The sequence below is a fragment of the Microcebus murinus genome, chromosome 13, assembly GCF_040939455.1.
Source record: "Microcebus murinus isolate Inina chromosome 13, M.murinus_Inina_mat1.0, whole genome shotgun sequence".
NCBI lineage: Eukaryota > Metazoa > Chordata > Mammalia > Primates > Cheirogaleidae > Microcebus > Microcebus murinus.
Window position 1 is genome coordinate 35936467 of NC_134116.1, and position 243793 is coordinate 36180259.

General features: G+C 38.0%; 2 protein-coding genes across 5 annotated transcripts; both read right to left on the reverse strand.

The window, feature by feature from the left end:
- Positions 1–49743: 49743 nt before the first annotated feature.
- SLAIN1 (SLAIN motif family member 1) lies at positions 49744–104131 on the reverse strand. 2 transcript variants are annotated; one of them, XM_020290296.2, is made up of 8 exons: positions 103301–104131; positions 90126–90265; positions 66872–67021; positions 65575–65724; positions 63214–63555; positions 56983–57138; positions 52524–52806; positions 49744–50828 (listed from the first exon to the last, which is right to left on the reverse strand). In XM_020290296.2, exons 1-8 carry the CDS (start codon positions 103912–103914, stop codon positions 50753–50755), a joined length of 1911 nt encoding a protein of 636 aa, XP_020145885.2. In that variant the 5' UTR covers positions 103915–104131; the 3' UTR covers positions 49744–50752. The 2 variants fall into 2 exon arrangements, with proteins under 2 accessions (XP_020145885.2, XP_012641193.3); XM_012785739.3 differs by lacking the exon at positions 66872–67021.
- An 18080-nt stretch (positions 104132–122211) lies between these two features.
- SCEL (sciellin) lies at positions 122212–243340 on the reverse strand. 3 transcript variants are annotated; one of them, XM_020290304.2, is made up of 34 exons: positions 243219–243340; positions 215034–215095; positions 213877–213994; positions 211043–211102; positions 206926–206994; positions 202382–202450; positions 201653–201691; positions 200538–200618; positions 198605–198670; positions 181016–181096; positions 178742–178807; positions 176482–176541; positions 172017–172061; positions 165312–165371; positions 164953–165012; positions 162866–162925; positions 162301–162360; positions 161846–161905; positions 160579–160638; positions 156886–156945; positions 156205–156264; positions 154624–154683; positions 152001–152051; positions 150951–151013; positions 147236–147295; positions 147031–147090; positions 146831–146887; positions 141045–141107; positions 136010–136102; positions 135259–135330; positions 131150–131224; positions 128452–128560; positions 125022–125124; positions 122212–123551 (listed from the first exon to the last, which is right to left on the reverse strand). In XM_020290304.2, exons 2-34 carry the CDS (start codon positions 215074–215076, stop codon positions 123535–123537), a joined length of 2160 nt encoding a protein of 719 aa, XP_020145893.2. In that variant the 5' UTR covers positions 215077–215095; positions 243219–243340; the 3' UTR covers positions 122212–123534. The 3 variants fall into 3 exon arrangements, with proteins under 3 accessions (XP_020145893.2, XP_020145887.2, XP_075865466.1); XM_020290298.2 differs by lacking the exon at positions 243219–243340 and adding an exon at positions 230722–230869; XM_076009351.1 differs by lacking the exons at positions 202382–202450; positions 243219–243340 and adding an exon at positions 230722–230869 and having other exon boundaries at positions 122213–123551.
- Positions 243341–243793: the final 453 nt, after the last annotated feature.

Below are 243793 nucleotides of genomic sequence, written 5' to 3' on the forward strand. Positions count from 1 at the left end.
TCCATTTACATTTTTGCACACAATAATATTTATTATGTCTAAAGGAAATTATCCTTTTGAAGTTACAATGAGGACTAGAGGGTCATAATTTCAACACTGACTCCTCTATTTAGGTTAGTATTATGTCCATGTAACTGTACTTGGGCCTGTGGCAGTATAGAAATGGCCAGCCCATTTTCTCAGAGTTAACATTCAGCAAGTATTGATAGATTAGTCAGACTTTCTGTGTTTTGCTTTCTGAAACTACCTCACAGAAAATATCAATGCATTCCCATTCCCAGAATCCAAACTTATAATTAAAAAAGGCAAAGGAGGCTTTAAGCAAATTCTCAAATCAAATTGAGAGATTTCCAGTAATTATACAACAAGAGTTTTTCTTTGATTTAGACATCAGAAACCATTGTTCTAAATTTCTAAAAACAGAATTTTTTGCCTTTTGGCACATTCAATCAAAGTACTGAGGTGTTTGAATACAGCTACAACCAGAGGCTTCTCTGATTTAGAAAACTGCCATTTGATTGTGCACGTTCATTTGTTTATCCTCACCTGATTAATTTGACTATTTGATTTATCTCTACCCACTTCCCTGAAGCAATGCAAGTTAGCTAGGGGTGATTTTTTTAATTTAAGTAAAAAGAGAATGGGCTTGCCACATATGTCCTCTTGTTTCCCTTTAGGAGATGTGCTTGCTTAATAAAGTACAAATGCTAGGGGAGATGACAGGTGCAAACTGTGGGGCAATTTGGCCAAATCTGAACTGCAAGGGGCAGGTGTGAAAAGGTGGATGCATGAATAAGCTGGATGGGCAATTTGGGGTGAGTGCTTCGGGGACACCACCTGCTAAACACTGAAACCTATGGAAACATTGCTCGTGTGGCGAATGAAGGGTAACTGCAGAGAAGAATTAAGAATTGTAGATGAGTCCACTGGACGGAGACAGTTAACACAGGGAATACACTGAAGTTACCAAAGTGAGGACAACTGTCTTGTTAGCACTTAATTAGGATGATAGGTATATCCCTGGTACCCTATCAGGCCTCTTCTTACTTTTAAATTCTAAGAGTTGGGTTATTAGGCATGGTCTCTTTAATTACCTTTATATTCACTTGTCCAATAAAACTGATAACAGTCATAGTGTCCTTCAGGCTCAAAACATTAACTCTACCACTGGTGCAAATGAGTGTGAGGGGGAGGACCCCGTTCACCTCTAATAGGGCTTTCAGCCAGCCCCTTATCAGCTCGACAGCCTGCTATTGCCGCAAGCCCTGATGATCGGTAACAGTGACGGGAATTCTGGGAGGGAAGACTTTACTTTTTGCCTCTTGTGCCTATTAGAAAGCCCAATCTCACCCAACCTATGTGTAAACTAAACTACTCAAGAGACATCTGGGAAAAGAATCCCTGCTCAGACCTGGATTCAGTATCCAACATACAGTCCGCTCCATCATATATCCCTTAAGTCAAAGCCATCGATTCTTTTGACAGTCAACATTGTGGGCCTTCACTAGTTGTCACTTAATTCTGGAATCCTAGATCCAGAAGGGATCTTATGGAATCATCTAATTTAAACCTCATCCACCTCAAGTACTCAAGTAAGTACTGTCCTTCTCAATCCCATAAAATGGAAGATGATTATTTTTGCTAAATAAAAACAACGATTCCATGTACTTCTGCCAGCATTGGTGTCTGTAGTTTAACCTTGACTGGATTATAGATCAGTTAGGAGTAATATAAAAAGCACCAAACTTCCTAAGAGATGCCAGGGGAATTAAAATGAAGACATAATTCCTGACCTCAAGAAATTCACTATAGGATGATAAAGGCAAAGTTAACACGGGAAGTTTGGCATAAGCAGTTGTAAAAAGAACTTGCCACCCTCAGTGCTGAACTTGCTTGCTGTAATGAGGTATCCCTATGCCTATCCATGGCCAGATTGCTAGATTCAGCTTCTGTGACTGACGTCCCAGTTGGACGACCTGGCACGCTTGTTCTTAAGGATGAGTCCTGCCCCACCCTACAGCCACAACTGGCACTGAAGAATTGTTGAGACAGAGAAAAAAACGATGCCTCGGATCTGAGAAATTCCAGGCAAGGGATCAAAGAGGAGCTGAGACAGCAGAGGTTTTTACCTCGTGTTATTTCCCCAGTGGAGAAGAATAAACAGCACCTGTCACACCAGACGGTGTTTATTCATTGACATTTCAATCTTCTATTTTTATGTAATGCTATCCTAATTCTTTTAAGGGCCCCAGGAAGTTCTCCTATTTCCAATATTTTAGTCATTTTTATATATTACTTTTAAAATTTTAAAAGTCTTCCTCTCCACTCTAAATGTGAGACAACACATTTTTTAAATTTTAAATTTTTTTAATATTAAAAAAATAAAGTCCCAGCTCTTGTATACCATAATTATAATTCTTGATTTGTTGAATCATTGTTTTATATATTGTTTTTGTTAAAGCCTAAGAATAAGTGCTTGCCTATAAATAAAGGAAATAGCATATTCATCAATTAGGCTCCTGCCTACAATTCTGTAGGGGGAAGGAGACTATCATTTCATTAGATCAAATAAGACGAATACCTTGTTTCCAATAACCATTACAAGAAAAAATGTTGCATATGCTTGGTTGGAAATCTAAAACTTCAGTTCAAACAAGTGTTAGCGCGTCATTAAAGGTAAATATATTAATAAGTTTTCCATGTTGAAGTCATCACAAATATGTCACTGAAAAGATCTTTCAGATCCTTAACTATTCCATCTGATGTCTGTAGGGTGGCTATATTAGCCATTAAACCTCTTTCTACTATAAGTAATGTATATTTACTTTTAGAACACAAAGAATACCTCAGGATCCTCTTAGCCTACAAGTAGGAAATATAATATAAAATCTGGGTATGCTAATTGACCTAAATTCTCAAATTTTAGAACCCCTGGTTGCAGGGAGTGGTTTTCTGTTCAAATTCTGGCCTCATATCAGCTATGAGATTTCACCTAGAGATAAGGGAGTACTGGGACGAGTAGCCATCTTCAGGACCACTGTACAAGTCAGGGTCCCCAAAAGAATTAGACATCACCACTGCTCCTCCCAGATCGCTCAAGTGAAGAGACTTTAATAAAGGGAATATTAAAAGAGCTGAGGGCAGGGTTAAAGGAACCAACAAGGGGTGTTGAGACACTGGTTAGCAACAAAAGGGAGTCTTCTGTTAAATCTTTCATTAAAGAAGAAAAGAGAGGAAATAGTGTTATCAGAACACAAAGAAAACTGGACCCACAAAGGAGGGTCTGTTGGGCAAGGGCTGTATTTCAGCTACTCCCAAAGCAGGAAGGCTGTAGAGATGAAATACCCTGATCATCTCCCCTCCTGTCCTTTGATCTCCTGCCATGGTTTCTCATTGGCTGAACCCAGTCAGAATCTAGAATCAGGGATTCATCTCCTGGGCACAAAGGCAGGCAGAGAATAGAATAGATTTGGGGAAGACAAAGACAAAGAACCAGCACAACTACCAAGGACCGGCAAAACCCAAGGCAAAAATTATTAGGTTATTAAGTATGAAATGTTCAATTTCCTTAAGTAAAAAGTTTGACTGTTGATATCTCTGACATTTCACTGCAACGCTGTTTGTTTTATTTTTATTGTGGAGGTACATCCTCAGTCTTTTAAATGCACAGTTTGGTTTATGATTATCTTTCAAAGATTTTTTAGAGCAATTTTTGTGAAACCATAGATAAGTCAAAAATTAGTGTTATTTTCGAATATGAGATCTGTCATGGAACCAAGGCAGCACAGACAGCTCGAAATATCAATGAAGTGTTTGGGGAAGATGTGACTGATGAACACACAATATGTCGATGGTTTGAGAAGTTTCATTCTGGTGATTTTAATCTTGAAAATGAGCCACGTGGGTGACCTGGTAGATAACGATGAGCTGAAGCTGTAATCCATTACAGCACATGTCTACTGCAGCCAATTGGATGAAATGATGAGGATGCTTGTCCTTAAGCAACCAAGATTGGTCAATAGAGATGGACCAATCCTCTTGCAAGACAACAGTCGACCACATGTCACACAAACAATGCTGCACACACTACAGAAGCTGGACTTGGAAACTCTGTCATCCACCATATTCACCAGACCTTGCACCAACTGACCACCATTTCTTCCAGGCTTTGAACCACTTTTTGCAAGGAAAAATATTCAATTCTCAACAAGCTGTGGAAAATGCCTTTCACGATTTCATCTCCACTCACTGTCCAGGCTTCTTTGCTGCTGGCATGAAGAAGCTACCGTTAAGATGGTAAAATTGTGTAGATGGCTTAGGCACATCCTTTGATTAATTGTACTGCTTCTTGTTTGGAATATAATCAACTATACTTTTGATTCAAGTCACCCATCTGCCTTCTCCAAACTCCTAGACATTTCTGAGTAAATTCCTGAAAGAACTATATGTTCCTTCAGTTTTATGTAGAAAATTTTTGAAGCCATGATTCTGGCCTATATACGCTGGGAGAAAACAGCCACAAACAGTGGACAGAGAGTATTTGACAATTTTGATCAGGATCCACAGACACAGAGACAGACAACAAATCTAGTCTATTGGAGCCTGAACATGGAGCTCAGAGCCTTTGGGGACACTCACCAACCAAGGACCTGGACAAAGATATATCTGCCAGCAAACTTTACTGACCTACTGAAACCCAGATCAACACTTTTTTATCTTTCCCTGGGCTCTGAAAACCTCCATGGGATAATGCTGTCAGCATTTCAAACCCAACATGTGCCAAAAGCAAACTTCTCATTTCTCCCTCTGCCCAGACTCTCTCATGCCACCCCTCCCTGGAGCCTGCCCCCAGGCTTACACACACACCACCAACCAAAAATTTGTTCTTCTTCTTTCTGTCTTCCTTGTTTCTGATAACAGACATCATAATATTGTCACCCAAAGAATTTATGGTCATATCATTATCTTCTATTCCTCCAGATCCCATGGCATCTGGAGTCTGACACCTATAAGAGCCAACCTGCACCTACATGAGCACCCAGGAGTGCACCCCATTGTCCTGGAGAATTTTGGTTCTTCTCATTTTAAAATTTCCTTTGCAACCTTATCTGGATCCCATGGTCAGGGTGTATCCATTAATGCAAGACTCTGCTTCTCTGACACCTTGACTCAAGCTAATAGGGTATCATTTCACCTGCCGTCTGGACTGCTCTCTGTTTTCAGCATCTCCATGGTAATAAATACCTGCCTGACTTCCTGAGCCCTGGGCTGACCCAGAAACTGACCTCATATGACTGGCCTTCTACCAAGTTTGCTCCAGGTCCAGATAAGCAGAACTGAACAATTGCCTCCCACAACAAATCAGCTCCCAAATTCCAAAGATTCTTACATAAGCAAATTTCTAATTTAAAATAATTTTAAAGGAAAATTTTATGATTTCCTTTTCTCTCGTATTATCATGTGAATGGTAGAATCTACAGTTACCATGTAAATCAAATGAATTTTGTCCTTGGATTTGCTGTCAAACTTCCCTCTGTAAGACCCCATCTCTACTATAAATAGAAAGAAATTAGCCAAACAACTAAAAATAGAAAAATTAGCTGGGCACAGTGGCGAGTGCCTGTGGTCACAGCTACCTGGAGGCTGAGGCAGGAGGATCACTTGAGCCCAGGAGTTGGAGGTTGCTGTGAGCTAGGATGATGCCATGGCACTCTAGCCTGGGCAACAGAGTGAGACTCTGTCTCAAAAAAAAAAATAAAAATAATAAAAAAAAAAAAGATAAGAACCTGATAAAAAGTAGCACAGTTTTACACACATTAAGTGTGGTTAAGCAATACTACAATAAACATGACACTTGTAATACAAGACTTGACGTTTGCTTGCAGAAGTTGCAAGTTGTGAGTCACTGTGAAGTGGTGAAGGAGAGAAGGTGGTAGCAGAAGTTGAGGATGAGAATGAATCATAACACACCCAATGACCTAAGAGAGCTGGTAGACGTTTGAGGTGTGTGGCTTGAGTTTTGTGTCTTCCTATACTGCTAAGGCCAGCTGGGTGTAGTTTTCTGTGTTCATCTAGTGTTTCCGAGGATGAAATTGCACCTACACAAATGTGAACTTCACATCATGTTGAAGTCACTCCGTAATACATCAATTATGTTGGAGCAAATTCACATTTTCCAAGTGTTACAGCAGAACTGACTTACCATATTATACATGCAGTGTGAAATATTATTAATTAGATTCGAAAATAGGCAGAAAACTTTACATCAAAACCCATTCTTTCATGATTCCAAAGAAAGCTAAAGGAAAATGATAGCACGAGGTTACAAGCCAAAAATAGGGGCTGTGATCTCTTTTTAGGATGTAATTAATGTAGGCAAATCACTTAGGCTCACTCCGTTCTTCTTTTACATTCTCTAAAATGGAGATAATATGTTGTCTTCTTACCAGACAAGTGTGGTGTGAAGACTGGATAATATTCCACAGACCACTGAAGATGAAAGTGCTTCTGATAAACTCTGAGCAATGAGCTTTTATAAACTTCACACAGTTCTATCCTTTGCATATCAAAGACTGAGCTTTGTCAACTGGTATGTTTATAATGTCTATAAAAAGATGAGTAGTTGAGTGAAAGTCAACATTTTTATACAAAGCGTGCAGGTCCAGTGGTGCATGGTTTAAAGACAAATCACTTCTAGTTAATTTGTTCATGTCCAGCTATAGCCAGCTGTTCATGCAAAATAAGCCCCAATTTGTTCCTGTGGCACTAATAAAGCTAATGAGAGAGTAAGTGCCATTGTATGTTGCTGGCAATACGTTTATGTGACAGCTTCTTGTGTTTTGAGCTTCTACGCCTTTTAATGCCATTTTTAAATAAATATAAAAATTATGCTTGACAGAAAAACTGACATAATAAAGGTATTTTAAAGTGGGGATATAAAAAAGATGATTTGTGGAGGGAGATAAAATCTAATATTGAAAACATCTGTATCTGGGAAAGCCAATAAGCAAATGAACTGAAATGCTGGTAAGATTCCCACTCTCCACCTGTGTCTCTGAGCTGAAACCTGACTCACCCCTGCACCTTCACTTCTCCCACAGCCCTGTCCAGGAGACTGATTTTTCTCACGGTGCCCATACTGCAGGAGCTTGATGTCCAGGGGCACGTCCACTGCCCACCGGAGTGGAATTCCTTCTGTGTCATGTAAATATCCCCGTTCCTTTGAGACTAATGAAACCTGGTAGCACCAGCCTCTTTTACTCTTCATCCTGTCTTCCACTGACGCTCCTGCCATGAAATCCACATTGAATTCAAGACTTTGGTGCCTGAGCCCAAAATATTCCCTATACTGCAGATTTTGCATTGTCCCAGGGAGCTTGAACAACAAGTGGACAATCCATTGGTACCATTGCCTCACAGCCCTAACCTCTTTGATTTCAATGTTGCCCAACTGAATTTCCACATTCAATTCCAAACTCAAACAGAATTTCCTAAACCCAGAACCACTTCTGCAAGATTAAACTCTTTCTCTGTTTCCCATGGCTGCTTTAACAAATTACTGCAAACTAACTTGGTGGTTTACAACAACAAAACTTTTTTTCTCTTATAGGTCTGGAGGCTAGAAGTCCCAAATCAGTGCCACTTGCCTTTTTCAGAATCTAGTGGCCTATGTAGACGTGTATACATACAGGCATACCTCAGAGATACTGCGGGTTTGGTTCCTTTCCAGACCGTTGCAATAAAGCAAATATTGCGATAAAGTGAGTCACACAGATTTTTTGATCCATATAAAAGTTATGTTTACACTATACACTATCAAGTGTGCAATAGCATTATATCTAAAAAATGTATATACCATAATTTTAAGATATTTTATTGTTGAAAATGCTAATGATCATCTGGGCCTTCAGCAAGTCGTAATCTATTTGTTGGTGGAGGGTCTTGCCTCAGTGTTGGTGTCTGGGCCTCAGTGTTGCTAAAGGTTGGGGTGGCTGTGACAATTTCTTAAAATAAGACAACAGTGAAGTTTGTTATAGTGACTGACTCTTCTTTGTACAAAAGATTTCTCTGTAGCATGTGATGCTGTTTGGTTGCATTTTACCCACAGTAGGACTTCTTTCAAGATTGAGTCAATCCTCTCAAACCTTGCTGCTGCTTTATCAATTGAGTTGATATAATCTTCTAGGTCCTTTGTGGTCAATTCAACAATGTTCATGGCATCTTCACCAGAAGTAGATTCCATCTCAAGAAATCACTTTCTTTCCTCATCCTTAAGAAGCAAGTCCTCATCCATCAAGTTTGATTACGAGATAGCAGCAATTTAGTCACATCTTCAGGATCCATTTCTAATGCTAGTTCTTTTGCTATTTCCACCACGTCTGCAGTGCCTTCCTCCACTGATGTCTTGAAGCCCTCAAAGTCATCCATGAGGGTTGGAATAAACTTCTTCCAAACTCTTGTTAATGTTATTATTTTGACCTCTTCTCACGAATCACAAATGTTCTTAATGACCTCCAGAATGGTGAATCCTTTCCAGAAGGTTTTCAGTTTACTTTGCCCAGGTCTGTCAGTGGAATCACTATCTATGGCAGCAATAGCCTTATAAAATGTATTTCTTAAAAAATAAGATTTGAAAGTTGAAATAACTCTTTGATCCATGGGCTGTAGAATACATACTGTGTTAGCAGGCAAGAAAACAACATTCACCTCTGTAAATCTTCATCACAGTTCTTGAATAGCCAGATATATTGTCAATGCATGAAAATATTTTGAAAGAAACCTTTGTTTCTGAGCAGTAGGTCTCAACACTGGGCTTAAAATATTCAGTAAACTATGCTGTAAACATGTGCACTGTCATCTGGCTTAATTGTTCCCTTTATAAAGCATAGGCATGTGATACCTGCTCAGGTGTCCTTCATGCCACTCCTCTGCCTGGAAAAAAGGCCAGTCAGGTAATTACCCACTGCCTAGAGGCTTGGGCAGCCTGGGGTAAACCCCAGATTGTCAAAACTGATAATGGCCCAGCCTATGCTTCCAAAGCTTTTCAACAATTTTGCACTCGCTTGGGTGTGGAGCACCGCACCGGTCTTCCCTACAACCCTCAAGCGCAAGGCATTGTGGAACGTGCCCATGGCACACTCAAAATGTATCTGCAAAAACAAAAAGGGGGAGATGCCTTACCGGCAATGGCACCAAAAGGACGCCTTTCCCTTGCTCTCTTTACTTTGAATTTTTTGAACCTAGATGCCAGAGGGCGCTCCGCCGCTGACAGGCATGTTGCACCTGGACAGCCTAAGAAGGAGCTGGTAAAGTGGAAGGATGTGTTGTCTAACCAGTGGAAAGGCCCGGATCCGGTAGTGGCCAGATCCAGGGGATCTGTTTGTGTTTTCCCACAGGACCAAGAGAACCCTGTTTGGGTACCAGCCCGGCTGACCAGACTAGTCCGCCCAGATCCCAGCGACGATGAGCCTGTTGTGGTTGAGTCTGCTGATGGACCTGATGATGACGGGGTCCGAGGCGGAGCCCAGGTGGGCGGTGATGGACGTCTTCCCAATGCCGATGCCGATCCGCCATGACTCCACCGTCTTTCCTCGTTTCCTCACCACCAACATCTCACTGGACCTGCCTCACCGCTTTGGCGACCCAAGTGAATGTCAACTGGCAGCTTAAAGGAGGAATTACGATCATTAATCAAAGAGTGGACTTAGTCCAAGAACAAGTGGACTCGTTATTGCAGCTTGTGCAGCTGGGATGCGAGCAGCGGTGGCCCGGTTTATGTGTTACCTCCATCCCCTATCATAATTTGTCCCGTGCAGCAAACTTGTCTCGCCAACTGTCCCATTACCTAATGTCTAATTGGTCTCATGGATTTGAGGGACTGTTACTTGAGTTACAGCAGTCCATTATTCATATTAATTCTACACGGGTTGATCTTGCTGTTGCTGAAGGTTTAACTAGCTGGATTTCACAGGCTGCCAATCATCTTAAGGAATGGGCTGGTATGGGCGCCTTGGCAGGTCTCCTTGCGCTTATTGCCATATTAGGGCTCACGTGTAGTGTCAGAATGGCGCGTCAGAACCAACGTAATCAAATTTTGATGATTCAGGCTTTTGCTGCGTTAGAGCTTAGGCAAAACCCACAGGTTTAGCTAAACATGTTGAACTAGGGCGCTGTTATCGCCCCAGCAGCCCCCCGAGTTGGCTGTAAGGTTACTCCATGACGGGAATGCATGGGGCCCCATCATTGAGCGTCGTAGATTTGAGCCATGATGGGGAAGCAACCCATGTAGCCTAAGACAGAGGCCTTACCCATTTTGTTTGCCTGGCAGTCAGCCTTTGCACGCCTCCGAGTTCTGCTCATTGCACGAGGCAAGGTGACAGCTGTCGGCTATGAGGCTCTGCAGCCTTGATCGCTCTGTCGAAGGACGGGGCTGAGCGGCTGCTCAGTGCTCATTTATTAAATAAAACAGGGGGAGCTGTGGGGCGCGGTGACAACGCCATTAAAATATGGCGCTGATATCCGGTGCCTCGCCCTTGCTTCTCCCGCTGGTAAACAAGCTTTGCGCCTGTGTGTCGAATGTAACCAATGATATGAGTCTCCTGCTTTGCAGTGTATATAAGAAACTGCCCTTCCCCTTTTCTGGGTCTTCCGCAAAATGTAGCCTAAGGGATCCCCCAATAAAGCACGGTCAGAAGAACTCCAGTTGCCGCGTCTTCCTTGCTGGCGAGGCGGGCGCGACATAGGCAGAGTAGATTTAACATAATACTTAAGGGACCCAGGATTTTTGAAATGGCGAGTGAGTATTGATTGGTTTTAACTTAAAGTCATTAGCTGCATCAGCCCCTAACAAGAGAGTCGGTCTGTCTTTTAAAGCTTTGAAGCCAGGCATTGACTTATCTTCTCTGGCTATGAAAGTCCTAGATGGTATTTTCTTCCAATAGAAGGCTACTTTATCTATATTAAAAATCTGCTGGTTACTGTAGCCACCTTCACCAATGATCTTAGCTAGAACCTCTGGTAACTTGTTGCAGCTTCTTCATGAGCACTTGCTGCTTCACCTTGCACTTTTATGTTATGGAGGTGGCTTGTTTCCTTAAACCTCATGAGTCAATTTCAAACTTCAAACTTTCTTTCTGCAGCTTCCTCAATTCTCTCAGCCTTCATAGAATTGAAGAAAGTTTGAAACTTGCTCTGGCTTAAACTTTGGCCTAAGGAAACATTGTGGCTGGTTTGACCTTCTTTCCAGACCATTCAAACTCTTCATCATTTGTCAAAGCCCAATATGGGGCTCATCTTCTCCAGAAAAACTCTCCCCAACCTAAAGCCACACACATACACCCATCTCTAGATCCTAAGCAGAGTTACATGGTGCATGTGTCTATCCCGGCTCTTATCACACTGATTGATTTTTCATTTTGTTAGCTTTTTAAAAAAACTTTAATACATATTTCTATTCAAGAAAATAGAAAAAGACGAAATTAAGAAACCACCCAAATTCCCATAAGTAGAAATTATCTTAAATATCCCCATTATGGAAGGAGTTAGTAGAGGATGAATGTGGGTGAGATTCACATACTGGATCAAAGTATGCACTGACTGGATAACTTCTGAGGTCTTTCCAATAAAATATTCTGTAATTCTAAAACAAATATCACATTTTAAACTACTTGATGTGTTACAATCCAGTGGTTTGTAAAATGTTTTCTTAAAAGTAAAACTCTCACAGCTGGGCACAGTGGCTCATACCTGCAATCCTAGCACTCTGGGAGGCCAAGGTGGGAGGATCATGTGAGGTCAGGAGTTCAAGACCAGCCTGAACAAGAGCAAGACCCCATCTCTACTAAAAATAGTAAAACTTAGCCAGGTGTAGTGGCACACACCGATAGTCCCAGCTACTCGGGAGGCTGAGGTAGGAGGATCGCTTGAGCCCAGGAGTTTGAGGTTGCTGTGAGCTAGGCTGACACCACAGCACTCTAGCCCAGGCAACAGAGTGAGACTCTGTCTATAAATAAATAAATAAATAAAATAAAATTCTCACTTGGTGTGGTGGCTCATGCCTGTAGTCCCAGCCGCTCAGAAGGCTGAGGTGGGGGGATCGCTTAAGCCCAGAAGTTTGAGATAAGTCTGGGTAGCATAGTGAGATCCCCATCTCTAAAAAAATTGTTTTTAATTAAATGAAAAAATTTTAAAAAACTAAGTTTCAGCCAGAGCCATTGTTTCAGCCACCTTTGGCCTTTCCTTACCAGTGCACTAGAAGATACTGGTCCCACATGCTGTATCTATGAAGATATTTGCTTTGAATGTCTATCAGGCTATCCCAGAATATTGCTCAGGATAAGCATGCTGAAGCATATGTGGAAGTACCAAACAGACCATGACATCTTATCGAGTAAATATACAACCCAGTGCAGGTCAGCTGGCTCTGTGGGGCAGCTCTCCTCCCAGCCATGACTCCAGGACGCTTACATACTTAACACATGGTCTCCACCGTCCCCACAAGAAGAGGAAATGAGAACACAGGGGACTGTGCAGGGAGGTTTATGAAAACGCCCAGAGGGAATATGTGTCACATGTGGTCACCAAGTGACCCTAACAATGTCACATGGCCCAGCCTAACTACCACAGGGGCTGGGAAACGTAGTCATCTTGAGGGCCCGGGAAGAGGAAATAAGATTGGGAAACATCTAGCCATCTGTTGTACATATTTTTAGTCTGTTTAATTGCCCCCATACATGGTAGAATTATCATAATCAGCTCTCATTCCCCATTTTATAAGGAGAATTTTGTGAAGTTCATGGGTCCGCTTAGACTAAAATGGCCCAAAGCTCAAGCTTAATAAAAATCAGTTTTTTATTGGTTTCTTCCTTATTCCTGATATAATTCTATAGCGCTTGGTAATAAGTGCCAAAATAATTATAACAGCTTAGGAAAGTAAGAAATTACTTTAAAATTATAATTATAATTGTGTTGCATTAATTGTCACCTTCCACTAATTGTGTTAATGGCTACCTTCAAATTATGTGTAAATAACAAAACAGAAAGCATCTTCTGAGATACTAACACCTTAAACAATATATCTCTTTAGAAGGAGTCTCTGTTATACACTTCCTCTTGATGTAAATCTAGCACCAATTATTTCAGGCCAATAGCTGGTCAGAGGTCAGTGTTGCTTGTGTTATCCATGCTGACTGATGAAGTACCATGAAGCAGTTTGCTTCTTCAGCGATAAAAAACTTGCAGCTTTGGAGTGTAATTTAATGTTAAGTTTGCCTCTTAAGACAAGCGTCAAGGAGGTAACTTCAGTTTCTTTTACCATACTGAGGAAATGACTTGAGGCAAAAGACATTAATGGCTCTTCTATTCTCAGATTAGAAGAAAGTGGAGAACCACATGAATGCCACGTGAGATCAACCAGTCATTTCCCGAGACGCTGGTTTAAATTCATAAATAATAAAATGGAAAATAACTGTATCTTTTCATATATTGGCTATGATAAGCAATCTACTAGGAGGTTATATCTTACTGAAAGATGTGAAAGTTATAATTGTCCTGCATTCTGATCACTGAAAATTGAATGTTTCATTTGTTGTATGTTCATTCGATTTTTCTGAGATATATATTCTGCACTTCCTAAACGAAGTTTGAAGTTTTATATTAGTTCTTAAAATTTTACATTGATATACCTTTTAGAAGTTATTAATTCTGATACTTTAAACTACTACAGAGTCAATAATATGTTTATATTCTATTTTTCATGTGCTCTCTTACTGATTTTATACAAAGTTATAGTGATAATAGCAAACAATTATATAATGCTTTCTAAGTATTATACCTATTCCTCTCAACAGCCTTGTGGATTATGAAATTATTCCTGTTTTACAGATGAGAAAATTGAGGAACAAAGAAAGTAGTTAAATGATTTGTCCAAAGCCACAAAGTTACAATTGTTGAAACTGGCATCTAAAACTAGGCTGTCTGGCTCCAGAGTCTATGCTTTTAACAACTATACTGTAGAGACCTTTTATATATTATAATACAGTATATCTTATTAACATTATTTAAAGAAACATAGGGTTTCTTTGTTGCCAATTCTAGGTCTCAATCGTGCTTCCAAATAAGCTCAAATTGCTTTTGTGGCAAAACCTACCTACTCTCACCCCTCCTTGCAAATGCTCTAATTTTACAGCTCTTGTTTTCCCTGCACTTTAGTTGATTTTGGTGATTAAAGAGAACTGTTCATCTGCAACAAAAGCAAAAACATTTCTGCCGATAGCAAGAAGTGACAGCTGAAACAGCATTTAAAGTACATCTTGAATAAATGTTCAAAAGCGTAGCCTTAGGGCAATTTCCTGTTTTACTGGAAAATCTACTTTGCTAGTGTCTGATAAAATTGTATGAACAGTGGAAGCTTAATTCTCCAAGGCATGTTCTATGAACCATTTGACAGCTTATCTGATGAAATCCACTCTGCTACCCAGTTCAGAGAGACCATGAGCCCCTCGCAGAGGAAGCCCCATCTCAATGGCTCTTGTAGCCTTGGGGCCTATGTTATTAGTCCCTAAATGAACTGATTAGTGTTTCGTTGACTTATTTCCCAGCAACTGTACATATGCTTGACATGCCAAAGGTTTCCCATCTTGTATAATCAATCCACTGTTGAAAATGACTTGCGTGTGTGGAAATATTATTAGAGCCATTTAAGACTTTGAGCCATCCAGGTGATTCAATAAATTTAGACAAAATTAAATCACAGCTTACAGGAGACTGGATGAAGTGTCAGTCCAGGCTTACAGGTGAATGTTCCACTTTCTGCAAACCATGGCAGGAATAAGCCACTCTTCATAAATGGAGAGCCAAGCGTGTGGCCCCAGTGACTCAGACCTGCCACAAGGTGACAGAGAAGTCTGATAAAGAAAAACTTGTCCTATCTAAAATACTCCCAATTGCACACGTTAATGGTGCATTAATATTAATAATTCTTGAAATTCAAAACAATCCCTAAGATTTCTTTCCCCAGATCCAAAAATCTCTGCCAGGTATACTAGCTTATTCTGAGCTTCATTAACTGCCAAAGCGTATGGTTATATATACATCTAACCAGTATCAGAGACTTTGGACTCCAGGGAGTTACCACAAGTATTGTGTGTGTGTGTGTGTGTGTGTGTGTGTGTGTGTGTGTGTCAGATGCTGATCAGTACTGAATATTTATGACCTGATATAAATCTGATCCTTCCAAAATGATTTAAAATGTATCCTTTGGGTTAAGGCACCCCAGCACCAAGCTGGACAACCAAACAGCATCATTTTGGGGTCCCCATAGAAGTGCTCTTGGGGACCCTCACAGAATTATTTTCAAGGTTGCCATAGATGTGGTGTTCACTCACTTGGGCTTTGGTGTGCTGCCATATCATAGGGAAAAAACATGAAAATTTTCACTGTATTTACCACATGGATGCTGTAGAGAATATGGCTCCTCCCATCACACAGTGTTCTCTTTCTGAGAAAAGCCAAGGATACTTCCCTGGGATCTCAACATTGTTCTGCTTTTGAATCACGGGTTAGTTTTCATCTTGTGAACTCTGCGAAGGACGTAATTGTTCTTTCCTGTCTGGACAATGTAAAGCCCAAATTGCATCTCACCACTAGAAAATGCAACAGATTCTCATGAGCACTGTGTGTGCTAATCTCATTCCTGCTTCCATTTCACATTTTTAATCTCATCTACTCTTGGGATGCTTTTCCTCTTCCATTTATTTGACCAGGAGTGGTAGCTAGTTTCAGGGTGAGCATTTTTGAGCTGCATGAAATTTCTCTAGAGCATGTCAGGGTATCAATAAGTGAATTATTAAATGTCCTAAGGTTAAGCTTATCCATTGTTCGAATGCCAAGGTGATTCCTGTGATGGTAGACAAAGGTGAGACTGAGAATGAAAATACAGATGTTGATGATTATGAAGATATGATAAAGTCAGGGACATACAAAATTCCTCCATTTGCTGGCTCTGCAACACCAAGGAAATTACTTAACTTCCCTGAATCTTCATTTCCATATTCTTTTTTTTTTTTTTTTGAGACAGAGTCTCACTTTCTTGCCTAGGCTAGAGTGAGTGCCCTGGCGTCAGCCTAGCTCACAGCAACCTCAAACTCCTTGGCTCAAGCAATCCTCCTGCCTCAGCCTCCCGAGTAGTAGCTGGGACTACAGGCACAAGCCACCATGCCCGGCTGATATATATATATATATATTAGTTGGCCAATTAATTTCTTTCTATTTTTATGGTAGAGATGGGGTCTCGCTCAGGCTGGTTTTGAACTCCTGACCTTGAGCAATCCGCCCGCCTCGGCCTCCCAGAGTGCTAGGATTACAGGCGTGAGCCACTGCGCCCAGCCTCCATATTCTTTTAAATGAGAAAAATGTCTCATACATTTTTATAGATATTACATGAAACCATTGATTCATTTATTCCACCAGTAGAGTAGCTACTGTACTATGTATAATAAACTGCTCTGTATTTTGGAGATAGAGCAAAAAACAAAATAGGAAAGATCCCAACTCTTCAGAAGCACACATTCTTGTCTGGGCATGGCTGTGTGTGCCTGTAGTTCTAGCTACTCATGAAGCTGAGGCAGGAGGATCGCTTAAGCACAAGAGTTCGAGGCTGCAGTGAACTATGATGAGGTCACTGCACTCCAGCCTGGGCAACAGAGTGAGATCCTGAGAAAGAGAGAAAGAAAGAAAGAAAGAAAGAAAGAAAGAAAGAAAGAAAGAAAGAAAGAAAGAAAGAAAGAAAGAAAGAAAGAAAGAAAGAAAGAAAGAAAGAAAGAAAGAAAGAAAGAAAGAAAGAAAGAAAGAAAGAAAGAAAGAAAGAAAGAAAGAAAGAGAAAGAAAGAAAGAAAGGAAGGAAGGAAGGAAGGAAGGAAGGAAGGAAGGAAGGAAGGAAGGAAGGAAGGAAGGAAGGAAGGAAGGAAGGAAGGAAGGAAGGAAGGAAGGAAGGAAGGAAGGAAGGAAGGAGAGAGAGAGAGAAAGAAAGAAAGAAAGAAAGAAAGAAAGAAAGAAAGAAAGAAAGAAAGAAAGAAAGAAAGAAAGAAAGAAAGAAAACCAGAAGTGTACATTTTCATGGAGAGAGACAGAAAATAAAAGCAAGTTAGCCAATAAAGAAACAAGACAATTTCAAATGATAGTAAACACTATGAATGCCGTGATGGAGAAGTTGGTTATGTGAGTCTTGTTGGGAAGTTAGCATTGAGCTGAGACCTAAGTAATGGGAGGCATCATTTATATGAAGCAGAAAAAAGAGCATTTCAAAGTGGTGATTCAGGCAAAGGCATCAGCAAATTGAAAGGCTGTGAGATGGAAGTTCACTTGTTGCCACCAAAGAGCAGAAAGAAAGCCACTGGGACTGAGCATGGTGAGGATAGAAGTCCAGAGAAGGAAAGGAGATATATATGGCACTTGCTGTGTGCTTAACACATAGTCAGTCTTCATGCATGGTAGATGTCAATTACCGTGTTGCAGTATTTTTAAGCAAAGGCTGGAAAACAGAGATTGCTTAAAGTTATGTTTGCCACTCTTGGGGAAAAAAAGTAAAACTCCACTTAGTTCTGCCATGAGCCAAGCTATAGAGCAGAAAGCACAGAAGTGCGGAGATGTTCATTCCCTGCAGAGAGAGGCAGGGTTTGTTCTCTGAGCATGAGTGTAAAGCATGAGCTTGGTAAAAGTGAGTGGCGAAAGGTGTCATCAGTGCACCTCCAGAGTTCACTACAAAGTCCTGACATTCAAAGAGCCAGACTTGTGGTCAGAGTACAAAACTAGGACTGAGAGCCAAAGTGGGCGCTTCCTCATTCAGCAGGAAGTAATTCACCAATATGGAGTCCACTGAACTCCATTTCCCCTTCTGCAAAAGGTAATAAAAGAGAACAATGATACAGTCTCCCTTTTCAGGTATTTGATAATTACTAAGGAGACAAGACACATGTACAAGAAATAATGAAAAATGACTGCAGTGCAATGGGAGCTATCGCTACTCTCTGCGAAGTGAATAATAACACGCTGTGTGTGCCATGGTGTACTGCCCCCTCACTAACTCTGTGCATAATAATCCTTTAGAAAGGCAATTGCTATTTATTACATTAATTAACACAATCATAAGGGAGCTTTTAGAGACTATGTAGTCTTTTGATCATTTTTAACCATTTAAACCACAGCCACCATCCTAAATAGTCTCAAATTCTTAAGTGGCCTTTGTTTGTTAAATGAGAAAAGTCTAGTGGCTAAATCTATGTACCTGATCTGCCAAAAGCACCTAGAATTAGGTCATATTATTTCTTCTGTCATCTATAGGAAGGACTTTCCCAAGGGTGGATATGCTCTGTGTTAGAAGACTTCTGATCTCAACCCAGAAAAACAAACAGAAAGTGTGTGGTTATATTTCAGGCTACAGAAACTTATATCTCTCTGAGAATCCTAGGAACTTCATAGTAGATTACACTCCCAACTCTGTTCCCTCAACAGTGTTTAAGGAGCTCCCAAAACATTCGTTGCTGATGTTTAGTAGAATCTGATGTTCTGCAACTGAGTTCTTTCCACCAGCCATCACAGTTCACCATGTCATGTAAAAAGATGGCAAAATTCCCCTCAATTCCTAGAGTAGACACAAATGTGGAAGGAAGGGTCTTATTTATTTTCCACTCTAGGGAAAATTTACAGATAAGATAACAAGTAGCAGAGACAGTACAAAAAAAAAAAAAAAAAAAAACCAACAGGCCTCTCTGCCAATGTGACTTCTTGATATCTATGTGAGTTTTTATGAGATAAGAACCATCTGGCATTTGTTGGACAGTTGGGTTTGGGATTTTGGTCTTGGTTTTTTGTTGTTGTTGTTCATTTTATGTAGAAAAATAACAATCAGAGTCATCCTTGAGATCTTGCTTTTAACATTTGCCTCTAAAACCTTAGAACTTTCACATACAGGACATAAAACTGATTTATCATGTGGTTCTGAAAACAATGAAGCCTTTGTTGATTAGCATTCCGTTGAGAGTTGGATGGATTTTCTCTGGTTACTTAAAGCTACCTTAAAAAGAAGACCAAAGCTAAACTTTAAAAACTTCATGTGGTCCAGTTATTCACCTAGAATAACAAATACATTTGGTTGGCTTTTTAATAAAATGTTGAGAAGCTAACACCAGCAGATTAATGTTTGTAGAAGGCTGGAAATTCTTTAAAAAATTCAAAATATTTCCTTTAGTTACAATTCGTTGTGGGAATTTAAAAAAAAAAAAAAAAGACTTATTTCTTCCAAACACACAATATACTTTGCAAAGATGAGTCTTTCAAATAGAACTTGATTGAAATCAAAACCCAGAATTTGCTAGTTGGATTTCCCCCTGCAGCTCAACTTGATGTGAGCACTAGGATTTAGTCACACTGATGGGCTTCCATAGTTTATATGACAAATACTTTCTTTTTTAAAAGCACAGATAAAAAACAGAAGGCAGATAAACAAGCTTTTTCAGAGTTCACAAGTTTGTTCCATCCCGCTCTGCTCTTTAGCCAAGAACATCCATACCGGCTCTGAGTACGTGTTTCTAGAACTTCATATTTCCTTCATTTAAAAACAACTCAGAGCAATTGCACACAAACTTACATCATTTGGCTCTCAAGCAGCCTTCTCATAGGAAGCTCAAAATCTCCCCCACAGACTAAACCAAAAGTTTGCCGCGCAAACTTGGGCAAGATTCAAAATATAAATCACAGGTGGCTGCTGAGTTCATGTAAGCACTTGAAGGCTCCCAAGAACACATGTACAGAAACCTGCCTCATTCCAGGAGCAGGAAAAAAGCCCAGCTCCAGTCAATGTGTGGATCCCATTTCTTTCTGTACCACTCAGTCAGTCCTAAGAAAAGCTGTCTCCTTCCTCTTCATATAGTGGCAGCTGAGAGGGACAAACATGATTTAGGCAAAAATAGGGGTTGTAACCTTGTTTGAGGGACGCCTTGGAGCACATCTTGTCTCTAAGATTTGTGTGTTTCCATGAAACGATAGGCAAAAGCTCAACCCACAACTCTCTTAGGAGATTAATTGCTTCCACAAGAGCTCCAGGAATCAGCTTTGTGAAATGCAACCATTTCTCACCAGGCACAGAACTCATCTTCTTGCTGAGCAATGGCTGTGGATGGCCAGTTACTAGAAAGTGTCTCAGAGCTGGGCACGAAGGACCATTGGGACTAAATCACACCCTGGTCAATCAGGCAAGGAGAGCAGGAGCTCAGCCACTCCAAAGGTTGCTGAGAGCCCAAATCCCCCAGCTCAAAAGATACTATGCAGAAAGAAAAGAGTGGCAGGTAAAAAGGGAGGCATTTGAAAGAGATCACCAAGTGAAGATCCATAGAAGTTTCCACAGAGGTCTTTTATAATGTTTGCCCACTGTCTGATAAATGAGAATAGGAATGGGTCCTCCTGGCCTTCGACCTGGTAGAAGCTGAACAACCAGAAGTGAATCAAAATGTTACCCGGTAGGAAATTCTCTTTGAGAATTTAAAAATGTCCTCTTTTCCCCCTAAAATAAATAAGTATTATTTGTAAAATCAGAAAATAAAGGGAAGTAAAAATCAGGAAGAAGAAAGAGGAAAGGAGAGATACTCAGAAGGATCACGAGAAAGACGGAGACAGGAAGAGAGAGAGAAATTGCTTCTCTTGTAAAAGAAAACAACCAAATAGCTCCTTCTAGGGAAAGAGTTCTGAGCACAGTGACTATCGTGTTTCCCCAAAAATAAGACCTACCTATAAAATGAGCCCTAGCAGGATTTCTAAGCATTTGCACAATATAAGCCCTACCCCGAAAATAAGACCTAGTGATGGGCGTGGCTAGGCAGCGCATCTGCACAACCCATGCATTTCGTCGCTGAGAGGTAAAGAAGATGAGCAGCCCTTCTCATCTGCCCCATCGTGACAGCTACTACCCCAGAGGTGACGGGAAAGGTGTGGGCAGCCCCACCAACAAGGTCGGCTCCCCCTGTCAGGTCCCGGCCATCCTGTGCGTGCTGCAAGCTGAGGCTTTGAGGGGAAAATAACACATCCCCTGAAAATAAGCCCTAGGGTGTCTTCTTGAGGAAAAATAAATATAAGACCCTGTCTTATTTTCAGGAAAACATGGTATTAACTTTGCCCACACTTGGGTGAAATAGAAGCTGACATTTAAAAATTGAACTATTTTTTATTTCTCCAGGATGAAAGAAATCCAAGGAGATAGAAGCCCCTTCCTTTGGTGTGAGCTTCAATGTTCAGGACATAGATGAAGTGTTTCCACGACTTTCTGATAACATCTTAGAGAAGTAAGCCAAGAGACTAAGCTATGTACCAGTCCCTTTGCATGTGCTATTTCAGTAAATTCCAGAAGCAACGTCTTGAAATGACCATTAATAATCCTACTTTATAACAGCCCAAAATTCAAGAGTTTGATTTAGTGAAGATCACACAGCTTCAAGAGCAAAAATTTGAACTCAGACCTTGTAGCTCTGGAAACTGCGTGGTCTCTTTATCCTACTCTGCATGTGGTCCTGAGCACTTTATCTCAAGAGCCCATCCCCAGCGTTCATTTATTTTATGAACTCAAGTTTCATGGAACCTAACCAAGACCTTGAAATCTGGCAACCTCAGCTATTTTAATTTTAACATTAGTATATTGTTAAGCTTACAAAGAATATTAGGGTTTGGGAGGGGTTTGGTTTTTTTGTTTGTTTATTTTGGGGTTTTTTTTTTCCTTTGGCATTCACTGTATTTCCTAGCCAGCTGCTAAGTTACTAAATAATATCAATTTGCTCAATTCAATGGAACTGCTATCTATTTTACTGAAACAGATTTTCCTTTTAAAGTGAAACGATAGCTGAAATAATTCCAGCTGTGAACTAAGTAGACTTAAGAGAAAAAAATTCTTAATATAGAAGAAAAGTTACCCCTCATTTTCATCCCCTATAATCTTATGGACCTAGATATTTTTTATGGTTTGTTTGAATAAGCAGAAAAACTTAATCTCACTGTCAGACTTTTGAAAGTCACTTTTACCTTAAGCAGGTGGAAAATAATATACAGATATAAAAGTAAGGCACAGTATGAAAAGGCCAAGAGAGGGAATTGTGAGGCAAAAAATTATGTTTACAAGCTAGATTCATTTAAGTGTATTTTATCTCATCAGAACAATATAACCTTTCCCTTTCTAGAGTAAGAATAAAGGTATGTCACTGCTTGATAAATCCAAATCAGACAATAAAGTTCACTAAAGAAATATCAAACATAACATGTTCTTGCTCAGTATCATGAAATTGGGAGCCACATTTTATGATATTCCACAATATTAAAGTGTTTTAAACCTCAGTGGCAACATGGCATGCCCTTTTTATGCCATTCTTTAGAGGCAATTCCCAGGATTGGGAAACTGAGGCAAAAACATTCCTTAATATCATGGGCCACCCATCCAATTAACACCCATCAAGGTCTTTGCCCATGCTTACACAATTTGCATTTCCTTTAAAAACATTTACATGTATAAAGATGGATTCAATTAAGATAATTAAAGAAGCCAACTCTAGCCCCATGAGCTGTGCATGCAGAAATACGAAACAGATGAGTTAACTTGCAGTCAGATGTATTTCAAGGGAAAGAATGGGTAGGTTTGAGGCAGACTTCCTAATTAAGGGCTAACAAACCCAAACCAGAGATGAAACATCCCACTGTGAGAAAACAAAAGTGGGGAATTGAGCAGTGTGGGCGGCATGTGAGTTATAAAAAATGATGAATTTAGATGATGACAATGCTTCTGCTCAAAGACAAAGTGGAACAGACCAGAGAATGGAGAATGCAATTTTAAATGAAAGAGAAAATGGAAAATAAAAATCAGATTCTTTTTGAAATATTTTCTCCCCTTCTTAACTGAATAACAATTTCAATAAGTTATTGCATTGATTGTAAGTGCCTTGAAGACAGGATTTACCACTTTTTGAAAAAATCTCTCTTAGCAGGAACTCAATGAATGTTAGATAATAATAATTGAAGGAGAGAAGCAGAGAAGGAGGCAGAAATAAAAGGATAAGAAAAGCATTGAGGGCCAGGTGTAGCACTCTGGGAGGCCAAGGCGGGTGGATTGCTCAAGGTCAGGAGTTCGAAACCAGCCTGAGCAAGAACGAGACCCCGTCTCTACTATAAATAGAAAGAAATTAATTGGCCAACTAATATATACATATATATAAAATAATTAGCCGGGCATGGTGGCGCATGCCTGTAGTCCCAGCTACTCGGGAGGCTGAGGCAGCAGGATTGCTTGAGCCCAGGAGTTGAGGTTGCTGTGAGCTAGGCTGACGCCACGGCACTCACTCTAGCCTGGGCAACAAACTGAGACTATGTCTCAAAAAAAAGAAAGAAAGAAAGGAAAGAAAGGAAAGAAAGGAAAGAAAGGAAAGAAAGGAAGAAAGGAAGAAAGGAAGAAAGGAAGAAAGGAAGGAAGAAAGGAAGAAAGGAAGGAAGGAAGAAAGGAAGAAAGGAAGAAAGGAAGAAAGGAAGAAAGAAAGAAAGAAAGAAAGAAAGAAAGAAAGAAAGAAAGAAAGAAAGAAAGAAAGAAAGAAAGAAAGAAAAGCATTAAGTATTATTATTAGGGGCCTTATTTCTTTTTTTTATTTTAGATTCCAGATTTTACTTTTTAATTTTTAAGCAGGATCAGAATTTACTTTTATTATTTTTTTATTTCAGCATATTACAGGAATACAAATGTTTAGGTTACATATATTGCCTTTGCCCCACCCAAGTCAGAGCTTTCAGTGTGCCCATCCCCCAGACAATGTGCACTGCACCCATTAGGTGTGAACATACCCATCCTCTCCTCCCCCCACCTGCCTGACACTAGATGAATGTTATTACTACATGTGCACTTAACTGTTGATCAGTTAATACCAATTTGATGGTGAGTACATGTGGTGCTTGTTTTTCCATTCTTGTGATACTTCACTTAGTAGAATGGGCTCCAGCTCTATCCAGGATAATACAAGAGGTGCTAGATCACCACTGTTTTTTATCACTGAGTAGAGCTCCATCGTATACATATACCACATTTTATTAATCCACTTGGGTTGTTTCCACACCCTTGCAATTGTGAATTGTGCTGCTATAAACATTCTAGTGCAGATGTCTTTTTATAGAAATTTTTGCTCCTTTGGGTAGATGCCCAGTAATGGGATTGCTGTACCAAATGGTAGTTCTGCTTGTAGCTCTTTGAGGTATCTCCATATTACTTTCCTCAGAAGTTGTACTAGTTTGCAGTCAAACCAGCAGTGTATAAGTGTTCCTATCTCTCTATATCCACATCAATATTTATTGTCTTAGGACTTTCTGATAAAGGCCATTCTCACTGGAGATAAGTGATATCTCATTGTGGTTTTGTATGCATTTCCCTGATGATTAGAGATGTTAAGCCTTTTTTCATATGTTTCTTGGAGGCCCTATTTCTGATCTTGCAACATGAAGTAAACAGGCAAAAATGAGATCCAGGGAATTTGAGTGTTTTCTTCATGGAAGTATTTTACCTTAATTCCTACATCAAAACCACCCTCTATAATACACAAAGCTGTCTAAATAAGAGCAGAGGTTTTAAAGTACACATTTCAAGTGTAGCTTTGCAAATTGGCCCAGACTCACAATTCCTGCTCCACAGAATTTGGATTGTGGTCAGAGCTTGCAGACGTAAGGAAAGGTAGGCAGTGGGAGCTCCATTCTGCTGGGCTCTGCAAAACTTCACAAGTTCCCTACTGACACCCCGGCTCCTTCTTTTCCAGGCCTTTCCTGTCCATCAAATGTCTGCAAACAGAGCTGCAAACAGAGCTGCAAACAGACAGAGCTGTGTCCATCACCTCTGGAAGCCTTTCACTCCTCCAAATACACTTGACACACTACTTAGAAAATGATCAGAAGGAACTTTTGACCCCTGCAAGAAAAAGAAAGTCCCCTTTCACTGGGCCTGCAAATGAACACAACTGGAATCACCGTAGCTGCTCGTACTTAAAGAGAATTTGGCATTGTAACCTTCAAGAAGGTAGAATTAGTTTGAGTTCTGCTTAAACACAGATAAGTGCACTTTTGCATAGTGTGTCTGGATGTTTTTGATGGTAATAATCACTCTGAGCGATTTGGTTAAGCTAGAATAATGATTCTATTCAATGAAGCATTACTCTTGTCAGAAGAGACAGAGCTGATCAAAAGATTCTAAAAGTCATAATCTGGTTCAGCAGAAGGCCTGACAGATCCTGCAAGTCTGGGCAGGCATGGTACAAGATAGATGGCCAGTTAATACATGAGGAAGAATGGAAGGTTGTAGATCCACGTAAGCCACCTGAAATGCATTCTGTGAAAACAAGGGGATAAATGGACTGGGGTGACACAGTCAAGCAGGGATTTCCAGCTATAGAGACTGGATTAAGCAAATGCATTTATCTCCAGCCCCGCTCAAGCCCTAACATTTAGAATGAAGGATAAAAATGATACCAATTAATAAGAACAAAAAGAATGAGGCTGGGCTCGGTGGCTCATGCCTGTAAACCTAGCACTCTGTGAGGCCAAGGCGGGTGGATTGCTCAAGGTCAGGAGTTCGAAACCAGCCTGAGCAAGAGCAAGACCCGTCTCTACTATAAATAGAAAGAAATTAATTGGCCAACTAATATATATATATATAAAATAATTAGTCAGGCATGGTGGCGCATGCCTGTAGTCCCAGCTACTCGGGAGGCTGAGGCAGTAGGATTGCTTGAGCCCAGGAGTTTGAAGTTGCTGTGAGCTAGGCTGATGCCACGCCACTCACTCTAGCATGGGCAACAAAGCGAAACTATGTCTCAAAAAAAAAAAAAAAAAAGAAAAGAAAAGAAAAAGAACAAAAAGAATGATAGATGAGACTGTAGGAAACAGTATATGTCAATAATAGTGTAGAAGATGGAAATTAAAAAGGATTAGTTTCAACTGACATATTGGAGCCCAGAAAATAGAGCCCTACCTGCCGGAAGTCAATTCCCACCTCAGTTCCCCAGCCAGTTAGCCTGGGACACAGGATGGAACAGATAAAACAAGATTCAAGTCTTAATAAGAAGCAGGCTTCCAAAGCCACTTCTCAGCCCTTGCAGCCCCTCCAACACAGACACAAGACAGGAGGTTTATTCTTTGGGGAAGGTGGCTCAGGAAGGCGCTGGTGGGAGCAAGGATGAAGTACCTCCCTGAAAACAGGGGGATTGAATTACATTTTACATTGAACATTTTAATGTTCTGCTGTGTGAGTGAACGAAAGTTCCCAAGACAGAGTTTACATTCTGCACCAGAGGAGGGAAGGAAGGAGAATGATTCATAGGGACTAGTAGGTAAAAGTTACCATATGGGCAGAGGTCTCTGTCTTCCTAGAGATCTTACAATGGGGCGATTACACCCCATTTTTCTTCTCTTTTCTTTCCTTTTTTTTTTTGGTATATAAAAATGTATTGATCAAGTAGTATCACATTAGAAAAATAAAAGAATAATGATCTGTTATAACGTGTATGGATAAAAATAGTTTTGTTCTTAAGAAATAAAAGTCTACAGTATTTCTGCTCCTATTTCCTAAAAAAGTGCTATAGTTTGGATGTTTGTTCCCTTCAAATTTCATGTTGCAATTCCACCCCCAGTGTTGGAGGTAGGACCAAATAAACTAATGCTTGCTCTCCAGGGTGAGTGAGTTCTCGCCCTTAGTAGTTCCCACCAGGAGAGCTTTGGTTGTTAAAAAGAGCCTGGCACCTCTCTTGCTTATCTCTCACCACATGATCTCTGCACACACAGGCTCCCTTCATCTTCCACCAAGAGTGGAAGCAGCCTGAGCCCTCACCAATGCAGGTGCCGGTGTAATGCTTCTTATATGGTCTGAAGAACCATGAGCCAAAGAAACCTCTTTTCTGCATAAATTACCAGCCTCAGTTATTCCTTTATAGCAACACACAACAGAATAAGATGCATTATAAATAATTAGTATCATTTTTTTCTCAAATGTTTGGAAGAATTCACCAGTGAAATCATCTGGGTTTGGTGCTTCATTTGTTAGAAAGTTATTAATCATTAATTCAATTTATTTTATAGATATAGGCTCAATTGAATTATTTATTTCTCCTCATGTGAGCTTTGGTAGTTTCTGTCTTTCACAGAATTTGTCCATTTTACATTAGTCATCAAATTTGTGAACATAGAGTTCTTTTAATGTTCAGAGGATCAGTAGATGTAGCCTCCCTTTATTTCTGATTTTTGTAATGTATGCTTTCTCTCTTTTCATTGTGGTTAGTCTGCCTAGAAGTTTACCAATTATGTGGCATTTTGGGTGTTATTAATTTTCTTTATTGTTTCTCTCTTTTAAATTACATTAATTTATGCTCTAATTTATATTTATTTTATGTTTTTCATTCTTTAAATTTTAGTCTGAGTCTTTATATTTAAAGTGGGTTTTTTGTAGACCATATATAATTGTGTCTTCTTTCTTTTACCCATTCCAGTAATCTCTTCTAATTGATGTATTTAGACTACTAGTGTTTAAAGTAATATTGTTGGATTAAAATCTACCATATTTGTAATTCTTTTCTATTCATTTCACGATTATATTTTATTTCCCTCTTTTCTGCCTTTTAATTGAGTATTTTATATGATTCCATTTCTCTCCTATCTTATCACATCAACTATATTTCTCTAAAAGTTATGTTAGTGGTAATTCTCAAGTTTGTAGTATACGATACATTTACACTAAATTTAAGTCCGCTTTCAATAAAACAATGTACCACTTCATAGGTACTGCAGATACCTTATAACAAAGTATTTCCATTTTTCTCTTCCTATCCTTTATAATATTGCTATCATTAATTTCACTTAGCCAAAGCTATAATTACATTGAGTATGTCATTGCTACCATTATATTAAACAATCACCTGCTAGATAAATTGAGAATAACGAAAATAAAATATATTATTTTACCTTCATTTATTCTTCCTCAAATGCTCATTCTTTCTTTATGTAATTTCAAGTTTTCCACCAATATTATTTTTTGTCTCTCTGAAGAACTTTAACATTTATTGCAAGCACATCTACTGGTGGAAAATTCTCTTGGTTTTTGTTTGGAAAAATCCTTATTTCTGCTTTACTTTTTAAGAATAATCTTTCTGAGTACAGAAATTCTAAAAAATCTCTACAAAGAGAATTATGAAACACTGAGGAAAGAAATTGCAGATGACACAAACAGAAAAACATATCATTCTCATGGATCACTAGAATCAACATTGTTAAAATGTCCATAGCATCCAAAGTGATGTACAGACTCAATGCAATCCCCATCAAAATATTAACTTCATATTTCATATATCTAGAAATAATAATCTATGCTTCATTTGGAACCAAAAAAGATCCTGAATAGCCAAAGCAATCTTAAGAAAAAGAACAAATCTGGAGGCATTACATTACCAACCTTTAAACTATACTACAAGGCTATAGTTACCAAAACATCATTGTACTGGCACAGATATAAAGACATAGACCAATGGAACAGAACAGAAAACTCAGATATAAAACCATCCACATACAGCCAACTGATCTTTGACAAAGCAGACAACAATATACACTGGAGAAAAGAACCCATATTCAATAAATGGTTCTGGGAAAACTAGATAGCCACATGCAGAAGAATGAAACAGGATCCATATCTCTCGCCACTCACAAAAATTAATTCAAGATGGATAAAAGACTTAAATGTAAGGCATGAAAACATAAGAATTCTAGAAGAAACTGTTTTTTAAAACTATCCTAAATATCAACCTAGGCAAAGAATTAATCAAGACCCCAATGGAAATCACAGCAAAAACAAAAATAAATAAATTGGACTTGATTAAATTAAAAAGTTTCTGCACAGCCAGGAAAATAATCAAGAGAGCAAATAGCCCACAGAATGGAAGAAAATATTTGCAAGCTATACATTCCATAAAAGGCTTATAACCAGAATTTACAAAGAACTCAAGCAAATCAGCAAGCAAATATCGAACAATCCCATCAAAAAGTGGGCAAACAATATGAACAGAAGCTTTTCAAAAGAAGATAGACAAATGACCAATAAACATATGAAAAAATGCTTTATATCATTAATCATCAGGGCAATGCAAATTAAAAACACAAAGAGATATCATCTTATCCCAGGTAGAATGGCTTTTATTAAAAAGTCCAAAAACAATAGATTCTGGCATAGATGCAAAGAGAAAGGAATGCTTATACACTGTTGCTGGGGCTGCAAAGTAGTACAACCTCTACAGAAAACAGTATGGAGATTCCTCAAAGAACTAAAAGTAGACCTACCATTTGATCCAGAAATCCCACTACTGGGTATTTACCCAAAGGAAAAGAAGTCGTTTTATCACAAAGACACCTGCACTCAAATGTTTATTGCAACACAATTCATAATTGCAAATATGTGGAATCAACCCAATTGCCCATCAATTCATGAGGGGATTAACAAAATATGGTATATGTATACCACAGAATACTACTGAGCCATGAAGAAGGATGACTTAATGCCTTTTGCAACAATATGTATGGAACTGGAGACTATCATCCTAAATGAAGTATCTAAAGGATGGAAAAACAAACACCACATATACTAGCTATTAAATTGGAACTAACCAACAAGCATACATGTGCATGGAGGGAAGTAAAACTCAACAAAAAGCAAGCAGGAGGGAGGAGAGGATGGGTGAAAACCTACCTAATGGGTACAATGAATACTAACTGTGTCTGTCACCATGACTCAAGCATTATAAAAGCTATTCATGTAATCAAAAATATTTGTACCCCTGTAATTCTTTGAAATAAAAAAAAACTCTAACAGAAAAAGTAGACAACCTGTAAGAATAGTTAAGTAATATAAGCAGAAATTTAGAATTCTAAGAAAGAATTAAAAGAAAATGCTAGAAATTAAAAATAATATGAATGAGGACGTCTTTCATGGGCTCATAGAGTAGATATCATTGTGGGAAAAATTGGTGAGCTTGAAGATATGTCAGTAGAAACTATCCAAACTGAAATGCTAAAGGAAAAATATAATGGAAAAAGTATAATATACAAGAATCATGAGACAATTTCAAAAGGTATGATGTACATATAATGGAAATAAAAGAAAGAAAAGACAGAAAGAAGCAAAACTATGCTTGAACTAATAATGACCAAGAGTTTTCCAAAATTAATGGCAGATATCAAATTACAAATTCATGAAGCTCAGAGACACAAAGCAGGATACATACAAAAAGATCTAGCATATCATATTCAAATTGCAGCAAGCCAAAGAGTAAATCTTGAAAGACCTCAAAGCAATGTAATATCCTACCTATAAAAGAACAAGAATAAGAATTATTCTTGTTGGACTTCCCTTCAGAAAACATATAAGCAAGAAGAAATTGGAGTTTGTGGTGAAATAAGAAAACTGCAATTTAGAATTCCATATACCCCATTTTTCTTAGTCCACAATAAAATAAAACAAGAAAAACAAAAACCAAAATCTAATAACCAAACTTTCCAACATTCAATTTTAAAACCACTTTATTATGGAGAATTTCAAACATACAAAGAGGGAGAGAATGGCTTAATGAACCCATTATCCACACTCAACAATTATTAACTTCAGCAATTTTAAACTTATGGCTTATTGTGCTTCATGCTTACCCCTTCCTTCCCTGGTACTTCCTTCTTTCCTTTTTTGTTTTGGAGCAAACTCCACACATCACATCATTTTATCCACAGAGTTGAGTGTGTATCTCTAAAAAATAAGAAATGTTTTAAAACTTCATAGATTTAGAGCCAATATATAGATACATGCATTTGTCAAAGATTATTAGTTGAGTTTGCTATACTCATTTCTTTTTTTTTTTTTTTTTTTTTTTTTTTTTTTTTTTTTTTTGAGACAGAGTCTCGCTTTGTTGCCCAGGCTAGAGTGAGTGCCGTGGCGTCAGCCTAGCTCACAGCAACCTCAAACTCCTGGGCTCGAGTGATCCTTCTGCCTCAGCCTCCCGGGTAGCTGGGACTACAGGCATGCGCCACCATGCCCGGCTAATTTTTTATATATATATCAGTTGGCCAATTAATTTCTTTCTATTTATAGTAGAGACGGGGTCTCGCTCTTGCTCAGGCTGGTTTCGAACTCCTGACCTTGAGCAATCCGCCCGCCTCGGCCTCCCAAGAGCTAGGATTACAGGCGTGAGCCACAGCGCCCGGCCTATACTCATTTCTTTTTTCAAAAACCATCATGGATACCAGGCTCAGATAATATGCTGTGGTAGCAACAGCTCCTTATGGTGCTTAGCCTCCTCTGTATACTTCTCATGTCTCTCCTGAGAAACCCCATCCTGCCTCTATTCTAACTTCAAGACTGTCCACTTTCAACCCCCTCCCAGTTAATAATTTAAATGAAGTCCATAAAAAGATCTCTAAGCCCCTTCCTAGCAGGGAGTAGCTATAGAAGAAAGATCTCCACCATTTTCCCAATTTCTGAGTTCATTTTAAATAGAAAGTTAATTTTAACAACAGAAAGGGGGGAATGCTAGGGCAGCCTTGACTCTCTTAATGTTCTAATAACAGCTAAAGATCAATCTTGAGCTCTCCCTGTTCTCTTTGCTGCTTCTCTCCCAAACTAGCAGGCAACCTGCTGGGAAAGATGACTATGCCTGCTTCCCAACCTTTCTAATTTTTAATTTTTTCCTCTTTCTCATACCTTGACCTTTCTTTTCTTACATGTATATAATAAAAAGGGTAGACTGTTAGGTTGGAAGAATTCACTCTCCCCAAACTTACATGAAAATCTCCTATAGAACCCACCCCTCTCCCTTTCCTAGAGGTATATTAGGCAGGTAGCCTTTGCCAAACCCCTAGGGAGATACAGGAATGAAATGCAAAAGGAGAACTTACTTTCCTTATCCCTCCCAGTTGTTTGAAAAGTATTTACTCCTTCCAGAAAAACTCTCTATAAAATTCAAGGCTCTTCCCTTTTCTCTCCTGGACACCTCTTTCGGCCTCCACCCATCTGCACCCAGATGCTAAAACAAATAAACATTTTGCTACCAAAAATAAAATATAAAAAAAAAAAAAAAAAAAAAATAAGAAATCAATCTTACAGTCAGGACATGTTGGTATTAGAAAGCCATTTAAAGACATCATCTAAATGCCCCTGGTTAACCAATGTAATAACTTAAGGTCAGGGTGCTGAAGTGACTCTCCAAAGGTGAACTGCTAGTTGGAGGTGAATTCTACACTAGTACCCAGGTCTATTGACTCCTGGGATCAATGAGTTTCAAAGAAATATAGATAGATAGATAGATAGATAGATAGATAGATAGATAGATAGATAGATAAATAGATATGGATTGTAGACCTCAGTAGAATATACTACTTACTAAGGAAATTTTATATTGTGTAAAATCAGCTAAACTGGAACTATGCTTCCCAGAAAACACTTCCTCACATGGTTTGGGTTATGATTGGCCACAAGAGGAATTTGTGTGCGATTTAGAATGTGGAAGGAAAATAGCAGCTGTGTGTACATTGGGACGATCAGTTGAGGGTCAGGCACTGTTGCAGCTCACATCAGGTACATTGTCACAGATCTGCTGGGTCACCTTGCCGGCATGGGGCAGCATCCACACCTCAGTTCCTCCAGCTCCTCCCAGGTGTCCTTCTTCAGCTTGTCTGTGGCAGCATGCACCAGCTCTTTTTCAGCCACTCATGCCATCAAAGGAGGAAGCTTGAAAAAAAGTCAGAGATCACCATGAGTTCCAGTGGAAAAAAAGACACAGGTTCTAGTTCATCCTTGTGGGTGCAGTTTGTCCTTGACCTCCCACACCTCATGCCCCTCTTCCCTTTACGACTTCTTGCCCAGGTGACTTGGACCCAGAACTAGGGGCAACAGACACTGGCCTACACAGCTCCCCAAATTGCAGAAAGTCAAATACTATAATAAACTCTCTTTATCATCCAATGTGGTTCTGCGTCTCTGTTCAAACCTTTGCTGATACACGTGCATGACCAATTGTACTGAAATCAATTAAAAATGTATGGCTTAGACACTTTTTTAAAACCACTGGCTACCATTCTATATCTAAGTAATTTATTTTAATATAGTGCATTTCTGAAACTCAGTAAGAGATGTCTCTAAAATGCACATGTAATCTTAATTTGCACAATATTTTAAGCTTTTTGTAGCCTGTTCATCTCCATTATTTAATTTGATAAACTTGTAGGAATATATGAGCATTTAGCAAAGGAAGTTTTGGGGAGCTTCTCATTAATAATTGTGGGCAAGCTTAATGGTATGAAAGTTAGAGGAATAATTTTGTTAGCACTTTATAATAGCGGGGCTATTATACTGAGTTTCCTATTTGTCTACAAAGATATCGTAGACCTTTGACTTCAAAGTCAATTTAGGGATTATATGGAAGTTATATGTGAAACATGCACCTGGTTGCTAAGGATCTGATGAAGATGAGCTACATCCTGAAAGGTGAATGACAATAGAAGAGGTATTGGAGAAAAGTAGGCATTGCTTCATTTATTCATTCAATCTTTTGTCTAAAAGACAAAATATTTGTTAAGTGTATACTGCTATTCTCTAAATATAAAGTCTTGAACAGGACAAATGAAATTCTGCCTCCATGGGACTTATTCTTGCTGGGACGTGCACATGAGAAAAGGAAGGAATGGATGAATGAACAAATAAAATAAATAATACAAATAAACATGAATCCATGGAGTCATAAGTGCTATGAACACAATAAAACAGGATAATGGGGTAGAGAATGAGTGGGCCTTGGGGCATCTATTCAGCTACTCTAGGTCAGGAAGACTTCTCTGAGTGGGTGACATTTGTACTAAGGCATGGCTGATAAGATTAAGCTCGTCACACAAAGATCTTGGGGAAGAGCATTCCAGGCAGAAGAAGGACCAGAAACTTCAAAGACCCTGAGTTAGGAATGGAGTCTGCCTTGACACTCCAGCGTGGAGAGAGCACAGGAGGAGGCAGGCATGGGTCAGATTGGGCAGGGCCTCACGAGCCCTAATACTGAAAATGGCTACAATGGAGTTTAACAGGGAAGAAACACAATCTGACTTACGTGTTGAGGGTTCACTCTGGCTAGAGGGATAAGAGTGGAAGGATTAAGACCAGGCACAAAATTAGCCATCTTGTAGGCATCGCCCAAGATGTGGTGAATCTTTACAAGAATTATAAAGCACTAGATCCCATAGGAATTTGGGCAATGGTTAGTTTTCTCTTGGGGTTGTCCAAACAAAAAGTGAGATAACACTCTTCAGGCATCTGAGTAAGCAATGGCTGCTGGCTCTGCCCCACACCCTGGCAAGGCTGGGTAATAGTAGGGACTCGATGCTGTGTTTTGATGAACTAACTGGGCAGTGTAAGTGGGCATTCTCCTATATGGGTACCGGAGACCCTGCTGCAAACCTGTGAGGTCTAGAGTGGCATTGCAGGGCCACAGGCTCCGGTGAGTACAGGAGTGACTGCTGGAGTGAATTATCAATCCCTGATCACTCTATGATGGAAGGGTTCAGACCTCTTACCAATTCCTCTCTCATGAAGGGGGTCGAGAAAACTGTCAGGAACTCATATGAAGAACTGGGCTCACAGGCAAGATGCTTAATCATTAGATAAATATCTTAGTTGTTACTGATTTGTCTCATAACAGACTTGTTTCTCTTACCCTGTTTATTTCAAATATTTGGAGCTTATATTTTACAGCTCAGGAAGACTGCGGACAAAATCCTTATGTTTTTACTTGCAAGGCTTACTGGGGCTTCAAAAATGGGCTGTCGGAGAAAGGGAGGTGAACTTGGATTTGCAAAGAATGAGCCCAAGAGTCTGACCCAGCTGCAGCCCAAGGCACAATGACAGAAAGTAGACATTTAGTTATGATCCAGGCCACTTTTACTGCCCAGAAGTCTGAGCTGGTGGGTTTGTCTGAGGGCATGTGGACATGTTGCTGGGATTCAAGCTGCTATAACTACTCAGGGATCTGAGCTGTTTCAAATCCTCCCATGGTAGAATCGTGGTCCTGGAGCATTTGACTGAGGAAGAGAAGAAAACCACACAGTTGGCACAGAGTATGGGCAGGTGTAGGAGCAGGTGTGGGTTAAAAAGAAGTCACAAAACTAGCCTTATATACTGTGGCTGGGGCTTTATCCCCACAAGGGTAGTAGAGAACAATCTGGACCCCAGGCGGACCAAATTCTAGAATCGCTCCAGAAACCACCTGTTGGTGGGGATGCAGCCAACTTAGTCAGGACTTTTTAAGGAGCCAAGCAAGACTGAGCTGAGAGCTGAAATTCTGCAGTCCCTTGAAACTGGGTAAGGTACACCCAAGCTGGGAAGGTACGCCCAAGACTCACCTCTCAGGCAGGTAGATTAATACTGGCTTTTAGAGCAAATGTCTTTTTTAAATTCATTATTGTGTATTTCCCTTTAGATTTTCTGTGCTAACTCTTGTGCCTGCTCATTATGGCCTATTTACCACAGGGCAGTCTGATAAGATGCAGGGTTTTAGGTAATGAGATATAAAGTACTGACTAAAAAGTTGATTTATGATCATTGAGAAGACACATTGAGTTCTACCCATTTCTATTAGGCTCTACTTAGCATCTATGCAGAACATTAATTAAATATCAATTTGTGTTTATGGTCAAAGCTTTTCTTTCAGAACTTGGATTGTCTACTTCTACTGCATGGTTTAAATCAGGGGTTGGCAAACCTCTTCTATAAAAGGCCACATGGGAAATATTTTAGGCTTTGTGGGCCATGGAGTCTCTGTCCAGCTACTCAATTCAGTGGTAGACAACATGGAAACAGATGAGCTCAGTTATGGTGCATTAAAACTTTACAAAGCCAAGTGATGTGCCAATTTTGGTCCATGAACTATAATTTTCTGACGATTTCTTACTTCATAATTTGCTATCTACAAACAACAAAGAGATCAATCAATGTGTTTAATTTCTTTACATTCTTTTTCAGTTACAATGTTACTTTGTATTTTTTCTAATTATAACTTTCACTTTCTGTTGTCTAAATTTTTTACTGACACATAATAGATGTCCATATATACACAGATATATTTAATAGAAGAAGGTTTTCCTGAATCGCCTTCACACAGCTCTCACTACATCCTTCACACAGAGAACCCCCCAAAATGCTAGCTTATAGAGAGAAACCACGAGGACCCTCAGAAATGTTGTGTCAGGCACTGAGAGAAAATATGCCCGGCATCTTTCACTGTCAGAAGTATTGAATGCAAGTTCCTTTCAATACAATCTGACGGAGAAACACGCTGTCATTGTTCTCAACGGTTATCAATCCAGTTACGAGCCAAATGCAATCCAGACTCACATATCTCGGCAGGATTTCCCAGGTCATCTTTCTTAGAACAAAGCCCTTCTGGTTCCATATTGAAAAGGACAAGACTGTTGCGATTAGGCAGAGTGGCGCTGGTAACGTGATCTGAACCGGATTCCCAGGACCCCGGTGAGGCGACACAAGGGAATCCATGTGAACCTGCTTTGAGCTGTTCAGAAGAGCGACTCGAAGTTTTGTTATTGATATTTTTAGCTGTCTTTGTGTTCCTAGGACTTGGCTGGATGCACTAGATTGGTACAGGAAGATCAAAGACTATCCTTTCCTTCAAAGAGCTCCCATTTGGGAGGAAATAAAAACCTCCTGGTAGCTAAAGACTTGTATTTGTTTGCATTTCTTCTCCCTCTTCTCTTCTCCCACACTACCACAGAGGCACCGCATTGTTTAGACACAATTTTATAAAATCAGGTTTCCGCTTGAAAAGGCTAAGAACGGACAAGCTGAATCTTGACAATCACGCTTATCGGAGGCATAATTTTTAGATGCTTTCATTCATATGTCTCCCTAATTTTATTTTTACATTTCAAAACCACTAAAAACACAAAATATAATAAAACAGACATCTGTGTATGTATTGCAAAAATTTAATCAATTTTGACATTTCGCCACATTGACTTCAGAATTTTATTTTTAAAAATACGACACTATACTAGCAGCTATGATCTCAATTCCCCACCTCCTTCTCTTATGTTTTCAAGACTCTTCCATATTGTTCCACGTGATTTAGCTTATTCAGCTTAACCACCCCACAGTTTTTCACCATGTACCTGGGTTTCTTCATCCACATTCCTACCGGTGTTCACTTAGACTTGTTCCTATTCCTCACTATTATAAAAATACCCCAGTGAGTGTTATTCTACTTAGATCTTTTCATGCATCCTACGCATGCTTTGATTTTCAGATATTTATTTTTAACACTCTCCTCCTTTTAGGTATATTAATGAAAAATAAAATAAAAGAGAAATTTAAAGGAGAAATGTTCACCTCACCCTTCACACTCATGTTCACACATGTACCTAAGATGAACGACCTTCTTCGCCTTCTCAAACACTCGTTCTCAACTTCAGCATCCTCTAGGATAGCAGCAAAGCGACTCAGCTTTCATCTACTAACTTTCTGAGCATTGTCATTCTCGAAGGGCTTGCTATTCCATAACCAAAGGGAGAATATCTGCATTCACAGGAGAGAAACGATCCAAGTTCCAAAATGCGGCTCATTTCTGGTATGTAGCAATAAGAGAGGTTTTGAAGGCATCTTCTAACTGTGGCTTAAAATAGATGATTCTGGGATTTGTAGGTATGGAAACAAGCCATTCTGTGTTTCTAGCCTGGGAGATTCTGAACTGCTTCCCTCCAAACAGAGGCCTGTTTCCTTGTCAAGCACTGAAATAATAGTCTTGCCACTGGGGTTGCTCAGACACTCGAGCTACAGCAACCCTAGCGGCAGGGGTCACTTCTGGGAAAGAGATGACAAGGAGCTCAGGTCCAGCTGGGTTGCTCCTGGAAGACAGTCCCTTAGCAGCTGAGGGACATCAATGTTTGGGGTTGCTTTTTAAGGTTAAGAGACCTGGGAAGGGATGGATGTTAAGAAGGAAGGGATGCGATGCTGAATTGTAATAACTGTTTATGAGGGATTTGTATTTTTTATAGTGAGATTTAAAGGGAAGAAGAAAGAAGAAGGAGAAGAAGAAAAAGAGGGGGGAGGTGGGGAAGGAGGAGAAGGAGGAGGAGGAAAGGAGCATGCATTTTGACACCTAATGGGTGCAGTGAGCACTGTTTGGGGGATGAACACACTTGAAGCTCTGACTCAGGTGGGGCAAAGGCAATATATGTAACCTAAATGTTTGCACCCCTGTAATATGCTTAACTAAATAAATAAATAAATTTGTATAGAGGCACAAGAGGAAAAAAAGGAGCATGTATTTTGGAACAAAACCTAAGCCAGGAGCTCATAGCTCTAGCAAACTTGTTTGGGTTTTCTCCACCAGGCAGTTGTGCTCCCACGACTGTCTTCCAGAATAAGAGGCTCCATCTTTTGAAACCCCACTCAGGGTGCAGGTCAAGCCTATGGTCTAGAGTGTCAGTTCTCTCTGCCTTTCCAGCACCACTTTTCTCAGTCCACACTTCTGCCCACACTCAAGCAGCCAGAAGGCCTATTATCCATTCCTGGTGGTCCCGGTAACCAGGAAAAAAGATGACAAGCTGAAGGCCTGTCACCTGTCCCTGCTAGAACCAAAGCATTCAGCTGTATTTGCAACCCACACCCTTCCAGACCTGTTCAGACCCTACACGTGTCCATCATCAGCTGAAATTTCCCACTCCCCAGTTTCTTGGCCTCACCTCACCCTATGTTGGACCCTTCTCCTCTCCAAACACATCTAAGCCCCACCCCCACCACCACCACCACCATGCAGGCTTCTTACTACCTATAAGACCTTGTCTACCAACAATCCATCAAGTGCCTTGTCTGTCAACTCAAGGTCAATAACAGCATCAGCAGTTGCTTATGATTTTATTCATACAAAAAGTGTTATTGTGTGTCTACTAGGTGCCAGGCACCATGACAGGTTCTGGGAAGAGGACACAGTTCTGGTCTTGAGCTATGGGGTGATCTATTGAGGGAAACAGGCAAATCAATGGGCGCCTACAACGTTGAGGTGCTGTGAGACGCACCAGCCACAGAAGAGGTCACAGGTGACTCCTGAGGCAGGGAATGGAGACAAGGAAAGAGTTGTGAAAGCAGCATTTTGAGCAAAATAAGCAACCAATGCAGAGGACCAAAGACAAGAGAAAGCAGGGCAAGTGTCAAAATTCTCTAAGTGACACATTAGAGAAAGATAAAATTAGAAATTCACATAGGTAGCTGTATCTAACACATTTCAGACCCTTTAAAAATGTAGAAACGTGATCTAGTCAACCCAAAAGCTCCCAAAATAGAATTATTTGAAACAAATACACACTTAGGGCCAGTGCTATAACCTGTGACAATAGGGACCTAAGTAAAACAAAGGGCAGGAAATTTGCTCCACATCTAACTAGATTGGGTGGACACCCCTGCCCATTTCCTGTTGATTGAGTCATAGAGTGGGGTCAACGCAGACCATGATTTTAGGGTGAAACTGTGCTGGGTCCAGAACAGAGGTGAGAAGGACAGATTCAAAATAGATTACTTCCTTCTATAGTCATAATTAGACTTAAGCCTTATTTAAATAGGCCTAACAGTCTGAGAATATTTGATTAGACAGCTTGGTTTTGTTGTGTTTGTGGGTTAGGAAAAGCCTCTCCCAAGCACCGCAATTTTTGAAGATAAGAGAACATGCTGACTCAGCTGAAGGGCAGGGCTTCTCTTCCACACTGGTTATGAGACTCGTGGCTGTTGGCAAAAGAGGTCTGCAAGAGACACCAGTCCCCGTGTGTGGCAAGAGGAGTGGCAGCTGTCAACCTCAGCGTGGAAATGAAGAGAGAGACTTTGCAATGACTCTCAGTCAGTGCAAATGTTTATGATTGCCATGTCCTCAGGGCCCATGGTCTCTGGGCCCTACCTGGATCACCTAGGTGAGAATATAGGCTAGAGGTGGCCAGAGAGGACAGAAAGGAACAACATAAGACGAAAGAAGGACTAAAAGAATTCAACTCATCCTCTCAGACTAGACAAAAACAATCAATCATGACTCCTAGAGCTTTGACAAGAACGATTCTCAATTGCCAAGCATAAACTAATTTTTGCTTACACTAATACAATGTAATTCACTTACGAGAATTCTCACTGACTAGAAAATTTGAGCACATTTAAGTGTCTAATATACTTAGAACAGATGCTGCCCTCCTGAGGACTGTAGTGGTATTGCTGATTGTCGTGTAATAATGTAAAATAAATTTTAAAAGATTACACCATTGTTTACTCATTTGTACCTATGATTTAGTCCATATCAATTTATTTGGAAACAATTATTTTCACATAAATATATTTCATTGTTTTTTTCTATAAAGAAAAATATTTCCAGATTACTAATTAAGACAAAATTTGTCCATTGTTTTTCAAATCATGGGCCATAAAATCTATTTGGTGAAATCCATTTCCTGAGTCAGGATTAGCTTTTTTAAAAAATGACATCAAATAGAACAGAAAATAATAAGTGGAAAATATTAGAAGGGACCACACAGATCTTTAGCAAGAGCTGTGTGCACCAAGAAATGGCCATTGTGAAGAATACGTGGTGAAAGACTGTACCGATCGGATAATGAGAATGAATGAAGGTCTTAGCTAGGAAATGCCAGGTGATGTTTTCTCCGCTGGTATCTCATTTGATTTGCTGTCATGTAATAGCTAATTCTACCTTCAACATGATGGGACAGTGTGGTAGCAGAACCCTAAGGTGGGTCCGGGAACATTGCCCCCTAGTGTACGCACTTGGTAAATGCCTCCTCTTAAGTGAAGGCCAAACCAACATGTGCATAAGATAGAACATATCAGTCCCATGATTAGGCTACTAATCTGTTGACTTTTTGATTAATCAAAAGGAAGATTATCCAGGTGGGCCATATCTAGATAAGACAGATATTCAAAGAGCCTGAGTCTTTCCAGAAAGACAGTTTTAAAGCATAAGAGGGCATTAGGAGAGGGCCACAGGACAGCATGGGTAGCATTTAGGAGCTAAGCTGGACCCCAGGCTGACCACAAGGGCCTCAGTCCTGCAGCTCAAGGAACTGAATTCTGCCAACAATGTGAAAGAACTTGGAAGAACACCCAAGCTTCAAGAAGGAAAGGCAGCCCATCGGCCACCTCGATTTCAGCCCTGTGACCCTGGATTTTTGACCTACAGAAACCATGAGATCATAAATTTGTTATTCTAAGCTGCTAAGTTTGTGATCATTTGTAATGCAGCAGTAGAAAACCAATACAGTTAATGTTTCACAATTTAATTTCATATTTTATAATTAATTGTGAAGCAAAACGCAGTGTAACTTCATCCTCTTCAAAAATGTTCAGACTTCCCACTGGTTTGGATTATAAACTTTCAGTGTTACTTCAGGGTGCTTATCACATTTCCTAAGTTCTTGACAGTTGTTGATTTTTCATAAGAAGTGTTCAATTACACTTCGAAGTGATAACTTCCTTATGAGAAGGTAAAAGAACAATAACATGCAAAATACAAAGGCACGGTCAAGTTCAATCACAGGATCTCAAAGTATAAATAGTGTATTGTAGGAAAAAAATGTTGACTCTACTCATCAAACTTTGATTTTATTGAGCCTCGTTTTAAAAAAAAAGTGCAAGATTTTATATTATCTATTTTACTAATTGTGCAATAAAATGACAGACCTAGGTGTATAATTTTTAAACTATTCTTTAGACTGAAAGCTTATACATATCAAAATTAATGAGACAATTGGAAACACAAAATGTTTATTAATAAGTCCCTTGGATATTACTTTTAAAAAAGAAAAAGAGGCCGGGCGCTGTGGCTCACGCCTGTAATCCTAGCTCTTGGGAGGCCGAAGCGGGCGGATTGCTCAAGGTCAGGAGTTCAAAACCAGCCTGAGCGAGACCCCGTCTCTACTATAAATAGAAAGGAATTAATTGGCCAACTGATATATATATAAAAAAAAAAATTAGCCGGGCATGGTGGCGCATGCCTGTAGTCCCAGCTACCCGGGAGGCTGAGGCAGAAGGATCACTCGAGCCCAGGAGATTGAGGTTGCTGTGAGCTAGGCTGATGCCACGGCACTCACTCTAGCCCGGGCAACAAAGTGAGACTCTGTCTCAAAAAAAAAAAAAAAAAAAAAAAAAGAAAAAGTATGAAGCTATTGGTACTATTTGTTAGTCATTCTACAAATAATAGAAAGCCTCATATTAAAATGAGGCAGATAATGACAGATTATCTGATAAGTTTGACTATGTGGAAGAGAACTGTTTTAGAGCCAGGCAGAATGTAAAAAAAGAACATAGCTACAGGTTCAAAGAAATCTAAGACTTTTTAAAAATGAAGCAGTTATCAACTCCATGAAAATATATAAAGTCAATAAATATTGTTTTGGTCAAAAATTCATTTAATTATGTGGAGAAAATGATGGGAGGAGATGAGAGAGCTATGGTGGACAGGACTATTGCTCACCAGGATTTCCAGTGTCTTCCCCTTCCTGGACAGAGCATGATGTTTCCCTGCTTCCTTTGCAGTCCTGTGACTGCAGTGGGAACAGACAGTGACAGGAGATGGCACGTGTCTCTTTCAGTGAAGCACAACCAACTTGGTGCTCGATGTCACAAGTTCTCTCTCTCCCTGCTGTTAGGAACCCCAGTGTTACAGGGCAGCCCTACAAAGTGAAGAGATGACCACACGGAGCAAACTCTCTTCTGCCCTCTTCTGGACACAGACTACAAGTGAGCAAGAGTTGTTTTTAACCTGGGATTTGGGGATTTTGCCAAGATCATTTACACCAGGGTTTTGGCAAACTTTTTCTGTAAAGAGTCACATAAGTGAATATTTCAGGGACTTGCAGGCCACAGACATTCTCTGCCACATATGGTTCTTTTAAACATCTCTGTAAAAATCACTCTTGGCTTGTAAACTGTATCATAACAAAGCAGTCTGTGGATGGGATCTGGCCCAGGGGCCCCGGTTTGCAAGCCTGACCTAGACAGCTGCGGAAGACATTACTGGCACATTGACAGCTTTCCCCAAAGCTGGGGAAGGCAGCTTCAGCACCCAGCCCAGGAGGGCTCAGAAATGAACACCCCTCGGGGGCATCCCTCAACTGCTGACCGAAGGGAGATGTGTAAGTACCGTGTCTCCCTGAAAATAAGACAGGGTCTTATATTTATTTTTCCTAAAGAAGACACCCTAGGGCTTATTTTCAGGGGATGTGCTATTTTTTTTAAGTTCTGTACAACAATCTACATTTATTCAAATAGAGTTGAGTCGTCTTCTTCTGGAACATCATCATAACTCTCCAAACCCCGATTTCCATCCTGAATTTCTTGCGGCTCTATTTCCTTTAGAACCATTGGCTGCAATCTCTCATGTCGAGCGATAGAGCTCTCATGGGGCAGATGAGAAGGGCTGCTCATCTTCTTTACCTCTCTGCAACAAAATGCATGGGTTGTGCAATACGCTGTGTAGCCACGCCCACCACTAGGTCTTATTTTCAAGGGTAGGGCTTATATTGTCCAAATGCTTAGAAATCCTGCTAGGGCTTATTTTATGGGTAGGTCTTATTTTGGGGGAAACAGGGGTAGCCTGATGCACCCGTTTCTACTATTTCTCAGAATTTCCCTGTGGGCTTAAGCTCCAGTTGCCCTCAGTGATTAACTGGCTCATGAGGTCCCTTTACTGCCTGCTTTCCCGGTCCTCTCTCAATGCCCCACCCACCTACGCTGTCTCCTGTGTGTCCCCATCAAACTACTTACCTCTGTCTCAGGATCTGCTTTGGGGAACCAAACTAATATTAACACATCCATCCTGAGAAACACAAGTATTAGTGCAGGAAATGGAGTGCTTCCCTGGCTAAAAGGTAAAAAGTGTGTCACCGGCTTCGGAAAATTGTATCAGATGTAGAAAAATGGTGACTCGTGTTATGCTCGGTAAAGACATGCGGTAAAGCAGTTACCTGCGATAACACGCCAGGCTGCGAGGGTGGGGGGACAGCAGACCACGGCCCTCGCTCCCTCTAGTCCTTGGACCCATTGGTGACGTGCACTAAAATCAGGAATCCGCCAGGCGCAAACCCCCAAATTGGCTTAGCTCTGTTGAAACCAGACTTTCGTCAAGCCCTATCCGAATTCCCTTCTTCGTGCCCCTCCTATCTCTTCCTTCCAGTCTGTCCCCTGTGTGTGGGACAGGGACAAAGACGGTCACGTGGTGGATACGGCGCTCCTGAGGGCGTGTCTCCCTGCGCTGCAGAGCATGGAAGGCTAACACCACATCTGTCAGACTCCCGTGCTGCGCGGATTCCAGCTGTGACCTAGGGCACACCATTCTGGCAGTGAACGGTGACAGTTCGGTGTCTGATGTTTGGCAAGCACGGCCACGGAGGCATTGCCTTTATTCTGTGGCAGCAGCAGCAGCAGAGGTCCCCCTATCTGGTCAGGACTTCCATGGGTGGGACACGGTGACGCAGCCACGATGCTGCTTCCTGGTCCCCTGGTCCACAGCTAGGGCAGCGTGGCAGCTGCAGAGCCCCCCCTTCCCTGGCTCTGGCTGTGCTGGCAGATCCCTGGCAGGCCACGCCTGTGATGCTACATGGGGGGGGGCTGTTCTCAGGCCCAAACTAACCCAGTCCACCGATCTCGTAGGCACTGAATTCCTCCATCAAATTCTCTTTTATAGAGTAATTTGAGCTACCTGCCCGGAACCCTGGCTGCCACAGTATTACATGCTATTCTCGCCTCCCCATTCCCACTTTGCACAGACTCCACGTCCCTCCCAAAATTAGCTCCTGCCCATCCCTTCAGCGTCGTCTCTTGCAGCACTTCCTTGTACCCTACGATGCAGCTAAATCAACAATTCCTGATTCACCTAGCCACTTAACTTCCGTTCTCAGCACATACTGCTACCTCTACCAGGGTGCCCACCTGCCTAGTGCCTGCTTCCGCCCTCGGCGCTCTTTAACCCACTCTCATATAATGGGAGCTTGAGTTTTTAATTTGCTTAAGCTGCTCCTTTTGGGTTAAATGCCTGGGTTCGAATCCAGGTGATGCCACTTAATATCTCTGTGGCCTTGTTTAACCGCTTCGGTGCGGCGCTCACCGGCAGCGAAACCTTGCCCACAGCCGGCACTCACAGTCCGCACGATAGTGTGTGCTGTGCATTGACGACGGATCTGTGTTGCTCTTGTGTGATGAGGAAAGCTTGTAAGCACTGAAAGCTTGTTTTACTTTACAGGCAGCTTTACTTGTAATGTAAATCAGAACAGGTAACATATACATATATGTTTTCATTACGTTATTTTTAAATTTTCACAATTTTATTTTGCTAAATGAAAAATTAGAAAAGTTGTATCACGGCTGTCGGCTAAAGTCACTGTGCGAGTTCTTCTGTGGCTGTCAACTATAGTCGACGCTCGTACCGAAGTGGTTAACCTTTCTGTACCCGAGTTTCCTCATCTTTAAAATGCAGACAATAATAGCACTTAACTCCATAAGGCTGTGTAAGGATTACACAAGGAAAAAAAAAAGATTTTTTACATAACTAAAAATTTCTAAAGAACCAAGCAGAATATCCAACCCATAGGAAGAACACTGTGAGTATATTAATAGTTTCCCATTGAACTCGGAATAAAAATTAAAGTCCTTAACATAGCCTTGAGGTTCTACAGGATCTCGCCCCAGTCCCTCCCTGTAGCCAGGGCTGGCTTCATGGGGGTGTGATCTACACAGTGCACTGGGGCCCATCCTCTAAGGACCTCATGCTTGGTTTAATACTCTACTGTCACCATCTCGAAATTCTTACTGTTTTCAACGAGCGGCCCTGCATTTCATTTTATAGCCAGTCCTGCCACTAGCACACCAAGATCCAGTCATGCCAGACTTCTGTTGGTCCTTCAAACACCCCAAATTCTTCCCCATTTCTGCCTGGAAAAATCTTTCTCCTTCTCTTTACTTGATTTACTCTTACTCTCAGGTTAAATATCTTCTTCTTAGAAGGTTCCAAAGATGATTTACCTAAATAGGACCCCTCCAGGTCCCTTCCTAGAGGACCTATTAAGTATTTTCCTTCTCCCCTTCCCTCTCTCCATACCATTCTATATTTTAGCTCCTTGCTTGTTCCTTCACAGGAAGGAAATAGTACTTTGTTTACTTGATTTGGACAGTCCTCACTATTACAGAATCAGGACTGTAACTTCAATGAGGATAGAAACCATGTTTGACTAATGGGCTGTTACATCCTCAGCATCTAGCAAAAAGCCCAACAAATGGTAGGTCCTCACTAAATAGTCATTGAATGAACAAACTCAGGGCTTCATTTAAGATAAAATAGTAACACTTGTGTTACCTAGAAAACCTGCTGATCCCATCAAAGTTGATGGTTCCCTTGCTCCCATCACTACCCTGTGTACCTTTCTCTAAGTATCTTTTACTGTACAATGTTGTACTGTTTACACTTTACCGTTTCCTCTGAATTTCAGAGAACATAAAAATCTATATATGATCTCTCCTCCCCAGTCCCTGGCTGAAACTTGAATTGCACATACACAGATTAGATATAAGAAGATTAAGGGTAAATGTAAGGAAAGAAAACCCCAGAAGAAAAAAATGGCCAAAAGATCTGAACAGGAATTCATAAAAGAGGACATGCCAATGTTCAATAAATGAGAAAAGGAAAAGGTGTTAAATCTCACTGGCAACCAAGAAAATGCCAATTAAAACCACAACGAAGACACCACTCCACACCTACGGACTAAAAAGTTATAGACTAACAATATCAAGGATGTACAGCAACTGGAATTCTCACACTGCTGGCACGAACATAAAGTGATACAACCATTTAGGAAATGAGATTGGCATTATCTAGTAAAGTTGAAGGTAATGTTTTACAGGCAGCTTCTACGATGGCCCCAGTGATCCTCACCCTCCTAGTGTTCAGCTCCTTGTGTGATTACCTCCCCTTGAACAAGGGATGGACTTAATGACTGGCTTCTGAGGAACAGATTATGGCCAAAGTGATGAGATGTCACCTCCAAGATTAGGTTTAAAAGATTTTCATTTCCATCGTGATGGCGCTCTCTGGCTCTTCTTGCTTGTTCATTCCGATGAAGCAAGATGCTATGTTGTGAGCTACCCAAGGAGAGGCCCACATAACAAGGAACTGAGGACAGCTTCTGGTTGACAGCACAAAGGAAAATGAATTCTGCCGATAACCACAAGAGTAAGCTTGAGATGATGACCGGGGTCCTGGCTGACCCACTGACTACAGCCTTCTAAGAGACCCTGAGCCAGAGGACCCAGCTAAGCTGTAGCCAAATCCCAGACCCATAGAAACTGTGAGATAATATTGTTGCAAGCCACTAAGTTTCATGGTAACTTGTTTCACAGCAGTAGCTAACGAATACATATGTAAACCATGCTAGATCCTGTTACCCAGCTCCTTCCCATGTTTGAGAACCATGCTTCTCAGGATCCCCGGAGTTCCAGTTTGTTACCAGGTGATCTCATGTGAGTTGCTCTCAGAAGATAGAAGGCAAAAAATGCCCCAGCTCGCAGTCCTTAGTCTTCCTTATCTATCTAAACTCACTTTGGTGCTCTTAGCCAGAACCACAGCTTTCAAACCTACTCCACCCACAGCCTTCCCCATCTCTGTTGAAAGAACTCCATCCTTCTAGCTGTTCAGCCCAAGAGTTTCTCTTGATTGTAATACAGCACATCCAGTCCAATAAAGAAATCCTGATAGTTCTACTTTTAGAACATATCCAGAATCTGACCATTTTATCGCTTCCACTGTTGTCATGCTGGTTCAATTCTTCATCTTTTCTGATTACTGAAATCATTGAATTCATCTTGCTGGCATCTAATTTGCCCTTTGACAGTCCATTCTCAACAAATGCCAAGGTAATGCTTTTAAAAATAAGTCAAATAATGTATTCTGCTGTTCAAAAGCATGCAATAGCTTCTTCTCATGTCAGCATAAAATCAAAATCGTAATTGTGGCCCACCATGCCCTACCTAGCCTTGCCCCATCACCTTTCTGACCTCATCTCTGTGGCTTTCACCTCCTTGTTCTCTGTTTACAGCCCCCTTGCTGTTCCTTAAACACACAGGCATGCTCCACCTTACGGCCTTCACACAGGCTATTCCCAGCCCTCCACCCGCCTCTCTCAGAGGGGACTCCACCCACCACCCAGAGGGCTGATTCAGTAGGTCTGGGGTGGGGCTTGAGAACATGCATTTATAACAAGTTCCCAACAGACACTGCTGCCGCTACTGGTATAGGAACCACACTTTGAGAAACACTGCCCTAGTAATGTCCATAATATATTAAATGCTCTCCTATGCATCTAGAATAATAGCTCTATACCATCCCAGGGAGAACTGAAAATAGTATTGAACACAAATAGAACTCCAGGTGAAAAAGGCTGTGAAATACCTTCCAGATTAACTCTCCATTTTCAAGTCTTTGCTCAAACATCAGCACCTTAAGCATATTGTGATCTCTCCCCATCTATATTTGCTCTCAATCCACCTTACCTTGGTCTCCTTTCTTTGTTCCCATAGGATTTATTACTTAAATGCTACGATTTACTTACCTATGGTTTACACTCTCTCCCCTACAAGAATGCAAAATCCAAGAGGAAGGGATCTTTGTTTTTTATCACAAGGGGAAGACTTTTTTCAATATAATTCAAATATTTGGACTGATACTGAGTTGAATCTTTTTAATTTCCTCTGCAGAATATAAACTGATTCTTTAAAAATATATGAACTACACATGTTCATAGGAGGAGAGTATAGTAGAGAGGAAAAATAGACTTTGTCAGATGAATCTGGATTCTAACATTGGCTTCACTATTAGCTAAATGTTTACCCAACGCCAATGTCATCACTCCGGGACTCAATGTCTTCATCTTTAAAGTGATGATAACAGTAGGTGATTGTTAAAACTAAATTAGACAAATGTATACAAAATATCTTACACAGTTGTCACTGCAGTGGCTCCATAAATATTACTTCCCCATTCATATCTGACCTCCTCTAGGTCACATTGCATTTGAGGTGCACATTGTCTAAAAACCAGTCCTTTTAGTTCTAGATAGAATCATATACAAAGGCACACTTTAAAAAAAAAAATAAAAACCTATTAATGACCACAGATAGAACTCTGCTTTAAAACCTAACAAAAACCTCGGCCTAAATTTTCCATAGTAGCTTCAAGTAAAGTTTTCCAACATATATCAAATATAATGTATAAAAATGATAGTACTTTACTATTTTGCTGATACTGACAAAGTATTTCAAATTCAACTCCCATAAAATATTAAAATCTCCACTGACAGTTTTTATCCATAAATGTGTTTCTGAGCAACAGGCTGCTTAAGTTCTACTGGCCTTTCTAAATGAGACCTACACCTCACTGTAAAACTAAAACCTCATATTTCTTATCAGAAGCATCTGAGAAAAGAAAAATAATTTTTACAATGTGAGTATTCTAAGTCTACCTGCTTAAGGTATAAATGCCCTGTATAAGAATATAGCAACAGTAACTATTTTCACAATTGTAGTGAAATATATATATATATGTATTCGTGCTGTTTATGCTGCACACTCATGCATGACCTGATATTGCTGAAATAGAGTCTTTATTTCTGAACATTCCAAAACAGCAGTGTACACAGTAACAAATATTAAGTCATATGCCATAAGAAAGCATTCATTAGTGCAAATGGATTTTGTAAAAGGTCTATCAAAAAGATTTATTTGCTTTAAAATGCATTCATTTCCAGAAGCATTGTTAATAAAACATTACAGTTTCATCCTTTGTAATAAAGTATTGAAAATCAATTGTGGTACAGTAGCAAACATTGCAGGTATTAAGTGCAATGAGCTTGTGGTGCCGTTATAAATATGAAACCCATGTATGACAATAAATTAACAATGAAAAAGACAAGACCATTTAACTCTGCTGTCTGGCTATCTCCTTGCAATGCTTCAGATTATGTTGTGCTCCTTCAACACAAAGTTATGTCTCTCAAATTGTATGATGTATTTTTGCGGATATATCCCTAGAGCTAAAAAAATAGTACCTTACCACAAAAATATTTTTATGGCACAAAATTTAAGTTGTTCCATAGTGGTTCACATAGGTGTAAAAAGAAATAGGCACAAAAAATAAAATTCCTGTAAACTATAAAAAAGTAAATTTCAATGCATACATTATAGAACCTAGTTGTAAATATGCAATGTATTAAAATACAGAACATGTAATGGAAAGATGCTTAGAACACGTAAGTAAATTGAACAAGTTACTTTAAAAAACTCATATGGCAAAGCATTATTGATACATCTCAATTCTCTCAAAAAGTATTCGGGTACAGAGCAGTCCTACAAAAACTTCCTAGATCTAAGCGTCACAATACTGCAACCGTGGATTTGAGAATGTTGCAGTATCTCAGGCAAATATTTAAGTGCAATCATTAGTCTCTGGTGACTGGTCCATTGAAAAACAATGCAGTAAATATATTAAAATGCAAAAGGGAAAGAATATCCCAACGTCCGCTGTTACCCAGCCAGCTAGGTAACACAACCCTCATGTTTCACTTCTTTCCCATTCTTCAAGGGGCATATAAAACTGCATCAGTAGCAACCATCTCTCCAATTTCCATCCCTCAGAGTGCTGAGTGAAGACAGAGGCTTTGGAGGCTGGAGGAAACTATAAAGGGACGAGAAAAAGAAAGACTGTTAATAATCCCATGAGTTGCATCACTTACTTTGATCTACTCTCCCATCGATGCTCCTTCAACTCCAGTAATGAAAAGCTATCGGCACTATCCAAAGCGTAGCTTAGGTTCACACCTGTGGGCCTTCATAGCAGGCTCACCTGATGAGGCCCCAGCTCACAGCACAATGCCATGGGTGTTGTATGTGCACAAGCAAATTTGCAACATAAATAAAAATGACCAGTATCCTTAGTGTATTAAAAGTGTTTTAAAATCAGAAAGAATAAGAAACTCCTCAATAGGAAAATAACCTAAAAACAAAAATGGTCACTGAATACAAACAGCAAATAAACATGAAGAAAGTTTTCAACCTTACTAGTAATTGAAAATGTGCCTGTCATATTGGCAAAGTATTTAAAAAGAACAGTAATACCCAGTGTTTGCTTTAGTTTGGGAAAACAGACCCTCTCATATATTCTGGCAGTGACCACTTTTCCAGGAGTTTAGTTTGGAGACACATATCCAGGGATAAATGGATGGTCTACAATAACCTATATGCGTCAAATAATGTGATTCTATTCAGCATGAGCATGACAACATAGCTCTGCATTTACTAAGCAGAATAAGCCAGAATTTACTAAACAAACATGTAGCAAAATGATTTCTATCTGGGTAGTAGGATTATGGGTCAGCATTTACTTTTTCATTTTTCAATAGTTTTAAAAATTTGTTTTTGATCTGAACACCTATTACTAACTTTAATCAAAAACAAAAACCAAAACTATTTACACATACATAAATGCATAGAGAAAAAAACTACTTCTTCCTACATCCCTTTCAAACTTTTACTATGGTTCCCTCCCCCTCTTCCTTCATATCCTAATTTCTTAAAAGACTTTTATTTATTCTCTCCTTTTCCTCATCTTCCAATCTCTCTGCAACCCAATATCATAGCTTTTGTTTTTTACTATAAAACACTTTAGGATATCCAGTTCTAGAAGAGGACACCATGACCATAAATAAGCTGATCTAAAATGTCCTCTGCAAGTGATCTGGAATTCTGAAGGTAAGAAAAAACTCTACCTGGACCATACCGAATTGACAAACATAAGCGGATAAAGCCCCCACTGAGTATCACTAAGATCCTTTTCAAACCATGAGTTTGGGGGAAGGGTGTGCATGTGCACATGTGCCTAACACGTTTTTCTACATTTTGATAAAAAGTGACTGATTCAGCAAATATTTGAGAACCTACCCTGCAATAGGCATAATTCTTGGCACCAGTAATATAGAGCCGTGAACCAAAGAATCAAATACATCCACCCCCATGGGGCTTACGCTTCAGATAAAGCTGTCATCTGAGCAAAGGCCTGAAGGAGGCAGGGAACACGCAAATAATCTCGGGGCAGAAAACTACAAAAGCTCTGGAGATGGAGCTTACCTGGCAAAAGCAAACAGTGCATCAGGAGTGAAGTGATGGTGGAGTAAGGGAAGAAGATGAGATCACAGAAAAGGGGACCCGACCATACAGGGACACCCATCACTTTACAAAGAGAGGGACACAAGCCAGGCCATAAAGGGTAGGGGCCTATTTAGGTTCAACTGAGCCAAGGCAAAAGTCAGGAGGGTTCTGGAAACAGTTTCTAGTTTCAAACTGCAAATGAAGTTATGCAAACAAAGATTCTTACCTTCTAACAGGTTGTGCAATTTTGCTACGAGGCAGGTTACTCCCATTTATTGCCAATGAAGGTCTTGGAAGTGCACTGCGACCCATTATCCCAGAAGCTGCAGCTTTGTTTGGTGTGGGGATTCCTGTGTTGGAATATAACTGTAAGCCGTTGGATAAAGGCATGTTACTGCTGCCTTGAACGGTTGGACTCACGTAGGCTGTGGCTTTGAGAGGCTGTCGGACAGACACTGGGAAATGTCCCACGCTGTGGACTCTGTGTTGCAGCTGTCCTGGTGAAGGAACTAGAAGAGAACATGACATTCATGTGAGGAAACTTCTACTGCAATGCAACTTAGGGAATGTGACATGTTATATTCAGAAGACCCTACATTGTCTAAGAGTACAATATGCACAGGAAGCAGTAAGGGAAATACAGGTTCCAGACAGCATTTCATAGAGGAAAATTCTAATCCTTGACAAGAGTGTCTTAGTCTATCAGTGAGCAACATTTTGGGGTAACTAACTATAATCAGAAGCCAGTTCTAAGCACAGCCTCCCTTCCTTTTAGCAAATTTGATACTCTCTGTGTTCTTATAAGACAAATTCTTTCTTGCTTGCTTTGAAGACATTACGATTTCTTGATGGTTGCTCTGGGGATAGTTTCATGAAAAAGTATTAATTAAAAAAACCCTCAATATATACATATGGCTCAATTTCTTTTGAAGCATAATATACATATAGCACATAAGTCTTGAGTCTATAGCTCAATGAATTTTCAAAATGAACACACTCATGTAACTGCTCCCCATATCAAGATGTTAAACTTCACCAGCACCTTACAAGGCTCTGTCATGCCCATTCCAAACTCCTCCAAAGGTAACTGTTACCCCCACTTTTATCACTATGGACTGGTTATTCCTATCTTGAGCTTCACAGAAACAGAATTATATAGTATGTTCCTTTTTGTATTTGGCTTCTTTCACTCGACGTTATGGCCTGTGAGATTCATCCGTGTTGCTGTATTACTGTACAGTGACTATTCCATTACATGAATGCAGTGATCTGTCCCTCTGATGATGAAAAGCTAGATTATTTCAAGTCTGGGTTTTATGAACATTCTTGAATATGTTTTGGTGATCATATGCACTCATTCTGTTGTATATATTTCAAATTCTACATTCAGATAAATTTAGTAAAGTCATTGGATACAATATCAAAATTTTAAACATCAATTGTATTATAAATGCCAGTAAACTAGCAGAACCTAAAATATGAAAAAAACACTATTTGTAAAAACATAAAAAATCAAATCCCTAAGAACAAATTTAAGTATAGAGATATAAAACCTCCAAATTAGAAAGCTATAAAACATTGCTGAGTGACGTTAAAGACCTAATCAATGAAGCACTATTCCACATTAATGGATAAGAAGGCTTATTAAGATTCTCCCAAATTGATCTACAGATTCATTCAATGAAATTTCAATTTCATTTGACATGAAATTACAGAATAGTTATTCAGAAACTGAGTTCTATCAGCCCTATTATCTTTCCTACACACAACATAAATAACCACCCTTAATTTAAAAAAAAAAAAACAGATAAAAGAAACTGTAGACTATAAAAGAAACTATATATATATTGAAGGTTTTTAATTAATACTTTTTTAAAAGCAGTTTTAGGTTTACAGAATAATTGAACGGGAAGTACAGAGAATTTCCATAAAACTGCTCACCCTCCATGCCTCTCTAATTTTCCCTACCATTAACTTGCATTAGTGCAGTAGACTTGTTACAGTTGATGAACTAATATCTTAAAATCAATAGGCATAATTCTAATTTTACAAGTGAGAAAAGAATCAGAAAAAATACATAACTTGCCCAAGAGTTTATAATTAAAACCTAAACCTAGGTCTTTTTTATTTTTTAACAGTTCTGCATTAAACATGTCTTTTTTTAATTAGGCATTAATCTAGGGTCTGTGATAGATATAAAGATGAGTAGGATATAGTAAAAATGACTATTAAAATTATTGGTATTTCATAATTTTGACCTGAAAATATCAGATATACATAGGTCAACCTAAAATCTACCCTCAAAGAGCTCAAAACCTAAGAGAATTGAGACCAGCATTCATAGATGGGTAGATTATTAATATCTACATGGCAATAAATGTCATAAGAGTAAAATGCTCTATGGGAATACAGAGACAACCATTTTCCTCCCTCTATACCTTGCCACCTTTCCAACTTTCTCTGTCTACCTTGTTCTTTCCAGAAAGTAAAATGGTCCAGAACTAGGAACCTTCATGATATAAATTCAGAATGTATAAAGAACAGCAGCTTAGAATGCTCAGAAATAAAAAGAAATGAAAGCAGAATCCTAAGATTTTAAAACAAAATATGATGACTGACCTCATATAACACATTGACACTCTCTCAATATGCTTGAGTTAAAACGATTTTATTTTCATTTCTTTTACATTTATTAATTTGAATTCTTCTACAATAAATTTCCCCTCCTCTGCATTCATTTGTGTATTCAATTAAGAATAGACCCATAGATATTTATTTTATTCTATCATTTATAATCCATCCCTATAATTATTTATTCAGTAGCTTGAATTGTCCCCGATTTGGCCATTGGGCACTTCAATCAAAGCCGAACATTCTTTGTAGTGTGCAGTCTATTTCATTCTGGCTGTTAACACACTGAGGTGGAGTAAATTCCTAATCATTGCCACATCTGCTATTGTCAAAACCATATTTCTCCCATCCCACACTTACACTAATGAGTTTTGTAACTCAAATATAGAATTTCTCTCAGTTAAATGTCCTCATCATATACTTGGCCCATTGTTCTAACTTCCTGATATAAAATCAGATAGTCATCCTCTCAGTTTCACGCCATTAGCAAACTTCACAGGTTGCCTCTGTGTCTTTACACAAGTCATTAATTCAAATATTTGACAGGTCAAGCCTTCAGATAGAACCATATGGCATTCATTCATTCATTCATTCATTCAAGCATTCACTGAAAGTTCATTATGTTCAGGCAACATGCCAGATGCTGGGAACAGAAAATCAAATAAGCTATGATCCACGCCTACGGTCAGCATATAACCTACGAAGGAAGATAAATTATATTAACAGTAGAACCTGACACATTAAATAACAGAGGTAAGCACCAAAAATCTAATCTATTCTAGCCTTGCTGTGGGGATGTTTGGGGGAGTGTTAGGGTCATCAATAAAGCCATGGAGACTTTCAAAGGGCATGGTATTCATACTGTATTATAAAGGTCAGCAGGAATAAACTGGATGAAAGAGGAGACAGAAAAATGCAGGCGGAGAATAGCGGCATGTGGAGTCAGAATATCACAGTAGTTGAAAGAAAGCCAGAGCTCGGTTTGCATCTAGCAAACCTGCTCTTCTGCGCTCTGCTCTTCCACCTGCATAGCCTTGGGCAAACCGTGACTTAACCTATCTAAAACCGTCTCCTTGTCCACAAAATGGGAATGACAATCACAGAGTTGTTGGTAGGGCTAAATAAGATAATGAATATAAACTAATTGGCACAGTCCCTTGCACAGAGTCAAAGCTGTCATTTGGTTGTTAGGAACTAAGACATAAAAGAAAAACCATCGCATGTTGGGGAAATACCATTTGAAACCCAAAACTGGGCTTGAGGGAGAAGGACTACAAACCCTTCTGGATACAGATGCAGACATCTGGTTGTTGACTCTTGGCCAATACAGGCTGAAAACACTTCGGGTCTCCCAAGTTTGGGCACATCTACATGTACTGCCACTATGACCTTGTGCCTTTCTCGCAGGGGGGGTCAGGGTAAGACTTCACCCCAACAACCCATCTTGGCAGTGTGAGTAGAAATGAGGGAGAAAATCTGGAATTATCACATCCCTGCAGAAGGTGAAGACACAGCACTGGGTCTAACACTCACTACATTGCTCACTGCTAGATGAAATGTATAAAAAGTGAGCAAGATTGTGGGGTAAGCTGAAATGGAGCAGATAAAAGCTATATTAGACACACTAAAACGTAACTTCATTTGGGGGAAAAGAAATGCCATGGACTGGTGAAAGATAAGACCAAAGTAACAGACAGAATTAAGCATGCTTCTTCAGAGTAAAGGTATCAGACCACTAGAAAGAGGAGAATCTGTAAAGGCAAAAGGTTCTTCTATGATGACTGGATAAAGCAATCACCACTTAGTACTTCTACTATCCTTGAATATAAAGGACTACATACAATTTACTATTTAATTGGTAACATAAGCACTGGTGAAAATACTACTCAACTGTAATGGTGAAATACAAAACAAAAAGATACAAGACAAGGAGAAAAGTTTCCTTTAGTGTGCTTTCAAGTTAAAAAAAAGGGAGGAAATGAAACAGTAATATTTTCTTAATAGGTGTTACAACTAATTAAAAATTACAAAAAATTAAAATTTTTTATACTTACTACAAGATTGTATTCTTGAAATTCCATTTCCAGCTCCATGCAAGCTTGAGTCAAAACTCTGACTGTTTCGCACGGTGACTGGAGAACTAACGTTGCTACTAACGGTGGTTGTACTTGGCATCCGGGCGAGATTAGGCATACTTCTTCGGAGCTTATCTGAAAAAGAAAAGAATTTTACTAAATTTTTTTTTTACTAATTTTATTTAAAAATAAAAAATGTTGTGCCAATTAAAACACTAGCTTTCAAAAGTAAATGATAAATAGGAATTATCACGTTCTTATGATCAAACTATGAGAGAATTAACCTGCTATATAGGAAAACACACTCTCTAACCAGAAGGTTCCACCAAAACTGTTAAAACAAGTATTCTATATAAAGAAACAGGGATCAGCTAATCAATTATCTTTGTTCCTATGCAATAAGTAGATAAAACTATATTAAATAAGAGTATAAAATCATCTTAAGCCATTTAATTTACCAAAAAACACTACAAATTAAGTTATATGTTTATTTTTTAAAACTATAAGAGTCAAAACCAACACTTACTGAATCTTTTGCTAACCTATCAAAATGAAACAAAGTAACAAAATTCCAACTTGAGATGTCTTAACATATTTATTCATCATATCAACATGACCACTCCAACTTCTGGAAATTTTTAACTTTCATGAGTATGCCAACAAATGTTTGGAGATTTGGAGAAGACCAAGAAAATACTTCAATTTCTTTCTCCTTGCTAAGTACATCTTCTGCCACCAGGAGGCAGCAGACAGTCATACACAGATCTCAACATTGCTGAGATTTTTAAATCCGCTGCAAAAGACAACCTACAAGACTGTTTCTTAATACACCCCCCCACACACACACACAAAAACTAAAGTACATATGTCAGGTCACCCAAGCTGAGAAAACAAAGGATATATTTAAATACTAAGCCAAAGCCCATTCAAGTACAAAACTGCATTCATTTCTTTCTCCCCTTCACACCCTGTTCTCCTTTGTTACTTAGATCCATAAACTGTAGCGCTGTCCAACAAGTCCCATAATCCTGAAGTCTGGGATTCTCCAAAGATTCACCTTCCCCTTTCACCCTAGACTCCAAGTCCTATAGAGTCTGTGTATTCTGCCTCATGAATATTTAATTCTGCCTCATGAATATTTAGTGCATCTTCCACTACCACCTAGTTCAGCCCTCAGTATTTATCACCTACCTTTTCACAAAATTCTCGTAGTTGGTCTCCACACACCCTGCCTTGTTCCTCTAATCCATCTCCCATACAGCCAGTCCCACTCTCCTCAGAGCACCAGCACACATGCAGTCACCCCCTTGCTGAAACTCTTCCGGTTCCAATGCCTCTCCCACTTGTCATGTGAAAGCCAAGCGCCTGCACATGGATGGCCCAGATAAGGACATCAAGGCACAACAGGTGCCTCCTGCTACACCCACCCTGGCCTCTCCAACCACAGGGGAGTCTTCTACCACCTACAAGCCTGCACCCTCCGCCTGGACACCCTGGCCCACTTTGTGGAAGGAACTCGAATGAACAAGGGAATAAATTATTTATTGTGTATATACAAAATGCCAGGCACTCTGAGATGGGGATATTTATTTATTAGACAAATACCATTCCCATTCCCATTGAGTTTAGTGTCTAGACTAGTGTTTCTCAGTGTTTTATTTTCCCCGTTATTGAGCCTAAGGAGAAAATCTAAAATAAATTTAAATTGAATTTAAAATGTAATTTCTCCCAGATGAAAGAAATTAAATATTATTAACACTTTGAAAGGTAGGGGAACACTTTGGAAGATCACAACCCATTATAATAGCTAAGATTTTTTCACTGCCCCCCAACTCTACAAGATATTTTTATCTTTATTTATATATACCCTAACACACTAAAATGCACACATCAGAACATTAGAGCTTGTGGTCATTTTCTTTCAAGCTAAATCAGAAAACAAATGGTATATTTGAACATTAATCCAAAACGCATTCAAGAACAAAATCAAACTCATCTCTTCGCCCCCCTCACACCCTGCTCCTTCTACATAACTTATACCCATTAACTGTAGCCCTGTCTAGTAATTTCTGCCTCCTTGGGGTGGTCTAGGAAGAAGAAAATTAAATATAAGTATATTTACATAATAAAAAAGCATAAGAAATTGTAGAGAACACTGGGATAGAAAATTGGAAAAGAGTATTTTACTCACCTGAATAACTCTTACTAATATTTTAAGAATTGTAACAATTATTACTTCCTTAGAGAAGCCTTTCTATATACCTCCTGCTTGAGGTATCTACCAGTCATACATTTCCTTACCTTCTGTGCAGATTTCTAGAGTAATAATGCTCAAATACTGCCACTGACTGTTAGATTTCTTGACTCTTTTCCTCATTATCTCCTTCAGGTCTATTTTTAACAATCTCATGTCTTGTTTCCCCAAATTCCTATTAAAGTTCCTAGCCCCACTCACCAGGCACTTAACATATTCAGCAAATACTGTGTGTTAGCAGAGAGTTTGTAGAAGTGAGAAATTAAAAAGAGAAGGGACAAAGTCTTGAAGTCTACATCTAGATCTTTTGAACATCACAAAAATTGGTGTGAAAATGTGAGCCTCTACCAGTATGAGGCCAAATTATTTTCACTATATATTTTTTAAGTAGCAAGGAGGTAGAGGGAAATAATATGCTGTTATTTAGAAAATTAATTGAGTTTCTAGGTTTCTTTTTTAAATTTCTATTTACTATAACAGTTTTCATATAGAGAAATGTTGAAAAATTATATCATAAACACATGTATGTTTTCCACCTAGATATACTGGTTGTTTCTATTTTGCCATATTTGATTCATCTCCATATATACATTTGTTTGCCTTTACTAAACAGTATAGCTGCAGACATCTTGACACTTTAACCATAAATGCACACGGACCTCCTAAGCATGAGAAAGTTCTACAGAATCACAATACTGTCATCATATATAAACAAATTAACAATAACATCATAATCCATACACAAAATTGTCCAAACATCTCAAGAATATCTTTCCTCCTAAACACAATCCAATCAAGATTCATGTACTACACTTGGTTGTTATGTCTCTAATTCCCATTAATCTAGATCCATCACTCTTTAAAACCAATCTTTACCGTGTGTAAGCACCAAATCAGTTTTTCAAGCTTTAATTTTGAAATATATGTTCTTAAAAACAAAGTCTTCCAAGTGTAAATATTTAGGACACCATTTCTCTGGGAGCTAAGCTGTGATCTCCAACTTGTGTCAGACCATCTGGAAATGAGGCACACTTGCCTGTCAAACAATTTGGAACGTCTTAATAACCACATATACTTTAAAGTTCAAGGAACCAAAACTCATGCTTTATTTACTGTCTTCACAAGAAATCAGCAAGTCAATATTCAAGGACTTAGATGCAGCAGGAAACTGGAGGATATACCAAGGAAAGAATTCCAATGAGTTTGTTCATGTTATAGAGACAGCAAGGCTCACCACTCCATGGAACAAAAGATTCAGGAATCTTTAGGAATAAAGGAGATTCTCAGTTACCCACCCAACAGCGGGACCTACTAATAGCCTTGCAGTCAATACCAGGGCCAGAGGAGGTCCTCATGCTAACAGTGACTACACATGATGCCACAGATAACCCCCGAACCCTAAAAATAACAAAAAAGTTGGTAAAGATTCTGCAAGGTTTAGTCATTTTTGATCTCTAACATGTTATTCCAAATATTCTTTTAATTCTATGAGTCCCAGAAAATATTCCAAGAACTTTTATGAGCCATCTCTTTGAATTTAGACTATATAGAAGCTATGGAAGCTGTAAATATACATTTCTAGTAAATATTCATTTACTTTTAGTTATTTTTAAATAGACTCAATTATTTAATAGTTATTTTCTCCTATCTATATTATTTTGATAATTTAGAAAAAATATTTGATAGATTACATTCAAAGTTACCATTCTTATTTCACAATTTTGTCCAAATAATATTCTATGGTAACAAATGCAGGCTCAAGACATCTGAGCCACACATTCACAAAAGTTTAGAAAAAGAGTCGAGGGAGACCACCTTTATTCAACGCATCCACTCCAAGCTCCTGGCAATGTAACACTGATTATTGCATTTACTCTTTATAGCATAATTTAGGTTGAAGGAATATGTGCCAGATGGTTTGCTGTGGAATTATACCTAAGTTTACTAAGATAATATCTTGTCCACAATTTATAGTTAGGGAAACCGAAGCTTAGAGACTCAAGAAACCCCTCAAGGAAGTGGGCAGATAGGACTGGCACTCGAGGTCTACTGCACTTCATGCGTATGCTCTCAGCCACTGATTAGTCAGGTGTGGTACCCAGAAAATTGCCTCTGTATTCCATTTTTATTTGTGTTATGGAAACCAGACCTTTTAAGAAAAATAAAACTGCCACAAAGGAACCTAAACTGTGGTGTATCTCCACCTTCCTATCAAAGCACCGGTTTCAGGGAAACCTAACCCTTTTCAAAACAGGGTTGGATGAAAGTGAGTATCACTTTTCTAAGGTGTGACAAACAGTGCAGTGGAGGAAAATGATCCCATCGACAATACTAATCAAGATGCAGACCGAGCATCTGCTTGACAACTTGACTATGAACACCTGAGTAAAAATCCCTTTAGAGAAACAACTCTAGTTGCCCCGTCTCTCAATTTTAATATGACGGTATGACTTCCAGTAAGCACACGAGATATACTGTCTTTCTGGTATTTTGAGCTTTAATATATTAGTCACTGTGACATTTTATCTGCCACTCTCTTAAACTTGAAATCTCAATATGGTAGAAGATTATGAATATAAAATTTAAAATATTTTCAAATGATCTATTAATTAGCATGAATAATACAAGTACAGAGGAAGAAAAGGTAAAAACTAAAAACATGGTATAGGTGGATCACTAACACAATTGGTATCTGGTCTAGTGATATTTTTAAATACCGTTTGATCACTTCTAGGCCAAGCTTTAAGAAATGATGCTACATAATCATTAAAAGCTATAACTGTAGGCCGGGCATGGTGGTTCACGCCTGTAATCCTAGCACTCTGGGAGGCCGAGGCAGGCGGATTGCTCGAGGTCAGGAGTTCAAAACCAGCCTGAGCAAGAGCGAGACCCTGTCTCTACTATAAATAGAAAGAAATTAACTGGCCGATATATATATATACACACATAGATATATATATATAAAAAATTAGCCAGGCATGGTGGCACGTGCCTGTAGTCCCAGCTACTCGGGAGGCTGAGGCAGGAGGATCGTGTGAGCACAGGAGTTTGAGGTTGCTGTGAGCTAGGCTGACGCCACGGCACTCACTCTAGCCTGGGCAACAAAGTGAGACTCTGTCTCAAAAAAAAAAAAAAAAAGGTATAACTACAGAACTATGAATTATTTTTAAGAAGTTTGTTTCTTCATAATATATGGAATTTGTATGTGAAGGTCTGGCCAATCCTTAGTACAAAAACACACCAGGCTATTACATGACTACTTTCCCCATAGTTCTTGGAAGTCAGTGAATCCGACTCCTGGGAGTGAGGGAGAAAGATAAATGAAGAAGAGGAAGATAGAAAAAATATGACAGAGAATGACACATACTCCAACCCACCATGTTGACATTAGGACACATCAACCTCCTGTTTCCACGCCCAATATCAGCCTCCACATTCCTACTGCTACATAGGTCTTAATTCTAGCCGTCAGGAAATCAGAGGGAAAGATGCATCTCAAACTTCCCTCAATCTGCATGTGCACGAGCAGCGTCCATCCAAGCGTCATCACCCACGCTTACCCTCACTGTGCTACGAACAGGCGGTCAGGGACTGATGGCTGCACAAAGCTGAGAACAATGCAACTCAGAGCCTCAGACTCCAGGGGCTCGACCATGAACTCCTTAACCTGCACAACCCTGCAGCCATACCAGCAACAACATAAAGATGGTCCACACTGTTAACTCTTTCGGAGCCAGCTACCTCACGGTGGTTTTCTTGAAGCTATAAATCTGGGACCTGCCATCAGAAGCTGGTCAATTACAGATATAAACTTAGACCAAACTGATAAGGTCTTGAAGATGAACCTAACGAATCTGGAAAACATTTACCGATTATTTATGTTGACCTTCGAACCATTTCTTGACCACCTATGAAGGAACAAAGCACATCAAATACCGAAGAGGCACACGACCTACCTCCACTGGTCCTATTTGGCTGCTGATCTGGAGTTTGGGCTTGAGGAGAATAATACTGTTGCTGCTGGTAATTATTTGAAGGAAAATACTGGGAACTGGGGCTCCTCCTACACTCCCGAATGCTGGAGAAAGTCTGTGAGTGGGGGATTCCTCTTTGGAAAGGTAAACATCTTGGAAGACGAGGCTGAGGTGGTGGCAAATGATCAAACTCTTCTTCATCCTCCAGACTGTATCGGTCATATTCTTGATCGCTACTTGTCCCTTTTTTTCCTGAACTCAAGGACACACTGGAACTATGTCTTGACACAGATGCTGAAGTGGAAGCATAATCTTGCCTGAGACCTGTAAAATAACAACAGACGTATTCTTATGAGGTATTTCACTCTAGCTAACATTAAATTATAATTAATCAAATATTGGACAAAAATTTGTGCCAAATTATTCAAACAGAGACTCATTATCTTGTTCTTGGTTTGTTAAATCCCAAGAAAACAAATCCCAAGAAAACAAACACATTTACCTACTAAACAGATACCTAACGTTAGACAATTGTGTTTTGCAAAAAGCATTGCAAAGTTTAAATATACCTGCTATATATAGCTCATCGATATCTATCAATTTCTTTAAATGACCCCTTTTCAAATCAGGAAGTATTTAGAAAGAGAACTGTCTGCTATGAGTTAGAACAATTAAAATCATCCAATGTCTGTCCCAGTAAGAAGACAGTCTGCTCCCATTCACAAATTTCAAAGTCAAAAGGAAACTTTAAAACCCAAGGTACAAATATTTTCTAACAAGGTCATCTCTCTTTTGTTCTTTTTCGTTACTAATATTATCTCTTTCAAAGCACATTGACACTTCAATAGTTTTAGGTCATCTGAAATGGCAACCATCTAAAAATAATCAAACTGCAAGTTTCTTGCTATTTAACTTATTGCCAATACCCCAATTTTTTTTAAAGTGGTCTATCTCTGACTACTTCTGAAACTGACATCCAATCTTTTAGCCATACATTTTTAGAAAATTTAAATTTTCTGTTACTCAAAAATGATATAAAATAATCACTTTTTCCCTCAAAATGTATCTTATTAAATCCTGTACAGACATTACCATGTTTTTCATAGTAACCTTGAATAATTCTGAAAGCAGGCAATTGTTATATGCTTAAATGATACTTGGTTGTTTCTACTTATGTTTGGCCTGAAAAGATAACTCCAAAACAAACTTAGCCCAGTTCTGTGATCTGCACCTTATAGTGCCTCTGATACCATTAATGTCCTTGAAGTAGCTCACTCCGGGATTATCTGTTGTAACTTTATTACAGAACCACTGATAAAGTGTCCCATTTCCACTTATCTACCCTTCTATAATTATTTGCCCTGAGAAGCATATCAATGAATTTTAATTGAATTTTTATACTCCTGGCTTACACACTGTGCTAAGAAATAATATGGTACACTTTTCCCAGTTTCCCCCAACAGTAATATTTTGCAAAATTATAGAATAATATGACAATCAGGGTATTAGCAGTGATATAATCCAGCCATCTTATTCAGATTACCCAGTTTTAGAGTGTGTGTGTGTTAATTTCTATGCAATTTTAGTACCTACAGGTTCACATATCCACTATCACAGTCAAAACACTAAACAGTTGCAACACCACAAAAATGCCCTTTTATAACTGTAACCATGTTTCCTCTGAGACCCCATGCCTATTCTTAAACCCCAACCACCACTAATCTGTCCTCAACTTCTAAAATTGTATCATCTTAAAGTGTTATATAAATGGAAGTATACCGCATGCACTCGCTTGCAATCACCTTTTTCACTCTGAGTGATTTCACATGCAAGATACTGTATGTGCTGGTATTCTGTTCCTTTGTTATTGCTGAGGACTCTGTGGTATGGATGTACCAGAGTAGCTGGTTTAACCATTCACCTACTAAAGGACATCTAAGCTAATTCCAGCTTTTGGCTGTTACAGATAAATCTGCTAAGAACATTCATGTACAGGTGTCTGTGTGAACACAAATTTCCAACGTCCTGGGACAAATGCCCAAAGGTACAGTCTGCTGGGCCAAATGGAAGTTGCATGTTTAGTTTTTTAGGAAACTGCCAACCCATTTCCACAGTGGCAATCCCAGCAATGTCTCCATATCAATGTATTTTGATCAGAGTATACCCCCTAACACCTCATGACAGTGTGAGAAGAACAGAACTACTCCACCTACCAAGTATAACGATGTGAGAGAAAGAATCTAATTGTTTGCTCATTACCTGGGAAGAAAGGTCTGAACCTCCCCCCTTCCCTTATATTCCAAGTGGAAGCCTCACTTCTCTAGTTTAAAAAGAAGGACATACTTTCTTCTTGCAGACGAGCCATGATCTGAACATCAGTGAGGTCCTGTAACTTATATCCCATGGAGATAGAATCGTCCTCCAATTCTGAAGTACTCAGCTCACTGTCGATAGATGACTGGGGACTGAGAGGGGAGCCCCTGGAAGTGTAACCTAAAACACAAAGGAAATGTGAGTTATTAGTCTGAAGAACTGACATCGATATAATGCTTTATAATTCATATATAAGCTAGCAATTTTTTCCTCTTTTCATGTCACAAAAAAAAATGACCAACATATCACCAGTTGATGGTCAGACAATATGCACATCTTCATGTGTTCATAATTCCTATATATAATAACATATGTTCACTGTTTTTTCAAATTCAATTTTCACAATTAAATCACTTGTACTATATACTACAAAATTTTTAAGGAGGTAGACTTCATGTTAGATGTTTTTGATCACAATAAAAAAATCACTACTATCAAAGTCTGCACTGCGTTAGTACCTATCTAAAGGCATATTACAGGGATACATATTCAGGTATACTTTTAATTAATAAGAAGACATACTTCTCTCTGGCAGTAAACTGATTACACGTTTTAAAACTGAAATTTAATCTGGTCCATTCTTTAAAGGGTACAAGCAATAGTGCTATAAATGGGTACAAGTACCACACACAAAAGGGACAGAAACATATACCAAACCTTCATAATTTAGACCAGCAAGTAGTCACAGGAGACTTACAGCCACCCATAAAAGTAAAAAAGCAATGGCTTGAGACAGAGGAACAGAAGAAGAAATAGAAGAAAGTTGTAGGAATGGAATCACACCAGTGCTGATACAAATAAGAAACAGTGAGACCCTTATCTCGCAAAAAACCACTATGACTATTTTTTCTACTTAGCCCTAGCTTAATAAAAAAGCTGCCAGAAAAATTAAAAATTTCAAAAACAAAATATTAAACTAATAATAAAGTTTATAATTTATAAATTTATATAATTATGAGTTATAATAAAAACTACCTAATTTGTATTGGACATTTAATTTAAGAGCACATGAGACACTTAGAAAGACATAACTGCACACATATGTTTTGCTAAAGAGGGAAGATAATACCCAGTTGAGAACAGTCAGTCAGTCAATGGTGTTAAAGTTCAAATTAGTGGTAGGTCTTCTTGTACCCAAAGTAAGTGTGCAGCACAAACTCTCCATTATACGATTTCCTTTAAGCTTGTCAATGAACGATGGATATTTAAGGTGTGTTTAGTGACTGAATAACAAAACAAGCAGCTAGTCAAGAAGCTGAAACATTACCTGTTTTTTCAGGTGTTAGTATTGCTTTATTTGAGGTTTTAGAGAAGCTGGGAGTATTAATGCCATTGCTATAGGGGCTGAGTCTTGCAACAGGACTATAAGGAAAAGCCAGTGAGGCAGTTGAAGAGAAGAGACTCCGCCATCGGCTAGCTGTCATAGAAGCAGAAAATAGCAGCAGTTAGCTATACAGAAGCAGATGTTGATTTGTCAGGAGAAAGGGAAGAGATTTAAAAAAAAAAAAAAAAAAAGACAGTAATTTTTCATAAGAATGTCTTAACTGACTTCCATTTATCTAAAGAAAAAATATGTAAAAATAAGCAATTTATGAATTAGGGACCTATGTATACACCCATTAAAAAAGTAAACCAATCTTATTTTAAAGCCAAAATGTCTATGTAAAAATGAAAATGTGCTTTCAATTTCTACATCAGAAATGTTTTCTATTTTCTGTTTCTAAATAAGAATTTACTGTCTTATAATAATATAAAAAAAAGATTAGTGTCAAAAGATAAACTCAAACTTGTAATCTTTAGAAATCATGGGAAATGTTCTTAATATTAACTATCCACAATTCTGGTTTTTGTAAGATTAATTTTCAATGCATTTAATATCTGAAAATGTTGATCAAAAAAATCTTTTATGGAAACTTGTTCTTGCATAATGGGAGAAACTTAAAACGACTATTGTGTTTCCAAATGGCCTTGGGTCCAAAACAAGGTTTATGGAAAAGTGATCTACAAAGTAACAGATGGATTTCTACATCAAAACATAAGGATGACCATTTTGGATGGCAGGTGTAGAGACTACTGGCAATCACTGAATTTTTTTCTTTTCTAAATTTTTCTTAATTGAACATACATACTATCTATATAACTTTTAAAGACAGGAATATACGTATTACTTTAATACTATTTTGATATTAGACTAAAATAAGGGGGAAAAGGAACTGTACCTGCCATGAACAGATGATCTAATTCTCACATTACCTCACCTGTCCTAACTGTATTGTACTTCTTCCCTCCAAAATTACCACCCCCTGTCATCTCTACATTCTTGGGGTCAAAAAAGACCCCAAACCTCAAAAATTTAACTAACACCAAACCTCATTTACTCTCCCTTCATGAGATACAAATCACTGTGTTAGTCAAAAGCCACTTTTCTGAAAAGCCATCATTTGGATACGTATGAAACAGAAGGGAATACATAACAAATATAAATTAGATCAAACCTCCTTTAAGCAATAACTTAGTTTATATTTGCAGGGAATTTGACAAAACCTAAAAAAACAAGTATGAAAAGGAGTGCTTTATAATGCATTCACCAGATAACTTTTAACAAGCAATGCTAACGAGCAGTCCAATAGCTAAAGAGTGCTTAAAACTGGGCAGTGGGATGGAGAGGAAGAAACTATGGGAGGAGGATAGTCAAGAAAATAATCAGTTCCAAAACTGGGATTCTTAAGATCCTTGCAAAACACCATTAAGGTTACTTAAAAGAGCAAAATGTTCCCTTTCACTTCGGCAAGAATTCTTAAGTACCATCACATTCCAACAATTAACACGAAAAATATCTTTTCTACATGTAGGTGGAACAACTGGGCAAGGAAGCTGCATTCGCAGTGATATCCACACGTTTCATGAAGGGATGCTGCCACGAAGCCTGGTTCCCAGTTGACGCCAGACACGCGGTCACTTGTCCAAGCTGCAATTTACCATGGTTAAGCAGCTCTTCCCAATCTGTGCCAGAGCACAAATAGGCAACTCCCCTCCCCCGTTCCTTTACGTCTACACAGGTAAACTTGACCCCCAAATACACTACAAAATAAACTACAAAATGCAATACACAGTAGCACTGGGTAGGCTGTTCTCACATCTTCAATCTCTATTATTCAAAGTTTCTCATTAAAAATTCTATATTAAAAAAAAAAAAGGTCAATCGTTCTTTGTGACTGCTAACTTGCTTCACAGATGATGTTATTTTATACCAGTTTGATCACTCGCCAGGCAAATTACAGTAACTGCGTGTTCTCACCCACAGATGCAGGCGACGACACATTACAAGTAAACAGCATTCATTACTCTGCACAATAACTGCTGTGACCCAGCCTCCCCACACAATGACACAGTTATTGTGGCTATGACAGCAAGATCCCAGCTAAGAACACAATTAGCGTCTATTGCAAGAAAGAATGCTCAACATTGTTCTTTGGCATCGAAGCTTTTAAGAAGAGCGAGGAGGAGAATTACTGCAGAGGCGAGCTAACAAAACAATAATGCTCCATTAATGCCCAAGGTGGCAGCGGAGGAGGAGAGGGGGAAAGGAGCGGAAGCTAGCGCATCCTAGTTATTCTCCACCATGCAGCTGAAGAACTGTGAGAGGAAGCATTTTTGATAAAGAAAAATTTTTATAAACAAATCAAAAGGGTTTTTTAAAAGGGCAATTCTATCTTTTTCAATTATTTCAACAGATTCTTTTCATATAAAGATGTTAAATTATTTGAGAGGCTCAGGGATGGCCAAAAGAAAGGAGTAAGATAATTTTGCCAAAGGAGAAAATGAGTGACAAACTTCTGAACAATAATTAAATTCCCCTATATTCCTACCCCAAAGTTCTATCTATAAGAAAAGGGCTTCTCAGACTTGGAGGTGGCATGGACTATGTATTTTTTCATTTCATTCTAACCCCTAGAATAGCCCCAAACATGACAATGCATTGATTAAATCATCATACTTGGCATGGTTTTCTTTCCCAAATGGCTTAGGCTAAACTGCCTCCCAGATCACCTCTTTGTTGATCTGCAGTTCTGCTGCAACTTCCTTACTAAGGCATTCACTCCCTCCAACCCAGAATATTACAACCTGTTCCTCAGTAAACTTCCAGCTGCCAATACCACCCTCAGCAAGCCTGTTCTGAACATGCCGACAAAGCAGTGCTAGCTAGTCATGTTATTTCAAGTGTTACTCTCATCTGTGAAAGTACCGCAGTGGCTTTTCGTCAAATACAAGATCTTAAAGGTACTTCACATCATCTTGCTATTGCCCTCACAGACTGCCCCTTATCCCACGCCCACCTCTAGAGTGTTTCTGAAACTACCTTAAGAAAATAATCATTGGTTAAACTTTCTATTTTGCCTCCCTTGTCTGATAAGCATCTTCGACTAAAATGGATGCAATAAAGTACTAAGTTGTATACTGATACATCATTTTTCTGTAAAAAAAAAAAAAAAATAAGTTGAGAGTACCTAATGATCTATTAAGTTATTTTCTGTACATCTTCAAAGTTGCCTGAGTTAAAAAAATAAATACATCTCTGTTATTTTTGTACACCATTAAGCAAAATACGACCAAAAAAGAAACTAGACTGAATAAATGCTCCAGTGATGTTAATATGAAGAAAATCACAAAAAGACAGGTGACAGGATAGGTTCTTTAAGAAAGAACCTAAATTTCTTAAATTTTCCACAATGAAAATTATTCTGTTAACAAGAAAGTTCCCAGAAACAATAACATGCCTACATTCCTTGATCATCTTTGCCTAGATTCACAGTTAATATAGTAAATACTCTAATTTTTATTGAATATGTCTCTGCATATAAGCAAAATGAAATTTAAGAACTAAGACAATTTACATTAAAAAACTGATCTAATTAAAATCTTAGTGATAATTCTCAAAAGTTTAGTACTGTATTCAACTTAGAGTTCAAAATAAAGCAATACTATAATATATTCTGGAAACAATCATTTTCACTTTCTTCTCACTATAGAGATAGTTCAGCACCTAATAAAACATTTGGTACAAAGTATACAATCAATGCTACTTGTGGTCAAACTTCAGCACTATTTTGGCCAAGATATCCTTATTTATTTCAAACCATCCTATCATTCCTACCTTGACATCTAAATTACTTTGTCCAATTTTTAAAAACTTAAATATAATTTAATATATCTTTGAAAATAAGGGTTAGTGTAATTAGACATTTCAAACCAGCTGGAGGTTTAGTGAAGAAATATACCTGAAAAAAGCATTTCATTAATATTTTCTAATAACTACTAAGTTGAACTTTATGTGTTTCAATCCTCTGGGTTCCAGCTAAATGATTTATATTATATTGGCTAGCATCTGTGACTGGGTTAACTGACACATCAAAATTAAACAGGAGTCACTGTCTAAGGTGAGCTAGCTCCTACAATGTTGAATGGCACAGTTAAAATGAAGGATTATGTAGTGACAATAAACCACACAAGAAGGCAACAAAGCATCCTTGAAATCTTGAAATGCTACCATGTTTTAAAATCAAAGACACAGTTACAAAACGGCCTCAACTGTGTCTGATGGAATTTCTAAACACTCTGTCAATTATGCAACATCTAAGAAGGATGAGGAAGCCCCACAGGGAGTACCCCTTAGTCTTCATAGTGGCTTCTAACAGTAGGGCCACATTTCTAATCAGGGGGAAGTTACTCTAGGATACAAGCCCTTATTTTCTCTACTTCTCCAATCCTTTATCCTTTCTCCTTTAAGAATAAGCAAAACTACAGCTTGCAGAGACTATGGCTCACTCTAATTTGCCACATTCTATCAGTCTCTCACTCAAAGCAGGTGCTCTAAAACCATCACTCCACATGGGTGTAATGATCCTGGCAGCGTGGGGTTGGGAATAAAGTCTAAAGCAGCCCTATAAATGTTTTCTCTTTAGCTTTTAATAATTCTGATAAAAACTCATTAATGGTAAATTTTAGATGTTTTACTAAAATTCACACACTGATTTCTAAATAAGTCATGGTTTTGTATCTCTTTGCTCAAGGCTCTCTTCTCAGTGAACCAAATTTATATTCCCTTTCATTATTCCCTAATCCAGGTTCTGCCTGGCGGAGCTACCCAGTTGTCATTTAATTCTTCATAGGCAAAGTTGTGTGTACGATTGAGCTAAAAAAAATAAAAATAAAAAAATTAGTGCTCCAGAATAAGTCAGACACCCAGCATTAGGAAATGACATCCAGTCAGTCATTCCCTTATTCAATATTTACCAAGACACAACAGAAAACATTAACGTAAAAAAAAAAAAATTAATGTTCTCTAGTAGTTATCTAAATACCTTCCAGAAAGGCCCACAGAATTTCACCTCTCCAGAGTCATGCTGGAAAGTCTGCCTGGCCCCTATGCCCCCACCTGCTCTTTCAAATTCATCTATTTGAGTAGTCCTCAACTACTGTGGCTACAGTGTGCCAGATGCCACAGGTACTGAGATGACAAGATACGGTGATTGCTCTCCTCTCCTTCCCAACTCCAATTTCTAAAGACAGAAAAGCTACTGCAAGTCAGATGGGATATAATGAGACATTGTAAGTGCAGTAAAAGCACCATGAAGTACATTCAGAGGAAAGGTAAAGACAATGATTAAGGGAGGCAGAACCTGGATTAGGGAATAATGAAAGAGAATATAAATTTGGTTCACTGAGATTTGAGGGAATCCAAAGACTTCAGAAGACATTCTGTTAAATATGGCCCTTGAAGGCGGAGGAGCTTATCTCATGGGATACAATGCCATTTCTAGATAGAAATAATGCAAGTGAAACCATGGAGGCATGAAAAAGCCATGTACTTTCAGAGAATGGCAAACATTTGGCCTAAAGCATAGGGTATTAAGAAAGAAGAGTTAGGGCTAGAGAGGTCGGTAGGTTTGATTTCAGCACTGTTTTATATGCTGTATACAGTTTAATACACAGTGTTTTCATTTTGAGAAGGTCAAAGACATCAGATATGTATTTTATGATGACATAAGTAGCCATATAGATGATGAACTAAATGGGCACAGAGACTGATGACTAGGAGATCAATTAGGACACTTTTAGAACAGACCTGGCTAAGATATGACAAGGCCCTGAACTAAAGCACAAGCAGAACATTTGGTAAGAACAGGTTTAATAAGCCACATCTGAGCTAAAGTGGAGATATCCGGTGACCCAATAAATATAGGGGGTAGAGAAAAGGAGGAAACCAAAGATAATGCTCAGAGACCGTGAGAGAAGCATGCTTAAACAAAAGAAAAAGTGAACTGAACTCAAGATGGTTGTTAGACATGCCTTTGTGCAAGTGTCCAGTACGGAGCTGGAGTTCAGGAAAGAGGGCTAGAGAGAAAGATTCAGGACACATAAAAAATAGGTGTTATGTGAAGCCACAGGCATGAATGAGATTACCACAGACAATGTACAGAGGGAAAAGAGCAAGCGCTCAAGGAAGGAACAACCCAGAGTAGATAGAAGAATCAGTAGAGGAGACTGAGAAAGGTCACTCGGACAGAAGACTTCAGGAGACCCAAGGATCAATGGAACCCCCAAAGAAAAAAGACCAAAGAGTTTCTACACAGGAGCTACAATCAACAGTGGCAACTACTGCAGAGAGGTCCTGCAGGATGAGGACTAAAAAAGGCTACTAGCTAGGACAACTGGTTCACTGATTAGAACATAAGGAAAAGCCAGTGTTAATAGGTCAAGCAGATAGAAGATAAGGAAGAAGATATCTTTGAAGAGATATGGCTATAAAAGGAAGGAGAAAAGGGGTTGTAGCTTAGGGAGTATAAGCTTCAAGGAGGCCTGGAAAAAAAGGAACCAGTAGACAAGAGTCTACATAGAAAAGGAAGGGCATTGATGAAAATCCTAAAGACAAGAGGAATGGGACAGAGATAAACCAGAGGAAGCAGCCTTAGAGAACGTTCTCTCTGTCTCTGGAACATGGAAGTAAACACCGTGAGAATGTAGAGAATGCGGGAGATGTAGGTAGTTTTAAGGCTCTTTATCTGTAAATTAGAAGGCAATAAATACACTGAGAAGGCAGAGACTGGAATGAAAAACCTCACGTAGTAATGTCTGAAATGGCCAACACTAGAAATAAGGAAAACGACTGACCATGGAGAACTAGAAAGTACTGCCTAGCATACGTCAGGTGCTGAGACATCGCAATGATGACTGATCTACTTCTCTACTGCGGTTCTCTGTAGCACATTGTAATAAAGACCAACAAAAAACTAAAAGGATATTGAAGTCAGAACCCAAGACCTGCCATTCCAGTCTCTATCCTGCTACATGCTGGTTTTGAGATTTGGAGCAAATCTCAACATCTTAATGTCATAGTGTTCTCCACTGAGGGAAAAAAAAGTCATGTTTGTGGGAGGGTAATAAAGAGCACTTTGGGGAGCACAGGGGGAAGTCCACAGCATGCATTCACGAACTACAATGTGTTCTTTTAAGTGAAAAGTTACAGCAAGCAGTAGCAAAAAACACACTCTACATTCTGAGGGAAAATGTTCTAGAAGCTAGGTGGGAGAAGACAATCTTTAGGACTCTCACTTTTTCTAATTCTTAGTAAGTATAACCTAGTTTTCTCAAAATGCTGGGCACACTTTTTACATCGTATCTAGACAATTTCACAGGCCTAGTCTTTCCCCAGACACCACCAACTCAGAAACAAAGTACTGAACTGGGATCCTTCAACAGTTCCATCAGCACAGGTCAGCAAGTCTCATTTATTTATCCAAAGACCACCTCAGAGAAAACAAATGTCCTGAATGCCACATTTTTAAGAAAAATGATTTCTTAAAAACCACAGGCTCCTAAGGTCGTATCTGGAGTCTTAAATAATGATGTTCATTACCACGGAGTCTTGGAAAGCAAGGAAGAAGGAAGCAAGGCAAGGGTAACGGACTTTTGATCCTTCCGCTTCATTCTCTCCTTTTACAGCAGGCAGGCGGGCCTCACTCCTGCCAAATGGAAGGATCCACCTGCACGGTCCTTTACCAGTTACACAGGGATCTAAGATCAGTGAAGGGAAGGGAGATATCAGCTCTTTTAATACCATTTATTCTCCCTTAAATGACAGGAAATTTTTATCCAGACTACAGCATTTTGACCTAAACCCACAAACCACCAGAGCAAGAAGTTCTTCATTTCCATAAACTATGCTTTCTGTCAAGTATAAACTTCCTGACCTAGGTGATCTTATTTTAACTTTACATATCTGAAGCCTACAAAAATTCTGGGCACAGAGATGCACTCAAATGTTTAGACTAAACATTAACAAAACAATTCAAAAACTGCAGTGAAGATAATATTTCACTGGTTCACTCGTAACCTCTAACTGTACGGACTGAGATAAAAGTTTTCTGGAGAGGCTGTAAGTTCACAGCAAGTAAGTACTGCTGACTCTGCTCCAACCTGAGCAAACCCCCTGGAGCAGTAACATATGGTTTGCTGCTTATCTGATCCACTATTTTTTATTGGGTAAACTTGAGCAGTATTAATTTCTCCACAGCACTCCATGACCTGATAAATAAGCATATGGGGGTCTAGGAAGTCCTACTGCTACTTTGAAACAGGTGTTCAGTGCTCTCTTTCCCAAAGATCCACAAAACAAAGAGGATTCAACTGTACCATATTTGTCAATGTATTTGTATAAGGAGAATGGCTAGAGAACTAGTAAATGTCCCTAAATGGTAGCCTTAGGGACTACATCATTAGGATAAGTAAAGTAGTATGCCCAAGTCTCACAATCTTCAAATTTAGCTAGAAAAACTTATTAGAAGGTTAATTTGAAGCTTTTCCTACAGTTCTTATTCATTCAACCTATGATGATAAATAATGATTTAAAAGCAGTAACCATGATATGTATGTATGAGTGCCTAGGATCCTAGAACATTATAGGTACTCAACATTTAGACTTTCAGTTGTGTTCAAAATGTAGTAACTTATAAAAACATGATTTACATACCACCTTTAAGAAACCTCTAGGAAAAGAGTTAGTTTATCTAAAACTAATATCCAGAGCTACTCAAGAAAGAAAGCCACTTTCAACAAGAGGATTAAGCTTTAAAATATATTTGGTTTGGAAGTAGCCAAGGGACTATATACCCCTGATGACTGGCAGGTAAATATTTAATACATATTTGTTGAATGAGAGTTACAAAATTTCACCATGTTCATTAAGGAGTATAATTTAATAACATTTATTCCATAGAGATCAGAGTATTGTAATTATTCTTAGAACTGAATTTAACAAGTCAAATGTTTCCTAGGTTTTAAGAGTTAACATAATCTTAATGGTTAATGTATCTAATCACCACAATTAAAGGATTAAAACTTTTCTACTTAGACGCCAACGAGCTGCACCACCACATACTGAATACTCTTCCTGCACTGCCATTACTGGACCCTCATCTAAACCTAGAGCTGAAAAATGAGGGTCAGGAAGAGGACGCCGTGTTGACTATCAAATTGTTTCCACTTAATCACTGGTCAAAACTGAAGTTAAGATGCCAGCTTTAAGCACACACAGAACAAATGCAGTGTTCTCCAGGACCAGAGTGATCTCTACAACTTCCTAAGTCAGACTTCCCATCTGCAATTAATAAAGGAGATTAAAAAAAAACACCTCAGCAGTAATTAGACTTCAAAGGAATATTTAAAAATTCCCTTTTATAGAAGCCATTTCGCCCTTAGGTCTGTCTGCTAGAGTTTAAATCAAGGACAGTAAAAAACGGCCACAGAAAGAGAGAAGAAGGGCTGTGTGAAAGTCATAATTTAATCTGAAAAGAACAAGGGAAAAGAGTGGCTTAATAATTTGTCCACAATGTGATGTTGTCAAGCAGATTACAGACAGCTGCTTTCAACTTAGACCACAGCCACAATGCAAACTGACAACCAGCTGGAATAACTTCCCCGTTCTAGACTGCAATCCCGAGGTAAGAAAGATGTTACAGAATCGAATTCTATTAAGAAACGGGTAAACAATCTCATGCCTGAGAATAGTGGGGTCCTTCCCCAGAAAGTAAGGATAGACTAGATGCCCAATTAGAGTCCCCATGCCCATGACTGTGTACAGAGGGGTGGGAAATCCAAGCCCCGCAGACCATTAGAAAGCACTGTTAGTTCCTGAATAGAGGAGTTAAGAATGGAATTTGAATAAAACTTCCTCTCCAGTATCTCCAGGGCTAAAACACTCTTCTTCCAGTTAAGGACACAATATGTGTGGCTTATATTCCAGTGTCAGAAAAGGCCTCTGACCCACTAATCTTGAGGTGGTAGAAATTAAGTATATACATTTAGAATTTTGACGAAGGGAAAAACGTTTTCTGGCCCTAAACCTAACCCATTCATGATTTTTTTTTATTAAAATACCAGCACGCAAAGCATTACAATAGACACAAAGGTCTAAAATGGGCATTTCTTTCCCTTCCCCACCCAGACTCACCTTCCAGGAGTTTTGTGTTTCAGAATTTGAAGGCAATTATATGGTTAGCATAAAACTTTAAGTATACAAACCAAGCACTGCCCTGTTGGCATCTGATTTCCTGCCATGAAAAGTTAGACATTTTATACACATACACCTTCTCTTACTTTCTCCATCTCCAGATCTGATAGTTCTATTTTCACATTGTCAGTGTTTATTGGATTTTTCATTCCGTTTTATATCTGTGATTAGGACAGTTATAAGGTGATTTTTAGATGTGACAGGACCAACAGAAAGAAAGAAATAGGCACTAGACCATAACCACCAGGTGAAAACCATCACACATCTGAGGGTCAACTCATTGTGTTATTCTACCTTTCTGGGCTTCTCCTAGGTCACCTCTACAGTCACTGTTTTCTAGATTTCATGTGATCTTTTTCCTTGTATTCCTCCCACTGTTAAAACAGGGTGCATAAAATAGTAAAATTTTCTAAATCTCTGCATAACCAGAGATTTCTACATAACCAAATCTCTTCCCTTTGTTCCTATAATTTACTTGCTTCACTACAGAATTATAGTTGGAAAATTACTTTCCCTCAAAACTTTAAAGGCAATATTCAGTTTTCATCGAGCATCCAATATTACTTATGAAATGTCTGGGGTCTGTTATATTGTAGGATCTACTGTTTTTTCCTTTGAACATTTAGAATTTTTTCCTTAACCCTGGAAAACCTGAAATACAACACCCAGGAGGCCTAGGTGCAGGTCTTTTTTGGTCTTAGTTCATCCTGAGAACTTGTTCTCCTTCAGCTCAAAGAAATATTATTTATTGATTATTTCCTTCTCTAACTGATCTGTTCCTACTTCTAGAGCTCCTATTAAACATGAGAGGTTCTGAATCTATCTTATTCTGTCCCTTAACTTCTCTCGTATTTTCCATCTCTCTTTTAAAGAGATTCCTCTGACTAACTTCCAGAGAAAACTGACCACAGGCACTCCATGTAAATGGGTGAATTATTCCACAAGCAGGCTCCCATGAGGTGCCCAGACATGCAGAAGCAGGGTGGTTGCAAAAGGAGGCAAAAGGTTTCAGAATAGCATCTAACACACTTCCCAGCCCCTGCTCTGTCTGATGTGAACATGTGAAGTTGGTCAAGTTCTGTTTCTCCTTCAGAGGTAGGAATCCCATACTCGGATCTCTCTACCTTCTTTAAAAATAGGTATCTGGTTCTACCCTGAAGACTAAGCATCCTCACACTTGCAGCCATTATCTGCAGCACTGTTCACATTCCAGCAGCTCCCACTGCTGCAATACCCTTTACTGATCCAACTTTACTTATTTGAAAATGCTGCGTAACACGGAAGACTGAGCATGCATATGCTTACACACATATACACACACAAATATATATGCACAATGACTGCAAATCTGAATTTCAAAAACACTAATACACACACACACACACTGTTCCTTGAAATACAATCTTACAGCTGTGACAATGGAAAAAAATTAAACTCACAAACAAATTGACAAAGCTCTAAAACTCAAAATACATGAAACTATGTAAGAGTTGAAAGTTCACTCATATTACAAATAATTGAAAATATCAACAAATCAAAGCCTTACGTTTCCGAAGTAATTTGTCATGAGAGTTTGGCCACATTTTCAACTACTGCTTCTCACATGTAGTCACATAAGAAATACAGGATATTAATGAGAAAAGCAGAAGAAAACATTAACTAAGTTAAAGAAGCCCACCCTTAAAAAAAAATGCTAAAGCCTAACCTTAGCCAATTTCAAAAATTTCTAAAATCACTATTTCACTCTCCATATCTTGCCAGATTTCAAAAGAAGACAATTCAGACAATACCACATAGTTTACCTTTTTACAGTCATGTCACTCCTTTGCTTAAAATTATTCAAAGGTTTTTCACACATTTTAAGATAAAGTCCAAAATCCTTAACTGCCCTGAAAACCCTGCATACATATCTAGTTTCATTTAGAGTCTCTCAGCTCAGTTCTCTTTCTTCGCTTCCCTCCATCACACCACCTCCATGACAGCCTGCCAGTTAATCTCATGTCACGTCTCATCCCATTGTAGGGTCTGTCTCTCCATGTGCCGCTCCTGCATCCTGGGACACTATTCCTCGGCACCCCGACGACAACCACCACACAGACACACACAGACACACACACACACACACACACACACACACACACGAGCTACTGGCTTAACTCCCACTGATTCTAAGGTCTTAGTGACATATCATATCTTTGGGAAAGTATTTTCTGACCATACCCCTTAGTTAGGTCTCCCATTAGGACCATCCTGTTTCTTTTATGGGAGAGGAAGTAAAAGAATAAGAGCTGCTATCTATGTCATCTGCTTCTTGCACTAGACTGCATGCTCCAAAGGTGAGTCACTGACTCATCTTGCTTGTCTCTGTGCCCTTACTACTTAGCACTGTGCCTGTACCTAAGTACCTTAGCACTTAGCACTGTGAATGAACTCAACACAGCTCATGCATTCTAATCGTCTCTGATCAAGCCCCAGTGTCTTAGGCCTATTTTGTAGAGGTCCCGAGAAATAGCTTTGAACACTTACCAAAATAAAATGAATTTCACTGGCATAGAGTCAAATTTAATCAACTATCAAAGTAGTATGAAACCAGTCAATAACTACTTTGGAAGAATCTCTATTATTTTGTTTTCTTCCTTGGTGAGAGTAATAAAATAGCATCTTGATAATAAATTCATTGGAACTATTAATATTATTATATATTTTAATGAACAACTTCCTAATCACGGTGGAAATGCAAAACAAAACAAGACAAAAAACCACACGCACAATTGGCAAAAGAAAGGAAAGAAGGATTATTTAAGGATATATGGCAAACACATATGCAGGTTGCTGGGTATAATGGACTAAACCTTCAAATTTCATAGAAGCACAATCCCTAATTTGTTGTTACTTACTGTGCTAAGTCAATCACGATACTGAAGCAAATGTATTGGGGTTATTCTGAACAAAACAGCAAAGCAACACAAAGATATCACAGAATCCCACAGCCATGACAATGGGTCTTCCATTTCTAACACACGGGAATAACAGCAAAGGTCAGGAGACGCTGTCTTGGCACAAGAAATTCATGATGATTCCAATTGTTTTTCCAATGAGAAAAAGAATCCTTTGCAAAGCTTACCCAAAATGAACTAAGTTTTAATTTTGTGTTCCAAATTTGACAGAGCACCTTAAGACTGGAAACGTGAGCTGGTAGGAGATAGCATCTTGGGCCACTCAAGGAGAAACTGGACAGGTTCCAGGAGACGGACACTGGATAAGCTTAACGTCTCAGTTCAATCTGTGTGGATTTCTACAAATGAAAGGGCCACCTTGAGGATTTTGGATTGGTCCACAACTTTCTTTTTCATTGGCTAAATGTAGAGTAACCCTCCATCATAACAATGAAAACAAGAATGGGAGCTGGCACTGTATAAAGATACAGGAAAAACTCAATGAAGTGGTGATATCTATTCACATTTCCTTAGCATATAATCCCAAAGGAAATGAGAGATGGGCATAGCGAAACAGGACCCAAGATAGCAAATGTGCACAGCTACACTATTTGTGAAAACTACACCCACACTCCTCAAATGTGACCTGTCCTGATACAATAGTTATGGACATTCGAGTATCTAAAGTCAAGATAAGCTTTTTATTAACTGGCCCCAAATTAACTGAGCCACATATTGGGTGTTTCAAATTACTTAGATAAGCTTTTGATCATTATTTGGTTATTTAACATCCCAGCCTCATGACATGGATTTACCAAAGACTCTAGATTAGCCTTATTTCAGTTTAGGATATCATGTGAGTTAATCCTATCCATGAAAGCCCTATGGGGTTTTGTCATTTTTATTCTAAAGGGGTGAAAGGGAGTATAAAAAATAAAGATGGGCCATGTCAGAAATGGAATACATCCCAATCTAAGAAGAAATGGAAATCTAAATTCTCTACTACTTCTGAATAAACCACATTTATAAAACTTTCAATTTAAGATACCTAACTCTAACAAAGTACATTTATAGAAAAACAAATCCCCCCCAAAAAAGAAATGCCATTAGTTTTCTATGAAGTGTAAGTAACCAAAGAGGATTCCCTGTGTTTTTAGGTTCAATTTCTGAATAAAAAAAGAACTGCATATTTGAAATGTCTTGTATATTTATATAGCACTTCACATATTTCCAAGTTTGCATTCAATATTTTCTGAAATTTTTCTGATAGCCCTGTGAAATTTGTTAAATGTCCCCACTTACTAGGCAAGGCACGGGAAACAGAGCATGCTCTCAATCACACAGTATAAATATTAGATCAAGTCTCCCCCCATCGTATTCAGTCATTCAACAATCAACACCCAACACCTATAGTGGGTTAGGAAATATTCTGGGCACTTAGAGGATTACAGCAGTGAACAAACCAGAATCAAACCTCCACACTCAGAACAAACATTTTAATGAGTCTCACCATGTGTTTTATTTTTTGGCTTGGCTGGTAGGATGCCATTTATAACACCAAATGTTCAATGAAAATTAGGTTTTTTGCCCAACCTAAGAAACTACAAAAAACAAACATTCAGTGCTTAAAACCCGTTTGAAAAAAAAAAAAAAGTAGTAAGCATTGGTAATTCACAAAAATTGAGGGATTGGCCTCTGTCCTCAGATGCTTCATCTACCCAGAAAAGGGCATATACATTTAAGAAGTTCACAAGACAGGATGGCTTAATTTTGAAGGTTAGGATCATCTTCAAAAAGAGGAAAACCAACTAAGATACTGAGCTTTGCATCAGACTGCCCACTTGAAAAAGTGCTCAGTGTTTTGGAAAAGAAAAGATTGTTCTAGCTTTTATTACTTAATTTTATACCAATAGACTGCAGATTTAGAGATGCCAAAAGATTTAATTTCCAGTGATTGCTTTTTCACTTTTAAACATTACTTTTTGTAGATTATCCAAAAAAGCCATTTACACTATTCAACTATATTAGGGAAGAGACCTAATATTTAAGCCTTTACTATATCTGCTTTACAAACATTTTTATTTAATACTTTATAACAACTCTACAAAACAAATACAAATGTGAAAGATGCTGAGAAAACTTAAGTAACTTGCCTGTGCTGAATACAGAATAGATAAAACCCTATAAATTATAAAATCTGAATATTAAAATATCAGTTTGATAAAGAAAATAAGTTTGTGATATATAATAAAAGGTTTTAGATTCAAGTCAATTAATATTCCCCATAAGAATCATGGGTATTAGATACATATTAAGTCATGTTTAGGAATATGCTATATATATCTTACACCAAAAATAATTACCCTATTGTATCTTTAACAAAAACCAAAAAACATTTAACCAATTTGCAAAATTATAACTGTGAAGACAAAGTATTTCTTTCAGCAGTTATCTTAAAACAGTCATGGTGGTCTGGGCATGGTGGCTCATACCTGTAATCCCAGCACTCTGGGAGGCCGAGGCAGGAAGATTGCTTGAGCTCAGGAGTTCAAGACTAGCCTGAGCAAGAGTGAGACCCTATCTCTACCAAAAAGAAATTTAAAAAAACCCAGCTGGCTGTTGCAGCATGCACCTGTAGTCCCAGCTACTGGGAGGCTGAGGCATAAGGATCGCTTAGAGGCCAGGAGTTGGAGACTGCAGTGAGCTACCACGACGCCACTGCAACTCTACCCAGGGCAGCAGGGTGAGACTCTGTCTCAACAAAAACAAACAAGGAAACTGAGCACCCCTCCTCACAACCTTAAAAATATATAAAAACTTAAAAAAAAAAAATCCAGTCATAATGCAGGTGCCATCCCCCTATAAAATTACACCTTACAATACACATCCCTTTCTTCCCCTCAATTTCTTCAGGAAAACAAACTTTCTTCGGAAGGGCAGGATTTTAATTGGTTTGTCCTCACAACCTCAAGGCAAGGCTCGACTACATCCCATACATTTTCACATAATTTGCCAAGTTTGTTATCCAGATACAGGGCCATAAAGTTGTCAGAGCATGAACGCTTTCTGGGGACCCTACCAAATCACGAAGGCAGGCAGGAAGAAGAGGAACTGAGGCCCTGCAGGAAGTTACAATCCAAAGGAGCTCATGAGCAATTGTCCAGTTAGAGACGGTTGGGGAGAAATGCAGCCAAATGTATCTACAGAAACCAGCCCTGACAAAGCCTGAGGACTAAACTCTGATCTTTTTCTTTTGCTAAAAACTCCTTCCTAAGGAGGCCAGCTGGGTCAGGCTGACAAACGGTAAATTCCCACTAAGCTCACCAACCTGATTCTGGTATGGCATTGACATCACCTAAAAGATAAGAAGCCCCAGTCTTAACTCAAGCGTCCTAGCAGATGCCTATCATAAATTTAAAATATCTTAAAGCATCCTAGCGGGTGCCTATTGTAAATTTAAAATGTCCTCCTGTCTGGACCTCCCAGAGTGCTCACACCCTTTTCTTAAAATAAGCATATCCTTTCTGGTATTCTAGATAAAGTCTAACTCTCTCAGCCAATTGCCAGCCAAAGAATCTTTAAACCCACCTATAACCTGTAAGCCCCCACTTAGAGATGTCCCACCTTTTTGGGCCAAACCAATGTATGCTTCTCATGTATTGATTTGTGACTTTGCCTGTAACCCCTGTCTCTCTGAAAATGTATAAAACTGAACTGTAACCCAGCCACAGCAAGCCCACTTGCTCAAGGCCTCTTGGCAGTGGCTCCAGGTCATGGTCCTCAAATTTGGCTCAGAATAAATCTCTTTAAAATTATTTTACAGAGTTTGGCTTTTTTCCGTTGACAAGCCTCACTTTGATGGGTTCCTAGGGATGCCTGCTCCTTAAACAAGGAGAGATGGCTACGTCCCCACCACGGCTAACTTGCAGCCAAGAAAACAGCAGAGGCTAAGGACCTAGGGTAAAGAGAAATAAGGAAGAAGAAAGAAGATATTAAACCAGCTCGGCCCACCAGATACACTATGGCTCCTCGTAACTATGTCCTACGAGGGAATTAATCTTTAATTTTTGAGGAATTTTCTTCTAAAAAAAAAAATCAGAGTCAAGAAATAGGAACCAAATACCTAAAATATTTGCTCTTATAAGCAGCATGTCATCTGAAGCCCCAGATGTCACATTCTGGGGCTGTTGTTACATTTACTGTTACATTAAAGAACTAGAGGGATAGAGGCTGAGAGGAGGAATGTAAAACAGGATATTTACCCTTCCTTCAAATCTCATCGCCCCTAGTCATGGCTGCGGATTTCTTAGTGAATAGTCTTTAAATTCTGGATGAGTGGAGGGAGGTGTACAGCCTCTAAGGAGTGTGAACTAAATTAAAATTTTAAGCCCCCCCCACCAACTGACTAAATAGACCCCCTGGTGGCCAAAGGAATATCCTAAAACTAAACTGCCTGCCAGGAGCAAGGAGGTCAGACACGCCTTATCATGCCCCCCTCCCTTCTTGGGGACATCCTTTGTAACCCATTAACAGGCCGAAGGATATGCAAGACAAACCTGGAGGTCCTCAATTTACACAACAAATCTAAGTCACAAGGCTTATCTCTGATAACAGCTCCTTATGTTAAAACATTCCAAGCCTTTAGACAAAGCTTCCTGTCTTTAACCAATTACAAGCCAAAGAATCTTTAAACCCACCTATAACCTGTAAGCCTACCCCCTCTCCCGCCCCCGCATCGAGATGTCCCAACTTTTTGAGCCAAACCAATGTATGCCTCCTATGTACTGATTTATGACTTTACCTGTAACCTGTCTCCTTGACATGTATAAAATCACACCCAGCCACACTGAGTCCACTGCTCAAGGCTTCTTGAGCCAGGCTCCGAGTCACGGTCCTCAAATTTGGCTCAGAATAAATCTCTTTAAAATTATTTTACAGAGTTTGGCTTTTTTCTGCTGACAGGATTTTAACTGATCATTATGCAACAAAATGCATAAGATATGTGAAAAACTGATTCTTTTAAAGTAAACACGCTTGTGAATGGGAAGCAATACAGCAAGCTGACACTTCAACTGATGTTTCCTGAATGTAAGATGTGGCCAGTAAGGAAAAGTTATAAGGACCCCAACCAATCTTAAATTATTCAACCCCAAAACTGAAATTAAAATGGTAGTAACTGACATTGGGTTCAAAAAGAATTAAACATTCACTTATTTAGCAACAGCCTCCATCAAGTGTCAGGTTCTCTTCTAGGAGTCAGGGAACTGCAGATCAACAAAACAAAGTCCCTGCCGTTGGGCAATTTATATTCAAATAAAATGCTCAGTGACACCTCTTACTTCAAAATGCTGATTATTCAAGAGAGAAGTCAACTCCAAACAAAAACAAAATGCATAGACTTATGGAACTTCTAAAATATGGAATGCTCACATTATTCCAACAAAATATTTGTTCTGGCCGGGCGCTGTGGCTCACGCCTGTAATCCTAGCTCTTGGGAGGCCGAGGCGGGTGGATTGCTCAAGGTCAGGAGTTCAAAACCAGCCTGAGCAAGAGCGAGACTCCGTCTCTACTATAAATAGAAAGAAATTAATTGGCCAACTGATATATATATATATAAAAATTAGCCGGGCATGGTGGCACATGCCTGTAGTCCCAGCTACATGGGAGGCTGAGGCAGGAGGATTGCTTGAGCCCAGGAGTTTGAGGTTGCTGTGAGCCAGGCTGACGCCACGGCACTCACTCTAGCCTGGATAACAAAGCGAGACTCTGTCTCAAAAAAAAAAAAAAAAATATTTGTTCTATATCATGAATACAATGTAGGTTAAAACCTTAATTTCTGATATCTATCCGTTAATCAGCATTGAAAAAAAGATTGTCTTAACTGGAAGCCAGTAAAAATTTTTCAGTATGGGGGATTAAATAGGAATTTCTCCCTATCTCTTGTAAAAGCACACTGGAGTGACAGATAAACTCTTATAAGTCCACAAGGAAGACTGGATAGGAGAGGAGACAGTATCAGGCTAAGGAGGGTCACGACATTTTAGACATGAAAAACAAATACATATTAGCTAATAGTCTTGGGTTTTGGCGTTCTCTGCTCTACGGGCCCGAGGAAAGGGAAGCAAATAAGGACCTGGCAAGGTCCTGGAATTGCAGATACAAAGTACCACAGGGGACAGGAAGTTCTGTGGTTAAGCAAAAATAGAGGACCACTGAAAATCTACAGGAAAACACCTGGGCCCTGGAGCTCCCACCCTGCCAGTTCAGGCAACTGCTCCTCCCTGCTTTTATCAAAGACAGGTTTTATTACCTGAATAAACTGAAAGAGAAAGCCACTAGATTTAAGGGTACAAACACAAACAAGGGTACCTTACAAAAAAACAGGAAGATTAAGTGGAAATCTGCACACTAGAAGGTAAAGGCTCAAAGGGGACAGAGACTTAAACATCTGCACTGTCCACTGTGGTGTCCCCATTACCTACGACGGCACCTGGCATGCAGAAGTTACTAAATACATAGCAGAAGAGTTAAGATGAGTTTTTTTTTTTTTTTAATCTCCAAGAAAGTAGAACATAAAAAGATCAGGGAGAGAAAGCAGGAGAGAAAAATATAAAATGTGACCATCAATCCAGGAGATTCTGACCCACAGGAGTAAATAAAAAGATAGAACAGAGAAAACAGTGGGGCTTAAGGGGTAAGTACAAATAATGCAAGAAATTTCACAGAGCTGAAGTTTCTAGCACCAAAAACTTTGAAATTTCAAAATGTCAAGAAGAAAAGATTCTACACTACTCAGGGTATTTTAGTTAGAGAGGTCACAAATAAGAAAATCAGAAATGAGACAGGTACTGGACTTCAACAGCAATCCTTGAAGCTAAAGGATGATGAAATAATACCTTCTAAATTCTGTGGCAAATGGTTTTTAACCTAGAATTCTATCCCTAGCCCAAAGAACTATCGGGTGTAAGAGTGAAGGTACAATAAGGTCATTTCAGACACATAAGGGTCTCAAGGCTTACCTTCGACATATCCTCTTTCCCTCTACTCACCAAAAAAGCACCTGGAGAATGTATTCCATTAAAAGAAGGGAATATAAAGAAGTCTTTGCATCTACGAAACCCCCTGAAGACAGGCCAGAGGAGTTTCCAGAAGAAAGCAAAACAGAAGTCCCACCAGGACAGATATTCATTCAGATGCTACAGAGAACCAGTTCTGGTTAGAATAAGAACAGAGGGCCCCGCTTGAAGGAACAGTAACAAAACAAAACCCTTGGATTTATGTGCCTCCATCTTGAGGATGCTTCACTCACAGAGTTACTTTTCTTATGAGACTCCAAGACTGGTATTTTTTAAATTATAGACATTATTTTATGAAACAAAAGTTGAGGCCGGGCGCGGTGGCTCACGCTTGTAATCCTAGCACTCTGGGAGGCCGAGGCGGGCGGATTGCTCAAGGTCAGGAGTTCAAAACCAGCCTGAGCGAGACCCCGTCTCTACTATAAAAATAGAAAGAAATTAATTGGCCAACTAATATATATATATAAAAAATTAGCCGGGCATGGTGGCTCGTGCCTGTAGTCCCAGCAACTCGGGAGGCTGAGACAGCAGGATTGCTTGAGCCCAGGAGATTGAGGTTGCTGTGAGCTAGGCTGACGCCACGGCACTCACTCTAGCCTAGGCAAGAAAGCGAGACTCTGTCTCAAAAAAAAAAAAAAAAAAAAAAAAAAGGTTGAATTTTTTTTAAAAAAAGAATTTTCATCCAAAACAGCCTATACTAATTAGTGACTTTACCTCAATGGGATTATGGCTTATGAATGAACTCTGAAGTGAAAGCATATAGTCTCTCACCAAAAGAGGTTTTAAATATATATACAAACCTAGTGAAAGACTAATTTTGGTTTTGAAAAACTAGTTCTCTACTTTTATCTGAAATTTAAATAGATTACACCATGAACAAAGCAGTATGCCAATTCGTGTCCTCACAATCTCACAATTCTGCCTGAGCCCCTTGGCAATGAAAGAAAAATTAGATAAATGGGCACTTAAGTATAAACTCCCAAAAGCAACTACCAGTTAGGATGATTTACATCAAGTTTATCAAAATCAGCCTTATATATAAATCTACCTTGTGTGCAAATGAGCTAAACTAGGGGGTTGACAAACTACAGCCAGATGTGGCCTAAATCCAGTCCATTCCTCTTCTGTAATAACCCACCAGCTAAAAATGACTTTTACATTTTTTTTAAATGACTGGAGAAAAAAATATATTTCGTGATGCATGAAAAATAACATGAAATTCAAATCTCAGGGTCCATAAATAAACTTATTGGAACAACACTGTTGTTCATTAATTTTTGCATCAATATAATTCATAGCTGAGTTGAACAGTTGCAACAGAGGCTGCATAGTCTGCAAAACTTAAGATACGTACTATCGGGCCCCTTTCTGAAAAAGTTTCTTGCTCCTGAGCTAAAGGACTATGATTCTGAATTTCATTTTAATTTTATTTCAGATTATTGAGCAAAATCCATATATGAAAATACACATATACATCCTTAAATCAAGGGTTAAGTAAGCAGACTTAGGGATGATCTATACAACCCTTGGAAGAGCCAAGTCTAAAGGGATTTAATGGTCTGCTTAGATCACTCAGGTAAGTGGGAACAAAACCAAGATTAGAGCCCCCTGACTCAGAATGCTGCTCTATTAGACAGGCATCTGTCACCAAAGTTTTAACCCTCATATGCCTTTGTTCCTACATTGCTCTTCAACGTTCTATTAACTCATTTATTCCATGTTAGTTAAAATGTTAATAAAATATGCTCTTTAGTTCCACCTTCCCCATATATTTAAAACAGATTTCTGTTGGTGTTTCCAAACAACCATGCCAATACAGCAGAATACAATAATGGTTAAGGATGGGGTCTCGGGTGTTAGGGAGACCCCAGCTGTTGACTCTGTCCCTGAGTATCACTCTGGCTTTGTAATACTCTGAACTTCTCTAAACTTTAGTTTTCTCACCTCTAAAGGTGAGCTCACTACCTACCTCAGAAGATTACAGTTAAACTACAAGATGAAGGATGTCAAGAACTTAAGGTACTGTCACAGAATTAGGAGCTCAGGAAATGTTACCTATTATACTTTGTCTCATCGTGTCCAAATATTTCATAACCATTACCCTCCAAGAGCTTCATGGACAGCATTTTCAAACCTCGGCATGCATTAGTGAACTCATCAGTGCAGAATCCCCTGGCCCTACCCTCAGATACTCTGACTCTTTAATCTGGAGGGGGCAGGAATCTGTACTTTCAAGCTCAAGTATGACTTGGATGCAGGTGTTCCATGGAATAGAAACAGTGTTCCTTCCTAGATAACGAAACAGATACCAAGAGGTTATGAGACAAGCCAAAAGCCTAAATAATCACAGCTCTACGCAGTCTACTGCATCAAAATAGCAAGGAACTGAAGACCACTCATTCCTTTTGCTGTTTTTCCAACTGTCCTTTTTTTCTTTTTTACTTAAATTTCTGTTGGGCTCCTTAAGTTAACTAATGTTACATATAATAGGAAAATTACTTCTCAGTTTATAAAGGTTAGGACTTCCATTTATACATCCAACTCAACACTGAACGAATTCAATAAGGTCAGCACTAAGATCCCAATGTAGCCCCAGTTTTCTGCCTGAGAATTCAGCCACACAACCTTGTTACCAACCCCAGAGAAGTGAAGACTGACCCATTTATTGGCATTTTGCAAATGGAAAGGGAAAAAATAGAAAAAAAATGCATTCCTGTGTTACAATACAAACTAACGCAAACTAAAAATCTGGTTGAAAACAAGCACAAAACTGAATGCACCTTATATGGAGAAGCCCTGATATGTAATACATGTGAGGCAAACTGCATGCAATAGCTGAACCGGCTCTTCCGTTGAAATGTCTGTTCCAAAACCAGCAACAGCAGCAGAGCTGAGAGCAGCAAGAGTCGCAGAATGCAAATGCACACATTCACAATTACCTTGCTCCAGTCTAAAGCACAGGGACCGTCTCGCGGCTTCCATCTCAGGAGTTGGGTTATCTAGGACATGTCTACACCACTGCAAAGGAGTCATGGATTTCTCTGATGAGGTGAACGTCTTTGAAGAGCCAACGTATAACCTTAAAAAAAGAAATCTACATTATAGGTATGATATAGGTAGAGACTACCTCTCTTTGGGGGAAAACAACATGTACTTAACAACTTCTATAGACACAGAACTCACATTTGATTACTTCAAAGTACCAAAAATCATTTTTAACAGGTAGATGTATCCTCAAGTAGAATATGACATTTTCTGTAGCCCGGTGAGACCTTCCAGAAGGCCTAACGATTTTCCCCTTAGCTGTGTGTTTCAGAGTCAGGGATCAGAGGCTTTTGTTACTGATGATCTTACTATCACCCTTTACATGTCGAACATTTTCATCTCTCTCTTTGGCATTAGAATCTCTTATGTGAACTTGGGCTAATGGATGTAAACATGGCAGATCTTACTGTAACTTTAAAAACTAAACCTAAACAAGTGAGAGTCAGTTGTTTGTTGATTCTCTGAACCCTTAAATAACAAGATATTTCTCCTGTCTCAAATCTACAGCTAATCTTGGTATGTGCTTCTTTTCATTAAAGCCAAACAGCTTTAAAAGATGCATTTTAGGAAGAATTCACTTTCAGCATCTAATCATTACACAGTTAATGGGCAGCATTCAAAATAACCACCTGCAAGTACTGCAAGTTATAATAAAGGTTTTCTCTCACTGACATACTATGCTGAGGTAAATTTTAGAATATTTTAAGTGATAGGCTTGTACAAAAAGGTTTATCTTGTGGAATACTTAACTGTTAGTTAAAAAGAAAGAGGGGCGGGGGGAATGACCTCCCTGAAATTGCTGGCTCAGTATAGCAAGTACTGACCTTGCTATACTAAGCTTATTATAATGACAAATCTAAAGTAATACTCCTTCAAACAAAGTTACCATTCTAATGCACATATTCTTGGAACAACATATTACACTTTGCATGCTTTTACTGTGCCAGATAGGACTTCCACCTGTTAGATAATTTATCAGTTATCTAAGATAGTTGGGGAATATACTATTCTTCAGTAAATTATTCTTATAGATCAAGGGTTGGCAAACTTTTTCTGTAAAGGGCCAGCAAGCAGATATTTCAGGCTTTGTGAGCCACAGGATCTCTGTTGCAACTACTCAACTTCACTGTTCTAGTCCAAAAGCATCATAGACGATAGGTAAATGAGTAAGCATGGCTGTGTTCCCATAAACTTTATTATTTATAGACACTGAAAGCTGAATTTCCCATAATTTCCACATTCTTTTGATTTTTTCCCCATCATTTAAAAATATAAAAACCCATCACGCAATACAAAGCATGCAACAGACTTGATTTGCCCTTAGGACAGTTTATTGACTCCTGTTACAGAGGAAGATTCTAAAATATATCTCTTTTAATTGATTTAGCAGTATTTTCAACATATCATTCTTTCCCTAGATGTGGTGCAAAATCGTGTCTCCATCAAGAATATACTAATTATGTAAAAACTCATATTCCTAGGTCCCATCTCAGTCCTACTATGCATTACCTATCTATGGAGGTAATAATCCCTTCCACCCTTCTTGCTAAATGACCCCTGAATTGCTCAGTACCGGGTATCTCTCCCTGCTCCCTGCTCCCCCAAGGTTAGTCCGGGCTAGTTATTCTCAACTTTTGGTGTGTCAAAATTACTCAAAGGCCTTGTTAAAATACAAATTACTAGACCATACCCTCTAACTTTGTGATTTAGTAGGTCTGGGGTACAGTGAAAAAAATCTGAGTTTCTAAGAAGTTTCCAGGTGATGCTGATATTACTGGTCTGGAGCTCACACCATGAGATGCCCTGGGTTAAGGCAATCATGGTGATTCCACCATTCCCCTTTGCCTACTGACTGGTGTAGGCCCAAGACACTTATACAATCCTAGCCAACAATAAACAAAGGAAAATTATATGACAGGCTTGTGGGCAAGGTTTTCCTCATGTTTAAAGGTGTCACAAAAGACTCAATTATACGCTGCCCACAGGAAATGCATTTTAAATATAGACACACAAATAGGTTACAAGTAAAAGGCCTGAAAAGTAATTAAAAACAAAACAAAAAAAACTACCCTCAAAGAAAAGTCCGGACCCAGAAGACTTCACTACTGAATTCTACCAAAACAAAAAAACAAAAACAAAAAAAAAACTCTTCACAAACTCTTCCCAAAAAAACAGAAGTGGAGGGAATACATCCTAATACTGTCTATTAGGCCAGTGTTACCTTGATACCAAAACCAGACACACATATTACAAGAAACTAAAGACCAATACACTAGTGAACACAGATGCAAAAACTTTAAATACTTCAAGCAAATTGAGTCTAACAATATATAAAAAAGATACTTCATCTTTTCCAAGTGGGGTTTATACCAGAAATGAAAGCTTGTTTTAAAATTCAAACATCAATATAATTTATCAATTAACTAAAATAGAAAAACCATATGATAATCTCAATAGACAAAAAAGTACTTGACATCCACTCCTGATAAAAATTTTCAGCAAATTAGGAACAGAAGGACACATCCTCAATCTGATTGGAGGCATCTACAAAAACATCATACTTAAGGGTGAAAGACTGAACACTTCTCCCCTAAGATCAGGAACAAGATACAGATATTAGCTCTCGTCACTTCTATTCAACCCCACTGAAGGTTTCAGCTAATGTAATCAGGCAACAAATAAAAACATCTACATGAGAAAGAAGTAAATCTGTCTTTATTCACAGATCATCTATGTAAAAAAAATCTGAGGAATATACAAAAAAGATAGTAGAATAAGTGAGTGTAGTAGCAAGATTGTAAGACACCAGATTGATGTAGGTAAGTCAAGTGCATATTTGTATATATTAGCCACACACAATTGGTTATTTTTTAAATTTCACTTTCCACTTATAATTGCATTAAAAAAAAAACAGATTCCAGAGGATAAATCTGACAAAAAATGTGCAGGACCTGAACACTGAATACTACAAGATACAGAGACATTAAAGAAAACAAATAAATGGAGAGAGATACCATGTTTAGAGATCAGAAAACTAAATATTGTTGTGAATTCTCCTTTAATTGATGTACATCATTAGCAAAATCCCAATCAAAATTCCAGCAGGCATTTCTGTAGAAATGTAAAAGCTGATTCTAAAATTTATTATGGAAATGCAAAGATCCTAGAATAGCCAAATAACTATTTAAAAAACAAAGTTAGAGAGCTACAACTGATTGAGATTTATGACAAAGCTACAGTAATGAAGACAGCTTAGCATGGCATAAAAATAAATAGATCAATGGAAAAAAATACAGTCCAGAAATAGAACCACACATATATGGAAAACTGGTTTTTAACACTGTACAAAGACAATTTAATAAAAAAAAGATAGTCTTCTGAACAAATGGTGCTGGAACAAAATGGATATCCAAATGCATACAAGTGAACTTTGATCCATAATTCCCATAATATCCAAAATTAACTCAAAATAGAAGAACACAGACAAAAATGTATAACTTGAAACTGTAAAACTTTTGTAAAAAACCATAGATAAGTCTCTGTCCCTGGGTTGGCAAATATTTCTTAGACATAATTTCTAAGACTGAAAGAATGATTCATAAGGAAAACAAATGATCACTTGGACTTTATCAAAAGTAAAAACTTTGCTCTTTCAAAGGCATTGCTAAGAGAATGAATGACAAATCTCAGATTGGGAGGAAAATTGTTGCAAATCGTGTATCTAAGAATTTTTATGCAGACTATATGTAAGAAACTCTGCAAACTCAATAATCAATCCAGTTTTAAAAAATGGGCAAAAGATTTTAATAAAAATTCCACCAATTATTGATGGTGAACAGGTATATGAAAAGATGTTCATTAGTCATTAGGGAAAAGCTAATTAAAACCACAATGATATACTACTACATAGCTATTAAATGGCTAAAATTTAAAAGATTAGCCATGGCAAGCGTTGATGAGCATATAGTACAACTGCAAGTTTCATACAGAGCTGATGGAAATGTACGATGGTATAATCACTTCAGAAAAGAGTTTGGCAGCTTCTGAAGAACATACACCTACTCTCTGTTCTAGCCTCTTAAGTCATTAAGTATTTCCCCAAGAAAAAAAAAGCATGTGTCCATACAAAGACTTACACATAAATATTCATAAAAGCTTTATTTGTAATACTAAAAAAACTGAAAACAATCCAAATGTCCATCAAAAGATGAGTGGATAAACAAACCATGGTTGTATTCACACAATCTGTTCCCACAATAAAAGTGAATGAACTATTGACTCGTGTTAACAATACAGATGAATTTCAAAATAATTATCTGGCTTAAAAGAAGCCAGATGAAAACAAACAAATGAAAAAGAGCACATGCTATGTGATTTCACTGATATAACACTATAGAAAATGCAAACTCATCTACAGTGACAGGAAACAGACCAGTGGTGCCAGGTTGGAGGTAGGCAGGATGAGGAGGGAAGGAACACAGAGAACCACAGGAAACCTGAAGTGCCGAAACTTGTTCACTATCACAATTGTGGTCATGAGCTCAAAGGTATACACATATGTCAAGGTCTATCAGATTGTACATTTTGAGAATGTACAGCTTATATGTCAATCACAATTCAATACAGCTCTTAAAAAAGGCCATAAGACAGGGACCAACTGCCTTCTGTCCCTCAGTGTTAACATGAGGGACTCAGACCTGTCATCTACCACGTATGTGAACAGAAGCTGGTGCCACAGCCCTGACATGAAGGGCCCATAAGTAGTCAACTGCAGAATTTCCTTATCTCTAGACCTTGGGTTAACTAATTTTCCTCTTTGTTTACCACACACACAAATTCATGTCTTTGACCCTTTGCTTGCTCTCAAATACCTCTCAGATACTATCTGAAGTACTGTTCTGCCTGCTACCTCCAGCATCCTATGGGACAACTGACTATCTCTTCTGTTGCTAGGAAGCTTCCACCAACCAGCTTGCCTCTGGATTTCAGATACTCCCACCAACTTTTTTTTGATAGAGTCTTTCTATTTTGTTTTTAGGGGAACCCCACAGGATGATGTCCTTAATCTCTTAGGGCCGGTGATATAGTTCTTTCACTTGACCAAATGGCTTCACAGCATACTCGAAAGCAGTCCTTATGGCCACAGGCACGTTCAGTCCCTAAGTGATCCACTCTGCTATGTTCACTCTTGGCTTTCTTTCATACCTCATCATTCATGTCCACTAACTGGTACTATAGCTCACCTCACCCTAAATTTCATAGAATATACACATGATCACAATACTGAAAAGCAGGGAATTCAGTTGAAAGTCTACAGAAGGGATAACTGGAATCTTAAGTCCTCTCCTCTAACCCATACAGCCAGTCCTACTACCCTTTCTCCATCAAAACCTAAGACCAGAGACTCACCATTTGGATAGGCTGGGCCAGAGAAGCCCTGACTTCAGGCACACCAAACTTAACTGAAGGAGGAATGAAGTACCGTATGGAAACAGAGACTAAACCAAGGTCCACATCCTGACTGGTTGGGACTCTGGTCTCATTTTTCTCTCTACATTCCTAGAAGTGAATGCCTTGCTTCTATCTCCCAGGAATATAGAAGATTTATGTCTAGAAAAACAGATGCACCCAAAAGAAGACCTAGAGATGAGATACTTAAACCTGGACTGGCTGCCTACCCAATCGCTAGTAAACTGTATTAATCAAATAGCTCAACCCATGAAAAGCTTTAGATCAGCTTCAATACTTCCTCTAGGTATAAAGAGACATCCAGTGACACCAAATATTTGAATATTCCCTTTGCATATAATGCTGAGACTAAAAGTAGAGGGGAAAAAAATAAAAACCAAGGAGAAAAGCAATGCAGAGAACAGATGAAAAATCCAATGCAACTAAATTGATATCATCTAAGAGACTGTTGCATTCAGTAAAAAAAAAAAAAAAAGATATTAAGGAAGTTTCTTCATTCTTGGAAAATTAAACAATTAAAGCAACAATAAGAGTCAATAAATGAGTTTATAACATCAAGTTGAAGAAGTCTCCCAAAAGCAAAACAAAAACATAGATCAGCAATTTGAAAAGACAGATAAGAAAATTAAATGATTGCACTAGGTGGACCAATCTACATCTGACTCTTACAAGTGATTAAAAAAAAAATTAGAGAGAAAGATTTTTTTTAAAAAGCAAGTAAATTTCCCAGAGATGAGGGCAGGTCATGAGATTCTTGAATGAAAGTGTCCACAAGTGTCCAGTACACCAAATACATAAAAAGAATCACACTAGAATACAACATGTATTTTACAATAATAAAGAAAGCTAAAGAAAAAGTCACAAATGATTAGATAACCAAATCATAGCATACTCAATAGCCAGAAAAAAATAGAAGCTGGAATAAAATGAAAGATGCCTTCAAACATAAGTTAACTTAAACTGTTATACCCAGCCCAAGTATGAATTTTATTGTAGGGCAGAACAAAAATATTTTTGAATATGCAAAATCTCAAAGTATACCTCTCATGCACATCCCCTTTCTCAGAAAGCTATGGGAGGCTGTGTCCCACGTAAGAGAATAAATGAAATACGAAGACAAAGGATTTAAGAAACATGGGATCCAACATAGTCAAGAAACTAAAGGAGTTGCCACGGAAATAGCACTGTAATCCAGCCTAAAGAGCAAAGAGTAAAGCCAGGAGCAATGGAATTCAGAGTTTCAGAAGGGACAGCACTACAAAATACATTTTTAAAAACAGACTTAAGAGATTACTAAATGTGTGTGACTTTATTGAGGAATTTTTTTACTCCACTAGAGTGTCTGAGGAAATAATTTGTGATAAGGAATTATAGAAAGTGAAAGAAGACAGAAGAGAAGCCATTACTAATTCTTGGAGGAACAAAGGGATCAGAAAAAAATTAATGTAACATACAATTAACAAGTCTCAGCTAATAAATTATAATCATAATGAAAAAATTAAATATACAAGAAAAACTATAAAAACCTTATAAGAAGAGGAGAGAAACTGGTGGTCAGGGCTGTGGGGAACAAAGGTAAGTCTTCACCTGCCATAACAAGTCCACAGATGTCTCAGATCATAAAAGTACAACTACTAAGAGTATAAAGTGATGCCTATGTAAAGAACTCAGTAGTAAGGAGGAGGCTTTACTGATTTCTGTAATAAGCCTTGCTAGAGGGAAGTTTTTTGACTACATACATACTGTTTATTGTATTATTTTGATAAACAATGCAAAGGTACCACATTAAAACAAAAGTAATCATTTTCAGAGTCAGTTTCCAAACAATGTGTCTAGGATAGCTATGAGCCTAGTATTTCTATGACTTGGCCTAGAACCAGAATTAAATAAAGAAAAAAGTAGATAATTACAGAGATCATGGAGCTACAAACTCCTTGAGTGCAACACATCTCCAAAATTAAGGTAAAAAACATATGAATTTCTCCTAAATAGTTCTAAGCTTCTAAAGAGTCATAGAAATGACCTTATTCATTGTCTTTACAATGCAAGTAACAATTACAATACCCCAGTTTGCCATCATTAGTGCAGAATTCAAATATTAGAAAAGCCACCATATGAAACATCACACTAACTTCAACTTTTCTTAAATATCTTCCAAATGCATGCACACACCTGGACATTATTATCCCTCTTGCAGAATACCTTCTTTTCCAAACAGGTCACATTCTGGCCCCCCTGACTTAATACATGTGATAACACTGGGAGGTCAAAAATACAAAGCCCACCATAATAATCCTGAATGTTTCAAATGAAGTATTACAACTGTCATGAAAAAAAGTTACTGTCATGAAAAAAACAGTAACAACTGTCATGAAGAAAACAGTAATTTCAGTTACTCTCAAGAAAACATTTGGTTCTAAAGTCATCCCTTTGCAGATAATACAAAAACAAATAGTACAGCTAAATATATACAATATGTATATATATATGTATTTGCAAACCTGTCATTGACAAGTAATATGTGGCAATTTTCAGACAAACAATTGTAAGAGCCTTCAATCACCACAAGTTTTATTTTAAGGAAAGCTAAAACACCACCACTGATAAGCACAACCAACCAATTAGTTCTCTTGAACAGTATTGGATTCACTAGCACCTGCTAAGCTCAAACTGGGCAGCCATCGCAAAACTCAGCATCACCTAGCTATTAATACCTAGGATCCAAACTTTAGTTACTGAACTGTCCAATAGCAAACTTTCCCTCCACCCCACTCCCCACCCCACCCAACCCAGTTAGAGCTAAACTTATACTTCAGCATTTCACTTCAGTGTTTCAGAGTTACTCATGTAAAATACACATCTGCATACACTTCAGTCAACTCCATTTGCTCTTAGAAAACATTGTGCATTTTCAATTAACACTGTCAGAAAGTGAAGCACCCTCTGGTCTTTCCACTGAAAATCAATTATGCAAAAAACAGGTTAGGTGGTCTAATTTAGCTGTGCCATATGTATAGAGCAAGGTGTTCAACAGCTTTGATGAAAAATTGGCAATGATTTTAGCCAGATGTCTGAGGTCCTGGTATTACACGTGAAAGATGATTATCTCATTCATTAAATTTTCCTAAATTTGTACATATCACCATTTTCCTCGTATAATTAACAACTTTTCTATTGTCTATCCCAGTTGAGCAAATTTAAAATCTTTACATAGCCTCAAAATATTGAGACTGCTAATTTTCATTCCACCAAAATGAAGCCTCCTTATAGGACTATGTTTTCCACTAGCTGGCATGTTTGTGCCTTGGCATTTTCTTCATAGCACTGTCTTCCTGGTTGAAGCATACAGACCTGACTTACCCCAGAGTACTACACTATATCTTCAGATAGTGGTGCTTTTCCATCTGTTTTCTCCAAGTCCATTTTGCTTTCAAACAGTATAAACTGGAATTTTTCTAACTTTGACCATAATTCACTCTAAGTTCAACTGAAATAAATATTTGAAGAAATAAGAAAATTGCCTTGGGGGCCGGATGCCGGTGGCTCATGCCTATAACCCTAGCACTCTGGGAGGCTGAGGCAGGAAGATCGCTCAAGGTCCGAAGTTTGACCAGCCTCAGCAAGAGTGAGACCCTGTCTCTACTAAAAATATAAAGAAACTAATTGGCCAACTAAAAACATATAGAAAAAAAAATTAGCCAGGTGTGGTGGCTCATGCCTGTAGTCTCAGCTACTTGGGAGGCTGAGACAGGAGGATTGCTTGAGCCAAGGAGTTTGAGGTTGCTGTGAGCTAGGCTGAAGCCATGGCACTCTAGCCCGGGTAAGAGAGTGAGATTCTTGTCTCAAAAAAAAAAAAAGAAAGAAAGAGAAAGAAAAGAAAATTGCTTCGTTTCAAGACTTTTCATCAAAATGAAAAGCAGAACACATTCTTTTACATTAAAGGTTTGTTTTTGGCCAGCCAGGTGGCTCAAGCCTGTAATCCTATCACTCTGGGAGGCCAAGGCGGGAGGATTGCTAAAGGTCAGGAGTTGGAAACCAGCCTGAGCAAGAGCAAGACCCTGTTTCTACTAAAAATAGAAAGAAATTAATTGGCCAACTAAAAATACATAAAAATTACCCGGGCATGGTAGCACATGCCTGTAGTGCCAGCTACTCGGGAGGCTGAGAGAGAAGGACTGCTTGAGCCCAGGAGTTTGAGGTTGCTGTGAGCTAGGCTGACGCCATGGCACTCTAGCCCTGGCAACACACTGAGACTGTCTCAAAAAAAGAAAAAAAAGAAAAAAGAAATAAAGGTTTTGTTTTTTTTTTAAGGAAGATACTACTTATAAGTTAAATAATTGTTCAGAAAGACAAAACAACCTAAGAGACCTGAGTGATCACTCACTAAAGACCTAGCATCAAGCAAATATTATTTCTATTATTCACAATATTCCTTGGACACATGATTCTTGATCCAAATTTTGCCCAAGCTGTTAATAAAAGGGGATTAATTATAGTCTAAGGCAGGGGTTCTCAACCTATGGTGAGTTGTATAATTATTTCATTATATGTATTACAACATAATAATAATAAAATATACAATAAATGTAATGTGTTTGAATCATCCCCAAACCATCCCCCCTTCCCTGGTCCACGGAAAAACTCTGTCCCATGAAAACAGTCCTTTGTGACAAAAAAGTTGGGGACCACTGGTCTAAGGTTTTGTCAGAAAAGATATACATGAAAGAACTTCTAAGATATTCAATGATTAATTTACCTTCTTGCCTGAAGACATGACATTTTAGCAGAAAGTACTATTCTAAATAATCAAATATCAATTTTGTTCAAACCATTAGGATGAAATCATAAAAATGCAGAAAAAATTGTAGGTGATACAGTTAACAGTAACTTGGTCCCTAATATTGTTATTTTAACAACGTTGCAATTGTTACAGGGAGAGGTGGAGCTACATGCATAGACAAAGATGTCCAAGAAATTTTCAATGAAAGGTATTTAAAAAACTGACATATATGTTTGTATAATGATGTGTACAATTATGTTCTTTATCTTGAAGTATCTACAGAGTATTAACGGGGTTAATTCAGAGTCATGGAAAAGAACTGTGGACAAGAGGACCTTTCTGACCTTATATCAACTTTTTTAATATAAATGTAAAACTTCTAGTTTTCAATATTTTTTAAATGACCAGGTACTATATACCCACTCCAGTTGTTTCTTAATAAACAGAGAAAATAAAAATAAGTTACCATCCTGCAAACATCAGGGAATCTAAATGAAAAGCACTCTGTTTGTAAGACCACATGACAGGGACACTATAGTCTGCAGTGATAAAGGAACTTCAGAGTGCTTTGCAAGCATTAGCATGGGGGTTAAACTTTAAAAACAAAACTCTGCTTGATTATTTTTCATCAGTATGCCAAAGTGTTGCGATTCAAAAATATCTTAATGTATAAAATGTAATGATAAATTTTCTGTAAATCAGAGCACCTTAAAATTTTTAAGTCCATCCCAGTATGATTAATGATCTTTCCTTGTTTTTCCACCTGGGATTCTAAATGTAGGTTTGTTTTGAGGAAGATACTCTAAATAGTGTGCCATTTGTCTATAGAAACATTTGTAAAGCATCAAGGCATTGATTTTATATATTCACCTACCTACTTGATGATTGAAATTAATAGAACATACATCAATTCTGATTTGCTTCAAATCATCTGAAGAGCTAACATGGTAATCCCACTAAGTAGGTGGTTTTTGTCAAAATTAGTTATTTCAATGCTATTTGGACTAAATACAAACTATAAAAGGAAAGCCTAAATATCAACATACTAGCAATAGTTGGATGGTAACTAAATATGGTATAAATCCATTCAAAAGAAGAACTGTTAGATTACTAATCTAACACACTTACAAATAATAAATCAGAAAACACCAATTTTTTAAAGCATGAGGTTGATCCCAGATATCACCCCATCAAAAATACAAACAAGTTTTCTTCCTCTGTTTATGTACATACCAATCAAAAAAGGCCAAGTAGGGACTAAATCTATCTGAAATAATTTGAAAGTGGCATAAGGGCTTATAGTTATTAGTCTAAAACTGAAGAACCATCACAAGAGCATTTTCCAGTCCCACATTCAGGCTGAAACTGAGATTACAACACAGCTTGGGTTTTACAGAGATAAAGGTGTAGCTTCCAAAGAATGGCTTAAAGTGGTGAGTTGTTTGATTTTTACAACTTGAGCTACTAGCACAGCTGCCAAAAGGCACTGAGGAGGAGGATGAATATGCCTCTGAAAGGATTATTATTATTTTGACTCTTGAATCAAACCAATCAGTTAATGTACTTTACAGCTAAAGTTCTCACATACAGTGTAAGGATAAAGGAACACAGTAGTTCCCAACAGGAAACCAGTAGTGTTCGCCATCTCCCATGCCCTTCTGTGCAGTTATGCAACAGGAACACAAAGTGAGGAAAACCCAGCTTGGCAAAATAAGAAGGGTCCTAAACAAAAGGACTCAAGATAAAAGGAAACCTACAATTATTCTTCACGCCACTGCTATGTAGAGGAGAAGGCTGTTCTGTTTCCTGGCATGGACCCCAACTTCCACCTTCTCTGAAGCTTCTACTTATCTGACCATACCCCACTTGTCTAGTGACCAGGAAAACTTGGGAAGTAACCAGAAGTCAGTCATTAAATGACTATTACCCCATGAGCATGCAGTAGGAAAATTACATAATAAAGGAATCAGATGGCTACCCTCAAAGTTATTCATTCAAAAAAAGTAGACAGAGCTAACCAGATTGCCACTGAATAAATGCTATGGGTCTCAAGGTTTCTGATAACCAACCTAACAAGCTTCTAAGGAAATAAGGTTTCTCTAGTCTCCTTTTTCTTTAACCTGCAGTTTAATTTTTAAAACTGAAGAAAGTTCCTTGGTTATTAGATTTTTTTAAAAAAAGGTGCCTTCAACCTGTTCACGCCACTCCCTGAAAAGCCCTCATTGTTGACACCATTACTTGTGATAGTGAGGTCACCGCATTTTAAAAAGCAAGCCAATCTCCGAAAAGAAAATATCAATGAAAATGCAGCGAAAGAGGGCATAGGACCGTAGAACTCAAACTGCAAGAACGAATCTTTTAAGAAGATATCCATCACCAGGTGGCTTCGGATGCCACCCGAGCAGGGACAGCACCCAAATCCCGTCCAGCGTTCGTTTGGAAAGAAAAAACAGTAACAGGGGCAGACTGAGGCCAACCTCTACCCATCCCCCGTCACCCCCGCTAAAAGACTGGGAAAAAGAGCAGGATTCAGCAACAAGACATGATGACATGGATTTTGCAGTTAAGGCTAACGAGGAGCTTGGGACCCAGCCGTCATCAAATAGCAGAACGCAAGGCAGATGGAGGGAACCATTCATCTCCACTGGGAGCGATTAGAAAACAGGTTTCTGCCTCCGTGAAAAGCCCCGGCTCATCCCCTGACTCGACACTTGCTAGGCCACCCCGTCCGAGGCCCGCGGGGCGCCCCCTTCCGCCCCACGTCCCCGCTTCCCGGGGCCCCGAGACCAGGTCTGGGGCGGGGAGCGCAGCCGGCAGTACCAGGTGTAGTCGTCCTCGTCCCGCCAGGCGGCCACGCTCTCCAGGTCCAGCGGCTCCACCTCGTCCAGCAGCGTGGGGGGCGGCGAGGGTGGCGTGGTGGCTCCCGCCGGCGGCGTCCCCGCGCCCCCCGGCTCCGGCCCGCTGCTGCCCGCGCCGAAGAAGCCCGCGGCCGGCTTGAAGTAGACGAAGGGCGCCTCGGGGGGCTGCGCCAGGCTGCAGAGCAGAGAGGGCGCGGGGCTGGGCAGGCAGAAGGTCCCCGGGAACGCGGGGCTGGAGCCGCCGCCGCTGCCGCCGCTGCCGCCGCCCCCGGAGCCCAGCGCCAGGCCGAGCCCCAGGCCCCCCGAGGCGGCGGCGGCGGCCGGGGGGCTCCGCGGACCCAGCGGGCTGCAGGCCCCGGCGGGGGGCGGCGCGGCGGGCGGCGGCGGCGGCAGCAGCAGCAGGTGCGGGGCGGCGGCCGCGCTGGCCGCCCGGCTCCGCAGCTGCTCGTTCTGCTTCTCCAGCTTGCGCACCAGCTCCTGCAGCTTCTTCACCTCCAGCTCGGCGTTCACCACCGGCCCGGAGCCCGCTCCGGAGCCGCCCCCCGCCGAGGCGCATTTCACCTGCTCCGCCATCATCGTGGGCCCCGGGGGCGCCGCGGCGGCCGGGAGGTGCGCACGGGCTCCGCGGGCCGCGGGGAGGCTGCGGCTGCTTCACCGGCGCCCGGGGCTGGGGGCCGACCGCGCCGGGGCTGGGGCCGAGCCGGCCGTGCGCATCAGCACCGGGCCCTCGCCGCGGGCCGAGGCAGCCGCCGCCGAGCCGCTCTGCACATGCTCAGTGCGCCCTCCGGTCCCCTGGGCGCCGCGGCGGCTCCGGGTTTTAGCCGCGGCCCCGGGGCGGGGCGGGGCGCGGGCGGGGGCGCAGGCCGGCCCGGGGAGGGGGTGGGGACAGGCGCCCCCGAGGGGGCGGGGCCGGCAGCGCGGGCTGGGCCTGGGGCGCCGCGCCCGCCGCGCCACCCGGCCCCGGGTGCCTGATGGGACCTGGCCGGGACTTTCCCGCCACCCGCACCTCCTCCCGGGGAGCGAACCGTGCGGGGCTCGGAGCCAGGTGCGGGCTCCGCAGCAGCCGCCGCAGGTGCCTCCTTCTCTGGGCCCGCTGGTTCGGTCCCTTCCCGGAACACTCACCGTTCGCCTTAGTGACACTAGCTAATGAAACCCACAGAAAACGAAAAGGCTGGGTAGGGAGGGGGCCGTTATTCTAAAAACCGAAAAGCAGACACGTGGAACCGAAAGGCCTTGGGACGATGCTATTAATGTCTTATACTAATTGATAATACGGAAACAAAATGGTGGGAGACAGAAAGAAGGCCGGGGAGAGATAGGAAGAAATCCCTTTCGACTAAGAGAGGGACAGTGGCCAGCTACTAAAGAGCCAAGTGTTCACGTAAATTTGTTCTAAAATAGTAAAAATCAAACTATTCTATTACCACCATTGTTTGCCACAATAAAACAAGAATTGCTTTTCCCCATACTATGCATGTTCATACACTCATCAAACAAAAGATCTTTGAGCGCCTACTCTGTGCCGGATGCCATTCTGAGAACTGGCCATCCCAGCAGTGAACACAACAGGCGACAATCATTAAGGGGAGAAATATGAGTAACATTGTGTAGTGCTCCATCTGTTAAATAATTTACGAGCTACTAAAATAAGATTTGCTGGAGGGAAAAAATATATGTAAAACCTCAGAACTTTCCACATTATCCTCTGATCTCACCTGCAAGCCTGCTATTTCTTACCTGCTTTTTAATGTTTTTTTAAAGCCTTTTAAGCAGAAGAATTGAATCAAGTTTCATTCAGTTAATATTGACTTAGCATTTTGAGTGCTTAGGACAATCAGAGAAAAGGCAGAGGTTTTGTGAGAAAAGCCCACAGAACTGGTTCACATACTCAGATGATATGTTAATATTATCTGGTGATGGTCCTTGTTCGGGGACTTTTTGCCAATCTTGTGACAATGTACCACATCCCTCAGGAACTGCTGGCACATTGTATCTATTAGTTTTAGACATGGTTCTGTGCCTTCCTGCTCAGAAACAATTGTGTCTTCTCAGTTGTCAATCTACGCCTCTAGCTTCTGAGTCCAGGGTGGATGTTCTACATTTAACATGTATGGTGAGAGCTTCCATAAATCTGATGCATTTGTGTGATACGTGCCCTTCATCTTCCCTAGCTGTTTCCCGGCTTGCTAGCCCACCACCTAACCACCTGTATCACCCATCACCTTTCCAAGTTTCAGTGTATCTTTACGATATTTTGGTTATTACTAAAACCTGGAGAAGTGGAATGATACTACTGAAAGTCCTAAGTAAAGAATCTATTGAAGGATTTCTCCGCATGCTCAGTGGCAGATGCGGGTAGCAGTATCCCTGCAACACAAAGAAAAGGAGAGGACTGACACAATGAGAACAAAGAGCTGCTGCCTTCTACACTAGCAAAAGAAGTTGGAAATAGGCACATGACAGTGAAGACGACAAGAATTTAGATGTAAAGAAAAGCGGTCCTTTTACTGCAAAATGTGTATACTGTAAAGGAGGAGAGATACAAACAGCCTTGTCCTCCTCGATTTACCCAAGATGGTCTATAGAACACATCCAACAACCAGTATTCAAGCTTTAGAACTGTGCCTTCTGAGTAACAATTATTATAAAAATCTTTGTTCTTTAAAAAGAAAGCACTCGTTGCAATTTAGACGTGGAAAAGAGGTGAACCTTTCTGTTTTACATTTCTATCTGCATTATTCTTCTGAAAAGACAAATTTGCCCTCTTCCAATCTGTTTTAAAAGTGTGGAATTATTCATGTCCGGAGAAATTTTAAATCATGTTCTTGCTTCCTATTAAAGCTTCTCTTTTTTCCCTTCTGTGAGTTGCACATGTACATACATCAGAGACACTCAAAATGCACACTGATTTTAAGTTGGTATCCCCAGGATACCAGTCTCTTTAACACATAATTAAAGAGGTTGATGGTGTCAAGGTTTTAATTAAGCAATCCTGATTTCTTATTTTGATGCAAATTTATAAGCTTTGTGTTTTGAAAGAAATTGCATGCACAGTTGCTCGATTTTAAAATGTTTATTTTAAATGAAATCACATAGGTGATTTCAGAAGCTTGCAAAGAAGATGTGAAAAATGAAAGTGCATATCTCATTAAAAACTTTATGCTTTAAGAATGCATTTGAGGCCGGGCGCTGTGGCTCACGCCTGTAATCCTAGCTCTTGGGAGGCCGAGGCGGGCGGATTGCTCAAGGTCAGGAGTTCAAAACCAGCCTGAGCAAGAGCGAGACCCCGTCTCTACTATAAATAGAAAGAAATTAATTGGCCAACTGATATATATATAAAAAATTAGCCGGGCATGGTGGCGCATGCCTGTAGTCCCAGCTACTCGGGAGGCTGAGGCAGAAGGATCACTCGAGCCCAGGAGTTTGAGGTTGCTGTGAGCTAGGCTGACGCCACGGCACTCACTCTAGCCTGGACAACAAAGCGAGACTCTGTCTCAAAAAAAAAAAAAAAAAAAAAAAAAAGAATGCATTTGAAACACTGTAAAGTAATAAAAAACATCCATATATCACACATTCAACACTGGATAACGAAATGCGTGTTTCTCCAGTAGGGCCTATTCATAACTACAGTCACAATAGTGAATTTTAAGAAGGAAAATAAACTTACTTTAATTTGTATTTTTTACATATATCTTTAATAGTGTCTATGGACATCAAATTGATCCAGGAACAAAATTGCAAAAGCAGCATAGTTTCTTCTTGAATATATACAAATAATCCCCGACAGAAATCTGGAAACAGCCTGATATTACCCCAGTTTTACAGATGAGCTAACAGCGTTAGGTTACTTGCCCAAGTTCAGTCATGAAAATGATGGTTCTCAGCAGTTTCTAGTGACCCAGCCACTCCTTATCCCTTTGCCTTAGAGTAAAATTCCTCCTAGAGTAAGCCTCATGTTTTAAATGTAGGTTTTCAATCAATGCAGTTGACATATCCTAATGTGAGCACTACATTAATTCAAGTTCATAGATCCAATTACTGCAAGAAAAGAAAATCACCTAATGTGTTAAACTAAGATCAAGGATCCCCAACTGTGTTTTCAAGTTGATTTGAACTACAATGTTCAAGTGAGTCTTATGACTCTTAGTGGAGAATCCTGTTTATACACACAGAAAAGATTAGAATACTCTTAAGTCCCACTGCCCATGAGCAATGCCTAGTACAGTATCTAGCACATAGCCAAGAAACATTGACTTTTTTAAAGGAATAGATAGATAAATAATCTATTCCCCAAATTCTAGCTGGAATTTAAACAAAAACTTGGTTAGTTATGCCTGTAAGCCTCATTTATTATGTGGTTATAACATGGGAAGGCTTTTTGCAGATCCCATAATAATTGATTATTTCACATCTGACCTAATTAAAAGCTAGAAAAATACTTACTGCATCGAATGTGTTGTATTTTAATTATGTAAGTAGATAATGCAAAGAGAAAACAAAAACACATGAAGCCAGATTTCATAAAATCCATCCTTGTGTGAGTTGCTCCATTCTAACCCCGCCTGACTCCACTACTCATATTTTGCTCCAAACCCATGTAATTATACCCTATAAAGTCACAAGTAGTAGTAGTTATTACATAACAACAGTAGTAGTAATAATAATAATTTTGTTGATCTGACAAGCTATACTCGTAAGAGCCCTTTTTAATAAGCACTTATTACATATTTATTATGTTCAAGTCACAATGCTAGGTGATTTTTAAAAAGTGAGTAAGACAGTGTCTCCATCATCAAGACTTTATCTAGTCGGAGAAAGAAGCACATAAACAACTAACTACAGCACAAGACTTAGTGTGATAAGTATCAAGATGAAAAGACAAATCAACAGCCTAGGGAGCAATCAAGAAGGAGCTATTTCAGCTACAAATTTTAGGAGGACTTTATGTAGAAAGTGTACATTATTTCAGCTGGATATGATAGTGCATGCTTCAAGCTACAGTGAGAGGATCACTTCAGCCCAGAAGTTTGAGGCCAGCCTGCCCAACATAGCAAGGCCCTGTCTCTAAAAAAGAAAAAGAAAGTGTACATTATTTCATTTGGTTCTCCTCATCAGCTTGTGAGGCATTAGGACAAGTTTTGTGATAATCATTTATCAGTTCTCACAGGATGAGGACCAGGATACAGCACCCAGCTCTGTATCTGTATTAATCAATATCATTTCCTTTGTGATCAGTTTGTTTTGTTTTTATAAATAGCTCACATATCTACCACTGGCATTAGAAAGAATACAATTTATCTTAAAAGCTATTGGTGCTTACTAATTGCCAGGAATTCCGTAAGTCCTTTACATTTATTAACGTGTTTAATCATCAAACAACACTTTAAGGTAATTATTATTCCTATTTTATAAGTGAGGAAACTAAGGCACAGAGAAGTCAAACTGCCCAAAGTTACCCAGCCAATAAGTGACAGAGCCAGAATTTGAAGCTAGAATGTCTAACTTAAGAGTCCAAGCTCCTAAACTGTACTATCTCTTTTCAGGTTTTAAGCAGCACCTCGTAGAGGACCCTGCTCTGGTCTTCGTGGCTTCTAAATAAAAACTATTGACTAATGTAAAATCAGTAGCTGGAAAGCCTTGAACAAAGTCTGATTCATTAACAAGAAAATATTACTGAAACTTTAAAGGTCATCAAGCACAGATTAGAAAACAGTTAGCTTCCAAGATCAACAATGTTGCCAGTGCTAGTACAACATTTTTGACAGTACAATGGCTATTCATTCAATGCTTATTTCTGAGCAGATAACAAAAACAGCATAAATTACCACTGCTGTGTTTTGAATTTGTAGCCATTCAGCTTCTTCAAATGTCAATATCACAAGAATACTCAAAAGAAATAGTGTCACAACCTATATCAGACTTGCATAGATCCAATACTGGTTGTGGAAGTGTTTTAAGATTCAAAAATATAAATATATATATATCAGAAAATTTTTCAAACTCTGAAACTTTTTTACTCAAAACAAATAGACATTTTTTTAATTTTTTTTATTTCAGCATATTATGGGGGTACAAAAGTTTAGGTTACATATATTGCCTTTGCCCCACCCAAGTCAGAGCTTTAAGTGTTTCCATCCCCCAGATGGTGTGCACTGCACCCATTAGGTGTGAATATACCCATTCCCTCCTCCCCCCTTCCACCTGCCCAACACCCCGATGAATGTTACTACTATATGTGCATTTAAGTATTGATCAATTAATAACCATTTGATGGTGAGTACATATGGTGCTTGTTTTTCCATTCTTGTGATTCTTCATTTAGTAGAATGGGCTCCAGCTCTATCCAGGATAATACAAGAGGTGCTATATCACCATTGTTTTTTGTGGCTGAGTAGAACTCCATGGTATACATATACCATGTTTTATTAATCCACTAATGTATTGATGGGCACTTGAGTTGTTTCCACATCTTTACAATTGTGAATTGTGCTGCTATAAACATTCTAGTGCAGATGTCTTTTTTATAGAATGTCTTTTTTTCCTTTGGGTAGATGCCCAGTAGAGGAATTCCTGGATCAAATGGTAGTTCTACTTGTAGCTCTTTGAAGTATCTCCATATTAATTTCCTCAGAGGTTGTACTAGTTTGTAGTCCTACCAGCAGTGATGAGTGTTCCTATCTCTCTGCATCCACGCCAAGATTCATTGTTTGGGGACTTTTTGATAAAAGCCATTCTCACTGGAGTTAAGTGATATATCATTGTGGTTATGATTTGCATTTCCCTGATGATTAGAGATGTTGAGCATTTTTTCATATGTTTGTTGGCCACTAGTGTGTTTTCTTTTGAAAAGTTTCTGTTCATGTACTTTGCCCACTTTTTAATGGGGTTGTTTGATTTTTTTTCTTCCTGAGTTCTATATAGATTCTAGTTATCAGCCATTTATCAGATGTGTAGCATGTGAATATTTTCGCCCATTCTATAGGTTGTCTGTTTGCTCTTGTGATAGTTTCCTTGGCCGTGCAGAGCTTTTTAATTTGATCAGGTCCCATTTATTTATTTTTATTGTTGTTGTGATTGCCTTTGGGGTCTTCTTCATAAATTTCTTTCCCAAATAGACATTTTTGAACAAGATTTGCTTCTCTTGAAAATGAGTGCCTGAGATTACTTAAACCTTGAATGATACTATATTTAAAAGCATATTTAATTTTCTTTCAAAGTTTATAAGAGAAAAATAAAGTTGGTATTATTTGAGTCTTCCTTGGGGGGGGGATGGTAATTTATACTACCCTCACACTGGATGTCTACACTAGAACTTTTTAAAATACTTTGATCTAGAACAATCTATGTTCTTATTTTTCTCAAATGTTTCTCTCATCATAGAAGTCTATGTGGTAGAGTTTACTTTCTTTAATTGAAAAGAGTTATTGTTCTTTAATAATTTACAGAGCTTTTATAAAACTCCCTTGCAAAAAAAAAAAAATGGTAATCACACTGAAGTGTTATTATACAAACCCAAGTCAGATAGCATTTGAAAGTCTGTGTGACATGACAGGGCAACAGACTATACAATTATAGTGGATCCTTTGGTTCTCCTTCAAGGAACTGACACAGGTGAAAGTACACAACTCTTAGAATAAATTGCCATGGAAGGCAGCACCCAGAAAATAGTGCACCATTCTCATTGCCAAGTCATCACATTCTAGAAGTTATAAATCACTCTCAAAGAAGTTGCACAAGTTTATTCAAAACAAACCTTCAAGGAGTGTCTATCCATGATCTCTGCACGTAATTGATTTTCAGAGAAGAATAACAATTATCATAAAGGATTGACCTGTGTTTCAATGATAATACCTCATCCTGGATCCTTCACAGAGATAATGATTATAAAATTGCCAGAAGGATTGTGTCATCATGACTATAGATATGTTCTTTTTATATTCAGGAATGTTTGTTTATTTTCAGAAAGAAAGATATGTGTCAATTACTATAGAATACTTTATGAAAGCTGTGGTTGTCTTCACCAAATCGGAATGCAAAAAGCTCCAAGATGAATGGTCTAGTCAAATTGCTAGGAAAGGGAGAATTAAGACAGAGGACATTTTCTAGCTTTATAACCAGCTTAAAGCCTGTTTTCACTCTTTGGGCTTTGATGGTATTTGTAAGCAGTTGTTATTAGTACTTGGAAAACAGTGTCTGAAGGTTTTCAGATGCTGCTAGAAAACTGGAGACAAAGAAGACAACTGACAATACAATATAACTTTAAAGGATTAGGCTTATTAGGTGATTAGGCCAACAAATGGCAAATGCAGCTCCAAAGAAGAAAATCTAAAATAATTCAGCTTGTAGAAGACAGAAATCCAGAGAATAACTGTGGAAGCCAAACTTGAAAGTGAGGTGGGGGTAATCAGTCCCTTTGCTACTGCTGCACTGCACATGTGGATAGACAGGGAGACAGTCACAGGACATCAGGGACTCAGGGATCAGAATAGTATCAGTCTTGCTCAGGTGCCTAGGCTAAAGGAAGCTCCAACTCCATGCTTCTATAATTGCCAAGATAAGAAAAAATAAATCTGGTTAACTGTATTCTAGCTCAGAAAGCTCCTGGCTTAAAGTGGCAAAAATTTCTTCCACTCACATTTCATTGAACAATGGCTACAAACAACTTCAAGGGAACAGAGATACGCAATTATATCACATAACCCAAAGAAGAACTGGAAATATTTAATGTGTAATGCTGCCTACTACAATAGGTTTTACAGAAGTATTTCCTGTTACTGAACAAACTGAAGGCTAAAATTTACCTTAAATATTCGAGCTGCTTCTCATAAATTTTGGCACCCACTTTTCTGTGGTTATTTGGCTATCAATTCATTGTGATCATGTCTTTGGCTCATATGTAATTGAAAAATATAATTCTTGTTTGCATATATATGTGTGTATATATATACAATCATCTTTTACTATTGATTTCTAACTCTATTGCATTGTAATTAGAGATAATGGTCTGCATAAATCTGATTCATTGAAATTTGATGGGACTTCTTTTGTGGCTTAGTACACTATGAATATATGAAAATATTTTACGTGTATTTTAATATATGCATATATTCTATTTGTTAGGTGAAGGATCCATATATACATATATAATTTGTATAAATACAAATATATAAAATTTATCTAAATGTATATTTATATAGATATAGAACATATATATTTGTTTGAAATCAAACTACTTAATTATGTGATTCAAATCTTCTATAGTCCTAACTTATAGATTAATTACTGAGAGAAAAGTGGGGGTAAAAGAAAGGAGGGAAGAGAGCGACCCACCACTCCACTCTACTTCACCATGGCCCTTGGAACTGGCATCCTCACTGCCTTTGCTCTTCTGGTTCTGAGAATGACAGTCCCAGGGCTTCAGTCCTGCGTTCCTTCTCAGTTCCTTGCCCATGAAGAGTATTATCTATTTATTTTATTTATTTCTTCCATGGTTATGTTTGGACAGGAGGTCCTTGGGTAGCTCAAAGTGTGAACTTTGAATATGATTTTGATGAGAAGTCTACACTCTTTACCTGCTTTTAAAAAACAACTAAGCAGTTCACCCTAACCCCATTCACAGTAAATGCTGATGTGTGTCTCCCCGCATCCTACAGCTCCAGTTGGACATTGGCCTCCAGTGCACCACACACCATAGACTGCTTACTCAGCATGCCCATCCCTGCCCAGAGAATGCTAGTACATTACCATAGTTTTAAACCTCTCTCTCTTATCTAAAAACACAAAGGTAAATTATATGAAAGATTTTTCTCATAAAAGAAAGATGGAAAATGTTCACATTCATTCCGATGTAGCGATTTGATGTCCTGTATCAGTTTAGAAGAGTGAGCTGGGCAGTGGCTGCAGCTTGGCTTTCTGCTACTGCTTCCTAGAAGTTGTGGCCTCATGACTCTTGTTTCCACATGCTGGCCAACAGCTAGGAAAAGCTGATAAAAATGAGGCATTGGCTTACCAAAAAAAAAAAAAAAAAATCTCCACTGTTTAGTATGAGTTGTAATGGATTTTTGAAATCTAGGATAAATGATACTTTTAAAATAAACAGCTCAGAATCATACTTGTGATGTTTTTCTCCCCTTTTTTGGCAAAGAATAGAATAGAGGAGATGAGGGAGGTTTACATTTGCACTTGTTTTAAATTTTAAAAAGCTGTTCTTTTAAATTTGCCATCTGTTACTTCAATACTTCAAAGTGTCTATGGTAACTGTTCAGGAATACCAGACAGAACCATGGCATAATCGGGCATGGCTTGACCCCCACTGTGCCTTTCTCATGGAGGGAGACCAACTCATTGTGAGTCCTGTCACATGTGGGCAGAGTTTCTCTGTAAATATGTTAGCCTTCTGGTTAATGCACACCAGAGATAAGAATTGGCTACAGACATTTTTGTAAGTCATTTGAATTACAAAGTGCTAATTCTGACAGGAAAATTCTAGCATCCTCCTGAGCTGGACTTTCACACAAACTACAATATTGCAACATTTTAATGCAGATCTTGAGTAACACCAAGTAAATATGTTTAAGCCATGCAGTTAGTCTTTGTTTAAGAAAGAATGAACCATATTGACAATTTTCAGATTCCATCCTTTCTCTGATATACTTTTGAGTTGAAGAAATTACCAGAAATATATCATTGATGGTGGTGTTCGTATGGTTATTTTGATGCTCTGATGTATGCACTGTGGGATAAAGCAAATGAGTGCTATGTTTGTGTCACTGATGACTGGTATTAATAGCATGGGAAAAAATAGATATCTACTAAGATCAATGAGTTTAACCTTAGAATCCTGAAATGAATTGAATGGGAATATCAATATTAACTCATTTACCTTTTTTAGTAAAAAATATATATTTATTTATTTATTTGCACTATCCACTGAACTGGCATAGAGATATTGACCAACCCAATAGCAGTGAGTCACCCTACTGGCTAGATTGTGGTCTCTAAATACCATTTTCCTCTAAAATAAAGAGTGATCTTGGGGGAAGAAAGCAGGGGGTTCATTGGAGGTCTAAAGGAGGAAATTTACTAAATGAGTCTAATAATTCATATAAAAAACTAGTAGGATTTGTCTAAAGGACTGGAGAGACAACCTGAATAAGCTCCCAACTGTCCAAAGATGGACGGTTTAAGTAGCAATAAGAATAATGACACTCATGGATTGACACACATCAAATATATTTAAATCCATGAGTTCAAAATGATACTTAAATACCCAGATCACCTTTGGAGAATACTAGGGTTTTGACTTATGACTTTAAAAGCTGATAAATAAAAGATGAAGCATTCATTCTGCCTTTTCTATACAAATTCAGGATAACCAAATTATTGTGAGACAAAGTATCATTTCATAGATGTATTCTGGCTGATAAATGAAAAAGAAAAAATAGAATTATAACATCATATTTTGTAATCTCTAATGAATTTCCAACAATATAAAATGAAAGGCAGACATTCTATATGTCTCTGAGGAAAGTACCCAACATCCCTGATTAAGTAGTCTTCACACACACACACCACCGCCAAACCTGAGAATGATCACATCTCAAGGCATGGAAATACAGGGACTGAGAAATCTATATAAAAAATACACACTGAAAAAAAATCTCTATGAGACAAGTGACCTAACTTCTTCTCCTCCTTCTCCTCTGCCTCCTTATCCTCCTGCTACAATAACAACAAAATTACAAGAAGAAAATAAGAGACAGAGGAGGAACTTACCTACTAAAAGAGACAAGAGCATATTAAGCAAATGCAACGTATAGTGACTGTTTGAATCATAATGCAAACAAAAATAGAGAGAGAACATTTGTGTCATAATTTGGGAAATGTAAACACTATCTGGATATTTGAGGAGACTAAGGAATTATAGCCAATTTTGGACATATACTGATGATATTGTGCTACATTTTAAAAATATAAACATAGTAAATGTAAAACAGTAAGCATACTATGTTAACCACATCAGTCTCCTGAGGCCGCAGTTAAGTGGGAATAGGGTAGGGATGGGAGGGCGGTGACAGAAATGGGAAAGTAAGGTTTGTTGCTTTCTTTTGCCTGAAGAATAAACTATAAAATGTATTTCAAATTTGGTTTTAATTCACCATAACACATCTATATAAGCAGTTTAACAAATAAATTGGAGAACCATTAAGGCACAGATAGTGGAAAAGGTCTCTTATTTTTCTTTACTAAAGAAAGTGTATTAAAACTTCTTAATAGATTCAAGCATCTTCACATATATTAGAATTGACAGAATAGAAGTCTTGATACCTTATGAAAGAGCTGCATATAGATACATATGCTTGCATTTTAGAATTTTGTGTTTGTTAAAATTTGGAGCAGGGCATGGTGGCTTGTGCCTGTAATCTCAGCTACTCAGGAGGCTGAGGCAGGAGGATTGCTTCAGGCCAGGAGTTTGAGACCAGGCTAGGAAAAATAGCAAGACTCCCCTCTCTAAAAGAGAAAGAGAGAGAGAGAGAAGAGGAGAGGAGAGAAGAGGAGAGGAGAGGAGAGGAGAGGAGAGGAGAGGAGAGGAGAGGAGAGGAGAGGAGAGGAGAGGAGAGGAGAGGAGAGGAGGAGGAGGAGGAGGAGGAGGAGGAGGAGGAGGAGGAGGAGGAGGAGGAGGAAGAGGAAGAGGAAGAGGAAGAGAAATTTGGTAGAACCCTTAGCTTTTTTTTCCTTTTCTCCCTAAATTAACTATCAAGTATTAAGCTAGAATACAATAAGAATAAAAAATAATAAAGAAAAAAAAAGAAATCTTTGAGGCTGAATATTTTGATGCTTACACGTTTTAATTTTTCTTCCTGTGGTGTGCATTTCCATTACCATGATAAACTATCAGGGAATTAAGTACTTCAGGATATTCCTATAGTATTTCTTGTATGATTCTGCCTTTACTTAACAATTATTGAAAATTTTCCCAGGCTGTGACCTCTCTGAACAAGTGAGGTATTAGATCCAGAAACACAAGTATATAAAATGCCTGAAACATAGTTGATGCCCAGTAAGTAGAAGCTAAGATTATTTTATTATTTTAAAATAATTATTTTAAATTGTTTTAAAAAATCATTAGTATTGGCATATGCTTTGATTTTCCCAATGTTCCTGCCCATCAAAGAAAATCTGCATTAATAAGCCCAATTTCCCACCTCTTCTCACCTCCTAAAGGGTAAGGATAATTTTGTGCTGAATTTAAGCCTAAACCAATCTACTGAACAATGTGATGAGCAAAGGCAAAGAAGGCTGGGTCTTCCGGGGTGGGGGTTGAGGCTGGGGATGAGAGAAATAGAAGAGGAAAGGGGGTTTAATTAAAGTGGTTTTAGAGTATGTGTTTGGATCCTCTTGACTGCCCTTGGAGAGGCACTAGTAAAAGATAGAATTCTTTTAAATTACATCTTAAGTGTCTAAGTACCCCTCTTGAATGTAGCATTGTTATGGGATTGAACCCTGAGCAACTCTGGATTTACAAGGCTTATATTATTGATATGGAAGTTGTGTAGAAAAAGATTAACCTTGCCCAAGGAGAGGTTTGGTATCTCCCTAGACTCCTAGAAGATCCTAGAAGATAATGTCTAAGCCCTTGGAATGTCCTGCCTGCTAAGCATGTCTTCGTTTACCTGGGGGCTTTGGGCCATGCCAGGTATTGCACTCTAACAATGTGATTTAAGGTAGGAACTTTGGGCCACACAGTATCAGCTCTACCTCTGGAAGGGTTGGAGATTAAGGTCAGCCATGCAGGTGGTCAACCATATCTACAAGACCAAACTCCAATAAAAACCCTGGACACCAAGGCTCAGATAACCTTCATGATTGCCCCAATTCAGTGCAAACTGTTGCCCATCACTGCTGGATGAAATGAGTGCTGTCCACACAACTCCACTGAGACAGGACAACTGAAGTTCAGCACTTGGTGTCTTCTAAACACTGCCCTGTGCTCCTCTTCCCTAGTTGATATTAGTTTATACCCTTTCACTGTAATAAACTGTAATTATGAGTATAACCGGTTTTATAGTTCCGTGAGTTCTCTTAGTGAATTATCAAAACTGACAGTGGTCTTGGAGACCTCTCAAACGTGTAGTTGTGTCAGAAGTGATGGTCGTCTTGGGGACCCTTGAACAACTCTGGAGTTGATGTCAGAGTGAGGGTGGGCTTGTGGACCCACAAACTTTGCAGAAGTACATTGTGAATATATTTCCACACACAAATGTAAGGCAAAAATAGTTATAGGAAAGCCTAAAAGTAAAAAAGGGAACCACAGTTATAAGGGAACAAGTCTAGAATTGTAGACCAATGAGCTACACTTCCAGAGAAAATATTAGAATGTGTAATCAAAACAGCAAAATATGAAAAATAATACGGATTTTAAAGGAGAAAACCTTAATTTAATATATTTTTTACAGTGGTGATAAATATAGTAAGTTGGAGACATATAATAGATAGAATACATATTAACTTTAGGAAAATTTTTATTTGGTCCCAGGATTTGATGCTTTAACACATCTCAATGTTAAATAGGCTCTAAAAGAACTGTAAATTTAACTAATTCACTAATGACACATGTAGAACACAAAAAGTAACTCGTTGAAGAAATCTATACAAATGCAAGCTAGGACAGAACTGATTTTGCAAATGTATGGCATAAAATTGATCTGGACAAATAAAAACCACAAGTTAAGTAGGAGTTAGCAGTTTGTCTCTGTAATCCTAAAAGTTAATAAAGTGCTGCATTATCCAAATACAAGAATGGCATGTGAGGCTTAGTCTATCACTGCATTCTATTCTAGTGAGACCATTTTCAGATTATTGTATTCATTTAAAAACCCCATATATAGTGAGAGAGACTTAAGCTTGCTGGGTTCCAACCTTAGCTTTTCCACTGACACACTGGTTATATCATGGAAATGGCCAGGGTCTCAGGTCCACAGCTTGCTTCCTCTCCAGATGCTGTAAATTGAGGGCATCAGGCCAGAATCATACTCAAATGACCACATAGATGCAAACCCTTTGTTCAACAGAGAACAACATTCTTAAAAATCATTGTGGGAAACTAATCACAGCGTCTTTGTCCACAAAGAGATGTTTCACAGGAGGCTATGGGCTGTGTCACCTGCTGATGAGACATCACAGGGGACAGGCAGGGGCTCCAAGCCCCAGGGCTCAATAGCTGAGATCACTACCAACTCCCATGATCCATCCCCCATCTTCCTTTGGTAATAAAACCCTCAACACATGTTAGTAGGCATGAAACTACTATATAGTCTACTATATCAGTAGACTAGAAACTACATTTCATAACCTCTCTTGGAGATAGGTGTGGCCAATGGGGTACAAATGGCAAATTGGATATGAGTGAAAGGAATGGGGCAGCTTCTTCATCATACTCTTTTTTTTTTTTCTTATCTTAGTCAGGAGCTCAGGTATAGAGCTGGTGAGCCAGATTTGATCATGAGTTACTAGAGGATGGTAGTGTAGCAATATGCTCTGGACATTTTCATAAGCAAATCCTACTTTTGTTTTGCTATAAGAAAGAGGAAAAAAATTCTATATTATTTGGGCCATCTTATTTTAGATGTTCTTTGTTACAGCCACTTAGTTGTGCCCTAACTTACATAAGAGACTAAAGTTAAAAATCAGGTGCCATCAAACAATATCTTGAAACACATGTTACTGGCTAATTGCTTATATAATAGCAATAAGGGAATAAATATTGCAGGCTGGAAATCTATTGACTCTACTTATGCCAAAACATTTAGCAGAGTTCTAACTTACCTTAGCTACCTGTGAAGTGCATGCTAGGAGAAGAGATTAGAAAAACCCAGAATATTAGCATATATTGCTGTTCCTTATTGTATGCTATGGTCTGAATGTTTGTGTCCTTCCAAACTTCATATGTGGGAAACCTAATCACCAAGGTGATGGTATTAGAAGGTGGGGCCTTTAGGAGGTGATTAGATCATAAGGATGGGGCCCTTATGAATGATATTGTTCCCTGGTAAAAGAAGCTCCAGAGGGCTGCCTTGTCCCTTTTACCATGTGAGGACACAGTGAGAGGTCCCATCTTTGAACCAGAAAGCAGGCTCTCACCAGAAACCAAATCTGCCTGCATCTTGATCTTGGACTTCCCAGCCTCTAAATCTGTGACAAATACATTTTTGCCGTGTATAAGGTACCCAGTCTATTGTATTTTATTATTGTAGCTCAAATGGACCAAGAGACTGCATTTTACCATGAGAGAGATGAAGCAAGGCAGAATTTAGTCATTTTGCAAGCACAGATGCTTACATGCTGCAGTTCAGCTCCGAGACACGTCATGTAAGTTGAGATCTACAGAGTATTTCGTCCAACTTTTGCAGAATACAAAATTCTTTTCATCAGTACAGGGAACATGCTCCAGAAGAAACCATTTCTTATTTGAAATATTACCGCCTCACCTGATCACCTTATTTTTAAAACTACCTATTCACCTAGTCACTGCGTTTCATTTCTTTCATAGGTCTTAACAATTTCAGAATTACTGTGTTTGTTCTCTGACTTTCAAACTGCTCCTCCATCCTCCCTCTTTGGAATGTAAGTTTCATGAGGGCAGGAACCTTGGCTGTTTTTGTCATCTCTGGGACATGGAACATAGCATGTACTTAAAGAAAACTTTTAAGTGATTGAATAACAGAACAAATGAATGAATGAATGAAAGATGTTAGATTATAAATCATGCATTTTTTTCCTACAGAGCCTAGAATAATTGGGCATTAAACTGTATTAATGAGAAGAATATATCAAAAAGAATGCAGAGGAAACGAAGTTAAAAGATTCTTCCCAGATGGCATTTATAAGGCAATGATGATGTTCACTCTCCTCTCTTACCATGAAAAAACTGAAATCATTACCTAACTCATGCACTTGAATATTTTGGTCATATCTCTCAGAAGTCATATTTCTCAAATGGCAGGAATAAGGGTCAGAATGGAGCCCAACTTTTGTGTTATGATAAAATCAACATGTAGTTCTAAAGTACATACGAAACATTCAACAACCCTTAGGCATCTAACAAGAGATTGCATCTAAGAATAAGGTAAGTAACAAGAATAAATTGATAGATCCAAGTGATGTTTGAGCTGGTGGGAACAGCAGAGAGCTAGTATTCTAAGCCCAATATTTTAAGCAGGTGAGAATGAGTCCAAGAAGGAAAGTGGCTTGCCCAAGTTATACAGATATTTATGAGTGCCTCTGGGAACTGTTGAGTACTATGGAAAGAGTGGAATCTAAAAGAAATTTATTTACTTTGGCCAGGTGGGGTGGCTCACACCTGTAATCTTAGCACTCTGGGAGGCTAAGGTGGGAGGATTGCTCAAGGTCAGGAGTTCGAAACCAGCCTGAGCAAGAGCGAGACACTGTCTCTACTAAAAATAGAAAGAAATTAATTGGACAACTAAAAACATATAGAAAAAATTAGCCGGGCATGGTGGCACATGCCTGTAGTCCCAGCTACTCAGCAGGCTGAGGAGGCAGGAGGATCACTTGAGCCCAGGAGTTTGAGGTTGCTGTGAGCTGGGCTGACGCCACTACACTCTATCCTGGACAACAGAGTGAGACTCTGTCTCAAAAAAAAAAAAAAGAAAGAAAGAAATTTATTTACTTTGTACCAAAGTAACCAGTAAATTCAGTAGGACAAAAAAATCAATATCCTTGTCAGTTTGCCATGATATAGACTAAACAGTCACTTCTTTTGCTAGATTTCTGAATCAAGCTGAGTAGGAAAATGTTCCAAACACTCACAAGTTTCTATCATAGTAAATTTTTCTATCATATCAAGTCAGAGACTACACCAAGAGTGATAGTGGGACCATCTCATCACTCATATCTAATTAGTTGAGCGATTGTAATTAAACAATTAAGGATGTACAGATTACTTCTTGAATAAATTCTTATTTCTTGGCTTTATTAAAAGAGGGAATACAATTTTAATAAGTTCAGTTTCTGAGAATGTGTCTTTTCTTTTGCTCTGTTAGAAGGATATTATCATGATGGAGCAATTAATTCTCTTTTAGAGACATCTTTTTATTAGTAATAGAATCAGGACCTAGTATTCCTAGATTTAGGTAATTGTGTCCAGGAAAAGTATGCCAATCACAATATAATTAATAGGCTGCAAAAAATGATATCTTCTAAATTGTTTTCAGAATCTGTCATTCCTCTAGTGAGAATAAACGCAGACATAATGAAGTGCTCTTGATGAATCAGACGCCCTTCTCTCTCCACTCCATATCCATGCTGTCTTTACAACAGCTTTTGGTTTGATTTAATACATTATTGTGGAAGAGAGGGCCCATTAAACAGCTATAGAAAAGTGAGAAATGTGTTCCTTTTAGGTTTTTATACTCTTAAAATAATATTCAGATGATTTTAATGACTACAAAAGCATTGAGATGTTAATATGCTTCATAAAAGGGAGGGATACCATTTCATCCATCCTTTTCTGCAGTGAATTTCAAGTCTAAGAAAATTATTTCTTTTGATCCACTCTGATAGCATGTAATAAAAGAACAATAAAACATATGGCTCAATTACCACTGCTTCTCATCAAGCATGAATTAATGAATATCAAATTATTATTAATTGTTTTTCCTGGCTTTCTCTCCAAAGGACAACAATTATATATTGCTGTATTTTGATAAGCATTTTGTGTTTAACACTTTGTGAACCAATCTCTTAGAGGAACAGATGCATGAAATTATTATACAGGAAAATAATTCTTTGAATTTATCAACATTCAGAAAATCCATGATCATATTTTAATATCTCTAGTTTATATCACTTTTTCACAACTGCCTTAAAACTTCTCTCCAATTCCACCCCACTCAGTGCTCCATAAGCCCCTTTTTATAAAAAGTTGTTTATAAAATGTGCATATAAAATAGTTTATAAGTTCAATTTCTCAATGTTAATAATACTAATTCCTCACATGATAACTGAATTTCCAATTCCTTCAGAAAAAGCTCATTAAAAATAAAAGCTATAGCTTAAGCAATGAAACAAATAAGTTAACCAGCATAGCAGAGAATATAATAAATTGTGATTACTGTAATGGACAAAATAAATGTTAGTGACTATTTATACACACTCCACAAAAAGATTCTATGTAACTGATAGTTTATTTGATTTTTATAAACCTTCTGTAAATATAAAGTGCTACATAATATGAATATATGCAATATGCTAAAGAACATGTCTTTGTAGTCCATAACCATCACTTCTCATAGATTACTTGTATACCCAGATTTTGAAATGCATGCAAAGAAAATTTAACCAATTATAATATGTAAACTATACATGTCATATGATTTTTCCTATTACCCATAAATCTGTTTCTGTTTTTAAAACATAGTTTCTAAACCCTATGTCCATGATTAAACTGAAGGATGACACTAAGGTTAAATTGTTTATATGTTCTAGCTAGTTCATTATGCTTAACAAACACATGTACAGATATGTTTCTAAGAAGCAACCTAACACTTGCTTTAGAGTCAGAGAATTTGAAGAGCAAAAAGGGACCTTAGAAATCATTTTGTTCGATGTCCTTCACATTACAAATTATGGCACAGAGATCTGGAAAGTTTAAATGATTTTTCTGAGGTCCATACAACTTTTTATGTTAACATCCTTTTGCCAAACTTTGTAAGAAAGTTTCTATTAGCATTTGTTTTGCAGATAAAGGAAGTATATCTTGCTTCCTTAACAGCTTGTCAGGATGTCAAATATGTCTGTGAATCCACATTCTCAGGAAAATAAAGGTGAGAAAATGAGAAACTTGGTTATAATGGAAACCGTGATGCACAGCCAACATACGGAGCAGGGGTGGACCTGGCTTGGATGACAATGCGCACTGCCTGTCAGGCGCATCATTCCTTTGACACTAGTAACTGGAACCATATGAACTTTTTATAGCTAAATCTAGCCAGATACCAGATGGTTCTTTTTATGTGTACCACCTTATAGAAGGCAATGAGATTATTTTTGCAATGGCGGAATTAATTTTATACAAGTTGATCTTCAATGTAAAAGCTTTTCTAGATTACATATTCTTAAAATAAAACTTTTAATTTTTCAACGAATGCTTTTCATATTGATTTCCATGTGCCAGAGTTATTGGATCCATTTTGCTGAAAAATGTAAAGAAAATAACAGTTAGTAATGCAAATTCAGTATAAAAACAAGCCAATCACTAAAATTTACAAAACAGTTATTCACCCAGCGGGTAGTAGTGGATTAAGGATTGCACTTATTCTTCTACTACAGAATTCATCACTGTGGCTATTAGTTATACTGTATATATGAAGTACCAGATGCCTGGTATGCATATTTATGAGGTGCCAAAGAGTCATATCTTGACGATGTATATGTACTATAAAAAATGCAATGCCTAAGGAGCATACATTGGCAAGGAGGAAGACATAAAGACTTTCAAGTCTTTTGGTAACAACACGCCCTAAGCCATGTCATGGACTTCTAGGAGACTACAAGTTTTAGAGCTACCACCATGCACATCAAGACCCCATGATATAATATTGGATCATGATAAGACTGCTAAATTAGAAAGAAAAAGTGAATATAAGAACTCTCTGGAGAAAGCAGAAAATAGAAGGGAAAGTATGCATATAATTAGGTTTATTCTTGTAATTGATTCTGCAGCCTGATGGAACGTGGGTTTCTGAATATTTTTCAGAGCATATTCCAGATGTAGTCTCCCAGTAGCTCATGAATATCACATTATTTGTCATTAAATTCCATACTGTGTATCCCACGTATGAATCCCAAATGTTCCTCTTTCATTCACTATACCAACAAGACATCAGGAAAAAACACCTTTCACACAGTACTGTTGACCACCTTTTCAATATCATTTTCTTTATTCTATTTACTTACTATTGAATCTACAAATAAAATATGGATACTGGCTTTTAAATATCAATCAAATTTTGTAGGACTTTATATTGCTAATTTACAGTATACTGTGCAACTCTTGTAAATCAGCCTTTAAACCCTTCATGCTTAGTTTATAGAAAATGTTAGTTAAAAATACAGGTCCTCAATGTTTTTTTCTCACATTATTTATGCTAATTAAGAGTTCAAGTTATAGTAACATTGGTCTTGAAGTGATAAAAAATACTTAGATGCTATGTTTAATACTGAATTATATAAAATTAACTAAAAATTTTCCATTTAAGAGTAACATTAAAAGGCATTTAGTGTAATAACCAAATTAAGTAAAAAATTATACAGTATTCAAGTGCAAGTATAAAAAGTTATTAACTGATATGGACTTCAATTTAAACAATTATTTAAGCAGAGAAGATCTAGTATTGTTTGGAAAAAATAAAAAAAAATTTTAAATAGGTGGTTTCTTTGCTTAATTGTATCTATGTCTGGTCTAATACCAGAAGACAATATAAAAATTGACTGACTTTATACCATTAAACAAAATATTACCATAGTATAAATATCTGCAGCCAAATTCTTAAAATATAATTAGTAAAATATTTTTACCTTATTTAAATATATAATTTTCAACAATACCAAATGCTCATTGATGTTAACAAAAGTGAAAGTTTCTTACAGAACATAACACTTACCCATCACTTTAGAGTAGCAAGGTTCACAGTGTATTGTCTGCCTATAAATCCAAATACTGTCACCTGCTTGTAGATTTTCCAAAGGCTGCTTGCATATTTCACACTAATGAAAAAAATAGATATATAAAGTTTATATTTTAGATGAAATCTAGATTGTTAGAGGAACAAAGATAGCCTTTTCAATTCATTCAGAACCATCCTCCAGAGCAACACTCAGATAGAGCCTCAAGAGAAATCACAAGTAAATGGAGAATGTGCTTGTTTCTAATTCATGTGCCAAATTTTTCAAATAAATTCTCACATCATCTCTCAGCCATGGAGGTACATTTCAGGGCATATATACCATTGAAGTTTTCTACTAAACTCACACTGGAGTAAATATAAATTTCCAAAAATTGGTTAGGCCAAAAACAAGATTACCACTCGATATTTCAAAAACAAAACAAAACAAAAATAAAAATTCACAAAGCTACATTTCTTGTTTGCTTACATAAGGGAGACCTATGCTGTCCAAGCACAACCTCGCTGAGTGAAATAAACTGCTGATCTTACAGGGTTTAGGGAGAAAGTTTGTTCTGAGTCATGCTGGTTACAGAGGCAGGAAAGGGTTGACCTCTGCTTTAGACCTATCTGCTGCTGATCATCTGACTTCTAAGCCTGCGGCTGTCACAGATTGGTTGACTTTCAGAAGCAAGTTCATTGAAACAAATGGTCATTGATCAATTGGACATATTCAAGTTGGTTCAGGTGGTTCTCTATTACCATGGCTATAGAATAATCAATCTTTTTCTAAAAGTGTGGGGATGTTTTTATTCTCAGTCATATTTTATTGGAATTATATTGAATATGGAAATAAATTATCTAAAATATAATTATATAAAATATAATGAAAATTACTTCTATTTACCAAAAGTAATAATCAGGGAAATTTTCTTGTTTTAGAAAATTTCCTGCATAATAATTTTAAACAAGTAAACACTAACTTTTGTTTGAGTATATTTTATAACCAAAAGAAAGTAACTTCATGTTCTCATAACTAAATAATTATATAATCTTCATATTGTATTTTTATATAGAATTCTATAAATTAGGCCCTAAAGTTGGATTTTTTTTTTCTCAAAATGAGCTACCACACTTCTGACTGATATGTGGTCCTGTTTGAAGGTTATTGGAAGAGAAGCAATCAGTTCACAAAGTATTACAGCTATTTGACTGAATTAGATAATTTGCATCAACTGTAGAATGTCAACACCAGAAAGGACCCATAGATTTGGGCAAATGGTTCTCAAATCTAACTGGCTGCATGTTGAATCTATTAGGTCATTAAATATGAAATGTCTGGTTTCAAATCAAACAAGAAGCAGTACAATTAATCAAGTATGTGCCCAAACTATCAACACAGTTTTGCCATCTTAACGGTAGCTTGTTTAAGCCAGCAGTGAAGAAGTCTGGAGAGTGAGTCACAATGAAATCACGAAAGCAGTCTTTCCACAGCTTGTTGAGAACTGAATATTTTTCCTTGCAAGAAGTGATCCAAAGCCTGGAAGACGTGGTAGTCAGTTGCTGCAAGGTCTGGTGAATACGGTGGATGACAGAGAGTTTCCAAGTCCAACTTCTACAATTTGAGCAGCGTTGTCTGTGGGACATGTGGTTGAGTATTGTCTTGCAAGAGGATTGGACTGTCTCTATTGACCAATCTTGGATGCTTAATCACAAGCATCCTCATCATTTCATCCAGTTGGTTGCAGTAGACATCCACTGTAATCAATTAACCAGGTTTCATGACGCTATAGTGCATAATACCAGCACTGGATCACCAAAAAAACACCATTAGCCTTTTTTGATGAATATTTGGTCTTGAACTGTGTTTCAGCACTTCATCTTTATCCAATCATGATGTCAAATGCTTGCAATTGTCAAAAAGATCCATTTTTCATCACACCTAACAGTATGGTATAGAAATGCTTCGCCCTTTTGTTTTGACAGCAAAGAAAGACAAGCTTTGAGACAATTTCTTTTCTGTGCTTGTTTAATTCATGCAGAACCCATCTATCTAGCATTTTTACCTTGCCCATTTTTTTCAAATGGTCCAATATTGTTGGAATAGCAACATCAAACTTGGGGCTAATTCACACGTAGATTAAGATGGATTCGCTTCCACTACAGTTTTCAGCTCGTCATTATCCACCTTGGTCTCAGGTCGCCCATGTGGCTCATTTTCAAGATTAAAATCACCAGAACAGAACTTCTCAAACCATGGATATACTGTGCATTCATTAGCCACATCCTTCCCAAACACTTCATTGATATTTTGAGCTAACTGCACTACATTGGTTCCATGATGGAACTCTTATTGGAAAATAACACGGATTTTTGACTTATCCATGGTTTCACAAAAATTGCTTGAAAAAATTGAAAGATAATCAGAATCCAAAACATGTGTTTGAAAGATTGAGGATGTACTTTCACAGTAAAAATAAAAGAAGAAATGTCAGAGATACCAACTATCAAACAATACTTAAGGAAATCAGATATTTCATACTTAATAACCTAGGCTTTTTTAAAAAAAAAAATAGCAATGCCCAGTACTCATCTCTGAGATTCATGATTTAATTAGGGCAAGTTCCAAAGATTTCATATTTTTCCTAATCTCTCCAGAGATTATTATGTGTAGCCAGAGTTGAGAACCATTGGTCTAGTCAACAACCTCATTTTACAGATAAGAAAACTGAGCCCAGCATAATTTAGATGATTGTCCAAAATCACACAGACACAGTTTCTGGCAGAGGCAACACTAGAACTCAGGTCTTCAGATTTCCAGTTTGGTACTTATGCAGTTACTCCAAACACTGTGATGTTGATCCACCCAATGTTATTGTGAGAATGAAAAGAAATAGCCTACGAAAGAACAAACTGAGAAGCAGTCTACTAATGGAAACTTTCTTATTATTTATTAAGCCACAATTAACTACAATTAATCATGCTCTCAAAAGCAGGCTGTGTTTCAAACTATTGTTAAACCCATCGTCCTAATTTCATGATGTAAGAACTGCCAGCTTTATTCTCAACAATTTATTTTCTTTTTTAAAATTTCATTACATATTTTATGTAATACATGATTTATTCAAGTGTTGCAAAAAAACTTGTATAAAAAGAACAAGTGTTTCTTTTTTCACAAATTTAAATCTTTAGGGTAAGAATGAATAAATGTGTCAGTAATCAACTCTAAGCCTAAAGCCAAGATAGTAATTACAAACCTTTGAGGTTTAGGCTGCAGAACTCTGGGAAATATTTAAGTAGTGAATTATTAATGTGGATGATAGTGTTTCTAAAAGCTTTAACTTCATCTCATGTATTCATTAAATAATTATTTTTATTCCAGTCATTATGCAATTTTATATTTAGTTAAGTGAAATAAACATATCCTTACCTTAAAGCAAGTAGAATGGCAGCAAATTTGTAATTCATCTAAAATCATTTTAGTTTCTACACCCAAGGGTTTTCGGCAATAAGTGCACATATCTCTTTCAATGACAGACCTATAGAGACATAAGCAATTAAAAATAAATTTGCCGTCATACAAAAGACCAATGTATTCCCTATAAAGTCCTGGGGAAATACGTTAATTTTGATGATACATTGGGAAATTGCACCAAAATCAAGGAAAGTTTGGGATTTACTTGTTCTAGTAATAGAATTGACTTTTCTAGTTACCTCAAAGTGATGACAAAGAATTAACATGAGGGAAATTTATTAAATTATTAATTCATCAGGAATCAAGAGCGCATCTGGACAGGACAAAGATGTTCAGTTTCCTAGTTAAACTAGGTCATAAGTACCCCCTGAAGCTAGAAGAGGATTTTTAATTATTAATTTACATATATATCATTTTACAGATTACATGGAAAATTATGCTGCAGATTAATATAAATTTTTAACTCTCAAAACATTCAATAGATCAAAAATAGAAATCCATTCAAGAATGTGTTGATAAACTCACAAATGATGGATCCGTAGTGCCTGCAGGGTCTAGAGTCACCCAAACACTCCCCTGGGTGTCACTGTGACTCAGGATAAAGGGATACCTATCATGACAAAATTTATTTTCTCCAGCAAGATATAACCGCACCAAAAATTGGTAAGAAAAAAGGAGTTCCATTATTTATTTTCAAAAAAATAATGTACAACAGTAAATAATCTCTGGCTGTGATCGGCAGAGTCCAAAATACCTTGGCTCACACCAGAGCCTTAAGAAAGGATTATTTTCATCTGGAAGATCTTAGGACTGTCTTAAATAACATCTTGCAAAATTGACTAGGGGGCATTAGCATGCAGTGCTAAAATTTCCAGAGTAGGATACATGATGGGGTGGTGAAATAAAAATAGCAAATACTTACATAGTGCTTAATATGTGTAGCGCATTTTGCCATGCACTTACTTTACTTATATAAACTCATTTATTCTTCACAACAACCCCAAGAAGCTGGTATTATTATTTTCATTATCATTTTATAGAAAAGGAAACTAAGGCACACAAGATAAGCAACTGGACAGTGTTAAGAAACCAGTGAGTAGAAGAGCCAGGATTTGAATGGAGACAGCGTGGTCCCAGAGCCCTCGTGCTGCCCACGAGGTCTATTGAGCTCACTTTGTTGAAGTAAGTTAGTCATACCCAGGAGCCACTAATCTATCATCAAGTCCAGGAGTAGAAGCAGAGAGGGGGGTGGAAATGAAAGAGAAGAGCAGGTTCTGAAGGGCCATAGAGAATGTGCAAAGGAAGTTGGACTTTATCCTGTAAAGTAGCAACCCACTTTAAATGGGATTAACGTACTCAGATAAGAACTGTGGGGATATCACCTACTTCACACACTACTCAACAGCAAAAGTTGCTTGATTGGTCTTATAAAGAATTGACTTTTGCACTGATGACTAAGAAACATTTCAAGGACCACTTTAGGAACAGGATTGAAATCCTTCATATCAACAGCAATACTTCTGTGAAGAGTATTTTCCTCCCTTCAGTTAACAATAAACATCTGAGCCCAGGGAATGCTCTATGTTGGTGTTGTCTTTATTGATATCATATGGCCAGTCAAAGATCTTTTCAAAGTATTATGAAAAACCTGGCTCTGTTTGTTATTGTTGTTATACAGTCAGTATTTGTAGTTCTAATGCTTATGTAGATGACTTTACTCCTCAAAGAAGTATGATTTAAGGGCAAGATACTCTGCAGAGAATTGCTAATGGGCAAAGTTTTGGAAAAGTGACAGGAAGAGGATATACTTTTGATGCCTACTTCACCCATGTTTCCCTTAGTAAATAGGACATAGGTTCGGTTTTTAAAAAAACATTTATTGAGTACATGTCCGGTGCCAATCACTGTGTTAGACACCCAGTCTACACACAAAAATAAGATACGTTTTTACCCTCAATGAGTCACATTGCCAGCTCGTGCTATAGAGAACCAGAGAACCATATTTGCGTTATGGCTTGTTTCCGGTAGTTGGGTTGCAATGCTAATTATTTATTTTTATTTGCTCCACTAGAAATCTGCAACCTTCACTCTAACGAGTGTCACCGAGGTGCCCCACTGAATATTCAATGGTAAAAGAGGAACACTGACAGCAAAAGCCTGGAATGGGGCCAGTTCGCCAGCTCTCAATCAATACTCATCATAACTTCACTCCTGGGAAGGGAGCTCGGGCCCGGACTGGGTGGTAGCAGCTGTTTGTAAGGTGAGCAGGCTTCAGACAACCGCAAGGAGGGAGGGCTGAGGGCACAGACCAGTGATGCAATGAAGCCTAAACGCTAATTATGTGGCAGTGCTAGGGACTCCTGGGAACCCCCAGCAGCAGAGAGGCTTGCCTGGGAGGCAGCTGGCAGGCACAGAAAGGTCCTTTGGTCTTTTGGTATAATGTGCACCAAAATCAGAGAGCAGAAACAGCCAGGAAGCCAAGGAAAAAAAATTCCTACATGCAGAAGGTGTTGTTAGTGCACTGTACTTTGTTCCGTCCATGCACATACAAAACAAGTGCTACCAAGAGAGCCATCGCCAAGCAAAAACGACAGCAAAAAAGTGTATATGTGTACACATATATATTTATGTATGGAAATAGAAACATACTCACCTATCTGAAGTTGAATAAACAGTTTGTATGTATTTTCCAGAGATATTCTCCTGATATCTATCCTTTGGTGATTTACTAGAAACAAACAAATATGGACACATGAAAATCAGGTTATTTTCCCATAGGCAGGTTAGGAAACACACTCACACTGCCTCATGCAGCCTTAATATTATTATTCTTTGTGTATGCTATAAGCCAGGATGATGTACTGACACCTTTTATTCTTTCATCTGTAGATGTAAGGATACACAAGACACCTCCAAGTTGACATATCTACCAAAGTCAACAGAGAGTAGGGTAAGGAAAAGTGTGAGCAGGAAAGAAGTCATTTTTTATAAAATTTACACTGCACTTCAGTTTTTTACTAAAAGAAAGCCATATTAGGGCAACATAGATAAAGGAAATCCACACAGCACAAGCAGGGCAAGCACCTACACAGCACTGTTCGCAGACAGAAACAGAGACTCTTGGACTTCTAGAGAAAGCTCTAGAAATTTTTATCTTTACTTGAAAATATCCAAGAAAGAATAATTTAGAACAAAAGCAAAAGAAGTATAATTTTTACAAAGTCCTTTCTTTTCCATTCTGTAGATTGTATCAGTTTTTAAAAGTCACTCTTGGCCGGGCGCTGTGGCTCACGCCTGTAATCCTAACTCTTGGGAGGCCGAGGCGGGAGGATTGCTCAAGGTCAGGAGTTCAAAACCAGCCTGAGCAAGAGCGAGACCCCGTCTCTACTATAAATAGAAAGAAATTAATTGGCCAACTGATATATATAGAAAAAATTAGCTGGGCATGGTGGCGCATGCCTGTAGTCCCAGCTACTCGGGAGGCTGAGGCAGGAGGATCACTCGAGCCCAGGAGTTTGAGGTTGCTGTGGGCTAGGCTGACGCCACGGCACTCACTCTAGCCTGGACAACAAAACGAGACTCTGTCTCAAAAAAAAAAAAAAAAAAAAAAAAAAAGTCACTCTTGCCCGGAGACAAATGGAATCTGTGATGCACTAACCAGCTGGCTGCTCATAATCGCTTCCCAAGTACCTGTGCTACCTGGGGGTCTGCAGGAATGAAAGCAATGTGTTTCTTTTATTTCATACAGGGAGTGATTACTCCATGGCCCTCACTTGGGATTTTTTAATGAGAACCTTCTCTCTCCCTCCAAATTGTCTGTAGGCAGACTGCTGTCAGAACTAAAATCTATTTCACGGAACACATAACCCCACAATGCTAAATAAGGGTTTGCACAGATTGATGCACGATGCATATAGCATTGCTCTCATTTTATTAATGAGGAAACTGAGACTTGAAGAGTAACTTCACCAAGGCTACATGGTTAGGAAATGACAAACAAGGATTCAACCCCCAATCTGATTCTAGGGACTATCTATTACACTGCACTGCCTGGCAGTATAGATTTTAGGGAAGTTAGAGATGTTTGAGTTGCACCACCATCCCCACGAGGTTAAGGTATGGAAGGCAGCCAATCCTTCCAGAGTTTTCTGGCCCACAAACTATTGGCTTGATATGCCACATTATTAACACTACCTTTAACAGTGATGGTTCTGAAACGTGAAAGTGCATGAGGAACATGTGAAGAGTTTGTTAAAACACAGATTACTGGGCTCCACCTGCTGAGTTTCTAATTCAACAGGTCTGGGGTGAGGCCAAAGAATTTTCATTTCTAACAAGGTTCCAGGTGCTGCTGCTGGCCCAGAGACCAAACTTTTGCACAGACTTACTGTTCCATATGTGTACATGATACGCATATACATATATACATTGAAAATGGTTTTTAAAAATAAACTGTAAACCGGGCGTGGTGGCTCATGCCTGTAATCCTAGCACTCTGAGAGGCCGAGGCGGGCGGACCGCTCAAGGTCAGAAGTTCAAAACCTGCCTGAGCAAGACCCTGTCTCTACTAAAAATAGAAATTAATCGACCAACTAAAAATATATATACAAAAAATTAGCCGGGCATGGTGGCGCATGCCTGTAGTCCCAGCTACTCGAGAGGTTGAGGCAGGAGGATTGCTTCAGCCCAGGAGATTGAGGTTGCTGTGAGCTAGGCTGATGCCACAGCACTCACTCTAGCCTGGGCACAAAGTGAAACTCTGTCTCAAAATAAATAAATAAATAAATAAAAATAAAAAAATAAACTATAGTCAATAGAGTTAAACAATTCAAGTATGCTTTAGTCTTGGCATTTCCATGAAACAAGTTAATATTCTTTTATTCAACCATTCAATAAATCAAAAAATCTAGAGTACTATGTTTTATAAAATATTCCTGATACTAAAAAAATCATTTCTTTAAAAATCAATATTGTAGTTTGGCATTAGTTCCCATGAGACATTTCTTTAAAAAGCAAAGTGTATTGATGTGATATCTTATAGAGGTAACAAGGTATAAGAGAGATTATTATGTAAATATAGAATAAATGTCTATTTTTTTAATTCTATTTGTGAATATTTGGTATCTTGCCTTCACTATAATATTATTTTGATACTACTTATCTACTTATCAATTTCTTCCAGATTTAGTAACTACGTGTTATTTTAAAATTTATTTTGAAATGGTTTATCTTTTAGTTTAATTATAAGACAATAGCAATCACTGACTTGAACATACCATAGCGTGAAAATTAGATTAAGGAGAAAAAATCAATCTTGAGGTTACATTTTACAAGGTATATTATGCTTGGGTTTGAGAAACCTTTTTTTGGAAGGCTGCTCACCTCCTGACATGTATTGAATTTCCTGGAGGCCCCTCAGGGTCGCCTTCCACACAGAAGCCTCCCTGGATATGCTGCTCTTAGGCCTCTTTGAAATGGGCTCTGATTAACAATGGGTCACGTATATCCACATTTGTGCACCCCGCTGTTATACTACCCCACAATTAGGCCAATCCTTGTCTTTATACTCCTCAAAAACCAAATGTAGTTTGAATCCCTGACCTTGGTTGACATTTTCCTCAACATCCATCACTCCAAACTGCATATTTTGTGGGACTTTAACTCCCTGTTATTTGGGCCAGCTTACATTTACTCAAAGTTGTACCCCTCATTTCAGATTGGAGGTAAAGAACCAGTTGAAAGAACCAGTTAATCAAAGTGGGCTTCCAAACCAGTACAGGAATAGTTGTGTAATTTTACAAAGCTTATTACAACCATCTATGAAAGGATGGCCTTGGTAACAAAATGACAGAAAAATTGCCTAATCCACAGTCTCTCAATTGTGGCTAAGATCAATCATATGAGCTCTCTTGCTAACAGGCACCCAACATCTGAAAAGAGCTGAGTAGACAGAAAGAAAACGTAAATCCTTCTCTTCTACATTCACCAGATCTATAGATTAAACTGCTCTTGAGGGTTTGCTTAACAGCCTTGAAGAATTCCTGAGTGAACAGCGGGGGTGTGAGCTTCAGGCCTCATTTCCTGTCCAAAACCATATCTCAAGGGCAAGATCATTGACAAGATCATATGCCCAGTGATAAGCCTGTCTCCAAGAGAAGGGAAAAGGGGAGAAGCCAACTCTTTGACATCTCACAGTTGCTTCTGTTATCAACTGACAACAATCGCTGTTGTTTTTCTCTCTTTTGCTTTGTCCACATAAAAACAACAAGCCTCTTGGCCTCCAAGTGGGCACCTCCCTTCTTTTTCTTTGAGGTGCCATGCCATCTCTCATATCTCTCTCTTTCTCCCTCTCTTTTGTTTCTCTCTCATTCTCACTCTCTTTCTCTCCCTCTCTATGTCTTTGTTTCTAAGAAAGCAAAATAAACTTTTTACATCTTTATATCCTAAACTTTGTTTGAGAAATCTTTTTCCACCCATGCCGAATTTCCACTCTAACAAGTTATATATGTTTGTATGAGAACTTTCAAATGGAAATCTTGTTATGTACACATGCGTGATGTTACAATGTTATTGAGTCCATCCAATGAGTACAATTGGATAATATCCAAAATATGATAAAAAATTACACACCTAGAACTCAATATCTTACATGGTTTTCTCTTTGAAAGAAGCAGACCCTAAAGTACATAAATAACATGTCTTAACACAGATCATTTCAAAATTATTAAAGAAAGCAAAATATTTGAAAAAAATTTGCAATACCTATTCTCCACGTAAGTCCTTGTGTATACAACAGTATCCTTTGGTCCTGCATGCCTGATTCCGGCATTAGAGCTGTAACACAAACCATTTTATTTCATGTTTAAAGTTAATTTATAAGGATAATAAACATGACAAGGCATTTTCTCATTCAATGCAAAAACTAATGCTTGTATATTCCTTCTAAACTATAATTGCTGAAATATAAATGTTTAGGTGGTATTAATCCACTTCTGTAATTTCTTTATGTCTCCCATTTTGTTCTTAACTCTCATTTTCTTGGCCTACTTCCCAAGTATTATTATGAAAATTAGTCACTCAGTAAATCTGTTGTACAGCATGAATTTTATTTTAAATATTTGTGTGATAGGTTATAATGTCTGTTTCCCTGACATCTCATTTCAAACTTTCCCCATAAACATCAAACAAAAAGTGGGCCTTAATTAGCTATCATGACAACATCTGATTTAATGAAACCTTTAGATCTACCTAAGGAATGTCACCAGTGTCACAATCGTGCTTTTTTTAAATCATAGACTTTTTAAGGAACAAAAATCACATTTTACATTTTCCTTTGTAGTCACAATAATGACTCAGTTGCTAACTCAACACTTTTGTATAAGGCTGCTTATATATAGCCCCAGATAAAATCAGAAATTTCTGCATTTTAAAGGAAGGGTCAGGTTGGTTGGCAGATAATTTTTAAAAACAGGGAGAATAGTCTTGCCATTTGTTTTGTAATTGACTACAGTACCTGAGGTTGTTCCTGGCTTCATAAGAATAGGCAGAAGCTCTTGTGGACTGGTTGTGAAGAGCGCTAGTGAATCCATTGACGTGGCCATCTGGCCTGAGAAAGCAAACACAAGTATAAGATGCTTAAAATCAAGGCCACTTAGAAGCTTTTTTGCTTCCTTAAAATTCTTCTCGATTAACATTATTTTACATACAGTGAACCTCTTTATGTTTGCCTGGTTTCTGCACAGATAACACAAATAGAACACATGTACTATTTTACTCCTTCCACAGAAACCTCTGTCTTACATTTAAGAATAATCTACATGTGCCATATTATCTAATACTGTCCTTTCTATCAAGGACAGAAACCACCTGAAATTGGTTCCTATAACATTTTTCATATCAGCAATTCAATTTTAGAAAGTTTCTCATGTACAATATATCTGAGAGTTTATCAATTTAATGAAAATGATCCAGAGGTTACTTTGAGAAATTCCAGTTTCCATTTTGTTTTTAATGGAAGGCAGTACTTTGAAGATTGCAAAAGAACTCTGACCTAGATTTCTGATAATCTAAAAATGTCACTATGCTTAACAAAGTGTAGGCATATTTGCTCTTTCCTATGGAAGAGAGGAAATTCTTAATGCAAGAATAGTGGAAATTTCAGCTCTTTTTCCTCCTCCATGTTAGTTAACTCTGGCATAGGAGAGACATGAAAACCTAAAAAAGACCTTAGATCTTTACTAAGCTTTGTGATTTTCAAACAGGATGTTCTATCCATTTCCAGATAGCTCTTAAAGAGGCTATCTTGTTCACATATTATTGCTAGCATACAGAAAATCATCTTCTGGTTTTAAGGCAGATGTTTCACAAAACATACAGCATACAGCTTAATATAAACATTATATTAAGTAATGAGAAGGTGAAATTAACATTAGAAGTTTTTCTAATACTATTAGACTATGTCATCCCAGGAATAATAAACCTAAGTAGAAATTGTTTGAAAATATTCAAATCATATAATATACAATATAAACACAACTTTAACAAATAGATAGCTTCAAAGGACTGAGGTTATCAATGAGTTTGAAATGTATTTGCATCATTCCCAGCAACATAAAATTCATAATTCAAAAACAGGATGGGGAAATGATTTGCATAATTCTAAAACAGGAGGGGGAAATGATTTGCAAATAGTACTGTTATGGACTGGATTGTGTCCCTTCAAAATTCATATATTGAAGCCCTAACCCTCAATGTGATTATATTTGGAGATAGGATCTATAAAGAGGTAATAAAGGTTAAGTGAAGTTATGAGGGTAGGGCCTTAATCTGATAGAACTGGTATCCCCGTAACAAGAGGAAGAGATACCAGAGATCTCTTTCCTTTCATGCACAGAGGAAAGCCCACGTGAGCATGCAGCAAGGAGGCAGCCGTTTGCAAGCCAAGAAGAGGTCTCACCAGAAACCAATCCTGACAGCACTGATCTTGGACTTTCAGCCTCCAGAACGGTGAGAAAATAAATTTCTGTTGTTTAAGTTACTCAGTCTGTAATATTTTGTTATGGAAGCCCAAGCAGACTAATAAAAGTACCATTTCCTGATTGTATTTGTAATGAGATTAATGACAATTCCTTCATGAAAGATTTAATTTTTATAATTGTGAACAAAAACCAAATGTTAGGTTTAGAATGTGGGACAACAAAATCTTTGATGGATTTTGCATCTCATGTAGGTTTTGAGGATGATAATTTTTTTAAAAAAAAAATAAATCTTTATTTCGGAGTAATTTTAAATGTTCAGAAAAATTTCAGAGATAGTATGGAGAGTCCCTGTATAACCTTCATGCAGCTCCCCTTAAGGCTAATATCTTCCATAATCATAATACATTTGTTAAAACTAAGGAATTAATGTTTGTACCATACTATGAACCAAACTACAGACTTTATTCATATTTCACTGGTTTTTCCATTGTTGCCTTTTCTCCTGCATAATCATTATGTCTCTTTAGTCTCCAAAGGTCTATGATAGTTGCTAAGTCTTTCTTTGTTTTTAGTCAGATGGTGATAGATTTTATTTAATACAAAGAAAATTCTGTCTTTTTTTTTTTTTTTTTTTTGAGACAGAGTCTCACTCTGTTGCTCAGGCTAGAGTGCCGGGGCATCAGCCTAGCTCACAGCAACCTCAAACTCCTGGGCTCAAGCAATCCTTTTGCCTCAGCCTCCTGAGGAGCTAGGACTACAGGCATGCACCACCATGCCTGGCTAATTTTTCTATATATTTTCAGTTGGTCAATTAATTTCTTTCTAATTTTAGTAGAGATGGGGTCTCGCTCTTGCTCAGGCTGGTTTCGAATCCCTGACCTTGAGTAATCCGCCTGCCTCTGCCTCCCAGAGTGCTAGGATTACAGGCGTGAGCCACTGCGCCTGGCCGAAAATTCTGTCTTAATGACAATAAGCAGTAACACTAATTTTTTTGTTATTTAGAACCATAGAAATAGAGTTGGAGAGACAACACTTTGGCAACCAATAAAACAATCTTCACTGCTTCCTAAAATGCCATTGGATCCCACATCCCAATATACTGATTTAATTGATTGGGATACAGTTTAGGCACTAGAAACCTTTAAACTTCTCCAGTGAGTCTCACATGCAGTCAAGGTTGAGAACAACTGCTTTAGAGGTTGTTAATCCTAACATCTAACTCAGAACTGATTCACAAAGTGTAGGCCCTGGAACAGCTGGTGATTCCAATGTATACAAAATTTGGGAATCAGTGCGATAGAGGAACCTCTGCCAAAGTATTTCTCTCAAATGCCTTGAATAATTTTTGTAAAGAACACATGGTCCACGATGTTTGTCACTCGGCAGCTTTATTGTTAGAAAGTTATCCTCCATCGAAACAAATTGCTGATGGTGGTCACAGTTTTGTTTCTTAATTAAACAACAACTCTACAAATCCAAATCCAAACATTGTATTGGATCTTATAGAATTCCACATGGAATTACACTTGAGAAAATATTTCCTGCAGTGGAAATTCACCTTGAAAATTTAGCTGCCTGAGAGGCCCTCATATACTGCTTGTGAAAATAGATTAATAAAATGATGTGGCTGCTTTGAAAAATAGTCTGGTAGTTCCTCAAATGGTTAAACAAAGAATTACTATGTGATCCAATAATCTCACTCCTAGGCATATATCCAAGAGAAATGGAAACATATTTTCATGCAGAAACATGTATACGAATGTTCATAGCAGCATTATTCATAATAGTGAATTATAAGCCAATAGTGGAAACAATCCAAATACCCATCAACTAATGAAAAGATAAACAAAATTCCCTGGCTACTTTATATGACTTTAAAAGTATTACATGTCCTTGAAATCTGTGAAATGGCTCTATGAAATTTATTTTATTCACAATCACTAATTGTTTAGTTTAGGGAAAGACTCCATCATTTAGAATTGAAATAAAAACATTTAAAGTTATTCCTAATAAGTCAAATTAGAAAACATGTATTTGCCTGGGCATCTAATTATAACATAAAGTGAATATATTCATAAAGTGAATCAAATTTCAATTTAGCAGATTGGCCCAAGACTCTGATCTTTCTAATATGATTCTTTCGAGACCTTGACAAGCTAAAGTAAGCTGAAGTTATGAGAATTTGGAAACAGGGAAGCAGTAAAAATTCTGGGTTATCAAACAAATTCACAGTAGAGAATAAGGAAGCCAATAAGTAAAGTAAAGGGGAGGAGAAAGAGAAAGAGAAAGACAGGCAGAAGCCAGCAGTCAGGAAGTAGCTGAGTTACATTAATGACAAAGAACTAGGGTTAATTTCTAAGGATTCCTGACAAAATTTCTTTTCATCAAGAATGAACAATTCAGACCTCTCAGAGGCCCTGCCATGCCACCATTTCTGCTTTTAAATTTCCGTGAAATTCCATTTCTTCATTAATCCCTCCAATAAAATCCCATTTCATTAACAAGCTCATCTGAAACTGAAGCACCTCTCAAATCATATTAAATGGGAAGTTCCTTAATTATAATAATTTACTTGTAATATTTTTTTTTTTTTTTTTACCTCAGTCACTTCCAAATAGTATTTGAATGAAGTTGGTTAACTATAAGCCCAGGCCTAGTCCCAAAATAGTAGATATGTTTCCAGGATAAGCTGATCCTACTGAAAATTTATTCTCTCTCATTTTATCAAAGACATTTTTTCAAAAACATTTATCAAAGACATCAAAAAGGAAAACAGAAGATGATTTGGGAAATTAAGGAAACAAAGAGACTATCTACCTGTTAGATTCAAGAACCTTTTTTAGACATGATATTTGGGGAAAAAAGTGAGCTGGCACTTTTCTAGCTTTTCTATTCTCTAAAGACAATATCAACAATATCATTTCTTTACATAAATAAAACTAACAGAAAAGGCAGCTGTACCTTAGGAAGGAAAAATTCAAAATTATTATTTTTAAGGTTCCCCCATATGTGGGGTAAGAATTACTAAACATGGAAAAGTTATTCTTTCTGAATTTAAACAGTCTGTAACAACAATGAAGTATAGCTTTTATCCTAACCTTCCTTGTAATGGCAAACACAGTACAACAGTTTTAAAACCATTATACCCTGTGGTGTAAAGAAGTTTCAAAATTAGGTACGGTTTTGTAGCTGTGATGAATTTGTGCATTCTTTTAGCACTAGGTATCCAAGGAAGAGATTCTCAGAGTGCTTTATGCACTGCAGAAAACCTACCAAGCAACAGTAAGTAAAAATAAATCTTCACAGCCCCCAAAAAAGGCATCTATGGTGCCTTTTACACCAAGCAATAGAACAGCAGGTCTTGAATCAGAAATTCTAACAGAATTAGAATTTGGTTAATTTTTTCTATATATTAAGTACCCTGTACCATAATTTTTTTATATTCAGATGGTACTTATATTTAAATACCATAATACATTTCAACTCCCCAGAAAATCTTCTGAAGTCACACAATTTATGCAGGTACCTAGAGAACACGTAAGAAATAAAGTAAATTATAACAAATTTTACCTTTCATTCTTATTTTCAGACACATGAGAATTTACTTTAATCAAATTGTCCAGGTCCTGGTCTCTGGAAAAAAAGAAATATATATATATATGATTTAGTTACAACATAATTTTAGGAAATAAGCAAATAGTAAAAAAAAAAAAAAACCTTAAAAATCAGTACATAATATTCAACACAGTCACTTGCAGCCTATAAGGATATAGGAGATGGAAACCTGACATTGAGCTATTTGATCCATATAATTCATGGATCAAACATGAAAGTGTGGATTGTGTTCTGAGAGAGAAATGCTAAATTAACTCTTTGAAAGGTTGGGGAAATCTGGTCTGAAAAGAAACCACTGATTTGTATTCACACTTGGCTAACATTTAATGAGTACTAACTCTGTGCCACAAAGTACTAACTATGGATTTTCACATGAATTATCTGATTCAGATCCCTCAAAATCCTGCAGGACAACATCTGGAGCTCAGAAGGGCCACCTATGTGAATTTTCCCATGCCAATTAACTAATTTATGAAACATTCAAGATTTGAGGCTGTACTTGGAGATTTCATTCAGGCTTTCGAGATAACAGGAACATGGGAAATTGACTCAAACTTTGAATAAGCAATTCATAATGTGCAGGATAAATGCAGTGATCGGATTCTTAAATCCTGGGCTGCATTAATGACTTGATACTTTTTTATGAGATACAAGGTCCTCTGGTATGTTATTTATATATTGGTTATTAATATACTAAGTATAACACTCATAATTCACCTTCTTTTTTCTTTTTTGAGGAATTTGGAAAAGCCTTTGCCAATTTGGTAGGAGCATTGTTTAGGTACCACAAATAATAAACCATATTATTTGTTGTTTCATAAAATTTTTCTTATTTTATTACACAATATCATATAGCAAGTTTGGTACAGTGGTTTATAAGATTTAAATCTGAAAAATTTGTACTAACATTTAAAGCAAAATACAAAGTTCCGGTTTATAAAAAATCCAAAATGTGTATTTACTTTGCTTATTCATTCTGATTGATGTCACCAGCTATTTTTGAAGACCTGATAAAAGAAGCTCAGACTGCTCATAACCTTTCTAAGTTAAAGGATATAAAAATAAATTTTTGTTCTTTAATCAAGACCAAATCTATTGCGTGTCTTTTACACTGTAGCAGAAGATGAAGAACTGTGAGTCAAAGTGTGAAAAATAGATTTTTATAGAAGGCCAGCCAAATGCCGCAGGGTTGAGCAAAGGCTTGATTCCAAACCCTTTCCACGGCAGTTGCAGTGGAAGGAAAACCTTATCATTTTGTACATTTATGAACAGTTGGAATTAATTCTAAGAAAATCATCAATTCTCTATAAATACAGAAAATTACTAAAGAGCAAATTGTTACTAACCATTGCAACTAATAATGTTTTAAAATATACATTTCAAAATATTTGGGGGGAAATATGCATTTTGTATGAGGTAAAGCCATGAGATCATTTTTGAGCATAAGAATTTATCCATGTTATAATAGTGTAATTTATTTCCCACTGTCACTTTAAGGACTATAACACTCCTTTACAAAGCAAGTAAAGGAAAAACAAATAGATATTCTGGGAATCCAGGAATTATATCTGTTATTATGCCACTTTTTCTAGAATAAGCTCTGCATGAGAGAAAGTTATTAGCTCTCACCTAACTGTTCTTCCTCTCTTATGTGGGTGTGGGGGTATTTATTAATAGGAGGCAATATGTTCCTCTATAGATGGCTAACTTTAATTGCTTTTGTAGAGTATCAAACACATTTACAAAATTAAGAGGCCCCACATAAAAAGTTTGCTATGGTATTTCTTTTATGGCAGGAACTAAATCTTAGGCATTAGGTTTTCGTTATTATAAAAAGCAATATCTTTCTGAGAATATAGAGAATATAGTGAGAGAACTGGCATAATTCTTCAACTTACTGACATAGCAAAATGGGCCCAACTGTATATATCTTTATACATTTTTATAATTCTTTTCAACTAGGGATTATTAAATATTTTAAAGAAATTAACAAGTCCATAGAGAAGTTGGGCAATTTAGGTATTTTAAATATAAGATGTGACCAAGAATTTCAGTGGCTCTAAATCATTATAGTTCATTGAGATTATGTCATGAGCAAAAGACAGCAATTGGCTCAAGCAAGGAGAGCAGTCATAAGAAATCAGATTCCTTCCATCTGGTTTCATTCATGGGGGCCCAGAATGTTAAAGCTGGATGGCAATAGACTAATCTAGGCAAACTATCACAAGGCATTGATTAGTTTGAGATTTAGCCTTTAATTTGCAGTATGTTTGTTAAACACCTAATATATGCTAGACACTGTGCTATGCACTATAGATAAAGAAATAAACAAGACAGACCTAGTCCTTACCCTTATAATAGTCAAAGAGGGATGATCAAACAATATATCCTTCTAAGAGACCAATGCTATGGGACAGAAAAGATGGGAGAGCCTGAGAACATCTAGAAGAAGTACCTGATGCAGACATGGTAGCTTGGGGGGTTTCCAAAAACCTGAGAGATGTACACCTAAGCTGATACCTGAAGGATGTCCATGCAATGAACAAGGAGTGAAGAGTGTGTAAGTTAGAGGGTGTGTGGGTGGGGTTTGCTTGAGGGTGGAGAGTAATAGGAAATGGTGGTGGCCAGATCATGGTGGGAGATCAGGTTAAAGTGGCCATTATCCAATGGGAAGCCAATGAAGGAGTCTAATCAGAAGAATGGCATGATCAGATTTGTGTGTTAGGAAGACCACTCTACGGTGTGGTGAAAGGATTGAAGGGCAAGACTGGCAGCAGAGGGACCAGTTAGGAGGCTGAAGAGTAATCTAGACTACAGTAGCAGTGGGCATGATGAAGGATCTTAGTTTATTAGGAGAAGCACCCAAAGTGATTGACTGATTGATTATGAGGAATGAAGCAATAGAGTGAATGGAGTCTTGAGAAGAACTATGAGAAATAACACAATAGATTGATAAAAAGGAACTCCTCTCACTGAAATACTAAAAACTTGGTAGTGTCTTGACAAATAGGAAGCCCTTAAAAAGACAGAAGTATAATACCATCAATAGTTAAGAATTTTTTTTTTCTACTTTCTACTTTCTATAGGATGCCTTCCCCTAAATGCGAAGGTCTTAGTGTCACTAGATTCTTTTCAATATTCATTTGGGAGCAGACTTTTAGAGTTTTAATAATTAGTCTAACAACAGTTCATAGGCTACAGATAACTGAGGATCTCTCTTTAATGTTGATTCATGAAAATGTGAAACTGTTACTGCTAAATGTCATGCAATTTCTCATGGAATAAATGAAAATTCTATGCCCATCTGCATTTGTTCTGATTATTGTTCCTAGAAAGAGCTCAGGAATGTCTGCTTACATTCTGATCGATGACTGAATTTTATTCAGCCCCTAACCATGAATTAAATATACAGCTGTCAGAAATGTCAGCAAAGTCACATAAAAGAACTCTGATTCACTGCTGTTATACTATTAAATAATCAGTGCTTGTGTCACATTGAATTGATGTAAAAGTGCCTTGTGGCCGTTCTTCCTACTGGGAGGTGTTTTAAGATATCCTCCTCTTTACCTACATTAAAATCAAGAGGGCTGCATGGATACATTATAGATACAGGTAGCTGAACCAATTGAATGAAGTAACTTTTTTCAAATAGACAGTCTTTCCTGTTTTCTCTGCTCTGTGATAATTCTTGAATGCCTCACTGTCCAAGAGTAACAGTATACCAAATCTGGTATACATTTAAAGAATAATCAGATATAGTTTAGGTTAGATTTGTGGATCAAGCTGCTATAGTAAAACAACATGATGGCCAATATTTTAAAATTTCTTTTGTATGGTAACCATATCTGTATAAGGAAAATCTCCTCTTTCTATTGATAATTTGATTAGGAGTTGCTGAAATATAAACTACCCTTTTAGAAAATCAGCCTCTTCTAATAAAACAAAAGGCAAAACTCTTATGAGAAAGCTATCATTGCTAGCACAGCACAGTTGTCAGATGGAGGGAGAGAGGTAAGAGGTGTGGCGGGGGAGGGAGAGAGAGAGAAAAAGAAACTACATTTCCCACTGATAGCTATTATACAATGTGGTTATTAAACCTAACCACCTTCAACATGATTGGGAACTTCCTAAAACTGTTACTGATAAAAAGAAAAATCTGCCCAAGAAATACGTCTATAAAGAAAGGGTTCTACTTAATAAAGATATTTCCATGCAATTATCAGCAGCAGGGTTCATACAAAAAGTCTACTATTATTTCAGCTATCAGAAAATCTCCATGCAGCAATTCTCTAACAATTCTCTACAATAAATATATCTGATTATAGTCCTTGAACTGGGCATGGGGAGGGGAGGGGCATAAGGGATATGAAGGATGGGAAAAAGGAGTCTGAGCTGATTTAACCCATGATCTTTTGTTTTTTCTCTAGGTTGTAACATCAGAAGTACCTAAGTTTAGATCCAAGGTGTGTTTTCTTTCTTAAGAAGGTTATTTAGTATCTTTGAGCTATAGATATCTATATTTATAGATATATATTTTTTGAGCTATAGCTACAGCTATCTTCTTATACTATAGATATAGCTATCTTCTTATACTATAGATATAGCTATCTTCTTATACTATAGATATAGCTATCTTCTTCTATAAAAAGGGTACATGAATATATTTCTCATGGTTTGTCCTGAGGACTAAATGTATACATTTTGCCAAGTCACATCCTAGGTGCTCAATAAATGCTACTCTCTTAGTTGCAATTGCTCAACTGCATTTGCTCCTTCCTACTTCAAAGACCCCAACACCCAGTGGCAAAACATACGAACAGAAAGAATAAAATAAGGGACTTTCCTTTTTCTCCTAGTGGGTTCAAAGTACTCCTTCATGTGTGAATTTATTCTCTTCTTTTCAGAGTATTGGACTATTATTTCCAGGTGTGTATTTATTATGATAAAATTTCAAGTGAACAGAACAATATGGATTTCTGACAGTGCACTCTTGTGCATTTTCTATTACTTTACTATATATTAATAAAGGACTTTAAGTGAGAGATATCACATAAAAATAAATTATGAGATATTTTCAGAACTTAAAATAGAAGTTCAAGTTTAAAATCTGCTGTAATATTTTGTGAGCCCACACTAGCTGTTGATCTGGGATTTTGAAGACCCCCCACATCCTCTTTTCAATGCTCTATAGACCAACATAAACCACTTATTTGGTTCAACTTTTTGAAAATTATTTTTTATTATTATTTAATTTTACTCATTTTTTAATTTCAGTACTAAAACTCTATTTTCCGTAGACAACACTAAGTTGTCTTAGTGCAAATAAGAGGCTCAGAACTGATTCCAAAATAGTGCAATTGATTCCAGAAGAGTGCAATGTTTCCTTGTTGGCAGGAGACACATGGGTTATAATTGTGTCCTCATTGAAAACACTAAAGAAAACTAAAAAGCCTTCTTGAAAGAATGAGAAAGACAGAGAAAAAGAGAGAAGGAAAGGGAAGGAAGGAAGGAGGCAGGGAAGATGGAGGGAGGGAAGGAAAGAAGGAAAGAAGGAAAGAAGGAGGAAGGAGGAAGGAAGGAAGGAAGGAAGGAAGGAAGGAAGGAAGGAAGGAAGGAAGGAAGGAAGGAAGGAAGGAAGGAAGGAAGGAAGGAAGGAAGGAAGGAAGGAAGGAAGGAAGGAAAGAAAGTTCCTACCCTAGAACCTTGGGAACATGTCCAGATAGTCAGGCAAGGTCATTTACCGATTAGTGCTTCTGAGAGCTGAAGGTTTCACTTTAATAAGATTGTCCAAGCCTTGGCTGTTTAAAAGAGAAAGAAAAAAAATTAAGATTAGTAATAGGTTTTGGGGTTGTACTAGGTCAATAAAGCAACATTAAAAATCCACTTCATTCAGGGGCAACAGACGGATGAAAACATGAATTGACTGCTTTTATTTGATTACCTCTGATTGTTTTTGATTACTGCAGGATTCACTTTGATGAGGTTATCAAGATCTTGGTTTCTTTAAATAGAAAAATAAAAAGAGGGTAGGTTAATTATGAAGTTCTTATGGTAAGATCATTAAGGTTATAAATCTGCTTGAAATAATAATAAAATAAAATATTCTTCCTGACCAAAGCACTTTAAAAATAATGTAGTTCTATTACCTTTGGTTGTTTGTGAGAATTTCAGGATTCACTCTGATGAGCTTATCAAGATCTTGGTTTCTTTAAGTGGAAAAAAAGATTAAAGCATTTAGGTTAGAGATAATACAGGTTTAAGGTCACTGGAAATGCAAAGAAAGGATTATAGTATGAGACATATTGTTTTGGTATTGAACAGTCATGAAATATGTTTTCCACCAGGTTAGGGGAGAAAGAACTATGCTGTATCAGAGGAAAACTTACTCTGGCTTCACACATTTTATTGCCAATGGCCTGCCGGTTAAGTGTTCCATAGCAAACGCCTGGTCAGTGACAATTTTTCACTCTCAAATGTTTTAACATCATGAAGATACAAACTGATTCTAATGTCCTTATCATTTTTAAAATTGTGTTTACCAGCTAAGGATATCATTTTTAAAGAATAGGCTCTAAAGCTGGGATTATTCTTCACATAAGGATTGGCAAAAGTTCCAGCAATCCATCAAAATTGTGACTATTCTTTCCTCTCTGGTGACTGAAAAACTGAGTTAACTCAGTTGTTCATGGTCAAATTAATTACATATTCTGAAAACTGTCCACTCCCCACTTGAAGCTCTACTTGTTTCTCTTCTCAGCCACAGAACAGTATTTCTTCTCATGTAGTTCACTATTATTCACTGCCTCGGGAGAAGGCCTTGTTTTAAGGGCTGGACAGTAGCAATTATTTAAAGTATTCCTCTAAACATAATTTCATATTTATTCAGAGAAATACAAGGCAGGTACCACAGAAAGAATTGCAGGACTGTTAACACTTGCTTTCTAGTACCATCTGGGACAGCGACCGGCCTGTTCTTCCCCCAACAGTCCTTTTCCCTTATATAAGAATAAAATACATTATTATCCATCAAAAAGACTGATACAAGGTCAGGAACTAAAGGGGAGCCATTTAGAGATATCATCAAAAGGTTTGTGAAAGGGTCTACATTTCCCTCCCCCAACCCTCAACCTTTCCATAGAATGTGCTTTCAAGCTCATGGCTTCATTTAGTTTGATGTCTTCATCATGGTTCTCACATCTCCATGGCTGATGGAAAGTCCCTAACTGAATTTTCACAGTTCTACATTATTGTCAATAATAATATGCTCAATTAAAGATAATTGGTGTTTATAAATACTATTAAAAGACTGATTGGCATATGAGAACTATCCACAAAATAATTTCCTCATACAAATTGATTGCAAAATCCATTATTTAATTTAATTAGTTTTTTTTTTTTTTTGAGTTAGGGTCTCACTCTTTTGCCCAGGCTAGAGTGCAGTGGCATGATCATAGCTCATTGTAACCTCAAACTCCGGGGCTCAAGTGATCCTCCTGCTTCAGCCTCCTGACTAGCTAGGACTACAAGCATGTGCCACCACACCTGGCTAATTTTTTTATTTTTATTTTTTGTAGACATGGGGTCTTGCTATTGCCCAGGCTGGTCTCAGACTTCTGGCTTCAAGTGATCCTCCCAAAGTGCTGAAATTACAAGGAAGCGCCACCATGCCTGGCCAAAATCCATTATAAAACTAAACTGTTGCAGAAAGACAACGGTTCTTAAAATGAGGCAAATTCCACATATTTCAAAAAATATATATAAAGATCAAAACTTTGTACAGTTGATGGTTCAAAAACCATGACTTTTTTTAATATATAAAATTAATCAAAATATCATTTAGTGTAACTACATATAATATTCATGTGCCAGCATGATTAGGAATAAATGACATAGAAAATACAAAAACAAATATGAGAACTTCCATTTTTACTGTACTACTGAGTAGAAAATTTGATTTCTCCAAAAACCTAGAATAATGATATTCGAACCACTGTTTCATAAAGCCTAAAGATCTCAGTAACAGTCTTGAATTGCCTCAATTGATAGCATTATACAATTTGTGATGACAATACATTTATAGACATTTTTTTCAGGCCCTAGATCTTATAAATAAAGCAATCATATCTAAATTTTACCTAGGGAAAATATAACATTTTCCCTACTTAAGCGACTGCTTTCATTTATTTGGCTTTAAGGGTGTAGTAAAGGATACATTAGAAGATTTAGGTATTATTATTTCCATGTAGTTTAAAGATTGTTGTAGTAATTTGTGTGTTGTAGTAATTTGCACATTTGTGCCATTGTAATATATGAAGTGATCCTTCAAGTGACCCATGAGAACATTAAAAAACATCTGGCCATCCTTCAACAAGAGCAGTAATCCTATCTTTATAGCTTCTACTATTTGCCAAGATGCCTACTTAATTTTCATATATTTTAAGATAAAAGTCTATGTGCCAGTGTACAAAGACTAGGAGTTGGGCTGGGTGTTAGAAGACCTCACAGAAGACTATTAGATTTGTGCCCTGGCCTCAGTATTCTCCCCTATAAATGAGGAAATTGGATTGGATAATCTCTAAGGCTCTGTCCATCTCTAAAATCTACTCCTAGGAGTCTATGAATGTGAATTTTACCACCTATGTGTTTATTAGGTCTTCAATATTTCTTTTTCTTTTTAAATACAACTCACTGACAATACATTTTATATTCAGCAAGTAGTACGTGAGTGCTCCAAAATGTAATATATTAAATTGACAACCTATTATTGTCTTGGAGTAACATCTCTGAGCCCCTGGTACATAATTAGCTTTAATCTATGTTAATTGCCTGCTGCTAATAAGATTGAATATGTCTACAGAATTCTCTTTTTGGCATCCACAGTCTGTAATTATACCCAATGTGCAAGTAATGATACCTAGTTGTAAGCTGTGAACCCAGTAGGTGCTCAGTAATTAATCACTGCCTAGAGATCACAGAACTACTATCAGTCTTCCACTAATTTTCTCTGTGACCCTGGTCAAATCACTTAGCCATTCTGAATCTTAATTTCTTCTCCTGGAAGATAAGTAGATTCAACTGGAACAATGGTTTTTAGAATTGTTCAAACCAACTGGGCCAAGATTCTCTAAAGTCCCTTCCTTCAATCTCCGAAATTTTACAATTTGTGTATGTACCAATGAAATTTAAAAAGGGAAGTCATGAAAACAATCTTAAGATGTGTGTGTGTGTGTGTGTGTGTATGTAAACAGTGATGTGTAATGATACTATATATCTTCATGTAACCAGAGACAAAAAGTGAATTTTGTTATCATTTTGTTATCTTACTGACACTACTTAAAGAATTATCAAATTTTAGGTTCATAACCTTGCTGGGAGCAGCAAGTCCTCTAAAGAACAATGAACCTCATAAAATTTCCACTGACTACCAGAAAATACTCTTCTAAAATGAGGTGAATAATATTGGTAATCATGACTCTAATGAAGTGTCTAGGTCTTTTTTATTAGCTATCATTAATAAATTTTAATCAATTCCAGAGACAAAAGTATTAATTTCAATACCATACAAACAAAACAAAACATAAACAGTTCATAGACTAGCTATGTTCTTATCCACCCACTTCTCCAATTGCTTCCTTCAGCTTTTCTTGAGGCTGAGAGAATTGCAGGCATCACTATACAATTGTTTTCAGCGGCCACTCTTTCTTGCTATTAATGAATAGTTAGACATCTAGGCTTCCAATTGTGATGATATTTTAAGATCTATATTCAGTTTGCCCATAGAATAATTATGCCATTTATATTCATTTTGTGTCTAGTTAAGGAAAAATAAATCAAAACAAATAAATAACATCCTTCTCTTACCCAGATGACTTTTTGACAGCTTTGGGGCTTAGTTTAATATGTTCATCAAGACCTTGTTCACTGCTAAAACAAAATAAAACATAAAATAAAAGGTCAGCTTCAATTGGAAATCAGCAAATTTAATACTGGCATTTCTTTTTTTTTTCCTTTCCTCCACAGTTGTATATCATTCAATAGGATCTAGTGTAAAAAGGAGTACGTTTATTGAGTTTCTACTTTATATACATTAGTTACCATTTTTTAATACTCAAAACAAATCAATGAGGTAAAATCTTACCATTTTCCCTTTATAAATATTAATAAGAAATTGAGTTTCAAAGGAATTAGGACACTCCCTAGGGTCAGGTACCTAAAAAGTGGCTGAGCATAAACAAAGATTGAAGCCACAACAACTGGACCCCAAACTCTATACTCCTTCTGCTGAACACCTTCCTCTCTTTTATGTTCACAATAATACCTTACATCTGCTCAATGCTTTTCACCAACATTATCTTCAAAACAATTCTATGAGAAGTAGCTTAGAGTTTCTCTGCCATGCATTTATTAACTTTAGCTGCATGCATGATGGGTCTTAATTTCTCAAGAACGGAAGTAAATTCAATGCCATGCAAAAAAAAATACTCTAATAAAGTATAAAAATGTTATGTAACCAGTTTTCTCACAAGTCAATTAAATAATAATCCGTGGATTTGTGAGAGAGTAGAAAGCCAATATTCTCTGTTTATTCAGTTTTATGAACTTATAATTTATTAACTACAAATTCATAGTTATAATCTATTTATGCTATTATTGCTGTCAAAAGGAATTTCTCAAGTAGTAATTATACAGGATTAGCTTCAATATTATCATCTGAAACAATATTATAATGAAATAAATGGAAGCAATAGTAAAAGAAAAATCTATCCAGCATTATTACACATCAACAAATCAATTTGTTCTCATTTCTTTTTCATGTCCCCTTTCAAAATGTCCTTAGCCAAATAATTAATCTTATTTTTTGGTACAAATTGTGACTTGCTCAAGAGTCTTTAACAATCTTATTAAGCTCACCTTTTGTTTTCTGGGGGAATCACTTTGATAAGATTGTCTAGGTCTTGGTTCCTAAAAAACATGTTATAAGTTTCAATAGCTGACAAAGTCAACTAAAGTCAATAATTTGTACATTTTCTAACCTTAATGTTAAATCAAATGAATGTTGCCAATTTAAAATTCCATCATTACATAAATTCTCTTTTTAGTGCTAAATAAAAACAGGTGGCTACTATCAGTTCATTTCTTGTACAACTTGCATATATGAGAATCTAATTTTGTTTTATTTTTATTTCTTTTAAGTCAACCTCAGAACAGAATTACTCCTAAACTCCTTATTTTCCATATTATACTTGTGTAATAGAATTAGAACATCTAGAATATTCTTTGGAGACTATAATGAGCAAGAGAAAAATATAAAATTATTCATTATTTCCATGTGCTTCTTGGTTCTTCCCTTCCAAAACAAATAAACAAAAACTGGGACTTTTATAAAAGAGTTAGTTCCTGATTCTAAGTTATATAGGTTATATATAATGTAAACCTGTAATATTGATGCTATTACAAAATATTAATTAAATCATTTCAGAATCCCACTTCATGCAAGGCTAAATCAATATAAGAAGATTTCAGATTATATTATTTATGTTTTTATTTTTAAGGACTCAAATAGGCATTAATAGCTAAAGAGATACTGCTATTAACACTGTAATGATATCAAGCCTAACACCAAAGGCCTGAACAAGAAGCCTAATTTGATATAGTTTATGACTGGACGATATTAAGAGAAAAAAAAAACTGGAAAGGCTTATATCACTTAACTAATCTTTAGGACTAATGTATATGCTTATTTTATCATGTATACATCCTTCATGCAAATTGTTTTCTATTATGTTGAATAGTATGAAATTGTCATTTTGTAAGCCAAAAATAGTTGAATGCCAGTAATTTCATAAGGTTCAACCTAATAGGATAATTTCTTTGGTATCTTCTTCAAATTAAGTATTGAGTGGTCCTATGGGGATTTGATGAAGAAAAAACGAAGCAGTAATAATAATATTAATAATGTGTAATAAATACTTGAGCACTGAGTGCTTCACAGCATAATCACATTTAATTTTCCTAGCAACTCATGAAGAAATTAACTCTTACAATCCTGACTTTACAGATAAAAAAGCTGAGGCTTAAAGGAAGTAAAGCAATTTGTCTAAGACTACACAGCTAGTAAATGTTTTATGAACTCAAAAATCTCCCTACCAAGTGGAAGAAAATGACACACAACCAAATGTGGTAAATGGCAGCAAGTGGCTACTAAAATAAAGGCCCAAACACTGTGTGGGGAAGGTCATATAATTATGGCCATCTTCACCTTTAGAAACTAAGGTTCACCTTGGGAGAGGGACAAAAGATGACTTTCATTGAGTCAATCTGTAATGTAAAAGTATTATATGGTCTCTCAATTCAGTGTCTGACCCTCAGACAATGACAATGAAACTGCATTCTTATCTGGTGAACAAAATCTAAGGACAATGTAACACTAAATATGCAGATAAAAGAGTAATGAAATCTTTGGTGCAATCATAAAATGAATGAACCAATATTTGCAAAAGTGGAGGGAACAGCAGGCTATATTTCAGAAGCCACCTCCACTACATTCAGAGCTGACCCTCTTCTCCCACCCAAATGAAATACTCTCTAGGGGTCAGCAAACTATGGCCTTCAAGCTCAATCCAGTCTGCAGCCTGGTTCTGTAAATAAAGTTTTATTGGAACACAGCCACATCCATTCCTTTACAAGGTATTATTTATGGTTGCTTTCACACTACTGGCAGAGTTGACTAGTTAAAACAGAGACTACTTTGGCTCCCAAACCTGAACTATTTACTCTTTTACCCTTTAAGAAAAAGTTGCTGACCTCTGAGCTAGTCAAAATAAGTTCTGTTTGATAGCCACATACTGTAAAAATAAAGATCATGCCTATATACAAAGCAACATAGAAAATCTGTCAGTAAGAAGCTATATATCCTGGTGTCTGCAAAAGATACTTATGTTTTAACTAGCATAACAAAATATGTTTATAGATTGATGGTTTGTCATATCTCTTATTTACTTAACATGATGTGTCTCAGAGAAAATGCTCTCTCTATAAAAGATATATGTCATTCTTTGTATTTTTTATTATCTCAATCAACGAGTATGATTTTTAAAAATGGCCCCCCAACTTCAGAAATTGTTTGGATGGTAGACAATAAGAAGAGAGGAAATAAATGATAGAGGAAGAAGAAAAAGAAGCTTTTTATCATATGAAGACCTTTCTTTAGGATGCTTAGGTCTAGGAAATTGTTTTGGGGTGATGTTTTGTCCCATGGGCAATCCTCATTCATTTTAAGGAAATCTTAAGCATGAAATATAAATCCCATATTGGTAAGAGATCATTCCTATGTTTCAAGAAATTCTCTCTCACTCAAAAGCCCATGGCCAGGGAACCCTGACAAAGGCTTGATTGAACATCAGGTTTCTGACACAGAAACTATTGATTTTGGGTCCCATCACTGGTTGTGTCCACAGTGGGACAATGCACTTTATCATATTTTAAAAGTTGCATTGAAAAAAAAGGAGAGAGATAAGAGTTCCATAAGCCTTACCCTTGGTTAGTTCTGCTTGTTTCAGGAGCTACCTTGTTGAGGCTTTCAAGACTTTGGTTCCTTAAAATCATGGAAAAAAATTGACCAGATAAGTGGTGAATTTACATAAAATGTTGCAAATATTTGTTTAAACTGAGAAATAGTTTCTATTATAAAACATTTATTAAAGCATAGATCACCTCAGAAGCTGGGGTTTTTCAGGGTTGACTGTGAATATATATTTATATAGGGACCTAACTATAACTGCATAGAAATAATAACTACAATTTTTAGAAAATTTTTGATGTGCCAGTCGCTGTTCTGAGTGATTCACATGATTTATCTAATTGAGTCTTCACATCAATCCTGTGACATAGGAAGTATTATCAAACCCAGTGATAGAGAACAAAACTGAGACACAGATAGATTAAGTCATTTTCCCACCTGGCTTGTGGTAGCAAGGTTGGGATTTAGAGATAGGTAATCTGTTTCATCTAGCAATCCCACTAGTGGGTATTTACCCAAAGGAAAAAAATCATTTTATCAAAAAGACACATGCACTTGAATGTTTATTGCAGCACAATTCACAATCACAGAGATGTGGAATCAACCTAACTGCCCATCAATACATGAGTGTATTAATAAAATGTGGTATATGTCTACTATGGAGTACAACACAGCCATAAAAATGGTAAACTAATACCTTTTTAACAACCTGGATGGAACTAAAGACCATTCTAAGCAAAATACCTCAAGAATGGAAAAACAAACACTACATGTATTTACTATTAAATTGCAACTAATTTATCAACAACTATATATATGTATATGGTAGTAAAACTCAATGGAAACCAAGGAGGTGAGAGTGGCTGGGAGGGACGAGTAAATTTACACCTAACAGGTACAATGCATGCTACCTTGGTGATGGTCATACTTACAACTTTGACTCAAACTGCACAAAAGCAAATCACATAACCAAAAACATTTGTACCCCTCTAATATTCTGAAATAAAAAAAGAAAAACAAAGATAGGTAATCTAACTTCAGAATGCTTGTGCTTTACACCCACTATCTTACTGGAACTTAGTAACGGAATTAGCACTGGAAAGTCTCTAGAAAGCACTCACTCCAATTTTTCTTCACTTTGAAGATGAGAAAACCAAAGCTCACAGTTAAGAGATGCAGAGCCTGAACTGGACCCACATCCAGTTTAGTTCTAGTTCTCTTTCACCTTTACTGTGCCATCCCTATCTGCTTAGGATGGATGGATGGATAGATAGATAGATAGATAGACAGACAGACAGACAGACAGACAGATAGATAGATAGATAGATAGATAGATAGATAGATAGATAGATAGATAGATATGTTCTGTCCATCCTGGGAACACAGCTGTAGACCTAATTGATCAAAGTATACTTTCATTGTATCAAAAATCAATTGACCAAAAATGTTAACATTTCAGATATGAGGTAATCAGGTTACATGGCTTTTCTTGAAGGATCATTGGGTTCAGCATCAGTCAGGGGAAATGATGATTTAATTATACTTTTAAGCATTGTTTACCATGAAATAAAAAAAGAGGAGCTTATTAAATCTTACCCTTGCATACTTTTTTCTGTTCTTGGATTCACTTTGATGAGGTTATTAAGGTCTTTTGCACTTCAATCAAAAAAACAAAAACATGATGAATAAAAATAGACTTAAGTCAATTGGCTATTTTGATTAAAAGGATATATGTGCTCAAAATGAATTACACTATTAAGTTAGGGTTAGGGTTAAGACTGAGCAAAATTTTGACCTTCATACAAGTCATTGGTATAGTGGCTTAGTTTCCCATTTATCCTCAAAATTAAACCATAAAATTATTGCAAGATTGTGTTTTTAAAAAATAATAAATTTACAAACAATGTAATGATTTGCTAAGAACTCTCACCTGGTCCCCCTAAGCATTACATCCAATGCTATAGCTGTAACTAAACTATGTTTTGTTAATAATTTCCATTTTTAATAACTTTTTGTTTTAAACAGATTTTTATATCCATTATATCATTCAATCCTCACAACTGTCAAGTGACAAAGAACAAACATTATGATCCTCATTTTATAACGAAAGAAGCTTCCACTCAGTGTTTAAGGGACTTGCTCAAAGACACCCAGATGGTAAGTAATGGAGTTCAGACTTTCTGATTCCAATCCAGGGGCTTTTCAATACATTTTCTCTCATGAGTACCACAAATTGATGGAGAGGGGCAAGGAAGAGAAATAAGGCATAATCCTCACCCTTGGTTACTTCTATTCACCTCCGGTGTCACTTTGATGAGATTGTCAACGCTTTGCCCCCTTTAAAACATTGAAAATATAGTGAGGTTAATGGTAGATTGACAACAAGTGCATAAAACTATTAATTAAAACTCAGAAACAGTATAAACACTCATTAATATCACACCAGATAATTGAAGATTGTTAAAGGTGACTATCCAGAAGTATACATCTCTGAAACTCATTCGGACTCAGGGAAACATTTTAATTTCAGAGTCATTGGCCACTAGTGAGTACTGAACTAAGACTCTCTATTTGGATGCACTTAATGCTATGCTTTCAGCCTTTGGCAGGTGCACAAAACATCTTTGTAACTTAGTGTATATACTTATCTGATGAAACATTCCATAAGGCATATTCTCTTACTATCAACCTCCAACATGTGGAACTTTAAAACCAACTTTGGAGAATTTGTGTTTTCTTAAATTGACATCCATTAGCAGATTATCTATCATAAAACTGTATTAAGATTAATATACCAATATGTTAAAAATCCATGATATACAGCCTGGTGTCTGGTTTTGGTATTTAAAACTGTGTGTTAGAACTACAAATTGTGACTTGTTTTGGCAACAGAAAATAGGAAGATTAAAATCTATAGAGTTCTGAAACATTCTGAAATGTAAGCTATATCTGTTATCTAAAACTCCACGCAGTCACTGAAAACACTTTAGTAGTTTATTGTTACCCTTTAGTGTATGCCTGTTTCTCATCTTAATGGAATTTTGCTTTCCTTATTGCATCTACATGTGTTTTTTACATACCAGCAGCACCAACAAAAACTGCTCTGATCTATAGAAGATGCCAGATGGGGAAAAGAACATACACAGGAAGATGCTTTCACAATCTGCTTCTCCATACTCTGTGACCCTACTCGGATCATGTCAAAAAGTCTCTGAGGTTTTGTCTATACAACATTAAAGATACAGATATTTTGAATAAGCCAGATGTTGATTCAAGTTTTTTGTTTGTATCCAGATGTTTGAGAATATGATACCCAGACTGAGAGCAGCAATAAAACATTTGGACCTTTGTTATGCAAATAATGAAACAATTAGCCCCACAGAAACAACCACCCTACTCCAGATTACCCCTTGTTGATTTTTGCCTAAATGAAGTATGTGGGATTTGAATGCCAGTGACTGAGAAAAAGAATTCCCAGAATGCTATCCTCAGATTTGAATATTTAAAAAAGTAACAGAACAGTAAGCATTAGAACTCCTCCTTTTGCTTGTGTTGGTTGTGGAGTTTGCTTTGATTATATTGTCAAGAACTTTGATCTCTTTAAACATTAACAAAGCACATAACAGTATAAGGCTATTTAAATTTCATAGTTCACAAAGTTGGTGAAGAAGAGTGGGTTAATTAATGTTGTAGTCTACTAATGAATGTAATAATGTAAAATAATATTTGAGTTTAACTGTGTAAAGCAATGCCTCATAGTGTGTGTATATGTCTTCAGTATTTATATATTCTTTTACTCCACAAATTGTTTTGGAAAGCCCTCTACAGGCCAGGCGCTGCTCCCAGTGCCCGGGTAAATGCGAACAATACAGACACAGGATTAGACCTCCTGAGGATTACAGTGTAACTTGGGGAGACGCAGGCAATGTTCAATGAAACATAAATGAATGCCACAATTCCACATAATCGTACATGCTATTAAGAAAATAAAAAAGAGTGCCCAGTGCCTGTATACTGGGAATGCAGAAGGAGATGGTGACATAATTATGTTCAGTGGTCAGAAATGACCTGTTTGAGAAGGTGACAATATGGAGATAGAGCATTCAAGAAAATGGGAACAGCATATGCAGAAGCCTTAAGGCAGGAATGAGCTTGGAATAGAAAAAGATCAATTTGGCTGGGCTTTATTGAGAAAGCAAAAGGCCATCGCTAAACGTTAGAATTTTATTCTACTTGAGATGAGAGAACATTGAAAGTTTTTAATAAGGGAGTGAACATGATCTGACTTTATTTTTAAAAGAGCTACGGAACCTCATTATGTGTAGAAAAAGGAAGGAAATGATAACTGGAGTTTGCTTTGGGAAACCTCAGGAAGCACACATACAAATGCAGACACCTGTACATACACTACACATATGCTCAAATATACACCGGTACACACACATTCATGTACATGTGCACTCATATACACACAAAAGCACACACATGCATACATATATACTCATGAACACACAAATATTGTGCACATGTATGTACTCACGTACATGTACAATGTACACACGTGCATGTACACTCACATACACACATATGCAAACACATGTGTACACACACTCATGAGCATACAAGCATATGCTCATATGGATTTACACATGCACACAAATATCTGTATGCTTTCACACACGTGTACACACATATGCATACAACAACATATAAAGAAAAATAGGTCACAATTTGAAACACTCTAATAAAAATTAGAAAGGAAAACATGGATTTTCCTTGGATAGTCAAAATAAACTAAATATTTGAACACTAAATCATTAGGAAAACATAATTCACCTGAATATTATTATAAATAATTACTTATATCTACTATGTGCCAGGCATGAGAGTATTATAATCCCTCTTTTGTAAATGAGTAAATTGAAGCACAGGGACACAGTTAGCAAGTGACAGAGTCAGAATTTGAACCCAGGTCTTTCCAACTCCTTGCTCACAATTACTACCTCGGGTTACCTCCCTGAACCACCCAGGTAGCCAAGGAAATCAATGCTTTCTTTTCAGTCTGTTGGTTGCAAGACTGTGCAAACCTCTAACTCCTTGGGTCACTGTGCCTTTGACCAGGCCACCCTGCCATGAGCAGGACAGCTTGGCAGTGTATACAACAGCTTTTCAGCTCACTGAGCCCTTGCTCAGCCAACTGGGCCTGTGGGCATCCGTGACACATTTTAGAATCAACAAATAATATCATGTACCGAGTTAACTAAATGGAAAAAAGTTCAAGGGAAACCACATGGAATTATTTGGTACACCATTTTCAGCAATATGCCAACAAGCTCAGTTTCAAAAATATTCCATCTGCTTTTTGAAAAATACAAAGCCAAGGGGACAAAAACTCTCCAGACTTACTTGACAATTCATGGGTAAGAGAACTCTTTTAACAAAGTACACTTTGTTAAGTTCTTCATCTTTAAATACAGATTACACTACATACACATACACACACTACACACAAATACACTATTCATGTACACACAGTTCACACATCTACATGTATACATACACACATGCTACTTATACACATATGTACGTATAGACACACTATTGATACATACACACATTACTTATATAAACACACATACTTAAATACACACACTACTTATACATATAAACACACTTATACATAAACACTACTTATACATACATACATACAAAAATCATTTAGCTCAGTAGAGAAAGTCAGTCAAAATTTCTATTTAACTTCTCGAAATTATTTGGTAGCAATTTCACCCAAAAATAAGATGCAAGAGACTTAAGTGCATCACTTGTATAAAATTGCTTAATATGATGTGTTAGAGGTAAAAAGTGCTCAGTTTTGGCTTGAGTTTCAATTTATTCTCTGAATACAAGCACTCAGAATTCTAATGTGCTTATAAACATCAGACAAAGGGGGAAGAGCTTTAAATGTCTTACCTCCTCATATTTTTATTTGTTTCAGGATTCACTTTAAGAAGCCCATCGAGGTCTTGTTTTCTTTGAATAAGGAAATAAATTTTAGTGAATGTGGTTAAAATGAAACACTAATCAAGTGAATAATGGTAGGAAAAATTAAGCAGTTTCAATACAAGTTCTCTATATCAATGTAAAATTTTAAAGCTCTAAATGCAAATAAAATTCTTTTCTTACATCTTGAGGTGAAGACCATTTAAGGTTGCTTATTTGTTAACAAGCAACATATGTTTTTACTTTTGTTCTCAAAAATGCATAAGTATATGCAAAACTTGTTATTTAACAAAATCAACTTTGCCCTCAGAGACCTCTTATTAGAACACTCAGAACAGGCAGCATTTTAGTAATATTAGATAAGTTCTATACTAGATCCAGACAAAATATAAATTTCTATTCAACAAATCAAATACAATCACCTATTCTGTTTTTAAATAGTAAGAATAATGTCAAGAATAACAATTTAATAATAATAATTTAACAATATTAAAAATAATAAGAAGATTATATGCCTTCATATAAACTCAACTATCTCTCCAGCCCAAATCTTGTCAAAATATCATTTGCCTCAAGGTAGATGATGGTGAGTAGGAAGGGGCAAGAAAAAACACTTCACATAGTAGGAAAATTAATGATCCACTTCCCAGGGGGACACACACCATCCCATTAAAATGCACTGAGTGATAACAAAAGGGGTATAGTTAAATGCAAAGGGACAGCAGGGACGGCAGAAGCATTGCAATTGGGTGCTGCTGCTGTGTCAGCCTATCTCTGAACAGGACACAAAGAGTGGGAGGTCCTCACTCCCTGAGCATAGCTGCCCAGCCTCTCTCCCAGGCTGCCTCGTGGGGCCACCATCCTTAGAAAAGTTGATTTACAAGAGCTTTGGTCAAGACTCCACTCTTGGCTCTCTTTGTCCTATTGGAAATCCACTTTGAAAATTTTGCCAAGACTGTTCTTTAGACATAAATTCAATTCAACTCAGCCCTAAAAGCAATCAAACCCCAAAATCTAGGAGAAAAGGCAATTTGCTATCAAACATTGGGACAATTCTTCAAAAAGAAGCGGTTTTGTTGAGGGCAAGAAGGGACAGCTGTGTGGCCCATCTTTATTGCCCAATTCCATGCGAATAAAATATGGTTATGAAGCTAAAAAGCCAAATCGTTTTATCTTCTGATTGATCATCTGATCGTCACTCATAGAAACCAGAATTAAAGATGCTGATGAGTCTTACCCAGTGGTATTTTCATTTCCTTTCTGATTCACTTTGATAACATTATCAAGGTCTTCACCTCTTTTATAAAAAAAAAAAATTTAGGTCAGTTTCAAAATATTCCCATAATATTAGATATATACACATTCCATATTCTTGATGATTAATTCAAATGTTTGGAGAAAATTATTATGCTGATATTAAATTGACTTTTAGGATAAAATTCCCTGTCAATAATATAAATTAATCTTTAGGGTTTTACTGGGCTATATATAAATGCAAATTTAGTTAGAATATACTATAGACTCTTTGAGTAAATATTCTGTAGACTCTTTGAGTAAAGATCAGGACACTGGGGATCAGACACAAAAGATAAAAGACAGAATCAAAGATGTGATGCCCTCAGTATCACTGAGATCACACAATTAATCTGGGAGAAAATAATCAATATTCAAAGACATCCAAGCAGTTCTTACCTTCTGCTGGTTTTGTCTGTCCTGGCATTCACTTTGATAACAGATTCGAGATCTTGGCTTCTTTGGAAAAAACACCAAAACTTTACATCAGTTAGGTTACACACGATTTTCTCTAAAATCTGTATAAATAAGAATGTAGCTGAACGTGGTATCAAATACTTTCAGGGCCAAAATGACCAGAAAGACCTTTGATATAATTAGCTTTAACTTATCTTTATTAATTTCTACAATAGTGTTTGATTTAAACTAGTCTAAATCAGTTTAGAAAGCTTTCTCAACATGCCTCTAACTTTGTCCTTTATATTTCTTAATTTCAAAAAAAACTTGACTTTTTTTTAATTATTTAAGAAAATATAGAATAAGAGATTATGTAACAGGTTTTGTCCTGCACCTACTTCAATTGCAGCACCAATATGTGGTCCTATGGAAAAAGCACTCATCATATTCCTTTCACCTACTATCTCTGATGGCTCTAAACAGTGCAAGAATTCACTCCCATTTGTGATGAGGTGTAAAAAGCTAACCTGTAAAAAGAAAGCCCCATAAAAATAGGAGATTTACTTACCCCTTCTCATTTTTGTCAGTCCTTTGATTAACTTTAATAAGACTTCCAAGACCTTGGGTTCTTTATAACATTGGAAAAAAGAAAAGATAGAGCAAGGGGGGAGAGAGAGAGAGACAGAGAGACAGAGAGACAGAGAGAGAGAAGTAAGAGCAACTCGATGATATATTCAGAATCTTTTATGACAACAGCAGATTTTCTACAACAGAAGATGTAATCAGTGCCTAAAGGATCAGAAGTCCTTGGAAATATTTAATTCAAGTGGCTCTCTTCATCATACAAAATGCCATAGAGACAGCTTGATACTAAGATACCAACCATTACTCAGTTATGATTGAATCAATTTAAAAGTAAAAGTTTTCACCAGGCCTCAGCCTTTATTTTCTTGAGTGTGGGTTGGTAGGAGGTTCACTTTAATATAAATATTGCAATATTATCTTATTTAAGCATGGCAATCATTTATATGAGGGGTAGAAATCAATTGATCGGCATTTTAAGTTTAAATACTTTGAGGATTTAGACAAACCATTTCTCCTAAAAAGGTCAAGGGCGTATTTATTAAAGGGTCTGAAGCTACCTTGAAAAGGTCAAAATTACTATTATAGCTCCAGTACTTTACATAAACTGAACAAATGGAATAAAACTTTCACATACCAATGACTAAAAATTATAAGAGAACATAAAAGCTAATCCCTCTAAATTCCTTAATTTTCCAAGTGTCACACTTCCATGTTTATCTGTCTCTGATTCCACTATGATAAGACTGCTGACACTTTAAGTTCTTTCAATATAAGAAAGAATGAAGGGAGGGAGGGAAGAAGGAAAAAGAACTAGGACTCTTTTCCTATCACACCAATGAGATCAGTTATTACTGCATCGAAGCCCAGTTGCTATCAAGCTATCCTAGATTAGAAATCGCCTCTCTTTTTTCCTTTTTCCTAGCCCACAAAATGATCTACTTGTGGTGCTCATCCTACTTTTCCCATTGTCCACCACTTCTGTGGAACTTTCCAAACTCCATTTTTTAAAATACTTGAAATTTCATCTATTGTTGTTAAGCTCATATAGCCATGTACAGTGTTTCTACCTTCATCTATTCTATATTTGGGGAAAAAAAGTCACCTGCAGTATGTTGGCATGTTTACATAATATAAGATGTTGTTAATTAGCATTTAATGTCTGTGTGATGGTTACTGCCAACACTTTTCATTATATAGACTTTGTTAAGTATTCTACATCAGAAAGCATTGAGAATGCATCTGCCAAAATTGACTTGGAAAGCTAGAATACCATTCTGGGCACAGATTGGCACAGATAAATGGTTTATAAAAATAACTGTGACAATAGAAATAATTCTCATGTTAGAAAGGCAAATTTAGTGACTAACTAAATCCGAAGTAAACAGCAAATCTGGGGAGAAAATAGAGATCTCATAAATCCTTACCCTTTGCCATTTCTTGACTATTCTGGAAATTTCTTTAATGAAACTGTTAATACTTTAGTTTCTTTCAACAAGCAAAATAATATAGTAATGGAATTCACTTTTCTAGTATATGAGCATCAGGCTAAAACTATAAGTTAATCTCTTAGATGCTATCAGGTCAGTTACTCATCATTAATTAACTCATTTTTATGACATGAAATAAAAGCATGGCCTTAAGATATTTACAAATACATCTGAAGAGATACACATGTGAAGTGACCCAACCAAGATTCCAGCCAAACAGTGCCTTAGTACATTCTAAAGACTTCAGTGGTAAGGGGCTATGTCCCTAGCACCTAAATGTCTTCTCATAAATGTATTTAGTTCATAAACCAGCCCACTGTCCTCTAATTGTAACAGCTAGTTGTATTTCTTTCAATTGTAGATATAAAAGGGAACTTGGAGATCATTTAGGTCATGCCCTTCATTTTATGGGATGAGGAAACAGAAGGTAAGTGATGTGCCCAGGTCACCCAGATTGATGTTGGTGGCAGAGCCAGCACTATTTCCTGACCCTGATCTGAGGCCAGTGCTACCAGCCTGTCCCCCAGAAAATAGTATACAGTCTAGGATTCAATCAAAGTGACCTGTCTTAATAAAATCTTACTCTTTGCCATCTTTGTCTGTCCGGGTATTCACATAGATGAGGCTTTCAAGGCTTTTGGCTCTGAAAACACAAAGAAATTCAAATAAAAGACTGCATATTGCAATGAAATTGTGTGGTATCTTGAAAGGTCAGGTACAATAAACATTCCTCATGAATTGCTTATTTATTCTTATTGAATGGAAGAGCAGAAATCCCTCTGGGCAATTATGTCTGCACTAAATGTACAATGCTGAGAGCATTGTACATTTGCTAGTACATTTCCATGTCAGAGGATACAACTCCCTTGCAGCTAATGTCTAAAGGAATAAGATAAGCAATCTGAGAGACAAGATTTTCAGATTAGAGAAAGATGCACTTACCTTTTCGCTGTTTCCTCTGCCTTCAGATTTGCTCTGAAGATACCGTCAAGACCTTGATTTCTTTAAATGTATTAATTAAAAAAAAAACCTTGTCAGTGGGAATAAAAGATGTTTAGCTTCATAAGAATATAGACCAGTTTACATCTAAGACACGAAATAAAAGCTGGCTGGGAAAGATGAGCAACAATGCTTGAAATTGGCTTTATTCCAAATAGGTCTTTTTCGCAGACTCAAGAGTTTAAATTGCAGTGGACCTTAGAAAAAATAAAATAATAAAAGATACAAACTGGGGATCTGCAAGCCACAATAGGTCCATAGATGTGTTGTTTGGGTTCAGGGAGCATTTCTATTTTTAATGTGAGCCAGTGTTTACAAAGATGGCCATGACACATAGAAACCTGGATTTTCAGGATCTGCTGAAAATGTCCTGCAAATTGGATTCAGTGGAAACGCTCGGGTGGAGCTGAGAAGCAGCCAGGTTATTTAGAAAGGACATCTCTTCTCCTTTGTAGCCTAGTTCTCCCAGCACCTGTTCCTTAGAATCAGCCCCCTTCACTCACACCTGTCTGGCCTCAGGAGGCCGTGGAGTCTGCAACTCCTGAACTAATATCTCCCCTCTTTGTAGATGAGAGAACTGAAAACCAGCAAGTTTAAGTGACCATTATTGTCAGTACAGGGTAAGAAAACACATCTTGTGATCCTCAGATCAATTAATCCGTCTGACATTTGCTTAGTCTTTTTCTTCTCTTTGATCCCCGCCCATTTGGTAGGTTAGTGTGCAAAGAAACACAGAGATAGCTAACTAACATGGACACACCTCTCACACAAACATCGATTATTTCTTTTTTTTTCTCTTGCAAATTTCAAGTTATGCAATCATAAATGATTCAAAATAAGGAGACAATGTTAACTAAGATAATAAATTTCTTGTAATGGTTAAACTAAAAGTACATTCAGTGATCCAACCAAACTCTGTTTACATATTAGTGAAGTAATATTTCAGGAAGAGAAATGTGGTTATTTATATAACTGCCTTAATAAATCAAGGACATTTTTTTTTAATTTTTTTTTTATTTGGCATATTATGGGGGTACAGATTTTAAGGTTTCAATAAATGCCCATTTCCCCCCCTCCCCCCAAAAGTCTGAGTCTCCATCATGACCATCCCCCAGATGGTGCACATCTCACTCATTATGTATGTATATACCCACCCCCCCTCCCCCCTCCCACCTGCCCAATACCCTATTACTGTAGTACCTATGTGTCCACTTAGGTGCTAGTCAGTTAATACGAGTTTTCTGGAGAATATATCTGGTGCTTGTTTTTCCATTCTTGGGATACTTCACTTAGTAGTATGGGTTCCAGCTCTAACCAGGAAAATATAAGATGTGCTATATCACCATTGTTTCTTAGAGCTGAATAGTACTCCATGGTATACATATACCACATTTTATTAATCCATTCTTGGATTGATGGGCACTTGGGCTGTTTCCACAGCCTTGCAATTATGAATTGTGCTGCTATAAACATTCGAGTGCAGGTGTCTTTTTTGTAGAGTGTCACTGGATCATTTGGGTAGATGCCCAGCAATGGGATTGCTGGATCAAATGGTAGATTCACTTGTATCGCTTTAAGGTATCTCCATATTGCTTTCCACAGAGGTTGAACTAGTTTGCAGTCCCACCAGCAGTGTAGGAGTGTTCCTCTCTCTCCGCAACTACGCCAGCATTTATTGTTTGGAGATTTTTTGATAAAGGCCATTCTCACTGGGGTTAAGTGATATCTCATTGTGGTTTTGATTTGCATTTCCCTGATGATTAGAGATGTTGAGCATTTCTTCATATGTTTGTTGGCCATTCTTCTGTCTTCTTTAGAAAAATTTCTGTTCAAGTCTTTTGCCCACTTTTTAATGGGGTTATTTGATTTTTTCTTCCTAATTTTCGTGAGTTCTAAGTATATTCTAGTTATCAGTTCCTTATCGGATGCATAGGATGCAAAAATTTTCTCCCATTCTGTAGGTTGTCTGTTTACTTTCATGACTATTTCTTTGGCTGTGCAGAAGCTTTTTAGTTTGATAATGTCCCATTTATTTATTTTTGTTGCTGCTGTGATTGCCTTTGGGGACTTCTTCATAAAGTCTTTGCCTAGGCCGATGTCTAGGAGAGTGTTTCCAACTTTTTCCTCTAGAGTTCTAATAGTTTCATATCTTAGGTTTAAGTCTGTTATCCAGCGTGAGTTGGTTTTTGTGAGAGGTGAAAGGTGTGGGTCCTGTTTTAGCCTTCTACAGGTGGCTATCCAGTTTTCCCAGCACCATTTATTGAAGAGAGATTCTTTTCCCCAGCGTATGTTTTTGTCTGCTTTGTCAAAGATTAGATGGCTATATGAGGATGGTTTTATATCAGGATTCTCACATCTGTTCCACTGGTCAATATTCCTGTTTTTGTGCCAATACCATATTGTTTTAATTACTACAGCTTTGTAGTATAGTTTGATATCTGGCATATTAATGCCTCCCATTTTGTTTTTGTTGCCTAGAATTGCTCTTGATATTCGGGGTCTTCTTTGGTTCCATACGAAGCGTAAAATTATTTTTTCTATATCTGTGAAGAATGCTGATGGGATTTTAATAGGTATTGCATTGAATCTGTAGATCAGTTTGGGTAGTATAGACATTTTGATGATATTGAGTCTGCCGATCCACGAGCATGGTATGGATTTCCATCTGTTTACATCCTCTGCTATTTCCTTCCTCAGTGTTTCATAGTTCTCCCTGTAGAGGTCTTTTACCTCTTTGGTTAAATATATTCCTAGGTACTTTAATTTCTTTGTTGCTATTGTGAAGGGAATTGAGTCTTTGATTTGGTTCTCAATTAGATTGTTGTTGGCGTATATGAATGCCTCTGATTTCTGTGTATTGATTTTGTATCCTGAGACTTTACTAAATTCATTGATCAGTTCCAGGAGTTTCTTGGTTGAATCCTTGGGGTTTTCTAGATACAATATCATATCATCAGCAAACAGTGAAAGTTTGATCTCTTCTGCCCCTATTTGGATACCTTTGATTCCATTTTCCTGTCTGATTGCTGTAGCCAAGACTTCCAGCACTATGTTGAACAGAAGTGGAGATAGTGGGCAGCCTTGTCTGGTTCCAGTTCTAAGTGGGAATGATTTCAATCTTTCCCCATTCAGTATGATGTTGGCTATGGGTCTGTCATAGATGGCTTGTATCATTTTTAGGTATGTCCCTTCTATGCCTATTTTCTTAAGTGTTCGTATCATGAAAGGGTGTTGAATTTTGTCAAAAGCTTTTTCTGCATCTATTGAAAGAATCATGTGGTGTTTGTTTTTGCTTCTGTTGATGTGGTGAATTGCATTTATAGATTTACGTATGTTGAACCATCCCTGCATCCCTGGGATGAAGCCCACTTGGTCGTGGTGGATTATTTTTTTGATAAGTGTCTGGATTCGGTTAGCTAAGATTTTGTTGAAAATTTTTGCATCTATATTCATTAGGGATATTGGTCTGTAGTTTTCTTTTTTTGTTGCATCCTTTCCTGGTTTTGGTATCAGAGTAATATTCGCTTCATAAAAGGTGTTGGGGAGGTTTCCGTTCTTCTCGATGTTGTGGAATAGTTTCTGCAAGATAGGTACTAGTTCTTCTTTGTAAGTATGGTAAAATTCAGGTGTAAAGCCATCTGGACCGGGACTTTTCTTTTTAGGGAGATTTTTAATTGCTGTTTCTATTTCAGCTGTTGAGATTGGTCTGTTCAGGGAATCTATTTCTTCCTGGTTGAGCCTAGGGAGGCTGTGTGTTTCTAGAAATTTGTCCATTTCCTCCACATTTTCCAGTTTGTGTGCATAAAGATATTTGTAGTATTCATAAATTGTATCTTGTATCTCTTTGGGATCAGTTGTGATATCTCCTTTTTTATTCCTAATGGAGCTTATTAGAGATTTCTCTTTTCTGCTTTTCGTTAGCTTAGCCAATGGTGTGTCAATTTTGTTTATTTTTTCAAAGAACCAACTTTTTGTTTTATTAATCTCCTGAATAGCTTCCCTGTTTTCAATTTCGTTTAGTTCTGATTTGATCTTGTTGATTTCACTTCTTCTGCTGGGTTTGGGGTTGGTCTGTTCTTCTTTTTCCAGCTCTTTGAGTCGTTTCATTAGATTGTCTATTTGTGATCTTCTTGTCTTTTGGTTATAGGCATTTATGGAGATAAACTTTCCTCTCAGAACTGCTTTAGCTGTGTCCCAGAGGAGTTGATAACTTGTCTCTCCATTGTCGTTTTCTTCATAGAAGTTTTTTATTTCCGTCTTGATTTCTTCATTTACGAAGTAATCATTTAGTAGGAGGTTGTTTAATTTCCACGTTTTTGTGTAGAAATGTGAGTTTCTGTTAGGGTTGATTTCTAGTTTTATTCCACTGTGATCTGAGAAGGTACATGGTATGATTTCTATTTTTTTAAATTTCTTGAGATTTTCTTTGTGTCCTAGGATATGGTCAATCTTAGAGAATGTCCCGTGAGCTGATGAGAAGAACGTATATTCAGTGGATTTTGGGTAGAATGTTCTGTAGATGTCTGTCAGACCCAATTGTTCCAGAGTTTTGTTTAAGTCCATTATTTCTTTATTAATTTTCTGTTTGGAGGATCTGTCTCGTGCCGTCAGTGGGGTGTTGAAATCTCCGGCGATTATGGAGTTGCTATTAATCCATTTGCTTAGCTCCAGTAAGGTTTGCTTTATGAATCTGGGTGCACCTAAGTTGGGTGCATATATATTTAAAATTGTTATCTCTTCTTGTTGGACTGTGCCCTTCACCATTATATAATGACCCTCTTTGTCTTTTACTACTTTTGTTGGTTTAAAAACTAAATCGTCTGAAATTAGAACTGCCACACCAGCCTTCTTTTGGCTTCTATTTGCTTGGAATATTGATCTCCACCCTTTGATTTTTAGTCTATATGCATCCTTGCAGGTTAGATGTGTTTCCTGAAGACAGCATATACTTGGCCTGTATTTTCTTATCCATTCAGCCAGCCTATGTCTCTTGAGTGGAGAGTTTAAGCCATTCACATTTATTGAGAGAACTGATAGGTAAGGTAGATTACTGATCATTCTGTTGGGTTGGATGTTGTTGCTATGATTTCTGTCTTGAGCCATTGTAATATCTGGCCTTTAATATCTTTGGGTTTTGGTTGTTTTTATATTCGTGGGTTATTTTTATGATGTTCCGTGCATAACGCTGTTTTAAGTACTTCTTGTAGGGCTGGTCTTGTCTTGGTGAATTCTCTGAGCCTTTGCTTGTCTGAGAATGTTTTTATTTCTCCTTCATATACGAAGCTTAGTTTTGCAGGGAATAATATTCTAGGCTGGGCATTGTTTTGTTTCAAAAGAGTGAGAATGGGGCCCCAGTCTCTCCTTGCTTGTAAAGTCTCATTAGAGAAGTCTGATGTTATTCGAATTGGCTTTCCCTTGTATGTTACTTGCTTCTTTTGTCTTACAGCTCTTAGAAGGGCCTCTTTAGTTGATACTTTGGTCAGTCTGATGACTGCATGTCGTGACGTCTTCCTGTTTGCGTTGAATCTCCCAGGGGTCCTCTGAGCTTCTTGAACTTGTATATCAAGATTTTGAGCAAGGCCTGGGAAATTTTCCTCTATTATATCTTCAAACAGCTTGTCCAACCCTTGAGTGTTGTCTTCTTCCCCTTCCTGTAACCCTATGACCCTCACATTAGGTTTCTTCACATAATCCCACAGCTCTTGTAGGCTTTGCTCTTTTCTCTTGTTTCTCTGCTCTATTTCTGTGACTGATTTATTTAATTGGAGGGTGTTATCTTCAAGCTCTGAGATTCTTTCTTCTGCTTCATCTACCCTGTTCTTGAGACTTTCCACTGTATTTTGTAGTTCCTTGAATTGATTCTTCGTTTCCAGGAGTTCGGTTACACTTTTCTTCAATGTGTCTATTTCTTTTCTCATATCCTGGAGACTTTTTGTGGTTTCTTGGTGTTGGTTGTTGAGTTGTTGTTGCAGCTGGGTGAGTGTTCTTATGTTCCACATACGAAATTCCTCTTCTGTCATATTGGTTGCCTGATTTTGGTCGGTGTCCGTTTCTAGGGGGCTGGTGCTCCTCTTTGGGGGTGTGTTTTCCGTTTGGTTCTTCATATTTCCTGAGTTCTTTCGCTGATTTCTTCCCATGTCGATCAGTTGTTGTTTCTTTCCTTAGGTTATTGTTTGGGTATTCACACACCTTGTTTAGTTTCTGAGGCGTTAGGTGGTGCCCTTGCCGCTGGTCTCCGGGCTGCTCCAGTGGTCTCAGCCTCCTGTTCTCCTCCGCAGCCTCCTCCCGTGGAGTCTCCCGGGGTCTCAGGTACCCCTCCTTCCGGCCCTTGTCCGCTGTATGCTCGTCTTCTTGCTTCTTTCCTCTAGTTTCTGCTAGAATCTGTCTTTTTGCAGAGACCCTCTGTCTGGCGGTGTTATTCGTCCGCCATCTTCAAGGACATTTTAATATTAGTAATTTTAGGCCTTTATAACCATTCATAATAATAATGAAATGATGGTGATTTCTGTAAGCTTTTTATTTAAGATTTGTAGGATACTTTTGGCTAGCCTGGTATGTGGGTCCTTATGCTCAAAGACCAAAAATACCTAAGAAGTCATAATATGCAGTTCAATAATAAAGCCAAAAATAGACATTTAAAAATCTTACCTATTCAAGCTTTTGTTCATTTCGATGAGATTATCCAATTCTTCACTTTTGGAAGAGAAAAAATCTCACATTAGTAAAAGCCTGCCCAGAGTCAAGGAATAAATTCAACTTAAAATAACTCTGAGTTCTCTGAAATACAACACATGCCCCACCCCCTTTATAATCTGTGAAAATCTTGATTATCCTTCAAGGTTCTTCTTTACTACCACTTTCTCCAAGAATCCTTTCCTAATCTTCCAAGTGAATATAATCCCCTCAATTTTTTGGAACCCTTGCAGCATTTGAGTTTTCTGCATCTTCTTTATGGAAGTTCTGTCACTATACTTTGCATTATAGCCATTGCAAACTTGTCTCATGTCAATTCCCCTGCCCCTACACACACACGCACACACACATTCATACCACTTAAAATTTAGAACTGTATTTTACATTGGATCCTCTTCACTTTTTAATACAGTTTCTTTCATACAGTAGATGTTGAATACACATTTTTAATTGAATCAACAAATATCAGTACATCAGCTAATTATAGCTTTGTACAATGTACTTGCACAAAGTAGCTACTGGACAATATTTGTTCATCAGCCAGTCTGGCTTCTTTTTTTTTTTTTTTTTTTTTTTTTTTTTTTTTTTGAGACAGAGTCTCGCTTTGTTGTCCAGGCTAGAGTGAGTGCCGTGGCGTCAGCCTAGCTCACAGCAACCTCAAACTCCTGGGCTCAAGCAATCCTTCTGCCTCAGCCTCCCGAGTAGCTGGGACTACAGGCATGTGCCACCATGCCCGGCTATTTTTTTTTTTTTTTTATATATATATCAGTTGGCCAATTAATTTCTTTCTATTTTATAGTAGAGACGGGGTCTCGCTCTTGCTCAGGCTGGTTTTGAACTCCTGACCTTGAGCAATCCGCCCGCCTCGGCCTCCCAAGAGCTAGGATTACAGGCGTGAGCCACAGCGCCCGGCCGTGGCTTCTTTTTTGAATTCTACTCCTACCTCATTTTCAGGTCAGCTAAATTTGCTCGCCTATTTCCACATTTGAGAACCGCAAAGCCCGTTCTGCCTGCTTCTTCAGAAGCAACCTATTTAAGCTAAACTCCTGGGTTCAAGAATTTTGTTTAAACCACAAGGGCTCAGCTTTCTCCCCCAAGAAGGCAGCAGGTATGGTGGGTGGAGGTTTTGCAAAAGTGCTCTTGGTGCCTTCCTCCCGTTTCTTTTCACAGCATGTCCTCTCCCCAGTTTTTTTGTCTACACCTCTGTCCCTACTCCTTTTTCTCTTGCCTTCCTCATCTAGCTTTTCTGTTCACAAATCTTGGTTCTCCCTTATTCCTGCTCTAGAATCATGTTTTACAAGCTTTCTCAATGTTCCACTTTCTTCCTGAGTCATCTGTGGTATTGACTAAGAGGCTGTAAGACCCAGTAACCCAGAAGTTACACATTCAGGCTCCCAGGTCAAGAACACTGGAGTCCAATCCAGGATTCACCATTTATTCATTGGTGACCCTGAATGAGTTACCTACCTTCTGCTGACTCAATTTTCCCATCTGTAAAATGCGAATACTAATCTTACCCACCTCAGAAAAGAATCAATAGGCTAATGAACATAAAGTGCTAAGCATGATGCCTGGCAAGTTACAAATTCTCAATTAGTTTTGGACATTGTAATAAATAGTGCCCTGTCAATACTAAATTTTTCATTTAATAAATGCTTGCTATATTTATTTTTTAACTGCATTTAGAATCACCAAGACTTTGATTTAGCCTTAAAGAGATATAGTCACTGAGTCACTTATGTGCTTGAAGATGCCTGGCACAATATTATGGCCAGAAGAGCTGCTGAAGGCAGTCCTCTTGGAGACCCTAAAAATATCTTAAATTCACAGCCATCACATAGATGAATCCACTTGGTTCAATGGTAGGATTGAAGACCGAGAATAAACACTGAAATACAAAAGTCACTGCCTCTAACAAAAAATTGATTAATTCTCTATCCTTGTGTGGGACAAACACTACCCAGAGCCTAGACACAGTGGCCCATTATTGTTTCTTGCTTGAAATTCTACCTTCCAACTCTGAGGCTACAAATCTGTTCAAGTCCCCAAGGGAAAGAACAAACCCAAGAATCCTGTAAATTTTAGCCCCAGACCTTTCTAAATGGCATGAGTCACAATGATGAGATTATCAGGTTTAGGGGTTGCTCATGTTTATCACAAGAAAATTAGCATAAATCATGAGAAGATACCCTGTGGTAAATCAAAAAAAAATGGATACTGTATTCCAAATAAAGAACTTGAGTTTTCAAAATGACTTTAAATTGGTGAAAGCTTTGGATATTAAGTTTCACCATTGCATTTGCAACAAATTAAATGCTCTTGATCAGATAGCAGTAACACTCCATTTCACAAAGAGCAGCTCAGATAAATAAAGCAATTTCTAGTCCCTGTGGATGCCCCACAGCAACAGTACTCTGTGATGACTATGTCAATGCAACAGACATTTTCCCCCGTCCCTGTCAAGCAGTAACTTCTCTCTGTGATGAATATACCTGGCTGTGGAATTCCTGCCTTGTGGCTAGGGAATGGGGACAGGAAAGTTAAACTCACTGCACCTCTCATTGCTTCTGTTTGATTTACGCCAAACCATAATTTCCCTTTAGCACCACTCACTTATCTTTCCCCCAGACATCCCAATCACCCACCAGAAAACTGTCCAATCCCCATTGAAAACAAAATATTACCTCCAACAAAAGTAAATCAATAAAATTAGAGAGCTAGGCACTTAGATAAAAGAAGAAATGGAAACGGAACATTCAGGAGACTTTCTACAGTCTTGGTCTGAATTCAGAGTTTCTATGAATTTGAACAGAAAAGCCAAGTTTCACTTTTGTTTCTTCTCTTCATTTTTTTGACAGAGACTGCAATCTGTAGTAATATTTTCAGCAGTGTAATTCCATTAAACAAGGAATATTTTTGTGGGCTTGGGATTTAAATGATGGAATATTCATACTCAAGGTTATCTCACTACCTGTCATTATTTTACCATAATTTATAATATGAACACCTACTTTGCACAAAGCATCATGTCAGACACTGAGAATGGTGAATAATACAAAATATCTGCCCTCCTCTGGGAGGCTGAGGCGGGAGGATCGCTCAAGGTCAGGAGTTCAAAACCAGCCTGAGCAAGAGTGAGACCCCATCTCTACTAAAAATAGAAAGAAATTAATTGGCCAACTAAAATATATATATATATATATATATATATATATATATATCTGCCCTGAGAGATTACAGAGATAAAAGATGATTTACATAAATAACATAAAACAAAGCCAAATATGATTCAGTATTTTAAAATATGAGTAGTAGGGCTCCTATAGCTTAGAGAGGCAGAAGTCACATTTTACTGAATGACTCAGGGAAGACTGACAGAGGAGGTGATATTTTATCTGGATCTTGAAAAACAGGTACTTGGATGGATTGAGATGATGGGCTAGGGGCTGGGAAAGACTGCCACGTGGCATAAACAAAAGCAGAGTGTCTGGAAATTTTAGAGAGGAAGTGATTTAATTTGATATTGAATGTAGGATAAATATATGGGTGAAGTAGGAAATAACTCTGTAATGTTAGGCTTAGAGACTGGTTAGCAAGACCCTTGAATGAGGTTATATGTAATTGAATGGGCAGTAGGAAGCTGGTACAGTGATTGTTTGAGCAGAATCTTAGGGAAAATAATTCTGGCATTGATGGGCAGTAACAGTTTAGCAGAAGGAAATATTGAGGGGTCTAAGTAAATCTGAATAGCTACTCTAATAACCTATGTAGGAGTCAATGAGAGCTTAAAGGAGAGGCCATGTGGGCTTGAGGAGCATTTTAAGACCCTCAGTTCATACATGCTTGTTACTACATGGAGGATGAGAATGATTCCAAGGACCAGGCATGGTGGCTCATGCCTGTAATCTCAGTTACTTGGGAGGCTAAGGTGGGAGGATCAGTTGAGGCCAGGAGTTCGAGACTAGCCTGGGCACATTGCAAGAACCTGCCTCTACAAAAAAAAATTTTTTTAAATGATTCCAAAAAGATGAGCCTGCAGCAATGAAAGAATGAAAGAAACAGAGAATGAAAGAACAGAGAAGAAGCCAGGAAATAGCACATTTGGGACAGGAGTCGAATATTTGAATATGGCCTTGGGCATTCTGAGCAGGGTGTTGGGAGACACCCTGGAGACCTAGGATGTGGCTTAACAGCTGAAGTCACTGGGATGAGTGAAATCACCAGAGGAGGCAGCAGCAGCAGAAGAGTATCCATAAATGTCAACACCACTCACTATTCAGGGGTACTCACCTTCTTTTAAATTATAAACAAACAGCACTGGGGTTTTGTTCATATTGGAACTTTCAAAGGTACCAGTTAAGCATTTTTCAAACGCAAAGAGAAGAAAAAAACAAGCTCAAAAAAAGCTCTGAGATCTCACCCCTTGTCAGTTTCCTGAAGTGAAGTGGCCACTCTGACGATGTTGTCAAGATCCTGACTCCTTCAATGACAAATGAATATAGGTCAATGACAGTAGAGCTATCTTTGAAGGCGCTGACATTTCTCATGTTTGCAGTGGAGAAAGTGATAGTCCAGATGCTGTTCAGGAATTGTTGACTTTAGCAGAATAACAAAATGGTTCTATTCTATCCGCTCATGGCACACAGAGACACGTGCATCCCCCATTGACAGAAACACACACACACACACACACACACACACACACACACACACACTCCCCACTCTTTTTCATTTCACCTGGGTGTTGGCTCTGCCATCTAGTGCTCACTGAAATAACTACATTTTCCCCTAAGGACTTGTATTGGCAGCTCCCAAGTTTATGCTTTAAAAAAAAAAAGGCATGGAAAAGAAAATCCAGTTAGTTGCACAAGTAAACATAGAAGTGAGTTTGGAAGTTTTTCTGCTGGAGCCAAATAACATTAAGCAACAGATCCAGATAGTTAATTAGTCCCTCTAAAGGGATGAAAATATCTGTTGTCTAACGCTATAAGACAGGTAAAAGCACCTGAGACATAAAGGGCTTGGATCCATGCCAATCTCCCTGGATCATGAATAGGAATAATTAGGAAAATCTTTATAGCTTTCCTGTAATTAATAACTGTGTTTCACAAACAATATCTCATAGAAGTTTAATAAGGTTCCATGAAGAAAAGATTTTGTAGTCAAGTAAGTTTAGAAAAGGTAATCTACTTTTGGTGATTCAGAATCCACAAAATTACACTGAAGGTTGTAAAAAGTCCTGTGGCAGAGAACTCAATTTTTGTTTCCTAACTGTATCAGACTGTTGAACCCTTCTTTCAGAAAGCATGCATGTATGGGCGTTTCGTGGCACATGGCACACAGTTTGAGAAATGCTGAGAGTTGGATTTTAAGTTCCCAGGTACAAGGGAAACATGATTCTCCCAAAAGGTAAAGAATTTGTGTGATGTGTCTCCTTTTTTTTTTTTTTGCGACAGATTCTCACTCTGTTGCCTGGGCTAGAGTGCCGTGGCATCAGCCTCACTCACAGCAACCTCAAACTCCTGGGCTCAAGCGATCCTCCTGCCTCAGCCTCCCGAGTAGCTGGGACTACAGGCATGCACCACCATACCCAGCTAATTTTTTTCTATTTTTGGTAGAGACGGGGTCTTGCTCTTGCTCAGACTGGTCTTGAACTCCTGAGCTCAAACAATCCTCCCACTTTGGACTCCCAGAGTGCTAGGATTACAGGCGTGAGCCACCACACCCGGCCAGTGTGATATGTCTTTTGAACTGGGAGTCTTCTAAAAGTCAAAGGCGATAATACAAAAACACAAAAAGCATATATGTTTTGAACTTCAAAAACATTTTTTTACTTGAAGAAATCTTTTAACTAAAAATTGGTTTATTATATTGATAGACCTATAAAATAATGTTGTTTAAAAACTATTTTCAACAATACCATTTTTTTTCTAAAAAGAAAAAAAAAAAAACCAGATATAACCAGAACAAATACTAGACAAGCTAGGGCATGCAAGACAACAAGTGTAAATCAGGACTCTCATGGGGAAACCAGACATTTGGGGAATGTCACCTTATCCAATGACATCAACACAGTTTATGTGCCTCTTCCTGAAGCTACAGGAGGAGGTAGACATGACTTTGTATAGTCACCACTAGGCAAAGTTTTTGTAACACAAGGTCAACTAAACACCTGTATTTCTACCTCTTCATTTATACATCCAGACCAACTGTGTCATACACCTAGTTGGAGGTGCTGGAAATAAAGAGGAGAAAAACTATCTTTCCTTCAAGAGGTTTGATCTTATACTGTTATCATATTCAGACAATTTTATTTGTTTTCTTACTTACTGTCTTGCATGTCCTAGCTTGTCTAGTATTTGTTCTGGTTATATCTTTTTTTTTTCTTTTTAGAAAAAAAATGCTATTGTTGAAAATAGTTTTTAAACAATATTATTTTATAGGTCTATCAATATAATAAACCAATTTTTAGCTTAGGAAATAAATGAAAGAAACAAAATTCTATAAGTACTTATAAAAACACTTATTATCCACCATATTGAAGTCAGCTGGAAAATTGATTTTATCTACTTTATTAACGTTTTATATTTTTAAACTGTTTTAATAAAGCATACTGTATCATTGCATATTGCACATTGCATATTTATAATTACATAGATATAAAGACCATCACATCATACCTGATGTTTCTTTCAGCAGATCTGTTGGTTTCTGTATATACACCTGGTTTTGGTGGACATATCTGCCTATATTTTTAAAGTTAAAGATAATATCTGTTAGGTAAGAAAACACTTCTCTGTTCAATTTAAATTTATAAGAAAGCATTTATGTTCGAAAAGATCGGTGGGTGTTGGAACCCTACTACTACTTGAGATAACAAACTTTAACTCTTTGGATAGGCTAGAATCCAACCACCTCCTATTTGAAATTCTAAAGGGTCCAATAAACTCATTTTGTATCATCTATCTTTCTTTTTATAGATTGTTAACCACTGGATGTGTCTAGAAATATCTGCTCTAAATTTGTTCATGTGGGGTTTTATTGACCTCCATTCATCAGTAAAGCATTTTCATGTTTATCTCTATTAGACAGTGATATAATATTTTTAAATAGTAAGAATCTTTTTTGTTATTAGGCATCAAATGAATAGTTTTTTCTTAGATTTATCCCATTTGAATACTATCCAGAAATACATTTGCTCAGATAAGATGGGAAATAAGTCTGTATTTCAAGTTCACCTACCACATTGAGCATGACCACACTGAGCTAACAGAATTAAATTTTACTATGTTAGGTTCTGTCACAATTTATGATATAAGGCTTTTCTCTACTCTTTTTCTGAGTATCTGGTTGACCTACTTATACATTCTTGCTTATTCTCAAGAAGCTATATTCAACTATTTTTTGTACTCCTGAGGACATGTGTTAATTACATAGGAAACACTTTCCTTTCATATTCTTTCATTAAAATCATCTTGCTGTGATTAAAGTAATCAGGGTTTTAAAAACAGGCAAGTTGTCCCAATTTTATTTTTCAGATCATTGGTGGAAGAAAGAAATTAGAGTAGTAAAAATGGATTATACCAATTCCTATGAAATCTACCTTCTTTTAAATCTAAACAAGCTTACAACTCTAGCGTAACTGATTTTAGATTAGAATTTAGGTGGTACTAAGGCCAATTAATTTTAGCCCCTTAAAAATTCTATTCAAGTAAGATTTAATTGCTTAATTCTATATGAGTTAAAGGAAAAACAATGTAAGATAAAAAGCTTGAGAAGCTATTTTTAAGAGATAATTATAACCATCGTACAAATAAGTTATAAATCCGATCTATATTTTTAATTAGTTCGGTGAAGAAATATTCTCTTGACTCATTAAAAAAAATTATCCTCACATCCTAAGGACAAAATTTCAAAGATCCTGTGAAGTTTCACTGAATAGAAATTCAGACCTGGAGTTTTAACCAACAAGATGAACACCTAATGCTACATACTTCTGCTGCCCAGTCAGCACTTTCTAGCTGAAGTTCCTTTCTTACTGAGAAATATTTCTATGATTGTATCTACTAAAGAATAGTCCTATCTATAATTGTGTCTTATTGAAGAATAGTTCTATAATTGTGTCTTACATGGTGTCAAAAAATCACCATCAAAAAGCAAAAATACAAAAAAAAAAATCAAAGGCAGACAATCAAGCAGAACTAATAAATTCAGTCTTCCATTGAGATACCATTTTTAATCTCACCATAATCATGGAAATATGGGATGTACATCCTGAAAAATGGTTCAAAATATAATAAACAGTGCAACAGGAACACATGGGAAGATTTTTAGATCTTTGAATTTGTTTCTGAGTATTAATTATAGAATGACACAGATTCAAAAGCCGAAAAACAAGTCTGTTTTTCCTGATTTGAAGACAAGTTAATTAGAACATTTATTCAAAATTTGTGATAGTTTTGAAATACATCGTAAATTTCTTAACTAAATAAAAGATTAAAGAACTACACAAAGATATTTCTAACATAAGTGAGGATTTGAGTGGTAAAACAAAGTGTCAAGAAGATCTTTCATCAATAATATACATATCATTTAATATGTATATATTTATACTTTATATATAATATATATGCTAAATACACATATATTTTATATTTATATATTAAGAGATAGTATATAAGAAGCCTGTGCACCCTTTCTGAACATTAATATTGTTCCCTTTCTATCTTGAAGTTTTATTCCTTAAGACTAGTAATAGTCATCAGTACTCAAGGGCAAACATAAATACACATATGCATTGGCAAATAAAATTAGAAAAAGCTCTGCAAGTGCTTCTTTAAGTGAATGTGCACACAAAACATATCCATGCTTTACACAAAGCAAGTCACAATTCATTTATTTTAATTTCTCTTGAATTTCATTTTGATAAGATATTCTGGAGTACTAGGTCTTACCTATTATCCTGTCTCAGGTGGTTAGGAGAAGAAACAGGAGAACTGGGCTTTGGAGGTATCGGAGGGTGAAAAGCTGGTTCCCTTTAAAACAGAAAACAGTAGTTCATTTTACCATGGAAACATGGTAAATTTTAGCATCTATTAACCAAATGCATTTATTGCCTACATGGAAGTACCTCTTGCATCTTACAACCCCATGTGCAAAAGGTCAGAATCCATGGAGCGGTAAACCTAAAGAAGTCAAATACTTAAAACATGAGTATATTAAAAGTTCATTAAATCAGATATTTGGAAACCCCATCCTTTTTCAATATAGTGTGAACTATAATATGTTCCTTAACTAAATAGTTTAATGTTTTGCTAGTGTATCTAGCCCAAGTCATGGCATTCTGAGTCAGCAATGCGTGAGCATTGCAAGTGATCCTTGGGCATTAACATATAAGCCTCTTTAGGGATTATGTCAACTATCAAGCTGCAATGGAAATAGCAAGAACGGTTTTTAATTTCAGAGGCCTCAAGTTAAAGTTTGATTTGGAGCTCTCAACCAAATCTGACTTAAACATTGTCAGCACAGACCAGTTTGATGCTGGCAGAGCATATGTATATACTGTCAGCCTAAATTTTCCAGTGAGGCACCAAGGTAGTCTCTGAGTTGGCAAGATTTAATGACCTAAGAACTGGAGATGGGAGATTACATGCATATTTTGGATGGAGTGAGAACTCTACCAAGGGCATGTGACTCCTCCACTCTCCCACCACTACAACCCCAGTGGTTCTCTATGTGTCCTCAAGATCAAGTCTGCACCTAGTGAAAACACCTTGTGATCTGGACTCCATGTATCCTCTGGCTTCTGTACCCTGGTAGTTTGGTGTGTGGTCTGGAGTCAGGTAGTCTGAATTGCCAGCTGTGTGGTAATGGGTTAACCCAATTCTGTGTCTTCATCTGTAATAATCCTTCTAATAGGATTCTTGGGGTATTATCAGGACTGAATGAGATCGTGCTTTTATTCAAGGAACTATTTATTGGTAGCTTTCTATGTGCAGGGCACTCTGTGAGGTGGATAATGTCCCTGTTCTCAAAAGATTTTCAATATACAAATAAATATATGTCAGAAGAAGAAAAGTGCTGTGCAAAAAATAAAACAGAGGAAGAGGATGCAGATGGGAGCACTATTTTATTTAGAACGGCCTAGGAAGGACTCTCTGTAAGGTGAAATTTGAGCCAAGATCTGGAGGAAGTGATAGAATCTAGCATACAAAATGGGCATCATTAACTTAGAGATGATATTTAATGCTTGAAACTGGATGAGATCACCAGGGGAGTCAGTGTAAGTAGAGAAGAAAAGAGGGCCAAGGGTTGGACCCTCTGGCCCCGCAATATTCAGAGGTCAAGAATATGAGATGGAAAAGCAAACGAGTTGAGGAGGAGTGGTTAAGAAGAAGACAAGAGAAATAGGAGGGTGTGGTATGCTGGAAGCCAAGTGAGAAAAGTGTTTCAAGGAAGCAGTAATTGGCCATGCTAAATGCTATCGTTAAATCAAATTAAAGACTAGGAAATTGCCATGGTTTCAGCAACATAGTGGTCATTGGTAACTCAGGTAAGAGCAGTTTGGATGGAGCAGAGGTGAATAAAACATTATAGGAGTGGATTTAGGAGAAAATGGGAAGGAAAGTGGTAGAGGCATTGATGCTGGTATTTGGCAGTGAACAGGGAAGAGAGATATGTGTAGCTACCTGGAGCTTAAGGGGACAAGGAAGGTTACTACAGCATGTAGATACGATGATGGGAATGATCCAGTGAATCACCGCCACGGGAGAGTGAGGGGCAGATGCTAGACAGATGTCCTTGGAAGTGACAGGACTTAAGGCACAAGTGGGGTCGTTGGACAGAAGCACAGAGGGCTCGTTCACAGGAAAAAGCAGGAAAGGAACTTAGGTACAGCTGAGGTGTGTTAGTTGATCCAGAGTGGAGAAAGTTCTCTTTTGTTTACTTCTATTTTCTCAGTAAAATGGGAATCAAGATGATTAATTCGAAGTGAGGATGGTGAGCAGGAGCAGGAGGTGAGAGAGAGAGAGAGACAGAGAGAGAGAAAGTATGAAATGGTTTTCTAGGAGAGCAGGGGAGTAAGTGGACCCAGGAAATGAAATATGATGATAATAATAACACACCATTATATGGGATTATTATGTGCTGAGAGCTTTTTTAAGCACTTTACAAATATTAGCTAAGTTAATCCTCACTGCAATCCCAGAGACAAGTATTATTCTTCTTCCCATTTTATAGATGAAAAGACTGAGGCACAGAAAGTGAAAATAAATATCTCATGATGATCCAGTTCCTAAGGGGCAGAGAAGGGAACTGAACCAGGAAACCTGAATCCATGAGCCTTCCTCACGCTGTGCTTCCTCTCAAGAGATCCTTGGGCAGCACCAATGGCTCAGTTGAGGTTAGTACTCATAGAATTAAAATCAGGTTATTTGGCTTTGTTTTCTCTTGCCATAGTCAGCTCTTTTGAGGGTAGAAAGAGAAGAAATAGAGAGTTTGATTTAACTCAATTTATAATTCAGCCAAGTGAGTGCAACAAAGAGAAGGATGGCAAAGGAATGACAGGGTGTGTGAGGAAGGGACTACAATGAGGGACTGTGGGGTCAGAGATGAGTATAGAGAGGAAGGAGGAGATACAAGGGGTGAGGGATTATGAAAAAGATGGTTGAATCAATGGTCTGGTGATTGTGGCAGGGCTGAGAAATTACTGGAGGCAAAGGACTGGAGGGAGGGTGCTAGAAAGACAGAAAGCAGGAACCAGAGAGGGAAAACTTAGACATTTTGTCATTTTGTAGGGTGTGTGGTTATTTACGAGGGGACGTCCCATGGGTGGCTGATCACAGGACAGAGGGTCATGAAAGTGAGATGCCAGGCTGGGGAAGGACCTTCCACATGGATTTTGAATCACCAAGCATTATGACAGGAGGAGGGTTGGGAAAGTCAAGGAGGCTGGTGTTAAAGTCTTGAAAGAATGAGGGTGGATGACTCCAACGAGGAAGAGGAGCTCATGATGGCATGGCTTCAGAGGAGATGGGGGATTTTAGAGGGGAGGGAGCTAAAACTGACAGGAGGTGGCAATGAAGAGCAAACGAGATCCCTACCCTTCCTCTAGACCCTGTGATATGCTGGGTGAAGGGGAAAATAGCCCTTACTGACAGGGAGGCCGTGGAAGCAGGTTCTCCAGAAGAGCCCAACGAAAGGTGAGAGGCCACTGAGGGGGAGGCTGAAGAGCAGAGGGCTTTGACAATGATGCTTGACACACTCAGCGAGGCAGATGGAAGGGTTTGAAAGCTCATGGTGACATTAAGTGGGCTCAGGTTCAGGATGTACAGAGTACTGTGGGGATGGTCCAGGTGACAAGAAATGAGTTGACTGGGCCTCCCATGGGGATCCATGGACACAGGGAGGGAGGACATGATGGAATCAGTCCTGAAGACCCCTTGGCAGAGTGTGGCAGTGCAGCTCTGGGTGCTGGGAAGTGGAACAGTGGGGCAGCAGAGCAGCGGACATGTTAGATCTCCTGGCTCCTGTGTTGATGGTGGCATTGAAGTCAGAAGAAGGTTTGCAAGCCCCTAGAGCATGGCCTGACTCACAGGAAGTGCTCAATAAGTGTCTTTGCTCTGGCTGTTGTTTTTATCCCACAGGAACCCAATGCTATAACGGTGCCAAACACGCCCCGCCATGTTCTCTCTCCCCTCTGGAGTGCCCTCTACCCCCTTTCACCTGGATGCTCACCCATTGCCCTTCAAACTTTGCCTTAGCAATTACTATCTTCAGTGGTACCCAAAGCTGTGCTGGGTACATCCTTACATTTTTCCATAGCAACGCTATTCACAGCACATATCACACTATTCTGGATTACACATGATGTTCTGTTCCCACGCTAGACTGAAATCTCCTAAAAGGATAGTTATGTCCCAAGTACCAGTATTGTGCATGGCATAGGTGTCCAGTGAAGATGTGTTGAATGAATAAAGGAGCCAGTGATTGGTTAAATTTCTGTTTGGTGGGGAGGAAATGGGTACTGATGAGGGACCTGCAACTTTCAAAATCTGTGCAGCTTTCTCATAGGAGAAGTCCACTGCTGATTCCACTACAGAGCACCTGCTAGGTGCCAGGTGCATAGCTGAGTTATTGTGTTGTACAATATTTCTGGAAGAACAATTTACTTGGAAATAATCTCTCCATCCTGGCTTAGCGTCACATTCTACAGTTACAGATTATTTTGTTTGTATTACTACTATCTTTTTATCTCAAAAAAAATTCCCTTGTTTTGTGTCAGGTGACAGAGTCTTTAGTGTATCTGTGTGGATCAGCTGCTTATATGCTTTCCTTTGGAGGTATGGGAAAGGGGGAAGGAGGTGATCTGTCCTGGGTAATAATGGGGCTGGACAGAGCACTGGACATCTGAGGGCAAGCAGGAGAGAGAGAACAAGATGGAAAGGGGCATTCCAAAAAGTTGAAATGGGATGGAGCCAAGCTTTGCTTATATCAGATTCATGTTGATAAAATGCTAACTTTCTTCAATTTGAGAATGTCTAAGGCCTCAGTGAGGTGGGTAAATATTGCTTGGGTGGGTCTAGGAGGCAGAGATGGGTATAGTTAGATCTGAGATGTTCTGGAGAGTACTTGGGAGAGAAAAGGTGAGTGTGAGATTATTATGAAGGCCAAGAAAAGCAGAGGACCATATTTATTTCCGAGGGTGATGCATTTACACCCCTGCTGGGCCAGGAGCCAGGCAATGCCATGTTGACTTCAATTTACCTCAAAGGAGCTTTCATTTGCATCTCTGCAATGACAGCCACAGATGACAGAACCCAAGCCCTGGGGCGGGGCGGGGGTGGGGGCAATGAGAGAAGTCATTCATGCGGTGCCAGGAGCATGATATGATGCCAAGCAGGGGGATTAAAATGCAAGCTCGAGGCAGGAAGCTGTGGCCCGGAGTGTTTTGGAGAGAAGGAAACAAGAGACATTCATTGGAATGATCCTGATTGAATTCTGCTTCAATATGTGATGTTTAAGCTTGGATTAGTTGACCTCGGCTCTCCTCTCTGCCCTTCCTGACCCCACACGACCTTTGCAGGATCTACCCCATCACAGTAGTGGCTATAATGGTAAAGAAAAGCTTTTAGGAATAAAAAAGCAGCTTTCACAAGAAATGTGTGAGAACTTGCAGATTGTAGCTCAAAGGCCAGAGCTAAAAGAAAAAACACTGTAAAGAAAGCTGCCTACATTACTTCATTTTCATGTTCTCTGCAAAGATCACTTCCTTTCATGATGGCTTTTTTAGATAATATGTTTGACTCTGTGAATTCTGTTCGAGTCTGACTTTGTGAACAACATTTCTATGACTGAAGCACAAGTCTAGGTTGAACCAGGAATAACTGCCCCTAATATTTAATTGTGAGTATTGTTTTCACTTTCCATTGTGCTTAGCTCTTGTATCCCACAGATAGAATTGTTATTCCAACAATGGCTAAGGAAATGGAACTAACTTATATACTTATTGAATCCCAGTAACATGCCAGCTTTGCCAAACTCTCACATATATTATTTTATTCGACCTATACATCTCACCTGTGGAGTGTATATTATTATTATTATTCCTTGAGGCTCAAGAAGTTAAGTAACTTAAAGACAACACATGTAACCTAAACATTTGTACCCCCATAACATGCTGAAATTAAAAAAAAAAAAATTAAGTAACTTGTCCTAGGTCACACTTACTAGCAGTGTGACCCAGGGCAAATTAAAAACCTAGTCCCATACCTTTTTCTCTATATCACACTGTAGCCAACCAATTCTCTTTCAGGTATTTTCAATGCAAGTCTATTAAAAACAGATTGCTCTGGAATATTGCCCAAGGAAAAAGCCATAGCCTGGTAAGCACTTATTCCAAAACTGCCCCAGTTATAACGTTAGGACACACAGCAGTGTATGAGATAAAATTGGTCACTCAAAGACTAGGAAAGGTATGATTCATGCTTTTGAAGAGCTTATATAATGCAGGGCACATGTCCAGAAGAATGATTGTTGTGATGATGTCTCACTTCCTAGTGGCCAGTGTCCATTTCAATAAACCATAGGAATAGAGTATGCACTGGATGAGAATTCCAGGGACCTGGTTCTAGTCTAACTTGGCCACCAACTTTCTGTTTGATTCTGGAAAGAGTACTGATTCCCTCTGGACCTCTTCTTCCTTATCTATAAAAGGAAGAGACTGGCCCCAATCTTTGGGTAGCAAGCCACCACGTGACTGAGGGAGGGCTGAGTCATTACAAGGAATCCCCTTGGCAAAGACACCAAAGCATAATTCATTGGACAAAATTAGATAAATTGGATTTCATTAAATTAAAACAACTTTTGTTCTGAAAAATGCATTGTTAAGAGAATTTTTAAAAAAACAAGCCACACACTTGAAAAAATATTTGCAATTCACATGTCTGACAAAAGGTTTGTAAGCAGAACATATTTTTTAAACACTCTCAAAACTCAACAATAAGTAAACAACCAGTAGGAAAAAATAGGCAAAACATTTAACAGATACTTCCCCAAAGAAGATATACACATGACAAACAAACATGAAATCTGTACATCATCATCAGTCTCTAGGAAAATGCAAATTAAAACCATGATGAGATACCTTACACACCTATTAGAATGGCTAAAATAATTTTTAAACTGAAAAACCGAGTAATATTAAGGAAGGGGAGTAAGTAGAATTCTCATACATGGTGGGAATGCAAAATGATACAGCCACTTTGAAAGCAGTTTGGCAGTTTTTACAAAGTTAAATGTCCACTTACCATGTGATCTAGCAATACTTACTAATACTTTACAATAGGCATTTACTCAAAAGAAATGAGCACATATGTTCACATGAAAACTTGCATGTGAATGTTTAAAGCATCTTTGGAAACAACCCAAATGTCCTTGAATTGGTGAATGGGGATATGAACAGTGTACATCCATACAGCGGAATACGGCTCAGCAATAAAAAGGAATAAACTATCGACACATACAACAGCATGGATGAATCTCACGTGCATTATGAAGATTCAAGAGGCTGCATAGCGTGTGTGATTCTGTTCACATGACATTTTGCATGTAGCTGAGAGAGAAGACAGAGAGATGAGAGGATAAAGAAGGCCCCCCCTGTTTCCCGAGTATGAGGACAGTCCTAAGTAAAATGTTGGTCCTTACAGCCCCCAGTCCCCACTCCCACAGCCCTCCCCCAGGCCCTATGCCACAGTATGCCTACCATCCACACCACACCACGACCAGGCCTCCCTGCCTCCCACAGTACTTTTGCTCCAAAACCATTTTCCACTCCTCTCTACATGATGCAAACCTCCATTCCCTCCGTGTGCATCAATTCTGCCCACTTTTAGCAGGAAATAAACCTGATTGATATAATTGACACTAAAATTTGGAAGACCAGAGACAGTTCCTTTAACCTGTCAGAGTTTTCATACTTCTAATTGAGGTGAGATTTACAATCACCAGTTGACAGAACTTCCAGCAATACTAATAAATGGTGAAATAATTTTTGAATCAAATTGTTTGATTTTTATGATTAGGGCAAGGTGATGTTTTTGGTAGAGCACTTGCCCTAGGTATCCTGATTCTCATGGCTTCTGTCTCACCTCTCCCTTTGAACCTGGAGCGTCTCTGCCTCCGGATACTCCCAGGAGCTCCCTTGGCAGAGGCAGAAGCAACAGGGGCTCCAAAGGTGGGAAGGGGGCTGGGAATCAGGATTAGATGAAACAGGAATGCTTTTTATTTGTTGCCGTCTGAATGTATGAGTTATTTAAAACTAGTGTTAGGAGATCAGGGACTATCTAGGTTGTCCCCGAAGGACTAGAAAAAAAAGGCAATTCATTGCTAAAGTTTACGATCTTCATTTACACATTCTGAATTAGGTTTCTCCTTGTTCTGTTCAAACAACAGTTTTTAAAAATAATAAACCTTAACTCAGGTTAATGATTTAGTTATTTTGCATGTTTACAGTGAGTAACCCAGGCATTCAGGTTAGATTTTAAAATTTTTACACTTTGACATTTTACTGAGTGCCATAGATTCTTAATTCTTACAAAAGAGATTCCAGTTAATATAAAGATTTTTGTTGAAATAAAAATGAAATGTATTCTTTTTATTTAGAGTGATATCAAACTTTGTAGAGGATTTGGTACCAACAGAGTTAAAAATGTTGCAGCATAATTAGAAAGGTTACATTTTACCATTTATAGTTACAGACAGAAAAATATAACTGTAGTGCAAGGTTGCCATGGCAACTCGCGTTTCAATCAGGATTTTTTTTTCCTCCTCCAACTCTACCAATCAGCCAACTGGAAGTGAAAACCTCTGAAGCAAAAGAGGTTGAAACAAACAAGGATGAGAAACTATAATGATATTTAGGAAATATGTATATGGTAATTTCCATAGGTATGTTTCTACTATTTTAATTTCATCAAATATTATTTATCTTCTTCTCTATCTTTGAAAGTGATTCCAGAGAAAAGCACATTGGTTTTTTTGGTGGTCGTGGTGATAGTGCCTTCATCGATGTTCCTAAATCAGCATAACTGATAACATTCATATTGTCTGTTAAGCAAGTACTTTAATGTGGCTTCCATGAGTTTCCTAAATTAGCTGTACATGCCATTTAACCACTGAATCTCTAAGTCCCCTAAAATACATAGTCAGAAGCATTTGAATGTATCATAAATTGAATACCAAGATTCAATAGTGGGCTGGGAAATCAGAAGAAAATTCAGTATCCGCTATCCAGAACTTTTATTTCCATATGTCCTTAGGATGCACCTGAACATTTCTCCTGATAGCACCGATTGTCCCCTCTGTTGGCTCAGGTCTGGTAAACAGTACCACTCTTTTAAAGTGGTACCATCTCAAAGATGAGAATGAGTTTAAGATCTTGAAAAACGAAGACATACACTAGTGACTGCTGACACATCTATCATGCTTTTGGACAGATCTTAAAACAAAAGAAGTGGGAAGGGGGAAACATTCACTGGCGCTGCCCTTCTGGTATTTTTCTACATTGATGACGCTTGCACTTTCACTTGTATATATTTCGAATCTCTATCACATCACCAGAGCTCAAATTACATAACAGCACAGCATTAACTCTTAAAATAGAAACATGATATTCAGAAATTGTACTTAAGCTTACCACAAATTACCAGTGGATATCTATCCATAGTGTCTTATACTAAAAAACATTTTTCCACATGACATCAGACTTGGAGTTATTGGATTTCCTGCTCCCATTAAGCATAACTGATACAGGATAAATACAGAGGATGCCCCAGAGAAGGGAAGCCCATAGTCCTACACATACAAATGCACTCACACACACGCAGGCGCTTGCGCTCTCTCTCTCTCTCTCTCTCTCTCTCTCTCTCTCTCTCTCTCTCTCTCTCTCCCCCCCCCCTCTCTCTCTCTCTGGCACTGGAGCTTTGCTTCTCCTCCCCTTTCTGCCTGGAATGGCTCCATCCCCACTTCCCCTCTGCACCTGGCTTGCTTACACTCATTCTTTGAGGTTTACCTCTGGCATTGCCTCCTTTGAGTCTGCTGCATCCCAAATGCATATTCCATTGCCTTCCTCTCCATGCCCCCTCATATTGTGTGGCTATCTCTACCTCTGTGTTTATCATACCCCAAAGGACCCACTTTCAGTCAGGGCCAGCTTTCATGTTTAATGATCCTGGCTTGAAATGACTCCCTGGTAAACTTTGAGTTTCCTGAAATAGGGACTGGGTCCTACACCTCTCTGTACTCCTGGCATCTAGCAGTTTCTCACTTAGTACATAGCCAGAGCTCAACAATTGTTTTAGAAAGAGAAAGAGACAGAAAGAAGGAGTAACAGAGAGAAGAAGAAGAAGAGGAGGAGGAGGAGAGAGGTTTAAACAGTCATTATAACCTAAGCACATATAATAAGGCCCAACTACAAAGAGACAAATAGGATAATGGTTGAGGAAAATTTATTGCCATGTAATACATTAAAATCAACCAATCAATATGTATTTATAGAACAATTACTATGGATAAATTTGCTTGATGACTCAAAGGGTTATAAGATGATGCCATCTAGTTGATGAGTATACTACAAAAGTGAGTGATATTTCAAGGTAATGCACAATTAATTGCTAAGGGAGAATTATAGACAATAAGCTTTCTGAATCCAGATGACAAAACAAAAGCCCTTGGCTGAGAAAGCTGTGTGGAGGCAGCAAGATTCATGCCAGACTTGGAAGGATGGGTTGGTCTGGGATCCTGAAATCCATCCATCCACCCTACCTACCCCTCCTACTTCCACTCTACCTACACCTCACCTTTACCATGTAACTGCAGTAGTTATGGTCTCATCTTTCTTGTTCCTCCTCCACCACCTGATGTGTAGACACACATCAAGGTTCAACTTTTATTCTCTTCTCATTTGATATTTTCTCTAGAAGTATCTTCACTCTGAAGATACCACATTTTAAATCCCTGGGTCCATTCCCAAATATGGATCTCTGGCACCAGCCTTTTATCTTAGCAACATCTCCCCCACTCAGCCATTTCTCATTGCTTGGGAATCACCTCCACAAATACATCCTTCCAGTGTCCCAGACTCTACCTGCTCAAAACAAAGCACAGCTTCTTAAGACCTCTATTCTGTTCCTATTTCTTCTATTGCCTAGTAGCATCCCTATGCTTAAAATCACCCTGGGCTTGAAAACCTAGCTGTGTAATTTGTTTCATTTCCCTAAGTCCCACACTTTTTTGGGAACCTGTTCCCTGAGTGCCCTGCTAAAAGCTCTGCCTACTATGTCAGATCTCCCAGAGAATGATGATGTTCTTCTCATGACACCACAGTTGAGTTTGTGTTATGGATATTTGCACATCCATATTACCTAACTTTGAGGGTTATAAAGGACCCTAATCTGTTGCTGTCTTTCAGAGTTCTCTGATGTAGGAACTCTTGCCACACTGCTGAGTGACATCACCTAGACATACCAGCCCTTTCTCTGAGTCTCTCTCCCCAGGAGTCCCTTTGCCCTCTTCATTTTCTGGGAAGCCCTTTTGAAGTTGCCTTTGGAAAGTCTCATGCTGTGAGTGACTCTTTCAGCCAGCAAATCTGTCAAAGCACCACCCGAATCAAGCTCATGGTATGCTTCTACCACTCATGGGCATATGTTTTTCCTCGATCAGCACCCTAATCCCTCAAACTCACGCCAGTGACACTTGAATAAGGGGCATAAGGAAGACAACAAGGTCCATGATTGTTTTGGTGTTGAAGTGTGGGTGTGACTAAATGTTTACCTTATTGTGGCATGAGAAAAGAATTTTATTTTAAAAGGTAGCATAGAACTCCTCTCAAAAGTAAATATGTCATCATGTTTAGTTACGAGGATAGGATTTTCTAAGGATAGCCTGGCACGGCAATGAAAGCACTAACGTACCTAGCATAAGGAGTTAATAAGAATGTAAGGGGCAGAAAGAAAGAGGGAGATGAAAGAAAGGAGTGAGGGGCTGTTGAGAAAAGCAGCAGAAGGGTAAGGCCTGCAGAGGAATGTCAGCCAATGAGAAATGCTCATTAACTGAGATGATCAGAGAACTTCCAAACACGGATTTCTTTTTTTTATTATTATTATTTTTTAAATCTTAAACAAATTTAATAATTTTTCTTTATTTTTTTTTTAGTTCCACTGTGAGCTTAACAAACATGGACTTCTATTATTTTATTTTACATAGCTTGGTCTGGGCTTCTACAATGTACTGCTACCACTCCTGCTATCCCACCTATTTATTAGGACCTTATGATAGTGATATTTGGACAAATCAAAGAAACTACTGCTGGATTAGTGAGGAGCTGAGACAGAGTAAATCAGAAGCGAAACCCTGAAGAAACAACATCAGATCAAAACATGGCCACAAGAGCTTACATGCCCCAGATTGGGGAGAAGACAGCATTCCAGGCAAAAGGAACTTATATGCTAAGGATCTGTGGAAGGTGGGAGTATAACATATTTAAAACATATTCAGTAACTGAAACTGAGAGTAAAGAGAAGTTATGAGTTGGAGTTCAGGTAAGGGCCAATAGTCAATGCTAAGGATTTGGATCTTTATTCTAGCAGCAATGAAAAATCACTATAATTGTTATGTAGGAGGGTGATATGTTCCAATTATCCTTTCATAAATATCACTGTGGCGACTGTGAGGAGAAGAGATGGGGGTATGAGTGGTAGGTATCAGGATGAATGAAAGCAGAATATGTAGGCAGCTACTGTCATGGTGGTCCAGGAGAGACATGATGAAGATGCTAGAAATGGAGAGAGTTATATGGGTTCAAGAAGCATCTAGGAGATAAATTGACAGGATTTACTAATGGATTGGATATTGGTGGCTAAGGAGAAGAAGATGTGAAAAATAGCTTCAAGTTTTCAGAGAGTCAATTGGCTGGAGGATAGTATTCTTAACTGAAATAGGCGCTCAGGTTAGGATGGAGGACTATGGATTTCATTCTGAACATTCTAAATTCTTTTTAGACATTTAAGTGAAGGTAGCAAGAAGCCAATTGGCCAAGCAAAGGTAACTCATAGAAAGGTCTGGAGTGGGTATTAATGAAGGAGTGGAGAACCTACAAACGGCCACTTGAAGTCTTGGGTATGGATGCCACTGCTGAAGGGCAGGAAACAGAATAGGAAGAGAGGAGAAGAGGAACTTTGAGCCTTTAGGAACATCAACACTTAATGGCTTGGTAGAAGATGATCAGGTAGCAGAGGAGACTAAGGAAGAATGGCTAGAGAAATAAAAGAAAATCCAGAACAATATGTTGGGAGGGTCTGGTTCTCAAAAGAGAGTAAGAGAGAAGATTTCATAAAGGCATGAATAGTTAGTGGTTCCTTTTAAAGGTAAAGTAGTCAGAGGGACTGATATCACCAAAGTCATTGGTAACCTCAGAGAGCTGTTTCTGTGAACCAATGGTGATAGGAACCAGAAAATGAAGATGAAAAATATCATCCACTCTCTTGAGAACATCTGCTATGATGGAAAGAGAGAAAGGGTATCAGCTGAGTGGGTTTGTAAGATTAGGCTATCATATTTTTAGGAGGCTATTTTTTAAGATTAAAAAGATTTGAACATGGAAAAGAGAGAAACCAGTGCAGCAGGACTTTGATCAGAGAGGTAGGAGGAAAGACAGATGAATATAGCGAGGAACGACAGTAATAAAGCTAAAATTTGATTCAGTCTTGATTAAAATGAAAAGAAAATATACATTTTGGTGGCATTTGTTAATAAGAATTCAGAGGATAATGTTGGCATTCCTTGATAATTGAAAACATTATACTGGTTATTTCCATTTTCAGCGAGAGAAGAAGAGAGAGAATATTTATATCCCTATGACAAGAATCACAATGGTCAAAAAGCAACCTTAGACATCATCTAGAGGGACCAAGGTTTTATGTTAGTTGAAAACCTTTTAGGTTGAAAACTCTATATGCCATGTCTTGCTGTCATGACTTACAGCTTCTCTCTTTAACATTTATAAAAATAGAGCAAGAGGCTTTCAAAGATATTCAACTCTCGACTCCAAAATTGTGTTTGATCACTCAGGTCTGAACCCTTTTATTCCAAGACTAATGCATATCATACAGAAAATGATATTTGTATTAGGAAATTGCATTTTTTCTTTAGCTACAAAATATGATTGTTTTAGAAAACTCTATTTTCTCACTTAAGTTCTAGTTGACCTCACTAGGCTTATGTTAATTACGTATATAATTACATGTAGATATGATATAGATGTAGATATGGAAATAGATAAAGACATAAAGATAGACTTGCATAGTCATATGCATAGCCATACATATACATATAGGCAAGGTATGATGTTATGAGCTCTTCTGTTAATAAAAATAGTTGAAATTTTTTGAGTGCAGTTTACATTGTGCCTGTAACAGGTTTTATTTTATTTTATTTTATTTTATTTTATTTTATTTTATTTTATTTGAGACAGGGTCTCACTCTGTTGCCCAGGCTAGAGTGCTGTGGTGTCAGTCTAGCTCACAGCAACCTTAAACTCTTGGGCTCAAGCAATCTTTCTGCCTCAGCCTCCCAAGTAGCTGGGACTACAGGCATGTACCACCATGCCCAGCTAATTTTTTTCTATATATATTTAGTTGTTCAGGTAATTTCTTTCTATGTTTTTGTTTAGTAGAGACGGAGTCTCACTCTTGCTCACGCTGGTCTTAAACTCCTGACCTTGAGCGATCCTCCCACCTTGGCCTCCCAGGGTGCTAGGATTATAGGTGTGAACCACCACACCTGGCCTGTAATAGATTTTAATCCAAAACACAATACTAACACAAGTTTTCAATTCAAACACAACTAAATTTGATTTCTTCCATAGTATGTAAGTCAAGAAAGGAACAAATGAGGAATGGGATAATCCATGGTGTTAAAGGCTACAGAGAGGTCAAGGGAAGAAAGTCTAAGAAGAACTCGTTCCTAGACAACTGGGAAGTCTGGTGGCGTTCTCAAGTGTGCTGCATGAAGACAGGTATGTGGGAGAAAATGAAACTTCAGGAAAAGATTAGGTAGTAAAACAAACAAACAAACAAAGACTCACAAAATGAAGAACAGAAAAGAGAGTGAGGGTGTCAGTATTAAGGGGAAATTAGTAGAGGATGGAGGGGGAGAGAGATGAAAGCTCATGTATTAGTGAAGGATAAAGGGAAATAAGTTTAGCATTGAGCTATTAACCAGCATTATAAATCACAGTCCCCCATTTATCTGTTTTTGACCTATTTTCATTTTCTTTGGGCTCCTCTGGGGACAAAGATCTCTTTTTGAAGCCTTTACTCTCTTTCATCATTTAATAATTGCTTCTATTTTTCAGCATTTACTAAAAAGGCTATTTCTCAGCCCTGGGAATGTACTGGCATTAAAGGTGAGAAACAGAAGCTGTACTTTGAGCTCTTCCAAAGAAAATCACTTTAGAAATCAAAGGCGTTGCTATATTATTATTATTCTATCCTTTCCCTAAAGGCTTGGCATGACATCATTTCTGATTCTGAAAGAGAAGTCTTTCAGTTTAGCCATTATATTAATAATCCGTGACTCTAAAAAAGAAATGGATATCTAAATTGATCAACCTAGACTAATAATCTCTTTTCCTTAGTTCCAGTGCTATGGATCTGAGCCAGAAATCAGAAATAGGAGCATTGTAACTCATCTCATCTCCCATGTAAATCACAACCAGTAATGCATAAATTGTAAGGGCATATAGCCAAGCACCATCAGTGCTGTGCAAACACAGATCCAAAAGCTCAATGGGCACTGAAAGCATGAGATGTTAACTCATGAATAATCCTTTCATATTTTTATACTGTTATATAACCAGTTGCTTATTATAGTGATAATTTACCTTAATATTGGAATAATGACTTGAGGACAAAAATAAGTTATTTTGGAAATAAGTAACAAATATTTTTAAGGAAAGTACCAGTTATTCTCTATCAAGACAAAGTGGATGGATCTTAACAATGCTCAGGAAAAAAATTATAACTAGGAGAACTCCTAGTTAACATTTTCCCTGCTTAGGTAGATCCATAAATTGTATAACCCATAGGGAAATGTCTAATAACAGCCTGAGGAGAAACAATGCTTTAACACATTGACTACCACACTAAAAATTTGTTTTCCTTGGGGCCATGGTGTTTTATGATGAAAATAGAATAAACACTTTGAAAAAAACCAATCCTTTCTAATTTAATGAAAAATTTGTTATTTTGTATTGTTTTCTGTGTGTGAGTTATATGCAACTTGAAAAATAATTCTCATGGCTCCAAAGGTGAAGAGACATGGGAGCTCCATATGCTTCATGAGGCCCTGCTCGAAATTAGCATGAGTTAAATACAACTCACATGGCAGTTAATGTGTTAAGCTAGAAATGTAATTCATATATGGCAGTTTGTATAATTGGATATCACCTGCAGATGAGCAGGTTTAAAAGAAAACATTTTAATAGAATGTGGATATGATTCAAAGTTATGATTGCTCAATGTGTTTAATAATTTGATTTAGTTATATATATTAATATCGAGAGACAGAAGTAATGACAAGTATGGAAAAAAGCAACTTGAACTCTTTGTGTCTTCAGTAACTAAAGTTTATTTACATCTTTACAGATCCAACCTAAAGTATAATAAAGGACATTTATTTTCAAATATTTCCATTACTTAGAAATTAAAGAGACACTAGAAGTCTGCATAGTAGGTGAAAACTTTAGAAAATAAACCAATCTAATATTAAACAATCATGTGGTTTAATAACATTCTCTTTCCCAATTGTTGGAATTGGAAGAAGAGATCCCATTGAAATGTGAAAATATTTGGTGAAGATATTCTAGAGATTGAGACATAAAAACATTTTTGGATACCTGAAAGCCAAACCGTATCAGAGACCTACTTTTCTTTCTGTGTTAGTGATGACAGAAATTCTACACTCGTAGAACATGCTTCTTTAAAGCCTGGAGTGTAAGCTCCATGTTTCATTCACTAATCCCAAGATCTTAGAGTAATAACTGGCACACAGTAGTGGTTATCAAATATTTATTACATTGAATTGCTGCTGGCATTTCTAGCATGGAAATTGTAGAACAAGGTGTCTTCCACATGATCTATTTAACTATTGCTCTCAACAAAAAAATAAAAGTAGAAAACTCTCATTTGTCATTTAATGTTTATAAGGAACTAGCCATACATAATGGTTCTCTGGGTTCAGCACAGCCTAGAAGCATCTGGAGCCCCTCCTTGGTCCTTGAATCTGTTCTCTCTCTCTGCCACCATTAAGGGTTAAATTGTGTCCCCCCTCCCCCCAAATTCATATGTTGAAATCCTAAGCTGCAATTTCTCAGAATGTGACCTTATTTGGAAATAGGGTCACTGTACACGTAATAAGTTAGGATGAGGTCATACTGAAGTAGGCTGGACTGCTAATCCAATTTGATTGGGTCTTTATAAGAAAGGGAAATTTGGATTCAGACATGCACATAGAAAGAAGATCATGTGAAGATGAAGGCAGAGATCAGGATAATGTTTATACGAACTAGGCAACGTCAGTGATTGCCAGGAAACCACTAGAAGTTAGGGAGAGCATGGAACAAACTCTCTCACCCTAAGAACTAACCAACCCTGCTGACACCTTGACCTTGGACTTGTAGCACCTAAAACAATTTATTGCCTGTGAGGCAATAAATTTCTGTTGCGTAAGCCACCCAGTTTGTGGCTCTTCATTACAGCAACCCTAGCAAACTAATACAGCCACCTGCTTATTCCTCATAGCCTGTCAGATTTCCTACCAGGGGCACCTGTAGCCCTGACCTCACTCCCACTGGGCGCTGTCTTGTTCAGAGCTCAACTTCACAAAATTGCCTCCAATTTATTCCAAAGCATCCACAATTACATGTTGTCAATATCTGACACATTGTTTCATTCAACAGCATTGCAATTACATATGACACCTTCCCTTACCTTCTGCTAGCACCTGTGCTCGGGGTGGCATTATAACCCGGAGGGGGTGGCGGAAACCAGGACTGTCTGTTAAGAAATGACATCAGTAGTAATAAACATAGAGCTTGAAAGGCTGATCCCACCCATCTTTCTGAAAATAATATGACAATTAAAAAGACAATGAGATTATACAAGGCCTTAGAAATAAAATAAACACTAGTTCATAAATGAAATAGGAAGTAAATATCCTATATTCCAGGCTATCTGCTCCTTCAAAATTTCTTTTGTCATTTACTTTGGCACTAAATAATAGACATTTCTTTAAAAAGAACTCTAAAGCAAATATGGAAAATAGTAACAATTACTAAATCTACATAGGAGGTTCGTAGATGTTAATCACGTTATGTTATTCTCGCTATTATTCTGCATATTAGAACTATTTCATAACAGAAATAACAATCTCATACTCTACTCGAAATATGATTTTTTAATAAAAAAAACCTGTGATAGAAAACTCTGACAAGAAATTGAAAACATAAATGGCACCACAGCAACACTAACCTCAACTTTAACTTTAATCAGAAAGATGTCCTCACATCACTAGGACATCATTTTAATTGGTAGCAATAGTTAAGGCCTTTGTCAAAAAAAAAAAAAATTAAGATATGAACCAAAAGGGAAGATGTTCAGAGCATAGTGAGACAAACTGCAGAAGGAAAGGCTGGGATAAGGAGGACAGGAGAGCTGACTTTAAATTCTTGAAGTAGCTCTATTCTCTGGGGCACCATAGGACTGAATTAAGACCAGCTGGGAGTCAATCAAAAAAATTCCAGCTCAATGTCAGGAGTAGATGCCACCCAGGAGAGCAAGTCAAAGGTCTATCATAAAGTAGTGAAAATCTTATCACTGGCTTCAGTGGTCCTGAATTGTGCCTAATCTCTCAGAGGAAAGATTCTTGCACTGGGTAGGAGATTGAAGTAACTGATCTTAAATTTCCCTTTCAACCTTAGGAATCTGTTTTAAACAGACAAAGCATCAAGGAGATGTGAAATTTGGGTTCAAGGGAAAGGTGAATGACATTTTCTGAGACTCTGCAGTTATAACCAGAACCACTACTGCAGGGAAAATAGAATCAATCATTTCTCTCCAGAAGGATTATAGCATCACTGTGGCAAAGTCAGCCAGTCCATCAACAAACACTGAGCACCTACCCCATACCAGGGATGGACCTAGGTGCAGGCAAAGAAAATAAGAAAATTAAAAATCACTGATATTTATGAATGCTTGTTTTCCATTTGCACCACGATTCACTAGCACTGTGTTCTCTTCAACATGTAAAAATCTCTTCCACCATCATGCTCCCTGCCATGAAGTCCATCCGGGCCACCACAGGTCCAACTGCTCCTCCTTGCCTACTAGATATGTAGAACCTTGCTCCAGCAGAGTGTGGGAAACCACACAGAGGAGTTGGAGGAGGAGGCAATAATCACACAAACACAGACAGATGTCTTGAGAGATGGCCTTGAACTCTGCACTTGGAAGTAGGGTCAGCCCAATCTACAGAGCAGGCTGGTTTCAGGAGCATGGCAACATGTGGCCATACATCGGCCATTATTTCAGGCTGAGGCATTCCCTGTACCAGGACTTTATAAAACATGTAACCCGAGGTTGCCTGCTATTTAACATCTGAGCTCTATCATCAAAAACATTACCTAGAAACTTAAGGCCCTAAGGCAACTGGAGAGAAGACCGTGTATTTGAAAAGGAGATTGTGGGGGGCAAGAACTGAAGTTTGGGAACAACAGCTTATAGATGCTGGATCCACAGGAAGGAGAGGATGAAGCTTCTGAACGCTGCCTGGGAGTTTTGGTGGAGGATTTGGTTTAAAAGTCAATAAAGAACAGTCCTTTACAGGATATCAGCAAGAGACAGACACAAGGAACTCTCATTGTACCTCTTTTTCTTTACAGGGGTAGTTGCAGAGGTGGAAGCTGTGGTATTAGCAGTGTTCACACTCAACAAACCACCAGGTTGCCTGTTTAATGACAAAAACAACAAATCATCACATTCCTTACTTTTTCATCCTACCCCACCTTTGAAAGATCTTATAATCTACTCATACTCCCGCCTGCTCCCTGTCTACCACAAAGTGTTCCCTTTGAGGGTGGAAGAACAACAAGAAAAAAAAGTTCTTCCCTAGTTTACCCATTTATAAATTGGCAGGCTCTCATACAACTAGCTAAAACTGAAAGGAATGAATGCAGGAGTCATTCATAAAATGACACTAATTTTATGTCTGAAATTCATACCATTCAGTTCTGATGTGCCATGGATTCATATTTTTTTAATCCTGTGATTATGTTGTAACTAACAGAATTATATTGCAATTTTTTCCATTAAACATTAATTTGTTTAAGAAGATTTTTTAAATCATATAATTTTAAGTTTCTATTCAGCATTGATTAATATATTCAGACCCTCTGAAAATGGAAGTGATCCACGTCTGCTTCAAGCACTGAGAGGTATGGTCCAGTTACTTTGTATTACTTTACATGTAAATACAAATTTAAAAACTGATTAAGTTTTAAACAACTCCATCTAATTTGGGCTGTTTGTAACTGCCAGTAGTACTTTCCAGGGATAATGCATTTCACCTAAATAGAGCAGACCTATGATTTCACAACTCAGTTTCCCCTGAAAGAGGAGGTGTAGCTGTGGAGAGTGTGTGGGGAGGGAAGTGAGGTGTAGGCGAAGGAAGTGGGTGTAGAGGGAAACAAAGCTTTGTGGGGGAAAAATAAAGAGTTTAGATTTCCTAAAAGAAGAAGACAAAAGGATGACCCAGACTTTGGTGTTTGGTTAGAGTAACAGTTGGCAACTTTTTCTGCAGAAGTCCAGAGAGTAAATATTGGAAACTTTGCAGAACTTTTCAGTATATGACCTCTTTTACTCAACTCTGTCAGAGCAATAGGTGTGACCGTGTTCCAATAAAACTGTGGCTGTGTTCCGGTAAAAGAGAGGTAAACTCTGTATTCTCTTAAACACATACAAAGAAATTAGGAAAGTACATACGACTTTGTGGCTTCTGGTGATCTAAATGTAGACATGTTCCTGGTAAGAGAGAGGGGGGAAAAGGCAAAATTTGAGCAGCAACAAAAAATTAATACTTGCATCTATTTGCAATTGTTCATAAATGTAGAGTTATTATTATTAAAAGTTAAGTATTATTTGAGAGAAAGAAAAAGAAAGCATCAATGTTTGAATACATTTGTTAAGGTGATTTCATAATTCTATTTCTTGTACTAGATTGCAAAGGAAAATTTTTTTTTTCTTCTGGGAAAACTCAGTATCTCTTAAAAGCCCAGTGTTTTTGTTTGATGGGTTCAGTAATTTTCTTTAATAATAAGAATTTAAAATTTTCATTTGTTTGCATTTCATAATTTTGTCACCAGGACGCCTTAAACAGAAACATAAATGTGGTTACGAATGATGACCAAAAACAAGGTCGGGGAACCTGCAGCCAATTTGGATTCAGTCAAAAGGTCACACTTAAGGATCTAGAAGGCCACAGGTTCCTCACCCCTGAGAAACAATGAGTTCTCTTGATTTTTAAGCCAGACAAGATTTTATTCTAGCCATGAGCAGGAATAAAGAATTTACTCCAGAATTTTTGTGTTAAAAATATAGAAGATAAGAGTTTACAGAAGGATATTAAGTAGGATCAAAGAATTGTAAGTAAATCATTAACACTTAGAAAAATACTATACTTGAGCCTTTCCCAAAGTTAGTAGATACTGGTACCTATTGGTTAGTCGGTTATCCAAGGTATTGGCCTTATACACTTTAGCAGCATCATTTCTGTCTGAGATCCTTTATAAAGAAACAAGACAAAAGTCTGGATAAACATTTAGATTATTAAACTCCTTTCGGGTCTCTTTCATGCTAGAATAACTTCACAACATAACCTTTCTCTAGTAAAGATAATTATTTTTCTCAGGTGTTACTTTTTAGAAAATTTTATAGTTTGAAAAAAAGCTACTTATGATAACAAATCTATTTATGAGGCTATTTTAATGTAGTTTGAAAATTTAAAAGTATTATGCCTTTTCCCAGGTTGCCTTTCTGACTCACTGAGCATTTAACTCATTAACTCCTTTCATATAGTTTATTGTTCAGTAATATATCTAGCCAATGACAGTACTGCCTATGTTGATAAAGCATCAATGGACTACTTAAATATTTTTACAATATTTTGTGGCATAGACGATATTACGTGTTTGCTAAACTCATTTTCTTTTCTTCCTGAGCACATAGGAAGACCACATTCCCCAATCTTCATTGCAATTAAGTCGGGGCCATGGGATTGGGTTCTAGACTAAACAGTGTAGGCAGAAATGTTATTTGCCACTTCCAGACCCAACAAAAACCTCCTGCATAATCTCTTTCTTTCCCTTGCTCTTTCTTTCCCTTCTACTACGGCTTTGGTGCCCATGGGTCGAAGATGGCAGCATTAAAACATGGAAGGGACTTGTTCCCTGAGTCACGGCAGATTCTATCAAGTCACACTGGACTCTGATGGGTCAAGCAGTACCTTATATTGTGTCAAACCATCAGGATTTAGGAAAGAGAAAGGGGACTTGTTAAATTAGTTTACTTTGACTAATACATTTAGTTAATAGCTCCTAATGGCCATCAGAGGTTTTAATCCCTCTAATCTCATAGATCTAGAAAAGGTGAGTCTGTCTGTCTCTTGGATCAGGAAATGCAAATTAGGGAGGTTATCGTTCCATGCCAATAGTGGGGTCTCATGACTTCAGCCCTTGTTCCTTCCTTCCTTGTCTCACACCAGAAAGGAAGGCTCCTCCTAAGACCTGGGCCTGTCTTTGGTAGCCTTCTGCAAGCTTTCAGGAAAGTAGGATACAGCAAAGTTAAGTTCAGAAAAATAAAAGTTCAGTAAGACTCTTCTGTTGATCCCATACTACAGGTCTACTATAACTTTCCCTAAACTTCTGCTTTCATGATCAACTTTAGGACATGGCTTTATATAAACTGTTCCTGCTAAGGTGGATACTGACTTTGCCCCTCTCTAAAAGAAGGTCATGTGGAAAAAATATGACTTTATTCAAAATAAAATATTACTCATCTTAGTCATAACCTAAAAATCATTTCAATTTCTAGATGCCATTTTGGTATCTGTAACTAAACTAATGGGTGATGACTCTAATACATTAAATTTCTGAGTCAACTCCAAACAGCTTCTGTTTATGCTATGTAATGCCATGAACTGCTTGCTCTTGAATACTAAAGGAAGAATAAATAACTGGTTATAACACTCCACTGTTATAGGTAATTTAACATGTCTTCCTTTAGTTATAGCTCCCTATTCTGCACAGACTGTTCACAATGCAGACACTAATATGGACATAATCCTAGAATCCATATGTAAAAAAAACTCATGTCTAAGATGATCAATGGGCCAAATACTGGGATTATATTCCCTGCATTAACTGAATCCTTTGAAGCTCTGAGATGTTTAGATTTCAAGGGCTCTGCATTAAATCACTGTGAATATCATCGGTGAAATGTCAGGTGACCAGAATTCTTAAATCTTAAATGTTCAATGGGAATCCTACTCAGACTTCATAGTTATATATGAGATCCTCATATAAAATAAAAATAATCTCAGAAAATTGCTACTCTGGTATACTGAAAACAGTAATATGTCTAAAATAAATGGAACCTTAATATCAAATGTTCTCAAGGTGGGTTCTGATGTTAAAATTAAATGAAGTTAATTAAAATTCCATGGTGTAAATTTATATGGACACTACTAAATATAATAAAAATAGCTACCTACTACTCTTTTGGGGTCATTTCATATATTATCTCTACTCTTCAGAATACCCCTGCAGGGTAGGTGTAATTTTTCTCATTTTGTAGATAATGACATGGAGGCTCATCGAAGTTGGGTGACTTTCTCTTGGCCTCACAACTGGGAAGTAGTCTATCTCCAAGTCTTTTCACTGGGACCCAATATCATATATCTGATTCTATAGTATGATTGTCCCCCACACTTATATATTAGGTTAACTTGTCTTCCTTTAGTTATTATTCTTCACATCTCACAATTTCTTTCATGCTATCAGAGAGATACATCTATTAATAGTCATGGAAAGAACTCTAAACCATCATTCCAAAACATATGTCAATTTCTTATTGCTTGGGGAAGATTAATTTTGTGTTTACCCTGGAATTTAAGTTTCTGTCAACATGTGATATGAAATAGGTTGTTTTAATAGGAGTGAATCTTGGAGATAGGAAATACTCAAACACTATATAATTAGCAATATTATCAGAAGAACCAAAGAAAAAGTTATACTTTCACTATAGAGCGCTAGGGGGCTCTCTAACCTAGGTTTTCCAAATTAGTCATTCGACCACCTTCAAGATTTGGGCCATATCTGCACAGTATATACTTTATTATTTACTTATGTTTATTTAGCACACCTCATATTTTGCCCACATATTTATATTTTAATAAATAACTCGTCTAATGTAAACTCAGTATTTTTCTAGTAGTCACTAAAATAAATGTATTATTATTAAAATGCATGCACATACACAAGACATTTGATTATCTTCCTCCTAAAATTATTTCACATCTTGTATTTTGGAGTGCCCACATCACAAAAGTCCAACTCCTGCTAACAGGACTTGCCTTTCTTTACTGATTCCTGTGTTTTATTCCTCGCTTCTATTCCCACATTTACTGCCTTGCAAATGAGCTGACCAGGGCACTTCTCCCAAGCATGCCAATAAACCTCTGTGCAAATAAATCTCTGGCCCCATTTTCTAGTGTATAAAGTGAACAGTTTGGGCTATATTGATAGTTCTTAATCTTGGCTGCACATTAGAAATACTTTATAAGCTTGAAAAAAATGCCCGAGTTCCACCTCAGGCTAATTCAGTCAGAATCGGGGGAATGAGGGGCAGTAGGGCCAAGGTGTGTCAGTGAAGTTTAAAAGCTCCTCAGTGGTTCTCATTTGCAGCTAAGGTTGAGAATGACTTAACTGGACTGCCTGTGAGGTCTAGACCATTTTTAAGGCTGTGTTTTGACTGGCCTGACAAAAACTTTCAGACACACAGCCTGCAGAAGCTTGGATCTCCCACCTTTATTGATGCTTAATTATCTCACTTTAAAATTCATTCCTAGAAATAGGGTTTCCTTCTCCAATTAACTGTGCAATAGGACAGTCTGCAAGACCAGGGCAAATGAACAGAGGTAATTTGTCTACCACTTCTCCATGTACTTCTGTGGAGATGAGACCTTGTACATTAACTTCTACAAACTCATTTTTGATAAGGCTGATAATTAAAAGAAGAGAGAAGCTATCTCTTTAGAATACCAGTATGGATAGGGAGACTGACTTTGAAAGCCTATGAATAGGACAGAAGCATATACATTTGCTATATTAATCAACACCAACATAGTCTGAATGCAGAGTCTATTAGATATTGTAAATTTCAGCATATTTGCTCACAACCCAGTAGGTGCCATTTTTACCTACCATTGCAGCACATCTTTAGCTACAGGGAGTGAACTCAGCTATCACTGGGCTGGGGTGTCCATGGTGCTTAGACTCCTAGGAAAGATGTTAACTTTGTCCTTTACCTATGCTTACTAAGCATCTCTACCAAATCTAAACTAAAAATGTTATTTGTGACATTGCATGTCAACCTGAATAGAAGTTTCCCAATTTTCTCTATAGAGGTGAGCCTTTTCCTCCATGTAAGAGGAAACTAATAACAGGCACAACACAATGGACTCATTCTACAAGCCATGCTCTAGTGCTGACAGAGCAGTTTCACTTTGTAAAGAGCTAATGTCTTTATCCTACAGTTGTATCAAGACTATTGTATTATTAAAATTTATAATATCTCCATAAAAATGTTGTACAGAAACTGCTATTTTTCAACCATCAGGATGGAAGAACCAAATATTAGAACAAGAGCTATTCATATTCACAAAAATAACTATATTCTTCATTTTAAATTGAACAAACAGATTCCATGCAGTGCACGCCCTATCTGTACTCAAATCAGTGCCTCTGATAATTTTTCATGTCAATCTACTATTAGCAGAATGTTAGGAAAACAATGTATCTAGTCAAGATTTTGTGAGTTCTGAAGAAGATAATTCAATCCATGGGGTCCCTGTCCCTGGGAATAAAATATCAAGAGTTCAAAGCATATTTTTGTAAACATTTAAATATTTCATAACTTTATAAGAAAGGAAATTTGATGTGTGTTATGCATTCCACTTATGTGGCTCAAAAGCACCTTACCTGTCCAAAGTGTCATCAGATCTATACCGACTAATTGTAGCTTTTGGCTCTTGTCTCTCATGTATTTTCCTATAGCAAAAATAATTACCAAAAGATTAAATAAATAAATAAAAATAGTTCACAAAACCTACCAAACATTTTGCAAATTTTTAACCTATTTAGGTAGGAAATGTACATGTTACCACAGAAAGACAAATTTGGAGTACCCAAATCTTTCAAGTTATTTTTTTTTTACTTGGATAGAATAAATTATGGCAAATTCAATTCCCTATGCTAATAAAGGATTTGTCTCTGGCTCTAATTATTTCTAACTACAATGTGACATATTCAAATTGGGGATAAGCATACATAAAACAAACAACACAACATGTAAAATGGTTAATAACTAATATGAACTCTTGTCAATGTCATTGATTTCTACATAATAGGAACTCAATCCCTTATAATCAGCTACATTTAGTTTGCAGAGTTTTAGCAGTGCTGTAAGCCAGCACAATGGGGTAAATACTAAGATGCTTTATTGAACATTCAGCACCGTGGACAGGGTTGAAAGAAAAGAACTCACTGGCAAAAGAATGGGAGGGACAGAGAAGAAAGAAAGAAAGAAAAAGGAGCAAACAGGAAAATCTGGAAAAAGAAATGAAAAAGAACGTAGAAGATGAGAGAAAGGATAGATATGGAAGAAGAGTGATAGGGAGAAGTAAGGAGAAGAGAGATGGAAGGCAAAGAAGAGAAGAAGACAAATGAGTGAAAAAAGGCAGGGAAGAAGGAGAGGAAAGAAGATAAGAAATTAAGGGAAGGAAGGATAGGAGACTTGAAAGCAGGAATCACGATTGTGGAAGTAGTGAAAATATCCTGATCAGACTGATCCAATAGGGAAAAAAAGCCTGTTTAATGCCTCATATAACCCTGTAATATAAAAAAAAGCAAACTCTTTGGGGAATTAGACCATGATTTATTGTATTTACATTTCAAAGCATTATTTAAAGCCAACAGATCAAAAGTATTGAATTAGGATAATTACTAAGACTGGATACTCAAGATTCAATTTTAAACTTGATCCGGTATATTTTAATTGAGCATGTATTTGGAGGTCGGCAATATACAAAGTACTATGCCCATGACTATGAGGACATCTGGAATGAAATAACTATAGATGCTACCTGCACAGGGCAAGACAGACAAATTAGGTGTGTACATTCAAAGGTGGAAAGTGATCAGTGTCATAAAAGAGGTTCAGAGGTAAAGTACAAGAAAGTTCTAAGCTGATTTCCAAATGTAAAAACCAGAGAAGGCTTTACGGATGAGGTGTAGCGTGAGCTAGGCCTTGGAAGATAAACAGATGTGAATATTTCCAAACTGAGGTAGACAGAACAGTATGAGTTAAGGCTAGAAAAAAAGCAAAGAAAAATGCCTAATACAACTCCCCGGGTTTTTGAGGAAACCTTGGAATGAAATCATGGTGTCACTCACCATCGTGTGTAAGGTACAAATGCAAACAGGTACTGAAGGGCCCTCTGACCCCTTCCATAAAAATTAGCCCCTCAACAGATAAAAATCACTCTATATCTCTTCAGCAGGCTGTATTCTTTCTAAAGCTTATCGCAACAAGACATATTACACTGTGTTATTTCTACGATATTGTGTTATTCGCTCCCCTCCCTCACCTTCAACTACGAGGCAAGGTTTATGGAAGGAGACACTTTGTTTTGTCCCCAGTGTGTCGCACAGAATCTGGCTCACAGTAGGTATCCCACAGGCACTATTTGTCTACTAGCCTTATTTGACATATTTAAGTAATCCATCAAAAGATGTACACAGAAAAACGTCCTACTTTGTAGATAATATTGAAGCTGTCATCTAAGGTTAGGAGAATATGTTATTTATTTTCCTTTTCCTTTATTTTCAGTCTGTGCTCATGCCTGCACTCGGCACGCATTGTCCTCTCTGCTGGAAGTGCTTCTTTCCCTGCCCCATGCCTGCCAGCCAGCCTTGCCTACTTGAGAAACTTTTCCTCCTCATCCTTTAAGAAGCAGTGTCAACACCGAAGACTACTTCCTTGGTGAAGTCTTCAATTAATTACTCAGGCACAGTTAGTCTCTCCTGTTTACTCCCATAGCACACTCAGACACCTCTACAATAGCACTTTCTATGGTAAATTTTAGTATTTTATTTTAGTTTATGGATAGTTTTCCATGAATTCAAGAACTCTTAATGTCAAGATTGTGACTTGCAAATCTTTCTATTCCCAGCACCTGGCACAATGCCAGCACATACGTGCTCCAAAGTGGTTGTTGAATGAACACCAAAGTGAAGACAGCCTCCTTGGGGCAGAAAAATTACAAGAAGCATGATTTGAGCAAATTCCAGGAGAAAAACAATCTCCCCTACTCTTTGAGGGAGGTGTATTCTGTGATATGAGTTGTAGGATGAGGGCTTAGAGATTGTTACCAAAGATAAAGGCCTGATGTGCTACTTTAGCCAAAATGCTGGCCACCGAAAGGAAGGGGCCAGGCAGCCAATGTAATTTAAAGTACAAAACAGACATGGAAAGCATTAAGTTCTGGTTATCCTAAAGCACACTGTATGAACACTAAGAATATGAAGCTTGGTTTTCACTATCCCACTTCAAAACAAGTGTCTATGTTTCTTTAGTAGTTCCAGAGAAGGGTCAATACAACGGAGGGAGTAATTTCCATTGGTGGCTGAACTCAATGAGCCTCCCCTTCGTTGGGGAGATGAGGGCCCACTGAGAGTCAGACTGTAAAATTCAATATCATGATGAGTAGGAACAGGCCTAGGTAGAGAGTCTACCAGATTACAGAACAGCAAATCAGCTGAACTAAGGCTAGTATCAGGAAAACAAAATAGCTACTTTGCCTAGAAAACATATCAAAATTATGAAAAGGTTTAAAACAATTGAGAGAAATTCACAGATAAATGTTTCCTAAATAGACATATTCAAGGTGTCTATTTAACTTTTTAAAATCCACACCATGAAAGACAACCATACTCCCTTACTAAGTAGCTCTTGGTGAGAAACAGACACAAGCCACTAGACCAGATAAAACTTGCATCTGATAAATAATTAGGTCCTTTGATGGGTGTGGTTGTTTGTATGCATTCCAAGTACAGATATGTTTTAATAAGAATATTATCTATTTACTTGATCAATCTGAAATGATTTATATCATTGTGATTATAGGTTTTGTCTGAATTTTCCTATCAACTTGCATTTGGAAGTCTATTTGCCACGGAGGACCAGTTAGTGTTTTCCCACAAGCCCAGGAGTTTCCAAAAAGAAATGTATTCTGCCATAAAGTAAGTGAACTCTGGAGTTGTTATTTCTGCATTTTAGGATTCTTTTCTGTAAGGTTCAGAGATATCTCCTTTGGTTCTGTTTCCATCTCTATGCAGGGGGACAGATTGTGTTCTGCCTCCAAGCCCTAATTTTGGGAGAACAGAGCTGGAGAAGCACCACTGGTGCCCTGTGGTGAACCCTGATTATATCGGATTCTTCTTCACGTACTCAGAATGTGAGGGAAAGCCTGAGGCTAGCTACAAATATCCAGCGGACTTGAACAAGTCTTCTCTCAAAACTACCATCTTTTGGACAAAAAAAAAAAAAAAAAGAATTTTGATAGAGATTATACTGAATCTTTAGATTGCTTTTGTATAGACATTTTAACAATACTAAATCTTCAAATCCATGAAGACAGGATATCCTTCTGTGTATTTTTTCTTCCTTAATTTCATTATCAATGTGTTTTAGTTCTCAGTGTGCAAGTCTTCTTCCACCCCCTTTGTTAAGTTTATTTGTAATTGTTGTATTTGTTTTGGTGCTATTGTAAATGAGAATTATTTCTTGATTTCTTTTTTACATAGAAAAAAAGAAATTTTTTCATGGTTAGTATATAGAAATGCAATTAATGTTTGTATGTTGATTTTGCATCCTGCAACTTTATCGAATTCATTTATTGTTTCTAACAGGAGTTTTCGTGTGGCGTCCTTAGGGTTTTCTACATATAAAATCATGTCATCTACAAACAAACAAACAAACAAAAAACCCTACAATTTTTGTGCTTCTGCCAATGATGTAACTTGTCTAAACACCCACCTGTCCAAGGCATCATGGGAATTGTGTCTGCTGAGCACCACCCTACCATAATTTTCGTCTCTGCAGAGAAAGAACGAAATTATGTCACATAAAAAGTTGCCGCAATATTTGCCAAGCACTAAATGAGAGAGACAGGGGAGAGAGCTTCCAATTTTTTGGAAGGTTAATTTATTTTACTTCAGGCATAAGAACACAACTATGTATCTGTTTTAACCAGTCACCACTTGAAAGAGCATGGCAAAAAGAAACAAGTTTGTCAGTACAAATGATCATTTACCCCATGAGATTGCCACATGATTCAACAATGAATGAGTGTTTTGTTTTGTTTCGTTTATCAGACTGTGGGAACACAAGGCCATCTACTTTATATATATTGGAAGAATCCTTTTCTGCAGGAAAGCAAATACAAAAACTTTCTACAAATATTGTTTGAATTTAATTAAGCCCATTATGTCTGGATATGTTGGTGGACTTGACAGTTTTCCTTGATAACATATAGGAAAACAAATACCAATATTTGTGGTTGAGGATTGACAATTCACAGGAGACTTAGTTTTTGCACCATGAGAATACATAGTTTGCTCTATTTGGTCTTTAAAATAACCCTATGAATTAGTCAGGGAAGGCACTATCATATCCAACTCACAGATGAAGAAATTGATCAGGCATTTTGGCTTTCCTAAGACCACGAGGTTAGCAAGTCACAGAGGTGGGTCTAGGACCCAGATCTTTCTCTTCAAAATCTTTGGTTTTTTTCTACCAGTCAACCCTGCAATAGACCTTCATACATAAAATCCAAAAGCCATGTCTTTCTTACTTTAAAAAGTGGGCCTGAAAGTACAGACAGCTTTAGGAAATGTCAAAACATGTAGCAGAGCCTCCGGACTTGAACCAAGGCAAAGAGTAGGCATCTGAACCTTTCTCACATCAGCCCAACCAAACCTGAAATACCACATTTCTCCTGGTTCTTCCCCACTAACATTACTCAACACCGTGGAACCATTTTTAATTAAGCTATAAATGAATTATAATAGACAATTAAAAAGAAAGATAAGTAGTGAAACTGAAACAATGCCAGCAAATATACACCCTCAAAGATCCCAAGAGAACTTTCACATCTTCCTTGGTATCTCTTCCTAAAACTTGTGACAGAGTAGTAGACACCACGTGTGTTCTTACCTGAAGAAGAATCATAACACACAGCCTAGACGCGGGCCAGTGGGAGTCAGGGAACCATCACAGCCAATTTCCCCTTCATTCAGCAGCTGCCATGCCATCCAAGCTGGCTTCCCTGGTTTTTTTTTTTTTTTTTAGGGAGGCATGCCTGGCATAAAAGCAGCATTCCTACCAACAGTGATTTGTCTTATACATTCTATCTTCACCTATCTGTGTAAATACTTGCAATCTAAAATTTATGGTCTACATTTGTCATCACATTGCCACTACAGAAAGATAGAAATGCCATCTTAGGCTCATACAGAAATGCCATCTTAAGGCTCATACAGAAGCAATGAGTGCTGTTTCATAGAAGGTAATGTTTGTTGTCCAATAATACTAACTCCAAAAATGAGTGAGCGTCTCTAAGCAGCCCTATATTTTCTTAATATAATAAGATTCAATAACAGAAATTAATAGATTTTTTTATTTAATATTCACAAGGATCCCCCTAAAATAACCATATATGAATAGTTTGTACATAGTTTAGAGTAGGTATCCTGTAATTCAGGATTTCTCAACTTCAGGGATGTTGACATTTTGGATTTGACAATTTTTGTGTTGTAGGGGCTGTCCTGTGCATTATAGAATGTTTTGAAGCCTCCCTAACCTCTACCTATTAAATGTCAGGAGCACATCCCAATTTTGACAACCAAAAATGTCTTCCAAACTTGTCAAATGTCCTCAGGAGGTAAAATTGCCTCTGGTTGAGAAATACTTGTGTAATAAAAAGACAATAGACCATGTTAAAATCTCAATTCCACCCATTTAATAGCTGTGTGTCATTGGATAAGTTACTTAACTTCTCTGAGCCTTAGACTTCTCTTCTATAAGATGAGGATATAACATCAATCTTGTGTGTTTGCTCTGAGATTTAAAGATGCTTTATACATAATGTATCTAGCATCAAACTTAACACATAAGGAAATCAGAAAATGTACATATTTGTATATGTAATCTATAATGTATACATAATTTATAATAAATATATAGTCTAGATAAATATATTTTAAAAATCTGTTATCAATGAGCTGTACGCCTGTGGTCATAGTCTTCAGATCTTTAAACCTATAACTAGTAGAAGCAATTCTCAAAGCAGACAAAACTTATTTGGTGGTAAACACTTAGCCTTACAAAGTAATAGTACATTTCCCACCCTTTCAATACCTGGAGTTAAATGGCCTGATGGCACTAAAATGAGTTGGGAATTTATTACTAAATTTATATATTTAGAATTATACTATTATATGTTTGTTTCAACTGCTATGATCAACCCATATCAGGAATCTCCTTATCATGGATTAACCATTATCTTTTGGAAATTGGAAAGCCATGTTTTCTTTTCAGTTTACCAAGTAAGCACATATGCCTACGCTAGGAGACAATCAGGCTCTCTCTCAGTAATCACTCACATTCTCTTATGTATGTGGATATTAAAAGTGGTAGAGATACTCTTAAAAATCTGATGCAACCAATTTATGCTTCATAAATCTTACCAAAAATTAGACCATGCCACAAAGTGTTTTAAAAGAGAAGTGTTTGCTTGGCCATTAGCTTCCCAAACAGAGAATGCTTCTCACTGCTCACCCACCCACCCACCACTGTCCAGACCCTCTTACTTTTCTTCTTCAGGACGTTTCTTTATCCAGCTATTATCCTGTAAGAAAGGTCTTCTTTTGTTCACGTCGTGAAACCCTTGTTGCCTCAGTCTGGCCCTCTGAGTGGAACTCTTCATATCTGTGAAGAGAAACGTGAAAAACTGGGAGATGTAACAGTGGGGTGCTGAGTGTGGGCTTGTTAACCTGAACATCAGGAGAGGCACATCTGAATGGCCAGCATCAGTCTTCTAGGCTTGCAAGTCTAGTACAGCTCCAAGTAGGATGCACCAGCAAGAAAAAACAAATCCCACCCCCAATAATAAAAGATAACATATACAACTGCTCAGGTGCCAAGTGAAACTGCCAGGGCAGCTCATGAGGCCCCAACCAGCTGCTGGGAAGGCAGAACCAACAACCTGGAATAAACCGAGCTAGAGTTTAGTAGATTGGCCATTTTACTCAAGAAGAAATATGACTCAGAAGTACATACAGAACGTTTTTATAGTACCTAGTAAATAACAGTCAATAAATCCCAGTACATTTGATTATAAGTAACTTAATTCTTTGATCTTGTGAGAACCAGAAGCATAGAAGGACACATTAAAAAAACACACATTTAAAAAAAAAATATCCAGGCCGGGCGCGGTGGCTCACGCCTGTAATCCCAGCACTCTGGGAGGCCGAGGCGGGCGGATTGCTCAAGGTCAGGAGTTCAAAACCAGCCTGAGCGAGACCCCGTCTCTACCATAAAAATAGAAAGAAATTAATTGGCCAACTAATATATATAATATAAAAAATCAGCCGGGCATGGTGGCGCATGCCTGTAGTCCCAGCTACTCGGGAGGCTGAGGCAGGAGGATCGCTTGAGCCCAGGAGTTTGAGGTTGCTGTGAGCTAGGCTGACGCCACGGCACTCACTCTAGCCTAGGCGAGAAAGCGAGACTCTGTCTCAAAAAAAAAAAAAAAAATCCAAAGATTTTCTAAAAAAGAATCTTTGAATCACAATTATATGAGTAAAAGCTGTAGCATTCTTACTTTTTCGTAAGCCTCACTTTGACAAAGCTAATTAAATTAGATTGTTGTTTCTAAGCACTCAATATCTGTAGTAAAGAATTAGGATCTGTAAGTTGTTTTTCTTACATCTTTAAGTTTTCTGAGTAAGGGAAACATCTACATTACCATTTCCTGTGGGAGACGTCTTTTTCAAGGCAAAATTGGACATGCTGCCTTCCAGTAAGGACCTAAAAGAAAAATGGGAATGGAAGAAAGCACAGCAATTACTAAGAATCTGCAAATGACTATGTCATAGCTAACTGAGGCACACTTGTCAATGACATTGACAAAGTCACATGTTCTGGCATAATAAATAGACAACATAAAGTGCTCCCTAAGAACCTGGCAGTTCATTTATTCCAACATATTTATTTTACAATTGGAGAAAATGAGGCCCAGGCCATTTAGTGTCCCCAGTGTTATATAACAAGCGACTGGTTGAATCAGACCATCAGTTAATTCATTCTCTCAATCAATAAATATGCATTTAGTGCCTGACTTGGAACCCCAGCTAGAAGCTGGGGCCAAAAAGAAGAATCAGACAAGTACCTGGTCATAGTCAAGAGGGAGAGACTGACATTGTGCTGGAACCCACAGCTTGGTGTGAGGAATGTCCAGAGAGGGTGCATCTGCTCCTTCTCAGGGAAGCCAAAGCAAATTCAAGCAACAGACACATAACTAGAAGGGAAGAAGTCAGATGCATGGAAATCATAGAAGTGGGGCAACACTCATGATCTTAGGCAACCACCACATGGGAAAGCTCAAAGTTCCTTAGCTATGACTAGCCACTACTGTTAAGGTGTTAAAGGGTTAAGGCAAACCACAGTCCCAGTTTGCTTAGGACGGAGCCAGTTCCCCAGCACTGAATTATGACTGTATGGTACTTTTGCCTTTATGGCCCCTTCTTACACACACACATATATACACACAAATTAAAAATTATATTTTATGACTATGTTAGTATAAATATAATCCAGGCTGGCTTCATTTTTATTATGAAATTCATATTTTTCTTCTGCTGTTGAAAGTAATTAAAATTGAGCGCTTCTGTGGGTTTTAAATGCCTTGTGGGCCTTGGGCTCTGTGCCTAGACTCAGAGACTAGCCCTCGATCTCTTTCAAGTTTGGAACCAGAAAAGTCCTGGGCAAACCAGATAGCTGGTGACCCTAGGTTGGGGTATTATGTTCTTTGCAGTGTCCATCCAACCAGACCATATATGCAACGTTGGAGGGGCATTGGATCTCAAGTCAGATGCAGGTTCTAGGTTCACCTTTATCACATTCAAGTTCTGAGACTGAACCACTTAACCTCCCTGCAAAATGGGACCGACAAAAACTGCCATCTACTTCATAAGGTTTTTGTAATGATCAAATGAATAATGTACACAAAAACCACTTTGTCAAACTATAAATCCTATTGGACTTAAAACAGTATTATAGGATAGACTTCTATGGGTATAACCTCAGGATTCTCAAAGCCCCCACCTCTATCCTTTGATACAAAAGTACCTCCTGTAACAACTTGCCATACGACGTGTGAAGTGGTAAAGATACATTCCTCTGGGTCAAGGGATTATTTTCCTTGGAGTCTTCTTCTAGAATGTCAGCAGTGCTACAGAAGTGGAGGCTGTAGGTGCCCAGACCAGGTCCCCTTTGCCAGTCTGGGGCTTGGCAACTATAGGCTCATGGCTGCACCTTCTCTGGGGACTAGCCCTTAGCTGGTGGGGCTGCCTGGTTGCACAGCCTCCCTGCCCACTACAGCCTGTAGCCGGGCTTTGTGCCACACTGTCCTTGACCTGTGCCCTCTGTGTCTTCAATTGTCTTACTACATAGGGCATTACTAATAGCATGGAGTTAGAAAGACCTGCATTTAAACAATGCTATTTCCTGACTGTGTCACCTTGGGTATGTTATTAACTCAAGTACCTCATTTGTAAAATGAGGTGAAATAGAGCTATTATGAGGTTCAAAGGAAATAACATATGTAGAGTGTCTAATTATTGCCCGCCACACATTAGGTGCCCATAATTCTTAACTTCATGCCTCTACTCTATCACCTTGGAAAGCAAAGGGCAAAGATGCAGGAGAGATATGGTTGAGTGTGGGGAGGGAAGGAAATAGACTTGAACTTGCAGCTGGGCATGCAGGCAATGTGAGGGAGGCCCTGGCTGGCCATGTTTGGAGATTGCATAAACTTTGACAGAAAGGAAGGTAAAGGGGCACCTAAAGACGAACTTAAAACTCAACTAATTGTTAATTTTGCCTCTGTTTGGCAGTGCTTCTCAGGATTCTTGGCTAGCCTGTTTCCTGTTTCTAAATGGGCACTGATAAATTCCTTTCCTCTTCGCTGATGAAGACCTGGAGAGTTCTCAACTGATTGAACTGGGGCTCTGAGGTGGTCAACATGCTGAATGCATATTCGATGACACATTTGCAGAGATCACAAATTCAGTTGCGAGACGAAGGGCAGGGATGCTTACTTGTCTGTCTCTCCAAGAGACTCAGTTTCTAGTGGGCAAGGCCTACGTCTTTCCCTTCTATTCTCAGAGTCTGGGACAGAGTAGGTGCTCCCTAGGGGCTTGTTATTGGCTGAATGGTGTCCCTCCAAAACTCATGTTGAAGCCTAAACCCCTATTACTTAATAATGTGACTGCATTTGGAGATAAAGCCTTTAAAGAAATTAAGTTAAAATGAGGCCCTTAGGGTGAACATTAATTCAATCTGACTGGTGACCTTATAAGAAGAAAAAATTTGGAAACACAAAAAGACACCAGAGAAAAGGCCATGTGAGGACACGGTGAGAAGGTGGCCAACTGCCAGCCAAGGAGAGAGGCCTCAGGAGAAACCAAACCTGTTGACACCTTGATCTTCAACTTCCAGCCTCCAGAACTGTAAGACAACAAATCTCTTTTGTCTAAGTCACCCAATCTGTGGTATTTTGTTGTAGCAGCCCTAGCAAACTAATACAGTTCTTGGGAAAAAATGATTTAAGCATTTCTGAAATAGTCAAGTCATTCAAAGAGCTTTGTGCCATACTGTCCCTGACTGTGGTCTTTGTGTCTTCAATTGTCTTACTTCACAAGACAATTACTAATAGCATCAATATCCATAGTTGAGTCCCTGGTCTGAACAGGGAACCTCCCAGGCATTGTCTTTCATCCTCATATAAACTGCAGGGTGGATATTATTACCTCAAATTCCAAGATAAGACAACTGGAGCTCAGGGAGAATACGTAACATGGCCAAGTTGTTAAGAGGCAGTGTCAGGCTTCTAATCCTCACCAACCAGCAATAATGCTCATCATGAGTCACTGCAAGACTAAATCAGTGCCTTTGCAATAGAGCAAGAGAGGGATCATGAATAGCAGGGCCTGCCTCATCCTGGACATCTCACTCTTTGGAAGTCCCATGAACTCTGCCCCAGTGCTGGGCCCCAGGAGAACCAGGGCAGCCTCTTAAGGAGCCATTACAGCAACAAACCCTCACAGGACAGCCTTCTCTGTGTATTCCTTGATATTTCCTTGGTTATAAAACATAGGGCCATATAAAATCTTGTACATGAATTATGTACTACTATGTTATAGTAGCATATACTAGCCAAAAAATGGAGACAACCCAAATGCCCATCAATGGACTAATGGATATAACATGGTGTATCCACACAATGGAATATTACTCAGTAATAAAAAGGAATGAAGTCCTGATTCATGTGACATCATAGACAAAGCTTGAAACATTAGGCTAAACAAAAGAAGCCAGACACAGAAGATGACATATTGTATGCTTCCATTTATACGAAATGTACAGAATAATCAACTCCATAGAAAAAAAGTAGATTGGTGTTTGGCAGAGTTTGGAAGAAGGAAGAATGGAGAGTGCTAACAGGAGCGGGTTTTCTTTTTGGGGTAAAAAAATGTTCTGGAGTCAGATAGTGGTACTGGTTGCACAACCTTGTATATATACATTTTTTTTTAACAATAAATTTTACATTTCAAAAGTGAATTTTATGGTATGTGAATTTTATCTCAACTAAAAAAATAAAAACTGGCAGCAGACACAGGCCTTCTCTGAGCTAGAGAGACAGCAAAGTCATGCTTATAAGGTCTTTGTGGTTTTGCCAGAATAAAATGGAATTAGATTCTATTTCACAAGGTATCTCAGGCCCATGAGGACTTTGTATCTCCATCCACTACTAACACTTGGACCCTCCCTGGGTAAACATCTGTATCAAATCCTAAATGCTAAGCTGGTGTCTTGAGGCAACCATGGATCATTCATCATTGTAGACCTGAAAACATGCTCTCTGAACCTGAGCTATCCAAGTCACTGGTAAACTTGGGCAATAAGGACAAACAGGCCTTGGCCCTGTGGCTCCTGTGACTCATGAGCAGAGGCCACATAAATATGCTAAACAATTGAGAAACATCTAAATTTAAAACTTTTTATCTCCTGATGAGACCCCATTTCCCATTTGTGGCTTACAAACAGGGTTCACCCTATTGTACAGGAAAGCAGAAATGAGAGTTGCAAGGAAAAAGTCAATGCCAGGCAAGAGCATGTCTATGTGAACTAACAATGGGGTATAGCAGGTTATGTGACAATCAGAGGATGTGATATTCTACCGTGTTATCAAAACCTGTAACCATTATATAATGTGTTTTCTGTTATTTCAGTTGAGCTTATGCTATTTAAAAATACATACAATAGATATAGACATATATAGTATACATTTAGTAAATATATAGTATATATAAATATTTTATTTATAAAATAAGTATACAACATAAACAGCTATCTCTATAGCTATAAACTTAAAATTCAATTTTTAGAAAACATACTTAAACTCATTAAAACACATACACTTATTTTCTTTCTTCGCATACTATGTTCTTCTATCCATACTACTTAGGCCACCTTCCATGAATAAATATCCTCTGCATGTAGAAATTTCCATTATCTTCTTTTAGAGGGTTAAAGATGCACACTGGATCTTTGCAGAGTTCCTGCCCATCTCAACGTCAACACCTCTGTTCTCCCTGTTAGATTTCATCTTTCCTTCCCTCTATGCCCCAGAACTTTCCATCACTCTCAAAGCCTCAAAATCTATTTGAACCTCATTGCCTCAGCATCCTTTTACTAGCCAATCTGAAGTAAAATCTGCCTGAACAAGTAAGAAGTTAACATGTTGGTGGTGGCATGGAAGAGAACATGATTGGCCCGTGAGCTGAAAAGCCTCAGGTCGAGTTCCAGCTTTGCCATTGCTTAGCTACTTGGAACTAGTCTCTGCTTCAGCCTCTGCAAAGTGGGGGTTACATCAATCTTAAAAGGTTTCTGTGGAAATTAAATGAGATAAATTTGTACATTATAAATTATTATAAAATCATCTAAAGTGTTATCATTGGCTGAACTCCCCTCCTTACTCAGCAGAGCCTAAAGGGATAGCGGGAAGCCTGGGTCAGGAGGAGGACTGAGGGGGCATGTAAATAGAATACCAAAGAAAACTCGATAAAAACAATGTCCATATGGGGTTTTGGCCAGGGAGTTACATACCATGGAAGAGGCAACAGGATAAAAACTAGGATGTCCAAAAGAAAGCAAGTGAGTTTCTTGGAAACTATTCCTAGAAAGTATCCCAGAAATTCGGGGTTGGAGCCAATGAGGGTGTTTAGAGACCTAAATTAAAACTAGTCATTAGCAGAGAGAAAGAGGTTAAGGCTCATGAGCTTGTTTGGATGTCTTATTTCATTTTTTTTCTCATTTAATCAGGCCTTCTGGAGAATATCTAGATAGCAAAACCATGAAAATATCAGATTCTGCAGCAGAATATTGAGTTTGATGGGAGCTAGCCCTGAATATAAGACGAAAAAGAGATAGCTGTTTTTCCCTATACAGCTCTCTGCAGGAAGTGCTGATGATAAGGGAGTCTACCACAATCTCACCCATCCCAGCACGGTACCCAACCCTAGCTACGAACCCCTAGAAGGGCTGTGGGTGGAGGAGGTGGGGGATCAGAGCAACAGCACTGAGTTATTGCAAGGGTCTGCTTGCAAATCCTTCTCTCAGCATCCAAGCATTTTTATTAGTGGAATACAAATTACTAAATCCATCACGCCTTTTTGTCGACCAGTGAATTACTAAAAATATAATTAGTCTCATATGTGAAACATCATGAACTTCTCTAATTTTAAAAAGGAATTTTCATGCTCAAAAATGTTAGTAATCATCACTTTAGATTTTAGGGTAAATCTTGATTTTTATATTTAGAAGGCCTCCAGAATGTCATGCCTCCCTCTTAAATTACAAATTTACTGACATTTTTTTTTATTTTAAGATTTGTCTTGAACTTTTAGGGGGATATCAAAGGAGCCCTGTTCAAATGGAAGAGGGCAAGAAGGAAAGGCCCAGTCACAGATAATCAGGAAATTTCCAAATGGGGACTCATGGTATACTATGGTTGCTTATCTAATATCCATTCTCCTCTTCTTTCTTATTGCAGTTAAAACTACATTTCTCAGTCTCCCTGGATGCCAGAGGTAGACACATTTGTGCTTCTAACTATTAAGAAGTAAGTGGACATTCCTGGAAAGAATTTTTCCTTTCCCCCTCTTCTTTTCTGAATTAAGATCCTTGCAGAGCCGTCATCTTAGGCCTTGTGGATGGTGGACAACTATAAGGATTAAATTCACACACTAAGGATGGCAAAGCAGGAAGTTTGAAGGAGCCCAGTTCCTCAACAGTGTCATAGGGCTGCCACAATAGCCAATTATCTATTTCTAGACTTCTCCTTCCAAGGGACAAATAAGGCTCCTAGTTTGTTTAATAGATTGCTTTTCCATTTTTTTGTTACTAAAGCCTAATGCTCTTCCCACATATTATCAAGTCATCATGGAGCAAATAGAAAGTCTAAAAGCCCATGGGGGTCTACAAACGATATTTGTGATTCTTCTATCAGTAAGTAATTACTTATGTGTTCAATGTCCTAACAAGAAGGGTTACCTATTGGGCTCCTACCACCCACTGTACAGTGCCACCCACCGTACCCCGTGTTTCAGGCACATTATCTTATTTAATCTTTCCAAGTGAGTACTATTATCTCTAATTATAAGAGCCTCAAAATCACAGAAGTTAATAACCTGCCCAAATCATGTAGTAAGTGGCAGAACCAGGAGCTGTAATTAGGTCTATATGACTGCATTGCCAGTGCTCTTTTCAGTAAGTGATACTACACGTAACTCAAATTGCCATGTGATATGGCCAATGCCAGGCACTCAGAGAAATGCCCTGGAGTTCCAAAAGATGGATGATAATGGAAGAGGGGCTGGGAGGTGCAGAGTAATGAATGGCTGCCCCAGCATCCCCTGACAGCTCAGCCTCGGGCCTCACCCCTCCCACCACCACCTGCAGCCAGAGGTGGCCTGACATTATCCCTGACCATGTGCCTTCCCTGGATCTATTTCATGCTAGACAGACTGACAATGTTTCATTCTCTTTTGTAGCCCCGTGGTGGCCATTGCCACAAGCTAAATGAGAAGGGAAACTGTAATGTATTCTATTCATAAGTGGTAATAGTTTAGTAAGAATGCTGGGTTTTTTCTTCTGAAATGAAAATGACTACTTGTGGGAATTAAATTTTTCTTATCAAAGTTACATGTTGCAAGGCAGTGGTGGTCACTGTCTGATGGTCCAAGCTAGACAAGGTCTACCCTTTCGACTGTTTCTCTTTCGCTCTTGATATCTCTCCTACATCTCCCCACCCTCAGCCCTGCATGTTCTATTCCCCTGAGGACCCATTGGCCATGCCACCATAACCATCTCCCTCCAGTCAGCTCACTTGGTGGCCCTAGAGCCATTTCTAGAAGCTACAGTCAAAACCCTGTAGGGTGCAAGTCCCTGTTTCATCAACTCTACTTCCACAGACATTTGACTGCAGTGGAACTCTTTCCATCTTGCCTGGGATGCAAAACAGTATTTATTATATATACATGGATATTTCTCTTACTGTTATTAAAAATAGATCAATGTGAAATGAAAAATCTTTGAGAAGATGGATATGCTAATTACCCTGATCTGATCACTATACATTATATGTATTGGAACCCATGAATGTGTACAATTATTATTTGTCAATTAAAAGAAACAAATAAAAATAGGTCAACAACATAGGTTTCTATAAGTAATATCTTTGTTTAAAAATGCCCTAGTGTTGAATGGATTCCAGATTACAAGTCTCTCAAATTGGTAGTGTTAAAAAAATAAATGCTGTCAAGTTTTATTTTTATGTAATTCTTTAAAGGAATTACTTATTTCTGGAACTGAGGTTATCATGACTTTCAAATCTACACAACACATGAATAAATGACACTTTAGTAGCCTCAGTTCAGCTAATTGAAAATAATTCTAAGTGCCATTCTTCAGTTTAATTCCAATTAAGTTTTTAGCTTCCCATGAGAAAGATGAAACTCTAATGTTGGCTCCTCAAAATGCTGTTGCTAGTACATATGCCTACCAATTACAGACACCAGCAACTGTGCCTTACAAGTGGAATATTATGGGAAGAGATGTGTGAAACCTGGGAAATCCAGAAGCCTTTACCTCCAAAGCCCTGAATGTGTAAGTTGAAAACTCCGATGTGAAGTCATGATGTCAAAGAGCATAAGAATAGAGGAGGAAAAAAAATATTTTCCACTACTCGTCTATCTTCCATTTCTTCTTTGAGGCCAAACACCAGAGAGAGCTAATTTTCATCTACTGCCTACATCTGTCTTTAGGTTTTAGACGAAATCACTCTGTTTGACTGCTGAATCATGAAATCAACCAACTTTCTTAGTTCTTTGTATATGCATGAAACTATCAGCTTCCCCTATTTCTTAATTTTTTTTTTTTAAGACAGAGTTTCCCTCTGTCACCAAGAGTAGAGTGCAATGGGGTCATCATAGTTCACTGCAAACTCCAACTCCTGGGTTCAAGTGATCCTCAGCCTTGGCCTTCCGGGTAGCTGGGACTACAGGCATGTGGCACTGAGCCTGGCTGATTGTTTCTATATTTAGTAGAGATGGGGTCTCACTCTTGCTCAGGATGGTCTCAAACTCTTGGACTCAAGCAATCCTCCTGCTTCAGCCTCTTTAGTAGCTGGGACTACAGGCACCCACCACCACACCCCAGCTAATTTCTTTCTATTTTCAGTAGAGATGGGGGTCTTGCTCTTGCTCAGGCTGGTCTTGAACTCCTGACCTTTCCTCCCTCCTCAGCCTCCCAGAGTGCTAGGATTACAGTTGTGAGCCACCATGCCCAGCCAAATTTGTCTTCTTTTCAGCTTGTCCTCATCTCCCTGTGGTCTTTCTCAACTTCCTTCAGTATTTTCTATTTTTAATAATAGCACTTTCCCTGGGAGCATTCAGGTCCATTAGGTGACCCATTATCCCCCCAGCCCAATCCCAGCCCAAACTGTTCCTGTCCCAGCACCAAGAATTCCCCAGGCCACCTCCCAGCTCAGGCTACAATCTTCTTTTTCATCTTTTGGGTCTTCTCAGCACAAAGACTTTTTAGATCTCACTCTTTCTTCCTATCCAAGGACAAAATACCTGATACTATCTTTACCACTCCCTGCTTTCTCTTAAGAAAGATTGTGTGAGCAAAGAAACTAAATTTGGCAGGGGAAGGGCACACAGAGAAAAGAGAATAGGAAAAGTAAGGTGGAACAGAAAAAAAAAATACTTCAGTCTGACTGCTGATATTTGGAGTCATGCTCTAATTATAGCTTTAGGGATCTTTATATGTATTGTTTCATTTAGGCCTTGCACAATACTTTTAGGTTGTTACTATTATTATCCTCATTCCGTACCTAAAGGAAACTTTATGTCGAGTTATTCCAATGAAGTCAGAGTCTTTTCCCAGAAGGCTAGCACAGGATTTGGGAATGTGGGCAGCAGATTAAATTAGTTTTTTTCTGGGCAGGAGTCTCAGGATGAGCAGTGTGCCTGAGCTTATATGCCTACTGAATTGCCCAGTTGAGAAGCCTATACCTGTCTAGAAGCCCAGGGAACAAAAAGGGGCCAATAGGTGGAAAGTTATTCTGCTAAGAGAAATAGCGGAAAGAATAACAACCCCTTTGCAATAGAGATTCATGAGGGAGCTCAACCAAAAGCAAGAATGGGAGCAGACTTCTTTGACTCATTTCACCAAAGCACCATGAGATCAGCACAGAGTGACAGCTGAATATTTTTAACTGTTCCAAAATCTCCCAATCAATGTATCAAGAATCTAATATACTTATGTAAATTGCTATCTTTTTGGAAATACCAAATGTGAATAGTTGCCTAGGGTAAATCTCTATTGTGATGGAGAGCATAAAAAAGCTTAAGTAGAATAAAAAAAAAAATACAGCAAAAATGTCTAGAAAATGGCACAAAGTGGCAAATGGCCCTGGTGGTATTCATCTGTGTATGAGAGTCCTGAGGGTTTCATGGCCTGGTAACAGTGCCAAACCTGCTGCTCCTTGTTTCCTAGAAACCAGTGAATTGGGAAAAATCCCTAAGAACTGGAAAAGGATAAATGCTATAAAATAATTTTCAAAAAGGAATAAGAGGAGCCCAATAATTGCAAACCAATAAACAGAAGCATTATCTTTTGGAAAATAAATAAAACAAAGCATCAACAACAACTAATTATCACCTAAAAGAACATGAAATATTATGTAAAGGAGAAAACAAACAGGGCTTTGTGAAGTGTAAATGTTAACAACCCCATTTGAATTAATTTTTAAATGGTCTACCAGACATGAACAATTGTGTTTACCCTGAATACACAGCGTAAAAGGAAATCCAAAAACGATCTGACTGGTAAAGATCCATTTATCTTGCTGCGATGGTTAGAGATCAGCTGTTTCTTTAGTCACGCAGCTTAGCATTGGAATACTTGCTCACTGATGGTGAAAGAGAATGTAGCAAAAATGCAATCTTTCAGCTACCCAGAGGTTTGTATGCTACCAATTTCCTGAATCTGGTAAGCCCTCACCATAAAATTTTCTCACTGTTGATTCTTACTTTTAATATGTGACCCTTATCCACTTTTGTTTCCACTTCTGATCTTTTCTGCAGAATGATAATATCAAGTTTGAACATGAATAGTGTCCTACTTTCTGGGACAATAATCTATTTCATTTTATAAAATTTACATTAGTACAATATTCATTAATAAAAATGCTAGCCAATAAAAACTATTACCTGAACCCCAGGAAGGGCTGTTTCTAGTTCTAGCTGAAAATATTTGTTAGATGAGTGAAACCTCAAATTTTGACCACAAACTATGAGCCAATCCCCTGTTAGTTACATTAAATACTCTACTGTATTTCATGTTCACAAAATCTCTGTCGGGTGTTCATTCTTTATCTCAATTTTAAAGAGTATAATCTTTCTCATTATATTAGGAATACATGCTCATTACATAAAATGTGGAAATACAAGAAACCATAATGAAGAAAAATAATCAGACACTTTTCATCAATCATTGTTATTTTCTTTCAGGGTATTTCCTGGCCTATTAGATCCTATAGACATACACTTTCCAATGCCATCTAAATATATTTAAATATTTCCTTTGTAAATGCAAAATATTTTATCTCATTTATCTTTCAATGTAACATAATTCCCCTGTTGTTTCTTTAAAAAACCATACAAAAATCTTTAATCACATTATTATTTTCCTTGGATGGATTTCTAGAAGTAAAATTACTTGCTAGGAGTATAATTTCTGAAATATTCTTGAGTCCTATCATCAAGTTTCTTATTCTAGTTTACGATCCAGTAACAGCACATGAGTGTCATGGAGACAAAAGTGACTCCAGCTTGAACGCTAATCTGCCATGTTGACTTCTAAATAACTCCAGTCTCATGACTGTCACCTGATTTCTACTTTATTTACTGTCCTTAGTATAAGAACAGTGTCAACCTTGATGTTATCACACAAATTATAGGCTATTACGCATATAGCATTCTTGCCTGTTCTGGAAAGTTGCCTTTAATTGTCTTACACAGAGCACATACTCCCTTTCCCTTTGATATATAAGCCCTGGGTCTGGGGGTAACAGGTGCAGATATCTACCTGTCTTGTGGCCACCCAAGACCATGCTTCTTTCTGTAAGCTCCCCCAATAAAACACCGATCCCTGTGGATTTACTTTGGTGCTGGTGAAATAAATCCCCTTTTCATTGATATAGGTTTCTTTCTTTGTCACATATGAAATTCTTTCTTTGTGAACATGTTTCGCGGCTGGCTGTTCTTTTCCAGAAATCTGTCTTTAGTTCCTTGCAATAGAAACAAACTATTTTAATTATCATCTTTTTATAATATGTATATTTTAATATCTAGTCATGCAAGCACTCCTCATTAATTTTCTTTTTAGAAATTCTATCAGCTATCCTCATTTACTCATTTCTTTCAGACCACTTTAAAAATATTTTTTCAGGTTCCAAAATAAATATTGTACTGGAACTTTTGATTGAAATTGCATGAATCCTATAAAAGGGTTTGAGGAGAACTGACATGTATAATAAGCTTTTTACCTTTATGTTTTACCATAACATTTTTTTACTTTCTTCATCTGAATCCCACATTTTTCTTGTGGTGATTATGTTCTAGATTTTTATATTTTTCATGCTATTGCTCAGGAGTTATATAACACATGCCATATTATGTCATATGGTATATATATTTTAAAATATGTATATAATATAAAATTATATAATTTGTATATATATTAATTTTTCAGCAAGAATCCTAATTTTTTAGTCTGCTAGTGCTATGAGACAGGCACATTCTTACAAGTCATCCTTGTAGGATCATGATTCTAATTTAAGTCCATCTGGACTCCAGTCCCTGCACTTTTTATATACAAATTCCTTTTAAACTTTCACACACTACATCCCTAAATGACAAAAGAGAGAACCCTGGGGAGAAGCGGGAAGAGGGCAGGATTATAGGGATAGTTTTCTTCAAAACCCTTTAACTACAATAAGTTCTCTATACAGACATGTACCATGTTCATCTTGTCATTTTTGTGCATTTTCTAGAATATTCTCCTAGGATGTGTGTATCTCAGTTTGAAAAGTATGGTCTATAGTTCACTGTCTTACCCCGGGAGGCTGCATATAAAGGAGACTTTATAACATTTTAGAGCCAGGGAAACTTGGGTCTAGAGACAAAGGATAAATTATTTAGATCCTTAGAGCTCTCAAGTATACAATTACAATGATTATTCAGGACGATTGGTTCTCATGTCTAGAAGTAAGCCAGTTGTTATTTAATAGATAGCTATAAAATTCACTCTTCCAATTAATTATCACAATAAAAGGATGATTCTTAGCCTTAAAAAGTTTAGTAACTAACATAAAATGCAAGTCCAATAAATGTAGCTGTCATTTGGCAGAGAATCCATCTGAGAAAAAGCCTTTCCCAAATCTTAAAGTCACATGAATTTTTATAACAGTAAGCTGAAAACGCTTAAGGAATATAGTCTATAAAGACTTTTGATTAAAAGTGAACTTTGAGCAACTGCAGATAGGTACTCAGCAATAAATACATAACATAACATTCTTATTTCAAAGTTCTCAGCAAAAGAAATGAAAAATGGTCAATCAATGACCTAGAAATAGGACAGTGGCAGAAGAGAAACCATGTGGGACCAACCAAGATTCCCCTTAGACTGGTGGACCAAGGAATTTAGCCCCTTGCTCTTAAGGAGCTTTGGGAGTTAATGCCTGAATCATATGGGATACTACTGGTTAAATCATGTTTGCTTAAGTTGACTGCCAAGTGAATTATATGCAGTTCATTCCACAGTATGTGTTCAGTCATTCAAAACATCTCCTCTTTTGTTTACAAAGTCCCCAGGAATATGAATCTCTCAGGTATTTCGTGAAAATTCATACCTACAAAATGGTAGTTGAGGTGAGGGTGTTCCTGATTGTGTATATCACAACCAACATACACATACCAGATCACCTCCCTACTGAGGGAGGGAGGTGAGATTAAAACTTCATAAACATAATAAATAGCAAGACCGATTCCGCAAGCCACAAGTTGGAAATATATCCCATTAAATCTTAGTCATACATACGCACTATAATAACATTTTCACTTATTGCTGGGTAAGCAAATTCTCATTTCTATCATTTGCAGTCCCTTTATAGAAACAGAGTGTGACTGATTTCCTGCTAATATAAATTTTATGTGAAAGAAATTTGAAAAATCATTGAGAAAATTCAGTAAGAAAAAAGATGAGAGATTTCGCTTCACATTCTAGTTCAGACACTCTGATCCTAGCAAGTTGCTTAACATTTATGTTTTGCTTTCCTTTTCTAGAAAATTCAGAAATTAGACTCGATGAGCCTATACTCCTTTCCAATTAAAAAATTATGTCAATTAGATGAAAGATTCATATGAAGCTAAAATTTTAATGAAAATTCTGTTTTTCTGCATTCTCTCTCTATCCTGACATTTAGAACCATCCAAATGTTTTACTAAAATTTTTACTCGTGTCATATCTCAGTTTTCTCAGTTGATTTAGAAAAATCAACTGTAAACACTAGAGTACAGCAAATTATCTGGAAGGTCATATCTGTGTTATAAACTGTGGATGTGAAAGGCAGTTTTAAATTTAATCACTTTTCATGTAAAATAAAAGTATCCACAGTTGCTACACTTTAGTTTTCTGGTTACAATAAATATTTGAAAGCTAATTTATAAAATTCTTCCCTAAACCTTTGGGAATTAAGTACTGATATATCTAAACCGCTCTGAGACTGCAGGCGACCTGGCCAGCAACAGAAAGCAATGAAAACTGAAGTGTTCAAGATAGAGCCAGGGACACTGCGAATGCCTCCCTGGAGGACACAGAGCTGCAAGTTACAAGCTGCAGATAGTTCCTGCATTTCAATCCCGCAGCTCTGTACCATCGATGGAAATGGTGAGAAAAAATACAAGTCAGACAAGTCAGCTTAACTATTCATTATAAAAGAAAGTCTGGTTAAAATAACTTTTCTATTCTTACCAAAGTCTTCAAAAACTGGTTTTTCAGGACTAGGATATGAATAGAGGATGAAAATTGCCTCCATATACATTCATTAATCACGTCTTAGGTTAGAATTCAGAGTATAACGTAGAGAGGTTGGCCAAATGCACACAAATCCTGTGGGAAACCACACACTCCCACTTAACACCCCCCACCCCCACCCCCGCTTTTACTCCTTGGTGCGTTCACGTAAGAAACGGTGATTTCTCTTATTTTGGGAAGATAGAGTGGAGGATAGATTTGACATCTCTCTCTCGCAGTTCAGCTACTTGTATTGTTTTTAGCAGTTGAGAAAAAACAAATATGACTTAAATAAGACAAGAGAGTTCACTATTTCATTAAAGGTACCATTATGAAAACAGAAAGATCCTTGTTGAAAATGGTTTTATAGTCACATGAGAGAAGAGAGCATCGGGAGCCAGTCCCTTGACTTAAAGAATTTCCTATCCTTATATGTGTGACAGGATTCACCAGCTGACAGCTCCGCTTGGAAACTCAAATAGGTACTCATTTTGTGATGCCTGCAGTGTGTAAAACTCCCAAGAAGTTAAAAGTAATACAATCCAAAAACACAAGGAAGGGCAGAGCTGTTAACAAGCAAAACAGCCTGCTGGAAGCTGACAAAATTTAATTGGAAAAAAGACAAAGATAATACAGTAAGTTCTAATTGTTATCATTTGGAAGGAAAACAAAGAATGTTATGCCCATACAGCAGACGTATTTATGTTTGCAAATATAATTCAACTTACCTCTTTTGAGTGGAAAACCAGAATGTTTTTGGCTAACCAGCCTACAGTGGTTCCCCAGGTGGATCCAGCTGAAATGAATGGGTAGGCACCTGGAGTTTATTCCGTGTAGTTCAGCCTCTACCTGACTGTGCTAATGAACAGTTGAGAGGTTTCTCCCTCAGGGGCTGAGTCACTCAGGGAGGAGGTGGGTGGTATGAAACAGGGTGTCACCTTGTACAAATACCAATTCAATTAAAACAGTCTCACTCATGGGCCTGCTGTCTTTGTTTGGTAAATTCCTTATTTAATTTATAAGCTTGTTATGCCGAAAACAAAATATGCTCCTGTTATCACCCTTTTAACTGATATCGACAATACACACAACTATATCACTGATGAGATGGCATAGTACCCAACCTATTTTGGATTCTCTTTTAAAAAACAAAACAAAAACCTCGAGGTGGAAGGAAAGCCTCTCTGCCCACAGTTCCTGTAAGGCAGGGGCACAGACACACACGCGGGAAGTACACTCTTGAAGGAAGCAACTTCCTTTGGAAAAACAAAAGTCCTCGGGAACCCAGAAACCCTGGGATCAGAAAACAAAAGAGCAATGTGTTGCACAAATTCTATGCCTAGAATACTTTGTAAAACTATCAAAGGAAAAATATACCCTGGAATGAAAGAATTTTGATTCTTATGTTATTTCATTGTATATTAAAAAATGGTAAAAGGATGTTCGAAATGTCTTTCAGAGCTGAGGGCAGCAATAGGCTCCAATGTCAAAGGCTGCTTCTGCTAAGAGGAAGGAATAATGCAGAAAAGCCCTCCTAGGTGGGGGTTCCTATTACAGGTTCTGAAATAAACCCTCCACAATAGCCAAAGAGGCTTGAAAGAAGCTTAGCAAATCTGGAGCACCGCTGAGAGAAGCTGGCTCATTAGAATCTCCTGGGTCATCTTTATTCATCAGTCACACTAACAATTAACCAAATCCTCCCTTGAAGACTTCTCCTGAAAACCACGGTCCAGTTGAGGTATGCCCACAGAAATGACTATGACAAGAAACAGAAACATCCAGATTGGATAGCAAGGCAATTGCAGTATGTGGCAATTATGAACTGGGAGATCACTTCCTCAGTGTTCCCTAATGCTCCCTTATTCTGGGCTGAGAAATTTTAAAATCTCAAATGGAAAGCGTTCTTTCAAAGTCAAACATAGATACATGTCTATTCAGCCCTTTTATGGAATTTTATATGTGCAAAATATTTTTAAAATATGTTTTACATTTCTGTGATGCCCATAAATGTTGGTTAGAGTGAGGTTGGAAATTAATATTACAAATGAGAAAGTTGAAAAATAACTCAAAAATAAATTTGGCTAAACTCAAAAAATAAATTATAAGTTAGATTCCAAATGAAGGGCTAAAACAGTTTAAGAGCTACCTTGTAGGACTAGTAGCAATTTACATTATAAAATGTTTAAATGTATGTTTTTGTCCTTCATAAAATATAGAACCAGAAAAATAAGTTTCTACCTTATAATGAAGTAAAGCTTCCCACATTATAGCTGTTGAGTTTCCAAGCAATTTAAGGCTTTTGAGCTTCTAAGCAATTATTTTTGCATGTAATTAAGGGTTTCTCTTACTTCGTATACCACAACAGCCATATCACTAAAGCAAACCACTGTCTTTTCATTTGGAATCAAATCTCTAGTATAAAAAAAAACACTTGAGCAAAATTTAGACCTCCTTGTGCTGAGCACACACTCAACAAAAAGACTGCATCATATTTAAAATCTCACAGTGTAAAGAGGTCGAATAAAGAATGCGTTTGACCGAGGCGGGCGGATTGCTCAAGGTCAGGAGTTCAAAACCAGCCTGAGCAAGAGCGAGACCCCGTCTCTACTATAAATAGAAAGAAATTAATTGGCCAACTGATATATATATAAAAAAAAAATTAGCCGGGCATGGTGGCGCATGCCTGTAGTCCCAGCTACTCGGGAGGCTGAGGCAGAAGGATCACTCGAGCCCAGGAGTTTGAGGTTGCTGTGAGCTAGGCTGACGCCACGGCACTCACTCTAGCCTGGACAACAAAGCGAGACTCTGTCTCAAAAAAAAAAAAAAAAAAAAAAAAAAAAAAAAAAAAAAGAATGCGTTTGGGTGTGGAAGTGGCCAAAGAAGCTTAGCTTTGGTTTCACTCAGGCCTTGAACTGGGAAGCCTTGAGCATGCCTAGAATAACTTGGCTTCACCACACCTATTTCACTGTGAGTATCAGAGTTCTTGAGGTTTCTTTAGAATGGAAGCTCAGAGTCTGAGATGGCAATGGTTTTATCTCAGTTGTCAATGCCAATTGACTGGTGGTGGCTTTCTGGAGGGATATGATGAAGTTTGTAAGGCAAGTTTGGACTCCAGAGGAGAGTCATGGTTAATTAGCAATATCAACCACAGATCTTAGATGGGGGAATGTTTGTTGACCCTGCCTTGTAAAGTTAGACATTGCAACATCATATTGCTTTCTCTATGTGTTGGATACAACTGGCCAACAAAACAACCAGCCAAAATGAGCACTTATTACTACATGATAACAAAAATAGCAAACACTTATATAGCACTTTGAATGTGCCAGGCATTGTTCTAAAAAGCTTTTATACATTCATTTAATAATTGTTATTAAATGATAGTCAACTCCTCACTCCAGAGAGATTCCAAAACTGATATTGAAAATGCAAATAATACAAAGAGGACAAACCAGCATCTCAAAACTCTCTAATCTATTATTCCAGGACTTTGAGAGTTTGAAAGACAGAGGACTCCCCGTTTTCCTTCCAGATGGAGGAAACAAATATTATGTGCCTGTTAAAACAAAAGAGGTATTGTTAACGTGGTAATTACAGAGCCAATTTCTCTTTGGGAGTAGATGGATGTCAGAATTAATGAATTACCACCAGTGCTGCAAGAGCTGGTTCATTGCTTAATACACTTTGATGGCACCAGCATGATGTAGACCAATGGAGACCACAGCACAGAACCCAGGGGAGCCTGAATTCAATTTGCTATACAGACTCACTATTTATTATGGGCAAATCACTGAACCCTTATCCCATGTCTTTTTTAGTGCAGTGAAATTGATGATAACCATCACTTCACCAACTGGATAGATCACGATGATGATATCAAGGTCTTTTTTTTTTTTTCTAATGTATTTATTCACTGGGATTCAGGATAATAGAGAACACATACTTGGCTGTTAAAAAGCTTCAGTTACCAGAAAACCTCTTTTCTTGCTTTTTTACTGATTCTTCTCCTCTAAAGTCTGTGTGTCTCTAGGAAAGTCATTGGTTTTAGGTGAGCTAAAGGGCAGCTAGATACTTGCAACAGTGATGCGCCTTTGCCTGGCTTCCGGTCCTCATCAGGGGCCTGGGGCCTGTCACTCCTCCTCCTCTCAGGTGCAGGGTTCACATCTATGAAGTGATAGGCTGGGCCAGGTGGCCAGGAGGTCCCATGAGTCTGTGTCTTTACTGCCTGTATGTTTTCCAAAATAGGATCCGTTATAAAAAGGGGCTGTGCGGTTACATAAGCGTGCGAGACGCCTCGCGTTATGTCCTCCGTGGGAAATCCCCGGAGCATGGCATCCAACTCTGAACGGCACTGCCTAAAGGGAACATGGTTAGCTTTATTCACCCCGGTGTTTCCCACACTTCTGAGGTCGTGGAATCTTTTGTCCAGGTACGTCACGGAACATCCCACAGAACTCGTGCTCTCCAGTCTACACTTCAGGGACACTGCCTTCCAGTGTTGGGTGCATAACAGGCAATTCCAAACCTGTGCTCTAGACTACATCAGGACGGATCAGGAGAATTCGGTCCTGAGTTCCTGAGGCTTTCTGACTCTTCTTCGAGCTTCAAAGAAGTAACTGCTGTTGGCCTAAGAATTCAGCAGATTTTAGGCATTGTTGATGACAATTATAATACTGATGACCAAAATAACAATAACAAGAGCAGCAGCATGTGCCAATCACTTGCTAGGTGCTTTTCAAGTATTATTTCATTTGATCCTCACTAAACCCTACACTATAGGAACTGTTGTTATGTCCATATTACAGATGAAAAAACAAAAGCCCAAGATCACACAGCTAGAAATCAGACACGTCCAAGTATTCCAATCTACGTATGCTAACTGTGGAGCCCACATTCCTGCTTATGAACCCCCACTGACTCTCCAAAGTACCAGAAAGGAGAATGGGCACTTCAACCAAGAAACTATTGCTGATCTCCAGACTACAGAGTGAGCTAAGGTTACAGTAGACCTGAGCCTAGACTAATAGGTGACAGCAAAATACTATGGCTGTAGCAGAAAATATATGTATATGTGCATGCATTTCTATTGTTTATAGTATCAAAAATAATATACAACAGCCCACATTCATTAACTTACAATGCCAGAGCCAGAGAATGACAAGGAATTGCTCCAAATTCTAGGGTCTTTTAATGATAGTGTAGATATAGCTCACCATTTTTCTTTTAGATCATTTTTTAGGGCAGTTTTAGGTTCACAGCAAAATTGAACATAAAGTTCAGAGAGTTCACATATACCCCCAGCCTCCCCACTATCAACACCCCCACCACAGTGATAGATTTGTTCCACATCATCACCCAAAGTCCATAGTATATTGGGGTTCACTCTTGTTATTGTATATTCTATGAGTTTAGATAAATGTATAATGACATACACTCACCATTATAGTATCAAACAAAGCAATTTTGCTGCCCTAAAAATCATCTGTGCTTTGCTTACTCACCCTTTTTTTCCCCTTAACCCCTCCCATCCACTGATCTTTTTACTGTCTCCATAGTTTTGCCTTTTGTGGAATGTTACATAGTTGGAATCACACAGTATGAAGAATTTTCAGATTGGCTTCTTTTACTTAGTAATATGCATTTAAGTTTCCTCCACGTCTTTTCATGGCTTGATAGTTCATTTCTTTTTAATGCTAAATAATATCCCATTGTCTGGAAATACCTCCTATTTATTCATTCACCTAGTGAAAGACATCTTGGTTGCTTCCAAGTATTGGCAATTATAAATAAAACTGCTATAAACATCCGTGTGTAATTTTCTTTTTAAAAATGTATTTATATATAATATTTTGAACCATTAATATATTTGTAATCTTCAAAAATGAAAAAGCATAAAAAGGAATACAATGAAAAGTCTTCCTCTCCCTCCAAGCCTCTCCAACAACAACAACAAAATAGTTAGTAGTTTCTTCTGGGCCCTTCTGGAGACTTTTATGCATATACAAACAAATATAAGATATGGAGATTTCCTCCATTTTTACACAAAAGTTTGCATATTACATTGTTCTGAATCTTGCTTTTGTCCTTTTACATTATATTCTGAAGATATTTGTATATTCATTTTTCACATCTGCTGGGTATTCTATAGTATGGATGGTCCATAATCTGTCATCAATCCACTATTGATGGACATTTCCATCATTTCTAAACTTTCACTGACAAATAATGATGCAGTGAATAACACTGCACATAAATCATTTGGCATGTGTGTGAATATATCTGGAATATATCTGTAAGATAAATTCTTAGAAATGTAATTTGCTGGGCCCACGGGTTTATACATTTAAACTTAAGTAGATGAATATTGCCAAATTGCCCTCTGTAATGCCATTTGCCAATTTATCCCTCTCATCCTCATTTATCCTCTTCTTGCAAACATTTGTGCACTTAACAAACATTAAGTGCCTACTATGCTCTAATATTGTTTCAGTCCCAAGGGACAGGAAAATTAATGAGATCCAGTTCTTGCTCACCAGGAAGTTACAATTTGTTTGGGGGGACAGACATTTAATTAAACAACTATAATATATCATGATAAAGTAATACAGAGCAATTTTCAAGGCCAGGCATTGCATGGTGGAGAGAACAGAGAATTCTTCCTAGGCCTGGGAGGTGATTTTGATGCTGAATTTAAAAGTTTGAGTGGACAATTATTACATGGTCAAGAGGGAGAAGAACCATCCATCCACTCTGCCAGCCTAGATCTTCTTAACTTCTTCCAGATTTCTGCTTAATAGTGAATATTTCGTTGGTTTCTCCCTCCATTCCTGAACCAAAAGAGCAGTTTGGTAGCCCAGCAACCCCAATTGCTCAGGGTGTTATGTGGCCACATTTTCCTAGTCTCATGGGCTTCTGTGGACACTCATGATCTGCAGTGCACCTATAGTGCAATCCTCTGGGCTGCAGGTTGAAATAAACAATTCCACAGGAATAGGATGGAAGAATTGCTTTTTCCTCCACTAAAAAACTTAGAAAGGCAAATCCATTTTCCTAATTAAAATCTTTTAAACTCAGATTGCTAATTCATAATTTCATAATCTTCTCTCCTGATTTTCCTTAATTCATTGTTAATTCTTCTACTTTATACCAGTCTCTCTATTGCCAAATATTTAATAGTATTATAACATAAGCCCCTGGAAATCAGAACCCAGGCCTTCGCACTTGTCTTTATACTAACACACAGCATAGGTTTTGACTCACAGAAGCACTCAGTGAGTGCGTGGCTGAACAAATGAACAATGATCATACACAACAAGTGTGCATACACACGGGGTACTCATTGTTTACAAAAGCCTGGTTTATCTGTTTTATAAATCTGATTTTACTATCAGATTTTTCTATTCCTGGCTAGAAGACTAATATTATCTCTTCAACTCACCTGTAACACCCACTGCTTTCTTTAAACAAGGAAATATTTATCTACATTTTACAGAGATTGCCCCCAAATACTTATCATAGTTGAACTTATTGCCCAAGGTTGGAACCTACATCATCATTGCCTCATGGCTCACCGTTTCTCCCTATTCTAAATCATGTCCCATTGATTCATCACTGAACCATGACCATGAATTTTACCTCCTAACTCAGCCTAAACCTCCCCTTCCACTTGACTCCCACCACCTACCTAATTCAGGGCCTCATGATCTTAAGGGCATACTACTTTAATTACCTGCTACCTGTCCTCTTCTCTTTTTAAATCTAACCCTGCTGAACCAGTTAGGTTCTTTCAGGTTGTAAGGATGGTTCATGGGAGCCTCAGTTGATGGGCACACACTAACAGTAGCAGTTAAGCAGAACAGACTCACAGAGCCCAAAGTGATGATACTTAGAAATGTACAGTTTATTACAAGAAAAAGATATAGTGTATAGCTTCATTAAAGATAAGCTTCATAGCTAAAGGTTGTCTCACAGTAAAGGGTCAGAGAGGCCATGTGCAAGCTCCAATTGTCCTTCTTCTAGGAGATTCTTCTCAGGATCACTTTCTGTCTCAGGTCAAGAACCATTGACTTGTGAATGGAACACCCAAAGGCAGTGTCAGCTGGGATTTCTTATGCCCTGCTGGTCATGTAGGCAGAGCCTGCTATGTGACCAGGGTGTCTGGGGTCTCACCAGATACCAATCGTAAATCTCACTGTTATCAATAAACAGTGCTGATCAGCTAGTACAAATCATCCTGAAACTCTTAGGGTGCATGGTGATGAAACAACGCTACCAATCAGTATGATTTGGACATGTTGCATGCTGTGCAGCTCATTTCTTATTTTAGTAGACTAACTCAGGCTAATTCCAGGCATGCTGGCATTAACATTCACAGCGCAGAGGGTTTAGTCTAAAGACATGGGGCTTCAAGGAAGGCAGGATAGTGTCTCAGCAGCCTTAGATGTTAAGTAATATTTGCTGCTGGTTACTTTGTAAAAATAACACTAGTTGTCCAGTACAAATCTGGGAACCCAAGAGAATCTCTAAGTGTCTCCCATGTTCACAACTCAGTTCTCTAACTTTGATTCTCAACCTGCTTCCTCTTTCTACAGTGCTGCCAATTTATCATAGTCTCTGCATGTTTCAGTTTAAATCCCCTGAGAAAGACCTGTTTGAGTCACTCTCCTGTACTGTGTTCCTATGGGTAGAGTTCCTGTACCAGGCCATCTGTTGGGTCTCTGGCTAGTCATAAGGAACAGTTTTGGTCAGGCACATACCCCATTTCAATCAGCAGTGACTAAGGTCACAGCACTTTATGGTTGAAAGCATGGTTCTGGCCGGGCGCCGGTGGCTCACGCCTGTAATCCTAGCACTCTGGGAGGCCGAGGCGGGAGGATTGCTCGAGGTCAGGAGTTCGAAACCAGCCTGAGCAAGAGTGAGACCCCAGCTCTACTCTAAATGGAAAGATATTAATTGGCCAACTGTCCCAGCTACTCGGGAGGCTGAGGCAGTAGGATTGCTTGAGCCCAGGAGTTTGAGGTTGCTGTGAGCTAGCCTGATGCCATGGCACTCACTATAACCTGGGCAACAAAGTAAGACTCTGTCTCAAAAACAAACAAACAAACAAACAAAAACAAAGCATGGTTCCCCTAAGCCTTGGAACTGCTTATAAGTGGGCTATAGGCGTGGCTCACATCCCATTGTAAATATTTCCCCAGGAAAGACAGTCCATCCACTAATGCTATTAATATTTCTCCAAAATGCAGATGCAATCATGTCACTCACCAGCTTCCAACCTATCATAAGTTCCCCACGTACCATAAAATTTAAATTACATACACAACTCTGTTGTCCAAAGCAGCAGCGACTAGCCACATGTGGCTATTTAAAATTTGAATTAATTCAAATCAAATAAATGTAAAATTAATTTCTTCAGTTATATCAGTCATATTTTAAATAGCACATTGGATAGGAAAGATAGAAAAAGGAGAAAGCAGGTCTAGAATGTCTTTTTTTTCCTTGTGAATGAAATTTTTATTTATATACTGTATGTAGAAGCAGACATATAAATTCTTAGACAATCAATTTCTAAAAATGTGTCAGAAATTACTATAATTTGTTTACAAACCAAAACATGCATTAAAACCAATGCACTTTAGATAATTCACTCTCTGGTGTTCTCAGTACAAATTAGAATGCCTTTTTTAAAAATTATATTTGTTTTTAATTGTTTTTCACCCACGTGTACTGGAACAAGAATGCCTTTTTATTTTTTTTATTTTTTTTATTTATTTATTTTTTTTTTTTTGAGACGGAGTCTCGCTTTGTTGCCCAGGCTGGAGTGAGTGCCGTGGCGTCAGCCTAGCTCACAGCAACCTCAAACTCCTGGGCTCAAGCGATCCTCCTGCCTCAGCCTCCCAAGTAGCTGGGACTACAGGCATTCGCCACCATGCCCGGCTAATTTTTTGTATATATTAGTTGGCCAATTAATTTCTTTCTATTTATAGTGGAGATGGGGTCTCGCTCTCGCTCAGGCTGGTTTTGAACTCCTGACCTCGAGCAATCCGCCCGCCTCGGCCTCCCAGAGAGCTAGGATTACAGGCGTGAGCCACCGCGCCCGGCCAAGAATGCCTTTTTAAAGTCACTGCAACTATTCCAGGCTCATCTCTCACCACTTCCCCACATGTGCTCTAGGCTCTTGTCACATTGAAATCCTTGCTGTTGCTCAAACACACTATAATACTTCAGACTTTTGATATCTGTCCTTAAGTCATGCCTGTGATCTGAGCTATCCTTTTTCCTTGTCACCTTGTGATCCCTCATTTAGCCTAGAAGGCCCAGCAAACAAAACCTGTTCTGTGAAGATTTTCCCACCATACCAGACCCCAAACACAGGTAGTCTCCCTCTTTCTCTTTGCTCTGAAAGAACTCTGTATATTCTTCCATTATAGCACTTAACTACATTTTATGATTAACTAGAAAGAGAGGGAGAAAGACAGAGAGAGAAGCCTTGAGGTCATTGAGAAAACTGTGAGGCAATTTCTTCTTTATTTCATGCATGAATCTTGTGCTCTTTTTAAATTCTTGATATGTTTTTAACTTTTTAACGTATTGTTTCCATTTTATTTTCTATTTCTCTCCTGAATATGCAGTTCTTTAAGGAAGAAAAAAATGCCATATATTTATACATTTGGATGTCTTCTATACAAACAAATCATGACTTTTACCAGTTCTACTACTAATACCTGATAAAAAAAATTTAAAAATAACAAACCAATCAAATTGCCAAGGCAGGATAAAATGAAATGTTAAGGCCTAATGTAATTCATTTTTATACGTAGAGGCACAATATTGAGCTGTAATTCCAAAGTCATTATCTGTTTAAAATATGACAGTTACTAAAAACTTATAGATTACTTCCCCTCAATCAGGGGCAATTTCCAAGAAATCATCAAGATTCTTGCCCACAAAGCAAATGTACGTGGATAAAATATGACACCCCTTGCCTTGAGCACAGATAGAGTCAAAAGTTAATATAAAAGCTTCACACAGAATAAAAATGTTATGACAGCTCTTTTCATTAACATGACTGATACAGCTCAGAATCAACTCTTTTTGTTCTTTGTCTATGGACAGAGGTCAGCAATTGTTTTCTTAAAGGGCCAGATAGTAAATAATTTATTTTAGGGTTTGTGGGCCATACATAAAAACTCCACTCTGCCGTGTCACAGCAGAAATCGGCCATAGACAATATAGCAAAGGCCTGGGTGTGAGCAGAAACATCTGCAGCAGCTGCAGCTGGCAGCACTTGGCCAACCTCTGGTCTATGCCAACCAATCCTATTGGAAAAACAACCCTCTTCCTTTTATCTCCTCCCTATGGAGGAGGGATGCTAAATGATGAAAGGATCACAAGTCTTTAGTCAAAACCTCTTTGCCAGACAGGAATACTGATGTTCTGAGTGATTCCGGTGACTTGACGAAGATCCAACGTTAGTGTGGAAGTAAGACCTAACTTCATGCACAATTGTGGAACGTTTCTTGACCACTTAGTATGTCAGGTAAGCTTCTGAACACTTACATCTTCTCTGATTTCATCCTTACAACAACTTTCTAAAGTACTGCTATCATCTTCATTTCACAGATGAAGAAACGGATTCAGAGAGGTTAAGCAACATGGCCTGAGTTTCATAGCAGGCAAATGAAACAGGAAAGAGCCAGAGTTTTTAACCTTCTGCTTCTTGCTGCTTCTCTTGCAATACTCCCACTCTTCCACTTTCCACTGGATGCTAGTCTATGGTCCTCTTGAGTGAAAGCCTTTTCAATGTAGCATGTGTGTGCTTTCTCTTCTTGGAATCCAGCACTGGAGTTCCTACTATTGCATCTGACCTATGCTGTCATGGATAGAATGTTTTTCCCCCTCAGAAGCACTCCCAAAACCTGACTTGTTTATCCAGTCTAACTATAATTCTGCAATACAGAAACAAGGAGTGGACCTTGATGTTACACACCCATGACCAACCCCACGTAGAAAGGCTGGGAAATGTCATTGTTTGATCTTTGCTTACGCAACAACACCGATCTGAAAAGACCACAACCACAGTTGACTTCGTGCTCCCTCCTACCCTGTCTGACTCCTAGAGCAGCTTTGTGGCTCATCCCGGTGTCCACAGCCACTAAGGGGTCAGGGCAGGTCCCCAGAAAAACAACTGGAATTTCCTTTCATTCACAGCCAAAACCCACATGATTCTTTTAGATAATTGTGCCTTCCTGGTACCCCAATATTGCATTAGGTTAGCCTCCTCACACTTCATGCACTTTGTTTTTCCATAAGCCCTATCAAACAAGTAGGTGTAGAAATGTAGGAAGGAATAAAGAGATATTAAGTGCACGCTTCTTTTCTAAATAAATGTATTTCCTTGTGAAGGTTTGGCAAGTGTCATAACTAAAGCCTCCACCATTGAAAGAAAAAGGTATCTGAAGCTAAATGACAAATTATGAGCTAAAATAAAATGTTTTCTAAGTTGATGTGTTCATGTCATAGAATCAAATATTCTTCATGTAACCTACACATGAATGTAAACCATCATTACTTGTCCATTTACTTAGTAAAGGTTGTGCAGTCTATGCACTCTTATTTTTATCTCAGACTCTAGAAGAGGGTATCTATAAAGCACATTATCCTAACATTATTAATATCTATAAGTGTATATTCCCTCTCTGCCTTTCCTTTCCCAACCAAGGCCTATTTTGCATTTGTGAAAATAGATAAATTCCAATGGGAAAAATTAAATGAGAGAAAAAAAAAATCTGTTTTACAGCAAAAGTAGTTCCCAGTGGGTTCCTAATGAAGCCACATTATAAGGTCCATTGTCCTTCACTCTTCCTTTCAAATCTTTATTTCTCCCAACAGTAAGGGAAAAAACATCCGGAGTTGAATTGGGTGAGGTAGCCCATAGCAGTCTCCAGGAAAGTAAGGCAAAACTCAATAGTGAGGCAACGGGTCGTACGATCAAAACAGCAGCTTCAAAATCCACCTTCTCTTTTCCTCACTCAGCAGAGCCCAAAGCAGAGAGAAACTGGGGCTCTTTCAGGTGCTACCTGAGGTGACTGCAAAGATTGCAAGGAAAGAGCATTGACATATTTCACAGATTTTGCAGAAGCAAATCAAGAAAGGTTAAAAATTATATCAGTGAAATCATTTTCTGCAAGTAAACAAATACAGAAAAACTACAACAAAAATTTACCGTCTGGAGAACCTCGGTAGAGCACTTCAGATACCGGCGGGCAAATTCCTAACCACAGTAAACAAATTCTAATGTTCCATCTGAAGTTTCTACTGCCCTCTGTACAGCTGGGCAGCTTCCTGGGTCTCTTGGAAAAAGGTATGCAGCCTGCCCTGTGGGCTGGCCCACCCTTCACAACCAAACCTGACAAGGCTGAGCAAATACAATCTCAAAGGCAAAGACATTCTTTAGGGATTGTGCAAACGAATTTGGCAGCTGCGTCTTCCCCATGAGGTGTGGCATAAAGAACAAGTTCCTCAGCCAGGGGCACAGGATTATCTACAGTCTCTCATAGGAGAAATCACTATTAAACTGTACACATCCAGAAATCCACCTTTAACTTAAAATGCCTGTAAACCTTCCTCTGCTACTAATACCTTTAAGATATTTATTTTTTTTTAAAGTTACTTATATTGAACCAAGTAAAGGATGGAACTGTTACAGGATATTTTGCACAAATATCTTTTCTCCTCCTCTCCTTTCTTCCTTCCTTCCCTCCATAGAGCACCCGTGAAACAGCTCCTGACTTTTATGGT

Excerpts from the sequence above, each read along its gene's own strand:
- SLAIN1 (XM_020290296.2), bottom strand. The coding sequence starts at position 103,914 with ATGATGGCGGAGCAGGTGAAATGCGCCTCGGCGGGGGGCGGCTCCGGA. Across the intron at positions 67,022-90,125 it reads GTGCTTTAGACTGGAGCAAG|CTAGCCGATGGCGGAGTCTC; the intron begins GTAATTGTGAAT and ends CTTCTATGACAG. Across the intron at positions 63,556-65,574 it reads GGCTCGTCTGCAAGAAGAAA|GTCTCAGGCAAGATTATGCT; the intron begins GTATGTCCTTCT and ends GTTATTTTACAG.
- SCEL (XM_020290304.2), bottom strand. The coding sequence starts at position 215,076 with ATGTCCAATTTTGCCTTGAAAAAGACGTCTCCCACAGGAAATG. Across the intron at positions 162,361-162,865 it reads ACTGACAAAAATGAGAAGGG|AAGCCAAGATCTCGAATCTG; the intron begins GTAAGTAAATCT and ends TTTTTTCCAAAG. Across the intron at positions 136,103-141,044 it reads TCTGAAAATAAGAATGAAAG|GCCAGATGGCCACGTCAATG; the intron begins GTAAAATTTGTT and ends TTGCTTTCTCAG.